The sequence below is a fragment of the Engystomops pustulosus genome, chromosome 1 (assembly GCF_040894005.1).
Source record: "Engystomops pustulosus chromosome 1, aEngPut4.maternal, whole genome shotgun sequence".
NCBI lineage: Eukaryota > Metazoa > Chordata > Amphibia > Anura > Leptodactylidae > Engystomops > Engystomops pustulosus.
In genome coordinates this window covers 81,728,390-82,016,747 of record NC_092411.1, presented here as the reverse complement: position 1 = coordinate 82,016,747, position 288,358 = coordinate 81,728,390, and the positions used below count along the sequence as shown (strand labels likewise).

Here is a 288,358-nt window from a genome sequence, read left to right as displayed (position 1 = left end):
GGGGAGGCACATCAGATCTGACAGTATGTGTTATAGGTGAGTTAAGCAGAGCTGTGTATATTATGGCTGTGATAGCAGTCATGTGTAATATGCATCTCATTGATCTCATCATGTCTCATCTCTTTTTCTATGTGTCAGATACTAATAGAATGTTCACAAGGTAAATGAAAGTGTATATAAACCTGTACCCTGATATTCAAACCACATTGTCAGCACACAGCACTAGAGGGATAATGAAGTGTCTGGTTAGAGAGTCCCCATATTCCACTGACCATCACTGAGTGATAGGAGCTAAACAGCAATAAAACTGAGTAAAATTGTAAAGTAAGGGGTTAAACATTATCTTTATTGTGTAAAGATCAGTAGCAGATTACAATTTGAGAATTTTCTTTAATGGGCAAACCCCTTTAAAAGAAAATTCTCCATCAAAATCCATCATGATAAACTAGGGGCAGTTACTAATAGATCCAGGCACTGTGCCTGTGGTAATCTTTTAATATTTGTCATCCATGGCTTTCTTCATTCTAAAATTAACTTGTAAAATAATGCTCAAGAGCCAGAAAGGCTCTGGGGGTGTTACCAGGGAGACTCTGTGCTACAGTTTCACAGACTGTTAGACTGTCTCCCCCTCCCCCTTTGCTCACGCAACACTTTTCTCTCACTCTGCCCGCTGTAACATCACTGTAGCAGAGGAAGTTTTAGCACACAGCGGGAGGGGAAAGTGCTCCTTGTACAATGTAGCCTGTAAAACTGCAGCATGGAGGTAACACCCACATGAGCACTTTAGGCTCATTGGCATAATTTTAAAAGTTGATTTTAAAAGGATGGAGGCCATAGATAATAAATATAAGAAGATTACCACAGTCATGGTGCTTGCATCTACCAGTAAGTGTCCCTGGTTTATCATGCTTGATTTTGATGGTAGATTCCCTTTAAGTAATACATCTAAAGTTAATAATATTCTGAGCAAACAGTCAGGGTGTTGCTATGGTTATAAAAGATCTAGGGCAAGGGCCCCAGTGCACATGTACCAAATACTAAGTAGTGGCCGGACCCCTAAATACACAAGTGCACATGAAAAAAATCACTTCTTATCATAAACAGCTTTAGAAAACACAGGAGAGATCCATATCTACTACATCCAGTGACATCAGGTTATGTGTCCGCCATTACCTTGTCTCTTCCTCCAGTCACACAGCCTCCCTGCAGAGTTTACCACACAGACATCTTATGTTCTGCACTTTCCCATTGTCCCCTAATATATGTTACTCTTCTGCTACCCCTAACACAGTGCCCCCCAAATACTGTAAGAGAGCTATACAGGCCCCCCTTGAAATACGAGTACCACACAAATGCACCATAATGTAACATACTGAAAAGTTACCTTCACCCTGCCAGTCACACTGTTAAATACCCCTATTGTGTTACCTACACTGTATAATACCACCTGTTCTACCCATATCCAGTGTATTCTCCCGATTGTGGCCCCAATACTTAAAAATACACCCAGTGGCGGATTAAGTGTCCCATGGGCCCCAGGCTGTTCACACGACTAGGGCCCCCCCAGCGTCCAAACCAACATGTGCCTTGAAGGGAACCTAGTACCACGATTCTACCTATAAAGGTAGAACGGGTGGTAGGTGCATGTATGGGACGTGAGGATAGCCCTTTTTAGAGCTAATCCTCACGTCCCGCTATCTTTTTGAAAACTTTATTACCCTAATATGTAAATTTTGTAAAGCGGCTGCTGTGGCGTGGAGTAGCCTGACATGAGGCTACAAGTTGCAGCTACTCCACGCCCCTTTACTCCTTCTACCCTGAGATCGTCAGCGAACAGCTTCTCGTAGCCGAAGATTTCAGGGTAGGAGGAGCAAAAAGGCTAATGGGGCGGGGAGTATCCCCCAGTACTCCACGCCCCAGTAGCCGTTTTACAAAAGTGTAGGAGATGTGTATGCTAACTGGCCAGGCCTCTGTGCACTCTGCAGCTGAACTTCCCCTCATACTGTAAAAAAATGGGACTTATTGACTTGAGTATACGACCAAGGAATGGAAATGCAGCCACTACTCTAACAAAATGCCCAGTATTAGCCGCACCTCATTAATGAAATGTCCTTCAGCAGAGGACCCCCTTTACAGAAATGTCCACTGCAGATATCCCACTTTAATGAAATGTCCACAGTAGATGCCCCCCTTTAATGAAGTGTCAACAGAAGATGCCCCCCCCTTTTAATGCAATGTCCACAGCTGATGCCCCATTAATGAAATGTCCACACGATGCCCCCTTTAATGAAATGTTCACCCCAGATGCCCCTTTATTGAAATGTCCACCCCAGATGTCCTCTTTTAATGAAATGTTGACCCCTGATGTCCCCTTTTTATGAAATGTTCACATCAGATGCCCTTTTAATAAAATGTCCTCCCCAGATGGCACCCTTTAATGAAATGTCCACCCCAGATGTCCCCTTTAAATGAAATGTCCACCCCAGATAGCACCCTTTAATGAAATGTCCACCCAAGATGCCCCCTTTTAATAAAATGTCCACCCCTGGTGGCCCCCTTTAATAAAATGTCAACCCCAGATGGCACCCTTTAATGAAATGTCAACCCCAGATGGCACCCTTTAATGAAATGTCCACCCCAGATGTCCCCTTTAAATGAAATGTCCACCCCAGATAGCACCCTTTAATGAAATGTCCACCCAAGATGCCCCCTTTTAATAAAATGTCCACCCCAGGTGGCCCCCTTTAATGAAATGTCCACCCCAGATGGCACCCTTTAATGAAATGTTCACCCCAGATGCCCCTTTATTGAAATGTCCACCCCAGATGTCCTCTTTTAATGAAATGTTGACCCCTGATGTCCCCTTTTTATGAAATGTTCACATCAGATGCCCTTTTAATAAAATGTCCTCCCCAGATGGCACCCTTAAATGAAATGTCCACCCCAGATGTCCCCTTTAAATGAAATGTCCACCCCAGATAGCACCCTTTAATGAAATGTCCACCCAAGATGCCCCCTTTTAATAAAATGTCCACCCCAGGTGGCCCCCTTTAATGAAATGTCCACCCCAGATGGCACCCTTTAATGAAATGTCCACCCCAGATGGCACCCTTTAATGAAATGTCCACCCCAGATGGCACCCTTTAATGAAATGTCCACCCCAAATGCCCCTTTTTAATAAAATGTCCACCCCAGATAGCACCTTTTAATGAAATTTCCACCCCATATGGCCTTTTTTAAGACAAATGTCCACACCAAATGGCCAATGTAATGAAATGTCCACCCCAGATGGCACCCTTTAATGAAATGTCCACCCCAGTTTCCTCCACTGCATAAATTCCCCGCTTCATCATTAATGTAATGTCCACAGCAGGGCCCGCTTGAAAAAAAATTATACTCACCCTTCGGCTTCTTCTTTCCAGCCATGCGGTTCTGTCTTTTTCTCCCGGCCTGGGCGCATCATTATGATGCAGCGGTGTTGTGGCTGTATGACGTCATAGTGTAAGGGCATCACTGGGCATGGAGCCCTCCAAAACCAAAGACACCGGGGGCCCGCCCATACCGCCTATATGAAGATCCGCCACTGAATACAGCATGTATTGGTGCACTGACATCTAATAATGCCCCTCATATTAGTCACTACACTATATAATAGCATCACATCCTACATCCATTTATTGTGACCCCAGTTCTTAATAATACCCCCTATCTTTTGGTCCCTTACATTTGGGTTGCGTTCATTTGCACTGTTTGAAATGTATGCAGTTTTTAAGTAACAGCATATGTTTAAACTGTTAGATGCAAAACACATGTTGCTAATTTTAAAAAAAGCATATATTTCAAAATGTGATGTAAACGCATCGGGGCACATTTACTAAGGGTCTGCGAATTGCATTTTCGTCGGGTTTCCGTACTTTTTCCATTTTGCGCCGCATCTAACTGGGGCTTTTGGCGCACGCAATCGAATTTTGGCGTTATCTCGCCAGCTTTTACGCGACACAAATCAGGGGGCAGGCCGTTGGACGATCCAACGGATTCGGACAACGCACGGGATTTAACATTTCAAATTGTGTCGCAAGACATGCACTCACATACACCGAGAAGAAGAAGGTGAACTCCAGCGGACCTCAGCGGGGAAGCGACACATGCAGGAAATTGGACGCACAAACTTAGTGAATCGCGGCAGCTACGAATCCTCGTCGGACAGCGCACCTTGGAGATCACGACGGGACAGTTAAGTAAATGTGCCCCATTATGTGAACACAACCTTAAAGAAGTTCTTTGGGATTGGAATTTTTTGTGTCTGGCCCCAGGTGGTTTAAAATTAAGAAATAACCTTTACAGGGGCGTCGCTAGGTCAAAAGATCCGGGGCTCGTGCCCCAGATCTTTTGGCAGGTGCCCCGGATCTCCCTGGGTCAGCAGGACATCAGTCACACTGCCCGGGCATCTTCCCCTCTCTCACCACGATCCTTGTCCTCTGGACATAGATCGTGATGAGACAGGCACAGTACACAGTCTACATTGCTTTCCCTGCAGGACCTGTGATGATGTCACGATCACGTGGCCTGCAGGGGAAGCAGTGCACGGAGCTGCAGGAGAGAGGTGAGAGGGAGAACATAGGGCAGTGGTGGCGAACCTTTTAGAGACCAAGTGCCCAAACTGCAAACCAAAGTTCTTGTAATAATCCTAGAGTGCCAACATGGCTATTTAGCCTAAAATTACCGACAATAGCGCTCTATAAGGGACATACAATACTGCCACATGATGAACATTACCAGTACAACAAGATAAATATCACCATACTGATAATAAACAGACCACTAAAGAAAGACCAACATCACCAATTATATCACAAAGCAGGAAAAAATACAGTGAGGAATACTACCCCCATGCACTGAGGAACACTACCCCCATACAGTGAGGGACACTACAGCCATACAGTGAGGAACACTACCCCCATACAGTGAGGGACACTACCCGCCATACAGTGAGGGACACTACAGCCATACAGTGACGGACACTACCGCCATACAGTGACGGACACTACCCCCATACAGTGATGGACACTACCCCCATACAGTGACGGACACTACCGCCATACAGTGACGGACACTACCGCCATACAGTGACGGACACTACCCCCATCCAGTGAGAGACACTACAGCCATACAGTGAGGAACACTACCCCCATACAGTGACGGACACTACCGCCATACAGTGACGGACACTACAGCCATACATTGACGGACACTACCCCCATACAGTGACGGACACTACCGCCATACAGTGACGGACACTACCGCCATACAGTGATGGACACTACCGCCATACAGTGACGGACACTACAGCCATACAGTGACGGACACTACCCCCATAAAGGGGCAATATGAAAGATTGTTGAATCCAATTTGGGTTCGTAGGGCACAGTGTGTGTTGTGGGGTGGAGTGGGGGTTGAGGGAATAGCAAAGTTACAGGGAATCAGGCAGGTGAATTTGCCATCAAATCACCACATATGACAGGTCTGTGGCCACATATATATAAAGCTCTGGGCACCTGTGCCATGCTGTCAGTGAGGGTAGTGTGGTGCACCCCAGGGTCACTGGCAGCATGGCACAGCAACAAGAGATCTGGGCCAAGGGCAGTATATATATGGCCATGAATAGCTGTCATACAGGGCAGTTTGGGACACTAAACAATAAGGACCTATAGTTGTTTAGTGTCCCAAATCTGCCTGCCTGCTGCCTGTGACATACACACAGAGCAGCCCCAGCCCTCCTCTCTCCTCCTGCTGCACTTATCTTTACTCGGAGCTGGCTGATGCAGTGTACTCCGGCAGTCCTGTCTCTCTCCTTGTGTTCCCGGGCTGAAGGGGGAGTGGAGGAGGGGGAGGGGCGGGCACTGACGCAGCCTTCAGTGAGAGAGAGAGCGATCAGCAGCTTTTCCTGCCTGCCGGGAGTTGTAAGGATTTATGTATAAACGGCAGGGGAGATGGTGCGCGTGCCCACAGAAAGGGCTCTGCGTGCCCTCTGTGGCACGCGTGCCATAGGTTCGCCACCACTGGTATATGGTGACATTACAGGAGGACTGTATATGGGGATATTACAGGAGGACTGTATATGGGGACATTACAGGAGGACTGTATATGGGGACACTACAGGAGGACTGTATATGGGCACATTACAGGAGGACTGTATATGGGGACATTACAGGAGGTCTGTATATGGGGACATTACAGGAGGACTGTATATGGGGACATTACAGGAGGACTGTATATGGGGATATTACAGGAGGACTGTATATGGGGACATTACAGGAGGACTGTATATGGGGACATTACAGGAGGACATTAGAAGGGGGCTGTGTTTGGGGACATTACTCGGTGAAATTACAGGAGGGCTGTAGGTGCAGACATTACAGGGGTGCTGTGTTTGGGGACATTAATGGGGACCGTGTGTGGGGGACATTACAGGAGGACATTACAGGGGGACTGTGTTTGGGGACATTAATGGGGACATTTCAGGGGGCTGTGTGTGGGGACATTACCTTAGACATTCCAGGGTTGCTGTGTGTGGGGACATTACCTTTAGACATTACAGGGGTGCTGTGTGTGGGGACATTACCTAGAGACATTACAGGGGTGCTGTGTGTGGGGACATTACTGGGAGACATTACAGGGGGGCTGTGTGTGGGGACATTACTGGGAGACATTACAAGGGGGCTGTGTGTGGGGACATTACTGGGGGACATTACAGGGGGGGCTGTGTGTGGGGACATTACAGGGGGCTGTGTGTGGGGACATTACTGGGGGACATTACAGGGGTGCTGTGTGTGGGGACATTACTGGGAGACATTACAGGGGGGCTGTGTGTGGGGACATTACTGGGGACATTACAGGGGGGCTGCGTGTGGGGACATTACTGGGGGACATTACAGGGGTGCTGTGTGTGGGGACATTACAGGGGGGCTGTGTGTGGGGACATTACTGGGGGACATTACAGGGGTGCTGTGTGTGGGGACATTACTGGGAGACATTACAGGGGGGCTGTGTGTGGGGACATTACTGGGGACATTACAGGGGGGCTGCGTGTGGGGACATTACTGGGGGACATTACAGGGGTGCTGTGTGTGGGGACATTACTGGGAGACATTACAGGGGTGCTGTGTGTGGGGACATTACTGGGGGACATTACAGGGGTGCTGTGTGTTGGGACATTACAGGGGTGCTGTGTGTGGGGACATTACTGGGGGACATTACAGGGGTGCTGTGTGTGGGGACATTACTGGGAGACATTACAGGGGGGCTGTGTGTGGGGACATTACTGGGGACATTACAGGGGGGCTGCGTGTGGGGACATTACTGGGGACATTACAGGGGTGCTGTGTGTGGGGACATTACAGGGGGGCTGTGTGTGGGGACATTACTGGGAGACATTACAGGGGTGCTGTGTGTGGGGACATTACTGGGGGACATTACAGGGGTGCTGTGTGTTGGGACATTACAGGGGTGCTGTGTGTGGGGACATTACTGGGGACATTACAGGGGTGCTGTGTGTGCGGACATTACTGGGGACATTACAGTGGTGCTGTGTGTGGGGACATTACTGGGAGACATTTCAGGGGTGCTGTGTGTGGGGACATTACTGGGGACATTACAGGGGTGCTGTGTGTGAGGACATTACTGGGGACATTACAGGGGTGCTGTGTGTGGGAACACTACACGAGGACACTAGAAGGGGCCTGTGTGTGGGGACATTACAGGGGGCTGTGTGTGGGGACATTACTGGGGACATTACAGGGGGGCTGTGTGTGGGGACATTACAGGGGGCTGTGTGTGGGGACATTACTGGGGGACATTACAGGGGTGCTGTCTGTGGGGACATTACTTGGGACATTACAAGGGGGCTGTGTGTGGGGACATTACTGGGGGACATTACAGGGGGGCTGTGTGTGGGGACATTACTGGGGACATTACAGGGGTGCTGTGTGTGCGGACATTGCTGGGGACATTACAGGGGTGCTGTGTGTGGGGACATTACTGGGAGACATTTCAGGGGTGCTGTATGTGGGGACATTACTGGGGACATTACAGGGGTGCTGTGTGTGGGAACACTATAGGAGGACACTAGAAGGGGCCTGTGTGTGGCACATTACAGGGGGCTGTGTGTGGGGACATTACTAGGGAAGTTACAGGAGGGCTGTGTGTGGGGACATTACAGGGGGGCTGTGTGTGGGGACATTACTTGGGGACATTACAGGAGGGCTGTGTGTGGGGACATTAAAGGGGGGCTGTCTATGGGGACATAAATGGGGACATTACAGGGGGGCTGTGTGTGGGGATATTACTGGGGCACATAACAGGGGAGTTGTCTTTGGGGACATCACAGGGGGCTGTGTGTGGGGACATTACAGGGGGACTGTCTATGGGGACATATGTGGGGGACATTACTGAGGGACTGTGTGGACATTTCTTGGGGTGTGTTCACACCTTGCAGTAGGAAGGGTCTAGGTTTGCTCACACATGAGTTTCCAGTGATGGTTATGTGATGGAGCGCCTGGTGTTTTGTATTTGTTTAGATGCAAACGTGTGAGTGCAGCCTTGCAGTATTTTGGGAGAGTGTTAGGGGCAGAAGCAGGATAACACTGTCAGGGTGTGTTCACACATTGCAGTTACAAACAGTTTTGAGCAGGTTTTAGGGGCAGTTAATTTAACAGGTGAAAGGACTGATCTGAACGGGTGAATTTGAGTTTGAAGAGGAAGCCTGCTCCACAAATGTTGTTCACATAAAATAACAAAACTGCACCTAAAACCACCTCAAAACTGATTGTGATGCATTTTTAACTGCAACGGAACCAAGATATTGTGACAATGAAGGACATAACATGTCTGTGTGGTGAACTCCACAGAAGGAGACGTGGTGATGTCTAATAGTGAAGTGGACATGTCACCAGCAGTCACTGTATGTAACAAGTAGGGATTTCTCCTGTGTACAGGAGGGGGTATTGCTGAAAGTGTGATACACATGCATTGGGGCCCGTGCCCCGGATCTTTTACCACCCTAGCAACGCCCCTGAACCTTTACTTACCTCTATCTTTACCTCTGGTCCAGCATGGTTAAGGTAAGGACAGAGGTAAGCATAATTTCTTTATCCTTTCTTGCCGTCAACTCCCTTAATCCCCATCCCCCTTCTCTGCCCCAGTATTAATAAAGCTTGCACTATGACCTAGTCTTAATAACATAGCTCCCAACCGTCCCGATTTTGACGGGACTTTCCCGTTTTTCGTACCTCTGCCCCGCGTCACGGGCAGCTATGATATTGTCACGGATTTCCCCCCCAGGTCCCGCTGTGTCCCGGCGCTGTGTCCGCATAGTAAATACTTTGAAAGTCTGAACTCACAGTACAGAATGGCTTCTACAGACATCGGGAGGGAATCCTTTTCAGAGAAGTGTCGGGCTTAGCGCAGAGCAGGGACCACGTCATCAGCCTCAGATCTGTCCATATATGGTCGCTGCATCTCCTAGGGTTCCCCAGAGCAGACATCGGGAGGGAATCCTTTTCAGAGAAGTGTCGGCTTAGCTGAGAGAGCAGGGACCACGTCATCAGCTCAGATCTCTATCTGTCCATATATGGTCTCCAGGTCTTCCCCAGACACAAGCTCTTTATATAATTAAATTAAATAAAGTTTTGGCCAGGCTGAGATTCGAACCTGGGACCTTGTGCACCATAGACAGGAGCCTAACTAACTGAGCTATAAGCCCAGTGATACAGAGCTGAGGATTTCTGGTAAGTAAGACATGTTATCTGCCATTTACACTGTGACACAGACTAATGCACTGATATATAGGGAGGGGTCTTCTCAGAGATTATTATTGTAATTATTGAGACTATTATTATTATTATTATTATAAATTTTATTATTATGGAGATGATTATTAATAATGGTAAAAATAATAATAATCATCTCAATAATAATAATAATAATAGTCTCAATAATTACAATAATCTGAGAAGATCCCTCCCTATATACCAAGGCAGTATATAGTTCTTAGTTACGCGTGCCGCCATTTTGTCCCTCTTTCCTTTTCCCAAATGTTGGGAGGTATGTTAATAATAGTGTGTCTACTCTGTCACAATCTAGATAATAATGCCCCCTGCCTGCCCCAGTCTTGATAATAATGCCCCCAGCCTGCCCAGTCATAAAATGAATGCCCCCGTCCCCAGTCATAAAATTAATGCTTGCAGTCTGCCACATTCATAAAATGAATGGCCCCACTGAGAATAGTGGCATCACTGCTCTGCACCTTTTACACCAAGTAAGCCCTGGAGCTGCTCACTATAGTGGCAGAGGCTGCATGGTGGAAGATGAAGCACATACCGTATATACTCGAGTATAAGCCGAGTTTTTCAGCACAAAAAATGTGCTGAAAAGCCCAAACTTGGCTTATACTGGAGTGAAAAAAAACCAAGAAAAAACCCTCACCTCTCCGGCGCCCCGGCAGGTCCCTGTGACGTTGCAGGCTCTGTTGTCAGTGGCGGCCGCTGGAATAGTATTGTGTGTGCCGGCTACCAGCACACACATTGATATCAGCGGTAGCCGCTGGAATAGTATTGTGTGTGCCGGTAGCCGCAGTCTTTTAGGTATAACAGATCGGGGGGGGGGGCGCCTGCATTACGGGGTAGGTGATGGTTATATACTGGTGCACGGGGGCTGGCAGGCTATACAAAGGTAGGGCATGGGCTAGATTGGTATATACTGGGGCACGGACTGGATGGCTATATACTGGGGCAAGATGGCTATATACTGGGGCAGGGGCTGGGTGGCTATATTCTGGGGCAGGGGCTGGCAGGTTATATACTGGGGCAGGGGCTGGCAGGTTATATACTACAGGGGCTGGATGGCTATGTACTGGGGTAGGGACTGGCAGGTTATATACTACAGGGGCTGGATGGCTATATACTGCCGTAGGGGCTGGCAGGCTATATACTACAGGGGCTGACTGTATACTACAGGGGCTTGTAGGCTATATACTACAGGGGCTGGTAGGCTATATACTACAGGGGGTTGGCTGGCTATATACTGGGGGGGGCTGTGACCAATGCATTTCCCACCCTCGGCTTATATTCGAGTCAATAGATTTTCCCAATTTTTGGTGGTAGAATTAGGGGCCTCGGCTTATACTCGGGTCGGCTTATACTCGAGTATATACGGTAGCTCTCTGTTCCATTGCAATCAACATTGCACTAATATATGTCATTTTGAAAAATCTTCTTTGTCATTTGTGTTTCTTTGGCGTGTAAGAATCTTGTCCTTATCTCACTATCAAGTCCATTAATAAGATTGCATGACTTCCAGTTGCTAAGCAACAGCAACAACAAGATAAGTATCTACATCTGTCATGTGACTCTTCCACATACCTCTATAGAAAAACCTGTGTAATTCTAGGAAATAGTATCTATTCTAGGCCTATTAACCTTTAGACTAGAAAAAGTCAGAACATTAGGAATTGTTTTAGGAAAGCCCATATGCTACTGGACAAAGTTTTACACAATGATAACATGCCAGTTGCAGAAAGAACAAAGTAATCTTGTTTGTAATTTTTTTTTAATAATAGTACCGATTAAAGCACTAATGTGAAATGACCCTATAATGATATATATAAATGAATACAATAACACAATATCATTGTTTATATTGTTCATAAAACTTTATAGGTTTCCATAGTAGGCAAAGCTATTTCCAAGATGGGTGTAACAGCATACTACAACTCCCATGATCTATCAGTTCTCATTTACAGTTCCTCCCTTTCATGCAGCTTCTAGTGATCTAATAAATTACGTCAGTATGACTTGGCATGTGCTGATTGTACATCATCATCCAGACTCCACTGTTCCATTAAGAATGTTTGCAGAGAGCTTATCGGCGTAACAGAAAATAGCACCCAAATGACTGAATCACCACTTTTTTGCCATATTACAACAAAATTTGAATAAAATGTGATCAAACAGTGGTAGAGTTCCAAACCATTGGCTTGTTTGTCAAAAAAAAATTATAACTTACATAAGTCCATACACTGAAGTATGTAAAAGCTATTATCAAAATATGATGAAAACAAAGATTTTTTTTTTGTACAAAAGGTTAATTTTTAAAAACAATGTATTGAAGTACATCTACCACCAGGATGAAGGATTGTAAACCAATCACACTGATATACTGGTATGTGTGTGTGCCCCCTCTTTCTAGTTCTGTTCTTTCTTTAGCTACTTAGGACCTTCTTTTTTCCCAAAAAAAAGTTTATAAAATTATGCAAATGAACCTGAGTGGCTACAGGCTCCATAGACATCAATGGAGCCTCTAGGCTCATTTGCATACATAATTGTTTAAACCTTTATCTCTTCAAAACAGGGCATAAGGAGCTACAAGAAGAGTGGATCCTGCCAGAGGGAGCACACACCAGTATGTCATTGTGCTTGGTTTACAATCCTTCATCCTGGTGGTAGATGCCATTTAATCTCTTAACGCCGTAATAGTACGGCGCATGTCGGGTGTGGGTACATGCAGAGGGTTCACGGGCTGTGCCCTCTCCATAGCCGGTAAGTCTTTGCTGCATATTGCAGAAAGACTTACCGGTGCTTCCGAAGACCTGAGGCTGTCTTGTTTTAACCATTTCATTACAATGTCCGATTTGCACATTGTAATGAAATAGGAGGAAAATCCCCATATACTGCCATACTGTAATATGGCAGTATATAGTAGAATCAATCAGACAACCTAAGGGGTCTGAAATATAGTAAAAGTAAAAATAAAAAAAAAGTTAAAATAAAAATATATAATAAAAAAACCTAAATATTCAAATCATCCCCCTTTCCCTAGAACTGACATAAAAATAAACAGTAAAAATCATAAACACATTAGGTATTGCCGCGTCTGAAAATCACATTCTATGAAAATATTATAACGGTTTTCTCTGTGTTGAACCCTGTAACGGAAAATAGTGCCCAAAGTCGAAAATGGCACTTATTTGCCACTTTTAAAAAAATTCAACAAGCATACGTATTGGTGAGCCATGTATAATCTATCAATGTCCTTAAGAGGACAAAGTCAGACCCCTCTCAAGGGTAGGTGAACCCTGTGCAGTGATCCACGGGTTCCAAATACTTTCAAATACAGCGGCAATATAGTGCGTCTGTTCTGGTCACCTCTATCCTCTCGTAAAACATCATGAGGTTTACTCAGTTTTTTACCGCAGTAAATGACAGATCCGGTGTTTGATCAGTTGATGAGCTTTACTTTTGACCCATGCTAGTTTATCCCCTAGAAGGAGTACAGGAGGAGTTACTGGGGTTGCATTAACTCATACAAAGTGGTCGGCCCCCACCCACGGACTCATTGCGAGCCAACATCACAGTCTTGCCAAAACCTGGGAAGGATCCCGCGCAGTGTGCCAGCTACAGGCCCATTTCACTTCTTAATGTGGACACTAAGCTATTTGCCAAAGATACTTGCCACTCGTCTCATGCCTTTAATAGTCAAAATTGTACATCCTAACCAAGCTGGTTTCCTCCTTGGTCGCGAGGCCAGGGACAACACCACGAGAACCATTAATATAATACACCACGCTCGCACGCACCATAAAGCCTTAGCATTGCTGTCCACAGATGCTGAAAAGGCGTTTGATAGGGTTAATTGGGTCTTTATGGCTGAGACACTGCGCAGCATTGGGTTAAAGTCCTACATGATGCATTGGATTCTGTCCCTCTATTCAATCCCTACGGCCATGGTTCGGGTCAACGGTATTCTCTCTAACAGTTTTCCAGTTCGCAACGGTACCCGACAAGGTTGCCCCCTATCACCTCTCATCTTTGTCCTGACCCTCGAGCAACTCCTACGCCACATCAGAGCTAACCCAGACATCTCCGGTCTAACAATTGGCGGTCAGGAATCGAAGATTGCTGCGTACGCGGATGATCTTTTATTCTTTGTGACCAATCCCAAAGTATCCTTCCCCAACTTGATGAAATGCCTCCATGAATACTCTAGATGGTCGAATTTGAAAATAAACTTCTCGAAGTCAGAAGCCTTAGCGCTGTGACCTTGTCCTACGTCGAGAGGTACCATCTAGCAGGGGCATTTTCCTTCAAGTGGTCTTCGGAGGCCCTATCTTACCTGGGGACTCCAAACCCCCCCCCCCCCGTACTTTTTCTCTCTCCTCTTGGAAAACACCTTGTCCCCCCTTCTTTCTGCATTTGGCCTTCCTGGGCATACTAGCGAACATTTGGCCATCCAGCTCAGCTGACGGTAAAAACCTAAGCCAGACCGTGTCTCTGCGGTCATGTCACATATATTCTTTTTTTTGTTTTCCTTGTTGTTCTGTCTTGCCTATATGCTTACTCTACTCCACTTATTGTTAAAAATTGTTATATAAATAAAGAATAAATAAAAAAAAAAAACTCATACAAAGCGGATAAAGGTCTTAACGATGTTCCAGAGAAAGGCCACCAGGGGGCAGTGCCACCAGATGTGGGCCATATCACCCAGAGCATTACAGCTCTACCTACAGTAGGTATAGGTTAGGTGGGGGGTACATATTGACCAGACGGACATGAACGTAATAAACTCACAGCCTAAATCAGATTCCCACTGATCCATAAATTGTGATGTAATGTCTGGGGGAGGGTTGTTAAAAATTGAGTATAGGAGGGAAATCGTCCCTCGACCAAATGGGTTATTCAGGCAAATGCTTTCGAATGCCGTTCGGGAGTCTGTGGCAGTGCTTCGGGGTATGAATCGTGTAAAGTGTAGTAATTGATTAAACCGAAAGTGTTTGGAAGGGGGGACTTCAAATTTTGTAATAATTTCATTGCTAGTTAGAATTTTGCCCCCAGATATCATGTGGGATATGCCTTTTGCCCCCTACCACCTGAAAACCCAGCATTCCATCCCTGGGGGAAAGGTGTGGTATTAAACAATGGTAGTAATCAAGGAGAGTTTGATTGTAGCTTTCGTTGGAATCTAATGGAACGCCAAAGTTTTAAAGAGTGTAGTGAGAAAGGGGTAGTGGCTTGTAGTGAGGTGGGCAAGGATGCTGTCATCCAGAACAGGCTTGGCAAGGATGCTGCGTATATGAATTGGGATTCAAGTGAAATCCATTCAAACTTGTCCATGTTGACCTTAAGTCCTGAAACTGAGTAAAATTTATTGAGGAGTTGTAGTAAATTTGGGAGAGATGTGTGGGGGTTAGTAATGGATAGAAGTAGGTCATCTTCAAAGAGACTGACGTTATAGGTATCATGTGTTGTTTGGAGGCCTTGGATGTTGGGATTTGCTCTTATTGCCGCCCCAGGCGTTCCATTGCTAGGGCAAAGAGTGCTGGAGACAATGGGCATCCCTGACGTGTGCAAGGGCTTATGTAACATTTTAATGCATTAAAATAAAGCTCTGCATAATGCAGATTAATCTCTACCTTAAATTGAACCTCTCATGCACGTCTCCAGGACTTCTCCCGAGCGGCACCAATTCTCTGGAATGACCTTCCCCAGACTATCAGACCCAACCTCCAAAGTTTCAAACTTAAAACCCATCTCTGCAGGCATACCTATCACATTCGCTAAATGGATGCTAAATGCATGAAATGTGAACTCTCTCTTTACTAATACATCCTATTTCTTTCTCCCTTTGGTTATCCGGCAAATACCACATAAATACCAAGCTCCAGGCTACTCTGCAATCACTTTCACCTTGGACTTTGTATGTAGGATGGCGGCTGATGGCTGGTTCAAGCAGCAGAATTTCCTTATAAAGAATGGCTGGACCATTATACAAGCTCTTATACCTCTTGTGTCACCCCCTTCATCCTCACAGAATGTAAGCTCTTGTGAGCAGGGCCCTCACTCCTATTGTTTCATATGACTGTTATTACTCTGTAATGTAATATTATATTTGTATATGTCTGCTGTGATTTGTAAATCACTACAGAATATGATGGCGCTATGTAAATAAAGATTATTGTTATAAGTATTGCGGTTTCTCATTTTTATCATGGTTCAAGAGAAATAATTCATGGTTTACCTATATTGCCACAATTGTGCATTTTCACAATGGGACGTTGTCACAATGGGGCATTATTATTTCACATTTCAGCAGTGTCACGGTAGGGCACCGTGATGTAATAGTGGGCCATAGTCACAATGGGGCAATGTGATACCACAATGAGGGAATTCTCAGATCAGGATTTGTATTATTACCATGGAAAATTGTTACAATAGGATAATGCAATGGGGCATTGTGATGTCACAACCAGAATGATGATGTAATAATTTGCTTAGTGATGTCACATCACATGGCATTTTTATGCTACAATGGTGCATCGTAATTTCACAAGATTTTGATGTCACATGTAAGTATTGTCACTAGCGGGCAATATCCCAACAGGGCAGTCTAAAGTCACAATGGAGCATTGTGATGTCACGATGGGGCATTGTCAAAATGATGCACTGTCCCCAAGGGACATTCTCATAATGGATCATTTTATTGTCAAAATGAGGTATTGTGACTATAGGTCATTGTGATGTTCCATTGGATCATTGTGATGTCACAATGAAGCATTGTCACAGTGTTGGTGATGTTACAAGCACCACAATGACGATGTCATAATTGCCACTGCCACTGTAATACATCTACTACACTGTCACTGTAATATGTCCTCTACATGGCCACTGTAATACATCCAGTACACTACTACTATCATACGTCCACTACACTGCCACTGTTATACATCTATTATACCACAATAGTATCATAGTAAAACAGGTTAGAAAAAGACATCAGTCCATCAATACATTCACTTCACTGTTAGGCCGCATTCACACGACCATAGGGGGATGTACGACCCCCATAGACCAGCAAAGGCCGCATGGAGCAATACGGTGCTGCACACGTGTGCTATCTTTCCCCATGTTATGAGCGGCACTATGGATCGCTATGAAGAGGGAAGATGTCACTCCTCCTCCTCTCCATCACAGCTGACGTATGCCCAGCTGTAGCCGTGCGGGCATACGTCAGTGTGCATGTAGCCTTACTGGAATATATCCTCTACCCTTCCTCTGAAATGAATCCACTACACTACCACTGTAATACATCCACTACACTGCCACTGTAATACATTCACTATACTGCCACTGTAATATATCCACTACACTGCCACTATAATACATACACTATACTACCACTGTAATACATCCACTACACTACCACTGTAATACATCCACTATACTGCCACTCTAATACATCCACTACACTGCCACTGTGATACATCCACTACACTACACTGTAATATATCCACTACACTGCCACTGTATTACATCCACTATACTGCCACTCTAATACATCCACTACACTGCCACTCTAATACATCCACTACACTGCCACTGTAATAAATCCACTATACTTTCACTGTAATATATCCACTACGCCTCCACTGTAATACATCCACTACACTGCCACTGTAATACATTCACTATACTGCCACTGTAATATATCCACTACACTGCCACTATAATACATACACTATACTACCACTGTAATACATCCATTACACTACCACTGTAATACATCCACTATACTGCCACTCTAATACATCCACTACACTGCCACTGTGATACATCCACTACACTGTAATATATCCACTACACTGCCACTGTATTACATCCACTATACTGCCACTCTAATACATCCACTACACTACCACTGTAATATACCCACTACACTGCCACTGTAATAAATCCACTATACTTTCACTGTAATATATCCACTACGCCTCCACTGTAATATATCCACTACACTGCCACTGTAATACATCCACTACACTGCCACTGTAATAAATCCACTATACTTTCACTGTAATATATCCACTACGCCTCCACTGTAATATATCCACTACACTGCCACTGTAATACATCCACTACACTGCCACTGTAATGCATCCACTACACTGCCACTGTAATACAAGTAGAAAAAACAAAGGTTGTGGAACGGCACCGTGTGAGGAGCGGGTGCAGGTCTTCACAGAGGGTCCGACATGACCCACCAGATATAGCCAAGAAGAGAGGATGAAGCAGCACTCCAGGAGTAGTGAAAAAAGTGAATATTTATCCACTATACTTTCACTGTAATATATCCACTACGCCTCCACTGTAATATATCCACTACGCTGCCACTGTAATACATCCACTATACTTTTACTGTAATAGATCCACTACAATGCCAATGTAATACACCCACTATACTTTCACTATAATACATACACTATACCAGTCATGGGGAACCTATGGCACTAGTGCCAGAGGTGGCACTCAGAGCCCTTTCTGTATGCACTCAGGCCATCACCCCAGGACCGAGTTCACCAAACAGGACCAAATCCATTAAATCTTCCTGCAGTCCTAGGCAGCTTAAGAGATGCTGCTCTCAGCGCTATTTTACAGTGACACTTCATTGGCTGTTTGGAACTGCTTAAAAAGAGAGAAAGTGTTGAAAGAAGTGCAATATTTTTGGAGGTCCTCCTGCTGGACCCACCATTCTTCCTTAACAGAGAGACCCTGGAAAGAAGCTACAATAATAGTCTTAATTTGCCTTCCTTCTTTCAACTGTATTGGTGGCCTCAAGCGGCTGATACAATTGAAAGAAGTGGAAGAACAGGTAGCATAGAGTTACTGCTTAAAATGCCACGTTAGCACATCAGGGTAGATAAGTTGGTTTTAGTTGTAGTTTGGGCACTCGATCTCTAAAAGGTTCGCCAACACTGCCCTATACTTTCACTGTAATATATCCACTACACCTCCACTGTAATACATCCACTACGCTGCCACTGTAATACATCCACTATACTTTCACTGTAATATATCAACTACACCTCCACTGTAATACATCCACTACACTGCCACGCTAATACATCCACTACACTACCACTGTAATATACCCACTACACTGCCACTGTAATATATCCACTACACCTCCACTGTAATATATCCACTACACCTCCACTGTAATATATCCACTACACTGCCACTTTAATACATCCACTACACTACCACTCTAATACATCCACTACACTACCACTGTAATATACCCACTACACTGCCACTTTAATACATCCACTACACTGCCACTCTAATACATCCACTACACTACCACTGTAATATACCCACTATACTGCCACTGTAATATATCCACTACACCTCCACTGGAATACATAGAGTACACTCCCACTGTAATACATCCACTACATTGTCACTGTAATACTTCCACTACACTGTCACTGTAATACTTCCACTACACTGCCACTGTAATACTTCCACTACACTGCCACTGTAATACACCCACTACACCTACACTGTAAGACATCCACTACACTGCCACTGTAACACACTGACTACACCTACACTGTTATACATTCAGTACACTGCCACTGTAATACATCCACTATACTTTCACTGTAATATATCCACTACACCTCCACTGTAACATATCCACTACACTGCCACTCTAATACATCCACTACACTACCACTGTAATATACCCACTACACTGCCACTGTAATACATCCACTGCAATTACACTGTAATACATCCACTACACTTCCACTGTAATACATCCACTACACTGCCACTATAATACATCCACTACACTGCCACTGTAATACATCCACTACACTGCCACTATAATACACCCACTATACTTTCACAGTAATATATCCACTACACCTCCACTGTAATATATCCACTACACTTCCACTGTAATACATCCACTACACTGCCACTATAATACATACACTATACTACCACTGTAATACATTCACTATACTGCCACTGTAAAATATCCACTACACTGCCACTATAATACATACACTATACTACCACTGTAATATATCCACTACACTACCACTGTAATACATCCACTACACTGCGACTGTAATACATCCACTACACTGCCACTATAATACATACACTATACTACCACTGTAATACATTCACTATACTGCCACTGTAAAATATCCACTACACTGCCACTATAATACATACACTATACTACCACTGTAATACATTCACTATACTGCCACTGTAATACATCCACTACACCTCTACTGTAATACATACAGTACACTCCCACTGTAATATATCCACTACACTACCACTGTAATACATCCACTACACTGCCACTATAATACATACACTATACTACCACTGTAATACATTCACTATACTGCCACTGTAATACATCCACTACACCTCTACTGTAATACATACAGTACACTCCCACTGCAATATATCCACTACACTACCACTGTAATACATCCACTACACTGCCACTGTAATACATCCACTACACCTACACTGTAAGACAACCACTACACTGCCACTGTAACACACCGACTATACCTACACATTCAGTACACTGCCACTGTAATACATCCACTATACTTTCACTGTAATATATCCACTACACTGCCACTGTAATACATCCACTACTCTGCCACTGTAATACATCCACTACACCTCCACTGTAATACATCCACTATACTTTCACTGTAAAATACCCACTACACCTCCACTGTAATACATCCAGTACACTCCCCACTGTAATACATCCACTACACTGTCACTGTAATTCACCTGCTACACCTCCACTGTAATACAGCCACTACACAATAACTGTAATATATTCACTACATTGCTACTTTAATACATCCCCTACACCAGTGATGGCAAACCTTTTGGAGACAGAGTGCCCAAACTACAACCAAACTACAACCAATACTTAAATGTCATAAGTAGTAGTTTATTGATCCCTGCTGTATCAGAGGTTTCAATCATATTGGTGTCCTGAGTTCACCAATACAATAGAAAGAAGATGGAGAAGGGATAGGAGCAGGAACGTGGAGAGGTGAGTTTGGAGTGGGGGCAGCGTTACTGTAATATATCCACTACACTGCCACTGTAATATATACACAACACTATCACTGTAATACATACACTAAAATGCCACTGTAATACATACACTAAAATGCCACTGTAATAAACCCACTATACTATCAATGTAAAGTTTGCCTATATGGGGACTGGAAATTCCTGATAGCAGCCCTGAAAAAATAACACCTCACATCAGAGGTCATCTTGGGGTTACATTGGTTGGAGAGGCACAACCCAATGGTAGACTGGACCTCTGGTCAAGTGGAACCAGTACTATATAGGTACTTTTTAAATAAAAGGATAAGTTTAAGCTTTCCATCCATGTAGAGGCCGTCCCCTGTTTTCAAACAAGATAGGTTCTATACATTTGTTTATAAGTTGAATCTGTATGTAAGTCAGAAAAGGTATAATTTATAAAGGCTACTCTAGACCAATTTGGCAAATGGCCACCATAGAAGTGCATTGTGCAAGGTACGGTGAGGATATAATACAAAAAACAGCGGACCTTATGTGTCGGCAGGGATATAAGACTCAATAGTATTTACAAATTTGCCACTGGCAAACTAGATAACCCATATCCAAACACATATTTGTGTGTTTAAAACGTAACTTTTATTTTTGTGACTATTAATAATGCCAAAATTGATGGCAGATTTAAATGCTCAAACTAATACAGTGATTAAAAACACAGTGTCACACATTCTCATAGTTCCGCAAATTCCAAGACAAAAAAATCGGTGTGTCATATGGCAAGATACAAAAAATACTTTATTAGATTAACAGAAACAATGTACAGAAAAACACACAAGGTTAAAATCACTTAAAAGGTACAAAAAGTACATACAAGACATGCAAAGTTGGCTGCACAGATAAGTATAGCCAACAACACCCCCTCACACTCTGAGTGAAGTATCTCAGGAATAATCAATGGTAACCTGACTCTGTGAGCTAGCTAGTCCCATAACTGGACAAAAGACAAATGAAAAAATCACGATATGCGGATAGCCAAATCCTACAGTAGGTCAGAATACATTACGCTATGCTCCACTCGGAACTATGTAGTTCCAGTCAGTCAAAAACAGGTCAAAAACGTAGCATCCCAAGATAGCGGTGGAGGGGGTGGAGGGCTCTCCACGCGTTCCGTCTCCTATCCGGAGACTTCCTCAGGGGTAGAAGTGCCCCCCTAGACTGCCGTGCTCCCTTATGAACCCCTGTCCTACCTGCCTCCAGGTGCTCTCGAGTGTGGCCGTAATCGCGTTTGGCCAATCCTGCGCATGCGCCGGAAGTGACGTGTATCTCGCGATGCTTGGTTGCTAGGTGATCGCTACGGGCGTCTATATACAATAAGTATATTGTAAGAAGGCGCCGTACTCGCTAATGTCGCTATTATCAACAGGTAAGTTGTTACATATAAGAACATCATTGTTAGATTTTAAATCGACAGCGAAAAAAAGAGAGGAGAACGGCGATAGAAGAAATCACTCATAGGTATGTACAAAAAAGAAAATATGGGGCGCCCAAATTCTAATGTTCTATAATACATCAAACTCTGTCGTTAGAGTCCGCAGGATATACGATAGTCAGTAGCAAGAGTATAGAAGTGAACATAAATCTGGTTTATTAATATAAGCCAAATAAAGTATAAAAGAAAAAAAAAAAAAACAATAAAAAAATAAAAGATATAAATGGATCCCATTCATGGAAAGAAAGCGCCGTACTCACTAATGTCGCTATTATCAACAGGTAAGTTGTTACATATAAGAACATCATTGTTAGATTTTAAATCGACAGCGAAAAAAAGAAAAAGAAAGGAGAACGGCGAAAGAAGAAATCACTCATAGATATGTACAAAAAAGAAGAAAATATGGGGCGCCCAAATTCTAATCTTCTATAATATATCAAACTCTGTCGTTAGAGTCCGCAGGATATACGATAGTCTGTAACAAGAGTATAGAAGTGAACATAAATCTGGTTTATTAATATAAGCCAAATAAAGTATAAAAGAAAAAATAAAAGATATAAATGGATCCCATTCATGGGAATATATCACGATATCCATAATGAGTATAGTAATTCAGAAATGTCCGATATCAAGTGCTAGTGCATAGATGGCGAGTTCTGTACATTTAGCAGATATATATATTAAATCTTAGTAATGGTTTTAAGATAGTAATCCACAGAGAAGTAATCGGGGTAACATATAAGTATTTTTGAATACTCCAAGTCTATTAGTCCCAGTAATTCAAAGAGAATCAATCCCAAATATAACGAGAGAGGTAAAAGGAATATTATCTTCTTTCTTTCGCGACATTCATACAATGAAGGATGAAGGACATACGTGAGGATACGAGGTAGGCATCGGAACATCTCCCACTCAAGGCAGGGGTGATCATGCGTGGATAAATATCGGCACGACTCCTAAATGTTGTAAAGCAGTTGTGTCCAATGTTAGAATGAGGTACATGTGAGGATCTAAAAAGAAAAGTTTATTTTTTTGATGAAGATGAGCATTAAGAATTAGTATAACGGGAGTGAAAAACAAAAAATGTGAGTGAGGTTAGGGGGACAGAACCGTCCCAGAGAGGAAAAAATGTGCCAAACTATAAGAGTCCAATGGCTATACGGGGCCTAGGCCCATAATAGGTGAAGTTAGGTCGCATTTGTTATATATGGTGGAATATATGGTAATGTCCATATGGGTTGTGATAAGAATGATAGTATTGTTTACGGTGTAGGGATAAGACAATAGACATTAGATCCAGTAAAAAGAGTGTCCAAAAGTGAATTAATTAGATTAGTGCACCTGCGAAGGTGTACGAGACAAAAAGGGGGGGGTAACCCAAATAGGTGAATATAATTAAAATAAAAAACTCACCCACTAGGCAACGTGTTGAAACATATAGTTGTTGAGAATCATCATGATAGAGAAGCCAGTCGGTGACAAGTGTTCGAATGCATCAGAAACATATTTATCTGTTCTTATAGAAACCTGTGAACAAAAGATCCTCATTAATGCCCTCAGGAGCCCGCGTATTAAGTTGGTATATCCAGCGTGCCTCCCGTCTGAGTAATTCAGGGGTTACGTCACCCCCCCGAATGTTTGTGGGTACCAAATCCAAGCCCACAACTTGGAGACCCCTTGTTTTGCCTGCATGAAAATTGCGGAAATGTGCCGCTACTGTTGAAAGTACCTTACCTTGGGAAAAATGTGATCCTGCGTTGGAAATACTGGAGAGATGCTGTTGTATCCGTCTTCTAAGTTCCTGTGTAGTCTGCCCTACGTAGATCTTCCGACATGGGCACATAAGAGCATAGATGACGTTTCGAGTTCTGCAATTGATATAATTCCGCAAGGTAAGGTTCTGTAAAGAAATGGGATGTGTAAATTTGTTGGTGGCCAGCATCAAAGGGCAAACCGAACAGTTCCCACATGGGTAAGAACCGGTCAGTTTAATACCTCGTCCAAGGGGGCGGGTTGGTCGAATGAAATGACTGTTGGTCAAATTGTCCTTCAGATTTTTTGCCCGTCTTGCTATCAGTGTTGGTTTTTCTGAGATCAGAGGTCGTATACGAGGTTCCGCTCGAAGGATATTCCAATTTTTGAACAGAATCGTTCGGATGTTGGACCACTGGTTGTTGTAAGTAGTGACCACTCCTCGGCGAGATTCAGCGGTTTTCCTCCTTGGGGTCAAAAGATCTTCTCTTTCAGCATCCCGGGCTCGGAGAAATGCCGTAGAGATGGTTTTCTTAGGATACCCTCTATTGAGGAATCTTCCTGTAAGTTCTTGCGCATTTCTTCGGAAATCACTTTGTAAGGAGCAGTTTCTCCTGACGCGTATAAATTGCCCCACAGGTATACCGATCTTCAGATGTTGTGGGTGGAAACTGGTATGGTGGAGTAAGCTATTCGTTGATGTCTCCTTCCGGAATAAATCTGTAATCAATCCACCGTTGCTCTTAGTTATTTTCAGATCCAGAAAATCAACCGACACCTGCGAGAAATTGGCCGTCAGTAAAATGTTCCAGGGATTGGTATTCAATTCAGTGATGAATTCCTGGCAAAGTTCTAAAGGTCCATCCCACAGCAACAGAATATCATCAATGAACCTTTGCCAGCTCCTTACATGTTTTTGGAATGTATTCGATGGGTACACGTGTTCGCCCTCCCACCACCCCAAAAAGAGGTTGGCATAGGAGGGCGCACATCGTGCACCCATCGCTGTCCCAGACACCTGTTTGTAGAATTTCTGATCAAAGACGAAAAAATTGTGTCTCAAGATAAACTCCAGTAGGTCTAAAATAAAGGAGTCATGTCTCCGATCTCCTGTGCTGGTCTTGTCCAAGAAATAGGCTACCGCTGCAATCCCGTCATTGTGGGCTATATTAGTATACAGAGACTCAACATCAAGTGTTACCAACCAGGTACTCACCGTTGTCTGTATATGTTGGGTTTTTCGGATGAGGTCCGTGGAGTCTCGTATATACGATGGTAATGCCAACACCAGGGTCTGTAAAAAGAAGTCGACATAACTACATGCTCCCTCACAAAGGCCCCCTATACCAGATACAATAGGTCGTCCCGGTGGACGGGTTAACGATTTGTGGACCTTAGGGAGCATGTAGAAAGTAGGCGTTTTAGGATGTAAGGGCATTAAAAAGTCGTATTCTTTTTTAGAGATAATGCCATATTGAAAGGCAGAGTCCAACAAGCGTTTGAGTTTGTTCTGAAATATTATGATGGGATTGGAGGGTAGTATCTGATAATAGCGGATATTCGTTAGTTGTCGGTCCGCCTCCATCAGGTATTGATCAATCGGCCAAAGTACAATATTCCCCCCCTTGTCCGCTTCCTTGATTAGAAACTCCGAATTGGATTTCAAGGATCTTAAGGCAAGTCTCTCCTCCTTAGTCAAATTTTCTCCACTATGATGGTTAATTGGGAGTGAGTTGATGTCTTGAAACATGCTATTATAAAATAGTTGTATAGCAGGTACCAGTGTGAGGTTGGGAGTGGCCTGGGAAGGAAGGCGTAGAGGGCAGGTTCGCCTACCTGTGTTCATCGGTGACTCGTTCTCTTGTAGAAGGTCCAGTAGGTCTCGAAAAGTCTGGCGGTCACTTTCTGGTACTTCGTCCAATAGGGAAGGTTGTTTATAGAGCACTTGAAAGGCCAACTGTCGGCAGAATAAAAAGACATCCTTAATTAAATCGAATTTGTCCAACTGATGCATGGGTGAAAAAGTCAGTCCCTTACTTAAAACATTCTGCTCAGCGAGGGAAAGAGGATAGTTTGCAAGGTTGATAATTTGTAAATCATTCTTGTTGGGGGGACTATTTTCTGTCAAATTAGTTATTAGTTCTTGTTCCTCCGTTTGTCCCGTTTGTATGAGGGGGATGGTCCCCCATAACGACGGGTTCTTTTCTTTTGATTGATTGTATCTCTGTTTGCCCCTTCTGATCTTATGTCTCCTTCGCTTGAGTCTGTGACTAAAAAATCTTCACTAGAGGACTGTTCAGTCGGTTTGTCAGTTGTAGTCACTCTGCTACTAGTAAATCTCCGATTTCCCTTGTGTGTCCATTTATAAGCTCGATCTCGCTCAAAATCCTGCTTGTCCCTGCGCATCCTCTCTCTCTTGCCCTGAAGGGTATCCCTTTCCATCCTCTCAATCATCTCCTGTAGTTGTGTCTGAAAAGGTAAGACTAACGTGGTGTGATCAAACGTGGTGAGTTTGTTTTCTAATTCCTTAATCTTATCCCTCGTGCGTGCCAATATTGCTTTGTCATGTGAAATAAGCAGATGTATTAGTATGCTGGAACACTGTAGTAAGCCTTTCTCCCACATGACCTTAAACTCTTCATCCGGTTCCCAAGATTGGAAAATTTGTACTCTGAGGCCACGAGGGGCCATATTGAGTCGTAAATATTCCTCCAAACTCCTGATGTTCCAATAGACTCTAGTTAGAGTCTTATGTTCATCCATCAGTGCTTTAGATATCGATTTGAAGTCACCATCCACGGGTGCTCCAGTGTTGGAATCAAGATCAAAGACCGATCCTCCCTGACTAGACCATAAAGACTCACGAGATTTCAAATCCATGGTATACAGTATTAAGGTGCCAGTGGCACCAACAGGCGTGCAAGAAGTAGGTCCAAAGAAATAGGCTCACATAGATAGAGAGAGCCCACGTTGCCTAGTGGGTGAGTTTTTTATTTTAATTATATTCACCTATTTGGGTTACCCCCCCCCCCCCTTTTTGTCTTGTACACTTCCGCAGGTGCACTAATCTAATTAATTCACTTTTGGACACTCTTTTTACTGGATCTAATGTCTATTGTCTTATCCCTACACCGTAAACAATACTATCATTCTTATCACAACCCATATGCACATCACCATATATTCCACCATATATAACAAATGGGACCTAACTTCACCTATTATGGGCCTAGGCCCCGTATAGTCATTGGACTCTTATAGTTTGGCACATTTTTTCCTCTCTGGGACGGTTCTGTCCCCCTAACCTCACTCACATTTTTTGTTTTTCACTCCCGTTATACTAATTCTTAATGCTCATCTTCATCAAAAAAATAAACTTTTCTTTTTAGATTCTCACATGTACCTCATTCTAACATTGGACACAACTGCTTTACAACATTTAGGAGTCGTGCCGATATTTATCCACGCATGATCACCCCTGCCTTGAGTGGGAGATGTTCCGATGCCTACCTCGTATCCTCACGTATGTCCTTCTTCCTTCCCTTTGGACTCCCTGAATGTCGCGAAAGAAAGAAGATAATATTCCTTTTACCTCTCTCGTTATATTTGGGATTGATTCTCTTTGAATTACTGGGACTAATAGACTTGGAGTATTCAAAAATACTTATATGTTACCCCGATTACTTCTCTGTGGATTACTATCTTAAAACCATTACTAAGATTTAATATATATATCTGCTAAATGTACAGAATACCTTCAATGTATATGTCTAGATTTTTTGTCATTTGGACTCGTTTGTCCAATACTTTTTACATGGAGACTGACCTCCCTGTTCTGAGCCTGCCGCCTGCCTCCCTTTGGGTGCTCTCCTATGCCTACCTTTCGACGCTATGGATTCCGCTAAGCGGACAGTATTGATTAGATATTGTTGTAACTCGCCATCTATGCACTAGCACTTGATATCGGACATTTCTGAATTACTATACTCATTATGGATATCGTGATATATTCCCATGAATGGGATCCATTTATATCTTTTATTTTTTCTTTTATACTTTATTTGGCTTATATTAATAAACCAGATTTATGTTCACTTCTATACTCTTGTTACAGACTATCGTATATCCTGCGGACTCTAACGACAGAGTTTGATATATTATAGAAGATTAGAATTTGGGCGCCCCATATTTTCTTCTTTTTTGTACATATCTATGAGTGATTTCTTCTTTCGCCGTTCTCCTTTCTTTTTCTTTTTTTCGCTGTCGATTTAAAATCTAACAATGATGTTCTTATATGTAACAACTTACCTGTTGATAACAGCGACATTAGTGAGTACGGCGCTTTCTTTCCATGAATGGGATCCATTTATATCTTTTATTTTTTTTTTTTATTTTTCTTTTTTTTTCTTTTATACTTTATTTGGCTTATATTAATAAACCAGATTTATGTTCACTTCTATACTCTTGCTACTGACTATCGTATATCCTGCGGACTCTAACGACAGAGTTTGATGTATTATAGAACATTAGAATTTGGGCGCCCCATATTTTCTTTTTTGTACATACCTATGAGTGATTTCTTCTATCGCCGTTCTCCTCTCTTTTTTTCGCTGTCGATTTAAAATCTAACAATGATGTTCTTATATGTAACAACTTACCTGTTGATAATAGCGACATTAGCGAGTACGGCACCTTCTTACAATATACTTATTGTATATAGACGCCCGTAGCGATCACCTAGCAACCAAGCATCGCGAGATACACGTCACTTCCGGCGCATGCGCAGGATTGGCCAAACGCGATTACGGCCACACTCGAGAGCACCTGGAGGCAGGTAGGACAGGGGTTCATAAGGGAGCACGGCAGTCTAGGGGGGCACTTCTACCCCTGAGGAAGTCTCCGGATAGGAGACGGAACGCGTGGGGAGCCCTCCACCCCCTCCACCGCTATCTTGGGATGCTACGTTTTTGACCTGTTTTTGACTGACTGGAACTACATAGTTCCGAGTGGAGCATAGCGTAATGTATTCTGACCTACTGTAGGATTTGGCTATCCGCATATCGTGATTTTTTCATTTGTCTTTTGTCCAGTTATGGGACTAGCTAGCTCACAGAGTCAGGTTACCATTGATTATTCCTGAGATACTTCACTCAGAGTGTGAGGGGGTGTTGTTGGCTATACTTATCTGTGCAGCCAACTTTGCATGTCTTGTATGTACTTTTTGTACCTTTTAAGTGATTTTAACCTTGTGTGTTTTTCTGTACATTGTTACTGTTAATCTAATAAAGTATTTTTTGTATCTTGCCATATGACACACCGATTTTTTTGTCTTGGAATTTGCGATATTGTTCATGGTGTGTCGGCTCCTATTATATTTGACTAGGCTGTGCTAGGTCATTTTTCTTGGCACATTCTCATAGTTGTAGCCAGGCTGAATGAACTGGTGATGTGTCTGTTAAAGTACTGTCGGTGGTTATTGTACTTGTGGCTGTACTATCTGAGTCACTGCAGGGTATCCCTCTATGATTATTAACACTCACTCCTGTGTCAGTATCAGTAGCAGTGAAATGTGACAGTCACTTATTTTACACCTCTGACGAGGCTAGAGGTTCACTATTTAGTAAGTGACGACCTCTATGACACATGTGTAGGAGATGTTGCAACTGAAAGTACTTGTTGCATAGGATGGCCTCTGTGCCAGCTCAAAATTACTGTCTCGGACTGGGAGCTATTCCTGATACTGTGCTGCTATCGTGTAGGGAATCACAGCTGCAGACTGTGTATGTAAATATCCATTCATCCACACGATAGTACTGGAATACACCCAGGTCTCTGTTTAGGCACCCTCAGCAGACTCAGTCACAGCTCACTTTATAATTAGTTCTGTAGCACACACACACACTTAGATCCCTAGTAAGCTCAACTGTTTGAATAAAGCTCTGGCTACCTAGAGAGTGATACACTGCTAGTTAAAAGTTAGCTATATTAGCCCCCCTTTTTTTTTACATGTTTCGCCAGGTATACTGGCTTCATCAGGGGTCTGGGCTAATAATAAACGCGGCGAGATACCGCCGGGTATATAAGGACTAAGCTCCTCCCATTGAGTCCGTCACTAGCCAATAGGATAGAGAGTAGAGATTGACCTCCTATTTTGTGGATCGTGATAGGCTTATCCTTTTTGTGGATCGTGATAGGCTTATCCCTATGAGTGACAGGTGGGCGTGTTAGTAAAGAGGCTATGCTCAAAGAGGATAGAGCCTCCCCCCTCATGTCTGCTGTGTAGCGAAGAGGGATCGTCGGCACGCCCACAGAGTAGGCGGATCCCATTGTGTCACACGTCTGTTCGCGCGGTCAGCTGACCAACAGCTGTTTATGTCACGTGATCGCGTCATGTGAGTGGTCTCCGCGCATGTCATCTATCTTACACTCATTCCGCAACGGATATCGATGTTTCATAAATAATGTTAACTGGTAATCTCCTATCCACTTCATTTATAGGTAGGGGATGATATATAGGAATGAGTGAGTATGAACATATAGCGCTATAATGGCAAAATGCTTTAAAGTGTATAAGATGGATGCAGCAGATCTGGTTTGATATAAAGATCTGTGGGACATCAGGAATATTAAAGTTGTACTCCACACACCCACATCAGGAATACTAAAGTTATACTCCACACACCCACAGATTATATACAAGATAGGCGTGTCAGATCCGATTGTATATGAAGATCTATAGAACATGGAGTATGATGTTTTTACTGGAAACCCACAGAATGTACACAGCTTGCCTATGTGTTTATACGATGTATCAAGAATACATATGATCACGCATGAGGAATATCTAACCAATTCTTAGCGGAGTACATCATAGGGAAAAGAAGTTCCTTAGGCCTATGCAACCTAGGTCAATTATAGGAGGATCGCTACAACTATCAGTGAAATACTGGATACACCATGCTATTATAGGCATATGAGCCCGTATATGCAGGGTAGGTCATCACGACTATCAGTGAAGTTCTGTATGTACCGTATTTTCAAACATGATAACACTCCAGAGAGGGAAGATTAGTAAGACGTGTAGTAGTCAGATGACAGTAATGGGAAAGAGCTGAGTCCACAAGTTTGAGCTAAACTGGTATGAGATGTGTGAAGTATTATAACTGTAAGATATCTATAATGATTGCATATTGTGTTCACAGATAAGCTGCAAAAGTAAAGCCTTCGTTTAGGCCTATCGGGCTAAGGGATTTGAGGCGATGTATCCATCTAGCCTCTAGTTGTAAAAGTTTCCGATCAATATTGCCCTGACGTGGTCCTGTGTGAACCCGATCAATAGCCCAGAATTTGAGAGTGTTAGCTTGTCCTCCATGGTGGAGTCTTACATGTCTCGAAATTGGAGTGTCTTTATTTGTCGTGATTGAGCTTATGTGACTGGAGATTCTTCGTCTCAGTTGTTGTATAGTTTTGCCAACATATAAGCGTGGGCATGTACATGGAGCCACATACACAACCGCTGTGCTCTTACAGTTAAAGAAATGTCTGATCTGTAGGACTTCATTGTTGGCTGGATTCAAGAAGGTCTTAGTTTTCGGCATGAGGTGGCAGAAAGAGCAAGAGCCGCACGGGAACCAGTGATTGATTTCCTCGATTCCTGGATTGAAGGTGGAACTTCCATAAAGTGACTGTGTACAAGGACATTCCGTAAATTGGGGCCCCTGCGGTATGTGATCGTTGGTCTATTGATAGTGTCCGCATATGCATCATAGGTGCCAATGCATCTAATAGTTTGCTGGGTAGATTGTGGCTTCTTATTTTGGAACAATGTACTCCTCTCCGTGCTTTTAGCTCGGGAAAAGGCTTTGTCAAGGCATTTTTTGGGGTAACTCCTGCTTCGAAATCTCTTATACAGATTATCACATTCCTTCTTAAAGGAGATGTCATCGGAACAATTCCTACGGGCTCTAAGGTATTGCCCTATAGGTATCCCTGATTTTAAAGGTAGGGGGTGCCAACTCTGCCAATCAAGGAGGTTATTGGTGGAGGTGGGTTTCCGGAAGATGTCAGTCCTAAGAAAACCTTGTGGGTCTATGTAAAGGGTCAGGTCCAAAAAGTTAATTTGACTCTCGTGGATTTCTGAAGTAAACTTCATCCCTATATGGTTGTGATTCAGTTGGTCGACAAAGTCACAAAAAAGTGACTTGTCACCTTCCCATAGGATCATTAAGTCGTCGATATATCTCCCCCAGTATAAAATATACTGGGTGTAGTGAGATAGTTCGTCAGAAAACACAGTGGTATCCTCCCACCAACCAAGAAAGAGGTTCGCATATGAGGGCGCACAAGTCGCCCCCATTGCGGTCCCCCTAACCTGGTGGTAGAAGGACCCCTTGAATAGAAAATAATTCCTGGTAAGTATGAAATGTAGAAGCTTCAGTAAAAATTTATTGTGTTCCCTAAACTGCACTCCCTTCGTGTTCAGGAAATATTCCACAGCTTTAAGCCCCAGATCATGGTCAATGTTGCTATACAGCGATTCGACGTCGAGACTGGCTATCATAGTCTGTGGGGTAAGTGTCAACTCCTGAACTTTCATGATGGTGTCCTTAGCCCTTTAGGGGGCTAATATAGCTAACTTTTAACTAGCAGTGTATCACTCTCTAGGTAGCCAGAGCTTTATTCAAACAGTTGAGCTTACTAGGGATCTAAGTGTGTGTGTGTGCTACAGAACTAATTATAAAGTGAGCTGTGACTGAGTCTGCTGAGGGTGCCTAAACAGAGACCTGGGTGTATTCCAGTACTATCGTGTGGATGAATGGATATTTACATACACAGTCTGCAGCTGTGATTCCCTACACGATAGCAGCACAGTATCAGGAATAGCTCCCAGTCCGAGACAGTAATTTTGAGCTGGCACAGAGGCCATCCTATGCAACAAGTACTTTCAGTTGCAACATCTCCTACACATGTGTCATAGAGGTCGTCACTTACTAAATAGTGAACCTCTAGCCTCGTCAGAGGTGTAAAATAAGTGACTGTCACATTTCACTGCTACTGATACTGACACAGGAGTGAGTGTTAATAATCATAGAGGGATACCCTGCGGTGACTCAGATAGTACAGCCACAAGTACAATAACCACCGACAGTACTTTAACAGACACATCACCAGTTCATTCAGCCTGGCTACAACTATGAGAATGTGTGACACTGTGTTTTTAATCACTGTATTAGTTTGAGCATTTAAATCTGCCATCAATTTTGGCATTATTAATAGTCACAAAAATAAAAGTTACGTTTTAAACACACAAATATGTGTTTGGATATGGGTTATCTAGTTTGCCAGTGGCAAATTTGTAAATACTGGTACGGTGAGGACACACAAGTCACCATACCATGTTGTGGCCTAAAAAAATAGAGCATGGTCTATCTTTCACCATACATACGGGTGGCTGCATGGCTACCACTGAAGAAGGGAGGGGCGAGGAGTGCCTGGGGTTAAGGTCGGTTAAGGTCCTGATTGTGCTAATGCCAGTAGTTTCTCCGCTCTTCAGACTCAATGGGGGAGAAGTACTAATGTGTGGGTCTTTAGACCTGTGCAGAGTAGAACTAGATTGTTGGATGATTAATCTGGTGCAGTATAAGACTAGTGTGTTGTGTATCATATTAGCTGGTCTCATTTGCTGCAGCATAATATTGAATTTTCTGGTGCATGGGCTATTTTCTAGCACACCCCCTAGTTACCAAGGACACATCCCCTTCTTGGGATGAGTCAGAAACCGCCTAAAAATGGTCTAAAACCTTCAGTAAACGTGGTGCAGGGAATTCCAGGCCATCTTGCTTTTGTGGCATCAACCATTGGCATCAACCAAATTATGGAGATTGACTAGGTAGCATGAGGAGGCTAGAGTGCAGGGGTTCTTTCAATTGTGGGGGAATCTAAATATCCTTGTTATCACAAAAAATATGGGACAAACTCTGTATAGTACCAGGTGCAAATGGGGACATACTGGACAACTAAACCTGGCCTGGTTTTCTTGCTGACCTATGAAGTGTAATTTGATTTACACATAACTATATGTTTTAATTAATGGTCCAGCTACTTTTACAACTGGGATCCTCATTAAAATGGCTTCCACATTCGCCAGACCAGGGTCGGCAGTCCGACTACAGTCTGTGTTACTCCATCTTGTGACTGTTTTGTTACCACAACATTTCTGGAAGGGTTGGTATATACAGGCTACCTATAACAATGGCTTGACTGTTGATATGAACTAGGGAATAAGGAGTCTTTACTTGTTACTGGACATTAGCTATACTGATTTTTTTTGTACTGTGCAACCTAAGCTTGATGTTTTAGTGTTTATATTGAAAAATGTTTAATAAAAATGATTAAAAAACAAGGTAATTCCTCCAATGGTCACTCCTGAATAAATAGTACATCATCTATATATCTGTGCCAGAGCACCAGGCCTGGGTCCAGCTTGAGTGGGAAGACTAAATCTTCCAAATAGACATAAATAAACTGCCATCTTTTATTGAAAGATTCTGAATTGAACTTGAAATAATTGAATGTTAAAATTAACGTATTCCTATTCCGAGCCAGAATTTATTAATTCATTGAGTAAATAGAAAACTCTCTACTTTTTCATCCATAGTAATCGGGTGAGAGTTTCCCTCCATTTATATTTATGCATAAACTTAAGCTTCCTCAACAATACCCAGCACTACAAGAATAGGGTGTTATTGGAGTACCAAACATGCAGCTACGGTAAATTCAGTAACATCAAATTTAGGTGAGTGTATAGGTCCCTCTAGAGGTCAGATATTAACCAAGTAATAGCAAGGGTTTAAAACCATTGTATAACCAATACCTTGACTAACCACTGATATTCACTTATAGGGTCACAGTCGATCCAACTAAGCATCAACAGTTTAAAGTTACAGCACAAAAAAAAGGTACTAAAACCTAATCACACAGTGAAAAGGTGGAAATTGTGGTAAACAAAATTAATTGGTCTCAAGAGGAAAGAGGAATTGCTAGAGGAATTAGGGAGAAAAACCATAGAGAAGGTTTACTAAGACTCTTAACCAGATGATTTTAACAAGGCATCATTATCCAAATTTAGAAATTACTGTAATGGTCTCCTTAGGTAAACCCATTTTTACTTTAAATATGCCAAAATGGCCTTTTTGGATAAGGCAATTTGAGATTCACCCATTTGATAAAGTCATAAGTGCAGTGCTTAAAGGGGTTGGACACTTTATTTCAGATTTTCTGATATGGGAGTAGGCAGGATATTAGGTAACTTACTATTATACGTCTATTAAAAAGTTCAACACTGTTTTCTTGAAATTTAAAGTAAAGCCCATGGCTCAGAATTGTCTGTTATCTAAGCAGCCGCCATTACTGTCCATAAAATGGCCTGAGATGGAGGGTCATGTGAACTCTAACTGTCCATGACCAATCTACCTTTCAGGGCCTTATGATAGTCTTCATGTTTACAATGTTCAGGTCCTTGAAGATAGATTTGTCATGGACAAATCACATGATCACATGACCCTTATCTGCTGCCATTCTCTGCACATGGATGCCTGATGAAGTAAAGGACATTTCTGAACCAGGGAGATTTACTTTACAATTAAAGAGAGTGCCTTTTTTTTAAAGAACTGTGCCTTCCTTTTCTTGATAGGAAATAGTAGTCTTTATTTCTATACTCAATCTCAATGTGAGGTGTTCTGAGGTGTACTTTGCCTTTTTGCTGTTTACTTTTCACTACTTTTCAATGAAACCCGTTGAAACTAAAGAAAGTGGTGTAGAACATTTAATAGATGTATTTTGGCAAGTTACTTCATATCCTGCCCTCCACACATTACAAAAATATGAAGTAAATTGGTTAACCACTTTAATGATTTTGGGCGTACATATCTTACACTTCAGTGCTATGCAACTGTTCATTTTATTGCTCACAGACAGCAGGACCACAACCTCAAAGGAGAACTGTTAACAATTTTATTAAAAGGGTATTCCAACAAAGACAACATTCTTAAGTACACTCCGGATGGCAAAATAACACATTAATTTTATTAGCAAGAAATACTGCATTTCACAGCATTTCAATAGTCTTGCTGTTGTATTTTCTTGTTGTCCTTGGATACTACCAATAACTCAGTCCTAACTATGGCCAGGCAGATCAGGGGAGGAGGCAAAGATCAATAGAGCACTTCCTTTCCAGCAATCCAGCAAAGTGAAGAGGAAAGAAAGCAGCTGTACAGACAAGATAAGTCCTTGATGTGAGGGGGAGTGGGCATAGCAGTGCTGAGTGTGTGTTTTATTGGTAGGTGAGATAGCAGAGTTAAGTTTGTCTCATCCATTTCTATGTTTCAGATGTTTAAAGAATGTTCAGAAGCTAAATAAATAAACTGAGCTGTATCTTACTCTAAGCAGCTAATGTAGTGATTGGAGAAAAGCAGCAACAAAACTGGTTAGAGGGATAAAAGTTATCTTTATCATGTTAACATCACTAGGGGATTAAGATTTGAGATCTTTCCTTCATGAACAAAACCCGCATAAGGCTAAATGTATATGTAACCTCTTTATTCAGTTTTACAACAATGGATTATATTTATTCAGATGTTCACACTAGTTGTGGTACAAAGAAGTTAAAGGGAACCTGTCACCAGGGACTTTATTTTCACTAAAGACAGGTTGTAGAAGCCCATCACACCTGCAGTGCAAAATGCCTCTTTGCCTTTTATAACCATTTGCATTACAATATAATGGTGTGTTATAACTTACCTTGCTCCCTGACAAAATCATTTGTGTAGTCACAGGGGTTTAGCTTTAGTTTGGATGCATGTTAAAAAACAGCATGTGACTTGTCTGTGCTGCAGGCTGCCTCCATGTTTGTGCTCCTCCCTCACTGATGTCAGCTCACCAGGCTTTGACCTCTGTCTAGGAGGGAGGAGCTGTACATGAGCACAAAGGTGTGGTCCAAAAACTAAGGAGTGAGTAACACAAACAAGTCACATGTTGTTTTTTGAAATGCATCCAAACCAAAGCCCAGCCCCTGGGACTACACAAAGGAAGCTGTCAAGGTGCAAGGTAACATATTACACACAATTATATTGTAATGCAAATGCTTTACAGAGGCAGAGAGGCATATTTGCACTGCAGGTGTGATGGGCTTTTGCAACCTGTCTTTAGTAAAAAAAGAGTTTGGTGACAGGTTCCCTTTAAGAATATTGGTGCATGCATGTCTTGTGCAAATGTTTTTTTACTTCTTTACTTTGTGCTGTTCTACTAATTTCTTTAGATAAATACACATTAACTATAAATTGAAATATATGCCAGTTATTTAGGTTTGTGGTGCACATACAGTCCAAATGTATAATAGCCTGACTTCAGGGAGTTCAATAGATGGTTGGGTTTCTGGAATCAGTCTTTACAATGGATACAAAACGTAAAATAAATCTGCTGTACTTTCTTGTTACCAGAGTCAATCTGACTTCTCAGGTGGCAATGCAACAGATATAGCTAAATGTGGTCAGTCACAGGTCAGGCAGAAGATTGAAGCCAGGCTGTTTAGTAAGGCCAACTAGAATAGTTGTTTAACAACACCGATGATTTTGAGGCCTTTTTTGCTTTTTATGTAAATAAAACCCATGCAGTTAGGTAAAATGATCATCTTGCATCATGTCTACGTGTCTATAGGTATACCAATAAAAATTCAGGCCTGATCATATACACAAATAACATTTTATTTTAGCGAATTATGAGATAAAAAGGACACAAAAGTGAAGAATGTTCTGTTTACTCAAGGCAGTGATTCTTACATAGAGTGGGTTACTTACTACATATACTATTACACATACACAGAGACATGTAACTTTGACAGAAAAAACACACACTGAATTATGTAAATCTCTGATTCTGTGCCTTGCATAATCTGTGAATAATAGCTAAAAGATCCTCTACAAAAATCAATATCCTCCAATTTAAGGAAGTTAAGGATCTCGGGTATATATGGTAAAGATGGTTGCACTAATTATACCTTGGATAGTCTATAAGACTTTTACATTCCACACCTTGGTTTTTGGACTAACATTACTGCTAGTCAAAATATTCCATCTCCGATACTGAAAGGTTAAACCTCTGTCCTCATGCTTACCAACAAAGCAAGCAGAAATGTAATTATTATGGTGCATGGCTTTTTTTCCTTTCATAAACTAACCAGCTGTGAGGAACAGAACCAGATACTAAAGCAAAGTTGTCCTTACAAACTGTTATTCATATTCCTTTAAAAACAATCCCAAAATCTTACCAATTTTACACTGGCCACAAACCTAATTGAAGAACTGCACTATCTGTCCTGAAGAGATTACTCTACAGCAGTTATGTCATTGTTATCATGTGTGGGTTCGCAAAACGATATTGCTCATAGATAACACAGAGTCACATCATTTTATATAGAAAGTGGTCACAGCTGATCTTCTCCCATCAAAAAACTTGCCTTGAACCCAATCCCATAAAAATCACTGAATATTGCCAGTCTAGCTGCTCCCAATTTTAGAAGCTCATTCAAGATGGCTTTCCCTATGATCATTTATCAGAAACTAGGAAACAAATTAGAAAAACAGAATATATTTCACAACCTGCAATTATAATTAACAGCAGCATTCTCAAGAGCACCTAGTCACCGGCTTGGCCCCCATCTCATCCAGCAGGACAAACTCCAGCAGGACTACTACAACATAACAAATGGAGTCATCAGGCTTGACATGTCGGTACGGGGCCGAAACGTGTCGCTGTCTTCACAATAAATACCATTGGTATTTTTAATTACCATTGGATTTTAATCCTGCTATCTGAGTCTAAACGGCCCTGTCCTGTGACCTGTTTCAGGTTTTGTGTATACTTCCCTCATGACACAGGGCTCCTGGTCTCCGGATGAACGTAGCTATTCTGGATTGGCTGCCAGACTCATAAAATCACAAAAAAGTTTTAACATTATTTTCATCAGGTGAAAGTCTTGGGTCATTCACTCTATTCTACACCCTGTTTTTACAGTATTATAAGAGGTGTGCGCTTTTGTCTTCCTCTCTCTTGCATCTTCGCTATCTCGGGGGGCCTGAGTTGACATTCGAACCCTCATCCCAGGCTTTGTCGTCTATCATATATAATGAAACATTTATAGTCGCATTGTGTCGCACGCGATCAGATTTTGGTGCAATCACGCCGGATTTCATACGACACAAATCGGGGTGCATGTGTCGCAAGCCAAGCAATTACATGCACCAAGAAGAAGATGCTGAACCTGAGCGGGGAGCAGGACATGCAGGATATCGGGTGCACGATGTAAGTGAATCGCGGCACATTGCATTCTCTTCGGACACTCCGGATCGAGGAACGTGCAGGACCAGGTAAGTAAATGCGCTCCGCATGTTTGGTTCAGTTTTAAATGACTATAGCCCTGCTGTTAGGTAGCCTAAAACTTTACCAATCCAGCTATAATGTAATTTGTGTAATTGACAAAAGAGGGTTAATTTTTGTGCCCTGATTTGACCAAACAATTTTGACAGCTAAAAAATGGTTAATATTCTGTGTATTATAGTGGAGATGAACTGCAGTATATGGCTGGTATTACCAGGGGTGTAACTTGAGGGGCTGCAAAGATCACAACTGGGCCACAGAGGCTTAGGGGTTGACATTTTTCCATATGAGAAGGCTATTACCTCATCCTCATTGACTGTAAGCTCTTGCGAGCAGGACCCTCATTCCGATTGTTTTCATATAACTGTTATTACTCTGTAATGTCTTATTTTATTTGTATATGTTCCCCAAAATCTGTAAAGCGCTACGGAATATGATGGCTTTATTAAACATACATCAAAGTTGGGGCCTGACACACACTTTGCACTCTGGCCCATCAGCTTCAAGATACGCCATTAGGCATTAGGTTACTATTCGTTAGTTAAGTACGAACCCTCTTATTTTGCTCAAGGTAAGCTGATACATGGAACAATACACATTACAACGAATAACATACAACGGTTATACTGCATATTAAAGTCTAATTGAGTAGTAAAAAGAATATACTGTAACAATATCTATGCATATGTGTACTATCAGCGTCCTATACAACGCATAGCTCTTATATTACTCAGTGCTGTACATGACATGTTCTACTTTATTATTATTATTCTTCTAAGTCTCTAGAATAATATTGGTACCTTATATATTGTGAAATGGAAACCATTTAATGTGTGACACAATGGCCCAAATATATTAAAACCGGTGCAGTGTTCATTGGTATTGTGTCTGCGCCAGTATTTTCTCTAAGTCTGCACCAGAAAATATGTCTTTATGAATTGTTTGCGCCACTTTTGTGTCATGTTTGCACTTTCTCTGAAACTGTAGAAAACTGCACCTCAAGGAGCGTGTTGGAGCTTAGTCGCAGTTTACGGCACATTTATTACTAAGCTGTGCTACACTACACTATTAGTATAGATATTAGTGTAAATATGTGTAAATATATGCGCAAACACCTATTTTTTCTTGGTGCACTTGGCTTCATGCTGTTGTGACAGAAGTGTGTCACATATCAGTTATAAATGTCACAAACTAGAACACACACTACCACGCCCATTTAAGTGCTCAGTATTAAAAATTCTGTCGCACAGACATAGTAAATACATATGCAACCACCAAAATCACTTTTTTATATGCAAACCAGGACAAAAAACTGTTGCAGAAGCAATAATATATCTGCTTCATTGGGGGAACTGGGTTCCCACTAGAAGTTATTTGCTCAGTGTTATAATCGATGGCATTATAATCATTACCCATCCAATTCCCTGGAAGTACTTGTATAAGCCTATTACATATGTGTATTATTGCACTTCCAGAGTACAGTCCATACCTTTTTCTCATGTATCCAGAAACGAATAGTAGTTTTGTATCTTTAGTTACTGTAGCAAGTAACATTATTATTAGTAGTATATAAGATAGAGCCCTATTGCTTGTGCCCACAAAAGGGAAATAACTGTAAGGGCTTAGCCTCTTATAAAATGCCTTAACGTTGCCGCCATGGTATATAACAATTAATGCAAAGTGGTTTTCCCCAAAGTAATTTTTAAAAACTTTGGTGCCAATTATGGTGTCAAAATCCAGATCAACAAAGGACATTGTGGTACCAACAGCTGTGGTATACCGTATTTTTCTGCCTATAAGGCGCACCGGACTATAAGTCGCATTAGTCCGATGCGCCTTATATATGTAATAATTCCATATATAAGGCGCATCGGACTATAAGGCGCGGGGTCCGGGGGCGTGGCGGAGGTCCGGGGGCGGAGCGGAGACCCGACGGGAGAAGAGACGCGACGCGACCCGAAGACGCGACCCGACGAGACGCGGCGACGCGGGGAAGGTGAGGGGGAGGTGGAGGAGGGCAGCGGACCATACTTACATAGGTCCCCGCTACCGGAGACAGCAGATCTCCAGCGGGAACTGCAGACCGACGCGGCAGAAGTTGTTCGTGCCGCGTGGTCTGCAGTTCCCGCTGGAGATCTGCTGTCTCCGGTAGCGGGGACCTATGTAAGTATGGTCCGCTGCCCAGCGCCATACATAGGGCGCACCGGACTATAAGGCGCACCTTGGATTTCCACGGAAATCCAAGGCTTTTAAGTGCGCCTTATAGTCCGGAAAATACGGTACATGACAAAACATCAATTTTACGTTTGCAAGTGCTGTCAACTCCCTTTAGAGGGGTCATATAGGAATCATTTGCTAACTTAAAGTTTGGTAAAATCGCATTGTGACATTTTACAATTATGCAGAAGAAATGTGTCAATAGATATGGAGTACTGATGAATTTTGTAAATCTATATTGTGATTTATGAACAGTCTCTTGGATGGAAATAAGAATTGAATATTTTTATGAGCTGATTGTAGCAATGATGGTAAGACTATATTCTAATTTCCCTAGCATGACTATTGTATTCACACATGTCAGTTCAGTGATCAGAAAGATTTGTACGGATAATACATTCTGCTATTTGGACAAAGAACAGCATTTTAGCTGTCCCTGACATTTACACATAAACACTGCCTTTGTAGGCTTCACAAAATACAACTTCTGCTGGCAGAGCAAACTCAAAAGGGTAAAAGGATAGAAGTCTACAGTATTCAAAAATATTATATAGAGGAGCATGTCCTTTTTCAAAGATATTCATGGCTTCCTCTTTCAGAATCATGCCACTCATGGTAGCGGGTGCACCTCCTCTTGGTCTTGGCACCCACCCCCCTTTTCCAGTTTTCCTGACTCTGCAGTTCTGTCCTTGCCTGGCTGTGATCACTGGCTCTTTTTGTTTAGGGATTAATCCACAGAACGCACAGTGATGAAGCCGTGCTGAGCTGTGATGGACTGCCTTGTCTCCAGGCTCTTCACCTGATGGGTGAAGAAGTGTACATCTATGGGTGCCTTTTTCTGGCACCCCTCCTCCTTGTCTAAGAAGAAACTACCTGTGGCACTGTGATAGTAACATCTGCTCTCTGCTTATGTTAGATGAGATCAACACTGCTTTGCGGAGAAGTGGACAGTCCCTGTCTCCATGGCTGCTGCACAAATAGGTCTCACCTGTCCCAAGGCAGAGGGAAAGACATGGGAATTCCTCCCTCAGACAAGTCACTGTCCTGTGCTTCCGGTATGGTGGGAAGCAGATTCTGCTGACACAGACGACGTCTCAGCCCCAAGAGCAAAGGTTGGGGCATGGAACAGATGTCTACATTGTTGCCAAGATCTATCCAGGCTAATGATGGGAAGTTGGCACTGTCCTTCATGGCTTCGCTGAGCTCCTTTAGAGTGGAACAAGTAAGACGGTTTCCGTTAAGTGCAAGGTGCGTTATATTGGGAAGAACTGCTAGAGCAGGTAGAATCAAACTGAGGGTGCTGTCTGTGAGATCAGTAAAGCTTAAGTCAATACTTATTAGATTATCTCCATGGCTTTGTAAGTAGAGGATCACACGCTGCACATCTCTGGGAGTCAAGGAGATACCAGACAGATCCAGGGACTCAGTATTAGCCTTCTGTTGTAGGCTGTTCTTTAGGCTGGCAAAAGAGAACAAATCAACTTGGTGCAATATTTATATTTGTATACAATTTGGAAAATGCAGTATAAATATAAAAATGTTGATTATCAAGCTCAATGAAATTATTAATCTACCATCAAAATCAAGCATGATAAACCAGGGACACGTACTCATAGATCCAGGCACCGTGACTGTGGACAGAGCCCCTCCATGCTGTAGATTCACAAAATGTTACACAGGCAGTGGTGGAGGTGGTGGTGGTGGGGCGGTCACTGAGGGAGAAGAGCAGAGGGGAGGGGAAAACAGTGTATCCGCTTGTGTACTGGCAACAGTACAAGGGGGGCTATGGTAACCTCCCCAGAGCCCTTCTGGCGTTTCATTAGCATAATGCTAAAAGTTGATTTAATAAATAAAGAGGCCATGGATAACAAATATAAAAAAAACATTACCACAACCACAGAGCCTGGATCTATAAGTAAGTGTCCCTGGTTTATCATGATGGATTCTAAACTTGTCATACCTTGAGATTGATCATGTAAGTGTGCTACAAACATTAACACATATATCAACATACCTAACGGTTATCAGAATTGGATGCAAATTATATAAACTATATAGACCATGTTAGAAGGGACAGTTTTTAAATTCATGTTACAATTCCTTAATAATATAGCGAGTCCCTCTACAGGCCAATGCATCCACATTAATAATTAACATTCAACAGTTAATTGAAATTCAACATTAAACAGTAGCGTTAAGTTAGATTCAATATTTTGGGTTCCTTTATGGAGATGATCCTTCTACTACCTAAAAATACCCCATCATAATGAACTATAATCAACATCCAGAAATAGGTTGTCTTTAGTTCAACAGAACTTGAGCTGCTCTCATTGCTTGTCTCTCTATAGTAGCTCATATAGGGGTCCACAGGGAGGAACTGCTTTCTGCTATCCTTACACCCAAATAGGACTTTTTTGAGTTGTATGTTCTATATTTACATGATCCCAATGCTTAATGGGCACAAACTAGTAAATCAGATAAATGCATAAATCAATCATTTAGCATAGAATATTAGCTCTCTAAATGTTAAGTATGGCCAATTTTCTTCAGTTTCTGTAATTAGTAAAGTTGATTTTTATTATGTATAGAATCTATACATTTTTCTCTGCTGCCATCAGTCCCCTATTTTATAACTTACTCACCAAGCCATACTTTTCCTCCGAGGTAGACTGTGTCGATGCCACTTTGAGTGGGGGGTCAAATGGTAAAGAAGCTGCCGACAGATGCGATCTGTAGATTTCATTTGGTCCTGTTCCTAAAAATGTACATTTTTATTTTAAAAAAAATTTCTAATCATTTATTTAGACAAGAACATGCACTACTATGTTTAATTCCTATTTGGCTAACCTGCAGCGATTATGCCCCATACCGGCCAGTATATGAGGAAAGTAGAATAAGACAAGCCATTATTTTTGAAAGCAAAGTGAGGAACTAAAATGGGGTATTGTTGTAGCTGTCAGAGCTGTTGCGGCTTCTGAGATTTTACAGACCTCCTGTAATTGTCATGACTGAAGAGACCCTTTTACAAGCATATAAACCCTTTTAAAAGGCATTTTTCATTGGCACAAGCAGCTACACATTTATAGATTGTGTTCACATACTGCGGAACCTTCGCAATCACATTTAAAGGGGAGTTATAATTTTTTATCACAATTGTTGCAGATAGTTTTACGTAGCAGTGCCCTGTTAAATGAGTTGTCTCCATTGCTTAATTTCTCAGTGGCAACCATTTCATAGTCCACTAGTCTTGGACATCAAAACCAATTACATCAACTTTGTTCTAATAAGGTAGATGACAGTAAACAAAATCTTCTTTAAGTCCTCCATGATTGGTTCTTTATAAAGCATAACTTAACCTTTGAAGCAAATATTTTTTATTTCAGAAATACATAGCGTAGATCAGTGATGGCGAAGCTTTTAGAGACCGGGTGCCCAAGTTACAACCAAAACCCACTTATTTACCATCAAGTGCCAATTTAAACAGTGACTTATTGCTACCTGTTCTTCCACAACATTCAATCATATCAGCCCCCTAAGTACACCAATAAAGTTGAAAGCAGGAAAGCGACTATCATTGTAGCTTCTCTTCAGTGTCTCTCTGTACAGGAAGAATCATTTGGCCAGCAAGGGGACCTAACAAGATAATCTGACCCTGTTTATACCTTCTCACTCTTACTGCAGTTCCAATCAGTCAAGGATGTGTCACCTTACAAAAGTGTTGATAGCAGCATCTCAAGTTGTCTGGGACTGCAGGAAGATTTGAGTCCTGTCTAGTGAACTCTGTCGTGGGGTGGCAGCCTGGGTGCCCACAGGAAAGGCTATGAGTGCCACCTCTGGCACCTGTGCCATAGGTTCGCCATCACTGGCGTAGATGATTATAGGAAACTTTGTCAAGTAAAGAAACTTTTCTGTGCCTTGTTCCTGCTCTTTCTCCTGTAGTGAGCAGTGTATCTGAAAGCTTTCTGAGGTCCATCCACTTCATACAGATATAAAGACTAATGATTAACTCTTTTCATACCTAGAGTATTTTCAGCTGTCCGAGGAGTTTAGCCTATGCAGGGAGTGTCAGTAAACAGTTTACTCATAAGTAACATTATCAGGTTCCTTTATCTCTCAGCTGTTGGAGGGAGGAGACCAGGACAGAAAGATGATTTACACAAACTGCTTCATGGCAACAATTTATTTTGTAAAATATATTACAAAGTTTACTATTATTATCTGCCCTATTTATTTCTACATTTGTGTTGAAAGTTTAGTTCCACGTTAACGGGGTTGTCCACTTTTAGAAAATAATCAATATGGTTTTTGCAAAAAAAAGTTATACAATTTTCCAATATAGTAGTACGTCACGCGTAGTCTGCGGGTGAATGGAGAGGGCTCACGGGTTGAGCCCTCTCCATAACTGGTAAGTCTTTGCTCCATATTGCAGCAAACACTTACCGGTAACACCCGTGATCAGTGCCCACGATCGGTGTTAATCCAAGTCGAAAATGGCACTTTTTGCCATTCTGGAAAATATAAAAAATTCAATAAAAAGTGATCAAAAGGCTGTGCAGTCCTAAAATGGAAACATTGAAAACATTCAAAAAGTCGCAAAAAAATGACAGCACCCACAGCTCTGTACACCAAAGTATGAAAAAGTTATTAGTGCCAGAAGATGGCACCAACCCAAAGAATAAAGTAGACATGTCATTTGGCTATGGAGCTGACGGAAATTGTCGAGCCCCGCGGATAGGGCCTAAGTTTTGTTTGTGGAAAAACCTCTTTAATCATTACATTTTGGGAAGTGCAGGGTGAAAATCTTGACTCAAAACCTAGTCTATGACGTTCCCTAAATCAAAGGGAGTGGCTGGCAAAATCTGGTGATCAACACAAATATTACAAGCCAAACTGAAATATTCAGAGACAAGGAGGCTGTGTGGAGGGGGGTGAAAGCAGTTGTGCTCAATTGTTACATTGGGGGTCATTTACTAAGGGCCCGATTTGCGTTTTCCCGACGTGTTACCCGAATATTTTCGATTTGCGCCGATTTTCCCTGTATTGCCCTGGGATTTTGGCGCACGCGATCGGATTGTGGCGCATCGGCGCCAGCATGCACGTGACGGAAATCTTGCGGCGTGGTTGAACGAAAACCCGACGGATTCGGAAAAAACTGCCGCATTTAAAAAAAAATGTGTCGTGGGATTCACGCTTACCTTACCAGGTATAGGCTTGTGCATTCCGGCGGACCTCGGGGAACTTCAGCGCAGCAGCGACATCTGGTGGACGGCGGAGGAACTACCTTAGTGAATCGCCGGAAGACCCGAATCCACGGCACAGAACGCGCCGCTGGATCGCGAATGGGCCGGGTAAGTAAATCTGCCCCATTGTGTCTGATTGGATTGGTAACACATCAGTTTTTTCACCTTTACAAGAGATCTATGTCCAAGTATTTTTTAACAGAGACCATCCTTATTATATTTATACCAGGCTTTTATATTTGATTCTTCTGAAAATATATTTGCAGCATTTTATCAGACAGGTATCATGTACACAATAACAGCTCTTACATTTTCTGAGCCTGTGATATTCAGTGTTATTTTCATTACATAGGAGTAGATTTATTTGAGCTATCTGTTTTATGATGGAAATTAGAAAGATCCGTTCTGGCTCCAGAATTGTCTCCGTGAAGCAGGAATGGCTAAGTGATGGGGTGGGACTTAGGAAAAACTAACAGGTTGTAAGCCTATAGGATACATTGCTATATTCCTATTGTTATATTATTTTCTTTCAGACAGCATACCCAGATTCAGAATATGCCATCGTGTTTACTGTAGTCTGTTGTCTATGGGATTACACTTAATTAGTATAAGAAGGAGTGACAAATTGCTTCTACATGTAAAAACAACAACATACACTGCCTCAAGCACTCCTTACAATGTGTATATGTGCATACATTCAATCAAGATGTAATTTATTCAATATATGATAAAACCCCCTATATGATAAGACCAACATTGCAAAGGTGAAAAGTGTTGTTTCAGCGGAGCTGTCATCACAAACAAGATGGCCAGAAGAAAACCAAATAATATTTGGTAATAATATAATTTTTTCTGTCTTAGAAAATACGAACTGGATAAAGCAATGAATTGTTTCTTTTTTAGAAAAGTATCAGTGTATCTCTTTACATGGCCCCTACCTCCCTTTCTCCATGTATTATCCACTCCCTAATCTCTCTCAGCCTCCACCTTCTCTACCAGTTACATGATCTTATCATTGATATTCAGAACAAGTCTTCGTGTTTCTGGAAGGTTTTCCCTCCAAGGCAGAAAACAAAACCATGCTACTTACCAGGAGGCCTGTCTATGTAGATAATAACAACAACAGCATACATAATAATAACACTATACATAAATAATGATACTATAAATAATAACAATAACACTCAACATAAATAATAATACTATAAATAATAATAGCAAGACACATAAATAATAACAAAATGAATAATAATAACATTATAAATAACAACACTTTACATAAATAATAATAATAACACAATACATAAATAAATATAACCACTGTGAATAATGTTATAAATTACAACAGACATCAATAATAATAACATTGTACATAAATAATAACACTATGAGTAATAATAACACTATACATAATGTTGTATACCAATTGTATGGAGCAGTGTTAGCTGAAGGAGGGATGTTATTGTATGTCCATGTCTTACCTTCCTTGGACACTGCAATTCCCTGGCCAGGCTGAGGAGCAGCTCATGGGAGATTGGATCCACCAGGTTGAGGAAAGTGACATGCCTATATAAGATATCATTGAGGAATGTCCCCTCCAGGCCCAGGTCCTGCAGAGACAGTAAAAGGGGAGGTCACCAGAGTGTGGAGCAAGGTTAGGGGACATTATAGAGTGCCTCAGGGGCTCCTCACCTTGCGGAGCACTCTGAGGATGTGCAGCGCCCGCTCCTGCTTGTGGTCCCGGAGCAGAGCCTGTATGTCCCGTATCCAGGCGGCTCTCCTCACATACGGAGCGGGTTTATTCCTACGCAGGATCCGCTCCGAGTTCAGGATGAGGGAAGTGAGGGCGAAATCAGTGCGGGACCCCGCCGCCGTCTCCCCCCGGAGCGGCCCCATGTCCATACTGTCCTCAGGCTCGTCTTCCAGGCTGCTCTGCCTGCTCAGCCGGCCCCCCATTATCCTGCACTACTGCACCCAGCAGTCACTACAATGGGAAGGCACATTCCACCTGGAACGTGACAATTCCCGCCATAGCCCTAGGAGCTGTCCACGGCCGCGGTGCTGAACCCCGTGCTGCTGCTGCTGCTGTGTCTGGAGCCGCCTGCCCTGTGTTTGTTTATATTCCAATGGAGAGCGGAGACGTGTGTGGCGCGGGGGGATGGGGCAGCTCTGTGTCTGGGATGGAGGAGGAGGGCTGCCAGTGTGTCTGAGGAGAGAGGGAACAGGGAGGGCACCATGTCAGGGTGTGACATCCCCTCACACACTGCACTGTCACTCAAATATGTCGCAATACAAAGAAATCATTTCCCTCTCCTCTTATATCAAGTTTTTAAGCTTATGTGCAGCTGTGACTGAGAAAGTTGGGTTACCCATTAGCCATAACAGGAACTGGTTGTCACACAGCTTTTCCAGAATAAGACATATCTCTGACATGCTTATATAAAGAACAAAAATTACAATATAGTCAACTTTAAAAGAATGGTTGACAGAAGTCAACACAATGGCCCACATATATTAATGGAAACCTTCTATTTGTTTTTATGCATTGTGAACCAAACAGAGCTTGAGAATGCTGTACTGTACTACACTGATGCAGCAACATACTGAACAGAGTAGTTTTGCTCAAAAAACAATTATAAAATTGAGGACCTTGGGAAAGCTGCTTGCAGGCTGACTGCCAAGAGCGGCCTGGATGTCCAGACTGGACTAATCAAACTCTGCAGAATGACTCAATACACAACAGGTGGAGGATGATGCATTCAGTGATTACTTCTGCCTGTTAGGGACAACATAGTGAATACAGTGTTCTAGGCTTATGCTGGGAGGGTCAAGGCTCAAGGTATGCTTGGTTCATAATGCATAAAAATAAATGGTAGATTTCCTTTAACCCCTTAACGACTTGGCCTTTTTTAGTTTTCTCACTTCCATTTTTCACTCACCAACTTCAAAAATCTATAACTTTTTTATATTTCCACATAAAGAGCTGTGTTATGGCTTATTTTCTGCGTAACAAATTGCACTTCATAGTGACAGTATTTAATATTCCATGGCGTGTACTGGGAAGCGGGAAAAAAATTCCAAATTCAGTGAAAATGGTGAAAAACTACATTTGCGACGTATTCTTGTGGGCTTGGATTTTACAGCTTTCACTCTGCGTCCCAAATGAAATGTCTACTTTATTCTTTGGGTCGGTACGATCACGTGGATACCAAATTTGTATAGGTTTTATAATGTTTTTATACATTTAAAAAAATTAAAACCTGTACAAAATATTTTTTTTATTTTGCCATCTTCTGGCGCCAATAACTTTTTCATACTTTGGTGTACGGAGCTGTGGGTAGTGTCATTTTTTGCAAATTTTGATGGCGTTTTCATTGCTATAATTTTTGGGACTGTGCAACCTTTTGATCACTTTTTATAATTTTTTTTATATTTTTTAAAATGGCAAAAAAATGCCATTTTTTACTTTGGATTCTATTTTCCGTTACGGGGTTAAACGCAGTGAAAAACCGTTATTATATTTTGATAGATTGGACATTTTCGGACGCGGTGATACCTAATGTGTTTATGATTTTTACTGTTTTTTTATATTTATATCCGTTCTAGGGAAAGGGGGGTGATTTTAATTTTTAGGGTTTTTTATTATAATTTTTTTTTAAACTTTTTTTTATTTTTACTTTTACTATTTTTACTCTAACCCTAGGTAGTCTGATTCATCCTATGATATACTGCCATACTACTGTATGGCAGTATATGTGGATTTACTCCCCATTCATTACAATGTGCAATTAGCACATTGTAATGCATGGGTTAACACGAAGTAGCCTCGCCGTACTAGGGGATAAAACCTTTGCGCCACTTTATGTCAGACTTTGCACTAGAAAGAACATGCACATTTCTTGCACATATATTTAAGAAGGCACTGAAAGAGGTGTTCTGGTGTACAGTCAGACCATGCGCCACATTTATCATACAATGTCCAGCAGAATTGTGTTGCAAGGTCTATGTTAAAGGGGCACCAAAAATGTTGGTACACTCTGTTAGAGCAGTGCAGGGAGCACTAGATTCATGAAAACCGTGCTCCACAATTCATGAATCTGGCATACCATGCACACTACACAGGCAAACGGCACATTTTTTGTGATAAATGTGAGCCAATAAGCTCCTTCCAGAGGTAGAGTTTAAAATTGTCATTAACTTTTACACCACTAAACTATCATTCCCCTCAGTTAGGGTATAAAATGTTCTTTCTAGCATTCACTCTTTTATATGAAATCTCTCCCATTTGCCCACACAAAATCTTATGCTTAGAGGCTGGATGGAAGCATGACTTTAGATGCATATATCTTCAGTTCTATACCATGGTTCTGGTATCAGATCAAAGAAGAGAATTTTATCTTTCAACTCACACGATACCTGTGTTTCTGTGGTCTACAAGCAGGTAAATTTATAGTTAAGAATGTGAGCTGCGGACAAAGATTTAATTCCCTCCTCCTTTTCTTTAAAGAAAACCTACCATTTGATTTGATGCATTATGAACCACACATACCTTGAGAATGCTGTAGCTAAACTGGTGCAGAAACATATCTTGTTTAACCCCTAAGCTGAGTGGTTTTGCTGAAAAAACAATTATAAATTCCGGACCTTGAGAAAGCTGGGTTGCATACTGCTTGTCATTCATAAGCACATTATATGGAGATTCCTGAACTGTCCAGACAGGACTAATCAATCTAAGCTGGATGAGTTATAGTGGAGCCAGTGGAGGATTGTGCAGCGCTTGATTACTTTTGCCTGTCAGGCACAACTCAGCGATTACATCATTCACTAAAGCAGTTCAAGAGGAGAAGCACCAAGCCAGGCAAAGGAGTGACAGAGCCTCATTATCCTGACACTTTAGCCCGACTCACACATGACTTGAGGCGATTTCATTTTAAAGGTAAACAAATGAGATTTCACATAAAAGAGAATTTTAGAAAGCATGTATCATACCCTACCTGCAGGGGCTGCTAGTTTAGTGACAGGTGACAGATTCTTTTAAAATGAGAATCTTATAAAGCAATATAAGCAAAGGGAAGAGACCACATGAATATTTTATGCAGACTGAAAGGTACTTCTTTATAATAAACAGATGTTTGACACTGCTTGTATCTGACATTGTTCACTGGATGACTTGCACAATTTCTATCTATTCTGATTAATACTTTCAATATGGTTCGCAATAATATTTTTATTGTCAGTTATATTCCAATGTTTTTACTTTCCTATTTTCTAAAATGTATTCAGATTACAGTGTAAAGAATTTAATTTATATTTATTAATGCATGATAATAAATTGGCCTAACCCGGACCTGAACATCGGCAATCAGTACTTGCAGCAATTGTAGGTGTTAAACCTTAGAATGGATAGGCTCACCCACCAGTATCACCCTGATTGCTGATGGCAATTTGCATGCGGGCAGCTTTGCATGTAATTGCTGACCATTTACATTTTGATAGTGATCTTGTGGCATCTAAAGGATAATACCCGTGATCAGTGTCAGCAACAATTGCGGGTATTACCAGTTGGGCGGGAAGGGGGAATTCGGAGTACACCAAACCCAGAGTTCTAAAAGAAGTGTGAATTTGTGTTCTGCAGACCCGAAACCGCAATGAACATTGTTTTTCAGGCTCGCTTATCTCTTGTCATCGTGGACAAAAACATTCAAAATGTAATAAAAGCCAGGATGAGTTGTATGGTAGTCCAGATATGAAAAAAGATCTTCCCAAGTTTGGATTGAAAAATACAAAAAGCCACACAAATGAATAATAAACATCACCAATAAAGTAATACAGAATAATATAGTAACAGTAATAATAATAATAATAGTATGACAGTCTCAAAAATGAACATTTTACTGCAAGCCCCAGTGTGATTTTGTTAATGCTCTGAAAAACCTTTGCCTCTCTTTGTCTTTGCCCGATGTGGGTTTCAACTTTAGCATTCATTTTTGTTCTTTGGTGTTTGTACCTTTTCAGTATTTGTTTTTATTTTTAAGTATAAGAAACAAAAACTAAGTACAGTGATATTTACAATTTGTTTGTAACAGTCCAACCTTTAGTGAGCCTGTGTATATGTGCAGATTTCACATTACAGTCTGCTTCTTTCACTGGTAGTTTAGTAGGAAATTGACTCTATTAACCTTTTGGTGACCTTGTTATGGGCTTATGCGTATGTACAGCATAGCAAGTGCAACAGGCAATGATTTGTCTGCCCTTTTATTAAATAGGCCACCGTCAATGTTTCGTAGAGTTCTTGTTTCCTTACCCAGTATTATGGGAGTTGGGTATGTATGACCTTTGCAGATTTCGAATGTAGATGGATGGGACTTTATTTCCTAAAATTGTAACTGTCACGAACCCCGCACACCAGAGTCCAAGCACGGGATGCACTTACACCAGGGAACCTAGCAAATTAGCCCTCAAGCTCCGCCCACTCACACAAAATGGCGTCCTTACGCTATATCCTACTACCCTAGGACACAGCACACTCAGTCAACTCAATTCTCATGTCAGGGAAACCAAACACATCAGAATCCCAGACACTACACACCACGCACGCACAGCCAAGGGGCGCGCAACCTCACTATGTACCCCCCTACCATTTATGTGCCTATGGAAAGCCACTGAACAGAGCCACTCTGTGCCCTAATACAGACACACTTCTCACAGTTGGCACCACTTGTGATAGTGGCTTACAAGACGCGCACACCTAGACCGCACACATACGTCCAGAGACACATTCCTCTAGGTGCCGTAAAGTTTACATGGACACACACTACCTATAGCTACTGCTAGCACACAGACACACAAGTTAACACAAGGCTTAGCGGTAATTCACCTCTGCAGAGTTATTAGAATATGTAGAGCACAAGGAAAAACTTATTAAATGACAATTTAATATGCAATATAGGCACAATGCTTAAAGGAAACCTACCACCACGGATCTACCTATTAAGGTAGATCCGGTGGTAGGTGCATTTAGCGAATGTAAGGATAGCCCTTTTTAGGGCTAATCCTTTAGCTTCCACAATCTTTCAGAGAGTTTAATGGCCTTGATATGCAAATTTTTTCTAAAGAGGCTACTGGGACGTGGAGTAGCTGGAGCTGAGGCTACACAGCGTGGCTACTCCACGCCCCAGTAGGCTCTTTGATCCACCTACCAGATATCTTCAGCTCGTCTGTGAAGCCGTAGTTCTGCACACGCGCAGTAGCTCCGGCTTTGTTGTGCGCATGCTTCGCAGACCAGTGCGTACAGCTCCTTGTAGCTGCCCGCTGAAGATATCTCGTAGAAGGATCAAAGAGGCTACTGGAACGTGGAGTAGTCGCGTGGCATAGCCTCAGCTCAGCCTCATGCCCTAGTAGCCCAGTAGAAAATTTTCACATAAAGGCCATTAAACTTTCTAAAAGATTGTGGGGACTAAACGATTAGCCCTAAAAAGGGCTATCCTTAAATTCGTTAGATGCACCTACTACCGGATCTACCCTAATAGGTAGATCCTTGGTGGTAGGTTTCCTTAAATTTCCAAAAATGGTGAAATAACACACACACATAAAAGCAAACAGTAAAATAAAAAGGGATAAAATAAAGAAAAGACAGACCTCTTACTTATTGGTATGGCATAGAGATCCTTGGTGGAGAAACCGATGAAAAACTTTGGACCGCCCTGAAAACTCAATGAATCTCCATGGACAGAACCCAGTTGAATGCTGGCATGTTATTGTTAACAAACCACCTGATCTGCCCTCTTGGTCATGTGAGAGAGGCGTAGCTACCCCTGAATCAAGGTGAATAGTTGGGGGACATATTTCCAAATTATGTCATATTTTCTCCCAAAGGTCTCCTGAGAAGAAGATATGCCCACCACATTTCCCAGCATTTACAAATATAACAATACCAAACACCATTCTGATATGTTGGCCCAATCGCCTGACTCCAAAATCCTAGGTGCTCGACACCTCAGGAGAAGCAGAGGATGCTGATCACAGATTTGTTGACCAGAAATTGAAATATTTGATTTATGACTATGTTTTATATGAAGTATAATTTTGTGGTGTCACATGCAAGCTGGAGTCATGACGTCTGCGTCAATTAATATTTTATTGAAGGGACAGAGGAAAACAATTACTAATTCTATTGATTAGGGCAGGAAACTAACAATGGGGGAGTGGGGCAGTTGGTCTTTGGACCAGGTGCTAATTATGTTATCTGATAAGGGCAAGTTGATTTCCCTCAACACATAACAGGCAAAGAGGGGGCATTTTAATCCGTAATATATTACAGTAATCAAACCCGGGTTTGTCCTACCACAGAATATGGTGCCAGAAAGGATAATAAGAATGAATCACCTCACCTAGTACTAAAAGAAAAGCATGGATTAATGCTACTATTCTTGTTGACTCAGATGAGACCCCACAGATCACAGGGGGTCCGATGGGGTCCAAAGTCCGTCGGATCCCTTGTCGTTCACTGAGATGAGCTGAGCAGATGGCGGTGCTTGTCCGTTCTGCTACATTCATCACTATGGAGCTGATGGAGATTGCTGGGCAATGTGACAGTGTGGACTCCACCCTTTACTTCTTTACTTGTTTTTATCTTTGAAGAAATATTCTCAGTATCTGTGATCGAGATATACGTGAGCAGTTATGTAAACCAAAAATTGTTGATAGACATGCACACTTTATCAGTATTACTTTATGACAGGTAATAAAATGTCTTTACATTGCAGCTGGTTTTCAAAATTTGTAGGATAAAATACATGTATAAAGGTTAAAGAAATGTGTCCTGTGAACTCAAGTCGTGGGAAAAAACAAACTACTGGTGATTTCTCCGCAGAAAGTTGTGATGTTAACCTTTGAGTCTGCAGCAGTAATTGACATTCTATGGATTCACATACCATCCACAAAGCTGTGAATTTATTTCTCTATAGTTTTGCCATTGCTGATTTAGCAGCAGCTAAAACACAGTTATTTATATACCTAAAACAAGGTATTTTACCATTTTGAGGGGCATATGGATATAGAGGCAAAAAACCTTTCTTTTAACTGTGACTTCTTATAGTGGAAACATGTTTTGTAGACTGCTGAAGGCTGTTCAGTACTGAGTCATTTATCTACATAAAAATTGAGTCACTTTGTAAACACTTTGTTTTTCCTATTGTGTACCCATTTTTAATTACATGATGTTTTATTAGCTGCTTGGACAGAAACATAAATTTTGTGGTATTTCAGCAATCAGAGAGTGGTGCATTGTGGGAGCTCAGATGAGCTCAGTAACACACTTAGAGCTGTGCTGCTAGGATACACTTTAGTAAGCAGAGTGGAGCTAAACCAGTCTCTAAATGAAACAAAACCAACTGTTTTAATAATACAATAAAATAATTCTATTTCTATTGCGCCATCAAATTCTGCAGATCTTTACAAATCATAGGGATCACAATAGTAAAGCACAACATTAAGTAACAAAAAAGTACATCAAAACAATTTTGCAAGGTATATACAAAATAGTTGCTGCAGGGAGATTTTATGAAAGGTCTTTGTCTTTTTTACACAAGCATTTACTTCTTTGACTGTGACCTGAACCCAAAGTGTGTTCTAGCCTTAGAGAGCTGTCTTCACCTGGAAATACAGCCACCACATGGAGACCGAGTGCCCAACCTTTTAGAGACCGAGTGCCCAAACTACAACCATGTCCCACTTATTTATTACAAAGTGCCAACGCAGAAATTTCATTTGTCATTTATACTCACAGCCTTCATTCATATCAGCACCCTGAGGACACCAATTAAGCAGAAGCTAGAAGAAATTTGGATAATCATTTTAGCTTTCCTCCAGGGTCCCATAAACCATAGCTCCCAACCGTCCCGATTTTGACGGGACTTTCCCGTTTTTCTTACCTCTGCCCCGCGTCACGGGCAACTATGAGATTGTCACGGATTTTCCCCCCAGGTCCCGCTGTGTCCCCATAGTAAATACTGAACTCACAGTACAGAATGGCTTCTACAGACATCGGGAGGGAATCCTTTTCAGAGAAGTGTCGGGCTTAGTGGAGAGAGCAAGGACCAGGTCATCAGCTTCAGATCAGCATCTGTCCATATATGGTCTCCAGGGCTTCCCCAGACACAAGCTCTTTATTTAATTAAATTACATAAAGTTTTGCCCAGGCTGGGATTCGAACCTGGGACCTTGTGCACCATAGACAGGAGCTTAACTAACTGAGCTATAAGTCCAGTGATACAGAGCTGGGGATTTCTGGTAACTAAGAAGTGTTATCAGCCATTTACACTGTGACACAGACTAATGCACTGATATATAGAGAGGGATCTTCTCAGAGATTATTATTGTAATTATTGAGACTATTATTATTATTATTATTATTATAAATTTTATTATTTTTATTATTATGGAGATGATTATTAATAATAGTAAAAATAATAATAATCATCTCAATAATAATAATAATAATAATCATCATCTCCATAATAATAATAATAGTCTCAATAATTACAATAATCTCTGAGAAGATCCCTCTCTATATACCAAAGCATTAAATCTGTGTCACAGTGTAACAATAGTCATAGTTCTTAGTTACCAAAATTCTCCACCTTGTTAATCACAGAGGTTATAGCTCAGTGGGTTGAGGCACTGTGTCATTATTGTACATGGACACTGCAGGTTCTGGGTTCAAATCCCAATGAGGATCATTTTTTTTTTTCTATTGAGATGATTTTTATTATTATAATATGGCTAAAATTTGGGGCGTGGCCAGGGAGTGATTGGGGGTGTGGCTTAGGGGGATCGCCGTGGCACGCTATGCGTGCCGCCATTTTGTCCCTCTTTCCCTTTCACGAATGTTGGGAGGTATGCATAAACAGGAAGAATTGTCAGGGCCGGAGCAGGAGCCACAATGCTAATACAGATCTGTCCACACACCTTCCCACTCCTCCAGTAGTCCTAGGTAGTCCTGTCACTTTAAAATAGCTCTGTACACAGCAAGTCCTGGGCTGTTGGGTACTGTAGGAAGATACCTGGAGTCCTCTCTGGTGATGGCCTGGGTGCCCACAGAAAGGGCTCTGAGTGCCACCTCTGGCACCCGTACCATAGGTTCGCCACCACTGACATAGACCATAGCTCCCAAACATCAGGACAGTCTTGTTTTTTCACCGATGTCCCGCCATCCAAGGTGGTTTGGTGATTGTCCCAGGAAGCCCCTCACCGCTGAGCATTGTCTCGCCTTCTCCTGGTCCCCGTACATTATAGCTGCAGAGCAGCCAAAGTGTTGGGTTAGGATGAGTTGGGATCAGCTTCCTGCTACCTCCTCACGTGAAGAGGTAGCTCCTCCCCTCTGCTGGCCCTGCCCCCTCAGAGGCACATTTAGAGCCCAGGAGAAGATTAAATGAGACTGCTGAGGGGGAACGAGGGAAGGTAAGTAAGTTTGTTTTTTGTTTAATATCCAGGATAGGGAGAGGGACTAAAATAAGAGGAGGATGGAGGACATAAGTTCACAGTAAGAGGGTAATGGAAGTATGAGAAGTGTAGGACAGGGGGCCACAGTTGAGGAGGATAAAGGACAGGGGGGTACATTAAGAGAAGGACGGTAGACAGGAGGCCACAGTAAAATGAGGATGGAGCACAGGAGACCACAGTAAAACAAGGATGGAGGACAGGGGGCCACAGTATGAGGAGGATGGAGGACAGGGGGCCATAGTATGAGGAGGATGGAGGACAGGGGGCCATAGTATGAGGAGGATGGAGCACAGGGGGCCATAGTAAGAGGAGGATGGAGGACAGAAGGCCAAAATATTAGGGTAATGGAGGACATGGGGCTACAGTATGAGAAGGATGGAGGACAGGGGGCCTTAGTATGAGGAGGATGAAGGACAGGGGGCACAGTATGTGGGGTATGGTGGACAGGGGGCAAAATTAAGAGGAGAATGGAGGACAAGTGGCCATAGTAAGAGGAGGATGGAAAACAGGAGGCCACAGTAAAATGAGGAAGGGGGACAGGGAGCTACAGTAAAAAGAGGATGGATGACAGAATGCCACAGTGAGAGGAGGGTGGAGGACAGGATGCCACAGTAAGAGGAAAATGGAAAATGGTAAAATGAGGATGGAGCGCAATAGGCCACAGTAAAACAGGGATTGAGGAAAGAAAGCTAAAATATGAGGGGATGGAGTACAGGAGGCCACAATATTAGGGGGATGGAGGCCACAATATCTGGAGGATGAATGACAGGAGGCCACAGTAAAACAAGGATGGAGGACCTGGGGTCACAGTAAGAGGAGGATGGAGGGCAGAGGCCACAATATGAGGGAGGATAGAGGACAGGAGGCCACAATATGAGGGACAATGGAGGACAGGAGGCCACAGTAAAACGAGAAAGGAGGACAGGGGTGCTACAGTAAAAGGAGAATGGAGGACAGGAGGCACAGTAAGAGGATAATGGAGGGCCACAATATGAGGGAGGATGGAGGAAAAGGAGGCCACAATATGCAGAGGATGGAGTACAGGAGGCCACAGTAAAACAAGGATGGAGGACAGGAGGCCACAGTACAAGAAAGATGGAGGACAGGGGACCACAGTAAAATGAGGTTGGAGGACAGGGGTGCCATAGTAAGAGGAGGATGGAGGGCAGAGGCCACAATATGAGGGAGGATGGAGGAAAGGAGGCCACAAAATGAGGGGGGGGGATGGAGTACAGGAAGCCATAGTAAAACAAGAATGGAGGACAGGGGGACACAGTACAAGGAAGATGGAGGACAGGGAATCACAGTATGAGTATGGAGGACCACTGTATGTAGAGGATGGAGGACGGAAGGCCACAGTAAAAGGAGGACATGAGGCCACAGTAAGAAGAGGATGAAAGGATATGGGGGCAAAGAATAAGGAGGATGGAGGACAGGGGGCCACAGTATAAGGAGGATGGAGGACAGTAGGCCACAGTAAAAGGAGGACAGGAGGCAACAGTAAGAGGAGAATGAAATTACATGGGGGAACAGTATGAGGAGGGCTGAAGACAAGGCGCCACAGGATGAGGAGGATGGAGGTCATGGGTCCTAGTAAGAGGGAGTGCAGGGCAGAGGCCACAATATGAGGGGGGTGAATGACAGAAGGCCACAGTAAGAGGAGGATGGAGGACAGGAAGCCATAGAAAGAGGAGTATGGAGGGCAGAGACCACAATATGAGGGAGGATGGAGGACAGGAGGCCACAATATGAGGGGAATGGAGGATAGGAGGCCACAATATGAGGTGGGATGGAGTACAGGAAGCCATAGTAAAACAAGGATGGAGGACATGGGACCACAGTAAAACGAGGATGGAAGACAGGGAACCACAGTATGAAGAGGATGGAGTACAGGAGGCCACAGTAAGAGTAGGACAGGAGGCCACCATATGAGGAGGATGGAGGATAGAGGGCCACATTATGAGGAAGATGGTGGACAGGGACCACAGTAAAATGAGGACGGAGGACCACTGCATGTAGAGGATGGAAAACAGGAGGCCTCAGTAAAAGGAGGGCATGAGGCTACTGTAAGAAGAGGATGAAAGCACATGGGGCACAGTATAAGGAGGATGGAGGACAGGAGGCCACAGTAAGAGGAGGATGAAATTACATGGGGGAAGAGTATGAGGAGCATGGAGGACAAGGGACCACAGTATGAGGAGGATGGAGGTCATGGGCCATAGTAAGAGGGAGTGGAGGGCAGAGGCCACATTATGAGGGGGTTGGAGGACAGAAGGCCACAGTAAGAGGAGGGTGGAGTACAGGAGGCCATAGAAAGAGGAGAATGGAGGACAGAGACCACAATATGAGGGAGGATGGAAGACAGGAGGCCACAATATGAGAGGGATGGAGGCTAGGAGGCCAGGAGGCCACAATATGAGGGGGCTGGAGGATGAAAAGCCATAATATCAAGGGGTGAGGGACAAGAGGCCACAGTAAAATTAGGATGTAGGACAGAAGGCCACAGTAAGAGGAGAATGGAGGACAGGAGGCCACAGAAAGAGGAGGATGGAGGACAGAGGCCACAATATGAGGGAGCATGGAGGACAGAGGGCCACAATATGAGGAGGGTTGAGAACAGAAGGCCACAATATGAGGGGGATGGAGGACAGGAGGCCACAATATGAGAGGGATGGAGGACAGCAAGCTACAATATGAGGGTATAAAGGACAGGAGGCCATAATATGAGGGATTTGGAGGACAGGAGGGCACAATATGAGAGAGCATGTAGGACTGGAGGCCAAAAAATGAGGGGGATGGAGGAGAGGGGCAATAACATTACATAATGCTTGTGAGTGGGGCATTGGGCTGGGTTTGGTTTAGGGTAAAGGGGGAGGGGATTTTAGTCCCTCTTTCTCTCCAAAAGTAGGGAGGTATGCATAGACTGACATACAGACAAATACACCTGCCACACACAGAGCATGTTTCAGTTTTAAAGAACGTTATTTCACAACCAAAAATATCTGGTTTCTGCTGAAATTTCTCTGTGATTCCCCTCATTTAAAATTGTGCATTGTTTGAATCTGCAGCACTATTTGAAATGTGATGAAATCAAATCCTATATTGCAAAACATTTTCTGCTGCAATTTTTTTGTGGACCATGTGGATAGGACCTTCTATGAGAGACCATAAAACGCTACACTGTAGCTACACTCACCGGCCACTTTATTAGGTACACCTGTCCAACTGCTCGTTAACACTTAATTTCTAATCAGCCAATCACATGGCGGCAACTCAGTGCATTTAGGCATGTAGACATGGTCAAGACAATCTCCTGCAGTTCACACCGAGCATCAGTATGGGGAAGAAAGGTGATTTGAGTGCCTTTGACCGTGGCATGGTTGTTGGTGCCAGAAGGGCTGGTCTGAGTATTTCAGAAACTGCTGATCTACTGGGATTTTCACGCACAACCATCTCTAGGGTTTACAGAGAATGGTCCGAAAAAGAAAAAACATCCAGTGAGTGGCAGTTCTGTGGGAGGAAATGCCTTGTTGATGCCAGAGGTCAGAGGAGAATGGGCAGACTGGTTCGAGCTGATAGAAAGGCAACAGTGACTCAAATCGCCACCCATTACAACCAAGGTAGGCAGAAGAGCATCTCTGAACGCACAGTACATCGAACTTTGAGGCAGATGGGCTACAGCAGCAGAAGACCACACCGGGTGCCACTCCTTTCAGCTAAGAACAGGAAACTGAGGCTACAATTTGCACAAGCTCATCGAAATTGGACATTAGAAGATTGGAAAAACGTTGCCTGGTCTGATGAGTCTCGATTTCTGCTGTGACATTCGGATGGTAGGGTCAGAATTTGGCGTCAACAACATGAAAGCATGGATCCATCTTGCCTTGTATCAACGGTTCAGGCTGGTGGTGGTGGTGTCATGGTGTGGGGAATATTTTCTTGGCACTCTTTGGGCCCGTTGGTACCAATTGAGCATCGTTGCAACGCCACAGCCTACCTGAGTATTGTTGCTGACCATGTCCATCCCTTTATGACCACAATGTACCCAACATCTGATGGCTACCTTCAGCAGGATAATGCGCCATGTCATAAAGCTGGAATCATCTCAGACTGGTTTCTTGAAAATGACAATGGGGGTCATTTACTAAGGGCCCGATTCGCGTTTTCCCGACGTGTTACCCGAATATTTCCAATTTGCGCCGATTGTACCTGAATTGCCCCGGGATTTTGGCGCCCGCGATCGGATTGTGGCGCATCGGCGCCGGCATGCACGCGACGGAAATGGGGGGGGGCGTGGCCGAACGAAAACCCGACGGATTCGGAAAAACCGCCGCATTTAAAAAAAGAAATGTGTCGCTTGGGACGCGCTTACCTTCACTTGGTCCGGCCCGGTGTACTCCAGCGCGTTCAGATGCTTTTCAGCGCAGCAGCGCCACCTGGTGGACGTCGGAGGAACTACCTTGATGAATCCCGGCCGGACCCGAATCCACAGCAGAGAATGCGCCGCTGGATCGCGAACGAATCGGGTAAGTAAATCTGCCCCTATGTTTCCATGGCTTAGGAAAAAAAGAAAACTGAAAATTACAGGAAAGAAAACACACCACCAATAAGCACCTGCAAAATATTGACAAAATGCAGTGTTTTGTGTATGATTTGAGCCTAAATGAAGTTTCTTAAATAAAGCATGTGAAATGCAGGATCAGAATGTTCAAAGAACATAAATAGAGAGCTAGAGATAACATGTCATTAACCTCTGAAAATAAAAATAGGACTTTAACCCAAAGCAAACCTCAGATAGTACAGCCATATGCAGAGTTTTAATTGGTTTTTCATGGATCCATGTAAAGGTTGAGAAAACTCAGTGCAGGTCCTATTCCTGCTTGTGTTTGCATTTTGGCCAAGTCTGTGAGGACTTGGTAAATATGCTAGGTAACATAAATATGTTACCTTTAAGTAGGATGAGACAGGATAGTGAAATCATTTGTCAGCCTTTTGTTTTTGGGGGGCCCCAGGGCCGGCGCTATGGGTAGGGAAAGGTGGCAATTGCCCAGGGAGAATCTCTTCTTTCAAATGAATCTTGAATTTTGTTTCTAGGTGCCATGGATCCAGAGATATTCAGGTTTAAAATGAGAATATCAGGTGCCATTTCTATATATAAAAATCACTCCCAACGGCAGTTTAACAGTTATTATCTCAGTTTTCCTAAAACTTAGAAACACATATTTAGTTTCATATAAAAGAGGAGACTCTCTTCTTTCATAGGAAAAGAGAAGTGAGGTTCTATGTGTCACAGAGCCAGAGATACAGCCCCCTGAAATTACCCCCCCCCCCAATCCAGATTCTTAGCCATCAGGCTGCAGGGAGCATTTGCTGCACACAGGAGCTGCTGCACCTCACAGATAATGGAAATATTCACTTTATCTGTTACTACATTTTGAGAAGGGAAAATATCAACTAAAATTCTTTTTTTTTAACCCTTCTCTATGCAGAACTATCTAAGAACACACTTTGGGCCACATGTATCAATCGTTTTTTTCTGTTGTTTTTGTGCCTTTTCATTCAGGCGCACCGTTTTTGCGCCATTTTTGCGACTAAACTGCAAACTAGCTGCGCAGCAAAAATAACCAGCTTTCCCTCATTTATCCTAGCAATCCAGCGCCTAATGATATTCAACACTTGCGACTTTTCATTTAGGCGCAAAAACGGGCGCAAAAACACTCCAGCCCGAAGGTGGCATTAACTGAGAAGAAAGCACTGATCCCCTTTGCAGAACAGCTCATTTCTAGCAGCAAAGCTCAGCCAGACACTGCAGGCACTAGAACAGATCATACAGACATGAGATACTCTGCAGACAGGAGCTGCAGACTCTATTTACAGTTCATCACCTTCTATTTACAAAACATTCTGCAAAACGCTGAGCTCAAAGCAAAAGAGAAGAGAAGTTTGCAGAATGTTGCAGATGCTACAGACAAGTGTCCCCCATGTAATTCTGCACAGTATCACCAGTGTGTCTGAGGGGGATACTGTGCAGAATTACAGGGGTGCAGTAGAAGACCAGCACTAGGCGATCTCCTCCAGGAGAAGCCACTGCTGAGGAGGTCACTGGGTGCTGGGTGTCACACCCCTGGGTGCTGCTGTGAGTGTTATCTTCATTCTGGGGAGAAGCAGAGAGGAGCTTGTAGCAGGATCACATGTAAGTGCCCGAATCTAACATTGCGCCTAAACTGTGTTAAAGTAAAGTGATTAATAAGAGGCAGAAAATTAACTTATCACAGATGGTTGTAGCTTGTGATAATTCTGGAAAACAGTGCGCCAGAATTTAGGCCCAACGACTACGCTTAGGCGCACAAAAGTGATAAATGTGGCCCTTTCTCTCTTATTCCCTTTTATTTTGAGATAGTCTTTTAGTGTTGGGAAAATTGACTGATGCGATGAACATTCGATCCTCTTTGCCTAATGTGACTACACCGCGACCAGAACATGTCCATAAAGTTATATGTAACACCAAAAACACACACATGTTCTGGAATAAAGTTTTTATTTCACACCATCCTCCATTATTTACACCTATGTTATGACGTTCTCACTCTCATTCTTATGAAGTGTGGAGGGTTCTGTTATTGTGCGGCTAATACAATGGCGCACATCTAAAAGTGACTTTTATTATCTCATTAGAAAAGTTTATGGATATATAGTTATTTATTTGGGTTACCATTGTGTAAGGAACAGACAATGATAGATCTGTGTGAATTTTCTGCAGTTCCATTTGCTGCATATTTCGGTGAATACAGTATATTGGTGTGGGGTATGTATGATCTCCTCACATCTTACTCTTTTAGGAAAGTATATTTTCTTTATATAAGTATCTGGATTTGTACGTATTTTAGAGGAAATTTTAAATGCTAATTGCCAAATGCAGGTTTTATGGCGCCTTTACTTTTTATTCTGTTTTATTTCTATATTTTGCAGGTTGTGACTGTCTAAAAATTTCTAGCTGAAAAGCAGATATCTAGTTATTACAGTTATAGTATGATATTATGTGAACATATCAATATGGCACATTTGTGAACTCTACACATATCCATCTATTACATTTAGGAGATGTGAAGGTAAACATTTTCTGTTTGGAGCACATTTTTTGCCATCAGTCAAATTTTAAGTATTTTTTATAAAATGTTTCAGTTTGAATCAAAATTACATGAAGGCGCCTATGTCTATAAACTCTTTGATGCAATTTTGAAAATCGGGCAAGTGTCTGCTTTCAGAAAATATCGGTCCCTCTCCCCAATAGGCCTCTCAGTCTAATCAACCTACCAGTAATTTTTTGGAGTGTGGGAGGAAACCAGAGGACCGGGAGGAGACCCACGCAGACAGAGAGAAAACATACAAAATCTTTGCAGATGTTGACCAGCGCAGAAAGGCTGTAGTGCTAATCACGGAGCCACCATGCTACCCATAAATCTCCCTATCATCTATCTATCTCCTATAAAATTCTCCCATATTACAGTTTGTTTTACCATACTAAAGGGAGCCTCTTCCTGACTGTGACTGGTCATAAAATAGTTTTATTTTGGGGCCCCACTTTTAGTTTTGCCCAGGGCCCCACTTTGTCTAGAACCGGCCCTGGGGGGCCCAAAAACAGATGAAGTACAGATACAGATATTGTTTTTGTGAACATGCGGCTCAGCAATGGAATACCCACTGATGACATATGGACCAGCAAAAATAGACCGCTGATAACTAGAATACTGTATTTTAAAGCACAGGGAGTGTATATGTGCATTTAAATCACTACGAGACGAAAAGTGAGTTCTTTTTTGGTAGTGAAACAGTCACAGTGTCCCCAGTAGCCAATAGTCACAGAGACTCCAATAACCAACAGTCATGGTGCCCCGGAAGCCAATAGTTTATGTGCATATCTACTGGGGGGTGTACATAATATCTACTGGGTGGGGGATGTGTATACTAGCTACTGGGAGCGGGACTGTATATAATATCTACTGGGAGGGGCGCTGTATACAATGTCTACTGAGAGGGGGGCTGTACAGTCATGGCCATAAGTTTTGAGAATGACACAAATATTATATTTTTACATGATCTGTTGCCTCTTTTTTATGTGTGTTTGTCAGATGTTATGTGCAATCATATTATGAGTAACAAAAGCTTTTATTGACAGTTAGAATGCGTTAATGCAGCAAGTCAATATTTGCAGTGCTGACCCTTCTTCTTCAGACACCTACTTCCTACATATGAATCTATGTGGACTTTACACAGATTTCTTCCGATTCACTTCAGCAACAAAAAAGAACTGCTATTTGGGGTATACAGATCCCCCAAAACGGACACCCTGGGATACGAGTAGAAATCACTGCAGAAAGTATGTGGATTTTACACAGAATGACTCCTATTCACTTCAGCAACAAAAAAGAACTGCTATTTGAGGTATACAGATCCCCCAAAACGGACACCCTTGGAGCAAAAATCACTACAGAACAGTACAGTACAAGCAGCTGGAGGCTGGAGACAGCACATGCAGTGTAAAATGTTGAGATTGAAAATGGCTGCCTGTTTTTATAGGATTGTGTGACATCACATAAGCCTGCAGGTTGCTGATTGGCTTACAGGTCTCCTTCCCAGAGTTCTCTGCCCCATGTAACACGTTGTGCTTGCACCCATTTTGGTAATAAAGGAGAAAAAAAAACTTTGTTCCCACGAATCACCGCACACTTCGAATTTGTGATGAATCAAATTTTTCCTGAAATATGGACCGAATTCCACTTCGTTAGAATCGACTCTCCCATCTCTACTGGGAACCCCACCGAGAACCAGCAATTGACCCTCCACAACCTGTTTTCACTAAAGGGTGGAGCACTAAAACAAGCATGCCTTTTGACACTCAGTCAATTGTACAGAAGTGCTTAAGATAGCCAAGTGCTGTGTTTGACTTTTTTTGTCACCCTAATACAATTGAACACAGGCAATCAAACTGCCCCTTATTTAAGCTGGATCCTCATTCTCTGGAATTATCAGGGCTTCCTTTTTTGCGATTGATATGGGTCTCAGAAGACGGACCCTAATTTATTGGGTACTTATCCTCCATCCTCTGAATAGGGGATAACCTTTAAACCATAATATAATGGGGCAGATTTACTTACCCGGTCCATTCGCGATCCAGCGGCGCGTTCTCTGCGCTGGATTCGGGTCCGGCTGGGATTTATTAAGGTAGTTCCTCCACCGTCCACCAGGTGGCGTTGCTGCGCTGAAAAGCATCGGAACGCGCTGGAGTTCACTGGCTCGGCCTGAGTGAAGGTAAGTGCAAGCCTCGTAACAGATTTTTTTGTTTTAAATGCGGCGGTTTTTCCGAATCCGCCGGGCCACGCCCCCCGATTTCCGTCGCCTGCATGTCGGCGCCGATGCGCCACAATCCGATCGCGTGCGCCAAAATCCCGGGGCAATTCAGGGGAAATCGGCGCAAATCGGAAATATTCGGGTTAGTCGGGAAAACGCGAAGCGGGCCCTTAGTAAATGACCCCCAATGTATTTGACAGACATTTGGTCCTGTTCTTGTTTGGCCTTCTTAAGCTCAAGGCCATAGACACAAAAGGGAAAAGGGGGAGAATAATTACAGGTGGTAACTGTAACTGTAAGGGTACAAAATGTAGAATGCGGAGACAGCATCTGGAGTGACAGTAGTGTTCTGGTTACAATGGTGATGGTGAAATAAGACTTACACATTAGCATCAAGAACAGGTGTGCGGGAATCATGCTGTATCCACACATGATTCACCTTGATGAATGTTAGTCACTGCATACTTTGCCACTTTGGGGGAGAAAAATCAACCGCCCGCACTCCTGTGCTTATGCCAGGCTTATGCCCTGTGGCCGACCTCTCCACCGTTTAATAGCCCACCACGCCAACATGGCGTGGAGGTGACATAGTCGCTGTAGGAATCACTGCAAGAAGCACTGAGCAAGAATAAACTGGAATAGAAACAGTGATAGATCTGTGTTTAAGGGCTTACGTTACTTTGGGTAACTATAACCACTGCTGCACTAAAAGCTGGTCTGATGCACTACAGGCCAAGTAGGACCGATTGCTCACTGAAAACCTGGCCAATTACATCCTCAATAACAGTTTGGCTGTATTTTGGGTGGGATTATGCAGTTGAGGCGGCCGTGTTGCGCGACCTGGTCACGGTCGCTGGGTACCAGAGGGACAGGCCTCATCCACACCAGTCAGGTATCTGGCAGGTAGATTACAAGAAAAGAGAGGGAGATGCTGTGAATGAATAGTAGTTCTCCCTGGGCCACTACTGATGGATGTGTGAGGATCCATGGCTAGGCAGTAGATAAGAGATCCTTGATGGAAGTAGCTTTGGGCAGGGATCACACGGAGACATGGAATGTCAACCATAAACTCACAGTTCCTTTATTTCCAGAACACAAACTTAAACATAGGCAACATGCCAGGGTAACAATTCTACTGATCTGGGTCGCTGGTTGGATCTATATGGTAAAGGAATGCTGACAGCCTGGTTTAGGTAGCTTCAGGCTGTAGAGGTAGATGCCTGGTTCAGCAGCCAGGTTTAGACTCTTTAGGTTCTTGAAGGCAGAGTCCTGTAGGCCTGGTATGTCTACCTGTGCTTCATACTCCATCTTAGATCTGAACGGGAACTTTCCAGCAACCAGGGAGTTTTATGAACTTCCCTTAGGGTGGAGAGTTCAGAGGTAAACCAACCTGGATCTTTATAACAATTAACAATCAATAAACATTTTCATTGGTCAGAGTACAAACATATTCCTTCCAGACAGATATAGAACAACTGCAATACCAGGTAGTAGATGTAGACAGTAGATGGCACACAGTCTTGATGAGGATCTATTGGACACATAGGGGCACATTTACTTACCTGACCCTGCGCAATCCTGGACGAGAGTGCATAGCTGCTGCGATTCACTTACAGCGTGCGACCAATATCCTGCATGTGTTGCTTTCCCGATCAGGTCCACCGGAGTTCACCATTTTCTTCCCGGTGCATGTAAGTGTATTATATGCAACACAATTTTCAAGTTAAATCCCGCAGTTTGTCCTAATCCGGCGGATCGTCTGGCACCCTTGTCGGCGCGATTTCGACACAATCCAATCGTGTGCAACAAAATCCCCTGTTAAATGCAGCACAAAAAGGAAATCATCGGGAAACCCAACGGAAATGCGGTCCACGGACCCTTAGTAAATGTGCTCCATAGAGGAACATTTACTAAGGGTTGTGCTGTGCACTTTTGTCTGACCGTGCACCTTTTTAGTGGCTAAAACGGCTTGCACAGGTATTTAAGAAGTGTGTGCAAGTGATTAGCACCCTTTTTGTGCTGCTTGCTTCCATGATAAAAAAATTAGGGGGCATGCTGTCGTGCGTTATTTCACTTTTAAATTGTGTTGCAAGCCCTAGCCCTAAGATGCACCACTAAAAGATGGTGAACTCTGTCGGAGCTGAGCGGGGAAGCATCCCATTCATGATTTCGGGCGCACAATCTCAGTGGATCGCCGCACACTGCAGTGACCGGGTAAGTAAATGTGCCCCATAAAATCTAATAGGCGCATTATTTCATAATGGACGCTGCATTGGGCAGGCCATTATACTCCAGGTCATGCTGCTGTTTGCTAGTTTCCTCTGTTGGTGAATAAGAAACATGCTCATCAGTGACTAGAGGTACAAATTGCTGTTGCTGGCGGAGCTACCGCTGCTTCTGCCAATTCCAACCCCCTCTTTAGCAGTTGTGCTAGGGGAAGGTGAGTTCAATGGGTCCCCCCTGCAGCAGCCACCAACGGTCTAGAATGTCTTGATTGTAATTGAGTTTGTCTCTTTTATAGGGGTGTAAAAGAGGCCCTCCATTCTGCTGCAGTTGCAAGGGGTGAACATGGTGGTGATCCAGTAGTTATCTTGAATGGTTATTTTTCAGCTGTCTCCATGCAATCAACCCTTCATGCACCCACCAGTTTCCATCAGAGAGTTGAAGGTACTCTCTGCCCTCATTTCCACAGCATACTACCAGGGCGTGTTGAGGTCATGGACCTGGTTTTTGCCAGCGTCCTCCATCTCCTACTGCTCTTGTTGCTTTGGTTGATATAACCATTTCTTTGTTAAATTTATGTTGAAGTCCTCCTCATTGTCCTCATCCTCCTCCCGTGCCAGTTTAGCCTCTAAAGGTGCCATGTCCTGTGCCTCCGAACAGCCAGTCAGGTTTATCAGCATCCCCTACAGTATGTATGGGAGTGTAATTACATGGTTCATATCGTAGTACTGGCAATTCACAAATAAAGAGCCCCTCCTCAAAGGGATGCAGCAAACAACAGGTGTCATTCAGTGTTACATAGGAGAGTAGCCCCTGCCTGTCTACATTATCAATAAATCGATCAATACCTTCCGCTGTTCATATAAACTGTCAGACATGTGTATGATGAAGTTCTAACATGTGGACTTGTCAGATATTAGCCAATGTTCTGCCTATGCAGTTTAATGAGGGGGTGTTTAGCATGATATGAGTAGCTAAAGTGCATACACAGTTCTCTGGGCAATTTCAAGATGTCCTGTGATTGAGTTTGATATACATAGAAGGGGCCCTCTACTGTGTGAATGCTTTTGCTAATGCTAGCCAGGTTAAGCGCTGCATGTTGGTGGCATGCTGGAGGACCACTTGCGATGCCTGCAGTTGAAAACGATGAAGTATAGGAGTACATTGGCACCATTCTGCATCTTTGGATGACTGAAGTCTACAGGAAAGAGACTTCAGTAAATGCACTTCTTCATGCAAGCTCTGCGCACCCAAAGCAAACCATTTCAGCCATCCCGATTGGTCAGTTTCTGCGCATTAGAAGAAATTGTTCAACAAACGAAGATTTTGAGAAGCACGCGAAGGATCTGTGGTTACGTTTTCAGCAACGAGGGTATAGCAACCGGGCAATTAAAATAGCGTATTGGAGAGCAAAAGGAACAGCATGCCACGACCTACTAGTACCGAAAAACAAAGAAGTAACATCTGAACAGGTAAGATATATAACCACTTACCACTCACAGTGGCCACAAATGCAAAAAATACTGCAAAAATATTGGCCAATTTTGACATGTGACCCGACCATAACAAAATACATCACATCATACCCTGCCGTGACAGCCCGGAGGGCTAAAAACTTACGAGACCACCTAGTAAGGAGCCATTATGACCCAGGAAAAACGCAGACTATCTTTGGAGCAAAACCGGCAGCATGGGGGTGTAAGCCCTGTGGCAAATGCGTAGCATGCCCTAATGTTGAACATGCCACCACCTTTACCAATTCAGCAGGTGACAAGGAATTTAAAATCACCCATACAATCACGTGTAACACAAAAGGAGTGGTATATTACGCGACGTGTCCATGTAATCTTATTTACATAGGACTTACAACTAGGGCATTAAAAACCAGAATAAGAGAGCACATGAGGGACATCAAAACCACGTCTGACCCACACTTTGACCCTGAAGGAAAACCAGTAGTGGCCCATTTTAAGTTGAGACATGACTCCAACCCAGGACTATTAAAAGTCCGAGGGATCGATAAAATTATATCCGGGATCAGAGGGGGCTCAATCAAAAACAAATTGGCCCAATGTGAAACAAGGTGGATATGGACCCTTGGGACCATCCATCCCAAGGGTCTCAATGAAACCATCAGCTTTGCCCCTTTTCTCCAGTGATGCACCATTCTAACCACCATCTCCAATCTCCCTATAACCTCCACCTCCTTTCTCTGCATGGCGCTCTCATAGCATGTAAGGCGTCCACGAATGTAGGACACATTTTAACATATTTCTTTGACAATTTTTTTATATTTTATGTAACAAAGTCTTTTTCTTCCTTCTTTTCACAAGTTTTTAGATTTTTGTCAAAAGACACACATACGCCATATCTTTTCCGGTTCACCTGTTTTTGAGGACCAATGAACTCTGATATCAAGTTCAGCGTGACCTAAGATCACATCCTGATGGAAAAACTGTCATGATAACCAGCATATTTAATATATCTAACTTTTTTATCTACAGAACCACAGCTCCATCCCTTTGAAGGTTTTGGCATATTTCAAATAGAATAATTCATTAACTGTTGTCACCAATCCAGCACACTATCCCTTGCACTTTATTCACAATCACTCCCAGCACCTCACTTCCCTCACTCCCCCCCCCCCCATGCACTGGGCACTTTACCACTGTTTTTCTTTTTAATAGAATATATTTCTTTCTCCCTTATGTGCTTGTCACTAATATTAATTCTATATCAATTTTATGTGTCTTATATATGAAATGTAATCAATTCACATCAAGGATTGTTTTTTATAACAATGATGTTCCACTTAAATGGTAACAAAACATAATACTGTAAATATTGACACTGTATTTAATTTGTCACTTTATAATATGTATTAACAGATTATAAATATAGAGTACTTGTTACGTTGAAACATTATAATGTATATATAGGCTGTAACCTTTCAATATACCTACCTGAGACCGTGCTCGGCACTTGCTGCGTTCTATATACACGATGTAGGATGTACGCGTGACCGGCCGATGAGGCCATTGCGCATGCGCGATCATGGTGATATGCTATCTTGGCAGTCTATTCTACGGTAACTCCTTCGAATTGCGCGTGCGCGAAGTCCGTGCGGTCACGTGATATTGACTCTCGCGATACTAACAACAACATGATTCTATTGGTCCAACTCCTCTTTAAATACCATCTGTGACCGGGAAGACGCCACCCCCAGACGAAGGCTCAGCAGGAGCCGAAACGCGCGTCGGGGCAGCAGTCATCCCCGGACACTTTGCACAACCATCTACCCACACGGTAAGGCCTGTTAATTTTGCTCCACTGGTGAGCCTCACACAAAGCATGAGCCTGCTATGTCATTACTAATGCATATGCACCTTTGTCATTAACTTACCTCAAAACCTCCATACATCAGCCCAACTAATTTGGTTTACTTTTTGGTTAAGTGCTGTGTCCGGGTATGACTGCCTTTTTCTCTGCTGTATTGTCACTCTTTAATCCTGTAATCTTGTAACTTTTTTACATAATGTCGTATCTTTGCTATATGTTTTTACCATATATTCAATAAAATTTTGTCTTTTTAATGTCAGTAATTTCTTTTGCCTCATATCTTTTCCCCTTTTCCTGAGGGGTACCATAGGTTTTTGCAGATTTTCTCAATATATGTGGCACCTACCTTTTGGTGTAAATATCTGTACAGCCTCTATAACCAAGTATATAGACACTTCTGTACAATTTCTGTTTTCATCTCTTTTGTTGTAAATTATATCTTTGGATGGGTGCACGCATACTGCTTTCTTGCAATCACCTCTGTGATTTATTGCTGGCATGGTAAAGAGGAGATGCCGGGGACTATCAGAACTTCTAGATGAAGGAGACATTCAGCTTCCACTTGCTGAGGTGCATGAGCCCTGTCTGCAGGAGAAGGGGTGCTGACCATTGGGAGTTGAATTTCGCCTCGTTGGAATGCTGCATTTGAATTGCGCTTTAAAGTGCAATTCAAACACAACAGGGAACACAGCCTCAGACTGTACCACTTCTGTAGCCTCAGACTGTACCACTTCTGTAGCCTCAGGCTGTACCACTTCTGTAGCCTCATGCTGTACCACTTCTGTAGCCTCAGGGTGTACCACTTCTGTAGCCTCATGCTGTACCACTTCTGTAGCCTCATGCTGTACCACTTCGGTAGCCTCATGCTGTACCACTTCTGTAGCCTCAGGGTGTACCACTTCTGTAGCCTCATGCTGTACCACTTCGGTAGCCTCATGCTGTACCACTTCTGTAGCCTCAGGCTGTACCACTTTGCTGGCTAAATTGGATGTGCCACTCTCACTTTCTGACAAGAATGAGGATGCAACCTCTTGCCCCAGCTTGTGCAATCAGCAACCATACCATCATCCTCCACTAATGTCTGGTTGTCAATTATGTCACTGTTACTGCCCCTAACTTCAGTCCTAAAGGGGACAAAATTCACCTCCAAATCTGGAGTGGTCTGCTGACCAATTTACTCATCCTCGCTGTAAAGCAGAAGAGAGCTGGTGGCAGCCATTACTTGCCTGGCATAAGGAGCAGCAGAGGAAAGAGGTAGGTTAAAGCAAGGTGATGGGCCAGAGCTTTTCCTGGGCCATGCCAAATAAGGCTGGTGTCCGAAGAACCCACCGACTCCTGGCTGCTTCTCTGAAGTCTTCTAAGATGATGTGGAAGACCTCCATTCCACAACTGCAGGATTGGTTGACATAAAACAACTCCTTTAACCCCTTAAGGACGCAGGGTTTTTTCGCTCATTTCTCGCTCTCTACCTTCAAAAATCCATAACTTTTTTATGTGTACAGACCTGTGTGAGGGCTTATTTTGTGCGTAACAAATTTTACTTTCCCGTAATGTTATTTATTTTAACATGCCGTGTACTGCGAAGCTGAAAAACAATTCCAAATGTGGAAAGGTGTGTCACATTCTTGTGGGCTCAGTTTTTACGACTTTCACTCTTTGCTCCAAATAACACACCTACTTTATTCTTTGGTTCGCTGCGATCGCGGTGATACCAAATTTATGTAGGTTTTATTGTGTTTTAATACATTTTCAAAAATTAAACGAATGTGTACAAAAAAGAAAAAAAAATTTTGTCATCTTCTGACACTAATAACTTTTTCATACTTTGGCACACGGAGCTGTGTGAGGTGTCATTTTTTGAGAAATGAGCCGATGTTTGCATTGCTACCATTCTGAGGTCTGTGCGACATTTTGATCATTTTTTATTCCATTTTTTATGTGATTAAAAAGGTGTAAAAGTCGCATTTCGGACATTTGGGCGCCATTTCCTGTCTCGAAGGTCACCGCCGGCCGTAACCATTTTTATATTTTGATAGATCGGGCATTTTGGGACACGGCAATACCTAATGTGTCTGTGATTTTTACTGTTTATTATGTTTTATATCAGTTCTAGCGAAAGGGGGGTGATTTGAATTTTTAATATTTTATAAATTTTTTTTATTTTTTAAACTTTTTTTAATTTTTTTTTCACTAATTCTTAGACCATCTAGGGTACATGAAATGAATGGCGGCAATGAAAGGGTTATTAGCGGTGGGGGTTTGCTGCAATATGCAACAACCCCCACCTTTGTATGAAGACGGCTCAGCCAGCTACGGCGCAAAGCGTTAAGGGGGTAAAGACCTGGCCCTTTTTTTGTTTTTTCATTTCCATTTCACTCCCCAGTGATGGTATTTATTATTCCATTCTGTGTAGTAGGAAGCGGGAAAAAAATTCCAAATGTAGGGGAATTAGTGAAAAAACGCATTTGCGCAGTATTCTTGTGGGCTTCGATTTTACGGCTTTCACTGTGCCCTCCAGATGACATGTCTACTTTATTCTTTGGGTCGGTGCGATCACGGGGATACCAAATTTGTATAAGTTTTATAATGTTTTCATACATTTACAAAAATTAAAACCTCCTGTGCAAAATTATTTTTTTTAGATTTTGTCATCTTTTGGCGCTAATAACTTTTTCATACTTTGGTGTCATTGTTTGTGGTGTTATTGTTTGCGAATTTTGATGAAGTTTTTAATGCTACCATTTTTAAGACTGTACGACCTTCTGATCACTTTTTATCGAATTTTTAAAATTTTTCGAAATGGCAAAAAAGTGCCTTTTGCAAATTCGGGTGTTATTTTCCGTTATGGGGTTAAACGCAGTGAAAAACCATTATTTTATTTTGATAGATCTGGCATTTTTTGACGAGGCGATATCTAATGTGTTTGTGATTTTTACTGTACATTTATATCAGTTCTAGGGAAAGGGGGGTGCCGCCCTCTATTTGAAGCTGCCAGCAGCTTTGCCACCGGCGATGTGTGGACCTGTGAGCCCTCTCCATGCACCTTCGTTTACCGGCTGCAAAAACTACCCATACTATGCATTGGCAGGGTTGTTGCAGATTGCAGGCCATCAGCTTCAACAGCAGCAATTACCACTGCAAATTCATTATCGAACACCCCTCCTCCCAATGATAGAACTTAAAGGAAACCTACCACTTAAAAGTGGTAGTTCTAACCCACAAATACATGGCCTCAGCACAGGGTGAGCTGGTGTCGGAGCATATTTTCATTAATGTAAGAAACCCTCGATTGCTGTTTTCTACCATATATTACAACTGGTTTCGGCGCACCAGATTACGGCACATCGCACCATGTGCGCGACCGTGCATGCGGCTGATTTGTGTCGCAGCAAACACAGTGCAGCAAAAAAAGATAAATGTGCCCAATGGGTTTACAGTGGAAATCTGGGGAGAACTTGAGGCGCTGTAATTGAAGAGTAGAAGATGACTGATACAGCAGTGTAAAATAAACATGAGAAGTCTTGTAATCTTGTAACCATTGTGACGTCTCTATTAATGCAAGGGGTAGGAAAAAAAAAGGAAAACAACAGAGGGCGGCACCTCGGGTGATATCGTCAGATAACCGGCAGACGTAATGAATTGATATGGGGTGCTCACCTTGGCTGTTCTTGGTATCAAAGCATATAGTAGGTCCACATCCAAGGTGCGATGGTCCCCAAGTCCAGACTGGTAGTGTCTTTCAGAGGTAGGTATAGTGGTAGGGTAAGCAACTGTGCTGAGCAGCTCTCACAAAAAAGTATACAGTAATACGAAAAAAAAAACCGGAGTGCATGTGGAGCGCTTACAGTGCCGATACCCAAAGATAAATCCAAAATACCAATGAAGCTATGAAAAATATTTAACTGTCCAATATAACGCGTTTCGGGTCCTAGACCCTTTTTCAAATAACGGAGAAGACAATAATGTAAAAGCACAATTCAGATGTTATATAAATAGTATTAAAACTTACATGTATTTTCGCGCCTTGAGCGCATCAGAAAACTCGTGAATGTTGTCTGCGGATGCTGGTGGGGTCACGCGCCTGCGCAAAGACTCCGCAAATGCCAGCAGCATCACGCGCATGCGCAGTGACTATGCAAACGCCGGCAGCGTCACGCACATGCGCAGTGACTATGCGAGTGCCGGCAGTGTCATGAGCATGCACAGTACGCGGGACGAACATTCAAGTAGGAGTTGTACCGGCGTAACCCAGGGAACACAGAGATGTTTACGCTGGTGATGAAATATAACTGTACCGGATTATATAAAGGATTATAGCTTCATTGGTATTTTGGATTTATCTTTGGGTATCGGCACTGTAAGCGTTCCACGTGCACTCCGGGTTTTTTTTCGTATTACTGTCTCTATTAATGAGGACTAAAGTCCATTATTAAAGTCATAATTGCTGGGTTTGATAACAAATCCAAACTAATTCATTTATTGCAGGCATGTTTATTGCTTTATTAATGGTGTATTTTAACAGTTACCAAAATGCGAGTACCATATATACTCAAATATAAGCCAAGTTCTCAAAAAAAATTTTGTGCTGAAAAAGCTCCCCTTGGCTTATACTCGAGTATATAAAAATAGAAATATAGTACTCACCATCCGGCGCTCACCTCCGGCATCCTCTTCTTCCCGTAGGAATTCTATGTCTATGCAATCTGCCAGCACACACACAATGACTAGCAACGTCATAGTTTGTGCATCTGCCTGAGCTGCCAGAAACCCCAAGACTTCCAGCAGGGAATTTTATTAATGTGGTGCTGAGCTCTGGACATTTTATTAATGGGGGTGCTCTACTATGGACATTTTATTAATGGGGGTGCTCTACTATGGACATTTTATTAATGGAGGGCTCTGCCCTGGACATTTTATTAATGGGAGTGCTAAAGATCTGACGGTCGTAACAAAAACATATTGTTGGACCTTTATCTTAATACCACACAGGACCATTTTTGTTTACTCTTTCTTGCAATATATCGCAGAGACATTACCATCTAGTCAGAACACGGACAGTGTAAAAATACAAAGCATCAACTTAAATTACTTTGGCAATCAACAACTAAAGAGCAAAAATAAAGAATAAAACATTACAAGGACTCAAAACAATCATAGTATCCACGGACCACGTTTTTGTAGTCTATATTCTATTTTTAAAAGGCAGAAATGTGCACTTGGGCCCTATTAGTGCCATTTTTGCCTCTTTTTTTTAGCCCAAGTAGAAGATGACTGATACATCAATGTAAAATAAACATAAAAAGTCTTGTAATTTTGTAACCATTGTGACGTCTCTATTAATGAGGACTAAAGTCCATTATTAAAGTCATAATTGCTGGGATAACAAATCTAAACTAATTTCTTAATTGCACACATGTTTATTGCTTTATTTATGGTGTGTTTTAGCAGTTACTAAAATGCGAGTACCGTATGTACTCAAGTATAAGCCAAGTTTTCAACACAATTTTTGTGCTGAAAAAGCCCCACTCGGCTTATACTTGAGTATATAAAAAATATAAATATAGTACTCTGGAAGAGCAGAAGATGACTGCTACAGCAACATAAAATAAATATAAAAAATCTTGTAATCTTGTAACCATTGTGACATCTCTGTTAATGAGGGCTGAAGTCCATTAATTAGAGTCATAATTAAAGTCATAATTGCTAGATTTGATAACAAATCTAAACTACCAGTAATTTCTAAATTGCAGGCATGTTTATTGCTTTATTAATCGTGTGTTTTTAACAGTTACCACATACGAGCATATTAAAAAGAGAGATAAGAGAGATATTGTTTTATATTACAAGAACCATTTATTTCCTATATTCATTGCCAGTGTAAATGGGCTAAACAGGACATAATCTGATATTGGGGGCTCCAACAGTTGAAAAGTTGACAGTGAAGAAAAAAGTTATTCAGAGTAAGACCTCCTGTACACAATTATGTGCAATCTGTGGAAAAAGGATCATGTACAGGCCTGGGACCTACAGACTGCACACTGTGCAGAGGACGGAAGTCAGATGCAAGGACTTATCCTCTGCCGGCTAGACTGCAGCACTGGCACTGTAACAGTTAATACAGTGCCAGAGCTGCATTTTGGCCAGCCAGCATTTTGGTCAGCCTAAGGCTACTTCACGGCCCGCTAGGTCATGGTGCAGTTGAGACACGTTGGGGGACATTTATCCTAAGTCTGGAAAGTTTGTCTAGTTTTTGGGATTTTTTGTAAGGTTTTGGACATGCCTGATTTTTCTTAGTGGTTAATCTATGAGGCATGAGGAGTCTGTTGGTTCTTTGAGACTTTTGACGGAAAACCATTTTACTAGCCGTAGCATAGAACTGCTGAAAAGAACTGACATTCAGAGTTCAGTTCCACAGGTCAGACTGTTAAATCCTGTACCCATGCTTAGGGTGGCTTCACGCAGAGTGCAATCAGTCCATGCAGAGTCCTGTGTTATGGGCTGACCATAATGACAGGGTCAAGATTTCTTCTGTCATATATGATTGTTATACCTGAAATCCGGGTATATCCTGCCATATCGCAAGTATTGGAAATTTATGCTATTCCCTATATAGAGGCACAAGCAGTGTAGGATTGGCCCACCAGTCTGCTGGTGAAATCGCCACTGGATCCCTATGCAGTTTGGCTCCACCCCCTCTTGGCCGATGACTCGGCACCTTGACGGTGCTAGCTCAGGCCCCTACTTTTTAACTCTTCAACTCATTGGAAACACCCATATAGAGTTGAATATTATGATGATGTAGGGAGCAATCAGCTCTCTCCATCATCAATATTCCTCTGTAGCTGTAAGAGTGATGATGTCATCATGTCTGCCAGCATCAAAGAGGAAGATAAGAAGAGATGCTGGGGAACGGGGACAGGTAAGTATGTGGTAGTTTTTATTTGTTTGAATTAAATTAAAGCAGACAAGTTGAGGAGAGGGGACCACAAGGAAGTATGAGGGCCAAAATCTAAAGGGGGCATGAGGGCTTACAATCTAAGGGGGGTATGAGGGCCAACAATATAAGGGGGTATAAGGGTCCACAAGATGAGGGGGGTTGGGAGGCCACAGTATAAGGTGATAGATGAGAGGCCAATTTGAAGGGTAGATGGGAGGTCACAATATGAGAAGGAGATGAGAAGGGCCACAATATGAGAAGGAGATGAGGGACCACAGTATGAGGGAGATATCAGAGGGGCCACAATAGAGGAGATACAGAGGGGCCACAGTATCCATCATGATGCAGATTTGATGCAGATTTTTATCTTAAATGATGTCAGTTCAGGTGAAACAAAACTGGTTAAAAACGCACGCGGAAAATCAGTATGAAAAACGCTCAAAGTATGCAATATCCTCACGTCAGTTTAATTCCGCTCTCACTCGCAGGCAATTGGCCTACGGCCAAATTCACACGTTGTGTTTTGGTTGATTTACATTGAGTTTTGAAACACATGTGTTAATGCATTAAAGCATGTGATTGTTAACACTTGTGTAAACATCAGCATATGTTAACATCACGGTAATGGTAGTGTTTTATAAATGCAAATGTTAACAGTGATGTAATTAGACAAATCTTGTCTTGTAATGCGTTTCAAAACGTAATGTGTGAACGTGGCCTAAGGCTGCATTTCTACAATGCGCTTGGATTGCCTTTTGAAATGTATTACAAGCGCATTGGCAGAAATAAATCAGCAAACTTATTGCATTTTGACCATATCATTGGTATTTATCAAGTAGCAATATGTGTTTTGCCTTTTAACATTGCTACTTTCCAGATGCATGTTTTGTTGTCAGAAAGCATATACGTTCATCATGATGCACTAAGGGTGAAGACACACATTTTTAGGCCGTTTTTGGGCCGTTTTTAGTTAGTGCGTTTTCAGATCGTTAAAAACGCATGCGTTTTTGACAGGTTTGAGCAATTATCTTAATTCAAACTGGTGAAAAATGAATGCGTTTTCAAAAAACTAAAAACGGCCCAAAAACGGCCTAAAAACGCCATGTGTGTCTTCACCCTTAGGGCGCGTTCACACGTTGCGTTTTGACCTGCGTTTTCATTGCGTTTGAAACGCATACACAACAGCTGAGGAGGGGTGATTTGCCTAATTACATCACTGTTAACATTTCCGTTTACAAAACGCATCATAAACGCGATGTTAACGCATGCGTTAACAAAACGTTAACGCATGCATTTTTGTTAACGCATGCGTTAACATTGCGTTTACAAACGCAAACGGTAATGTAATTAGGCAAATCATCTCTCATCAGCTGTTGTATATGCGTTTCAAACGCAATGAAAACGCGACCAAAACGCAACGTGTGAACGCGCCCTTACAATGCGCTCCAAAATACAATCCAAGCATGTTGTGGCAATGCAGCCTGAGAATTATGGTTGATGCCGATCAGCTGCCCGACAAACTTCAATTGTGGTTTCTTCATAGTAGAAGGCCAAATTCAGTAGTTTGTGTTAGTAGCAGCATCTAATCCCCTTACAATGGATTATGAAATATTTAACTGTGAGTCACATAATCGCAACAGGTAGGAGACCATAGAAAGTATAGCATTTTCTGCAGTGTGTTGTCCATGTTAAAAAGATTTTCACTGTCATGTTTTTGCTGCCCATAGGCCGGTGACACAGGTGACATTTTGGGTCAGTTTCAGAGCACGTTGAAAGTGCATGTGTTTTATTGTTTGTTTGCGCTTTTAAAACGCAGGGCTTTATGCACTTTGATTGAATCATCTGTGTCTCTTGGAATTTGTAAAAACACATTGGGGGACATTTACTTAAAGTGTCGGTGTCTGCACTGGCTTTGTTACCGACCTGCTCTGGGAAAGAAGACACACATTTAATATTGTAGAGCTGTGCAGAGACATTTCTGGCGCCGAGACTATTTTCTGTCCCTGGGACCATAATATGTCCCGAGCACCAGAAATGTGTCCAACAGTCCCTGCTAGACCAGTTTTCTTTTGGTCTACCGTACTTTCCGCCAGTTTTCAGCGCCCAAAACGGTCTGCGACACATATTAATTGTGTCTGAGTTTCCACTCCGCCAAAGCCACGCCCCTTTTCGGAGAAGAGTCGAGCAGGCGGAAAAAGGCATTTTTTCTGGTGCCGCCAGCTAATAAATAGGTCTGAGAGCAGAACATGTGGTGAGAGCGCCACAAATTAACACGAAACACCGGCGGCTCGTTCCCGATCGCAGGCGTTTCCATAGAAACGCCGATGCGATCGGGCCGAGGCCCGCCCCGGTGGGCGCGACTTTGTCTGCGTTTACGTTTGCAAACGCAGACAAAAGCGCCACGTGTGGCGCCGGCCTTATAAGGAGTGTATGAAGAGGGCTCACGGGCTGAGTCCTCTTCATACAAAGGTGGGGGTTTTTGCATTTTGCAGAAAACCCCCACCGCTAATAACCGCGGTCGGTGCTTGCACCGATCGCGGCTATTAACCCTCTCAACGCCTCCGGCAAAGTCGCCGGCGGCGTTTAAAAGACGGTGGCGCGAGGGCGACGCCATCTTTATTACGATTGCCGCGCCCCCGAACGTCATCGGGGGGCGGCGATCGGTTGCCATGGTAGCCTCGGGTCTTCTTTTGACACGAGGCTACATGGCTTCTGCAGATTCGTTACAATGAGCCAGTGGCTCATTGTAATGAATGTGCTGCAAAAATGCCATATATTGCAATACAGAAGTATTGCAGTATATGGTAGGAGCGATCTGACCATCTAGGGTTAATGTACCCTAGATGGTCTAAGAAATAGTGGAAAAAAAAAGAAAAAAAAAAAGTTAAAATAAAATTTATAAAATATTAAAAATTCAAATCACCCCCCTTTCCCTAGAACTGATATAAAACATAATAAACAGTAAAAATCACAAACATATTAGGTATCGCCGCGTCCCAAAATGCCCGATCTATCAAAATATAAAAACGGTTACGGCCAGCGGTGACCTCCGAGACGGGAAATGGCGCCCAAATGTCCGAAATGCGACTTTTACACCTTTTTACATCACATAAAAAATGAAATAAAAAATGATCAAAATGTCGCACAGACCTCAAAATGGTAGCAATGAAAACGTCGGCTCATTTCAAAAAAATCTCCAAAGTATGAAAAAGTTATTAGCTTCAGAAGATGACAAAAAATGTTTTTTCTTTTTTGTACACATTCGTTTAATTTTTGAAAATGTATTAAAACACAATAAAACCTATATAAATTTGGTATCACCGCGATCGCACCGAACCAAAGAATAAAGTAGGCATGTTATTTGGAGCGAAGAGTGAAAGTCATAAAAACTGAGCCCACAAGTTTTTTATTCAATTTTTCCACATTTGGAATTTTTTTTCAGCTTTGCAGTACACGGCATGTTAAAATAAATAACATTACGGGAAAGTAAAATTTGTTACGCACAAAATAAGCCCTCACACAGGTCTGTACAAGTAAAAATGAAAAAGTTATGGATTTTTGAAGTTGGAGAGCGAGAAATGAGCGGAAAAACCCTGCGTCCTTAAGGGGTTAAAAAGCCAATATGCAAGGATTTTACAAGGATGCATAAACGCTATGAAAAATACGCCCTTAGAGTAATGTCACACATGGCGTTTTTAGGCTGTTTTTGGGTCGTTTTTAGTTTAGTGCGTTTTTAGTTAGTGCGTTTTCAGATTGTAAAAAACGAATTCGTTTTTTACGCTCTGAAAACGCACTAACGGCCCATAAACGGCCTAAAAACGCCATGTGTGACATCACCCTTACTCTCTTTGTTTCCCTATTGCCTCCTTGATGTCTGTCCTCACTGTAAATGACTTACTGCACTGGTTGTTGATCTTTATGTGAAGTCTTGGTTACTCTGTCACTATCTTATATAATGAATCATCTATAAACATTCTTAATGTTACAATTTACTGCTGCACCTAAAATAACCCACACTGGAATGTCAAAGAAAATCTACCACCCGGATTGTAAACCAAGCACACTTACATGCTGGTATTTCTCCCCTTTGGCAAGATCTGCTCTTCTTTTAGCTTCCTAAGTCCTTGTTTTTTTTGTTTTTTTTTTTAAAGACAAAAGTTTTGCAAATGAGCCCGAGGGTTTCGGGCTCCATTGACATTTTTAAAACCCGGAGCCCCTCGGGCTCATTTGCATAATCTTTAAAGTGTAATTTTCATAAAAACCATGACATAGGAAGCTAAAAGAAGAGAGGATCCTGCCAGGGGCACACACCAGCATGTCATTGTGCTTGGTTTACAATCATTAATCCTGGTGTAGATGTCCTTTAGGTTGCGTTCACATGTTCAGTTTTTCAGATGCAGTTTTCGATATCCAAAAAGTAGCACCTCTCAATGATGCATGTATGTTCTCACCCATTGCAATCCACACCTGCTTTTGGCTTTGAAAACTGCATCTGAAAAACTGAACATGTGAACGCAATTTTAAGAAGGGGGTTATCTCCAGAAAGTAATCAACTCCTAGATAAGTGTTGGTTAGGGCAAAAGAATATAGTTTTTTTACTAAATTTAATATTAAAACCCAATGCGTGAATGCAGCCTTACACGGCGTTCACACGTGGCATTTTGGGTGTGTTTTCTTTGTGTTTTGAAACGCATTACAACAGCTGAGGAGAGGTGATTTGCCTAATTACATTACTGTTAATATTGGGCTTCTACAAAACGCATCGTAAACGAGATCTTAACACATATGTTAACAATGTGCTAACACATGCATTTTGTTACCACTTGTGTTAACAAATTTAAACAGTAATGTAATTTGGCAAATCAGGGAATTTATCACTGCTTCCATGCCAGCTTTCTAGTGTAGAAGTAGTGACATAATCACAAATTCTTGTGCACTGGAAGAATTTGCAATTATGTGACTATGCCACTACATGCCATGTGGGCGTGGAGAAGGTGTAGAGAGGTGTGGCCACCGGTGGAGTGGGCACGCAAAGGCGTTCCTATCCCATACCTGTGTACTTTTTAATAACCTGTGGACGTGGAGTGGTTTTGCTGGGCCTTACACCAGATACATCAAGAGACCTAAGTCTCTTGGTGCATCCTTCGGGACATGGGAGCGGGGACATGGCCTTTATCATACGCCTCCAGAAGAAAATAAAAATTTTAAAGCTTGTTTGTTTTTTCACTGATGACAATAGAAGCTTTATAGAGTGGGTAGGGATCCAGGCAGGAATAGCAGTGCTCCAGCTAAGGACATTAGAAAGCCAATCTGAAGCCAAGCTCTTCTACCGCCACCCTTTGCCCAGCACTCAAAGCAGATGCTTCGATAACCCTGCTCTTCCTCACAGGATGGATAGCTAATTCCAGATCTCTTGTACATGAATATAAAGAAGCTGTCCTGGGATGAGCTTACCCAAACACTTACCAAAGTGTCCAAAAAGATACACAGCCTTAGGCAGAGGTTAGTCAACCTCCTACAAAAGGATACTGCCTATTTCGCTAGCAAGATCTCCAGAAGAGTGGACATATGCCTTCTTGGCTTCGACCCAGCCTAGATCTACCTGGGTTTGGTGTTTTTCACATTTAATATATAAAGGTGTTGACATGTTTGATTTTCCTTCCTTCTAGTGACTCTAGTCACTCTTTTCACACATTTCACATGTTTTCATTTCACCTCTAACTCTTATACTAAATGTCCAAATGTGTGTGTGTGTGTGTGTGTGTGGGGGGGGGGTCACTGTAGAGTGTGACATGGCCATTCATTACCTTATTCTTCTAGGTACTATGTAAGTTAATCAGGCTGTGTGGTCAATTCATATGCACCTACAGATTCCCCCATTGGCATTGTCGGCTGTGTGATTCCTTCAACAACCTTTGATTATTTGATTAGGTGTGGCGACTTTAATTTTGTTTATAATGGGAAGTTAAATAGCTCCTATTCTGTCCCTATATATAGTGCAGACACTCAGCAGCGTTCTTTCCATGCCAGCCAGACTGCTCCTGACCGATATACTGAGGGAGCACAATGGTACCGATAAGGGTCAATTGTATTATTCCACAATTCTCTTTTATTATTAACACATTGACTGGATCTTATCCAACATGTCAGTGGTCCCCTATCTTCTATATGCACAACATGTACAATTGAGGGTGTGGTCACATGTTGCAGGAACAGCTTTGAAGTGGTTTTAGGTGCAGTTTTGTTATTTTGACAGGTGAAAGAGATAAACTGAACGTGTGAATTTTATTTTGATGGTGCGGTCACACATTGCAGTTAAAATTGCATCACAATCAGTTTTGCGGTGGTATTAGGTGCAGTTTTGCGGAATAAGTTTTTGTGGAATAAGTTTCCCCTTCAAAATCAAATTAAATCATTCAGTTCATGTATTTCACCTGTTAAATAAACAAAACTGCACCTAAAACCACCACATAACTGATTGTGATGCAGTTTTAACTGCAATGTGTGACCACACCTTCAAGATGAAACCCGTTCCACAAATGCAACATAACTGCACCCTAAGAAAACCCTATGCTGGCCACCTGCCACCTGTTATAAATGAAGAAATAAGCCTCATAGGCTACCTGCCCAAATGCTACATAATAGACTGAAAACTAACCACGTTCACTCGGGAAGGGGGGGGGGCATTGCTCGGTTTCCATGAAAGCCTCACGTCTTTGTCGTACCCAAGGCTGCATTGTTCTGAAAACTGTGTAAAAATTCCATATACTGCAGTAATATTGATGGTCTAAAAAATAGTAAAAGAAAAAGTTTCAAAAACAATAAAAAAAATTTAAAAACCTAAAGTTCAAATCACCCCCTTTCCCTAGTACTGATATAATACGTAATAAAAAGTAAAAATCAGACAAACATTCGGTATTGACACGTCTCAAAATGCTTGATCTATCAAAATATAAAAACGGCTATTGCGGGCAGTGAAAATAGGAAAAAACACCCAAATGTCCAAAATGTAACTTTTACATCACATAAGAAATGTAATAAAAAGTGATGAAAAGATTGCACAGTCCTCAAAATGTTTCCAATAAAAATATCAGCTCATTTTTAAAAAAAATGACAACCCACACAACTCTGTACACCATAGTATGAAAAAGTTATTAGCGTCAGAAGATGGCAATTCTTTTTTTTTTTCTTCGTACACATTCGTTTAATTTTTGAAAATGTATTGAACACAATAAAATCTATATACATTTGGTATCACCGCGATCATATCGAACCAAAAAATAAAGCAGAGGAGTTATTTGGAGCGAAGAGTGAAAGTTGTAAAAACTGAACCCACCAGAATGTGACGAAAATGTGGGGTTTTTTTGCCAGCTTCCCTGTAACTTCACTGAGAAGTAAAATTTGTTATGCAGAAAATAAGCCCTTGCACATCTCTGTACATTGAAAAATAATAATTCCTTTATTTATATAGCGCACACAGATTATGCAACACTGCACAGAGCTTGCCAAAACGGTTCCTGTCACCATGGGGCTCACAATCTAATCAACCCACCAGTGTGTTTTGGAGGGTGGGAAATGAAAAGTTATTGATTTTGGAAGGTTTAGTTATATTTACTAGTCATTGAATGTGGATGTAACAGATGCCTTGAAGAGGAACCATCATCCAGTTTACGTGAATAAGGCCACTTGTTCCCTATGGCAGCATTATCTGTAAATCATTGAAAATGTTATGTACTGTATGGTGCTTCCATGGACATGATACCACTAATGAGAAATATTTCTATATGGTTCCAGTATTCTTACAACATATCATGAGTATACATATTGAGGCACAATCCTCCAGTTATAGGAGCCTTTTCTTTAAAAACAAAATCCTTGCATTAACTTTAGTATTAGTGATAAATTGGTGTTTTCTCATCTTAAATGGCATATAAAGAACATACAGGAAGCAATTTACAGGTCTATAAAGTGGCTATAATAGCCAAATGACAATGGGTAATTTAATCATGGCAGAAACTAAAACTAAACAAACAGGTGAACAAAACCATTCAGGATCATTGTGTTTTTGGCAAAGTACATTTACTAGAATGACCACACAAGACTGAAAGCTGATATAAATGATTGGATTCCAGCTATTGCTTTACTAGCTGAATAGGTGCTAAAACACCCTGGGGGCTATTTCCTCCACTTCATTATTCTGGCATAAACATAGAACTTCTGCTACCGCAACACTGTGCAGAGCCAGATTCATGACTTGAGACTTTTGCAAAAAGTCCCATAAAAAGTCTCATAGTTACTCCAGTCCCCTGCTGGTGTCTGGTGTAAGTTTGTGTTTTTGAAATTTGTATGTACCTATATTTGTTATTGTCATTTTGGTTGCCTTTTAAGACTTATTACAGTCGGAGTATCACTGAATCTGCTACAAATGGGGAATATTACACAACTTAAACATAACTTTTATTTCTTGATGAATAAGAACGATGCACAATAATTGTTAAAACCAATATATAGACTCATAACAGGGGTCATATAGTTCCAGAAAGTGTACCGCATACACTGTACATGCTCTTGGGTTTAGACCAGTGATGGCCAACCTATGACACGCGTGTCAGTGCTGACACGCATAGCCATTTTCAGTGACACGTGGCCGCCGGAGAGTTAAGTTTCATCTTCGGCTCCTACACGGCCAGGTGCAGTAGCCGGGAGTCTGAGAGATTGTCCAGCACATTGTAGTAAATAGATGATGTGGAAAATCCCCATATACTGCCAGACTGTAGTACATGGTAGGATCAATCACACAACCTAGGATTAAAGTACCCTAGAAGTTAAATAATTATACATATTTGTTATTTAAACTATAAATATCACAAAATTATGTTTTTTTTTTTGTCAAGGTGACACACCACCCAATTTATGCTCGGTTTTTTGGCGAATTTTGACACACCAAAAGGTTGCCCATCACTGGTTTAGACCAACACACCGCGCTTGTGACACACAGTATATCTCAAAGACATGGGAAATGACAGGGATGATATGTCATGATCCTGATACTCATCTTGGGTTTAACCCTGGAGGAAAAGGTATCTTCATTTTATCTTAACGTTTTTAACTTTTTATTTTTTTATAAAGCATTTGTGAATTATTTATAGCCTTTTTTTGCAATCATTTAATTTTTTTTATAATACAATGCACTGTAGTTACAAACGGACCTCTGCATATTGGTAATTTAATGTATTTTAGTCCCAAGCTGCAATGTACAGCTGTAACAGTTATCAAAGGTGTCTGCATCTTGTGGTTCTTATGACATCGCAACAGTTTTAACCCCTTAGCGCTCTGCGCTGTAGCTGTACTGCGCTAACACCCGCGGATGGAGTTTAACCGATTAAATTCCACGGTCAACGCGACCACGGCATTTAACCTGCCTTACGGGGGTCTTTCCCCCACGATCGGCACAGACACAGGTCAGAATCCAAAAAATGGGACTGAGCCTTAAGCTACAAAATGGCTGCGTCCTTAAGGGGTTAAAATCCAATTGTCACAGAAAGCCAACATTTTTGGCAGGGGTTTCAATTATAAAATATAGTTCTGACTTTCATACAAATTCGACTTAAGAATTTTTTTTTGTGTACTGCACATCACTGAGATTTAGGTTTTACAATAATGTTAGCATTATAACAGATGTTACTTAGAACAGATAAATCTTGACATAATTCAGACATATTGGATACAAGAACACACCGTTTCCACAGTACAGTGCTGTTGTGGAACCTGTTCCCAGTAACTGTCTACATTAAGAGGTTATTCAGGTTAAAAGTCATAAGATGTACAGATAAAAATGTCATGCTTGAGTATAAGCAGCATACCCCACGCAGGTGCAGTAGCTCCCGGTGCATATTCTATGCAGAGCATCAGTGAAGCCGACAGGGAACCAGGGGCTTCAGCACATGCACATAGCTCCCCTCTATTCTGAGATTTTGGGAGCCATTTAGCCTGTACTATCCGTGCAACCAGTGATATTATAGTAGTAAAACTGTGAAATACTATGTTATAAAAGGCTAAAAAACTTTTCTAATGACAAATGGTATAAACAGTTAATCCAAAATTTATTGCCAATCAGGAAAGATCTGTTGGGGTTCTTAACTACAAATTATAGGAATTGGATTTGTGGGAATTTTTCTGATTGACACATTTGAAGTCAGGTAGGAATTTTCCCTCTAATATATGATGATAGGTATCTTTCATTTAGGGATTTTTGCCTTCCTCTTTTTTTGCTAATTCTGCCAGCGTATGATACTGGCAGGGCCAGCTCCAGGTATCACTAAGCCCCTGGGCGACAGAGCCTCACTAGGCCCCTTTTGCAGTAATGTGGCAGCATTAAGAATTCAGAAACTAAAACAGTCTCCTGTTCTCTAAAATATTTTCTAGTTTATCATACCAAACAGCCACATCATGGATATTTTATACAAATCACCTCACCCCCATGTATTTGTTATGTACAGCCTTATGTGGGCCCAGAACTTGCCAGGGTATGCCCAGTGCTGGCCCCAGCCCTGGATACTGCCCCGTCTTCCCCCGGAGCTCGCCTTATCTATCCTTATAGGCAGGGTGCAGGCGCGGAGCCTGTTTTTTGGTGAGAAAACTGTGATAAATATGTCCTATAGACTTCCATACAAATAATGTCAGCAGATGCACAATGCATATGTTCATATTTCACCCTAAAAGGATTGATTTCACAACTTTGTACCATCTAAATTCCACAGATGTAGTAAAGTGCAAAGTCTGAACTTCTAAAAATATTGTTTTGTAAAGACAAATAAATGAGCTGTTTAATGTTGGCGTGCCAACCAAAATACACGTAAACCAATACTATACCGTCTATGGCACAATAAAATAGAATCTACTCTGTGGAAATACAACACTTTTCATCCCCCCATCTCTAAATTTAATTTTACTATCTACAGCAGGTAGCAATATAAATAAAATACATGTATTCTGGACTTTTGGAATAATGTAGGTGCCCTGCATGTGGTACTAGGTAGTTTGCATTGTGTGGGGAGAGGTCTGTGATCTTTCCCTGCCCTGTCTCCTCCTCTGAGAAGTTTACAACCAGACCCTGGCAGCTTCAAGAATCTGCTGTAAGGAACACTTGTCACACTCATCTCACCTCCTTCCACACCAGGAGCACAAGTAGAAGGTAAGACAAGGTATAGATGGGGGATGGGGACCTCAGTATATTGGTGCAGTATACTGCCAATGCTGGGCTCTGTTATCTCTGTTAGAGTTGGAGCCGGACTGTCACTGTGTGGAGTAACCTGTTGACTTTGGTCACAGAAATGTTAAGTGAAACTATTACACTTGGAAACTTTCTGTAATTCATCTGTACCTGGCAGCTGCACTTGTATGATCTGTTCTAGATTACCTGCCTGGCTATGAGCTTTGTTATACATAGCCACCTCACATCAATAGTTTGTAGCATGTTAGATGCCTAGGTTTATTTTAATGACTTCATATTTGACATTTATTTGATATTTTATTGCGTCTGTATACTGTAGTACCTGAAAAGAGGGTAGTCGGCTGCCCAGGTCCTCCTGTCATGGGTTTAGGGATGTGTTAGCAAAGTCATATATTTATACACCATTATTTCATGGGGCATAGGAAAATGAGAAATGTTTCTGCTGGGAAAAATAACCTGGATGAAGGACTTGAACCCTTTAATTATGCCAAACTAAAGGGAACAATGTAAAGAGCAATATATTACGGCCCTCAGGGCTTCCTTACCTGGGATATAAAGAGACAAAGCAAATTTGGAATTTCTACAACTTCCTACTCCCCCTTGAAAATGACTTGCAGAATTTAATTTATAAGCTGCAGAAGTAACTTTTTCACATGTCCTGAATGTGATTTGGACTTGCAGATATATCTTATAAGGATTTGCCCGAAATATAAATGCATTTCAGACTTGCTTTACATCTGCAGCTATGTTCATTCCATGCAAAAGCATTATAGTCAATGGACTCCATGAGGTTATATAATAGATCCCCTTTTACATTGTTTGTTCTTATAATATAAAAGAAAATGAATACAACAGTGGACATGAGCACCCAGTGCACAAAGTTTCATCTATTTTGTATCCTGGACCATGAACATGAATGGAACATATTTCATGGATTTTTATTTCTACCAAATTTCATTTTTATTACATTTTTATTTCCTTGTGTGACAAGCTGATTGCTGTAAAAATGTACTGTATTTGTTAGGAATTCAAACCACACCTATTACATAAAACAAACATCCAATTTTGAGAAATGCATATACCGTATTCGTATAGAGTGAGGAGTTTATGCAATTGATCTGTCCATTCTGGCAAACTAGGTGTGTGCCTTTTGCTGGAAGCAATTGGTTAAAATTTATGACATATTCATAGCCTTAAAAATATTATATCCATCATATATGATTATTTCACATTGATTGTAAAATAATATATTTAAGGCCACCACAAGGAAGTTTGGGTGCCCCTTACTATAATATTGTGTGCTCCCCTTCCTCAGCACATTAGTTTCACATCTGCTTGTGATGTGGAATAGCAGTTTAAATTTAAGACTGTCATGGGCCTGTAACTGTAAAGAGATTGTGACCTCCCAACGAACTAGAGTGTTTAAATAATCAGAATTTTAATGCATAAAAATTTAATAAAACTGAACTTGCTGAATAGAAACTAAACATAATTAAACATTTACATGGGGACAGTACCAAAATCAATCTTACTACATAGATGACCAGAATTAACAGATACATACCAGAACCAAGATTATTACGTAGGTATTTTGCCAGAACCTATACTACAACATAGATACAGTACCGAAACCAGGATTACTACACAGTGCCAAGGTTACTAAATAGATTTGTTACCAGAACCAAACCTACTACGTCAAAACAGTACCAGGACCGAGCTTACAACGTAGATACAGGACCAGTATCAAGTTAACTACATAGATGCATGGCAAGAAACAAGAAAATTGAGACAGACAGCCTTATACTGCACTAGATGAATTACAATTTCCTGATGCTGGATGATAAATCTGCCATTCGCCATCATAGGAGAATATAACATAGTCACATCACAGATGAGATGCTGCAGAATTGTGAGCTCATGGGTAATACCAGCACTTACTGGTGGTTGTCAGATGATGATTTTGATTGGAGGATCCTCTTTCATTTTATTCTTCTGCCTGGCCCCCATGTCCGCTTCATTCAGCTACGATTCTTCTCTGCAGATATAGCAACAAATAAATATTGGCACTTTCTTAACACAAACTTAGTACTGTTCTGCTGCTCCCATGGAGAACACTATTAAAACCATATCATAACCACAATGCAGCCAATAGTCACAACACCACATAGTAGCCAGTATCGTTAAAGTGTGGCCAACAATTATAGCAAACATAGTAACAATGCATCCACAATAACCAATATACTCACATGGAACCAACAAAAGTCAATGTACTAGCGGTGCCCCCAAGTAACCTTGCCCAGCAGTAGTCAACTGCCTATCCTCCCCATTAATAACAGTTACCCATTGTTTAGAAAAAAAATACTTGTCTCACTCCTCTTCTGGAGCTACAGAAAATGTAGTGTAGGCAACGCATGCTGACGCCTCTGCCTGCACCAGATTAACTCCGGCAGTAGGACTACTATCCCTCTTCATCTGCGCAGCATCTCACAAGCCGCATGCTGAAGGACTGTGAGAAGGAGCGCAGTGGAGCAAGGAGCTGAAAACACCCATGCTCTGCTACAAAAAAAATGCTATCTGGTTCAGGGACCAAATTCTTTCCAGTAAAAACAGGGGAAATTGTGACTCCCGGGATCCCCTTCACCTCACCTGGAAACCCACTAACCCCCCCCCCCCCACACACACACACACGCCGCCCTCTGTGTACCAATGACTTTTCTATTAAGTTTCTTGATGCAAAGTAGGACACTGGTGATCACTGCTTTTGTTTTCCTTGCATGTGACATGACACATGGACTGTTTGCATTTTTATACATATTATAAGTATTCAGCTAAACCGATACGAGCCACTATATAATTTATGCCACTCGGCTCTGTGAGCCGTAAAGAGGCCTGCTTGACTGAACTCTTCAAACTGCGGATTATTGGTTGTGCAAGTGAGTATCAATGTCTGTGTTATAGAAAACCCCTTCACTGGTCAACAGCTTTTCAACAAACTTTACTTAAATCAAAAGTACACAGTTAAAGAGAACCCGTCATGCAAAATAACCCCCCTAAACTAAATATATTTTCATAAACTGCCATTAGAGAGCATTGCCTCTATCCCTTCATTGTCCCTCTACATGCCTGTAAACCTAAGCAATGAGGTCCTAAAACTGTATGCAAATGACCTGTGAAATGTCCAATGAAGCATTAGCATATTCAAGCTGTCCACTCTATTCATGAGTGGGAGGCACAGCCACACCCCCAGTGCATGACTGACAGCCTGTATAATGGAGTGAGGCTGTATAATGATGTGCTTCCTGGTGCTGGTGGCCACGCCCCCTGCAGCCTGTGTGTGCATGTGTGTGTGTGTGTTTAGGAGAGATACAGCAGCTCCAGGCAGCCATGTTACAGCAGAACATGTCAGATTCATGTGTAGCTGATGTCTGTGTCTCTCACCTGTATATTAGGAGGATGCAGCATGTCAGCAGATGCAGCACACACACTAGCAATGCTTTACTATACATTACACACAGACATGAGCAGGGGGAGGAGAGGGGAGGGGTAACAGGGGTGACATCACTGCCTCTGACCATGTGACCAGCCTCATTTACATGATAAAAAATAGATGATATTACAATGAATAATGTATAAAATAACTAGATAAAGGCTGGGATGGGATCCTTGTGAGCTGCTCCAACAGGTAGAGGTGACAGGACAAGTGACACAGACCTGATGACAGGTGTCCTTTAATAGAAGAACTTGGGTAATACAATATATCTTATCGGAGATATTTATGTTGAATTACATCTCAAAGGTATAGAGAAGGAATCAGACTATGGACAGGGGAAGTAACACAGCACCAAGTGAAAATTAGAGATAAAGTTTGTCGAGGGGAAAAGTGCTAGAAACGCAGGTTACAAGTGACGTATATTATGTTATTCCTTCTGTCCTCCTACCAATGTATGACTGATTTGGTGTTTGTTGAAATTTTATACAGTATATTTGTTGAAAAACATTAAAATTATAACGGTAAAATAAGCAAAAAAATGAAAATTTCCACTCAATCTCTTGCTATCTGTTAGAAAATGAAAAATGTTCAGTATTATACCCTATGAGATCTGATTAACAAATAGCAAAAGGTCACAGGCTGGACAGGACCCTTTGGAAGGCCATAAATGGACAATGGGAGACATAATAACATGTGGGAATAGCACCATGATCATCAAACTCGTGCAATGTAAGAAGGGGCATAAATTCAGATCCTGTACATGCAGTCCCCGGGTTACGAACAAGATAGGGTCTGTAGGTTTGTTCTTAAGTTGAATTTGTATGTAAGTCGGAACTGTATATTTTATAATTGTAACCCCAGCCAGAATTTTTTGGGTCTCTGTGACAATTGGATTTTAAAAATGTTGGGTTGTCATAAGAACAAGGATTAACAGTAAAGATTCATTACAGACACCTTTAATAACTGTTACAGCTGTTTATTGTAGCTTAAGGCTAAAGCACAGTACTTTACTTAGTATTAATATCCAGAGGTCCGTTTGTAACTAGTGGTCATCTGTAAGTCGGGTGTTCTTAACCGGTTAAGGACTGGGCCCTTTCCTGTTTTTTCATGTCCATTTTTCACTCTCCACCTTCAAAAATCTATAACTTTTTTATTTTTATACGTAAAGAGCTGTGTGACGGCTTGTTTTCTGCGTAACAAATTGCACTTCATAGTGATGGTATTAAATATTCCATGCCATGTACTTGGAAGCGGGGAAAAAAATTCCAAATGCAGTGAAAATGGTGAAAAAAAACGCAGTTGCGCCATTTTCTTGTGGGCTTGGATATTACGTCTTTCACTGAGCGCCCCAAATGACATGTCTACTTTATTCTTTGGGTCGGTACGATTAAGGGGATACCAAATTTGTATAGGTTTTATAATGTTTTCATACATTTACAAAAATTAAAACCTCCTGTACAAAAATTATTTTTTTGATCTTCTGGCGCTAATAACTTTTTTAAACTTTGGTGTACGGAGCTGTGAGTGGTGTAATTTCTTGTGAAATTTGATAATATTTTCAATGATATCATTTTTAGGACTGTATGACCTTTTGATCACTTTTTATAGATTTTTTTTATATTTTTCAAAATGGCAAAAAAGTGCCATTCTCGACTTTGGGCGCTATTTTCCGTTACGGGGTTAAATGCATTGAAAAACCGTTATCATATTTTGATAGATCGAACATTTTTGGACACGTCGATACCTAATGTGTTTATGATTTTTACTGTTTATTTATATTTATGTCAGTTCTAAGGAAAGGGGGGTGATTTTTTTTTATTATAATTTTTTTTTTTAAACTTTTTTTTATTTTTCTATTTTTCAGACTCCCTAGGGTACTTTAACCCTAGGTTGTCTGATCGATCCTATCATATACTGCCATACTACAGTATGGCAGCATATGGGGATTTTCCTCCTCATGCTATCAGCACATTGTAATGAAGGGGTTAAAACGAAATAGCCTCGGGTCTTCGGAAGACCCGAGGCTACCATGGAGAGGGATCGCCGCTCCCCGAAGATGTCACGGGGAGCGGCGGCTATCGCTTTGCCGGCAGCCATCGCTGTGATAAAACCCGCGATCGGTGCGGGTCTTACCGGTAAGCCTTTGCTGCAATATGCAGCAAAGTCTTACCAGCTATGGAGAGGGCTCAGCCCGTGAGCCCTCTCCATGCAGCGCGACCCGGCCGCTGCCGTGAATACTTAGTGGGCGGTCGCGAACTGGTTAAGTAGGGGACCGCCTGTATGTAGTTCAAAAGCTTCTTGTGGAATGCTGTGCCTCCTCATCTATGTTATATATTGAGTGTAACTGGAAAGGCCAACTGTGGTGATTCCCTGGGTTAACTGATAATTTCTCAAGCCCAGGGGAGTATATACGGTAGGTCATGGGAAGTGCAAGGACACTACCAGCAGGAAAATAGCAACCAGTGCTACAAATTTGACTTTTGAGACTGTTTTCTCGTCACACATTGTACTTCAAATATGTTGTAATATTTGGATGATATCTTTTGTGTTTAGTTATGAAATAAACAGAAATTTGGGGAAAAACTTCTAAAAAATATTCTTTTTTAAAGTTCTACATTTTCTGCTTTTCAGGTAGATTGTCATAGGACTGAAAAAAATTCATAACTAACATTTCCCAAATGTCTGTGTTATATTGTCATGGCCTTTTATGCATCCTCTCTTTTATCCAAGTTGTTAAGAGGAATTTTGGGTGCAATTTTTCAGATTTTTATGAAAATCACCAAAACCTATATTTAAAGGGAACCTACCACCACAAATCTACCTATAAAGGTAGATCGGGTGGTAGGTGGATCAATAGGACGTGAGGATAGCCCTTTTAAGGACTAATCCTCACGTCCTCGCACTTTTTTGGAAACTTTTATTCTGCACATATGTACATTTTTTTTATGCGGCTACTGGGGCGTGGAGTAGCCGCATCTGAGGTTACACGAGGCGGCTACTCCACGCCCCGGTAGCCTCTTTTCTCCTCCTACTTACAATCTTCGGCGCGCAGCTACGAGCAGCTGCGCACCCTCGTCCGACGATCCTGCCGTCTGCGCATGCGCAGAACAGCAGGCCCGCACCTGTGCAGCTCCGGCTTCGGAGGAGTGACCGCGCAGGCGCGGGCCTGCTGTTCTGCGCATGCGCAGACGGCAGGATCATCGGATGAGGGCGCGCAGCTACGAGCAGCTGCGCGCCGAAGATTGTAAGTAGGAGGAGAAAAGAGGCTACCGGGGCGTGGAGTAGCCGCCTCGTGTAACCTCAGATGCGGCTACTCCACGCCCCAGTAGCCGCATAAAAATATTTACATATGTGCAGAATAAAAGTTTCCAAAAAAAAGTTTCCAAAAAAGTACGAGGACGTGAGGATTAGTCCTTAAAAGGGCTATCCTCACGTCCTATTGATCCACCTACCACCCGATCTACCTTTATAGGTAGATTTGTGGTGGTAGGTTCCCTTTAAAGGCAGCTGCTCAGCTGTAAGTGACTTTGAGGGGCCTAAATAACAGTAAAACCCAGTAAATTATGGCATTTTACAATGTATGTAAAATCAAGAAGTTTGTTAAGCTTTTAGGTGTTTCACGGGGGTTAAAACAAAATGGAGGTGTAATTTACAAGCTGTACTTTTTTTTTTTTTTTTAATACAATACATAAATTTTAATGTATTTTTTTAATAAAATTGTCACATTGTGCTAAATTACAAAAAACTCCACAAAGTTTGATACTAAATTTCTCCCGAGTATTTTGATACCCTATATCTGTTGGTAAACTGCTGTATTGGCACACAGCTAGGCATAGAATGGAAGGAGCGCCATTCAGACAAAATTGGACATGTCGCTCTTGAAGGATACACTGGACGCAGAGGAAATTAGAGAATCCCTTTGGATGCATTTTCCCTGGACCTCCTCAGAAGGTATTGAACCATGTATTGCTTGGGAGGGTCACAAACACAACATTCATAGTATATTGAATACTCAAGGCTCCGGCCTTAAAAGGGAAAAGGCCAGAGAGATAACATCCTTATTAGACAAAATTAAGGACCTAGAGACATCACATAAACGCATGCCCACGGATTATCTTCGCATTTCCTTGTTGGAGACATGTGAATCTCTCAGAACATTGTTGACTGGTAAAGCGAAGGGGATCATGGCTAAGTTTCACTGACATTTTTAAGAATATAATGACAAATGTGGCAAGTCCCTAGCCAGAGTGTTATGTTTCCAGCTCTTGCATACTTATATCCCAAGATTACAATGCCTTGGACGCTTGAATTCTGACATAGCGGCCATATTTCGTGACTACTACCAATCCCTATACATCCTTGAAGTAGAAACTCTAGAAACCCCCATCATTGGGGGAAATGGGCGTCTCACTCCCCAAGTATGTGCTAAGAATGACCATAGATGTACTGCCCAAACCAGGAAAAGACGCGACCCTATGCTCCAATTACCACCCAATTTCACTGGACCATAACCTGTTCGCAAAAGTCATAACAATGCAGCTTGCTCCTCTTCTCCTTAGTGCCATTCACTCGGACCAGGCCGTGCTGGGAAGGGAGGCTAGAGACAACACCAAAAAGACAATTAATTTGATATATAAGGCCCAGTTGGAACAACAGCCACTTATGCTATTGTCAACCAATGCTGAGAGGGCATTTGATAGAGTAAGATGGTCCTATATGTCCGATGTCCTCCACAAATTTGGCATTCATACCAGATGTTTCATCAGCCTCTCTGTTAGGTGAAAAAATCTATCATGGATCCACACCTCGGAGGCTGACAGGGCATACAGTAACTGCGGGAGTAATATCATCTTAAGAAGTCCCACCCTGTCTGCTCTGGACATGGGTAGCTTAGTCTAAACCGATACTTTCTGTCTTAGTTTATTAATAACCGGGACCACATTCAGTTTAACAAAGTCTTCTACTTTAGCCATGATTTTTAATTCCAAGTATTCCATTTCTTGTTGGGGTGATAGGATGTTAATCTTACCCCATCTGTCATACGGAATATCTACTTGGGGCAGGAGCAGAGTCCAATTTATTTCCAACCCATATTCCTAAACTGCCTGCATTACCTTAGGCAATGATATTTCGATATTCTTCAGACAGAGCAGGATATCTTCAGCATACAATATAATTTTGTCATCAGTACCACCGCATCCAAAGCAGATGATACTGCTTTTCTCCTTAATAACCGTTGCCAGAGGTTCCAAAAATAAGTCAAACAACCCCTCCCGAACTCTATCTGCTTAGACCATTTCCCATTGACATCTATCCTTGCCATAGATGCACTATATAATAGTTTCACCCAGGACAAAAATTCCCTCCCAAAACCAAACCTGTACATTACAGCCCATAGGAACGACCACTCCACCCTGTCAAAGGCCTTTGATGTGTCCATTGACAAGATGGAGCTGTCGCCTCCCGAACTGCCCATCTGAATATTCAAAAACAGCCTGTTGAAATTATTAACTGTCGACCTCCCAGGTATAAACCCACTCTGGTCATGGTGTATCAAGTTGCCTATCACCTTCTGCATCCTAAGAGTTATGGTCTTTGCTAGGATCTTTATATCCATGTTAAGCAGTGAAATGGGTCGATAGAACTCACATTCCAATAAGTTCTTTTTTTTTTTTTTTTTTGGTATCAAAATGATAACGATAATTGAATCCCAGAGAGATTCTAACTATTTCTCCCCATCTTCAGGACCTCCAACAGCATAGGAAGGAGGACATCACTGTACCTTCTATAGATTTCGAAGGGAAGGCCATCAGAAGCTGGGCTAGTGTTTCCCTTTATTGATCTTGCTGCTTGCCTCAGTTCTTCTATAGTCAACAGTTCCTTCTTCTGGTCCTATGACAGTCTGGGCAGATTTACCCCTGCAAGGTATCTGTAGATTTCCTCCCCCCCCCCCCTACCGCTAGCTGGAAATCTTATAGTTTGGAAAAGTATCCCTCAAACACCTGTCTAATCTGTTCCTCATCCATCACTACTGTACCCTGTGTGTCCTAAATCTGCTCTAACTTGTGTTTTTTACCTTGATCCTGGATAACTTCCGAAAGTAATTTGCCCGGTTTGCCTGAGTCACAGAAATAAGTTTGCTCCCTAAAGAAAATCCCTTGCTGTGCTTTTTGTTCCAAATATTCTGCATATTCTTTTTTCGCCCCATGTAAATGCTGACTACTAACTAACGTTGGAGTTTAATGTGCAACCGTTTTATCTGTTGAATTCTTCTCTTCAGTTCTACCTCCTTTTTCTTAAATGTTTTCTTCATTGTATTCATTTCCCTATGCCACCACCCCCGTATGCAACCCTTTAAAACATCCCATACTATTCCAATCTCTGCAGAATTGAGATTGTGGTTCCAAAATTCCAACACCCTTCTTATAAAACTTTCATCTCTTGATGTAATAATTGTCAACCAGTGTGGGTTTAGTCTAAAGGGTCGTCTCCCGCTGTCCTCTATGTCCCAACATTTCAACCCAATGATCATCATAGAGTGATCCGACTGACTCGTGTTCGTGTATTTCATTTGCTCAACCTGCTGTGCAGCATTTTTAGTTGCTACCACTAAGTCAATTCTAGACATCACGGTATGTGATCTTGAGAAACAAGAATATCCCCTATTTTTTTCTCCATATAAACGCCTCCATACATCTACCCAACCCACTTCCTAGCAAAATTTGGCTAATGGGGTGATATTACTTTGATGTGGGTCCTGAATCCTATTCACATTCGCCCACAAACACTGGGCAGTCCTTTCTAAGGGTCAGGAAGGTTATCGCCTTCTCAAAATCTGTTAAAAAGAATGGGGGGGGGGGATATACACAAACATCAGAATACATTTATTTCCCTGAAATTTACCATGTAATTTACATGTATATCTCACATATACATGTATTCAACCGCTGACCATTTTTTCCTAACCTAACCTAACGTTTCTTTACTCAAATGGGTTTCGATCAAGCATACTATGGCCAATAGCCAAGGTTGTATAATGTCAAATACTACACATTTTAACCTTGTCTCCTAGACCGCTAATATTCCAAGTGATTACAGACACCATGGGGGAGATTTATAATTAGTCCTATGTAGCTTCTTGGCATATAATTGTTGTAAATTTTTGCGCAAACATAATTTTTGCTGGGTTTTTTTAGTGAGGAAAAAACACAACTCTAAAGTCATGCAATGGCGGAAAAAATACACCACAGAGTGTGCAACACCCCATTCTATCAACTGAGAATTTTTAAAAGAATGCAAATTTAATTGCAAAACTACACCACATAGGAGGTGGTGTATGTGGTCCATTGCTACTACTGGGGGAAGCTTAATTTTATGTTCGAAGTATCTGAGAATTTCCTGAGCAAAAACATCGCAAAAAGGCAGAAATTGAGCGGATGTTAAACATATGTGCGACTGGTGCAGTCTATTCGCATAGAGCACACACAGCACACACAGCTCACATCAGAAGCATTTAACACTGCACATACACCAGACTATAAATCCGACTGTTGGAAACCTGACAATCACATAGACATCTGCACAAAATCCTGCCTAATGAGAAATCTCCCCTCATGTTTCAAAAAAAAAAAAGAAAAAAAAGAAGGAACACATTTTCCCTTCCAACTTTTCACCCCTTCCCTTCATTAATGTACCCAGATCCTCTTATGGTACTCCTACTTTGGTTAGTCCCTTTGTCCCCACTACACCCTCCCAGTCCAACCCTAAATCCTTGTCTTTATAAACCTTTTGTTTCTACCAATCTTATTCCTACTTTTGCATTGTCAGAAAAGAAGAATTTATCCTCATATATTACCCTTAATCGAGCAGAGAATAATTGAGGCCTGTCTGAGCCAACCGTTTTTTTTAATTCGGAGAAGCCCCTTCTCTTCATCATTGTTTGTTTTGAGTAGCCCGGCTAAGCTGATATTTTGTTCCCATTGAAAGAGACTCCCGGATTATTGCGTAGTTCTCGAATTACAGTGTCCCGGTCCCTTGATAATAAAATTTTGCATATTATAGCACAGGGATAATCTCCTGGTATAGATCTTCTACCTGGGACTCGATGTGCCCGTTCAAGACAAAACAGGGAGGACAGGCACTCTGCCCCCACTGTGTCCTGTAGCCATTTTTATATGAATTGTACTCTGTCCTTACCCTCCACTCCCTCTGGAAATCCTTTTAGTCTTATATTTGATCTTCTGGACTGGTCTTCTATATCTACAACCCTATTCTGTAGTTTCTTATTTTTGGCTTTGAGCTTATCCAATGTTTTGTTATTGTTCTAAATCACTTTATCTAGTTTACCCATTTTGTCTTCTTGTACACACATCTTTTCCCTCATCATGGCTAGCTCGTCCCTAATCAACAATACATAATTTCTTGTTTCTCCCAGTTGTGGTGAGATATTTTCTATAGCCGAATTGATTTTATTTACCACTGACAGTATTTCTTCCTAAATAGGGGGGTTGCCTGGGGGAGTAATGGAATCTCCATCTTCACTTTCTACCTCTAGAGGGGTGAATCTAGATCCTACCTCTTTAGCTGTCTTTTATGCTTTGTCTGAAGTTATTTATAAAAACGTTCAATCTTGGAAGGATTTTTGTCCTTGGGGAAGTGGTTCCTTTAATTCTCTGTTTAGCCCAATTATTAGTGTCTATGCTATAATTTGTTTTAGGTGCTACTTGGCCACCAGCACTGTTTAAAACTTTAACAATTGTCAATGGTTACAGGTGGTCTATGAGGGGATTATATAACAATACCCTTACAATGATATCTGAGTATACAATACAAATTACATCAAATATGTTAGTAGTAAACCAACCTGGACCACCTTCCACCCTTGGAATCCCTATTCCATGCGCAAGGTCAGAAAAAAACAAATATGTTGTCTCTTTATAACAGCACAGCGTTCATCCACTAATTAATCTGTTACACCTTATGCAACTAATTGCTGTCTACTTTACTCTCCCGCACATACTTTCAGACAGTTGTCAGTTTGATAGTCCTAGGGGTAAATCGTCCTGCCTAATGCCTGACAGCATTATGCCCACTGACTTCAATCTGAAAATGACTTTTAGAAGGCTGTTTGGGGCAACAAAAACGGAGAATCTGGCAAGGAATTTACTATTATCCCCCTACAGACAGTCTTTACAGTTAGCCTCTGTACCGTTCCCGATACACAGGGTCCCAGATAGTTAGTAAAGTCTACACACCTCTGTACACAACACAAATGATGCTTGTTACCGACAAGCGCCTCACCATGCGGATCAATGACGCCGATTCATATCTCAGTGTTGGTATCGCCACATATCTCCACATGAGTTGCTCAGAGGTGGCGTGTAGCTCGGGTGCTTTCTCCCATGGATTGGGGCCACCAGGTCTTTACCTTGGCCAGGATGTTCCTCCAGGTTTGCAGGCAGCCTCTCATAAGATATGCAAACTGCCGCTCATTAGGTTTTGCGATCTGCCGCTCATCTACACTCGACACCTCTTACTGATTGGTGTCCTTCCAAACTTCCACATCCCATGGCACCGTGCCTCACATCTTCAAGCCAGGATAAACGGGCGCCAAGAGGTTAGGACTGCGTGGAGCTCGTGGGGTAGGGAGGAGCCTCGGACGCGACGTCTAAATTCCTTTAAAAGCCTTTGTTCCAGTACAGAGACCCTCTGCCACACGCTCTCCCCTGCATACTTGTGTCTCCTATCCATCCCTGATAACCTGTCCCTCTGTATTTGGCACATTGGGAAACTGACCTGAACATCTGATGCCTGAACATAAAACACAAATCTTTGAGTTTTGCCACAGTACCTTGGTGAGTCCACGCTATCAGGAGGCAGGATATAAACTCTTGACCAGATGGTACCAGGTCCCGACCAGGTTGCATACTATTTCCCCACATGTACCCACCCTATGCTGGAGTTGTGGAGAAAACAAGGGGTCCTTCCGAATGAGCGTATTCTGGTTATCCCGGGTTCTTACCTGATTTTGGCAGGACTTACAACTCCTTATTTTCTCAATCTGTGAAGATTCTAAGGTTGGATCCTCTTCTACTCATCCTTCACCACTGTGACATCTCAATGTGGGCGTACAAACGGTCTTTGCTGTGGTCTTTAATTATGACGGCTCTTCCGATTCTGTGGGAAAAGACTACCCCTCCAATAACTGTCATGTGGGTCAGTAAGGTAAATGACATTATGCATATGGAAGACCTTACCTCTTCACTGCATGGCACATATGCCAAGTTTCAAAGAACCTGGAAACCATGAATATAGATGAACTCTCTAAGATACTGAGAGTGCTTTCCCCCTCCTTTATCCTGATACCTTCCAACCCCCCCTCCACTAATTTACCTCCCCCTTCCATCTCCTTCCCTCTTTTTGTTGCTCCTTTCTTCTCTCCCTTTTCTCTTAGGTTGTTTCCTCAGTTTTTCCTTTTTTGTTGTTATTTTCAATATTCATTTTAAGGGCCCTTTTTGGAGACCCCAAAGGGTCACTGGGCTCTCCCATTGTCCTATTCCCTTGAAATATAAAATTGGCTACAGGGTGGTGGAGGTGGACGGTAGACCCTTGTGTATGGTACTTATATTGACTATACATGATGTGTGTTGTTATTCATGTTTCATATTTCATCTAGTCTGCACTTTTTTCCCTCATGGATATTATTATATGTGAAAAGATCTGTTTTCCTGGCTTTTATCTGTGTTCATGCTACAAATATAGCAAATTATTAAAAAAATTACTCTTTCTTGTTGATGGTTAAAAAAAAAAAAAAATAATTCTGGTCTAGGGTTTTTAACTTTCTTTTCCCAGCCGTTCACCGTACCATAAAAATATCTTTATTCTATGGGTTACCACGATTAAGACGATACCCACTTATATAGCTTTTTTTTTATATAGTTGTTTTGCAGAATAATAATTCATTTTGTGAGAAATTTGCTTGTTTTTGCATCATGTATTTATGGGCATAAGATTTTTATTTTTTTTTGTTTCCAGAGCTTTTTAGGGATTGTTTTTTGTGGGACAAGTTGTTCTTTTTATTGGTATCGTGTTGGATAGACAATGCAGTCACCAAGCGTCTACAGGGTTAAACACCGGGATCTTCATAGTCATGAACCTGGCTTTTACTGTGGTAACCCGGCTTTCCCATACTGCCGGGATCCCACGTTGATCGCCAAAAGCTGAGCCCCGAGCAATCACTATGACGTAACTGCACCTTATGGTCAAACTCTGACGTGAACTGCAACTCAAGTGTGGAAGGGGCCTTACACCAATATTTCCTTTAAGGGGGTTGCATTGCCGTGGACATTGTGCTCTACATTTTATATTAAAGAAAGTCCATGCATTTAGAAATTTAATGCTCTAAGTGATCCCTGCTCTTTTTTTAGTTACAGAAATTAGTAGTTTGTAGACATACGGATATCCCCAGTAAGGACAAGGTGACCTTCAGTCGCGCATGCGCGGACCGATCTGTCTCTGCTGCACAACCGTTCATACTCTCCTGAAGTGCGTGTTCTGACTGCCTGGAATGCAGCTGTAAGAGATTTTTATCTAGGACTCAAAACAGTCCTTCATGTTGTAAGGTGACTTTTCAAATTAACCCTTTCATGGCTCCCCGGTACCGGGATGAGAGCAGGAATGCAGAACTCAACTTTATTAATGCGCAGCCACATATATAAAACACATAAAATCATCTGCATAAGGGCGTGAAAAGGGGTGATAGAATACTGTGATGCTATTGGCCATAATGAATATACCAAGACATCCTCTTTAAGACATTCTACCAAAAGGTGGTTGAACTATGCACTCCGAGACCTTGTTCTAAGATAGACTGTATGTTTATATTATCCCAGCTACAAAATGTACAGAGAATGGCTCCAAAAGCTTCTTGCTAACCAAAACAAGATAAGGGGAAAAAACAGGCTGAAGCACAACCATCTCTAACAAGTGTCAAGGAGAAGCAGGCAAACAAGCAAGCAGGTTACATAAAATGGCTGAATCATGACATGGCAGTACAGCGGTCAGCACAAGACTAAAATGGCATCCACTTCATCCAAAATGGCGTCTGTAAAGGAATATATCTTTTACACAGCCAATCGTGGAGTGATGCCTAAAGTAGTCTAAGAATTGAAGTTTTTCTGTGGAGCACGAAAGCCATCTTTAGTCTTCTCTTCGTGCCACAAAGAATAAAAAGGTAAAAAGCCCTTTAAAAACAAATTTTCATAACCAACAAAATTAGATGACCTCAATAAATTAAAGAAGGAACATCTAATAGAGATGAACCTAGAAGGGCAGTACAACCCCTTTAAGCCTTGAAGTCTTACTATTAGAAATAGTACAGGATAAGTTAGGCATCAGAAAACAGATCCTACACTATGGGTGGCAATATTTTTATTTATTGCCCTTCCTGCAAGTTTTGCATTTTAAAGTTTGAAAAAAGTTCCCATCGTAAGTACACAATTGCCAATTGTCACAGACATTGCTTCTTGCCAGCAAACAATGGGTAGTGAGTGTTCTTGGCTGGCACAGAGCTGTTATGTAATTGTATGAAGCTATTAGAGAGAAGGTGGCCAGGTATCAGTTTATGAAAGTAGAAATGACCTTTTGATTCCCACAGTATAATCTTTAGGTGTTGTCACTTCTCTTGGAAAAAATGTAGTAATACATCACAGTAAGCAAGATAAGAAAATACTGAACTAACATTGTGCTGCAATGCCTATTATAGATTGGTAATTTAACGCTGCATTATCTGCAGGAAACCTGCCAGGTGTAACAACCAGACAACACACAGAGTATGTCCTCTTTTATATGGAGATTATGTAAAACCTTTTATTCCTTTTAAAAATACAGTTAAATAAAAAAAATTTGCCTCCCCACAGTTGATAAAAAAACTTAAATTATGCTACTTATTTCAATTGCAATATTATTTTTCAGTATTTTTGAATTTTAGTAATGCCAAAGTTTTAAGGCTAAATTTTTGCTGTAGTCACTATTTACCTCTATGGAAATTATGGGTAAAGCTCTGACTAGTGTGTCTATGGACCTCTTCTAAATCTGACCCGAAGATCCCGGAACTTGATCCTAGAATAACCTAACAAACAACCATATCAAAGTGCCACATTTAAAAATCCTTATGATATGTTAACATGCAACAGATTTGGCTCTGAAAATCACTTAGTCAATTTTAACAGCTTAACGCTCAACGTCCGATATATTGGACGTTGAGCCGATGCCGGTTCAGCTCAAGATCTGAGCCGAACTGGCATCTGAAAACATATTGGAAAATATGTCTCCGATCGCGGGTGCTTAACCCGTTAAATGCCGCGGTCGTTGTTATAGCAACTCTGGGGTCCGATCTAGACCCCAGAGTTACCTGTAAGAACTGCCAGTAAAATGGCGTCTGTGACGTCAAGTGCATAGGTTAACACTGCTAATACCCTGCAATACTTCTGTATTGCAGAATATTATCATGAACAAGCAATCAGATGATTGCTTGTTCATGTCCCATGGTAAAAAAAAGTGAAAAAGTAAAAAAAAAAAGTTATTCAATAAAAAAATTAAGTAATAAATCACTAAAAATGCCCAAAAAGCCCCAAAACATATAAAGAGACATATAAATAAAGTCTAAATCATAACACAAACCCCACATATATAGTATCACCGCGTCCGTAACAAGCGGTAGAATAACAGTAAATAATTATTGAATCCGTACGATAAACACCATAAAAAAAAATGTTATAAACCCTCCAAAAATTATGATTTTTACCTATTCAATCCCACAAAAAATGCTATAAAAAGCGATAAGTACTCCGGCATGATACTGGTGCAAAGTACAACAAGAAACAAGCCATCAACCAGTTCCGTAGCCAAAAAAGTAAAAATGTTATGTCACTTGGAAGACAGCAATACAAAAATGATAGATTTTTCCCCACATTAGGGTTTTATTTGACAAATTTAGTAAAACGTAAGAAAAAATATTCATGTATGGTATCCCCGTAATCGTATCGACCCAGAGAATAAAGATAACATGATTATTAGGCTATACCAGTGGTGGCGAACCTATGGCACGGGTGCCAGAGGTGGCACACTGAGCCCTTTCTGTCGGCACTCAGACCATCACCCCAGGACAGAGTTCACCAAACAGGACCAAATATATAAAATCTTTCTGCAGTCCCAGGCAACTTAAGAGATGCTGCTCTCAGCGTTATTTTACATTGACACTCCATTGACTGGAACTGCTTTAAAAGTGAGAAGGTGTTGATAGAACTGCATTATCTTTGTAGGTCATCCTGCTAGACCCACCATTCTTCCTGTACAGAGAGACCCTGGAGGGAAGCTACAATAATAGTCTGAATTTGCCCTCCTACTTTCAACTGTATTGATGGCCTCAGGTGGCCCATACAATTGAAAGAAGTGGAAGAACAGGTAGCAATAAGTTACTGCTTAAAATACCACGTTGGCACTTCAGGGTAAATAAGTGGATTTTGGTTGCAGTTTGGGCACTCTGTCTCTAAAAGGTTCGCCATCACTATGCTATACGGTGAACACCAAAAAAAAAAGTAAAAAATCCAGTACAGAATTGATGCTTTTCTACTCCTGCCCTCAAAAAAAAGTTCCTAAATTTTCAACAATAGGGGATACTTACCCCCAAAATGGTAACACTGGAAAAAGCATGTCATCCCACAAAAAATGACCCCAATAACAGAAAAGCGAAAATTTTATAGCCTACAAAAGGGGCCAATGAGGAAACTAAAATCCTGGCAGCTGCAAGGCGCTCCTTCCTTTCTGCGTTTGGAAATGTGTAAATTTTAGGGCTAAATGAACGTATAACCGGCACAATTTGACCATTCTAAATTTCACCTCCATTTTGATTCAATTACTATGAAGATCTCAAGGGGTTAACAATCTTTGTAAAAGCTGTTTCTGATAGCTTGATGGGTGCAGATTTGAAAATGGGTTGGTTATATAGGGGGGTTTGATGCTAAGTATGTAAAATTTCATTCAAAACTGTATTTATCCCCAAAATAGTCAATACTGAAAATCCGGAAAAGTGATATTCAATTTGTAAGCCGCATGACATCAAAATAAATTATCCAGACATTTAAAAAATTATGAAAATGTAAAGTAGACAAATGGGAAATGTTATTCAGCAACTTATTTAGATGGTAAATCTATCTGCCTGAAAATGCAATGATTTAGAAAATGGCAAATTTTTCAAAAAATTCATCATATTTTCTTTTTTTTTTGGTAAATAAACGCAAAACTTATCAGCCAAAATTTACCACTAAAATGAAGTGCAACATGTGGGGAAAAAAACAATCTCAGAATTGTTTAGATAAGTAACGGTGTTCAAAAGTTGTAACCATATAAAGCGATGCATGTCAGAATCCAAAAAATCGGGCTGAGCATTAAGCTACAAAATGGCTGCGTCCTTAAGGGGTTAATTGAATATAAATATATATGTGTAAATGCATGGTTTTATCACAGCACTTAGCCCAGTCTTGTATAGAAAAATCTAAATACAACATCCACTGTAGTTTCAAGTAAATCACTAATCTGTGAATTTTATCTGATATCCCCATTGGGGACAGGGACCGATTTAACATGCTTTGTGCAGCGCTGCGTAATCTGTGTGCGCTATATAAATAAAGAATTATTATTATTATTTATTATTATATCCAGGAGTGCTCTCTATTCTTAAGGAGATTAATTAAACTGCGCCTTACTGAGCCTTTATGGGTTTAATACCTAAAGAAAATTCTGCTACTCCAGAGTACTAAACGGCAACTAGTAGACGTAACCCTTGAGAAGCTTTGTTAACATACTGGTAGAAAGTGCCAAGTGCGCTTACCTTTAAAGCGATATTCCTCTCATTTTCACACAATCTACACAGGGTAAATGTACATAACAATTATTTGAACAATGGCACACGGCAAACCGTAAAAATAAATCCAATCCCATTTTATGCAACCACATTTGGAATTGTTTTTCCAGCTTCCCAACACATACCACTGAAATGATGGCACTAGAAAGTACAATTTGTCTTGCAGATAACAAGCTCTCATTTAGCTTGGCAAATGGAAAATCAAAAAGAAATGGCTTGTGAAAGGGCCAGAAAGAAAAACGTAAATGCACAAACCTGAAACATCCTGGTCCAGAAGGGGTTAAAGTTGGGAACTTGGTACAGATTTTGCATTATGGTCTAGCATCTTCAAGTTACACTCATGCCCTCACTACCTGCAAAGGTTTGAAATCCACTCACTTACATGTTTTGGGTTTAAATCTGTAAATATGGATTTAATTTTTAATAAATGTAATTTTTTATGGAAAGTAAAATGTTAGGGAAAAAATATATACCGGTATTTTTCACAATTACTGGCACATTTTTTTTTTAGAACATTTAAAAAATGGCCCTGAGAAGGGAGCATTTTAAGTGTTATTACTTATTTCTTCAATAGCTAGGACTGACATATTAGCCTAAGTTAAAGGGAATGGTGCCCCCTATCTATACTACAGAGCTGATCATGAAAGCAGAGATCTTTTGATTTTTTCCCATAGCATACTGTAGAATCTGCAGCTTGATAAAGTAGCAGGGTAGCGTATGGGATTTATGTAAATCCCATACTCACTGCAGAAAAATAACTTTCTACTGCAGATTTATGATGCTGCAGATCACAGTGCAGAATACAAACTTTGCATTGCAAAGGTTGAGATCTGCCCCTGAGCTGCAGCAGAATCATGGCATAAAAAGCTTCAGAAACAAGCTAGTTTCACCATGCTTCCAAAATGGCTATTACCCCCCCAGGCTAAATTTTGCAGTTATTCTACTACATTTTTATATTTTATATTCTACTACGACACATCCTAAATGTTTCTGAAAAATACACTCCTTAATATTCCTATCCCTACATGCAACATACCCAGAAGGGTACCCTTTGCCACCTCCCCGACTTCTTTGGCTCCTCCATAACTCCACTACAAGTCATGAAGATGATGGCAACCATTTAGAGATTTCTGCCCCAGTGTCTCTTTCAATCAATATTCAAGACTACTCAATTATACAGCTTTCAAAAACCTGATTATAGCCTCCATCCAAAGGAATATTTGGGTTTGTAGATAAAGACAGTCACTGTTACTGTACAAGGGGATACAATAAACATTTGTTTATAATGTGGATGGACTGGACTAATGTCTTACTACCTAAGGCTGCATTCACACTACAGTATGGGGGACGTATATACGGCCGACGTATATATGCGGCCGATATACGTCCCCCATACACTTCTATGGGCTCGCGGCGCCCTACGGGAGCGGTACGGTGCAGCACACGTGCGGCACCGTACCGCTCCGTAGCCCGGGAAAAGATAGGACATGTCCTACCTTTCCCGTATTACGGCGCCATGGCCATACATCGCTATGGAGAAGGGCGGGGGTGAGCTGCGCTCACCTCCTCCTCTCCCCGCGATGCTGTGTGCCCGCCGTGCTACGGTGCGGCGGGCTCACGGCAGTGTGCATGCAGCCTAATACATTCGAGTGGCCAGGTGCTCACCAGGACTGAATCCTGGACAAACACAGGGCCGGGAGGAGGAGGTGTGAGGGGTGACCACTCTTCACCCATCCTTCTTCCACAGGCATATGAGCGGCTGCGCTGCAAATCTACCAGCATATAGGACGTGTCCTATATTTTGCCACTCGCCTCAGTGATGGTGCAGTGACACACAGTGTGCTCACTGAACCCTCACCGAGAGCCATAGAAGTCTATGGGGGCCATGATCTGGTCGCAAATCATAGAACCAAATCATGACCCCCATAACAGCCATCTGAGGAGCGACATGTGGAGGCTTTTTTTAATACATGATGGGAGAGTTTTGAAACCAAGGGAGTAACTACAGTGGTAGCAACCAGAGCAGCCCCCAGTGTGTGTATTTGCTTTATGTGTTCTAATATCTGATGTGTGTATGCTGCATGGGTGTGTATGGTACTGTTTATATGCTATATGTATATGTGGTGTGTGTGTGTGTGTATACTGTTTATGCTGTATATCTATATACAGTATTTATCTATATATTGTATTTATCTTGAAGTATATTAATGTGTTTATATGAGTGTATAATATGTATATTTTTTAAGGGGGAAGGGGGGCCCAATTCAGAAACCTGATATGGGCCCCAGCCTCTCCTAGTTACGCCCTTGTTAAAACCCTTATGTCTCAAGATGATGCAAAGGAACATTAGTGAGTGTTACAGCCAGGTAAAAAAGGTTGGAATTGGATTTTTTATCTGAAGCTCACATTTTCAAATTATGGGGGACATTTATCATAGCCTACTTCAGGACTATAAAATAACAGCAGCAATTCCTCCTGATAGATATTATTATATATATATATATCTGGCAGGATCACGGTTTCAGTTTAAAAGAACTTGTATGTTATATTTTTTTTTCTTTCATGGGGTTGAAGAATAAATCTAGCTAGAGAGAGGGGAGATTAGGGGAGCTGTCAATGCTTGCACTAGTAGAACAGATGGCACTTCTACCCACTCATTCTTTCTGTCATAGCTTTGTATGCATGTTTAACAGCTACGCCAAGGTGCATCATACAGGCACATTTAACGCGTGCACTCCTGGAGTTTTGAGGATAAATTCATTTTTACCTCCAAAATAGTATTTGTGTGATTATTGTTTACAGAATGTATTCATATCGCAAAAATGAAGCAACAAATGTTTAGTGATTTTAATGGCAATAGTAGATAATCACTTGAAAAAGATAGATACCTAAGGTTCTTTGGTTGGAAGGATTCTGTCTATTTGAACTTTATTAACCGTTTTGGTGACCACAAAACATACATGTAGGTTGCCATTTGGATTATTGTGTATGAAGGCATCGGTCTGCTGTATTAAACAGCACACACCTGCTGTTAACTGATCGAATGGTTCATGGTAGTTAACCTGCTACATGCTGCACTTAAATCCGACTTGAGCACCTTAAAGGAAATCAACCATTTGGATTTGGTGGTTTTAAACCAAGCATACTTGCATGCTGTTGTGTGTGCCCCCATGAAATGTTCTTCATTTAATAAGCCATTAACAGCTAAATGAAGAAAGGATCCTGTTTCAGGGAACACACACCAGTGTGTAAGTGTGCTTGGGTTAAACCACTAAATCCATGTGGTTTATTTCCACACCATCTCTGTGCCTTCAAGACTTCATCAGAATTAAGTCCTGTTGGACAATATGTGTCAATTGACACTTTGCTTCCAAGTGCCTGTATTATATCTTGTATGATAAAGAGCAAGTTTAAATTAGCTTCCGATGGACATGCTGGAACTTAAAATTCTTTGGCTTATGTGTGATGTGGAGGCTTCCGATTTTCTCAGTGAACCAAGGTGGTCAACAGCTGGAGTGGTGAGCTGGACGTTCATTTTGTTAAATTCAAATATTCAGATTACCCCTATATTACCTAGAACACAAATATGAAGGTATTAAGTATGTTAATTATTCCAAATTCCAAAATACCCTATCTTTTAACATATAATGTAAATTATCCGGTACAGTGAATGTTGTAGCGGAAGAAAACTCCAACTGTCCAAATTTCTGCTTTTGTATAATTTGCCACTCATATAACTAAAATAAAAGTGATCCAAAGGTCCCACCATGGACAGATTTCTATCCTGTGGAAGTAAACATGGAAGGAGGACAGCAAGCAGAGATGTAGAAACAGTGAGGAATTAATACAGAAAATATATATGTAAATTGTATAACTTTTCCTTTCACAAACAATATCAATTATTGGCTTAAAGTGGCTTTCAGGCTGATCTTTGTATATTATGATCTGTTCATCTCTTTATTCTGGCGTCAGTGATTTTACAATGAAGCCATTTTGGCTTATGGACTCAAACACATTTATTTTCTCTTTCTGGATTCAGTGATTTTTCAGTGATGTCTTACTGCCCATTCAACATATTGAAAAGAATGGGTCGGTGAGACATCAGTGAAAAATCACTGAAGCCAGGAAGAGAAAATCAATCTGTAAGCCACAATGGTTTTGGTGACAAATCACTGATGTGAAAAAACACATGTGAGGCGGAGTCCGCCATTTATCTGACAAATGTTTGCATATTTGTATTTTCATTTAAAATCTTATTAATGAGACAAGCCATCCTCATGCTTACTATGCATATGGGGAGCTGTTTGATGAAGCGCTGTATGAACAGGTACAGTCATCTCTGGAACAATTTGTGGTGTTGTTTTACTTCATTTATGTTTTGATGCTTTGCATCAATATTTTTGTCCAAGCCTGAGTTTATTAATGTGTTCTTCTAATGTTTAAACATTGATAATATGTGAAACTCAGTTATCTGGTGTACTGGATACCAAAGACTTACAATACTTACATTACTATACATTTTAGTTATAGTACAGTTACACTCTTTGGTGGTATGGGGCTGTTCAATTAGTGCAACTAATAACCTATAAACTTCCTATAGTATTTATGGTATAACATTATAAAGTTACTATTGGAGTTCCCAAACTATTTCTTATGCATAACACTGAATTACTGTATATGTGTGGCACATGCCCCCCCAAACTTTTACAGTGGTGAAAAAGAGACAAAAGCGTATCTCCCTGTGGATAATTTTTCACTTCTAAGCCCCACCCTTATACAATATAATTCCCTCCTTTTCCCCCCTCGCATTATGTGCCTCATATTTTGGCACCCATATATTCTGATATTGTGCCCCCTAGCTGAACCTGGTGGTGGCCCCCTAATACTGTGTCTCCCAGTTTCTCATGATATTGTGCCTCTTATAACCCCCTAACATTGTAGCCATCTCATAATCTGGCTCCCTCATATTGTTCTGCTGGATCTGGGGCAGTTGTGGTATGGTGGGGTATGTTACATGTATTAGACATAAAATCACTTGGAATAGTAATATAAAACCATGGGTGTAACCTCTGGTTCTTCTATACCATTCCAGTAGGGATCTACCAGAGTAGTAAATTCCCACTGCCCCCTGCTAGATGATAACCATATACAGCATATTCCCCATATTCTATATGGGGGTGGGGCTATGTGTGTAACAGTCTATGATGAACTTTTGTCTAGGGAGAATTTTGCAGCGCTCTTCCATAAGACATGTCTGATGCGAAGTCCTTGCTCAGTGCTTTTCTTTGCTGGTAACAAGCACCTTTCTTGATTGACTTGGGGGCAGCACTGGTATGGAAATGGTGATAAGTATGCAGAGACCAGAGCTGGAAGAGGTGACCGTGGCTACCTTGAGAAAGTTGGGCAGGAATTGTGGGATTGTGGGAAAGAAGAAAGCTGAGGTCATTGCCTTCCTGATACCACACCTTGGTCAGGAACAAGATGCTGCCTCCACGGCCATCGTTCTCTGTGGAAAGGACTCCTACAAACTGCAATGAACTGAGTAATGGAGAGAACCTGGAGCAGATGGGTCACCCATAATGATCGTGCCTATTATCTTCTCAAGCTTTGAGACTCATTTCCTATCTTTCAGTATGAATTTAGTAACAAAACATTAATTATTTAGACCAGTGGACCCAGGGAAAGTGGTCAGAGACTTTTGCATACTTCCTTCAGCTAATTTTGAAAGAGCAGTTTCAGGAAAGATGTCCAGTAGAAGTTAAGGAGTGGCTGCTAGACTGGGAACCGCAGACATTGGAGGAATCCACCCCCCTAGCAGATAAGTATGTTAAAAGTAGTACCATGTTGTGTGCCCGTTATAAATGTGGCTCTCCAGGAAATGTGCAAGCAGTATGTCCAAGCCCTAAGAGACCACCCTTGGTAATCCCTATCCATAAACCCTCAGTAGTACATTCTGTTACTGCAGGAATTTGGGGGGATCTGAGTAGATATCCTATGAGGAAAGCAGAGCAAGATGAGGATTTCAGGATTTGGAGACCTACTTCAAGAAGAAAAATAATGAAAAAGAACAGAAGGGACAGAGAACGGAGGAGAGCGCTAGAAGACCACAACATGCTGGAGATGCAGAATATGTATTCATGGAAACCCTAAACTGGGAAAAGGAAATTACATATTATATTCATATACTGTAGTAAATAGCAAGCATAGCCAGCAGTCCCTAGGTTAGTCCAACTGGCTGGACACAAAGCAGTCACCAACTAGGTGTTGTACCCTGATTGATTTGGATCACCTTAGCAGGGCACATTAGGACTCACCCTTTAAAGAGGTTGTCTGGAGGACTGCCTGTCTTGGGTTGGGAGAAGACGGCTATGCGTATCACTGAATGATGTGTGAGGTATGTTGCATATATTAGATGTAAAATCGCTTATAATCATTCTTATATTATCATGGGTTTAATCTGTAACCTCTGTTAATCTGTCACCTCGGTGGCATATTCTAGTCATGGAAACTGCTACAATATTCCATAGTAGTATATTCCCACCACCTCCTGCTTGTTGATAACCAAATAACATAGAGGGAAGGGACTTTATCTGGCTGTGATGAACTTTTGTCCAGAAAGCAGGATGCTTCTATAGGACGTCATATGTGAACTGCAATTGTTTTGGAGGCTGTTGATATGCAGATGCCATACTACTCACAATCCATAGTTTCTTAGCTCCCTGACTATTGTACCAAAAAGAAGAAAAGAGGTTTTCCACACAAATAAATCAATGTATAAAAGTATAAATTCATCACATATTTAAAAATGGCAAACATAAAAACAGTGCACAAACAGATTCATGTACAAGTATGTATGTATGTATGTATGTATGTATGTATGTACAAGGAACCATAACTGATTTAATGAGCCATTCACAGTTTCACCTAAGAATAACCAGTACTTAGACACACATGGCATAATCTTTAAAACAAGCATATACTACTGGCAGGATCAACCACATCAATAATTCATAAAAAGGGTGACAACAATATTCAATGTTGCATATATGTTATGTTTGTTTTGCTCACAGACTATTTTCTATACTCTATATAATCACAATTCTATTCCGGCAGCAGAGCACACCTCCAGATAGACTAAGAGGCCGGAGTCTCTCAGTATATCCAGCTCTACAAGAGCAGGGGGAATTAAGGCTGACATCCTTAAAGGGGTTTTCCCATGAACAAATGTTAGGTCTTATCCACGGGATAGGGCCTAACTGGCTGATCAGTTTGGGTCTCAGTGCTGAGCCGTCTGCTCCATTAGTCTGACGGAGCAATGAGTGGTCCGACGGACCACTCATTTTCACGATCTGTGGGGGTCTCCATACTGAGACCCGCACTGATCAGCAAGTTAGGCCCTATCCTGTGGATAAGACCTAACTTTTGTTCGCTCAGAAAACCCCTTTAACGATGCGTGATGTCGGCTGTGGGAGATTGGAGAGGGATCACGTGCTGAGCCCTCTCCATAGCTGGTGAGCGTTTGCTGCATATTGTACTTCGCCCTACTCCTTGTTGGACCTTTCTCTTTAAATTTATACTCACTCCTACGGGAACATCAGATGGTAATGCCGCTTTTAGGTTTCATTTTAGTATATATAAAAGATTGTCTGCTTTGGCGTGCATTCCACAGGAGGGATTTAGGGGCTTTGCTCAGCGAATTTTGCCCAGCGATTTTAGGTGTGTTTTATGGTTTTTGTGTATGCCCTGTTGTTCATAGGTGATTACAAATAAAGTTATAGATTTTTTTACACATATTTGGGTCTGTTCATACGCATCCATCTGTTTCTTATTGTTTTAATATGCCGTTTTTGGATACATTGACAATTTGTACTTTGGTTGTGCCCGCCTCTTTTGCTTAACTTTAATAAGATGTGCCCTAAAAATTCACCAATAGCCTAAGAATAATGTACCCTAGGGGGTCTGAATGAATAGTAAAACATAAAATACAATTAAAAAATAAATAAATAAAAATTTACCCTCCTCACTCAAAATCATAAACATGTTAGGTATTGCCGCGTCCCAAAATGTCCAATCTATCAAAATAAAATAACAATTAATCCAGGTGTAACGTAACGTAAATGGCATTTTGAAACATATAAATATTCTATAAAAAGTGATCATAAGGCCATACAGTCCATAAGACCATACAAAATGGTGACACAACCCACAGCTCCGTACCAAAAGTATTAAAAAGTTACTAGTGCCAGAACATGGCAAAATAGAGAATTTTTTCTTTTTTTTTTGCACAGGCTTTAATTTTTGTAAATGTATGCAAATATTATAAAACCTATATAAATTAGGTATCCCCGTAATCATACCGAAGAATAAAGAAGACATGTCATTTGAGGCGCACAGTAAAAGGCGTAAAATCCAAGCCCACAAGAAGATGGCTCAAATGCATTTTTTCACCTATTTAATTTGGAATTTCCCGCTTCCCAGTACATGACATGGAATATTAAATACCATCACTATGAAGTGCAATTTGTTACGCAGAAAACAAGCCCCCACAGAGCTCTTTGCATGGAAGAATAAAAAAAGTTATAGATTTTTGTAGGTGGGGAGTGAAAAATGAAAACACAAAAATGAAAAATGGGCTGGTCTTTAAGAGGTTAATGAACGAAAGTAGAGATCTTGGAAACCATGAGTAATTGATAAAGAAGGATATTGGGAAATTGTATCATAGAAACAATAACATTTATTTGCTGCAACTCTAGAACCCTTTTACGTATATTGACATTGGTTTTGTTGTAGGTTAGAGTGATCACATTATTGTATAGTTCTAGTCCTCTGTATGAGAATAAGATGCCATTGAAGTGTACCTCCTCAAGAGCAATAAACATATGAACATTGTAGGATGGAAATGTGCTGCATCTACCCTGGGGCCAAGCGCCACTATCCTTGTACTGTGACAGATATACAGAGTTGGCTTTGCCCTGCCTGCTATTAGTGTAGATTTGTACCGTGTTAGCCATGGAGAGCAGAAGAAGAGTGAAGAAATCAGGCGATACCTTTTTGAGGTTAACTGAATATATTTAATGGTGAGCTTCTGAGTATACTAGTTCTCTTCGTCTGACATGATGTTATGAACATGTTATGAACATCATGTCTGACGAAGAGAACTAGTATTCTCAAAAGCTCAGTTAGCCTCAAAAAGGTATTGCCTGTTTCCTTGCCTGCTATGTAATTTTAGTTGATTTATGTTTGTGCCCGAGAGGGAAATTCTATGTGCCTGTTTTAATGTCTACATTATCTGTGTGATGGACATCTCTAACATTCTTTTTTTGATCTTTGGTTTTTATGGCTGCTCTTTATTTCCAGCAGAAACCCAGCAAGATTTATGGGTTCAGGGTTTTTTTCAGTAGAGAGGTTTTCTGTTAGTGTTTTAACTTATTTAACAGAAAACCTTTGACTACAGTTTTATACTACCCGGATATCAGGCCTGTTGTGAGATTACTTGCTGTGCCCTGTCTGTGGGCCTCTTCTGATGCAACATTACAATGGCAGCTCTGGCACCATGAGAGTCAATTGGAAAAGCCAGGAGAATGCTGGCAGCATGATGTATTGCCAAGTACAAGCAGCTTCTTCTTTCAGCAGGACACAAGGCAGGCCCAGGGTAACTGTACATCTCCTTCTTATTCATAGTAAAATAAACAAATATGGTCTACCTTTATTTATAACATTATTTATGGAATAATACCTGAACCTAAAGTGGGTAATGTATGAAATTGAAAGAGGTTGGTGTGCTGTTATACTTCAGTCAAACACACTGCAGACACTATTGGTTTTATAACATCAGATCAAGTAGTAATATTGCATGTTAAGAGAATCTGTATAGAATACTGACCCTATATTATTTCTCATATCTTCCTTTAACCATAGTGCCATGCAGAAACGGATAGTGATAATAGGAATTCTGACTACCATAGTGGTAGCACTTGCTCTGTTTTTGGGATTATTCTTTGGACTACGCACTGCAACTAATTCACATATCTATGCAAGAGCAGCTGTAGCTACAGATGCTGGGAAATGCTCTGAGATTGGAAGGTAAGTCCCCTTGGCAAAATTCATTCAGTGTTGCAGGCATAAAGTTATACATGATAGTTGTGAAGGAACTGGACTACGGTCTCTGTACTGTATAATTAACCCAACGTTTGATCTGTATGTGATGCAACTTCATGGCGTAAAAGAGCACTTATAAGAGAATTTATTGAGGTCACTGTAAGCCATATCATGGCTAGACTGAACCTAAGAAATGTAATAAAGTGATAAAAATATATGATTTGGACCATGGATAGGCATATTGAGAAACAATGTTCCACAACAAATATTAATAAAATAATGGTATGTTCTTGCATATACAATATTTTTCCTGGCTATTTGCAGTGATCCCAAACATCCTCATATACTTACTACAAATATGTAATCTGTTAGATCTACATGTACAGTAACCATAAAAGTCACATATCATAAGTCCAACATTTCTTGGACTTCTTCGAAGTTAAAAGACTAAAACATCAGCTGGTTTAATTTATTCCATGTGAAACTATGGTACAAATTCACATACATTGGGGCAGATTTACTTACCCGGTCCGTTCGCGATCCAGCGGCGCGTTCTCTGCGCTGGATTCGGGTCCGGCCGGGATTCATCAAGGTAGTTCCTCCGCCGTCCACCAGGTGGCGCTGCTGCGCTGAAAAGCATCTGAACGCACTCGAGTTCACCGGGCCGGACCAAGTGAAGGTAAGCGCGTCCCAAGCGACACATTTCTTTTTTTAAATGCGGCGGTTTTTCCGAATCCGTCGGTTTTCCGCTTGTCCACGCCCCCCGATTTCCGTTGCGTGCATGCCGGCGCCGATGCGGCACAATCCGAACGCGTGCGCCAAAATCCCGGGGCAATACAGGGGAAATCGGCGCAAATCGGAAATATTCGGATAACACGTCGGGAAACCGCGAATCGGGCCCTTAGTAAATGACCCCCATTATCTCCACCTTTTTAAAATCTACAGTATGCAAGTATTGTTACAAGGACATAGTTCAGCTTTGACCTCTTACACAACTTCTCGCTCTCTATATCTATTGAAAGCAACCAATGACCCATTCATGCAGCATGTTTTTCTGCAAAGGTTTTATGGCGCAAATCACCAAAGAGCCAGAAAAAATGTATTAATTGGAGAGTAGACGTAATATATGTACCTTTAAAACTTTATTTTATATAGTTCTACTCTATATAACACAAATAATTTAATATCTGTAATTATGACAGGGATATTCTGAAAGAAGGTGGCTCGGCGATGGATGCTGCTATTGCTGCTCTCATTTGTGATGGTCTTCTGAATGCTCACAGTATGGGAATTGGAGGAGGTGTGATCTTTACTGTATATGATTCAAAAACAGGTGAGTATTGGGAAAGACAGCTTCCAATACACCCTACAATATTTGCTTTAAACAGCCATTATGGGGATTTAGAGGTGCGCTCTGGTGACATTTTTCATTATTCTGCAATTTTCAACATCTAGTTTGTGCAAAGTTTTGCATAATTAATTTGGGCAGTGCAGTTAAGAACAAGCAGCAAGTTAGCATTTGCTTCACTCACTGTCCAGCTACCTATCTTAGACTTCAGCTTGCATTCAGCTTACTGTGAATAATTAAAGTGTATGTTTACAAATGCCAGAAGTATCGCAGGCAAAATGGGTGAGCTTGAGACTCATATATTTTCCAAAACTGTCCTAAATGTTTCAAAACGGATGCAACAGTCACCTGTCTAGATGTCATGTTCACAGCTACAGATCATGTCACTTCAATCCCCAAAGAACACAGAGGAAGTGGCTGTGAGTGTCCATATTCATAAGAGGTTAAACACCCAGAATTAGAGTTATCTCTGTCAGCCTATCATTACTTTTAGGGTGGCCAATGCAGTCCAATCTGTAGAAAGTATGTTATAGAGCAGTGATGGCGAACCTTTTCGAGATCAAGTGCCCAAAATGTGACCCAAAACCTACTAACTTTTCCAAAAGTGTCAACATGGCAGTAACATAACTGCCTGAGTGGCCTAATACTGTTCAAAGACGGTAGGGCCCCCTGAACAAGAATCATCGTGGGGGCCTGGAGCAAGTTCTCTAGTAGCTCTAAACCAATCCTAATCACACCTTCTCACTATCCCTACAGTCCCAGGCAGCCCAAGATGGACCTCTTTACAATAACGCAGACTGTCTGAGACTGCAGTTTGCCATGTCTGGCAAACTCTGTGCCTGGGAAACAGCCTGAGTGCCCACAGGGAGGTCTCTGAGTGCCACCCCTGGCACCCGTGCCATAGGTTCGCCACCACTGTTATAGAGGAAGAAGAGCATGACAGATTAATCAGATTAATAGATTAATAGTTTGTACTTTTAAATGTAACTTTATGGTTCTCTAAACTATTTGTCCTTAGTCTGCTATTACATGAATAGCAGAAGTACTGTCTGGACGTTTTTATTGACCTGGCATGAATCCTCTCTGCTTTGGGCCATCTGTTTCACTGTGTAAACAACAACCTACAGTTTGGATTCCTACAAATTCAAGTACAGACAAGAAAGCCATGATTTACATTTCTCTCACCAGCCAGTTGGCAATGTGACATCACTGAGGTAATTCTCCAGATCAACCACCTCTGCTGTATGTTACTTGTTGTAACACTGAGTACTTATTTTGTTTTTGGAAAGCAACTTCCCAATGTAACATCATTATTACTAGGTCTAGCAAAACACACTTTAGATGCCCTGGTTTTCAATTCCAAATAATAAGCCAAAGGCTTCAGGCAGGCATAATGCATCCATATTCTAAGATTTATGTTACAGCTGTCAGTTGCATCTGTAGGTCTTACAGCAGCACGATTGCCGTCTTGCTGCTGGTTTGGATTTTGGAATTTACAGTAATAAGAAAATAACATGATATTTACTGCATTATCTCCCGGTGATAATCACTTGTGAAAATGATGACTAAATATTCAGGAAGAAATATGTAATAAGGAAGTTCCCCCTACATTCATCTCTGATTTTGAAGAAGCCTAGTGAGATGATGCAGGATAATGTAGACCAAACCAAAAACCCTCTCCCAAAAGGAATAGACTTCCAAATGTAGACCCTGCTGTTTCTATGTCATTGCATCTTGTTAGTAGGCAACTGTTTTTGCCATTCACGTGAGTCAGGAAAGAAGACAATGTTAGCCAGACAATGGGGCATATTTACTTACCCGTCCCTTGCGTGATGCCGTGCGTTGTCCAATGATCATGGACTCCAGCGCGAGTCACTAAGATCTTGAGCCCAATTTCCTGCTTGTGTCAGGTCCGCTAGAGTTCACTATCTTCTTCCCGGTACATGTAAGTGCATGCCTTGCGACACAAATTCAAATGTTAAATCCCGCGCTCAGTCCGAATCCGTCGGATGGTCCAACGGCCCGAATTGTGTTGCATGAACGCAGGTGCGTTTGCACCAAAATCCGATCGCGTGCACCACAGTCCCCTTTTAAATGCAGTGCCAAACGGTAATCGTTAGAATATCCGACGTTTATGTAGACCGCAGATCCTAAGTAAATGAGCCCCAATATCTAACATCCAAAAAGTGTAGTGACATTTCTGGAAAATATGAAATGTGCCTGTTTCTTGGTTAATTCAAAGAATGTAATATGTTTATATTCAACTTCATATCTGCTACATTTTCCCCTCATGTTTCCCTTTATGTTTCCCCCTCTCCTTGCACAGCCTCCCATCCCCCCTCCTCTCCTTACACAGTCCCCCATATTTCCCCCAAGCCTTACACAAACTCCTATACTCATGCTCCCAGACCCTCTCATGTTCTCGTCTTCATTTAGTGAGCCCCCCACCCCCACATGTCCTCCCATCCATTCATGGAACCCCTCTATTGTCCCCCCTTCATCCAGTGAGCCTCCCCTATGTTCACCTCTTCATTCATTGATCCCCCCCTAATGTCCCTACTTCATTCAGTGAGCCCCCCCAATGCCTCCCCTTCATTCAGTAGGCCCCTCTGTTTATTCAGTGAACCCCCTTATGTTCTCCTCCCCCCTTATGTCCTCCTATTTATTCAGTGAATACACCCTTTCAGGAGCCGCGACCAAGTATCGAGTGCATTTACTCTACATACTTTTCAATTGGGCAATATTTTTGTGTCTAAAATTTTTTTTACAGTTGGTCTTATCTAATATTCGAATTTTTTGAGTTGACTTTTGGGTTTTCTATAGTTGTAAGCCATAATCCTCAACATTAATATAAATAAAGAACTTGAAAAAGCTCACTCTGCTTGTAATGACTTTACATAATATACGAGTTTCACTTGTTAAATTAAATTACTGACAAAAAATAACTACTTGCTGATATTCTAATTTATTGAGATGCACCTGTATATTGACAGCAAGCTCCTTTGGAAAGTAAATACAAGCCATTTATAGAAGAAAGGTTTAGCCAGGCTTTTTTGCGGGATACCTTGAAGTTGATCTGTACAAGCAAGCTATGAAAAAATCCTCTTACTATGATACTATGAATGTCTATGATTAGTATCATAGTATATAAGGCTGGAAAAAGACGCAAGTCCATCAAGTCCAACCTTTAAGAATTACATAAATGTTTTATCCCCATAACCCGTGATATTTTTGCTCTCCAGAAAGGCATCCAGGCCTCTCTTGAACATGTACATAGAGTCCGCCATAACAACCTCCTGCGGCAGAGAGTTCCACAGTCTCACTGCTCTTACAGTAAAGAACCTTTGTCTATGGTGATGGTAGAATCGCCTCTCTTCTAGGCGTAGAGGATGCCCCCTTGTCCTGATCACAGGCCTAGGTATAAAAAGATCTTTGGAGAGATCCTTGTACTGTCCGTTCAGGTATTTGTACATTGTAATGAGGTCTCCCCTCAGTCATCTTTTTTCTAAACTTAATAATTCCAAATTTTGTAATGTGTCATTGTATTGTAATCCCCCCATTCCCTTAATAATCTTGGTTGCTCTCCTCTGCACCCGTTCCAGCTCTACTATATCCTTTTTATACGCTGGTGCCCAAAACTGTACACAATATTCCATGTGTGGTCTGACCAGGGATTTGTATAAGGGCAGAACTATGTCTTTATCATGAGAATCTATTCCTTTCTTGATACATCCCAATATTTTATTTGCTTTAGCAGCAGCCGCCTGGCTCTGGTCACTAAAATTAAGTTTACCATCTACCAATACCCCCCAAGTCCTTTTCAGCTCCAGTTTTACCAAGTAAAACCATTTCTCTGCCCACTCCTCAAGCTTCCACAAATCCCTCTGTGATGCTAAACTATCGACCTCAGTATTTATTACTTTACACAGCTTAGTATCATCGGCAAATATTGAAACTTGACTGTGTAAACTCACTACAAGGTCATTAATAAAAATATTAAAAAGAAGTGGCCCCAATACTGACCCCTGTGGCACTCCACTGGTAACGTCAACCCAATCTGAGAATGTGCCATTAATGACGACCCTCTGTTCTATTGCCAATTGCTTACCCAAATACACAGATTTTCCCCTATTCCCAGCAGTCTCAATTTATATACCAACCTGTTATGTGGCACGGTGTCAAATGCCTTAGAAAAGTCCAGATATACAACATCCACAGGGTCCCCCAGATCCAGTCTGGAACTTACCTCTTCATAGAAGCCAATCAGATTAGTCTGACAGGACCAATCTCTCATAAACCCATGCTGACGCTGGGTTATAAGGTTATGTACAGTGAGATACTCCAGGATAGCATCTATAACAAACCCCTCAAATATTTTCCCCACCACAGAAGTTAGACTCACAGGTCTGTAGTTTCCAGGATCGCTTTTTGATCCTTTTTGGTATATTTGTACCACATTTGCTATGCGCCAGTCCTGTGGAACACAACCAGTCCTCAGTGAATCTTCAAATATTAAAAATAACCCGGGGGTGTATACCATTTGGCTCCGGTAATTTATCTATCTTAATGGTTGTGAGGCGGCGCCATACCTCTGTGGGTTAAAGTATTAACATTCCACAGAGAATTTACATTATTCCTCATCGTGTCTTCCACCAGGTGATTTTTCCTGGGTAAAGACAGTCGAGAAGGGGACATTCAGTAGATTAGCCCTTTCCTCATCTCTTTCCACCATGACCCCCATGTTATTCCTAAGAGGGCCCACACTCTCTGTTTTTAGTTTCTTATCATTTATATACTTGAAAAATAATTTGGGATTATTTTTGCTCTTCCTGGCAATACTTCTCTGTCTCTATTTTTGTGGCCTTCATCTGCTTTTTACAGGATTTATTTTTCTCTCTATAGTCCTGTAATACCTCATAGCTACCTTCACGTTTTATCACCTTAAACGCCTTATCTTTCTCGCTTATTGCTTTCCTTCAGGGCATTAACAACTACAGACATACAATCACATAAACACTACAACTGCACACACCCTCCTTGGTGTTCCAGTGCCCCCCCACCCACAGCAACCCATCACCCCAAAGCCCCCCAAGACCCAACCACAAGATCTTTGGTGTGGGCTAGTCAGTTTTGAATTAGCTTGAAATTATTGTACCACTGGACAACAAAATGGCTTTTGTGGAAGGTATCCTCTTCCTAGAATAAGAAACGAGATATGTAGACAATCATTATTACCATCAGCTATAACTTTGTTCAATCAGGCACATGATTTTATATGATTAATGAAATCTTAAGCAGGAATGTGCGTTGATTTATATTGTAATTGTATATGTCTTTGTATATATATTCTTTGTTGGTAAATTTCTGTACATATATGCTTTTGGTGTGACAAGATTAATTTCCCTCTAGGATTATTAATGTTTTTATCTAAATATCAGTGTATGTATCTAATGACATGTTTTTACTGTATACTTTGAAGAAACAGTTCTCATTTAAACAAGTTTTGATGTGGTCTATAAAAGCCATAGGGCAGAACATAAAGTACAAGTTTAAACACATGGACCTTGCATATAACAGTATCTGACATAACTCTATGATAGTCAATGCAATTCTACAAAGAGTCAAGGAGAATTAGAAGTAACATGAAAGCAAGGCCCTGGCCACTGGCATTGGCGCTGTTCCCCTGCTGTATATTTCTCTATCGCACCACTGTGTGAGGTCTCCTAACAACTGAAGTTGTGTGAGATGCTTATTTCTGTACTTTTTGTAAGTCCTCTGTCTTTCTAAATTGAAATCTGTATTTGATTGACAAGTGGGAATAACCATTCATTATCAGTTGGACCTGTATGTCTCTAAAAAGTCTAATATTGAAAGCGCTGGAACTCAGTCGCGCTATTGTCCATATGTATTATATTTTAAAAAAGAAGGTCTCAGTTATAACAATGATTTTATTCCTTGCAGGAAAGGCTGAAGTGATTAATGCTCGTGAAACTGCCCCAATAAATGCTACAGAGGGAATGTTTGGAAACAGCACTGAGTTATCACAAAGAGGTAATCCGCTCTCTGTCGTCAAAAAGTTGGATATTTTTGAGTAAACCTGTTGGAAATGTTTCAGTTTGTTCTGTATGCTCCTATGTTTGGGATTTTTATTTTTTATGTAAGTAGGCAGATCGTACAAAGTGGCTAGACGGGTACTGGGATGGCCAAAGCATAGTATTATTAGGCTAGGAAAGCCCAAAAAAACATGTTTTTTCCCACCCTGAAAGGAGCGGGAAGAGCCATAAAAGAGAAAAGAATGAAAAGTAGTAATAATAATCTTAGATCACTGGAAGTTTAAAAACACTGGTTGGGTCATAGACTGAGATGAGGGAGGAAAAGTAGGGAGGTAAAGCACTGTGCAGAGCTTTGTGGATGAGGGAGATTAGTTTGACTTCTGAAGGTGATGGGCAGCCACAGCACTGACTCAGAGTGGAGGCATCCCAGTAATATCTGGAATGATAGAGGAGTCTGGATGCTGTTATAAAAATAAATTTGGGATTTTGGGTCAGAAGCTCATTGTGGGGGCAGATAAACTCAAGAAAATCAGCAGGGGTTCATGATGTAAACAGAGAAAGCACAGAAACAAGGGATGGAAAATAATTTGGAGCAATGTGAACAATGCTTGAAAAAGTGCTCATCTTTTTTGAATGATAACGATTGTATAGTAAAAGTAGTGCTGCCATTGTGCAAAGGTCCCATGAGTCAGACGTCCACGTCAGCATGGATTCCCAATGCAGAATGTAGAGAGCAATAGGATCTGGGTGAAGTTTAGGATAGGAAATGAGGGTGCAGGATGAAGTTTATTTCTGTACATAGCAAGTTGCTCACCACTTGTTTCAGCGTAGGAATTTCAGCTTAAAAAAGTACATTGGGGCACATTCACTAAGGGTCATGCGCCTGTTTTCTGTCTGACTTTGCCCGTTCTTTTGCAAGTTCAGGTGTAAACTGCTTGTTCAAGAATTTAAGAAGTGTCGCATTCGACTGTTTCATGGCACAGCTACACTATGCTTCACGTGACACAAATTTCTGCACTGTAGGGGGCATTATGGTGCTCAGTCGAGCCTTGCGCCAGATTTATCATGCAAAGTCCAACAGAAAGGTAGTATGCCCCATGTTAAAGGTGCACTAAAAAAAAGTGGTGCACTCTTTTGGGCTAGTAAAGAGGATGCTAGATTCATGCAGAATGGCCACCAGTAAGCCTGAAAATCAGGCGCACTCTGCACCATCCACAGGCAAACTGCACATCGTGTAGTTTTCACTGTTCTTAGTAAATGTGCACCAATGACTTTTAATTACCTGAAGAAGGCTTAGGTGTTAAGCCGAAACATGTCATCAGCAACTTTTATGTACACTAAAAAACAAGAAACTGCATCCTGTAACAGCACCTTCATCCTCTCTATCCAAATCCTCCTGCTCTGCAATTTTCATTGTGAGCCAAAACCAGGAGTTGATGTACACATATAAGGGGGAAATGCATCATACTATTCCTATTGCTCTGCGCAAGAATTTGCGATTGTTTCACTGCTTCTATGGTAGAAAATCTCCCCCATAGAACTGGTGGGAATCTTCCTATTAGCTTACCTCTGTGTAGTCATCACTCCTCGATTTGATGCACAATAACTGATGCAAAAAAAAGAGAATAAAATACATGAGACGTTAACTGGCCCCAAATCATTTCATTTCCCTTTTTTCTGCTACCAAAATCTTGGTTTTGCTTCTAAATACTGAAGCAAAATCAGCAGTAAAAATGATTTATGACTTAAAGGTCATCTATTACCAGATTACTGGTGTTAGAGTGTCCTAATTAGGCTTCTTGTTCTGTCTACGGAATGGGGAGACTTTTTACAAGTTTTCTGGCATCTATAATAACAAAATCTTAAATGCATTATTAATTTATGGACGCCCCCAGTTGCAAACCTCCTCCTCCTCCTGGCCGTGGAACTAGGAGAGAACACCACTACCAGGGGCGTAACTACAGCAGTAGCAGCCATAGCAGCCGCTATGGGGCCCGCAGTGTCAGCGGGCCCCATCACCCAACCTGACACTAAATAATTAAAGTGTGCACCATTCTATACATACTATGCTGCACACTGTAAAGCATAATATGTGTATAACATATATGTGATGTACAGTATATATGGTGTATATGTGTGTGTATATGTGATATGTGTGTAATATATATATTTTTAAGCGGGAATGTCTGCTATGAGGCCCTGCCTCACTTAGTTACACCGCTAACCACTACCCATGCTCTGGCTCTGACCTCACAGGCCGGATCCTAATACCCCGGCCGGGAGGAGGAGGCATGCTGCGGGAGGTGTACATATTAAATTAAAAGCTGGGGAAGCCGAGAGGCACTTGGGCACCAGCTGTTTTACAAGGTCAATATTTTGACACCCCCCCATCCCCTAGATCAGTGTCTCTCAACCTTTCTAATGTCATGACCGCAAAATACAGTTCCTCATGTTGCGGTGCCCCAAACAAAAAAAAATATTTTGGCTACTTCAAAACTGTAATTTTGCTACAGTTATGATTCGGAATGTAAATATCTGTTATGCATTATGTATTCTAATTGCTTCAAAGGAAACATAATAAATATTATAGATATTAACCCCTTTGCCACTAAAGCCACCTTTCACCTTCCTGAGATGGCCCTTTTTTTTTTTTTTTTTTTTAAATCTGAAATGTGTTACTATAAATGGTTATAACTTCAGAACGCTTTAATCATCCAGGTGATTTTTGGAATTGTGTTCTTGTGACACTCTGTACTTCATGTTATTATGTTTTGCGTTTATTTATAGAAAAAAAATATTTGGTGAAAATTTGAAAAAATTCTCAATTTTCAAAATTCAAAATGTTCTACTTTTTTGACACATAGTCACAACAGCAAAAAACTAGATAGCTAACGTTTTCCAAATGTCTGCTTTATGTTGACATGGTTTTTAGTGGATTCTCTAATTTTTGTAGGATGTTATGGGGCTTTGAACGTTTTCATAAAAAATAATAGTAAAATCCCATAAATTATGGGGTTAACCCTTTAATTTTTTACAGGGGTTAAAAAAAATCATGTGCAATTTTGAATTTTTTTTTTTTTGGGCTAAACTTGCATGATAACACATAATTTATAATTCTTTTTCTTGTATGGATTTCACCTCCTACTATTTACTTTCCATGGATTCTAACATCTATTACAGGTGGCTTGTCCATAGCAGTACCAGGGGAGATTCGTGGATACCACATAGCACACCAACGGCATGGCAGTTTACCATGGAAACGTCTATTTGAACCAAGCATTAAGTTAGCCCGTGACGGATTTCCTGTTGGCCTGGGTTTGTCTCAGGGTCTTACTTCAGCCAAGACATTTATTGAACAAGACAAGTCCCTTTGGTAAGAAAACCCATGATATTTTCCATTGGTCCATTTATTGCTAAATAAATGTTTTGAATTGTAGAAAGGGTATCCTTGAGTTTTCTCTTTCATTAGACCAGAGCAAACAGCAGCGACAAGTATAGAGTTTCATTCTCCCTCCAAATGACCTATTGCATCCCTGCCTTATGCAGACAACTCATTGCCTGCCTCAACCCTCTTCCTGCAGCATGACATTACTCGTATGCTGCCTGCCCTAATATCGGACTGCCCTGGCCTTTCTCTATCCTGTTCCCTCTTTATACAAGCACCACTGTTTCTGTGCCACTGGGCCAGCTGCTATCCACACTGCTTGCAATCTCTTTGCAGCAAAGACCAGATCCCTGCATAGAGGTGATACCTGGGTGATAACTGGGGAGGTGCAGGGATAATTCTCTTAGTGGTGGCACGATAAGGCATTCCTAAATAAAGATTTTAATGTTCCCATCTTCTCCCGCTGTTCTTACAAGTGTTCCATTTAAAAGTTACAAACTTCATAAAGAACTCAGAGACTACAGAGGAGAGTGATGTAATTTTTGAGGATTCTAACTACAGTGCACTGAATGGTGTCTCTGTGTGGCCATGGCTGTGGTTCCACCATATGGACAGTTTATTGTCTTTTTAAATTTTCTAAGTAGATGAATATGCCAATTGGACCGATTTGTAATTATGTGTTTACTTTTATGGTTTGTTCACATAGGGTACAAGCTCTCCAATGTGGAGGAACTGATTCCAAAGCTTTCTATGAGATTGGTTTTGTACAAAACTACATCAGTTGTGTAGAACAGAACTGTATAGCACTGGATGTATGTAGAACGTGGATCAAAAAATGCTGCATGCAGCATTTTGGATCTGTTAATACTCTCCCTATAGAAACGGTGTATGGGAGAACCAGAAGACCCTCCGTTTTGTTTGGCTCTGGCATGAATCTTTTTTTGGTATGTTTACAGTGAGGTGTTCTGTAATGCAGAGGGCAAGGCCTTGCAACAAGGAGATATTGTGAAATTGCCTAAATTAGCACAGACACTGCAAACCTTGGCTGATGATCCTGAATCTTTCTACACTGGTGCACTCGCCACCCAGATTGTGAAGGACATCCAACAAGCAGGTAAGGAAACACTTGAACTTGAATAGTCATACTTATAAAGGTATGCCCTTTACTTTGTTTCAATTGGCCTGCAGGTGGAATTATTACAGAGGAAGATCTAAGAAATTATAAAGTTGATATCAATGAGGAACCTCTTAGATTTCAAATTGGAGACTACACTATGATAAGCCCTACTGCACCCCTGAGTGGTCCTGTTCTTGGACTTATCCTTAATATTCTGAAAGGTAAAAGACTCTTCGGTGACTGGTTTTATTATGTGTATTTGTTGTTCAATGGTTCTCATGTTATCCACTCATGTCTTGTGCCAGGTTATGGTTTTTCTGCGCAGAGTATAAAGCCTGAGTCCATTGGACTGACGTACCACCGCATAGTAGAAGCTTTCCGATTTGCCTATGCTAAAAGAACTTTACTAGGAGATCCAAAGTTTTCAAACATAACAGAGGTAGCTCTTCTACTAACTCTGCTCCTTTAGCTTCTTCTCAGGTCCACCACCCTGGTGGTGCTAAAAGGTTTGCTTGAGGCTGCATTCACACACATAGGAGGGGCATATATATGGTGTCTACTTGTCTATGGGGCCTGGGCTCGGTACGGTGAGCACAACGAGTGCTCACCGTTTCCAGCCGTGGACACAAAAAAGATGCTCTATCTTTGGCTGTAAGAACGGCCGTGCGGCATTATTTTCTATGGAGAGAGCAGGATTGAGCAGTGCTCACCTCTCCTTCTCTCCACCGCACCCAATGTCTGAAAGCAGCCTTACATAAAGAATGAATAAGGAGTGTTGCTAGGAGAGGCTGGGCCCCATAGCAGCCGTCTAAATGGGGCCCCATTCCCTCTTTAAAAAAATATACATAGATTTGTATACCCACACATGTGAGAATACAAAAACATGCATTACTGTATGCACCATTTATATTGTATACATAGACATCCAGTTCTTCACTTATACACATTTATACAATGTTACTCACATACACATGTACATTTATGCACTCACACACACACATTTATGCAGATATATACACTTATACCTACAGTGTTTACACATCAAATACACACAAATACTATATACACATTACATATGCACACACATATATACAGAAAATACACACACATGCAACATCCTATACAGACACACACAGCACATATACACACACACATATTGCCTAAACATCACATATACAAACACAAATAGAGAATATACTCATCACATATACACACACATATACTATTTTTTAAGTAGTCACCATTATTTATTCAGGAGGAACATTACTCTCAAAGCAGACCAGACCAGTGTGTGCAGACATCAGCATCTTACTTAATAGGAAAATGTCCTATTTATATCTTACATCTTGACTACAAAAGTACTATTGCATATAAAAGCTCCACTGAGTTCACTTTGTCATATACATGAGACCTTCATTACTTGAGCAGAACAGCAATACAGGTTACGTACAGGATAGGTTCTGTAGGTTTGTTTATAAGTTGAATTTGTATGTAAGTCGGAACTGTATATTTTATAATTGTAACCTGAGCCAAATATTTTTTGGTCTCTGTGACAATTGGATTTTTAAAAATGTTGGGTTGTCATAAGAACTGTTATAGCTGTTTATTGTAGCCTAGGGCTTAAGTACAGTAAATTAACAAAATACAGAGGTCCGTTTGTAACTAGGGGTTGTATGTAAGTCGGGTGTTCTTAAGTAGGGGTCCGTCTGTACTTGTAGTTGATGGTAAAAATTCATTATAAATGCCATTAAGTTGTCATTTGTCATTTCGCTTTGCAGGTAATGAGAAACATCACTTCAGAAAACTTTGCTGAGGAAATGAGGAACAAAATCTCAAGTAATACTACTCACCCAGCGGAATACTATGAACCTATATTCTACGTTCCAGATACTCATGGAACAGCACACATATCGGTTGTATCGGAGGACGGAAGTGCTGTGGCTGCCACCAGCACTATCAATCAATAGTAAGAGATGAGGGGTGTAGGGGAAATGGAAAGATCAGTATTATTTCTACTCCTACCTACACAATGGCAGACACTAGTTATCTAATGTTCATAGAAACTATAATGTAGTCAACAATGTATTTGCCCATGATGCTGTAAATATACATACTTTTGTTTCAAAACTCTCCCTTTTTCAGCTTCGGATCTAAGGTTCGCTCCAATGTAACTGGAATTCTTTTCAATGATGAGATGGATGATTTTAGCTCACCGTTGATAACCAATGGCTTTGGTATTCCACCATCACCGGTGAACTTTATCAGACCAGGTATCTCTATGCTCACAACACATTAAAATATGTATATCTAGAACACAAGCTGCCATTTTTCCTGAATTTAATCAATCACAGCACAGCTTTTATGCTTTATTCTGCTTTTATATATGAAAGCTGCTATGTGATTGGTTTCTCATGGCAACAAAAGATGGATTTCGTTTAGACACTTTCATAAATCTGCCATTGAATTTTAAAACTCTTACAGGCAAACGACCTCAATCTTCAATGTGTCCATCAATCCTGCTGGATAAGGACAAAAAGGTGCACATGGTGGTTGGAGCTTCTGGAGGGTCTAAAATCACCACATCAACAGCACTGGTAAGAAATGGAGGACAGAGGAACAACTACAGATACTTAGGCAAAATGTTATCTCCTCTTTTGGATGTAGGTCATCCCAACAAATTTATATCTTTCTATGGCAATAATGTATTATTTAAAGTACTTCTGCCAGTCCACCAAAGGACCTAATCTAGTCAGAAAATGTCCATATTAGGATTCTCGCACAGGTTCTAGCTCTACTGTGACCTTCCAAGACAGACAGTTGTAAAAGAAAAATGGAAACCTAAGAATTACCTGCAATTATTAACAATAAAATATATCCTGTTTGCTAGTCAACTCACAATTATATACAATTATAATTTAACCAAACATACGTAATCTATGAGCGCTATACAAATTAAATAAATTATTATTATTTATGGGATGCCTTGTGTATCTTATCAACCTCCACAAGTTATGGTCTTATGGAATATAAATCACACTCTTTTTTACAAAAGCCTAAAGGGATGGCATGTTAGCTCTCCATACAAGGCAGGTATCTGCTGCATAATACAGAAAACATCCACTGTTAACTGCCACAATAGGTGTTGGCATATGAGAATAAACATATAAATGAAAATCATTTACAAATTAGATATCCACATATCCCAAAATATATCCAAATATACTAATTAGCCCATGTGGCAAACACCATAACATACTAATGTCAAATTTGTACCATAGTTAACAAGCCGTGGCTCTGTAAAATAGTGGCTTTTGGAATGTGGGAAGTGAAAAATGAAAACGACTTGGTCCTGAAGGAATTAACTACTAATGATTTATCCATAGGATCCATAGATATGAATGAGAGCTAAACCTACAGTTTTACCATCCATCAATACCCATCAAACAACTACTAACGACCTATGGCTTGGTCATTAGCAGTGTGAAAACCATGACATTTAAATTTTATGATACATATGAAACAGTTCTGTTGTTAAAATACTTATCTATGAATATGTGACAGGGTGATAAGTACTGTATTAAGCATAACTTCATATTGTCTTTTCAGGTTATTATAAATACACTATGGCTAGGCTATGATGTTGAAAATTCGGTGGAGTTGGCACGGGTGCACAATCAGCTTTTTCCAAACGACACTACTGTAGAAGAAACGATAGAACAGGTTACTAATATCTATTTATATTTGGTCAAAGTCTGAACATCAGTGTCTGGTACTTGTACTAGTGCAGATACATCCTGTAGACTGAAGGGTTCATATAGTCAGGAACAGAGGTCGCACTAACATTTTTCCAGAAGGGTAAAAATACTCCTCTTACTATTTTTGAGGAGTATTTTTAGCCATGGAGGAGTATGAAAATTTCGGTAATACATATATACAACTCATAGCCGTATTTATGTTAATAGACGCTATATTACAAAAAAATCATCTGTCAGTATCTTCTTTGCTGCACACCGCACACAATAACTGCACACAGCACACACTGCACCGCACACACACTGCACCCCCCCACACACACTGCACCGCACACACTCACCACACACACTACACACTCACCGCACACACTCACTGCACACACTCACACTGCACCGCACACACTCACTGCACACCACACACTCACTACACACTACACAGTCACCACACACTTCACACACAGCACACACTTACCATACACACGGCACCACACACACTACACACTCACCTCACACTACACACTCACCACACACTCACTGCACACTACACACTCACCTCACACTCACCACACACAGACCACACACTCACCACACACTACACACTCACCACACACTACACACTCACCTCAAACTGTACACATTCACTTCACATTGTACACACTCACCTCACACTGTACACACACACACAGCACACAAGGCCGAGGAAGCATGACATGGAGCATGACGAGGAGCAGCAGCTTTACGGCCCACATGTCTCACCTGGGGCTGACACTCACATAGCTTCCACAGATTGCTGCATCCTGCTGAGTGGTCCGACGCGCTGCGATCTTGCTACTGACATTTCCCGCTTTTGCAGCGTGTGCCGCACCGCTCAACCTGCATGCTACAGGGAAGAAGTGCCAAGCGTAACTTTACGCATGCCAATTATTTTGGGCGGTAATGGCGCCTCATCATGCGCCTATGACGCGTGCTGAAGCGTTAATGCGATCTCTGGTCAGGAAAAAAAGACCTCTACTGTAATTTTACTTATGTCGATCCAAACATAAGGAACCACACCACAGCCTTTCTTGCCTACAATTAATGTGTCATAACAAAGTAGCAACACAAGTCATTCTTCAGGTTGGTCAACAGGCAAAGTAGGACATAATGGAAGACGTTTCAGAATGTTCTATAGTGGCAGCTGATGTTTCTTCTGTCTGGATTGAAAAGTTTTTTGAATTTAAAAGGAACCCTTTAAAGCCAACATGGGAATGGCAATTCAAATACTGAGGCCAGAGGTAGATGTTATAAAAACAAAGCTTGCTGTGTACACGCTGGCTCTGTAACTTCTGGTTACTTAAGAAACATACAAACTATGGGGGTCATTATATCATATGTGTATCATATGTGTGTATCATATATGTGTTTCATGCGCATGATATAAGCCCTGTCCCTCCAATGCAGCCAGACACATCAGGAGGCTCCCCCTGAACTATGACATCCTATAGCAAGTGCGCAATTGGCGTGGAGGTGGTATAAAAGAGAAAATAATCGCAATGCGTGGTGATTTGCTAGGCAGTGCTATTATATCATGGCTTGTACACCATAAAACTGGCATACCATACAAGCCCTGTTAATTCTCCTCCACAGTGTATCACAGCCAAATTTCTTGTGTTCATAATTCTGTATACCCAAGACTGCATCATATAGGATCATCTCAGTTATGTTAGGTCTCCATCCAATTCACATGATCTAGACACAAATTGTTTATGCGAAAAGGACTGAGCATAGTCTATAGCCGTAGCTTTCACTAGAATAATTAGTACAATTAAGTTGTTGGTAGTCACTCCGGCAACTTTACAAACTATTAATCTCACATACTGTCCAGACATAGATTTAGCAAAGTGTTGAAGTGGCCTAAAGAATGATAGGGGCTGATAACTATGAACGAGAAAAATGTAATATATAGAATTACATTTCTTCATGTTGTCTCTTGGATTTTATTGCCACTGACCTCAATATTAAATGTTTATTTAATGGACATCTACCACCACATTGAGGGGTGGTAGAGTGTCACCAGAGGAAGTGGGAGCCCGTCTGGCACATCTTCTACATGACTTCTAAACGAGTTTATAACCATATGCAAATGAGCCGGAGGCGCTAAATGTGGTGGTAGATGTCCTTTAACTAAAAAAAAAAATGCAGACTAAATAAATATGTGTAAACTTTTGCTTTATTGAAAGGGTTTTGCCTTCTACTACAGGGTCTGTGGGTCAAAGGTTGGGGGTTAAAGATAGTTATAGTTATAGACCTCACTGTGTTCTTTGCTTAATAAAATTAGTGTTTTTGTTTCCAGAATATAATCGATGAGCTCCAAAAGCGACATCATTATGTAGTGAAATCAAAAAGATCAGGATCTGTGGTCCAGGCCATTGTACGGACCAAGGATAAATGGGCCGCAGCTTCAGACTCTAGAAAAGGAGGTTATCCAGCTGGTTATTGACGTCACCCACACTGTCAACTGATCCAAAGTGCTCCATGAAGTCTATTTTCCTTTCCTTGTTTATTTCAGCTTTATTTTCTAAGACATTTTAACTAAGGGATCAAATTCCATTCCAGGTGTGTAATTTCTGCCAAATGATACACAAATGTTAAATCCTGTTTTTATCAAATTTAGAATTCAGCATTAAATGAAAGAATCCCTGCAGTGCTGCTATATACTGGGACTATATGCTATCATGTGTTAATAGAATATACACTTGGGGTTACATGATAATGCGTAAAACACTGGACAAGACTATTTTATCAATTGCTTACTCTGTGGCAATCCATAGGGAAACTCAATGATCCTTCAATGGCCTTAGTTGTTTCGTCATTTGGATAGTGAGAGTGCTCTATGAGAGGACACATTACAGAGGATTTGAATATATATTTCTGGAGATCATCCATACACCCTATAAATAAGCATTGTCCGTTCTGGTTCATATAAAGCCTGTATCAAGGTGTAGGTTTTTAGGCATTACTTGGAGCAGAGGAAATTGTTGTGTATAATTACCATAACATTTTCTGATATAGAGAGCCAAAATTTTCCAAGTTGCCACTGAAACTATATACCATAGCTATTCACAGTTTCAGCAACCTCGATAAAAAATATATTAGTTATTATATAACTTATTTTTTTATCCCATTATACATCTGTTCTTACTATGCTGAGAAGGCGATCCTATTATTGATTGATAGCTACATCTGTAAATAAATCTAAAACTATACATAAAGCGGATCAGCTTCTTCTGCTCCATAAATTGCTGCCTGGCATTTTAACACGACAAGGTTCTCTCTTACACAAGCATGAATAAAATAGAAATCTAAACTATTAGAAATTTCCTGAAATCCAGCTGAAATGCCCTCTTTGTACTATGATGTTAATGGTTATGTCTGCTTCTTCTCCATTAAGTGTCGACCGTGATCAATAGTCAAACATTTCCAGCTGGATTTATAGCTATTACACCTTGATTTACAATTTACCAGTGCTTCCTTATTTATGGCAAATAAATAAGTTTTTATATTACTTTATAATAATATATAATATTATAATAATATTCATTTATATTAATATTATAATATATTATATAATAATATATAATAATTGTATAATATTTGTGGCAAATTTGGGTTTTGGAAAGAGGGATATTTTTCTTTCAAATGGTCTTACTTGCTGAATCCATGTAAGAGTTTTATTTTACTATCACCGTCCATTAAAACCAAGAATTTTATAACTTGTTGTATTGTTTTGTTTTATTTCCATATTGCTATATAAAACTATTAACAACATAGTAAGCAAGATCTCTTTGTACCTACAATCTGGTAGTAGATTTTATTGTGATACCACCCCTCCTCTCGTGCCTTCCAGAAGAAGTGAACTGCCCTCTCTTTGGTTTTTGTATTTCAAGTCACAAGGTTTGAGGTTTAGATCTTTGGTTTGTGTCTCTGTATGTTAAGTCAAAGTAGTTATCCACTGAATCTGAGGTATGACTAGTGTTATGCGGTACTATAGAACTCACATCCTAATATACTCTAATAAAGTAGAAGGAAGAAACCGTCACATATTAAAGAGGACCTGTCACCCTGTATAAGTCCCCTTATTAAAGTAAGCAGCTCCTAGCCCTACCCCATATGTAGCAGTGTTAAGCTGCTAGCTTTATCAGAACCTACTGCCTAGCAGTCACTGCCGGCATATGGTGTGGGAGGGGTGGTACGGGGTTTGAAGCAGAGGAGAGGGGAGCGCCCCGGGACACCACCTCGTGTATATGCCGGACCACTGTAAGTTCGGTCCGGCGTTCACATTACCATGTACTGCGGTGTTTGATAGCTTTATTGGAAGGTTGCGATAAAGCTAGCAGTTTAACACTACTACATCTTGGGTAGTTCTAGGAGCTTATACAGGGTAACAGGTCCTCTATAAAGTATAAAAATTATACTTTCATCAATACTATAGGGGTGTTTAAAAATATGATATCTTACCTTTTACATAACATGCCCAAACTAACCTTATGGAATAATAAATTCACCAACAAACCGTGATATAACTGTATGCTATGGAATGACTACATTTAAGGCAGGGTGTGCACACAAGCATAAAAGCCGTACCCATGATTCTACCCTGAGAATTAAGTTGTGAAGCCAGGCCGCTGCTGCAATGACCACAGTTTGTGATAATACAGATTTCAGTTTACTCCTGAAATGCCATGCATCAAATTTACTGAAGTTTTTAGACCCTTTTCAGGCGGTTTTTTAACTTGTCTGAAAATGGGGTATGTCCTTGGTAACAGGGGCGTAACTACAGTGGTAGCAGCCATAGCAACTGCTATGGGGCCCACAGTGTCAGGGGGCCCCAGCATCCGACCTGACACACTAAAAAGTGGAGGATTTGCATCACTATATCCATATTATGCTGCACTTTGTATAACATAATATGTGTATAATATGTATGTGATGTATATATGCTGCATCTGTGATGTATATTTGTTGTATGTGTATACGGTGTATGGAGTCTGCATATACTGTATGTGTGTATATATGCTGTGTGTTTGTAAATGTCACTGTATGTGTATGCATATGGTTCTATATGAGTGTGCATAAGTGTAAAAATGTGTGATTGTAACTTGCATGTGTGAGTATACAAATATGTATAATTTTCAATTGGGAAGGGAGGCCCCATGCCGAAGCCTGCTATGGGGCCCTGCCACTCCTGGTTACGGCACTTCTTGGTAACTAGGGGGCGTGACCGGATAGAAACTAGCACGTGAACCAGAAAATTCAGTCCATGCGACAGAAAAATATTTTGGTGCAGAAAACTAGACCATCTAATAGGAGTCGCCAGTCTTCTACTGCACCAGATTCATCATCCAGTATCAGACACAATGGGGCACATGTACTGTTCCGTGTATATTGCTTGGTGCAACAGATTTTTTTTTTCTCTTCTTTATGAATTGCTACTTTTTTAAAAAAAAATTGTCTTTGCTCACAATTACCAATCACAGCTCAACTTTTATTAAAGTGGTCTTTAAAAGTAAAAATATTTATTTTAATATACGCGACACATGCAGGATATCAGGGACGCGATCTTAGTGAATCGCGGCACAGTGGATTATCGTCGAACTATGCACTTTCGGGGAACTTTGTCAGTCAGGTAAGTAACTGTGCCCCACAGTTCTAACCCCTTGCACTGCAATCAAACATCCAAATGACAAATATAGCAGGAATTGTGCGTCAGAAACAATGACCCTGCGCCAAAATTGATGAATGCCCTACACTGTGTACAGGCACCATGAGCCCATAATATGTGTTTCTCAGGCTATATTCAGGCACAAGTGTGTCCGCAATACCGTAGCACAGCAGGAACACGTCGGCGCCAGAGAGAGGAGCGCTGCTCACCCCCGCCCCTCTCCATAGTGATATGTGGCACATGGCGACGTATGCCGAGAAAAGATAAGACATGTCCTATCTTTTCACGGCTACGGAGTGGTACCGTACTACTCCAACTCGGCGCCACGCGCCCATTGCAATACGGCTGTGTGGAAGAGGCCTTATACTTACGACTCATGCACATAATGTAGTTTTACGGACATGTGTAGATGTAATTTTTACAGCTAGAACACATCCCCATTTACTTTGTCAATCTGGGTTGCAGTGTGACATGGATGTAATGGGGGTGTTGGGGTGCAGTGTGACATGGATCTAATGTGGAGGTGCAGTGTGACATGGATCTAATGTGGAGGTGCAGTGTGACATGAATGTTGGTAATTTACTGTACTTTAGCCCTAGACTGCAATAAACAGTCATAACAGTTATTAAAGGTGTCCACAATTAGATGTTTTACTGTTAATCCTGGTTCTGACAATCCAACACTTTTAAAATCCAATTGTCTAATTATCCAATTTGGATAACCCCTATCCAAAAAATATTTGGATAGGGGTTACAATTATAAAATAGAAGGATCTGTGAATGTGGGCACTATCAAGGATCGGTCTCGGACTCATTCACCATACATAAAGTGTCTTTATTTTTTTTACCTGTGCATACCATATATACTCGTGTATAAGCCGAGTTTTTCAGCACAAAAAATTTGCTAAAAACCTCACCTCAGCTTATACACGAGTCAAAAAAAAACAACTTATATACTCACCCTCCGGTGGCCCAGATGCTCAGCGTGGCTCCCCAATGTCAGTGCGGCTCCTCTTCTGTCTTCCCTGCAGTTCCTCTTCTTTCTTCAGTCTTCTGTAACAGCAGGCAGAGACGCGGCCATGTTATCTTCCAGCTAGCGCATAGCATGACGCCATCAGCAGCTGCATCATAGTATGCGCCGGTCAGCAGGGCGCATGGCCGCGTCTATGCCGGCTGTTACAGACGATCAAAGAAAGCAGAGGAGCCGCCAATACATCAGGGAGCCGCGCTGAGCATTGGGCCTGCCGGAGGGTAAGTATGTAAGTTTATTTTTTTAAGTGCTGGGTGGGCTGGCTGTATACTACTGGGGGCTGGCTGTATACTACATGGGGCTGGCTGTATACTACATGGGGTTTGCTGTGTGTATACTACATGGGGCAGGCTGGCTGTATACTACAGGGGGCAGGCTGGCTGTATACTACAGGGGGCAGGCTAGCTATATACTGCTGGGAGATGGCTGGCTAAATACTACTGGGGGCTTGCTGGCTATATACTGGGGGGGACTATGACCAATGCATTTCCCACCCTCGAGGTTTTCCCAGTTTTTGGTGGTAAAATTAGGGGCCTTGGCTTATACTCGGGTCAGCTTATACTCGAGTATATATGGTATATTGCTTTTATTCCAACTACATATAAAAAGAATAAAAATCATTTCAGACACAATGGGGCAGATTTACTTACCCGGTCCATTCGTGATCCAGCGGCGCATTCTCTGCGGTGGATTCGGGTCTTCCGGCGATTCACTAAGGAGTTCACGATCCGTTGCTGAGTGCAGGTAAGCGCGTGTCCAGCGAGACTTTTTTTTTTTTATAGCAGATACTTTCTTTAATGGAGACCACATAATTATACAGCCATTAAGGCAAATTAACACATTTGACACTGTAATTTATGACTACCATTTTGATCTCAGCGTATTCAGACTGTATAAGGCCAAAGAGCAGATTATTTAATGGCAGGACAAGGACACGCAGCTCCAGAACCTCTAGCACTTGGCTCTGGTCTGATATCACACAATAGCAGGAGCACTATTGACCTCAGCGCTTTTTAACTCTGTTTCTTGTCTACAAATTTTTCTCTCATTTGATAAGCATTATCATTAAAAGGATAAGTATTGTCATTAAAAGTATAAAGCAAATTTAAGGGATAACCACAGAAAGTAATTATAACAAGGATGGTGAATACTTAAACATACACCACAATTTTATTTTATTTATTTTTTTATTTATTTTTTTTTAGAGGATGAATACACCACAATAGGGGTCTGGGCAGCAGAAAATTAATATGTACATAAAATAAAAGTGCATACATATAACGCTAGATGGCCTAAAGGACGAGGTATAGCAGCAAGGTCATAAGAGTGCATAGAATTGATTATATGTCAGAATATATACCTACAGCACAACAACATCAACCACAAAGACACGCTGCTCAGCACCCACTCTAACACGTGTTATGGTTATTTTTTACAATTCATACATCATACAAATATATATCAAAACAGCCTATGACATAGAAAAATCTTGATTACAATCCACATAGTTATTATAAACCGTTGTTAATACCCACGGATATACAAACATCCCCTATAGAACGAAAAGAAACATCCCCACCCCCTCCCTAGCCCAAAACCCCCTCCCTTACCCAAAGCCCTCAGCCGGGAGAACCCAAAAATAGGAGAAAGAACACAAAAAAAAAAAGAAAAAAAAAAGAGAAAAAAAAGAAATAAAAATAGGATGAGAAGGAAAAAAAAAATAAATTAATAAACAAGATACTAGTGCCTCTCAAAGATCCTGACACCTTTGCCCCCCTACCAACCAAGTCTTTTCCCAAATATGTAGGCAGCCACTTCTATGATAGTTAATCCTCTCCCAGGCCTTTACTTTTCTGATCATCTCAAGCCATTCCTTACAGGATGGCCTTTGGGCACTGCCCCATTTTTTTGCTATTCACAGTCTTGCCAAGAATAAGATTTTGTTGATAATTAGTTTTTTACAAAAATCATGCTTATCCAGTTCCAGCACCCCAAGGATAGCAACCTGTACAGACCCGGGTAGGGCAATAGAAAGCTCATCGTCTATAAATTGAAAGACTTCCCTCCAGAAAGGGCCTATCTCTGGACATGACCAGGCTACATGAATAAAGTCCGCTCCAGGTTCCGAGCATCTAAGACATTCGGAATTTGCCCTTAGCTTCATATTATATAGCATCTTAGGGGTATAATATAGCTGATGCAAAAAATTAAACTGGGTCATCCTGTGATTCCAGGACATAGATGAGCAAACAAATCCTCTATAACAGTTTTTCCAAAATTCCTTAGTTACTTTCCCAATGTCCTTTTCCCATTTACTACAAGATAGAATAGTAACTTTTTCAGCCCAAGCCTGCAAAATTAATTTATATATGTGATATCACTTTCTTCCTAGTGGAGTTTATTAAAAATTCAATGCAAACATTTCTACTATAAATCTACCCTTATCACTTGTTCTAATATATGCATAATACAATTGAAGAAATTTAAAGTAAAAACTCCTATCTCCTTCCCCAAACTGTGCTCTCATTTCTTCTAAATTTAACATCCGTGTTTCTGAAAAAATTTGTGAAAGGGAAAACAATCCCCTCCCTCTCCAATATTCCTTCTCTGTGATAACCCTAAACTTCTCAAAATGAAAATTATCCCAAATAGGGGAGAATGCTAATACCCCCTCGAAATTGAATATCTTTTTTAGTGCCCGCCACACTTTATCCACTTAAGTGTCTATTCTCCACTCTCTAATAATGTGAAAATCGAATCTCTGTGTCCTACGCTCAAATTAATTAACTTATGGAATGCACTACAATTCCGTCTGATTTAAAAATTTCAATTGGGCTGCAATATAATTGCCAAACATCCACGGGATCCCCAGTCCCCCTTGGTCTACCATTCTACACATAATGGAAAGTTTCAACCTTTTCCTATTCCAGATCAACTCAGTAAACAGGGAATCTATTAGTTTAAAAATCCTTTTCAGAATCCAGACTGGACAGATCGCCAGCGGGTATAATAATTGCGGCAGTAAAATCATTTTTAGCAATCCAACTCTGTCGGCTCTTGAAAATGGCAATTTTAACCAATTGGAGATAGTATGTCGCATTTTATTTATGATTGGGATGATGTTCAAATCCAAATATCTGAAAGGGTTAGTTGTAACCATCACCCCCAGATACTTAAATGCCCCATCCGTGTTTAGAACATCTACGTGAATCCCGGTGTCAGAAAATTCCCCATCTAATGGTAATAGAACCGTCTTCTCCCAGTTAATTTTAAGGCCTGAAAAATGCCCAAATTTTGATATCAGACTAAAGATTCCAGCCAGCGTGTCATTCGGTTTCTGTATGGTCATCAAAATATCGTCAGCGTAAAGGGAAATCTTGTCCCCCTCGCCCCCGCTTCCCCACCCGCTAATCCATTCTGCTTGTCTTATCATTATAGCCAAGGGTTCTATAAAAAGGACAAAGAGAAGCGGGGAGAGGGGACACCCCTGCCGTGTACCACGAGAAAGAGGAATAGGGTTTGAAAGAGACTTTTTATTTTTTAATGCGGCGGTTTCTCCGAATCCGTCGGGTTTTCGTTCGGCCACGCCCCCGATTTCTGTTGCGTACACGCCGGCGCCAATGTGGCACAATCCGATCGCGTGCGCCAAAATCCCGGGGCAATTCAGGTAAAATCGTCACAAACCGAAAATATTATGGTAACCCGCCGTAAAAACGCGATTCGGGCCCTTAGTAAATGACCCCCAATTTTCTTATATAGGTCACACTCTAATATCACATTCTATTAAATAACAAACTCAATAAAATATGATAGGAGATCGTAGAAAGTCTTTATCATTTGGAATTCTAATGAAATCTTTTTCTTATAGGAACTTCATACGTATATATTAAAACAAGGAAACATTTAAGAAAAGGGAAAAAATGATTTAAAAATGGTATAAAGTTCATATAATATGCGTTAAAAATATATTTTAAAAAACCAATGGGTGAATTGAAATCCAGGAGGCTCTTACTAGCAGAATATAGGGCCCTATATCTGCAGTATATGTATTTGTAAACAGTTTGTTGAACAGGTTAGATTTTGTGTTGTATCGAACCCGATATTGTATATTATATAAAATAATGTTGTAGGATTAGGCACTCACAGTAAGTTGAGTTGATGTTGGGACCACTGCCTTATCTTGTGGCTTCCTCCTTGTATATTTTGTTATGCCAAAATATTGTAGGAACAGTGTGTGGAGAGCTCGTGGTCTGAGCTGTGTGAATATTACATATAGTCCCTACAAGTCTGGAATTCACTTCTTGGAGAAGATCCTTTCTGGCTGCTTTAAAGGAAACCTACCATATGATTTGATGCATTATGAACCAAATATACCTTGAGAATGCTGTGGCTACACTGATGCTGGATCATATCTTGGTTAATCCCTGGCTGAGTGGGTTTGCAGAAAAAAACAATTATAAAATTAGGTTAATGAAGCTCTGTCACTTCTGTGCCTGGGCTCCATGCTTCTCCTTAGTTTATGCACTGCACCAGAGGATGATGTAATCACTCTTCTTCTGGCCAAGCAGAATAATCAATTACTGCACCATCCCCCAGCTCAGGTAATTAGTCCTGTCTTTGCTGTTCAGAAAACTCATGTGTATCATGTGTAATGTGGATCCAGCTTTCCCAAGGTCCTGAATTTTATAATTGTTTTTTCAGCAATACCACTCAGCTCAGGGATTAAACAAGATATGATCCTGCATCAGTGTAGCTACAGCATTCTCAAGGTATGATTGGTTCATAATGCATCAAATCAAATGGTAGATTTTCTTTAAAGTTCTGTGGTTTCAGAACCTTTGGATGACCTTCCAAGGTCCTGAAATGGCCCTTGTGTACATGTGCAGGAACAGATGTACGAGGATTTCATGGGTGAAGGTCTTCCTCAGTATAACATTTAGTGTGATGCCCATGTGCCCCCTAGAAGGCCCAGACCGCCTATATTATAATCCACTACTGGCAGCATTAACTCTAAATATGGCCATGGGGACAATGAGGTAGCTGTCCAACATACAATGCCCTGCAAAAACTTATATAAATCTGGTATCTTCATTATGGTACTGATTCAAAGAATAAAGAGGTGTTGTTGTTTGGAGCGCAAAGTGAAAGGCATTTAAAGGAAATCTACCACTGGGAAAGTACTTTGTGAAGTAGTTCTCAATGCAGATTGCCTATGGCTGCAGCAGCTGCATCACGTTTTTACCTTAAACTTAGATGCAGATGCTGGCAAAATGAACTTTAATAGTAAACTATTTAAATAAGTTTCAAAGGCTATTGGGGGCTTGTAGTAGCCTAAGAGCGCTCCGAGGACAAATGCTACTCCACGCCCCCCCGTAACTGCTTCATACCCACCTCCCTGCTCATCTTTAGTTTAAATGTGCCCGTCTACCGCTGTAAGAGAGCTCTGCGCAAGCGCAGTTGCCCCTTTTCCTGTGCCAGAGATCTGCCCCTCATTCCTGAGCTCTGCACTTGCAGAGTAGCAAGTTGGATACAGGTAGTGGGGTTCTGGGGAAATAGTCCCCAAAATGTGTATACCGGGGCCAATTGTAAGGCACTCTGTACGGTCGCCCCTCACTAATAACACAGTGGTCCTAAATAAACAATATAGGAAAAAACTTTTACCCCTCAAAAGAAGGGGAGAAAGAGGACCAACTACGAGAATGCATATAAAACACAAAGTCTTTATTTATAGTATTTTGCATAAAAGTTACAATAAAAACATAAAGTGGTGGTGTACAGAAAAATGCGGAGCGATCCAATCTGGACAGGATGGAGTGATATGTTAGGAAAAGGAACAGCCTGGGTGTGAAATAAGCCCAATAGATATGGGATGACTATTGGTCAATAGTATTTGTGGAAAAAACCAAGTGGTAATTAACATAAAAGTAGTGTTTCATCTTACCAGGCGATGTGAATGTTAGAGGTTCACCTGTCCAGGGAGGATCGCGTCCCCGACGTACGTTTCGGCTCACGCCTTCGTCTGGGGGACTTGCAGAGTAGCTCAGAGTCTTCTGGCGGTGGTGCACCAGCAGCAGGGGAAGCTGTGCGCATTAAATCCTCTTCTTCCTTTGGCAACACGTTGGCAATATGTAGCTCTGTGCTACTGCGCAAGCGCTGAGCTCAGGGTTGAGGGGGTGCGTCTCTGGCACTGGAAAAGGAGGTAATGCGATTGCGCAGAGCACAAAAAACTAAATACAAATGGCGAGGCGGATAGGAAACGGCTACTGGGGTGTGTGGAGTAGAATTTGCACCCGGATCGCTTTTAGGCTACTAAACATCACCGGTAGCCTTTGAAACTTATTTGTTTGTTATGCTATTCAAGTTTACTTTGCAATCTGAATTGGGAACTGCTTCACAAAGTAGTTTCCCGATGGTAAATTTCCTTTAAACAGATGCTTAAAGGGAACCTGTCATCAGAAATTGACCTCATTAACCATTAGTTGTGAAGCAGATTAACACATTCCAGATCATGTTTCTTTCATGGTTCAGTGTGGTGCCATCATTCAGAAAATCTACTATGAAGTGACATGTACATTGGGTGTATAAAGCCATGGAGGTGAGGGGCTTGGCATTGAAGTCAAGTTCTCCTCACCTCAGAATGAAGGATATCTGGTTAGTGATGTGTCTGGATGCAGGACCATCAATTACAGTGTAGAGGGCATTCTGAAGTGAGGAGAGCTTGACTTCAGTGTTAAATTCTCTGCCTCCTGTACTTTATACAACCAAATTACATATCACTTCAAAGTTGATTTCCTGGACGATGCCACCACGCTGAGCCATGAACATGATCTAGAAGATGTTCAGCTGCTTAATGACATACTGAGAGCGGTTTATTAGGTTTTTGATGACAAGTTCCCTTTAACTAATGTCTGCAGTTTATATGAATGCATTAATTTGTATCCAATATACCCACAAGAATTACATTCTCCTCTGTAAGACATTTAATCATATATATATATATATATATATATATATATATATATATATACAGAAATTACCATACATCATATGTTGTTCTAAAAAAAATATTTATTACCGTGACATCTTTTCATGACAATTCATACAACACAGTGCAAAATATCATTCTATATGAAATCCATTAACAAAACCTATTTTAAACATCATAGACAATTCTTTTTTAATATATTCTTCTCATAGGATCATAGGATAAAATACTGGAAATATTATATCAGAAATATCAAATGTACTTTTTGCAATTAGCATACATTCATATTATGAGTGAGCATCACATAATGGTGTCGAATTTTTTCAAGCAGACAATTTGAGACTCTACCAGTGTTCTGTAGGGTGCTTTATAAGCTTTCTAGACATATCTTTCCTCCTACCCGGATTGTCAATTGTTATGCACAGGGGCAATACATAAAGGGAACCTGTCATCACCATTAAACCTAATGACAGTCTCCAACAGAACCACAGAACATAGCTCATGTCTTTATTAAATTAATTTTAAAAAAAACCACTCATTAGGGCACTGTTTTCTCTTCAATGCCCCCTTCATTCCCCCCTCCCAAAGTGCGTTTTGAACACACATATAAAAAATATCGATAAATGTGGTCTATGTTTTCTATGGAAATGGATCATTGTAAAATGCATTGCACTTGCATGTGTCTCAGAGTGTAGTGCATTTTTGATGCATCTCTGTGATAAATATATAGAAACATACGGCAAGGGTAGGGGCATATGTCAGGTCTTTTCTTGTACAGCAGTGCATTACACATATCAAAACTATGCCTGACCTCCTCCAGCCTTATCCTGAGGACAGCCAGATACCAGGTACACACGTCTGGGAACAGGAAAACACGTTTCTTGGTTCTAAATCTATTCTGGAGGCCTCAAATGAGGAGTTACAAAGACCTCTCATTAGGAGTATAGTAAGTGGGTCATGTTTGGTCTCAAAAGATTCAGAAGGTTCGGAGGGCACCATTACCATAATCCTATAACATGCATGTGAAAAACGCTCAGTCTCCAATGACTAAGGAAGTCTTCAATGTTGTCTTAGTTTATATTCTGCACCACATTCTTCAAGAATGTGACTTTTGATACATTTTCCACAGATTCTATGCTAGGTATCACATAAAAAACTGCCAATGCATGTTTAGTGATAAATCAGCCACTAGGTGTCTCCAGTGTTTGTATAAAGGCTGCGTTCACACATGGAGTTTGAAATGCAATACAAAGGTGAGCTGAGGAGAATTGCCTAAATAAGTTGCTGAGTTAACGTGATGTTAATGCAAACTTTAATGTCATGTCAACATTTGTGTTTTGTAAACACATTGGGGCACATTTACTAACAACAGTGCAAACTGAACTAAATGCAGTTTTCCTGTGTAGTGTGCAGGGTGCGACAGAGTCAGGATTTCTGGTGAATGTTATTCATGAATCTGGCTCCCCCTGCATTGCTCCGACAGAGTGCTCCACTTTTTTTGGTGCACCTTTAACATGGGCAGTGCAACAAATTTCTGTCGGACTTTGCAAGTCAAATCTGGCGCAGGGTCCAACTCCGCATCAGAATACCCCCTAATTTTTGTTGCATGATGACACAGAAAATTGGTGCAAGGGCCTTAGTAAATGTGCCCCAATGTTAAAGGAATGGTAACAAGGTATAAATGCATGTGTTAAGATCACATTAACTTCAAATTTTGTAAACACAAATGTTGACAGCATTTTAATTAGGCAAATCTCCTCTATTCTGTTGTATTGCATTTAAAAACTCAATGTAAACGCCATTTGTGAACGCAGTCTAATACAGCAGGATTTCTATACCTTCCAAATATATGAACATTTACAAGTAAATCCCACTGTCACTTCCAAATGTAATGGTAAAGCTGGGAGCTGTCAGCTCACTACTCCACCATTCTGCTGTATGCGGCTCTGAGTCTGGCAGGTACAATGTGATGACGTGATCATCCCTGATGGCTTCAAAGCCGCACTACAGTATCAGAGAAGAGGGAAGCTGCAGGATAACCAGGAAAAGTAAGTATTAGTTTTTTAGAGCAATATAGGTATGGGGGTTATGTGCTTGGTCTCCACAATCAAGGAAAGGGGCACTATATAAGTTTTAGAAGCCACAATGGGGCACAATAGGATTATAGATTTGTGACATACAGGAAGGGGGTATTAAACTTTGTTGGGACACTGGGTGGTGAAGTTAGGGGTGGGACAAGAGACATTGAATGTTTAAAACTAAAATTGCCATTTGAACTACATGTGCCACTGGTTTTTCCCTTCTTTCCAAGGAATTTAATTTGGGAGGTTGTATTTCTAATCACACGTCAGAGACTGTAGTTCAGATGCATAGAGTGGGAGCACCCTACTCAAATCATTCTAGAACTTACCAATATACTTCATATTTCACTTTATGTTAGAAAAAAACAGCTGTTTGCTGTCAGTGAAAGAAAGCAGTATTGTATTCAAAAGCTGCAAACCCAATATGCCTAGTCCTGTTGTCACAATTGTTTCCAGCATAGGCCATGATCTGTAAGCTAAACGTATCAGCGGCTGTAAGAAAATGTAGTACAGTAGTTAGCTACAATGTATCAGTCGGCTGCCTAGAGCACTACGAAAAAACTGAAAACCTGTTACTGCAATACAAAAAAATGATCTTATACCATCTCCCATAAAACTTCTATAAAGCTGATCAGGAGGACTATATCCATATCCTTGTTTTGTATGGTGACAGAGCCATTTGCCTTATTTCTGATGATTGAGTGCCCCCCAACCCCTTGAATCAAATATTTGCAAGAAAATCCATTCATAAAGCATTAAAATCTGTTATCAGGCATTTCATGGGTATCCAAGAGCATATTTGCCTATGTAACTACTGCTTTTGAAGTGTCTACGATGTTGACCTATAATTCAAGGGTGAAAATTATGTACTTGAATATAAGAGCAATTTTAAAAACTGGAACTTTTACATAAGATGGGGGTGGGGACTTATTTAAATTTAAGCATCAAATAGATAAGTAGGTTGTAAGTCAATGGCCTCTATTCCAGTACATACATTTTTATTATCAGAGGAAAAAGTATAACTTAACAGCTGACTCTTGAGAAGGTTACGGGATTAGCACCACTAAGTAGAGTAATAGGTGGTTGATGCTCTCCATCTTCAGTAAAATATTTGAGAGGTGGCTTGCGCTCCAACCAACAGCTTATTGGGTCTCATTCAATTCTGCAGGACGCATTGTAGTTATGACAATTTTACATCTGATTTGTATCAGTAAATAGTTCTTTAATTTCATGTTGTATTCTCAGTTTAGATATTGCAGAACATACTGATTAGGTACAGCAAAAAATACTGCAATAAGAATGTTATATGGGCAGAATACAAACCTGTGTGTTCATTCTAATGGGGCATGCTGCATAGTAAATATTAAGACATGTGTTTAATAATACAACCATGAAGAAACCTGAGTGTAAGAATAGCTCCATAGAGTACATTTATATGCTGCAATAATACAAAGATGATAATCTATTGTCCATATCACATGGCTTTCATATAATGAATAAGCACAGGCTTTATCATAGGAACCATATGGATGTTATAGATTACAATAGGAGCTATATAATAGATATTTCTATACTGAGTATACAGAGTATAGTATAGTAGGTACATGTTTTAATTATTTTGTATCTGTATTCATTGGTCTTGCCAATGCTTCTGAGCTATGATATTGCCTTTAAAATTATGTTCAAGTCTAGTCTTCCCTGCAGTGTTCATTATTCAATACAACAAAAGCAAGTTAACAAAAATATTACATAATATTGGGTGAAAATTGCGTAATATTGGATATGTCTGAACAAGAAATATTACAGAATATTGGATAAATCTGCATAAAAAAAGATAGCAGAATATTGGATATTCAAACGATATTGTAAACAATGTTCTGGAGAATGTTCCATACATCAATATAGGCACTAGATTTTAGCTAAATTAATACTTTATATAAAGGGCATTCTGATCATTTGTAATTATCCCTTTATGGACTGCAAATGCATCAGAGGGTAACTGTCTTTTTGCATGTCTAACTACTACCTGCTGCTTGATTTGCTTTTGTGGGACTTCTGGAGATAGAGAAGTACAGAGTTTAGCTCTATATTGTCAGTTCGATACAAAATAAATGAAATTCACAGGCTTATGTTCGATCCTGCTTCTTCATCAATATGGGGAATTGGACCAAGACAGTTAACCTCTATTGGGCGTAACTACAGTGGTAGCAGCCATAGCAACTGCTATGGGGCCCAAAGTGTGAGGGGGCCCTGTCATCTGACCTGACACTCTAAAGAGTGGAGAATGTGCATCATTATATCCATATAATGCTGCACATTGTTCATCATAATATGTATATAATATAAATATGTATACATCATAATATGTGTATATATATATGTGATGTATATATGCTGCATCTGTGTGTATTTATCACTGTATGTAAGTGTATATGCTCTATATGAGTGTGCATAAGTGTATAAATGTGTGATTGTACCTTGCATGTGTGAGCATACAAATATGTATAATTTTTAAGTGGGAAGGGGGGCCCCAAGCCGAAGCCTGCTATGGGGCCCTGCCACTCCTAGTTACGCCACTGTTGTTGACTTACCTTTTATAACATGCCACTGGTTTTTCTAATGATTGGGTATTTCTTAAAATTTTTGAGATACCATGGCACTAACAATACTGTATTATTGGAAAATAACAATAATATTAAGACATATTATGTTGGAAAAGTCCACCATTCGTGCTGCATGTAATGTGCATGTGTTCTCATATATTCTGCTGCTAAGATTTGGTAATTTATTGCATTAATAACCGGCAGCTTTTCCTAACTTCCTAGTGTCAGAGTAGGGAAATAAACAGTTGTTTTCTTTGTAAATTCCTTGGACCACATTCAATGAAAATAAGGCTTTAGAAACTGTATGTCTTTTATCCTGAAGACCGTTCTGTATATTCTGTAACAGAAAAAAAACAAGCAATGTGACTAAAATGGCACATCATCTTTTCCCATTTTGGAGTTCAGTTATTTTAATCACATCCTATGCAAACATATAATATTAATAAAATATAAATCGTTATTTACATGGCACCGTCATATTCTGCAACGCTTTACAGATCAATATTTGTAATTCATCTTTTTATGTTTTTTTTTTATTATGGCCCCATTAGAGTTCAGTTATTAGGACACCATAAGGAGCTTTCAGAAATATTACTTTAAAGTTGTCACATTGTCTTAAATTCTTTATGTACTGACTTCAGCTATAAAAAAAAAAAAAGACATAGATTTCATACAGTATGATGCTTTTTCCTTACCGGGCTAAATGAATTCTCGAAGTCTAGTGAATTATCCAGTTTCACATGGAACACAGGAGCTGATATTGCTTCTTCAATGCCATGGCCAAACCACAACTTGTTCATAATGGCCTAAAAGTATGGTAGAAATAAGTAGCAAAATAACTTTTAATTCATTAGGTTGTATAGTGTTAGTCAATCCGTTTTCCCAGGAAAAGATGCACACCATATTGAATTATGTACAGAAACTATACAGGGACTTTTCGTATATTTACTGATCATTCTGTTTGAGTGAAAATCTAATTTAATGTTATAAAGTGGACCCTTTCCCCCTGGCTGATTTTAGGAACTACCATTCCTACGGGTGCTTCAAATTGCATTATAGTAATGTATTTATTTGGGTATGTGTTATATAAAAGTTCAGGCAGCTTTAAGCTATTTATTTTGTCTATGGTGTCTCTTAATGACCTCTGTCTTGACATCCTGATGCGGTGGTATGTCTGTGATTTCCATTTTCAATAATTGCTTCCTTACTTACCTGTGCTGTCGCACTTATAATCCTTAAACCACCTGAACCACCAATTACTAGTTGAGACCTCTCATCTTTGGACAGAAGAATGGTTGGGGTCATGGAAGAAGGTGGCCACATCCCTAAAATGCAATGCAAGATGAAAAATTCTAGTTAAACTCTTATACACAACAAAATCACAGTGTGGTACATTTTCTAAAAACTATTTGCAGTTTGCCTGTGCCCATTCTCAATGAATCTGGAGTTCCCTGCACTGCACCAAGTGCACAAACTACATTTGGTGCACCTTTAGCATTCGGCATGCAACACACTTCTGTCAGACATTGTGGGGGTCATTTACTAAAGGCCCGATTCGCGTTTTCCCGACGTGTTACCCGAATATTTCCGATTTGCGCCGATTGTACCTGAATTGCCCCGGGATTGTGGCGCACGCGATCAGATTGTGGCGCATCGGCGCCGGCATGCGCGCGACGGAAATCGGGGGCGTGGCCGAACGAAAACCCGACGTATTCGGAAAAACCGCCGCATTTAAAAACCGAAAAAGTGTCGCTTGGGGAGCGCTTACCTTCACCTGGTCCGAGGTGGTGCATTCCGGTGCGATGAGATGACTTTCAGTGCAGCAGCGCCACCTGGTGGACGGCGGAAGAACTACATTCATAAATCCCGGCCGGAACCCGAATGCAGAGCAGAGAACGCGCCGCTGGATCGCGACTGGACCGGGTAAGTAAATGTGCCCCTGTATGTTAAATGTGTCGCACGGTCCAACTGTGCACTGAACACCCCTTTTAGAGCAAAAATCTGTGTTGCTTGAAGAATAGTGTAGCCGTGACACAAACGAGTATTTTCAGAATCATCAGACTGATAGAACATGGCATGTTATGGCTGCCATAACACATTACTCCTTCTCTGTAAGAGCTTTGAAGGAAAATCTGGTGCCTCCAGTAGCTGTTTCATTATCTCACTTGCTTTATGAAGATGATCTTGTCTGGAATCTTTGTAATGATTTTGTAAAATATCATTTGTGTAAATACGAAATTGGGTATATGTTAAAGGGAACCTTTAGCTCAGCACATTTTCCAAATACAGCTAAATACAGCTAATTATTGGTTTCCATAGAACCGTATTAACTAACTGACATCCTTCTTTTAGCTAAAAATGGTGTCCCTTATATCCCTATGAATCAGCTTTATATTATCCAATTGGTCATCAGAGGGGGTGTGTCCTACTAGGCCAGCCCCTTCCATCTACTGATCACATGAAATCACTGCATGCTTCCACTGACTTCAATTACTGCATGCGCAGTAGCCGGCTTGTTGGACGAGGGCGCGCAGCTACGAGGAGCTGCGCGCCGCATGCAACAGGGTAGGAGGAGTAATGTGGCTACTGTGGCGTGGAGTAGCCGCGCTGTGTAGCCTTGTGCTCGGCTACTCCACGCCCCAGTAGCCGCATAACTAAATTTGCATATTAGTTCCATAAAGTGTACCAAAAGTTAGCAGGGACGTGAGGATTAGCTCTAAAAAGAGCTATCCTCACGTCCCTTACATCCACCTACCACTCGATCTACCTTTATAGGTAGAATTGTGGTGGTAGCTGCCCTTTAAGTACCATTTTTGGATTGAAGGAGGTGGAGCTGTATTACACAATAGTCTTGGTGACAATGCCATAAACCCAAATCCTGAGGACATGATAAAGGTCTATAGATAAACTTCTACTGAAAGCCTTAAAGAAATCTACCATCAAAAAAGCATGATAAACTGTTGATTGTGTCCCTAAAGTAATATTAAAGCTATAATGCAAATTGAATTCTTACCTGTCTTCAAGGGAATATGGGGAATATTACAGAAATCTGCAAGTTGATTGTTAAGGATTATCCCTGTGCTTGGTGAATAAATCATGGAGCCAAATCTAGTATTAAGAAAAAGAAGAAATGTGAGTCATAATTTAATGCATAAACATCATAAGAGGAAAGAATTATTTACTGATGAAATGTTGGAAGTAATGGAAAAAGTAATTTAGCATAACTGCTAAAAAACTGAGATTTGGCAATTTCCTTCTTTCATCCTAGTTAATACATTAGGGATAAAATGTAATTTTATATTTTAATAGTCCGGCCATTTTTAGAAAAAAATCTATAGTTCAACTTCTGGTATTGATATTTTAAATAGCATAATTATATCAATCCTCTGCTTATCTGGTTGCCGGCTAAGAATGAGAAACCTCGTCTTAATTAGCCTGCTGCTCCTGATCTACAGAAGGAGAACAGCTGTTACACACAGCCTGGTCCTTGCTGCATCTGCCCAGCATGGAGATCTCTGGCCTGGCCAATTAACCCCTTAACTACTGCGATCAAGGACGATCACAGCAGATAAAGAGATAGATCAATGATAGCGAACCTTTTAGAGACTGTGTGTCCAGACTACAAACAAAATCCACTAATTTATCACAAAGTGCCAATATAAGCTGTAATTTATTTTTTGGTTGAACTGTTTTCCCACAAGTTTCAATCATACCAGCCTCCTAAGGACACCGATACAACCGAAAGCAGGAGGGCAAATTCAGACTATCACTGTTGCTTCTCTCCAGGGTCCCACTGTACAGGCATAGTCATGGGGCCAACAGCAAGACCTTCAAATATAATCCGGGCCTCTCCACACCTTCACACTTTTCCTTCAGCCCCAAGCAGCCAGGAAATTCTAAGTACCAGGGATCCAAAGTTATGGCTCCTATAATCCAGGATGTATCTCATACAGGCTTGGCCACTGAGGTGCCACCCTGTGGGGACATATGAGATATGGCCTTGGCAATTAAACGGTTAAAAAAGCACTGAGATTAGTAAATCTTGACTTGCCTGGGACTGCAATTAGATTCTTTGAGTCCTGTCTGGTAAACTCTGTGCTAGGGTGGTAGCTTGAGTGCCCACAGAGAGCCCAGAGACCCGTGCCATAGGTTTGCCACCACTGAGTATGATGCTAAGGATTCCCTTTTTTACTCCCCCAGCAATGCAATCATGGTGCCATGCCCTCCAGAGGTCTAAACAAGATCTCTATGTTTGCTATGTATGGTGGCCTTTTAGACCAGGTCTAAGACTGTGTCTATTAGCTAAACTGTCAGAATAATACTGATAGGTATCCCAAATATATGTCCCTTAGTGGGACAGGAAAAAAAGTTTAAAAATAATAATGATTACCGTAATAATAATTGCAAGTTCCCATAATTAACTATATAGTGTATTAAAATCAGAATACATTTTTACAAATAAACCCATATGGATATTAATAGATAATTATTATTATGTTATTATATTCATCCTGAAAGGGCATAAAAAATAAAAATAAAGAACAATTTAAAAAATGCAATTTTAATGCGTCCTACCTTCCAAAAGAGTATAATAAAAAGCTATCAAAAAGTTGGATGTACCCCAAAATAGTACCATTATGGACTAAAGGAGCAGCCAAATCAACTTAATTATCCACCTCTTGTCCCCTTCCCCCAATGAACTCTGCCCCCCTCCCCCAAAGGCGTATTGTACTTCTTATTTCTTGCACTTTGTGTTCCTGTCTATAGTGTAAAAGATCCCAGCACACCAAAGATTTGTTTGCAAAGTGAAAAAAATTATTTTTGTGGCAAAAAAGTGCAGTGCTAAAGTTTTTTTATGCTGTATGGTGAATTCTGGAAACAATTTAATAAAAAAAAGTGGTGAAATAGCAGTTTTTGGCCCCCCAAAGGAAAGAGTTTATATATTTTTATTATTATGTTATTTTGATGTAAATAAACCTATCGGGAAAGACAACTCTTAAAGTAAAAAATAAAGTCCAAAAATGCCCATGTCAAATAAAAAATTTTAAAAATTGCCTTTGGGGATTTGATCACTTGCAATCTATTGCAGTATATTGTAACTTATTGAACTTTTGCAATTGTATTATCAAAAGTATCACCAAAGCCCCAGCCCCACAACAAGCTTTCCCATCTCTTACACATGATTGATGGAGCTAGTGACAGACACAGAGCTTCCATCTTTGCTGATGACAGAAAGGTGAGTTGTACCAAAAGTCTCTGAGTTTCTAACTTCAGACAAATTATAAAATCGAAAGTCGTGATCACCAAATTCATCAGTCTTGTTCCTTATTTTCTCTGCATAACTCTTAGAGAAAAAGAAGTCTGTGAACTGAAGATAACAGAAGAACAATGAATAATAGAGAGTCAGTAAATACATAGAAAAAAGTTAGTGAGCTAAATAACTACAAATACTTAACAATGTTACTTTGTTAGTAGGAAACATGATCACACATACACAGAGTACAATCTGGCCTTTATATGTTCCCTTCTTTTATGATCCACATCTTTTTTTTGTTACACAAACTTATATAAAAGTTCAAACAGTCTCCATAGCTTCAAAAGATTAAAGTTATTTTACTTCAACATCAGAAAACCAGAAAAAAATCGAACTCTGTGATTTAAAGTACCTAGAAAAATATTTATTCAAACCACAGATTTCCTGAGGGGTGATTGGTGGGGTCGCATTAACCAAAACCTCAAACCCCTTTAATTACAAATGTTGAATAGGCTTAGACTAGCATGTAGCACCATAACTTTATATATCTTGTTATTAGGTATGGCAGCAATAGAAGAAATAACCCATGGATAAAACTCGCCAAACCATTTAATACATAAACTGGTTTTATAGACAATTATTGTTTCTAATAAAAGTCATTATACAAATTCTATAGTAGCATTTTTGTACGAAAAAATACAAATGAATAAACAAATAGAAAGGGTCATTGTAAGAGCTGAAACGTCGAGCATGGAATAAAGCTTGTGTCACAATCTGATGTACTTTTATTATAGACCACTAGTGGCTGCTGTTTATCTGTTTTCTTGTGATGCACTTCTGCTCCTCACCACTGGAGGCTGCTGTAATTGCCCTTGAATTTGCCCTTACTTAAGATAGGAGACCGAATGCATTATGGGGGGCATCTTGTTTTCTGTTTGGGCCTATAAGAAAACCATGAGGCAATCCTAACATTGCTTGACTATCCTGTTACAATTCTGGTAAAACCGTCTGGAATCCAGTAGACGGATGGAGAGAGCCAGACACAAGGATGGACTGAGGCGTTGTAACAGTAGTGCAGGTAGTAGAGTAGATCACAGCAAGGATGATACATGTAGGTAGGAACAGTCTGGGTAACTGCAGGAGACTGGAACAAGTCAATGCTCAAGTAATGTTACAATTGCCTCGGGGTTTTCTTATAGGCCCAAACAGGATGACCGCCATAATGCATTCGATCCACCAGCTTAGGATGGGCAAATTCATGGGCAATTACAGCAGCCTCCAGTGGTGAGGAGTAGAAGTGCTGCACAAAAAGACAGAGAAACAGCAGCCACTAGTGTTCCATTATAAAAATACATCAGAATCTGACAGCTTGTTTGGTAATTGGGGCATATGGATATACATACCTTCTCAATATTGGCAGCTGCCATAGGGTCTGTTAGTTTATCTCTGTGCCCATTTGCAAATTTAAAGGCTTCTGCAATGCGATGGTAGGTCTTTATCTGGTCAGACACATTCTGCATAGAACTCTTATCAAAATGATATCCTAAAAGCAGAAGTTAAATGTTTAGTTTTCAGTTTTCAGAATGACATTTTGCCTACTCAAGAAAGAAATCCAATGCTCCCTGATTATTGTGCAGCCATTCTTCAGAGTGCTACACAAGAATGATTTTTCTGCTTCTTTCTTCTGCTCTCCATTTTCTTCTTCAATTTCAAACAGAAAAAGATAGAAAGCAGATGTATCAATTAAGATTCCATTGAACTCAACTGTTCCTGTTGTTGTCCATGTGCCCATGGTGTGCACAATCTATTAGGAGAATTGAGCCTCTTTACTCATGTAGCCAGGGGCGGACTGGGAATTTAAAATGGCCCTGGAAAAAACTGTAAAAGCGGCCCCATTTTATGGGCGGAGTCAAGACAAATGGGTGTGGCCGGACAATGTGGGTGGAGTTATAATCGACAAATTGTTGGTACATATAGAATAACTCATTTAATCCTGCCTTCTATATACAAAATAAAACTACTAAAATACTTTCTCCCATATACAAGCTAACTTCTATAACCTGCCCCCTACAGGAATATAGATACTATAATACTACCTCCTATGTACCAGAATATAACTACTATAATACTGCCCCCTATGTACAAGAATATAACTACTATAATACTGCCCCCTGTGTACAGGAATATAACTACTATAATACTGCCCCCTATGTACAGGAATATAACTACTATAATATTGCCCCCTATGTACAAGAATATAACTGCTATAATACTGCCCCCTATGTACAAGAATATAACTATTATAATACTGCCCCCTATGTACAAGACTATAACTGCTATAATACTGCCCCCTATGTACAAGAATATAACTACTATAATACTGCCCCCTATGTACAAGACTATAACTACTATAATACTGCCCCCTATGTACAGGAATATAACTACTATCATACTGCCCCCTATGTACAGGAATATAACTACTATAATACTGCCCCCTATGTACAAGAATATAACTACTATAATACTGCCCCCTATGTACAAGACTATAACTACTATAATGCTGCCCCCTATGTACAGGAATATAACTACTATCATACTGCCCCCTATGTACAAGAATATAACTACTATCATACTGCCCCCTATGTACAAGAATATAACTACTATAATACTGCCCCCTATGTACAAGAATATAACTACTATAATACTGCCCCCTATGTACAAGAATATAACTACTATAATACTGCCCCCTATGTACAAGAATATAACTACTATAATACTACCCCCTATGTACAAGAATATAACTACTATAATACTGCCACCTATGCTCAGGAATATAACTACTATCATACTACCCCCCTATGTACAGGAATATAACTACTATAATACTGCCCCCTATGTACAAGAATATAACTACTATAATACTTGCCCCCTATGTACAAGAATATAACTACTGTAATACTGCCCCCTATGTACAAGACTATAACTACTATAATACTGCCCCCTATGTACAAGACTATAACTGCTATAATACTGCCCCCTATGTACAAGAATATAACTACTATAATACTGCCCCCTATGTACAAGACTATAACTGCTATAATATTGCCCCCTATGTACAGGAATATAACTACTATAATACTGCCCCCTATGTACAAGACTATAACTACTATAATACTGCCCCCTATGTACAAGAATATAACTACTATAATACTGCCTCCTATGTACAAGACTATAACTACTATAATACTGCCCCCTATGTACAAGAATATAACTACTATAATACTGCCCCCTATGTACAAGAATATAACTACTATAATACTGCCCCCTATGTACAAGAATATAACTACTATAATACTGCCCCCTATGTACAAGAATATAACTACTATAATACTGCCCCCTATGTACAAGAATATAACTACTATAATACTGCCCCCTATGTACAAGAATATAACTACTATAATACTGCCCCCTATGTACAAGAATATAACTACTATAATACTGCCCCCTATGTACAAGAATATAACTACTATAATACTGCCCCCTATGTACAAGAATATAACTACTATAATACTGCCCCCTATGTACAAGAATATAACTACTATAATACTGCCCCCTATGTACAAGACTATAACTACTATAATACTGCCCCCTATGTACAGGAATATAACTACTATCATACTGCCCCCTATGTACAGGAATATAACTACTATAATACTGCCCCCTATGTACAAGAATATAACTACTATAATACTGCCCCCTATGTACAAGAATATAACTACTATAATGCTGCCCCCTATGTACAGGAATATAACTACTATCATACTGCCCCCTATGTACAAGAATATAACTACTATAATACTGCCCCCTATGTACAAGAATATAACTACTATAATACTGCCCCCTATGTACAAGAATATAACTACTATAATACTGCCCCCTATGTACAAGAATATAACTACTATAATACTGCCCCCTATGTACAAGAATATAACTACTATAATACTACCCCCTATGTACAAGAATATAACTACTATAATACTGCCACCTATGCTCAGGAATATAACTACTATCATACGACCCCCCTATGTACAGGAATATAACTACTATAATACTGCCCCCTATGTACAAGAATATAACTACTATAATACTTGCCCCCTATGTACAAGAATATAACTACTGTAATACTGCCCCCTATGTACAAGACTATAACTACTATAATACTGCCCCCTATGTACAAGACAATAACTGCTATAATACTGCCCCCTATGTACAAGAATATAACTACTATAATACTGCCCCCTATGTACAAGACTATAACTGCTATAATACTGCCCCCTATGTACAGGAATATAACTACTATAATACTGCCCCCTATGTACAAGACTATAACTACTATAATACTGCCCCCTATGTACAAGAATATAACTACTATAATACTGCCTCCTATGTACAAGACTATAACTACTATAATACTGCCCCCTATGTACAAGAATATAACTACTATAATACTGCCCCCTATGTACAAGAATATAACTACTATAATACTGCCCCCTATGTACAAGAATATAACTACTATAATACTGCCCCCTATGTACAAGAATATAACTACTATAATACTGCCCCCTATGTACAAGAATATAACTACTATAATACTGCCCCCTATGTACAAGAATATAACTACTATAATACTGCCCCCTATGTACAAGAATATAACTACTATAATACTGCCCCCTATGTACAAGAATATAACTACTATAATACTGCCCCCTATGTACAAGAATATAACTACTATAATACTGCCCCCTACGTACAAGAATATAACTACTATAATACTGCCCCCTATGTACAAGAATATAACTACTATAATACTGCCCCCTATGTACAGGAATATAACTACTATAATACTACATATATACACAGAAGCGAAAATGAAAAAAATCAGTATGTATCATATACAGCTACAGAAAACACATGAGATCCTCACCTATTGCATCCAGTGACATCAGGTGACGTCTCCTCGGATTGTTCCCGTTCCTCATCTTCTCCATTAGTTCCACCATCACCTTATCTCTTCCTCCAGGTACACAGCATTCCTGCAGAGTTTACCATACAGACGTCTTATGTTCTGCACGATCCTATTGTCCCTTAACTGTCCCTTCTTCTGCTACCACCAATACTGTGCCCCAAATACCGTAATAGAGCCCCCTGAAATATTAGTACCACACAAATAGTGGCCCATAATGTAAGATACTGTAATGGTAATGGCCCCTGCCCACCTCGGACATGCAATTAATAGCCCCAGCCCACCTCAGACATGCAATTAATAGCCCCATTCCGCCCCGGACATGCAATTAATAGCCCAAGCCCGCCCTGGACATGCAATTAATAGCCCCAGCCCGCCCGGACATACAATTAATAGCCCCAGCCCGCCCTAGATATACAATTAATAGCCCCAGCCTGCCCCAGATATACAATTAATAGCCCCAGCCCGCCCCAGATATACAATTAATAGCCCCAGCCCGCCCTAGATATACAATTAATAGCCCCAGCCCGCCCTAGCAATAAAATGAATGCCCACAGCCATGAAGTGAATGCCCCTAGCCTGCCCAGATATAGAAATAATGTCCCCAGCTTGTCTTGTTTATATAATCACTTCCCCATTTATACAATGAATGCCTCCAGCCTATAATTAAAAAAAAAAAAAAATCATAATACTCACCTCTTGTTCTTCGGAGGAGGTTTCTTCCTGTCCCCGGTCTTCGGTGGCTTGGTGTAGAGGCGCAGGATAGTGACGTCACTATCCTGCGCCTCTTATAACCAGCAAGCCGCGGAGCTGCAGGTGGCCGGGAGAGCTGACGGCTGACACGGTACGTGTCAGCGCTCCTCCACGCTACACAGGTCGCGCAATGACGTCAGTTGCGCGACCTGTGTAGCTACATACAGTAACACACAGACGCAGAAGCAGCGGTGCTGCGCTGCGTCTGTGTAATAATCAATAGTACCTGCATCGTACGATCGTACGATGCAGGTACAATAGATTATGTTCAAATCTGTAGGGAGGGAGTGAGGACCGGCCCCGGAACAGCTCCGGACCGGCCCAGGACCAACCGGCCCACCGGGAAAATTCCCGGTGGGTACAATGGCCAGTCCGCCCCTGCATGTAGCACCAACTGCAGTAAAATTGGGGGCAGCAGCAGGGGTGCAGGTCCTGAAACCTAAAAATAGTGTCTCTTCAGACCCGATGTCAGCATGGTTGTGAGATATTGTATGGAGAATCAACTTACTAAAAAAAAAAATGATATGTTATTTCTGGATGGGGCAGAGGGGGAATTTTCTAATGAAAATTATAACACAGGAGTGAATCAGAACCCTCATAAGAAAATGGATCCACTTTTTACTTAAAAAAAACAAACATCATAAGGGCTCATGCAAAAGAATGTGTGCAAAAACAGGCAGCAAACCAAGCCAGGTTTGAGGTCTGTTTTCAGCAAGGTGGGGGGTGAGCACTACCTCTCCATAGGGAGTAGCCATGTCCCAAATTTAGGCAGAAATAGGTCTGGGGAAAAAGGTTTAGAAAAAAAAACGTATGTCATTGATTCTGAACAAAAAATTAAAAGCCTATGAGCAAAAAGGGTAGAATTTGAATAGAAATAGGCATGGGGAAACAATGCACCTCTATTGTGACAAGCTGGCGCTACCTTATACAGTCATGTGCATGAAGCCCAAGAGTGTGGTTCAGAATGTTGAACGTGAACAGAGAAAATAGCAAACCTAATTCTCCCGTTTTTTTTTTTTAATTATTATTTTATATTTTATTTGGTTTTCAATTTTTACATCAAAAACACAACTTCTCTTGAAGGGCGTCTTTTACCTCATAAATAGCATTACATATAAAACGTGTATAAATATTAATTATTTCCTTACATTTGTCATTTAAATAACTAAACCCCAATTTCGTCCCTCCCTTTCCCTTTAGCACCCTGTAATCTGCTGCCTACCTCTTTACCAATCCATAACGTATGACTTGACTTCAGAAGCGAAAAGTCTGTTAACAACTGGTCACCAAATATAATCCCATTTACTACCATTATAAATTAAGGGTAAAAAGGTATTTTTATTCTCTTTTACTGGTAAATATTAATGCTTATTTGTAAATATTTATTATTCATTTCTGTTTGTGTGTTTTTATTTTATACAACCTTGAGGAGATCATTAAAAAAATGTTTTTGTTCACTTTCAAGTTTTCACCTGTAACATCTATAAGAACCCCAGTTATAGGGGTGAATGACCCTTTGTGGGGGTTGATGTCTGGGGCAGAGCTGCACTGGGTCTGATAAGATCCAGCAGCTCTCATTGACCCCTGCAGACCCGAAGATCAGGTGACCACCAGGCTCTGTTATTTAATGGTAATATTCCGCTCCTGCTTTCACCTTAGGGTGTTCGTCTATTTCTGACAGCCGGAGAACTGACCCTGCTTCTGTGATTAGCGCGGGAGCAGGAAAAACTCGAGACTTGCTCCCATTTACGTCTTCTTTATGTTTAATAATAGTAGGTTTGTAAAAATGGAAAATACATCTCCATAGATCCAGTTGAACTGTTGCACATATTAAAAAGTTGTTCCCCCATTTTCCAAACCTGCTAATGGAAAGGCATAAACAATGTAGCGGATTTGCCTTTGGTCTAACACATTTCGGGCATTCCTTATAATATTTGAAAATATTATATTTGAATATATAATTCAGTATGACCTGGTTAATATTCTCCATTGAATTTCTCACAATCTTTCAGATTTTTTTGTGAAGTATTCCAACTATCTAAATGGGGTTGCCTACTTTCAACAAATAATTGATGATGTCAGTATAAGGAAACGTTATACAATTTCAGTATCAATTCCTCACAGTTTTCTAGATCTCTGCTTGTGGTCATTCTGTAAAATCTTTTATGGTTACTTCCAGTGGACAGAAATCTGTCCATGTCTTGTGATGGAAGTGCACAAGCCGTTATATCAGAGAGTAATCAGAGCCATGTGATAGTAACCTGCCAAGTAAACATAGAAGCTTTCTCCAGAAGGACAACAATCAGGGTTCTAGTTCTATTTTCTGAAAGTGGACAACCTCGTCAATGATCTATCCTCAACTTACTCCTTAGAAATTCCATTTGGTATATCTCTTATCCGTCTACTTGCTATTCTAGTACAGAATATATTTTCTCCTCAATCTTCCAAATTCTTTTGGATACTTGCTATTGATAGGCTCCCGTCTAAGGCTGTTATTATTTTAACACATTATTTTGGGTTATTTTCTCAAGATATTTGGTTCTCCTAATTTCATGTATTACTTGTAAGTAGTGTAGAAATTATGCTTCTCTCAAATCAAATTCTACCCTTTTTGCTCATAGGCTTTTAATTTTTTGTTCAGAATCAATGACCTACGTTTTTTTTTCTAAACCTTTTTCCTACCACAATTTCAACCATTCTTTCTGATCTTTCCATTTATTTCTTACAACAAGAGCTCCTGAAATCTTAGAAACTCAGACATATGTAATGCCAATCTATGTCCTTTTCAGGCAATCCTCCTCGCTCTTTTATCTCTTAGCAATATCTAAGGCTTTCCTAATGTTTCCAAGTTAGCAAAAATAATGAGGTTGAACTCAGCTTATTTACCCATTATATTGTCTCACATGTGGAGAGGAATTACCTCCGGCATACTAAGACTTTTGTATAACTTTAAGAGACACCCTAGTTTTCTTATTTTTCCACAAAAATGTAATTATGGTAATCTTGAAAAATTTATTGAATTAATCTTTCTAACAACATTGGGGGTCATTTAATAAGGGCCCGATTCGCGTTTTCCCGACGTGTTACCCGAATATTTCCGATTTGTGCTGATTTTCCCTGTATTGCCCCAGGATTTTGGGGCACGCAATCGGATTTTGGAGCATCGGCGCCAGCATGCACGTGACGGAAATCGGGGGGCATGGCCGAACGAAAACCCACCGCATTTTTTAAAAAAAATGTGTTGCGAATGTGCACTTACCAGGTATAGGCCGGTGAATTTCAGGGCATTCCAGCGGGCCTCGGGGAGCTTCAGCGCAGCAGCGACATCTGGTGGACAGCGGAGGAACTACCTTAGTGAATCGCCGGAAGACCCGAATCCACCTCAAAGAACGAGCCGCTGGATCGCGAATGGGCCGGTAAGTAAATCTGCCCCATTGTGTTTTAGCAGTAGGGGCTTACGTAAAATGGTGTGTTCCCAAGAATGTTAAATTTGCATAAAATGTAACATTCTTTGAAAGAGCACCATTTTAATTAAGTTTTTTCTCCAAAACATAGACAAAGGGAGATCATGCCATCTAGCTGCATCTTTACCCATTTTTTTTCAAGGATGAATAATTCATACCATACAATTTTCTAATATCCTTATTTGTCTTCACTCCTAAATATTTAAAACCTAAACATTGGGGCCGGAATTCCTCCTAATTCACAAAATCACATTGGGTTCCTGCCATTTGCATTCAGTGATCCTGTCCCCTGGAACGGGAAACACTGATTGGTTTTTGGAGGTTGCTGACTGCCGTTTAAAAGACCTATACAGGCCACATTCACAATATACAGTATATTGTACTACAGTATGGTGGGCATACATCAGACATGTCCTATCTTTCTACGGGCTATGGAACGGTACTGTGCTGCGAGGCCATTGAAGTGTATGGGGGATATACACCGTATAGACGTTGGCCGTATATACGTCGGCCGTATATACGCCCCCCCCCCATACGTTCGTGTGAATGTAGCCTCAGAATGTGACCACCTTTTGACTTTTTAACCATCCACTATTGTTCATACTACAGAAGGCCAGCGCTCTCTTGTCTCTCTGTTTCTCTGGATTTCATTGGATTCATACTTTACATACAGTATTTAAAAAGTTCATGTGGTAAATTAATTATCAATTATTATTTGGCCCATGCCCTGCCAGCACTATACTCGTAAAAAAAAGACATAAAATTAAAATAACTGTAATAATTATAAATATCATATAGAATTTAAAAATGTCTATATATATTTCTTTTAATAGCATGTTAGTATACGATCCCAATAAATTTACAATTCTTTGACCTTACCTTTCAGGATATTAAGAATGAAGCTAAGAACAGCCCCCCCAGCTGGTGGAGGAGGTGTATACAAATTGTAGTCTCCCAAAGACACTTTTAATGGTTTGACCATTTGCACCTTGTAGTTTTTGAGGTCATCTAGTGTGAGGCTGCCTCCTAATAGCAGAATAAAGAACCATTAGTTTTATTTATTAATAAAAGCAACAAAAGGGAAAAGAAATACATAGAAATAATTTCACCTTGATATTTGAGATCTTCAACCATTTTTGATGCTAAGGAACCACTGTAAAAGCTGTCAGCGCCTTCATCTGCCAGAGTCTGGAATGTGTGTGCCAGTTGGGTGAAGTTTACAAGGTCTCCGGTGTTTAATACTCCTTTGTCTTTACAAAGCAGCTGACTGACAGGTAGATAGACACTTACCATCAATAAACAATAATTGACATTAATTAAACACATGAACTTTTGTAATACTGTATTTAAAGTATAAATTCAATGACCAAAACTCAATCGATCAATATGTATTATGTTCCAATACAGAAAGCTTAACCTTAAAGGGGTATTCCCATGAAGGCAAGATATCAGCAGTACTGTGAAAAATGGATTTACATTCCAACATTGTAGCTGCATTTGGAGCACTGTGGCCACTCTGAAAGCACAGTCCTTACCCTCTACTCTGAGCAACTGCAGTATCAGACTTCTGGTTATATAGTGGTGTAATGCAGTAAGACCACAGCAGTTTGAGTATACTGCCCAGTGCTCCAAGTCCAGCTACAATCCTGGAATATAAACCAATTGTAAACAGTACTTCTGCTCCTAACAAAACACATAAAGGTGTGGTTACACTGATCTCCAGGGCTGATAGTAAACACTGTTTGCCTCTTTGGTCAAAACATATGGTATGAAAATTTGGCTATAGGCAGCATGTGACCAGGTTTGGTACCTCTATTTAGAAATTTCAAGAGAACTATTTTTTTTAATAATTCATAAATCAAATATAGCAGTTCCCCTTAGCATGAACTGAAGCTGTGGAGAGTACCTCTTGCATCATTGCATTGGCAGCTCTCAGAAAAAAGTTATGACCACAGCATGAAGGATTTCATTTTTTTACATCTGTGAAAAAAAATATGTGAAAGATAAGCTGAAGTGTCATACAGATATTAACCTCAGTGAGATGGGAAGCTATGTGATTTAAATGGCAGTAAAATATTTTAATATATATACATAATATATATAATATATGTACTTCTTATTTTACTTCTTATACATAATATATATAATATACGGTATATACTTCTTATTTTTAAGAAGTGATTGAAACTGACAGCATCATAGCATCCAACCCACAAAGAATTGTTCTTCTGCCACTTACCACAACGAACTCGTTTTTATATAATGTGCCGTTACATTGATGAATTTGAACAGAACATTCGAGACTTTAAGTCCATCCTTCAACAATTTGATTGTAGGCTGAAAAAGGGCTTTCCAGGGCAGTCGTCCATACTTCTTATGTGCTGCCTCATATCCTTTAAGCTCTCCAGGAACCCCAATCCATTGGACCCCTTAAAAGGTTACAAAAGATCAGAAGAAGCTGGTTTATTGATCTTTTAAAATAATTTTTAGTTAATTTCTTTTCACATTTTTGAGCATGAATTGTTATATATGACTAATAAAGCTTAATGCGTATACAGCTGTACTATGGGTCCGTACATGTTCTTATTTTATGGAGCCAGCACATGGAGGTCTATAACCTAGTTGTGGAGTGAGAAAAAGGATTAAATTAGCTTTTGCCAATTGCCAATTTATTGTAAAGGCAGTCCCCAGGTTATGTACAGGATAGATTCTTTAGGCTTGTACGCCTGTACTTAAAGGGGTATTCCAACGAAGACCAGATTCTTAATTAAGGATAACAAAATAACTCCAAAAAACACACTTTTTCGATCCAGCGACAGGACAGACTCACAGATATTTTCAAAGACAATGCTTCATGCTTTTATAATGGACCATAATTGTCTCTGAAAATATTGGTGAGTCTGTCCTGTCGCTGGATCGAAAAAGTGTGTTGTTTGGAGCTTGTGATCTCTAATCCAGGAGGGATCCATAGCACGGACTAAGATCCGGTAAGATAGGTTTATATTTGACTGTGTACATGATAACAAAATAACACATTTTTTAATTCAATGTTATAAACAATACAGCATTTCACAGATATAATTCCTATTCATCATTCCTATTTCTATCAGTCGTGGTGTATACAATTTTCCCCAGGATCCAACCATATATTTTCTGATTATGGTCCAGCATGGCATATTCTTCTCGTGAATAGCATCTCCTATATGCTCTGTCTGTGCCTCCCATTATAAGACATGCTCACACACAGACACTTCCTGTCTGCAAGCAGCAACATGCAGAGACTTACTCTACAAGCTATAGGCAAAATAAGGTCTTTATCCAGAGGGGGCATGGAAGGCACTCTGTGTGTGCTATAGCTCAGATGTAGCAGAGCTGACAGTGTGTCATTGTATGTTATATGCATCTAATGGATCTCATCATCTCTCATCTGTCTCATCTCTCTTTTGCTATGTGTCAGATACTAGTACTGTAGAATGTTCAGAAAATGAAAGTGTACATAACCCTGTACCCTGATAATTTAAGCACATTGTCAACACACAACATCTCATAGCACAGAGGAATCAAGAAATGTCTGCTTAGATAGTCCCTGCCCACATTCTGGAATTTACAATTACCATCACTGAGTTATAGGAGCCAAAACAGCAATAAAATTGCAAAATAAGGGGGTAAAAATGATCTTTATTGTTTAAACATCACCAGGGGATTCAGATTTGATTCTTTCATGGGCAAACCCCTTGCCCAGAGACCATATGTATATTCTATAACTCTGAACAAAACTGTCAACCCATTCTTTGAAACAATTTGAGACAGTTTGCAGCTAATGTCTGGAGCTCTCTGGAGCCTGCGTTCCCACATTGAGTTTTTCAGATGCATTTTTCAAAAGCATTAGCAGGTGTGGATCACAATGGTTAAGAACATATCATTGAGAGTTTCTACTCCTCCTCTTTTTTTCACTACACTCCTGGTTTGGACACTGAAAACTGCATCTGAATAATTGAACGTGTGAGGGTGAGTTCACATGTTGCAGCTAAGGGTGCAATCACACGTGGAGATTAAGCCATGCATTTCAAAACGCATTGCAACAGTTGAAGAGAGATTTGCCTAATTAAACAGCCGTTAACATTTGCATTTACAAAACCAAACCGTTAATGTGTTAACATTGTGTTTGTGTTTGTTAACTCATTTGTTAACAGTTGCGTTTTGTACATGCAAATGTTAACCGCTGCTTAATTACGCAAATCTGGGCTGCTTCCCACATGGCATTTTTGTTGCATTTTGAAATGCATCCAAAACACAAGTGGGAGGGATTTTGGCTAAAACGCCTATGTGTTTCCCATGAAATGAAACGAACATGCTTTTTGGCTAAACCCCCTACCACTTGTGTTTTGGGTGCATTTAAAAAACGCCATATGGGAATCCACCCTCAAACTGCATCTCAACTTTATTGTTATCAGTTTTGATGTGGTTTTAGGTGCAGTTCCTTAATTCATCAGGTGAAAGTCATGAAATGAACAGATAAATTTGATTTTGGGGGGAAAAATATTCAGAAATTGTGATCCACCTGTTGTCTTTTACCTGTTAAATTGGGAAACTACATATAAAACCAAAAAATTGATTTTGATGCAGTTTTAACTGCAACATGTAAACACACCCTCAGTAGAACACTATGGCCCACATTTATTAAAGCCGTGTGCCAGTTTTTTGTCTGACTTTGCACATTATTTTTAGTGCAAACTGCTTGCACATGTATTTATTATACCCCACGCAACACAAAGGGGGCATTCCGATGCAGACCGTGCAACACATTTATCATGCAATGTCGGCCAGAATTGTGGTTGACGGTGCACCAAAAAAAAAGTTGGTGCACTCTGTCTGAGACGTGCTGGGGACACCAGATTCATGAATAATGTGCTCCACAATTCATGAATCTGGTGCACCCTGCAGACTTTGAAAAATGTGGGCCTGCATGATATGTCTAATAACACAAGACCCTTCTTGCATTCAGGAAGAGCGAAAACTGGACAACCATTTCAATGACACATTGGGAAACAATAATCATAGGCTTGCACTAAGTGCACCAACCTATAATGGTTCTCCCACCGCCAGCACACACAGGATCTATGAGGAGGCTTCGGTTTCCTGATAAATCACCACGGGTGGCAGCGCAGCACAGCCGGGGAACTTCTCCAGTTCTCACTTAGTGTAGAATTGCACCATAGTCTGGGCCTGAACTACAGGCAGGCTATAGGCAGTGTGTAGTGTGCAGGAAAGCAACGCCCTGTGGCACCCCACTGCACAGGCCAGCACCACCCCCTCCCTGCCCAATGGGCATAGAGGACTGAGAAGTTGCAATTCCTGTCTCTGAGCCAGGAATTGCAACTCAATCACGGCTTGTGTGCCTGTTGTTAGGCATACAAGCTGTAATAAATGTGGCCCTTTATGGTTTTGCACGATTTTTTAATTTCATAAAGTTATCCAAACAAACTAAATAAGGAGACAGAGAAAATACTTAAAAGTAACTTTCAATCAATACAATAACAAATATAAAACTATATTTTACCTTGTTTTAATGTATATAATATGTAAGTGCAGAATTAGTTTATAATCACAAGTTACTTTGAGGGAGCTATAAATCAATGCTAACCACAAAAAACTTTTTTTTTTATAGGAGTAGTGCACCGGTAAGAGCCTGACCAATCTCTTGAAAACATAGATGCCTGCTGAAAAATGTCCTATACTTCACCCTACAGTCAGGGTTAACTGTTCTTATAGTGGGGGCCCCTAGCTGAATGTGCTACAACCCCCTTCCAATATGCCTCATCCTTCAGCATATAAAGCCATCAGAGAACCAGAAAGAAGTTTAAAACCGCTTTAGTAATAAATGGATGCTGAAGTATGATACTGCATTAAGTTAGGGCATGTAACTGCAAATGGCAGAAAATGCTGGCTTTGTGCAAGGAAAGCATTTCCAGGTATGTGCAGCTACATGTCCCATGACTGTAACGTAGTGCTTGGCCCAGTATTGGCACAAAATACTATGAGAAGCTGACCTGATTCCCTTTGATTTAATTGACAAAAAGTTCCCTTTTTTCATTATCATATCAGAGCTCACCCCCACCCCCAACTCCTGACAATTATAAAGTCTACCTACCGGTTTTAAATAGTTGTTTATCTGCACACTGATCCAATAAATTTGGAGGAAAGTCTCTGGGAACAGTCTCTCTAGCATTGATGACCTCAATTTCTCCTGAAAAGAACAGGTAAATGTTATCACTCATTTTGTAGTACACATCAATGTTTCATATCAAATAACTCATTATATATTGAAGTGGTAACATGGTAAAAATAGAATTCTTTATAACCAAGATTGTAGTTGTATATGTGTGTAAACATGACAAGCCCTTCTAAAAGTAAAGCTCGCTAAGTGACCAGACAGTCTACCCATACATTTCCCATTCATGTGTCAATGTAAGGAAAATGGCAGGGCTCTTTCAGTTGAACGTTTCTCACACTCGTGTGCTGTTGGTGATTTTCGTACATTTTCTATGGATGCAGGGAGCGTAACTAGGAGAGCTTGGGCTCCATAGCGAATTTCTACAATGGGCCCCCCTTCCCCTTAAAAAAAAATACAGATTTGAACAGACACGATTATACAATCACATACGTTCACTAACTCATATACATGCAAACATAATTATACACACATTTATATTATATACAGAAAAATAAAGTTCTTCATTCATACTCACGTATATATACGGTACTCACACACATATACATTAGATGCACACATGTGCTCATACATACATTTATGCACGAATACATACATTTATACTAACTCATACATTATACAGTATGTACACATCCATACATTTATACACATACTGTATAGAACATACGCATTATATACATACAAATAGTATATACTTATACATACAGTATACACTCACCATATATACATATACATACAGTATAAACACACCATATACACATACATACAGTATAAACACACTATATACACATACATAAAGCGTATACACATATAATAATGTATATACACCAAAAACACACATATAAAGCATGTACATACACACCACATACATTCATACAGCATATGTCCCTGTTGTACATATATGTACATATATACACATTTTTATTATTTAATCCTTCACATTTTTTTTATTATTTTATTATTTTTATTGTCTAGGCAGGGGGTGGCGCCGGCAGGCAGAAGGCTGTGCAGTCAATCAGGAGTTTGGGCGGCCGCAGCTGTGATGACGGCGGGCATACAGAAGTCCGTGGCGTCAGACACCTGTGACCCAGCGGGTTGGAGGGCGGATGGTTGCGGATGTAGTCCGGCCAGTCCCGATGGCGAGGAGGGGGGCAGCGGTGCCGGCAATCGTTTGGGTGCGTCACCAGGCGTGCGGGCGGGTAGGCAAGTTGCCGGCCAGTAAAGGTGGGCAGACTTGGGTTCAGCGCAGCAGGGGGCCGTTAAACTGCAGGTAGCGGGGCCTCTATTACTGCAGTGCTGTAGGCATCAGCAGAGAAAGATGGCCTGGGATGATGGCGCTTTGGTTCTGGTCCCTGGCTGTTGTTATGCCACTGTATGGACTGTGTAGTGTGCAGAGGGCACCAAATTCAGGATTTCTGCTTTTCTTTTTTTTTGGTGCAAATTTAACATGGGGCATGCCATACATTTCTGTCAGACGTTGCTTGTTATATCTGGCGCACGGTCCAACTGAGCACCCTTCAGTACAGAAATTTGCACTTGAAAAATAGTGCAGCCGCAGCACAAAACGGTCGCGTGCGTCTCTAAAGTGGCGTGGACACTATGTAAACACAAGTGCAAGCAGTTTGCACCTAAAAAAACATTCAAAGTCTGACAGAAAACTGGGGCACAGAGCTTAGTAAATGTGCCCCCCGATGTCAGGGAGAAAATGCAGATTGCACTACTTTTTCTTCATGTGGGTGGGCTTTTACAGAAGTCATTGGTACCGCAAAAAGCAAACTGTATATTTGTCATGTGCTTACTGTTTGTTTTTTCCCAGATGATGTTTGAGAACCAGTTTTTTGCAATGTAATTATTGCCAATCATTCTTGATTTTTTGAATATGTGAAAAAAATGGCTGCCATACAGACATTCAAAACCAACAGTTGTGGATACAATTTAAAGAGGATACAACACGAAGTGTAAACGCATGTGTTTTTTGCGGACATCAAATGGACACAACTGGAAGAACCTGTGAACTTCAGTCATTCAGATTGAATTAAAACTAGCTAGACCGTTCTTAAATATGATATTCTACATTAGCAAATTAAGGGTGCGGTCACATGTGGCATTTTGAACCAGTTTTTGGCCCGTTTTAGGCAGTCCATTAAAAAAAGCATGCATCTTTTGAAAACGCATCCGTTTTTGTCCGGTTTTTCCAATTATCTTAATTAAAACCGCATGCGTTTTTTAACGGACTGTTTAAAAACGGGCCAAAAATGGGTTCAGAACGCCACATGTGACCACACCCTAAAGCAGAATGAAGCTTAAAGTGGGATGTGATTAAAAGGCAGAATTCTAAGGGTATGTTCAAACTGGGATTTTTGGATCAGATTTTGAGGCAATATTCTGCCTCGAAACTAAGCCTAATCAGTGCAATATTGTTTTCAATGGGAGACAGAGATTGATAATTTTTTTATGTTCCTCCCCTATTTTGCTGCAGTTTCAGTAGAAGATTCACATATGAAACTGTGGTGAGTGTCTGTGCATGGATAATCCCTACTGTATGAGGCTGAGCCAAATACAAAACTACTATAAATGGAGAAGACCACTTCCCAAACCTGATCGAAAAACTACCAAGTAAACATACCCTTAATAAGTGAAATGGACGACATTTAATATAGCATGTGTACTATCCAAACTGCTTGCATATGTATTTATAAAGTATCTGCGCCAGTTTTGTGTTGCGGCTGCACTGCGTACGAAAATGTGCACCTAAAGAGGTGTGTTAGTGCTTAGTCGGATTTTGCGCCACAATTCTGCAGCATGAACAAAAAAAAAGGTGCACACTTCCCGAGCAGTGCAGAGGGCGCCAGATTAATGGAGACCGTCTGACAATTTTGATTAATCTGGCGCACTCAGCACATAGTCCAGTTTGCACTACTTTTAAAAATGTGGGCCAATATCATTTATTTTAGAACTTAGATCACAGGATAGGAATTGCTTATAAACCCAACCGAACAAGGATTTCAATAGAATCTAGATGGTTTATGGTGGGGCCCGAGCTTTTCTGTTTATGTCCTTTGATTATAAAGTAAAGGAATATCGTAAAAATAGCCAAAAACATGACACCTTTACTATGACACACTTTTACATGACACTTTTTTATTAAATATTATAGATGCTGTTTAGGTCTTCAAAAATATTTATTCATGACATACAGGCCAAAAATGTGACCCTTTCAGAAAGGAAAAAATGATGAGGAATGTTAACCCCTTAAGGTCACTGACCAGTGTCTCTTCCTGTGATAATAACTTTTCAACACTTTAACTTATCCCTGTGATTTTGAGACTGTTTTCTCATGAGACATTGTAGTTTACGATAGCATAATTTCGCTGATCAGTTAAGTTTTTGAGGGTAAAAATTCAACAATTTAGGAAAAATTACAATATTAAAAGTTTCAAATGTTCTACTTTTTAGACAAAAAATCATACCACAATTTTTTTTTGTAGAAACCTTTTGCCATTTCCATATTTTTTTTACATTTCCTTTTTTTTTAATGGAGGTTCATAGATTTAGTAGCGAGATTTGAAAAAGGCTATATTTTTAGTGATCAATTTAGTTTGAAAGTGCCATATAGAGGCTTATGTACTATAAACGCCTACAAGTAATATCTCTATAAACTATTCAAATCAATATTTGTGAAGCATGTTAACCCTTTATTTCTTTTTCAATAATCAAACAAAAATGGATTAGAAATTTTTACATTTCAATTTTTCAATATTCAAAAGAATATTCTAATTCTTCCCTAAAATGTACACATTCACAAAACATTAGAGGTAAAAATACATTTGAAAATTTTGGGGCTGCTCATACTATTGAGTTCATACTATTTGGTTTTTGGCAGGCCGATTCGGCTAAAATGTTTTGTGGTGCCACAGCGTACTTGAAGAGCCCCATGAAATAACAGACCAACAGAAAACCCCCAAACATGTCACCATTTTGGAAACTACACCCCTCAAAGAATTTATCTGGAGTTATGGTGAGAATTTAACCCCCGACATGATGGCCAAAATGTAATACAAAGTAAATGGTGCAGAGTAAAAATTGCAATTTTTCACAAATATGCCATTTTGGTGCCAAATATATTATGCCCAACTCATGCCACTTTATACAAACACCAAAATATCATTCTGCGGGTTGTCCTGAGTACGGCAATACCAGATATATGTCGCAATAATATACAGACTGGGCACACAGCAGGGCTGAGAAGGGAAGGAGCAAAATTTTGTTTTTGGAGTTCTGTTTTCACGAGTCTGGATTCGGAGTGCCATGTCATGTTGGCAGGGCTGTGAGGTACCAGTACAATAGAAACCCCCAAGAAGTGACACCATTTTGGAAACTTCACCCCTCAAAGAATTTATCTGGGGTTATGGTGAACATTTTAACCCCCAACATGCTGGCCAAAATTTAATACAAAGTACATGGAGTTCTTTTTCCTAAAAATGCCATATGGCAATACCCCATATGTGGCAATAATCTACAGGTTGGGCACACAGCAGGGCTCAGAAGGGAACAAGCAAAATTTAGCTTTTGGAGCTCTGTTTTCACAGGTTTGGATTTGGAGTGTCATTTCATGTTAGCAGAGCCTCTCTTGACAAATATATCAAAGAATTTATCTGGGGTTGTGGTGAGCATTTTAACACCCAACATGCTGGGCAAAATGTAACACAACATATATGCAGGTAATCCCGGTTACGGAAATAACCCACATGTGCCAATAATCTAAAGGATGTGCACACGGCAGGGCTCAGTAGGGAAGAAGTAAAATTTTAGCCTTTAGATCTTTATTTTCAATAGGCTGGTGTTGGCGTACCCCTGAGGTACCAGTACAATAGAAGCCCCTGAGAAGTGACCCCATTTTAGAAAAGAATTTATCTAGGGTTATAATGTTAGCATGGAGATAGCTGTAAGTGGGCGGAATGCGGCCATGACAGGATGGGCTGGGAGGGCAGGAAAAGGTGGGTTTTTCAGAATTGGGGGTGGAACTTTATGTGAGGTGATAGGTGGGCTAGCTTGGGGGGTGGAGACCTAGGGGGTTTATAAGGGGTGCCAGGAAGGGCACGCCATCTTTTGGCTGGAGAAAATTGTAGGGAGAGGTGGTGCCGGTCCGTTTTTGGCGAGTTTTTGCGGTTTTTTTTGCGTTTTTTCCAGCGGTTTTGGAGACAGGGCTGGGGATGGCGGAGTTGGAGGCCTTTTTGGCCCAGATGCGGGCGCAAGCGGAGGCCAGGGGAGCAGAATGGATGAAGGAGCAGGTGGCCATGTTTGCCGCAGGGGATGACGGCGGGACCCGGCGGTCGGTCAGATCATCTAGGGCGAGGCCCCCTGAGAGGTTAAGCCCCTCGGAGTCTCCTGTGCGGGCCGGGAGGAGTGAGGACTGTGGCGTACCTGGTGGTTCTGGAGGAGCTGCGGCAGTCGGCGGTTCCGGAAGGAAGAGGAGCAGGCGGCCGTCGGTGGCATCATCGGAGGAAGACGGAGGGGCAGGCGTGAGGAGTCCTAGGACACCAGGGAGTGCAGGATCTTCTGGAGGCGCTAGGCGCAAGATGGCGGCGGCACGTGGAGGTCCCAAGATGGCGGGCGGACGTGCCAGTGGGCGGAGCGGCAGTGGCCGGAAGTCCGGAACCGGAAGTCGGAGGTCGGCGGGAGCAGAGGGGAGGAGCCAGCGGCGACGCGACACACACCAGGAATACAGAGCGGTGAGTGTGAATCGCGGGCCGGGCAGAGCGGCAGCAGCGAGCGGCAGTGGGGGAGCGGGGGCTGGGGAGGAGGACGCCCCCAGCAGCCCAGGCAGCGAGGTGAGCGAAGCGGAGGAGGGCGCGGTCGGGGTGCTACATGCGGCCGCGGCTCCGAGCGCAGCAGCAGCGGGTGGGGGGGGGGTCGGGTCCCCCCTTCACCCAGGTCAAGCAGTGGGGCACGGCAGCAGCATGGGGCCGCGGATGGAGGCACGAACCCTCCATCCAGGCACAGGGGAGACGGCAGCTGGATTGGTGCGGCTAGAGATAGGCCTGCTGGAGGGATGCAGCACTTCATGGGGCCTCCTGACAGCAGCATGGGTGTGGGGTTGGCGCAAGGTGCGCAGTGGGTAGGCGATGCTGGTTGTGTTCGTGGTGTTTCGTCTGTCTTTTTTCCTTACCAGATGCAGAGTGGCGCTGAGGCGGCTATGCTGGACACAGTGCGTCGTGCGCTAGGACTGGCCGCGACAGGAGGGGGTCCCATGGTGTCGCCGGCAGCAGGATCAGCGGTTGCGGTGCCTTCTGTGGCTCCAGGAGTGATGGCAACGGCGGCAGCGGGTCCATCAGGCCAGGGCATCGTTGCGGGCCCTGGCGATGCCGGGCAGACGCCAGGAGGCAGCGGCGTCACAATTACAGGTGCGTCCACAGCTACACAGGCACATCTACATACGAACACACTTAACAATCCAGGGGGATTAGCCGTTACTACGTCTGATGCAGGGGCCGTTGCTAGTGGGGGGCCCCTTCAGGAGTTTATGCAGGGGATGCAGCGTTTGATGTCAGTCTTTGAGAGGGCTATGGGGTCACAGCATGGGGGGCCTATATCGGCTTGGGGTGCTGGGGCGGCTGGGTCATCTAGTACAGGGGTGACCACAACGTCTAATGCGCTAGTGGCAGTGACGCCCGTGGTGGCGGAGGTAGTCAGCACGGGGGCAAGGGAGAATTCGGTGGGGGCAGTTAGTGCAGGGTCAGTGACGGAAGGATCAGAGAAGGCAGTGGTAGCAGTGAGTGGTGATAAGGCTCCGGCAGCTAAGTCTGCTGAGGCGTCCAAATTATTGCCGGTGTCGGACGCGGCGTTGGGGAACTTGTACATTTGTTTTGACGGGCCTCTTGGGGGTCATCTAAAACAAGAAGTGAAGGATAGGATATGGAAGAGGGAGAATTTGGATATTTTTACGCTGTTACCGTTGGAGCGTTTTAGCGTTGAGCGTTGGGAAAAGGGGAAGGAACATCGTAAGGAAGAGGATGAGGAGAGGCGCCGGTATCGGCTGATTCCTCGTAATTTTGGGAATTGGCTGCACGCTTTTTCTATCCTGGGCAGTGTAATTGGGGAAAAACAGCCTGAATGGTGCTCGGGGTTGTTCTGTCATCAGGAAACTATATGGGAAGCGTACAAGACATATGGGGGGATAGCGTGGCTTAGATATGACGAGCAGTTTCGTCAGATAATGGCCGTGAGACCTTCTTTGGAATGGGGGCATAGGGATATTGGGCTATGGATGAGGTTGATGACGGCGCCAAAGCCGGCGCCGAAGAGTTCGTCTTTTGGTGGGGTGGCAGTGGCTGGTTCATCCTTTCAGTCGGGGCCCGACGGAGCCAAAGCTGGGCCCCCGTCGGGCAGTGGTAAGAAGGGAGTCTGTTGGAGGTATAATGAGGGTAACTGCACTTGGGGATCCTCTTGTACCTTCAGGCACGAATGCTCCGGTTGCGGGGGCGTCAACCACCCCTTATCTCGTTGCTTCAGAAGAAAAGGTCAGGGACAGCGGACGGGGGATAGTGCTCAAAAAGGGGGTGACTCCGGTGAGGCTCGGCGTAATGATGCCGTGGCTCGGGAGATATCCAAATGAGGAAAAGGCTTGTTTGTTGATTCAGGGCTTTCAAGAGGGGTTTCGGATCCCTTTTAAGGAGGGGGAGCCGGGTTGTTTTGCAAGGAATCTGAAGTCTGCAGAGGAATTCCCCGGAGTAGTTAGGGAAAAGCTGCAGAAGGAGGTGAAGTTGGGTCGTATGTTAGGCCCCTTTGTTAATCCACCGGTGGAAAATTTACGGGTTTCACCATTGGGTGTTGTTCCTAAAAAGGAGGAAGGAAAGTTTCGCCTGATTCATCATTTGTCTTACCCGCGGGGGGGTTCGGTGAATGATGCGATAGATCCAGCTATGAGCTCGGTTTGCTATACTTCATTTGATGAGGCTGTGAGTCTGGTGAGGGCAGCGGGAAGTGGAGCGTTGATGGCGAAGGCGGACATCGAGGCTGCATTTCGCTTGTTACCGGTGCATCCCGAATCGATGCATTTGTTGGGGTGTTATTTTGAAGGGGGTTACTACGTGGATGGCTGCCTGCCGATGGGGTGTTCTATTTCCTGTGCTTATTTTGAGGCGTTTAGTACGTTCCTGGAATGGGTAGTTAGGGAGTTGTCTGGTGGGGCTGGGGTTATTCATTATTTAGACGATTTTCTGTGTGTAGGCCCGGCAGAGAGTTATAGGTGTCAAGTTTTGTTGTCCACACTGTCCGAAACGTTTGAGAGTTTTGGGGTGCCATTGGCGATTGATAAGACCGAAGGCCCGGCCACGAGATTGTGTTTTTTGGGGATAGAATTGGATTCAGTTGCCATGGAATGTCGTTTGCCAGAGAAAAAGTTGGAGGAGTTGCGTTCTTGTGTTGGTGAGGCATTGGTGAAGTCAAAGTTGACATTGCGGCAGGTACAATCCTTGCTGGGGAGATTAAACTTCGCTTGTAGAATTATGCCCATGGGGCGGGTTTTCTGTCGGAGGCTGGCGCAGGCGACAGCTGGAGTAAAGCGGCCTGAACACTTTGTTCGGCTAAGGAAAGAGCATAGAGCGGATTTGCCGGTTTGGGATGAATTTTTGGTAGCTTACAATGGGAGGACTTTGTGGCTGGCGGAGCCTGTTTCTAATGCAGAGCTCCATTTGTTTACGGACGCAGCAGGGTCGATAGGTTACGGGGCGTTTTTTCAAGGGGAATGGAGTGTGGGGTCTTGGCCGGAGTGGTGGCACGAACAGAAGCTGACGGCTAACTTGTGCCTGCTGGAGTTGTTCCCGATTGTAGTGTCGTTGGAGTTATGGGGCGGCCAGTTAGCAAACAGGAGTGTGGTTTTCCATTGTGACAATATGTCAGTGGTTAATGTCATTAACAAGCAGACGTCGAGCTCTCCGCCGGTAATTGTGTTGTTGCGGCACCTGGTGTTGTTGTGCCTTCGTTTGAACGTATATTTTCGGTCAGTCCATGTTCCAGGTGTGGATAATGAGGTGGCGGATGGTCTGTCTCGATTACAGCTGGTCAGGTTCCGGGAGTTGGTGCCGGGGGCGGCGATGCAGTCGATGCGGTGTCCGGAGCATTTGTGGGAGATGCTGCGTTGAAATTATTTCCATGGGTGCAGTTGTCTTTAGCCCCTTCGACATGGGATTCTTACAAGAAGGTATGGCGTGATTGGTTTCTGCTGCTGGATGAGTGGGGTGCGGGCAGGGAGGTGCCTAGTAGAGAATCTGTTTTGTTTTGTTTGCTGATGCGCCATTTTGAGAGGGGGACCTCGGTGGCAGTGGTTCAGAGGACATTGGCAGCTTTGGCCTTTTTGTTCAAATTAACAGGGGGAGAGGATTCGACTCAGGGTTTCTTGGTGAAGCAGGCGGTGAAGGGCTACAAGAAAGGCCGTTATAGAGAGGACTGTAGGAGACCTGTATCTTTTGATTTGTTGAGGGACCTGTTGGGGAAAGTCCGGGAGGTATGCGTGTCGGATTACGAGAGTTGTTTGTTTTCCTTGGCATACTCATGGGCATTTTTTGGGGCGTTCAGGATTAGTGAGTTGGTAAGTGGAAGCTGCTCGCGTAACGGGGGCATTCAGATGCGGCACGTGCAGCGGGTGGAAGGTGAGGTTAGGATTGTGTTGACGAATGCTAAAATGGATAGCTCTGGTCGGGGGTTCTTGGTGCGTTTGCGGCGGGTACCGGGGTTTGTGGGTTGCCCGGTGGAGAGCCTGGATTCCTTTTTGTCAGTCCGTGTAGCGACGGGGGAGGCGTTATTGGTTCATCAGAATGGGAAGGCTTTGTCTAGATTTCAGTTTGTGGCAGTTTTTAGAAAGTGTTTGGGTCTGTTGGGGTTAAATGCGAAGGAATATTGTTCACATTCCTTTCGCATCGGGGCTGCAACTGAGGCAGCCAGGTGGGGTTTGTCGGAGGCCGATATCAAGAAAATTGGGCGTTGGGAGTCGAGGCGTTTTCGGTCATATGTTCGGCTTCATAGATTGGAGAAGTAAAAAAGGGGAAGTGGGCTTTGTTGGCTGTTACGATTGTTTATTTCTTGATAGGTATTAGAAGGTGTGTCATCTGGATTTTCGGACACTCTTTTATTCATTGGGCGGAAAAGAGGGCTCAGCTACGTTTGGGTGGTAGGTTTCTTGGGCTCGATGGAAATTTGGTAAGTGTGCGTTGGCTTGGCTATAGGGGGCTTCAGTGGGAAGCGGTGCGTGCAAAGTTGCGAATGGCAATTGAAAGATGGGGTGCTCCGGATGTTTTGTTGATCCATGCTGGGGGCAACGACATCGGGAGTTTTCCTATGCGTCAATTGATTAAGGCGATGAAGAGAGATGTGTTGTGGATTATGAGTGAGTATCCGGATGTTTTGTTGATTTGGTCTGAGATGGTGAGAAGGGAGCGATGGAGGAACGCAGTTTCAGTGGCGGCACTAAATCGGTCTCGGGTGAAGATCAATAAGTGTTTTGGTAAATTCATCCGTTTGAATGGTGGTTTGGTTGTGCGACATGGTTTGTTGGAGGCTGATCGCAGCTACACGGGTAAGGATGGTGTGCACTTGACGGACCTTGGGTTGGATGTTTTTAATTACGGATTGTCTGAGGTGGTTGGTTTTGCTTGGAGGGTGTGGCGGTGCACAGCGTCTTGAGGGGTCAAGACGCTGTGCTGTGGCGGGTGCTTGGCAACAGATAATTTATATTTTGGTAAATTGATTGCATCATTTGGGATAAAGTCCGGGAATTTGGTGAATTGGATTGCAGTCTCCTTGAGAGTTTGACCTCAGGAGCTGGATTCATTTGATATTTGCCACATTCTGCCCTCGTCACTCGCCAGGTTGGTGTGCGGCTTGTGGATTGGTAGGTGTGGTTGTTTACACGCTGAGCGTGAGTTATGAGCAATTATATTTTACTTAATGGTTACACCGGACTTAGTTGGTTGTCTAAAAAGGGACAAACAAGTTCTGCTCTGTTGTCAAGTACTCGGCCACTAAGAAAATTGATGTTTAACGTATTTTTATATTTTGCAATTGTTAATATATGTTTAATAAAGTTTATATTTTACAGATTTTCAAAGAATAAATAAAGCTGTGACCAGCACTTTTCCAACAACAAAATGTGTGTGTTTTATTTAGTTGGTTAAGGAGGGTTCCTTTTTCTGCTCTGTGAGCCGGTCCTACGACTCAGCCCTATCCTGGTCATGAGCATTTTAACCCCAAGATGCTGACCAAAATGTAAGTGTAAGTGAATGGTTCAGAGTAAAAATTGCTTTGCAAATATGCCAATTGTCGTGTTAAATGTATTTTGCTCAACTCATGCTACTGGGGACAAACGCCCCAAAAATAATGATGCAGGTTATCCCGGGTGCGGCAATACCCCATTTGTGGCAATAATCTATAGGATGGGCACACAGCAGGGCATCATGAAAAATTTGTGATACCCTTAGGGACCAGTACAGTAGAAACCCCTGAGAACTGACCCTATTTGGAAACGACACCCCTCCATGAATAAAACTAGGGGTGCAGTGGGCATTTTAACCACACAAGTGGACCCCAAGGATGATGGATAATGGATAGTGCATAGTACAAAATATCCATTATTTCATCTTGTGCCCAGGTCTTGTCACTGGAGACAAACACCCCGAAAATCATGATGCGGGTTCTCCCGGGCACGGCAGTACCACATATTTGGCAATAATCTACAGGCTGGGCACAGGGCAGAGATCAGAAGGGAAGGTGCGGCATGTGGCATGATGTATAAGCTGTGGATAGTGCATCAGGGAAATGAAAAAAATTTATATCCAGGGAGGTGTTATAAACCCTAAAACAATGCTTCATATATAATCCTGGTTTATAGGGCCAAGTGTCACACTGGTAAATAGTTTGCCTCCTTATACCCCATTTGGAGCACAGCCTGCACCTTTTTTGTGTCCTTCTTGGCAGTTTGCGGAACTTCTGGAAAGTGCTGCACTGGTACAATACGTGTTGTGGCCTCGCTTCCGGACATACTAACACTCCCCCCTTCCTGGTCTCCAAAAATCAAATGCTTGTTTACCACCTCTTGAAATTCCAGGAAACTTCCCCTCTGGCCTGCACATTGATGTAATAACATCATGACATGCACGGCCAGCTTCTTGTACCTCACCCTCGATTTCCGCATGGTGTTATATGGCTGAAGCACCTGGTCTGACAAGTCAACCCCTCCCATATACCTATTGTAATCCAAAATGCAGTCAGGCTTGTGGATTTCTGTACTGGTACCTCGTACAGGGGCAGGGGTGGTGCTGTGCCAATGTTTTGTTGTTAATACAAGAAACTCTCTTTTGTCCTTGTACCTGACATACAATACTCAGCCATTGCATAGTGCTCGGCTTTCTAAGTTTTTTCCCTAACAGCGACTTCGGGAGACCTCTCTGATTCCTTCTAACAGTGCTGCAAGCCGCAGTTTTTCTGGAAGCATCCTACTCACCCTGAGACAGATCACAAGCACTCCTCTCTCCAACACAACTAAAAGCAAAAAGGGCGACATTGGAAAATGTGGAGCTACTTTGATCTGTCCCCTAGGGTCATAGATCACTGTCATTGGCAAGTCTGTATTGACTGGCCAATAGCAGCGATTGACATCACAGTACCAATAAGGTTGGTCCTTCCATGTCATAGGGTGAAGTCACAAATGCAGAAAGCGCTAAGTGCAAAGTTACAGTGATCAGCGTCGGATATAGCAGACACAGAGAGCTAACAGGTTAAATGGTTTATGACAAAAAAAGGTAATCCTTTGAGTGACCAAGTCAAAGGCCAGGTCTTAATCCCGAGACAAAGTGACCAGCACATTCAGGAATTTCTGTCTTAATTAGGCTACATTCACACAACATATAAGTGGCATCACGACGCCGTATGGGAGCGGTACGGTGCGGCACCGTACCATTCTGTAGCCCGTAGAAAGATAGGACATGTCCTATCTTTCTACGGAATACGGCGCCAGGCACTGTGGAGAGGGGCGCCGTGCACTATGGAGATTGATTATTATTATTGATTACAATAAAGATGCTTATACGGTATCTAACTAACGTATAAACTAACGTACAGTATGATACTACTTACCTGTAGAAGCATTATAAATTGTAAAAATGACTCCTCCTCCGATGCCCATACTCTGTGGATACATCACTGATGTACAAAGAAGAGCAGCGATAGCACTATCCACTGGAGAACCTCCTTGCTTCAAGATGTCTCTGAGAAAAATAATATATTGTCCAAATAATTCAACAAATATGTCATATATCTTTTGTTACCATTTTTTTAAGACAAAATATATCTTATTTGATGGATCTAACAGGATAACATATAATGTATGAATCTTATAGTGAATATTTTACATACATTTGCAAAAAGAGCAGATGTAAAACTTAATCCTTATAATCTTTCTTCATAAATAGCAGAATGAAAAAATAAAAACACAATAAAAATGACCATATACAAAGGTCTGCTAGGCTTTGTCCATAACTGCATCTGAGACTTCATTACTGACAGATCTACAATGCCTCTGTTTTTATTGTACTTAATCGATAAAAAATACATTCAACTAAATTCATTTAAAAGAATTCTAACTTAAGGAAATCAGACTTAAGTATCCCCACATCCAAAAATTACCCGATCTATCAGAATATAAAAATGGTTATTCCCAGGGGTGAACCCATAACAGAAAATAGTGGCAAATTCTCAAAGCGCCACTTTTAAGCTATTTTAAAAAATATCAAAAATGTAATGAAAAGTGATCAAAAGGTCATACCACCCTGCATATGGTAGCAAATGGTCAGCTCATATTGCAAGAAATGATGTCTTACACAGCTCCAAACACCGAAATATATAAAAGTTATTAGCGTCAGAAGAGGGTGAAACCATTTTTTTTTTGTATCACTGTGATAGTACCAAGCCAAAGAATAAAGTAGATGTATCATTTGGAGCACACAGTGAAAGCTGTAAAAAGCAAGGCCACAAGAAAAAGGCACATGTGACATGTTTTTTCCAATTTCACCACATTTGGAATCTTTTTCCAGCTTCCCAGTATATGGTATAATAAATACTTTCACTAACAAGTACAATTTGTTACACAGAAAATAAGCCCTCATACAGCTCTGTACATGGAGAAATGAAAACGTTATAAATTTTTGAAGGCATGGAGCGAAAAATGAACGAAAGAAGGCTGTGACACGAAAGGGCTGGAAAAAAAAGGTTTTAAGTACGGCTAGAAAACAGCAAGGCTCATACAAAAAATAACATCTCTCCAGAAATCTCATGGCATTCATCCCAGGAGTAAAGATGCAAGTGATCCAGCTGCAAGTCTTCACTTATCTGTGGTCAGAGACCTCTCCGGACTTTATTGTCATCATTGGCGTACATATCAAAAGTCAAATTTGGGGAAACAGTTCGATATAACTTCAAACATGCAGAAAGACAAAATAGGAACATGATGTGGCTGACAGAAAAAAAACATTAGAGTATATTTATCGTGTTGTATCCACTTATATCCAAAGCCACTAGCAGCAGACAATAGATAGATTGCAATCCATCAGTACTGTTGTCAGGATTCAGGAAACGTGAATCCACTGGACCACCACGGAAGGTGGTACTAGCCGACACCTGGGACCGGAGTCTAAGTGGCACCTGGTCTTCGCCAAAGCCCGTCGCAAAGGCGGGTTGGACTTGCTGCGGCAGGGTTCCACCAGGTCGTTCCACAGATGCGACCAGTCCGCGGTGGCAGCCGAGGTTCAGGTACCTTAGCAGGAGACAGTCTCATTATCAGGTCCAAGCACAAGGTCAGGGCAGGCGGCAGAGATGCAAGGTCAAATCCAATCCGGAGTCAGAAACGGAAGGTCCAGGCAGATGGGAACAGCAACACAGGCACACACGAACACAGGACACGGGAACTCAGGAGCAGGAACACACGGGAGCAGGATACACAGGAACACACAGGAATGCAGGAGACACAGGATAATTGCTAGGGATTTGTGAAGCACCAAGATCCGGCAGGGGGTACAGGAAGGGGCTGGAAATTTAAGCAATATGGGGCCAATTATCGGTGTGATGGCACTTTAAATTTATTGAAGCTGCTACGTGCGCGCGGTACAAGGCGGGGCCGTGCGTGCTGCGCTGCCGGTGTGGGACCCGGAGCAGCGAAGAGGGGCACGGATACGCCTGCACCCGTGACAACTGTCAGTTATTAATATGTTAGCGCAGTATTAATAATAATAAAAGTATACATCTCCAGTGATTACATATAAGTTCCTATATGCAGGTCAATGACCAGCCCCAATCCATCCATAATATCCCCTGCATGAGTGGGTGATGATTAGGAATGACTTGAATACATTAGAAATTCTGAAAGGGCCCTTACTGAGAGTATGCTTCAGAGTATGCTTTAATGAGATTCAATCTAGTTATATATTACGGGCAAAGGGAACCTGTCAACAGGAGTCCCCATAGAAAATAGTGTACATATTACCAAAGAGATTTTATAGTAAAACTGACCTTTTCTGAAAAAAAAGATAAGTTTGATTAAAGTTTACCTTTCCGTATGCAGATCTGTGTACCGCGTCCCATGGGAGTGGCCAGTGAGGAGTAGGACATACATTTATGACATCCTGATGGGGAAGTGAAAGGGAGAGGAGATATGGGGAACATAGGAGGTTTTTTTTAAATACAAATAGATGCATGATGGAGTGTTGGGGGGAAACCACTTCTCACTGTCCACTCCCACGGGACTAGTGACTAGTTACTAGCTCTGCATACAGAAAGGTAAACTTTGATCCAACTTATCTTTTTTTCTGAAAAAGCCAGTTTTACTATTAAAACTCTTTGGCAATATGCACACTATTCTCTATGGGGATATGGGTGAGCCAAAAAAGGGGCTCCTGATGACTGGTTCCCTTTAAAGTGTTAATGATATGTGGCTAAAGTTAGGATAGTACATTTGAAGGTCCTTTTAATTAGATGGGGAGGCAATACGGGCGGTATCCTTACATTGAAGAGGCACACACGTGATATTATAAAAGTTTACTACTATTATTGTGTGTGAGAAGAAAAAGGAATCTGTGTAGGATTGGGAAGGCTAGGAATGTCATACAAAAAAAGAATAAAAAGCATTAAAAAAAAAAAAAAACATAGTTATTGTCCCTCTTTCTAACTATATAAACATTGGAATTTAGTGCCTGAGTAATTCATCACTCCTATTACTCTTCTGTCATCTCTATAAATTGTGAGAGAGGAAGTGAATAGTGTTCCTTCCTATACTTCCTGGAAAATTATTTTAATATCTTTTAAAGAAATCCAGAGGGATGCTTTTACATTGTAACCTCAGGAAGCAGATGGGTTAGAAGTGGTATTTGTATTAGACTATTCATTTTGACCTGATACATTTTTTCTTAGGGTGGTGACATGAGCTAATTATGAGAAACAACAGAAATAAACCAAATAACACCTTCATGTTCTCTACTGAGCCTACTGCCACTTTTTCCATTAATTGCATGATCATTTTACAGAAGCAGGAAGTGTCTTGGCCACAGACTGAACTTTATACACAGAGCTTGAGTTCTGTATAGAGTGTACAGGGAGACAGGCAAAGTAATAAACCTAATATGGTTTTTGTATATTGACTCTGGCTTTCTCTGACAGAGCTGACTTCTCCCTCCAGGCAGCTGCAAACTTACAAACGTTACAATAACATTTTCAAACAGTTTTGAAGTCGTCCGGCTGTTGATAATTGATGTCTTTATTAATGAAAACAGGATCACATACTAGAAAAGGAAAGCAAAAAAATAAGGAAAACACAAAATTCTTCTCTAATGATCTATTTTTGGCTAATATTGTAGATATATCTCAGGGCAGGGAAGGAATGGTTGTATACCAACCAAGGAGTTTAGGGAAAGAATAATTCTACAAAGAAGCAAAATGATTTTGCGTACATAGGGAGCATAACATGGTCGCAATATACATGTCAAGCTCTAAGTAATGACAAAAATGCAAACAGCTGGGACTAAAATAACAAAACGTAACCTTTCCTATCTTACTCTAAAATGGAAAAATTATTAGCTGGCCCAAAAATAGGAAAAACGATTAATACGATGTCCAAAGACAAACATGGATAGATCTTACCATGAGGTGCTGAATGTCCCTGGGCAGGTTTGTAGTGTGGGCAGGTGACCACCATAGCTCCTTACAAGGGCAGTCCCAATCTAGCCCTTAAATGACAGTATGAGCCCCTCACAATGACCCCATATAATGCCTCCCAAGGACATCACTGCCATGTACACTTTGGTGGAGGAGGTAGAACGGGCCACCTGTTTAGTCAAATCTCTGCAGATCCGGACTGTCGGTAAATCTCCATCGGGCACTCAAGTAGTTCACAACTCTATTAGGCCGCAGAGCAGCCAGGATCTGCTGCTTTGTGGACAGCACCGAAATTAGCAGAGTATATGTCCCAGGATGCTGCATTGGACTTCTGGACAGCTCTACCATCCTGCTAAGTATTCTGGAAACATCACCCTACTATCATAGTATATCATAGTATATAAGGCTGGAAGGAGACGCAAGTCCATCAAGTCCAACCTTCAAGAATTAAATAAATGTTTTATCCCCATAACCCGTGATATTTTTTCTCTCCAGAAAGTCATCCAGGCCTCTCTTGAACATGTACATAGAGTCGGCCATAACAACCTCCTGCGGCAGAGAGTTCCATAGTCTCACTGCTCTTACAGTAAAGAACCTTTGTCTATGGTGATGGTAGAATCGCCTCTCCTCTAGGCGTAGAGGATGCCCCCTTGTCCTGGTCACAGGCCTAGGTATAAAAAGATCTTTGGAGAGATCCTTGTACTGTCCGTTCAGGTATTTGTACATTGTAATGAGGTCTCCCCTCAGTCGTCTTTTTTCTAAACTGAATAATCCCAAATTTTGTAATCTGTCAGTGTATTCTAGTCCCCCCATTCCCCTAATAATCCTGGTTGCTCTCCTCTGCACCCGTTCCAGCTCTACTATATCCTTTTTATATACTGGTGCCCAAAACTGTACACAATATTCCATGTGTGGTCTGACCAGGGATTTGTATAAGGGCAGAACTATGTCTTTATCATGAGAATCTATTCCTCTCTTGATACATCCCATTATTTTATTTGCTTTAGCAGCAGCCGCCTGGCTCTGGTCACTAAAATTAAGTTTACCATCCACCAATACCCCCAAGTCCTTTTCAGCTTCAGTTTTACTAAGTAATTGACCGTTTAGAACATAATTATACTTTTTGTTTCCATGGCCCAAGTGCATAACTTTACATTTATCTACATTAAACCTCATCAACCATTTCTCTGCCCATCCCTCAAGCTTCCACAAATCCCTCTGTAATGCTAAACTATCAACCTCAGTATTTATTACTTTACACAGCTTAGTATCATCTGCAAATATTGAAACTTGACTGTGTAAACCCACTACAAGGTCATTAATAAAAATATTTTATTAATGTTATAGCAGGGTCTGTGTACCCCCATACAGAGCAGCTGCTTCACTACAACTGCACTTAATATCGAGTATCACTGGCTTATCAGCTAACACCACATGTAAGTACAGAGAGAAAAGTGACATTTTCTGGGGGGCCTTAAAGGCAATCTGTCATCAGGAGTCCTTTTTCTGGCTCTCCAATGTCCCCATAGAGATTAGCTTACACATTGCCAAAGAGTTTTTATAGTCAAACTGTCTTTTTCCAAAAAAAAAAATAAGTTGGATCAAAGTTTACCTATCTGTATACAGAGTTGTGTCCCTAGTCCCATGGGACTCGCCAGTGAGGAGTGGGCCAGACATGTATGACGTCCTGAGGGGGACGTCATAAGCGATAAGGAGATATAGGAGACATGGGAGTTTTTTAAAATTTGAAATCGATGCATGACAGAGCGGTTTCCCGAGAGTGGGCAGAAACCACTCCTCACTGGCCACTCCCATAGGAGTAGGGACACTGGCTGCATACAGAAAGGTAAACTTTCATCGAACTTATCTTTTTTTCTGAAAAAAGTCAGTTTTGCTATAAAAACTCTTTGGCAATGTGTACACTATTCTCTATGGGGATATGGGAAAGCCAGAGAAAGGACTCCTGGTGACAGGTCCTCTTTAAAGACAACTTTAAGAGCAGACATATAAATTATGTGTACCCTTTTACTCATTAAAGAAAACCTACCACTGCTTGCATGATGAAACCCATCCTGTGGGCTATTTAATCTTGATGCCGGCACATACTTTGGTTAGGCACGGTGATCTTTAGTTTAGGCAAAAAAAAAAACATTAACTCTACCTCTACATCATCTGTCGATGCCTTCTGATTGTTAAGCTCTCACCACTTATCGCGTGCGTTGACACCAAATTTCGCACGGCTGGCCAGCGATATGTGCCGAGAGCTTGGTGACATTACGGCTCTCGGCACCTGAAGAAGGGCAGGTAGAAAAACTGAGGCGTGAATAATTAACAATCAGAAGCATCAACAGACGGCTGATTACTTAGGTTTCATTTACATATGTGAGTTAATCTTTTTTTTTAGCTAATCTAAAGATCGCCGTGCCTAACCATATGTGCAAGCATCAAGATTAAATAGCCTACAGGGTAGTGTGCTCCCATGATGCGAACTTTGTTAGGTTTCCTTTAACCTTTTACGCTGATGCCCTTGTTAATTTCTAAGTTTCCATTTATTGCTCCCCTCTTCTAAAAATCCATAACAGCCAGGCCATAACAGATCTATGTTCAAGTCTAAAAACAAAGAGTCGCTCAACTCCTATTTTATAATAAAAGTCTTGACCAGACCCAGGTTTCGCCTATGACGGGATGCCCAGGAAGAAGCCGTCATAGGCAAAACCTGGGTCGGGCAACATGTTTGGCGTGGAGTGGCTCTTTTATTGCACACATATTTTATACTGGAATGTAAGTAGATATAATAAAGAACACTTTTAAACTTATTAAATGGTCTGCACTATGTTCTATTGCCTCTATTTGCAGTGTTCCTGCTGTGCTTTAAGCTTCTAATGGATCTGTGCTCGAGGAAATCCAGCGTGAGTGAGGTTACTCTGAAGCACATAGACAGGGATATAACTATGTGAAAAATGCCCAGAATGAAAAACTGAGGAGAAGTTTTCCTTTCTTATTGAGTGTGCTATCCCTGTGTTGAATTTGGTAGTGGTGAGATCCCATCGAGACTCTTTGTTTTTAGACTTGGACATATGTGTACAGGTTCCATTGGAAACTCGCCTGTTATAAGGAGTCAGCTCCTCCAGAACTTTTTCCACTATTTAGGACAACATATGTGTGGACAAAATGTAATTTATATGTCACGGATCTATGTCAATGATAGGTCCTTGAATCCAAGTACAAAATGACTGACCTAGCGACACTACGCTAGAACAGCAATCTATAAAGAATCCTTTACAAGATAATAGATCTCTTTGGCTTACAACAGGGAGCATATCTAGAAGATTTAGAATTCCCTTAATTATCTGATGAACAGGCCCTTAGCCTTGATTCCCCCATACTAATAGAGGAGGTAGCAGGAGCCCTAAATATTCTGAACAATAACCAGCCCCTGAGCCCTGACAGCCTCCCAAAAGGGGTCTACGATAAATATAAAGACTTACTCAAAACTAAACTATTGCATATACATAACGATTCTTTCTGGGAAGGGTCACTCCTTAAGGAGGACCTGTCACCCTCAAAAACGTCACTAAGAGCTGCTTACTAAAGTTATTTTATTTACTAAAGTTATGTTATTTTTCACAAACCAGAACAATCAGGATTTATGCCCAGTCAGTCTACTACAAACAATATGAGGCATCTACAGGTGGTGGCGAAGGTGGGCCAAACAACTAGGGAGAACTAGACGATAGCCTCCCATTCTATACACACTACAACATTCAGCTGTACCTATGCCTAAATGATTCTTCAAAGAAGAATAACAGAAAATTTGTATGGGGGAGTTTCAGACCTAAGCTCAGGCTGGCAACTCTCCAACACACCAAACCGCAACCTGGCATGGCTCTCGCAGACTTTTATATATATTATTTGGCAGGTCAACTACAGTACATCACAACTCTGACCATCATCTGCACAACCACCTGTAGGTACAAACTCTATGATCCATATTGGATGCATCTCCTCACCTACCAAAGCCCATATTACTCCTACACCACAGTATGGCAAGCAGCCAAATTAGTCAGCCAATTCACGGATACATGTCTCCACATAAGAATGCAGCGCTGTCCCAACTGGAGAATTTGAATGGAGCAGATGGGTGAAAGGTTGAAGGCATCTGTTCACTGTCAGATGTACATGACAACGGGATACTTGCTTCTTTTCCTGACCTAAAATCCAAACATACAATAGACTATCGCTGGTTCTATTATTATGTGCAACTGAAACATGCTTTAACTGCTTCATTTCCAGATGCATCCCCCTTATCTCTAAATACACCCTCAATTGATTTTAGCTATCCAGTGTGAAATGGAAGTGGATCTTATTTACTCATATCTCAGGGGCATCTCTTCAATTAAGAGGAGAATGTCACACTTATATATTATTCATCAGGCATACTCATCACTGGTAAGGTTGTACAGAATGTGATGCACACCCAACACTGCTTGTTAGCGCTGTGGCTACTTGGAAACCAAATTTCGCCACATGTACTGGGTATGTCCCCCATTGCTAGATTTAGGAAGAGAGTTACTGACTTTCTTTCACACTCTTTCGGAGAATGTAATGGAAACCCCTAATGCAGATTTGAACTGAGACTAAATGGTGTGGAGTAACATGGGCCATGAAGTCATGCTGAAGGTTCACATGATAAAGGATCATTGAGCTAAATTTTTAGAACACTAAAAATGAACTGAAATACTTGTCTCATAGAAGATTTATTGATGGGAATCAGTCTTCTTCCAAGTCACATGTGAACTAAGGGCATGGTAGGGCATGGTAGTAGTTGATGCGCCCTACATCATAAATACCTTATTAAAGAAATCTGAGGCTTGATTGCTGGGAATTCTTCAGCTTTATTTTTATGCACGTTTAGTACACTGTGGGTTAGGAAACCATGTCCCATGCAGCCTCTTTTGCAGAGAGAGTCATTATAGTCAATAGAGACATTCATAAATTTGTTTTCCTTAATGGCCCATGGACTGAGAGAAAAGACTGATAATTGCAAACGATACATTGGGGCTCATTTACTCAGGGTCACACACACACTTTTGTGCCCATTGTGCCCATTTTTGGGGCTAATGTGGCTTGGAGAAGATTTGGGATAATGGGAAGATTTTCACCTCCGTGGCAAATAGGATACAATACTAATGCAAAATCCTCAGCAGAATATTGCTGTGTGAAACAAGCATATGAAAAAGCAACAAAAAAATTTAGCACACAGAGATACAATAATACATGTGATGCGTCTTGTGCTTTCTTTTCATATGTTGGATAGTCTGTCTTAAAGGCTGACCACCAGAACACTGATAATCTGAATACCACTAAGAAACCCAAAACAATGGAGTGGATGGTACAACATTACCCTTTTGTGGAATGAAGTTACAGAAAGAAGTTTCCCATAGTTATAACAATAGCCAACAACAGTTTACATTTTTCATTCATTCATTCATTCATTCTATTCCAGAAAACATATTAAAGAGACCTTTCACATAGATAGTACCTACCTGCCAATATTTGAGCAGATCTCTGTGTCTGCAGCTATTGCTCCATTCATAAATCCTTCTTCACAGCCGGATCCTTTAAGTAAAAGCACTAAGGGAATGATGAGCACCGCAGCCACAAGAAGGAGAAGGATAAAAACATAACACAGCCTCCTGGATAATGCCATTGTATCTTTCTTTTTCTGTAAGTATACTACTTTTCACATTCTTTGCAATTCTGTTCTTTCTATGAATTATCTTATTTCCTCATTGCTTGCTGCGAGCTTTCTGCATATGTATATCCTCTCCTTTTGCTATATCCTTTCATTTGCTTTGTGAAGGGAAGAGTGACTTTCACTTTACAGAGGAAACGAGGCATAAACAGGATGAAAAGTTCTTAAAGCATTCCAAATCCCTCCCTTTCTCTAACAACGACCCCCCCCCCTCCTTCACATATACACACACACATATCCAAACTTGACCCCAAAGTTGTAATTACTGAGGAATATGTGTTTCACATTAGAGAATCAGAAGGCACTGCATCTATTTTGTGCGAGTGCCCATATGACAAGCACAGGCATAAATGGGACTTGGTAAAAGCGAGTTATTTTTTGAATGTTCATACAATGCAGGAAGCCCAACTTCTGAAGAGAAATTTACCAGACTCTGAGTCAAAGTTTTGGAAAGATAAGGGAGAGGCAGCAGAGGAGGTGTATTTACACATTTAACTTATTTAATGCAGTTACATATGCTGCTTGTAACTTGTAAAACTGCTATTATCTCTAGTTGTATGTTAAAACTCCATGGACTGATGTGAATGTTTTATCTGTTTAGATCAAAGAAATATATATATATATATATATATATAAAAAGACTTTTTTCAGGAAGTGTATACATCTACATAGGGTTTGTAAAAATACATGCACAGTCTAGACACTTTTACAGGGACACTATCAACAAAATGTATCCAAATAAAATAATAGCCTTCTCAGAAAGGGTATAAATGACCTTTCTAGAATCCATCCTTTGGGTGATGCCACATGTGTTTTTTTTTGGTCAGTTTTTAAACATGCGTTTTCAGTCCGTTTAAAACGCATCCATTTTTTACCCATGCGTTTGGCTGCTTTGAACCTGTATCTTAAAAGATAAACAGTTTCAAAGCAGCCAAACGCATGGTAAAGAGTAAAAAACGCATGCGTTTTTAAACGTTCTGAAAACGCATGTTTACAAGCGGACCAGAAACGCCACGTGTGGCATCACCCTTTTATGTGAAATCCACCCTATTTACCTATAATAATAATAATAATAATAATAATAATCTTTATTTATATAGCGCCATCAAATTCCGTAGCGCCTTACAAATCATAGGGGACATATACAACTATATTACATTACAAAGAACCAACAGTCATATGGAACAATGGGAGTGAGGGCCCTGCTCACAAGAGCTTACAGACTATGAGGATGAGAGGTGACACAAGAGGTTGTATAATGCTCCAGCCATTCTTTATAAGGGAACAATATAAAATAATTTAATAAATAATTTACTAAACAACGATGTTGCTGCTTGAACCAGCCATCAGCCGCCATCTTATTTACAGGGTCCTAGGTGAAAAAGATTGCAGAGAAGCCTGGAGCTTGGTATATATCTGCTGTTTGCCAGATAACAGATAGGATAGTACATAGGATGGATTAGTAAAGGGAGAGTTGACATTTCATGCAGTTAGCGAGTGTGATAGGCTTGCCTAAAGAGATGGGTTTTAAGAGCACGTTTGAAGCTTTGGAGGGTGGGTATTAGTCTCAGAGTCTGGGGAAGGGCATTCCAGAGAATAGGTGCAACTCGGGAGAAGTCCTGGATACGTGCATGGGAGGTTCGAATTAAGGTAGAGATTAATCTAATGTCACTGGCAGATCGAAGAGCACGGGAAGGGCGATAGACTGAGATGAGAGAAGAGAGATAGAGAGGTGCAGCATTATTCAGAGCTTTGTGGATGAGGGTTATTATTTTAAAGTGAATACGGAAGGAGACGGGCAGCCAGTGCAATGATTGGCACAAACTGGAGGCATCCGTGTAGCGTTTGGCCTGAAAGACGAGCCTGGCTGCTGCATTAAGAATAGACTGAAGAGGAGAGAGTTTAGAGAGTGGAAGACCAATTAGTAGGGAGTTACAGTAGTCTAGTCGAGAGTGAATAAGTGCAACAATTAGCATTTTAGAGGTTTCAAATGTCAGAAACGGCCGGATTCTGGAGATGTTTCTGAGATGCATAGCATACAGCAAGAGCGAGCAAGAGATTGAATATATGGTAAAAAGGAGAGGTCAGAGTCCAGCACAACCCCAAGACAGCGGGCCTGCTGCCTCGGTGCTATAGTGATCCCACAGACCGAGATGGAGAGGTCAGGGTTGGTTTGGTTAGTAGATGGTGGAAAGACAAGAAGCCTATAAAGAATTTCCCCCAAAAGTTGTGTGAAAATGAGAAGAAAAAGTCATATTTTGCCTGAGATGAGTCAAGTTTAGAGGCTGCAGGGGGGTGTCACTTCAGATGCCCATATATTTGGTTCTATAGTACCTAGAAACATGTATTTAAAGGACACCTGTCATCAGGTCTCTTTAACTATTTCTGTCGCCACTACCTTTTAGAGCAGCTCCCAAGGATCCATCCCAGCCTTTATCTTATCAATTTGTACATTAATCACTGTAAAATCATATTTTCTTTATTATGTAAATGAGGCTGGTCACATGGTCAGAGGCATGAATGTCACCCGTTACCCCTCTCCTCTCCTCCCCCTGCTCATGACATCAGCTGCACAAGTACCTGATATGCTTTTTTCTCCCATACACATGGCTGCATCCTGTAGCAGTTGTATCTCATACACACACAGGCTGCAAGGGCCACCAGTACTAGCAAGTAAATAGAGGAACCAGCACCAGGAGTGTTACATCATTATACAGGCTGTCAGTCAAGCACTGGGGTGTGGCTGTGCCTCCCACTCATCAAGCGTTAGTACCTTATTATTTAAGTTTACAGGCATGTAGAGGGACAATGTCGGGATTGGGGTAATAATTTGTACTGACAGGTTCTCTTTAAGAATCTCATCTTTCAGATCACATCAGGCTTCTGTGAGCTACGGAACAGGAGATACAGGTGGTTACAGACATGGTTGGAAATGCAAAATTCCACTTTCTTTACAGGACCACAAGCCTAAAATATAAGATTCTTATCTTTAATATAAAACATCATTCTAGGTATTATACATGACTCTTGTCTGTTCATTTTCACATAACTTTGGGGAGATATATTATAGGTAAACAGGTGAGATTTCACAAAAGAGTGATTTCTAAAATTAACATTGCATACCTTCTCTGAGTGGCCTAGAAGTATAATTGGACTGAGTGGTCTAAGGAACTGCTCAAGGAGCTCAGAGCCAGAATTGTGGAAAGGCACAGATCTGGACAAGGTCACAAACTAATTTGTGCAGCACTCAAGGTTCTTAAGAGCACTCCATAATCATTAAAGAAAACCTGTCACCAGCCCCCACACTTTTATACCACAAAAAGGACCTGAAACCCGTAAAAAAGAAACGCTTATTCTCGTTCAGCATCCAGGGGGGTTTCATCATGGCAGTCAAGCAGGCACTCCCCGTTACGGCCACCTCATTGCCTAAATATGTCTCCTTATCTCTTTGTATACGTATCGGGCCCCAGCTCCTCTTCCACTGCCCCATCTTGCCAGTATCTTCCTAGTATTACTGTGCATGTGAAGTTCACCTCGCAGCGAAACACAATGCCAACATTAGAAGAAAAGCAGCACATGCGCAATACCCTGTTCTCTTTCCGGGTACGGACAGGGTCCATAGTGGAGTTGACCGGGGCACTGTGCATGAGCGGGAAATCAAGAAGACAAGAGACCAGAAGAAGAGCCAGGAGGCAGAGCCTGATGCATGTACAGAAAGAAAAGGAGTAGGTAGGCCCCCTATGCTGAAAGAGAATATAAGTTCATATTTCAGGTTGCAGGCAGCATTGGAAACTTATAAAGACATGGCCAGCAGGAAGGAAAATGGCATATAAGGTACTTTTGGTGGTTTACAAGATTGGGTGTTGGTGACAGGTTCCCTTTAAATTGAAGAAGTTTGGGACAACCACAACACTTCCTCGAGCCAAACTAAAAAATTGTGGGGGAAGAGCCTTGGTGAGAGAGGTAAAGCGCTCCAAGGATGAAGTAAGCAGATGAGAGATAGTTCCACAAAGTGAACTTTCACTGCAGCCTCCACCAGTCGGAGCTTTATGGCAGAGTGCATGACCTATGAAAGCCGCATACATTTTACAAAAAAAAAAAAAACACATGAAGAACTCCCAGATTATGAGAAATAAGATTTTCTGAGCTGATGAGATGAAGATTGAACTTTTTGCTGTTAATTCTAAGCGGTATGTGTGGAGGAAACCAGGCCCTGCTCATCACCTGCCAAATACAATCCCAACAGTGACACATGGTGGTGGCAGTATCTTACTATGGGGGTGTTTTTCATCTGCAGGGGCCGGACGACTGGTTGTAATTGAAGGAAGATGAATGTGGCCAAGTACAGAGATATCCTGGATGAAAACCTCTTCAAGAGTGCTCTGGACCTAAGACTGAGCCGAAGGTTCACCATCCATCAAGACAATGACCCTAAGCACACAGCTAAAATAACAAAGCAGTTGCTTCAGAACATCTCTGTGACCATTCTAGGCTGACCCAGGCAGAGCCCTGACCTAAACCGAATTGAGCATCTCTGGAGAGACTTAAAATGGCCAACATTCACCATTCAACTGAGGGAACTGGAGAGGATCTGCAAGGCAGAATGACATGGGATGGAGTGTACAATAATGAGCAAAAAATAGAACTTTTTTGATCTTACCAATTGGCTGCAATGAAACAAAGAGTGAAACATTTAAAGGGATCTGAATACTTTCCATACCGAATGTATGTTCTTATGTGTTTTTTGTTAATCTTTTGCATATTTAGGATGGTATCCCCTTTTTGTTCATGTTAAAAAGTATATACCAAAAAAACATCTGCCATAGGTTAACACACAGCTTAAAGAGGACCTGTCACCTGTAAAAACAGCACTAGGAGCAGCTTACTAGAGTAAGCAGCTCTTAGTGCTACAACAGACACAGCAGTGTTTACACTGCTAGCGTTATCAGAAACCTCTGATAACGCTAGCAGACACTGCGGCGATGTACACTAGAAACGCTGGACTGCTCTCAAATCGGTCCGAGCCGCTGCTGCTTCCCCAGTGCATCATGCGGCAGTCACTGCACCTAATCCCATCCCCTCATGAATATGCCAGACCATTTTGAGAGCCGTCCTGCGTTTCTAGTGTACATCGCGGCTTTGTCTGCTAGCGTTATAGGAGGTTTCCGATAACACTGCTGCATCTACTGTAGCACTTGGAGCTAGTGCTGTTTTTACAGGTGACAGGTCCTCTTTAAATGTGTAAGCTTTAAAGGGAACCTGTCACCAGGAGACCCATTTTTAGCACTCCCCCAGTCCCCACAGAGCATAGTACATACACCGCCAAAGTGTTTTTGTATTAAAAATTGGTTTTACAGAAAAAAAGATATGTTATATTGTACCTTTCATTAGCATCTGCTGTGTGACTAGGCAGTTGCCAAATGGGAGGGTCTGGAGAGGAGCAGTCCCCCCCCCCCACCCTTGGGGAACAGCTACCATTCTACCATGTGACCTTTTCATATATATAAAAACACCACCAACATCACTTGGCTTAGCGACGCCCCCTGCTCCTCTACAGCCAATCCCGAGTGTGGGAGTTATTCATATATTTGAAAAGGTCACATGTTTCCCAAGGGTGGGGGGGAACTGCTCCTTTCTTGCCCCTCCCATTGGGCAACTGCCTAGTCGCACAGCACATGCTAATGGAAGGTACAATATAACATATCTTTTTTTTCTGTAAAACCTATATTTTATACAAAACACTTTGGCAGTGTATGTACTATGCTCTGTGGGGACTGGGGGACTGCTAAAAATGGGTCTCCTGGTGACAGGTTCCCTTTAAGGTTTCATACATTACACAAAATGAGTAAATGAAAAGGAACGCTTTTGTTAATGCAGTACTGAGTTCTCCTTATTCCTGTAATAGAGGGAATGCTATGCCAAAAATCTTTATAAAGTTTATAATCCCAATACACTAAATCCCTCTGTTCATTTCCAGAATGTATAATCCCACAAGTGCTGACATGCACAATTCATGTTCAGTGCATTGAAGATCTGCTAAGATCAATGTTGAGATGTCAAGATGCCCTAAAATACCCCAATACTGTAAGGGCCCTGCCTGTTACAGATAAACTGAATCCGCCTGGTAGCCATGAGTGATCCCTGTGGGTGGAATAAAGTAAGTTGTGCAAACCACAGACAGTGGGGCAGATTAACTTACCCGGTCCGTTCGCGATCCAGCGGCGCGTTCTCTGCGGTGGATTTGGGTTCGGCCGGGATTCACTAAGGTAGTTCCTCCGCCGTCCACCAGGTGGCGCTGCTGCGCTGAAGTTCCCCCGGAGGCGCGCTGGAATGCCCTGAAATTCACCGGCCTATACCTGGTGAAGGTAAGTGTAATTTTCGCTACACATTTTTTTTCTTAAATGCGGCGGTTTTTCCGAATCCGTCGGGTTTTCGTTCGGCCACGCCCCGATTTCCGTCGCGTGCATGCCAGCGGCGATGCGCCACAATCCGATCGTGTGCGCCAAAATCCCGGGGCAATTCAGGTACAATCGGCGCAAATCGGAAATATTCGGGTAACACGTCGGGAAAACGCGAATCGGGCCCTTAGTAAATGACCCCCAGTGTCTGTCAGTAGTAGAGTCAAATTAGCTAAGATCAGAAACAACAGCCAAAACTCAAACTTAAACCACCATCTATAGTACAGACAAACAGCACACTAAACAAAGAAGAAGAGAATCCTTTAACCCCTAGGCGCACCAGGACGTTATAGTACGTCCCGGTGGCTAGATACTTAGCGCACCAGGATGCACGAACGGAGCCGGTACCAGAAGCAGCGGCTGTCAGCTGGCATGTGCTAGGGAGCTGCCCACTCTCCCTGCCATTCAGACCCCTTCCGGGTCTGACTGCAAACTGTCTGAGCATGCGCCTGCCTGCTCAGACAGTTTACACTGCTCTACAATAAAATAGTATTGAAGAGCAGTGTATTGAACTTGAACCAGCAATCAGAGCATCGCTGGTTTAAGTTCAAGTATGTATAAGTAAAAACATGCAAAAACACTTAACACTACACATTATAATAAATAAAAAATAAATACATAAAAATATAAGCCCCTAAAATGTCACTTTCCCATAAAAACACTTAATAAAGTATAAAAAACATAAAAACACAAAAAACCCTGCATATTTGGTATTGCCGCGTCCGTAACAATCTGCATAATAAAACAGAATCATTACTGGAACCGCCGGTAAACGCCGGAGGAAAAAAAACGCAAAAAAGATAATTTTTAATTAATACCCTATAAAAAATGCTCTAAAAAGTGATTTAAAAAATTTTATGCACTCTAAAATAAGCCCACTAAAAAGAACAACTGTTCTCGCCCCTAACCAGATTTGTCAGCCAAAAAATAAAAAAGTTATGCATATGAAAAGATGGTGATGCTAAAATGAATAAGATTTTCTCCAAATTAGTTTTTATTCAGTACACAAAACCTGCACATATTTGGTATTCCTGCGTCCGTAACAATCTGCATAATAAAACAGAATCGTTATTAGATCCGCAAAGTGAACCCCATAAAAAAACAACCTCAAAAAACTCTCTGAAAAAAATATCATTTATTTATTAATGCCCTTTAAAAAATGCTCTAAAAAGTGATTTTAAAAAGTTACGCAATCTAAAATAAGACTACTAAAATGAACAATCATTCTCGCAAAAAATAAGCCCTTAAACAGATTTGTGAGGTGAAAAATAAAAAAGTTATGCATATGAAAGACGGTGATGCTAAAATTAACATCAATTTTGCCAAATTACTTTTTATTAAGTAAAAATGGGAAAAAAGAAAAAATATATATAAATGAAGTATTTTCGTAATCGTGGCGACCCATAGAATAAAAATAATATACTATTTTTATGGTATGATTAACGGCCAAAAAAAAAACCACACAAAAATGTTCCTAAAAATTGATGATTTTTATTTCCTCCACCAACAAAGAGTTAATTAAATCTCACCAATTAGCTATAGATGCCCCAAAATTACATACCAGAAAAGTGCATCTCATGTGGCAAAAGAAATAAGCCCCTATAGGTCCACGATAAAAAAAAGAAAAAAGTTATAGCCTCTATAGCCTGACATAGCAAATCTGATCTGGATGGCGCCTCCTTCCCCTCTATGCCCGTCCGTGCGCCCATACAGCAGGTTACCACCACATATAGGTTATTGGTGTACTCGGGGGAAATTGGGTATCAAACTTTGTGGAGCCTTTTTTCATTTAATCCATTGTAAATGTTTAATTTTCCACCCAAAATGAGTGTATTGTGAAAAAATATTACAATTTGCAGACTGCACCTCCATTTTGTTTTAACCCCTATAAAACACATAAAGGGTTAACAAACTTCTTAAAAGTGGTTTTTCATACGTTGAGGGGTGTAGTTTCCACAATGGGGTAATTTATGAGTCTCACTATTATTTAGGCCTCTCAGTGTCAATTAGAAGTTGAGCAGGTCCATCTAAATGCGGGTTTTGGTGATTTTACAAAAAATGTGAAAAATAGCCAACAAATTCTGAGCCTCATAACATTTAGTAAAATATGTGGAATCTTAAAAAACCATCCAACATAAAGCAGACATGTTGGAATTTTTCCAAATTTTTGCCAATTTTTTTTTTTCATCCAAATTTTTAAACTAATTTGAAGTACAATGTGTCACGAGAAAACAATCTCAAAATCCCCTGGATATCTCATAGCGTTCCAAAGCTATAACCACTTATAGTGACACAGGCCAGATTTGAAAAATGGGGCCGCGTCCTTTAGGCCAAAAAAGACTGAGTCCCGTAGGGGTTAAACATGTGGGATTGCAGAAACATGAAGGAAATGGGGCAAAGTGTACAGTAGTTGATTTCACACGCTGTACCAAAAACACAAGAGTACATTCTAATTGCACAGTTATGTAGCATGTTCAGGGACTTGGCTGAAGTTAAAGGGGTTGGCCACGTTACTTCGAGTTTTCTTTAACTGCTTAACGGGAACCTGTCTCCAGAGACCTCATTTTCACTAAAGACAGGTTGCAGAAGCCCGTCACACCTACAGTGCAAATCTGCTTTTTCTAAGCATTTTCATTACAATATAAATGTGTATTATAACTTACCTTGCACCCTGACACAATCCTCTGTGTAGCCCCAAAATGAAGATAAAAAAGATATAGATCAGGTTCACACTTCTACATGAAGTTTGTGGAAAACAAAAGAAAAAAAAAGAAGAAAAAACAACATTCCTATCCCAATCGATGAATAAGAGTATAAAAGGGTGATGTCAAAAGATGGTCATACATATTAATTTAGTTAAGAATATTCAGATTAAATTCGACATTCAACCCATTAGGTTGAAGAGTGTTAAGCCTATGTATTTACTCAATTTCTTGTTTTTTCAGCATTTTCACCCCCCCCCCCCCTTTACTCCCTCTGTCTTGGGCGACGGACATGGTCTATATTACACCATTTTAGTTGGCGAATATTATGACCTACCTCATGAAAATGTCAGGGAACATGAAAATCTAATTGAGGGTATTAATTGACAATCTGTGATTATGTAGTCTTAGTCTGTAGTTTCCTCCACATAGATCTTTGGACACAGGCAAGTTAATATATACAGTATGTGACAAAATCAGATCTGCAGGTCAAATGCTGTCTGATACAATGGGGCTTATTTACTAAGGGTCCCCACGGATCGCACTTTCTTCGGATTTAGATATTTTTGGGATTTGCTCTGCTGTGACAGGTATTTAACTGGGGATTGTGTCGCACATGAACGGATTGTGTCGCAATTGTAACAGAAATTAAGGGGCGGGCCGTCAGACGATCCGACTGATTCGGACTGAGCGAGGGATTTAATATTCAAATTGTGTCGCAACCAATGCACTTACATACATCGGTGAAAAGATGGTGAACTTCGGAGCAAGGAAGCGACAGATACAGGAAATCAGGCACACGGAGGAGTTCTCCGAAAGTTCATTGTCCGACGATAATGCAATTTGCCGCGATTCACTAAGATTGTGCGTCCGATATCCTGCATTTGTCGCTTCCCCCACTCAGGTCCGACGGAGTTCACCTTCTTCTTGTGACACATTTGAAAGTCAAATCCCGCGCTCAGTCTGAATCAGTTGGATCGTCCGATGCCGATGGCCTGCCCCCTGATTTCTGAAGCATGAGAGCCATCGCAGCTGCACCAAAATCCAATCGCATGCGACACAAGCTGTGCAAAACCCGAAAACGTTGGAAAATCCGCCGAAAGTGCGGCTGCGAACCCTTAGTAAGTAAGCCCCAATGAGTCTGGTTTAGAAGCTTGCACCCAGCTTTGGACAAGATCCGCATTGTCTCATTGTGCTTCTCCATATACTGCTTTGTTACTTATGACCATGTGATATTTCAGTTTTTCATGTTTAATAAATTAGCAAAAAATCTACATTTATGTTTTTTTTCTGTCAGGAAGGGGTACAGAATGTACATTAATGAGCAAAAAAAACTGCATAAATCTATATATGTTTTTTTTATATAGTGTATGTAAAATTCTTGTTTCAATAGAAATGTCTACATACGACTGTACAATATTACTGGCCTTTGCAAATACCAGAATGGGCACATAATTGTCTTGGGTCACAGATTTAGCTTGAAGCAATTATTTTACACAGTAATCTCATTGTTATCACCAGACACTCAAGTCATAGTCTGAAGATAAAAAAAGCCATGATCTTGATTTTTAGGGTTTTTTTTAGATAAAATTTCTTACTTCAATACTTCTTTATGCATAAATATGGCGTACAGCTTTTAGCATTATACACCAGTTTACAGCCTCTTATCTTTCTATGCTGTGTCAGGCCCACCGGAGGAAAATGGGTCAGGTCAGCACTACTGTGGTACTTCAGGTCAGCTGCTGAAGTGATGGCTGAGGACCAGGAGACTGGAGAGATGATCTAACAGGCAAGCTCATGACTCCACTTAAATGAAGATTTGCAGTTACAATCATCTATACAATGGAGGCTTCGTACACTTGCAGATACAGTCCTCTAACTTTAACCATTGAAAGATTCAGCTCATTTTTACCTTGAGGACCCAGACCGATTTTTCAAATCTGCCATGTGTGATTATATGCGATTAAAACTTTAGAACACTTTAACTTACCAAGATGATTTTCCATCATCACCTTAGTGATATATTTTGATTGAAATGTTTCGCATTTATTTATGAAAAAAATTAACATTTGTTGAAAATGATTTCTGATTTCTAAATGTTATGCACATCACAGTGTTAGTCAAGCCTCCCAAATAGGTTAGTAACAAACATTAACCATATGTCTGCTTTATGCTGACATAATGGGGTACATTTACTTACCTGGTCCCTGCATGATCCCCAAGGTGCATTGTCCGACAAGGATGAAGTCTTCTGCAATTCACCAAGATCATGCGCCTGAGATCCTGCATGTGTCCCTTCCCCGCTCAGGTCCACCGGAGTTCACCTTCTGCTTCCCGATGTATGTGAGTGCATGTCTTGCGACATAATTTGAATTGTTAAATCCCGCACGTAGTCCGCATCCGTTGGACCGTCCATAAGCCGGCCCCCCTGATTTGTGCTGCTTGAAAGGTGTCGCGATTGCGACGCAAATCCCAGCATGATTCCCGAAAACGTCGGAAAACCTGATGGAAATGCAGCCACGGGACCTTAGTAAATAAGCCCCAATATTTTTAATATTATTTTATTTTATTAGGATGTTAGGAGGCTTACAAATCCATCAATAATTTTGTAGATTTTCACGAAAATGTAAGATTCAATAATTTTAGGGGCATATTAATATTTATAGGGGTTTTAAAAGTTTTAATTATTAGAAACTCATGGTACCACATTTTTAAATTGCACCTCAAACTTTTCACAACAACCCTTGTTAAGCATTAAACATGAAATAAGAGAGGTTCTATACAGAATTTTAAAATTTTGACGATGAAATGTTTATTAAGCCCTAAAATTTACATTTTATGTGGCATAAAATAAGAAAGCACATCACAGATTCTGTTGTGCAATTTCTCCCGAGTCTGGCAATTCCCCACATGTGGATGTAAAGCATTTTATGGGCACAGAAAGGAAGGAGCGCCTTCATGCTTTTGGAGGACAAATTTCAGGTGGCATTTCCTGAGCCTATAACATACCAAAACAAGAAAAAAACCCCTAAAAAATGACCCCATTTGAAAACTAAACCCATCAAGGAGTATAATAAGACTATTTTAGGATGTCTATATTCCATTGGTTTCATTTTATTACTCTATATACTCAGTAAAAGCTGAATTTTTCAGCACAAAAATTGTATAAAAATATTGACACTGTACTCATCTTTTCGACCCCCTGCATGCGCATTTTTATTTGATTTTTGTAAGTATATTTTATGCTATTAAATTTCAACTTTCAAGACATACTACACAATCCTGTGTATGTTTCTTCCAGCGGTCCGCTGTGGTGATTGGTGGTAATGGAGGAACAATAACCTCATCGTGGTGGTCTGAATAGTGGGCTATTCTTGTCGGAGGATTTCTGCTTTTTATGCTATCAAGCACAAAAGTAATTCCTAAGAAGGAGAATTGTGAAACATCTTACTGAAGGAAAGTGGAGTAGCAGCAATATTTGGAGCTCCAGTCAGATAAGAAAAATGTTTCTATCTTTTGTATATATACTGGAGTGCAGAGGGCTCCTGGCTATAAACTGGGTGGTAGGGCTGGCTGTATACTGGGGGGTATAAGCTGGCTGGCTATATAGTGGGGGGTAAGGGGACTGGTCAGCTTTATACTGGCTGGAGGCTGTGACCAATGCATTTCCCACCCTAGATTTATACTTTTTTGTGTAAAAATTAGGTGCCTTGGCTTATACTCGGGTCGGCTTATACTTGAGTATATACAGTAACTTTCTTGGCGGTAATGCAAAAAAAACTGGTTTTGATACAATTTCTTTTACTTTTTGTTTTATACACCGTATGGCATGGATATCATGTTTTTTTATGTTCGATGGGTGAGTACGATTACGGTGATATCCCATTCATAAAGTATTGGGACTTTTTTTGCGGAATGGGTTTTACTTTTATTGGACTCATTGGGGCACATTTACTAAGGGTCCGAATCGCTTTTTTTTGTCGGGTTTCCCGAAAATTACCGGTTTGCGCCGAATTGCCTCGGGTTGCCCACGCGATCGAAAAAAACGCAGAATTTAAAAAACAAAAATGTGTTGCTTGACACGCGCTTACATGCACCGGGAATAGGTTGGTGAACTCCAGCGAACCTCAGCGGACCTCGGCGCAGCAGCGACACCTGGTGGACATCGGGCGCACTACCTTAGTGAATCGCTGGAAGACCCGAATCCTCGACGGAGAAAGCACCGCTGGATTGCGACAGGACCGGGTAAGTAAATGACCCCCCTTGTGGTGTAAATGTGACATTTTGATCACTTTTTATTGCTCATTTGATCGGGTGGATATGCAAAAAAATCTTAATTGTTGACTAAATATATATTTTTTTCTATGTTATTCACCGTACATGTTTTGTAATGATTTTACTTTATTGTAAGGGTTGTTACTGATGCGGCAATATAATTAATATATGTGCCAATTGTGTGGTGATTTTCACTTTTTTATATGTGAATCTTATATCTTACAAGGGGACTTTTTTTTTAGTGAAATTCACTTTAAAAAAAAAAAAAATGTTACTGTCCCACTCTAGGACTTGAACAAGCGATCATCTGATTGCTTGTTCAAACACATACTGCAATACTGATATTTGGCGGTGTATTAGAGAAGTCAGCCTATGCAGATGCCAGGTGCGGTCACCCCCGCCCCTCTCCATAGGAAGTAATGCGGCACGGCGCCGTATAACGGCAAAAGATAGTATCATAGTATTACAGTGTGCTATGGTGTGCTGCAACGTACCGCTCCCGTAGGGCGCCGTGCGCCCATTGACGTCTATGGAGGACGTATATCGGCCATTTATACGTCGGTCGTATATACGTCCTCCATACGTTAGTGTGAATGTAGCCTTATACTGTATTTGTACAACAAGTAACAAAGACCCCGGAGCAGACTGCAATACAGCGCACAAACAAGACAATAAAAATGATGATGGAAATTGTCTGAACCCATGCAGCAGGTCATAATTGGGAATAACTGGCTTCACACAGGGGCTTCAATAGACCCCAGTACTATGCCCTGCCTGCAGCCAGCCAGGTATTCATACTTCTTATCTGCTGCCTGAGGTGAAAAGAATATAACTACTAGAATACTGTCCCCTATATACAGGAATATCACTACTATAATACTGCCGCTATGTTCAAGAAAATAACTACTTTAATACAACCTCTACGTATTGGAATATATAACTACTATAATACTACCCCCCTATGTACAAGAATATAACTACTATAATACTGCCCCCTATGTACAAGAATATAACTACTATAATACTGCTCCCTATGTACAGGAATATAACTACTATAATACTGCCCCCTGTGTACAAGAATATAACTACTATAACACTGCCCCATATGTACAGGAATATAACTACTATAATACTGCCCCCTGTGTACAAGAATATAACTACTATAATACTGCCCCCTATGTACAGGAATATATCTACTATAATACTGCCCCCTATGTACAAGAATATAACTACTATAATACTGCCCTCTATGTGCAAGAATATAACTACTATAATACTGCCCCCTATGTACAAGAATATAACTACTATAGTACTGCCCCCTATGTACAAGAATATAACTACTATAGTACTGCTCCTATGTACAAGGATATAACTACTATAATACTGTCCCCTATGTACAGGAATATAACTACTATAATACTGCCCCCTGTGTTCAAGAATATAACTACTATAATACTGCTCGCTATGTACAAGAATATAACTACTATAGTACTGCCCCCTATGTACAAGAATATAACTATTATAATACTGCCCCTATGTACAAGAATATAACTACTATAGTACTGCCCCATATGTACAAGAATATAACTACTATTATACTGCCCTTATGTACAAGAATATAACTATAATACTGCCCCTATGTACAAGAATATGACTACTTTAGTACTGCCCCCTATGTACAAGAATATAACTACTATAATACTGCCCTGTGTGTACAAGAATATAACTACTATAATACTGCCCCCTATGTACAAGAATATAACTACTGTAGTACTGTCCCCTATGTACAAGAATATAACTACTATAATACTGCCCCCTATGTACAGGAATATAACTACTATAATACTGCCCCCTGTGTTCAAGAATATAACTACTATAATACTGCTCCCTATGTACAAGAATATAACTACTATAGTACTGCCCCCTATGTACAAGAATATAACTATTATAATACTGCCCCTATGTACAAGAATATAACTACTATAGTACTGCCCCCTATGTACAAGAATAGAACTACTATTATACTGCTCCCTATGTACAAGAATATAACTATAATACTGCCCCTATGTACAAGAATATGACTACTTTAGTACTGCCCCCTATGTACAAGAATATAACTACTATAGTACTGCCCCGTGTGTACAAGAATATAACTACTCACAGTCAAGAAACTGTTCCTATGTATTGTAAATGCATCATCTACATAATGTTCGACAAATGCCACCTAGAGGCAAGAGTGTTCATAACAACTGAAGAACGATATGGACTTTTTCTACTTTCTGGATGTCAAGTATTCTGTAACTACTTTTTAAATGGAAATAAACAGTTATTCCCTATTAGATAAATAAATATATAATCTATGAAAGTGCATTATCAGCATTTTTACATACTTGCAGGAATATTTTTTTAAGAATTGTTAATAAAACACTGGCTACTAAACAAACGATTAAACAACGTAAGGCCCCTTTCACACCTCATGTGGCGATGTATATTGGATGTACGTCCCCATAGAGGCCAATGGCGCATGGTGGTGGTATCATGACTACCCATGTGTGGCATTATACCATATTGTGCAGAGGAAAATGATAAAGCCTGCTCTATCTTTTCCTGTGTTTATGGTTGGGTGCCATGTATTGCTAATGAGAAAGGAGGGGTGAGCAGCGCTGCCGTGTGCTCGCCCGGCAGTGTGAAAGTAGCCTTAATACAATGATTATGGCCTTGAGACTACTTGGGTCTACTAAAGGTGGCTGGCTACTAAAGGAGGCTTGGTGGCTACTAAAGGGGGCTGGCTACTAAAGCAGGCTGGCTGGCTTCTAAAGGGGGCCATATACTAAAGGAGAGCTCACTGGCTGTATACTACAGGGGGCTGTCTGTATACTACTTGGGGCTGGCTGGCTGTATACTACATGGGGCTGACTGGCTGTATACTACTGGGGGCTGGCTGGCTGTATACTGGGAGGCTGTGACCAATACATTTCCCGCCCTTGGCTTATACTCGAGTCAATAGGTTTTCCCAGTTTTTGGTGGCAAAATAAGGGGCCTCGGCTTATACTCAGATCAGCTTATACTCGAGTATATATGGAAACCTTTAGAAAGGAGCTGATTTTCAGAGTTATTATAAAATTGAGAGTACAAAGAAACAAATGGCCTTCTGGGGATAGAAAAATCCCTAAAAAGGAAGAATACATAAACAAAGAAATCACACAATAACAAAAATAACATGAAAAGAAAGGAATTAGTGAGAAGGAGATGTAGAAGGTGGATGGGGAAATCAGAGTGGCCTCATGCACACAACCGTATGTTTCTTCCTGTTTTCTATATACACCTGTATTATGGCCATAAATACAGGAAATTTTTCAGCTGCATGAGCACGTATGGAACCGTATCCATATAAATTATGATGGGCTGGCAAATGATGGCTGGTTGACTATTGGCTGGCTGACAGAATGCACCTCCCACATACATACAGCAATATATACTGCAGTTTTCATACGTTCATGAACATGAGGCCTAAGCAGGGGGTCTGGCCAAATGGTCTTCTCATGGCTGTCATTCAGGATAGAGGAGAGCTTTTCATTGACTATATACCAATTTAGGTCGCATGCACACAAACGCATGCCCGCCGGGCATACGTTCAGCTCCATGGAGAGGAGAAGGGCTGATCCCTCCCCACTCCATAGTGATTCACAGTGTACCGGCCATAACATTGGGAAAGAAATCGCTCCATGCGGCCAAGCGTTCGTGTGCATAGGACCTTAATCTCTGCATAATTTTAAGATTTTTGTCAGTGGGCACAATATTTCATGGCATCAGAACTATAGCCCCTCTTCGCACCTGTTTCTACATTAATGACCAGGCTATTTTTCAGTTTTTATTTGTCAATGCCTTCTACAAGCTTTATATTTCATGTAACTATGGCTGCATGACGTCTTGTTTTTTTGGGGGGCGAAATGTCATTTTCAATAGTACAATTTTGGTTTCCATATGTCCTACTGTTGATCTCTTTGAGTGAATTCTTTGTAGATTTTATGGGGCTTATTTACTAAGGGTTGCATTGCTCACTTTCCTTGGACTGCTCGCTGTTTTCCGGATTGACAGGCATGTAACAGGTGTCTGCGCTGGGTTTTTGACGCACGTGATCGGCTTTTGGCAACTCTGTGCTGGCTTCCATGCGACACAAATTGGAGGGCGGGCCGTTGGTTGATCCGACTGATTCGGACTGAGTGCGGGATTTAACTTTCAAATTGTGGAGGGGCGTGTCCTAGCAGCTCATGGAGTAAGACGTGTCCTCTGCAGCTCCCGCACCCGGTCACCTTCTAAGCGGTACATCAGCACCCTCACGCTGGCAGGACAAACCAGAAAGGGTCCCAAACGGGGCCAGACCACCACGGGATCCTCCACAACTCCCGGGCAAACGATGGACCGCTTCCTTGCCAGTGCCGCAGGATCCAGTCTGTGGACTGCAGCGGCACCACGCGCCCTCCCACCACGTGCGCGGACTGGCGCGAACAGAGCGACAGCGGCAGCTCCCTCACCGTCGGAACTACCCCAGCCAGACGGAGCCAGCCGCACATCCCGGGACCCGCTGTCCTCACCGACCCTGACACCGCAACAGGAACAGGCGGTAAGGTGCTCCCCCCCGAGCAAACCTCCCCAGGTCAGAGAAAAACTGGAGGCCCGCTCCCGGCCGCCATCTTGGGCCACAGTGGCAGGGTTGCAGGATGCGATCTCCCCCTTACACATCCATCAGGAGGGTGGAGGTCGCCTAACAGCCGGGACAAGAGAGGAGGAAGGGGGACCCCCACAGCTAACACCGGGTATTATGGAGGACCCCAATATGGAGGAGTTTCCCCCTCTCCTCTGCAGGCAGGAGACTCCCCACTCCACAGGGCAAACCAAAATGGCCTCCCCCTTACACATCCACCAGGAGGGTGGAGAGCCACATGATGAGGAACCCCAAACTGGGACAAACTGGGTTGACCCACCAGAGCAAGACCTAAGCGCTACCCCATCACTGACGGGGCTAATCACTAGGCCCGATCCATGGCAATCCTCGCAAAGCTCAGAATCATCGGCGGGCTCTCCTGCCAGACTTTCTTATGCCTTACCACCAGAGCTACATACCCTGCTCCAAGATTTACCAACTAAGTCGGATTTCAAAGGGTTAATTACAGATGTCAAAGACACTTTTCGTAGAGAATTAAATTCAGTCAGACACGACCTGCGCTCCCTAGTGGACAGAGTGGAAAGCATAGAGTCGTCCCATGATGATACCAGAACATATGTGGCGCAGCTGCAAGAGAATGTGGCCACCCAAGCTGGGGTGATCCGCGACATGAACCGGCACATCGAAGACCTTGATAACCGGGGACGCCGCAATAATATACGAGTTAGGGGGGTACCTGAACCAAGAGGAGCAGAGAACGTCAAAGGCCTCCTGGAAGCTTTATTTAACCAAATTCTCGACCGACCTCCAGCCCATAAGATAAAGTTTGACAGGACCCACAGAGCCTTAGGCCCACGCGGCTCAGCGACAAGACCAAGAGATATAGTGTGCTGTGTAACGGACTATGAGCTTAAAGAACAGATTATGATACAAGCCAGGAAAATGGATCCTCTAATCTTTGATGGTGTACAGATTCAAGTCTTTGCGGATCTTTCCTGGATAACGCTTCACAAGCGTCGTCAACTAAAGCCATTGCTACACAAATTGAGAGAGAACGGAATCGCATACCGCTGGGGATTCCCCTTTGCCTTATCGGCTACTAGAAATGGCCACACTGCGCTACTACACACCTATGCGGACTTGCACCCCTTCTGCCAGGCGCTTGATTTGGAAGTCCCAGATATCCAAGATTGGGAAATATCTCCACCCCCAAAAGCCCCACCTCCCGAATGGTCCCAAGTGCAAAGGAAGAGAAATCGTCCACCATCCAAGAGCCCGCCAAAGGCCATGAACACCTGATCCCACGACTGCCAGGGAAATTCTGTCCCTCAGACCTTATTCCAAATAGTCCTGTCGGTCCTTCGATGCCATGGTGACCGGAGGGGACTTGTAGAGAGACTTCTACACGAACCAAAGTTCTACATTTTTGAACTATATCCTTAGAAATTTAGATTAAAATTTTTCTTTTTATTGAAGATATGCCTTCCTTCAATACAGGGTGTCTATGGGTGGTCTGGCGGAGCCTGTGGTTTCTTTGCCATACTCACAGACCATTACATAGCATACCCTCACCAACACTAGTTTGTATAACCGGTGCTTGGTTATGGTTAACATTTCATATGTTATTTTGTCTTTACCATATTTCCTCCCCACCTTCCCTCTTGTGTCTACCCCCAGGTATCACTTTCGATTGTCAAATGACAGATGGATACCAGTTTCCGGCACGGAGCAACTCCTGACTAGCAACAACACCCGTCCCACTGGGGACGAAAGGTACCACTGGCTCCCCCTCCACATACCGCCAGCACAATGGTTAAGTTATTGACGTTAAATGTGAAAGGGTTAAACTCAAATGTTAAAAGACGCATGGCCCTACTAGAGATGCGGACACAAGGGGCTGAAGTGGTGTTCCTACAGGAAACCCACTTTGATGCATCAGGGTCATGTGCATTTGCAAAAAGCACATACCCCATAGCGTATATGACCAAAGGGGAAAAACGTCGAGGAGGGGTGGCTATACTAGTCACAACCTCCTGCCCTCTCCAGATAACGGAAACAATACTAGACCCCAAAGGCAGATACATTATTCTTCACGGGTCTTTTGGGGGAATTCCCATTACCTTATGTAATGTCTACGCGCCCAACACGGGCCAAATTCAATTCCTTAAATACGTCTTCCGGCGACTATCCAAATTTCCCCCAGCAATGCTACTTATGGGGGGTGACTTTAATTTACCGTTCTCAGCATATACAGACCGCCTATCAACACAAAACACCCCTCCCCCCCCTGCACTCCTCAGACTCACAAGGGATTTCCGAACACTGATCAGACAGCAAGGCCTTTATGATCTATGGAGGATAGATAACCCAAGGGATCGCTCCTTTTCTTTCTATTCTCCACCACATGGTACACACACTAGAATAGATTATTTCTTTGGCTCCATACAGACATTACGCATTATGCATAAATCTAGCTTGGGCCCAATAACATGGTCAGACCATGCTCCCTTAACTTTAGAATTAAATGCTTCTAATTCACACGTAAGGAGGTGTCATTGGAGGCTTAATGAGTCTCTTCTGAAAAAAACGCTCCAACGGGATGCATTGGCCGCTGTCATCAAAGAGCACTTTCACTCTTCAGCAGACCATATGTCGCTGCCAATGTGCTGGGAGGCCCATAAAATGATGGTCAGAGGGAAATGCATATCATTGGCAGTGGCCATGAAAAGAGAACGCACTAAGACCCAGACAGAACTACAGTCCCAACTACGCTCCCTGGAAAGACAGCTCCTAGTGAATCCGACCAGACCCCTCCTTAAGAAAGTAGTGGAGGTCAGGGCCAAATTAAAAGAATTAGCACTTGAACGCACAGAGAAACTTCTGCTATATACCAAGCAGAAATATTACGAGAAAGGTAATAAGGCTCATACCCTCCTAGCTAAACAACTGTCGGAGAAATCCGGCAGATCCGTAGCACACTCTCTCAGGCGTTCAGACGGATCCATAACCTATGATCCATGGGAAATTTCAGACATATTCCATGCCTACTACTCTAAACTATACAATCTGCCTAATTCACTACCGCTAGATCCACTCTTACGGGATTCCCAAATTGATTCTTATTTGCAGTCGTGTGATCTTCCTCGCCTCCCTTCGGAAGCAGTAACCTCCCTCAATGCCCCTATAGACGAGGAAGAGCTGGCGGAGGTAGTGAAATCCCTGCCAACCGGCAAATCACCGGGGCCTGACGGACTTACTTATTTATATTACCAGACTTACCAACCACTCCTGGCGCATCACCTACTTAAGCTATATAACGCCTTTCTACAGGGAACACCGGTTCCGCAAGAAATGTCCCACTCACACATTACCCTAATACCTAAACCTGACAGAGACCCCGTAGACTGCTCCAATTATCGACCGATAGCTTTATTAAATGCGGACTATAAAATTTTCACAAAAATACTAGCCAACAGGCTCATACAATGGATCCCTCAACTAATCCACAAGGACCAGGTGGGCTTCGTCCCGTCCCGCCAAGGAGGGGATAATACTAGACGGAACATAGATTTGATTGAGGTAGTAAATAGAACCAAAAGTGAAGCTCTGCTTCTAAGCCTAGATGCAGAGAAGGCTTTTGACCGCCTAGGGTGGTCTTTTATGTTGCGGACTATGAGAGCCTATGGCATACGTGGTCCATTTCTGAATATCATAGGAAATCTGTATTCCTCTCCCTCTGCCTCAATCAAACTACCCCACATTACGTTCCCTAGATTCCCAATCCGTAATGGGACGCGTCAGGGCTGTCCCTTATCCCCCCTCCTATATATTTTGTGTATTGAACCGTTGGCGGCAACTATCAGACGATCGGTTGATGTTAAAGGAGTGCTAGTGAGGGATAAAGAATTCAAACTCTCATTATTTGCCGATGACATACTACTAACCATCAGTCAACCACATACCTCACTTCCTAATTTACACAGACTACTGGAAGCTTACGGCAGGTTATCTGGACATAAGGTGAACATCAGCAAAACGGAAGCCTTACCCCTCAACCTCCCCCAAAACACTTTGGCCTTACTGAAAACTAACTATAACTACAAATGGCAGACAACAGCCTTGAAATATCTGGGGATTAAACTCACTTCCACATATAAAACACTCTATTCTCAAAATTACCCTTCCCTTTTTGACTCATTAAAAAACCTACTACACAAGTGGAACGCATTACCGATCTCCTTCTTTGGAAGAATTACGGCAGTCAAAATGTCTATTCTCCCAAAGCTTATGTATTATTTTGAATCCCTACCGATCCCAATACCCATTAAAATCCTCATAGGAATGCAAGCCTCGCTTATGCAATTCATATGGGCACATAAGCGCCATAGATTAGCACGAGCACTCATGGTACAACCCAAAGATAGAGGAGGCCTTGGGGTGCTCGATTTAATTAAATATTATTGGGCTGCACATCTGCGAAGAGTCCCGGCCTGGTCCACTCTCCAAGCCTACTCCAAATGGATGGAGATAGAGAAACTGTGGAGCGCCCCGGTTCACCCCAATGCTTTCCTCTGGGCTACCGCATCGACTCCACCGACTATACAACTTTTAGGCCCCATGAAACATACCAGGTCCATATGGCTAAAATGCTGCAAGTTGTTCCCTCTGGAATCCACCCACTCCCCTATGACTTCATTTTTATATAACCCTGGTTTACCATCAAGTCTCACGGGGTCCATGTCCCGACCGTGGCACCTCAAGAGCTTGTTCCGTTTTGCTGACATTATTGACGCCGGCACTAAAACTCTACTTGACTTTCCAGACCTCATGGACAGATTTAATCTACCATCTTCAGCCATGTATAGCTACCTACAAATCAAATCCTTCTACGCTTCCCTACATAGCTCGCCGTCTACATCAAATCCTACCGACTTTGAACGACTTTGTAAATTAAATGTCTCTACTGCCGGACTTATCTCCACAATCTATAAAATATTAATTAACCCTGACCCCTCAAAGGTACCAAAACACGAATACATGAGGAAATGGGAAACTTTCCTGGGAAAGGAGCTTCCGCTGGAGACCTGGCAGATAGTATGGGAGAGGGCAGCTAAAGCATCTCAATGCGTCCAATACAAAGAAAACCAATATAAACTGTTAATGCTCTGGTATCATACACCGTTATTACTGCATCATATATACCCAGACTCACCTGATGTTTGCTGGCGGTGTGGAGCGGGGGGAGCAGATGTACAACACATTTTTTGGCTGTGCCCAACTATACAACCATATTGGTCCACAGTTACAAACATCTTATCCGCGGTTCTCAATTGTCAGATCCCTATAGACCCGAGTACCTGCTTATTGAACCTCTACCCAAAAGGGATGCGCAAACACGCCTCCAGACTACTCCTACATCTCCTCACAGCAGCAAAGTGCCTCATCTCTGTAAAATGGAAACAAGCCACAGCACCCTCCCGGGTAGAGCTTTGTACAAGAATACAAGAGATACGCACCCTAGAATACCTTACTGCACTCTTACATAACACAGTAGAGACATTTAACCGCATATGGGCCCCATGGGATGATTATTGGACGGGTCGGACGGTTTGCTAAAGAGATCGCTTCCACAAGGGGAAGCACCCATTATCCCGCTCATTTAGATACCACCCTACTCCCCTTTCCTCATGTCTCCAGTCTATTGTCTGTCTTCCCTCACTTTCTCTGTTGATTATATCTGTATATTGGACTTGTGGCCTTAGGATAACACTCTTAAGGGCTTTTACTATTTTATACAAGTTGGTCTTTGTCAGTTGCTAAGACCCTGTTGATTTACTATGTTAAAACCTAGATACTTTGCTAAAAATGCTACCTTTCATCTGTACGTAATGATGTGAATGACATATAAACTGTAAAACTGAAAAACTAAATAAAAATACAGTTAAACATAACTTTCAAATTGTGTCACAAGACCTAGCACTTACATGCACCACAAAGAAGATGGTGAACTCCAGCAGACCTGAGCAGGGAAGTGACACATGCAGGATATCGGGCGCACGATCTTAGTGAATCACGGCAGAGTGCATTATCATCGGACAATGCACTTTTGGTGAACCCCGCGGACTAGGGGTTCATAAAGTTTGAAAACTTTGAATAATTTGAAGACTGTCAATGCAGGAAAAAGTTTTTTGGTCATACGGGATAAATACTTTTATAGTTTTGTAGCCTGGGTTGGCATGGGTATAGAGGAACAAAACGTATGTGATATAACTTTTATTTTTTTTAAAGGGATAGACAATTTGTTATATGTTAGTGGGTTTTTTTGCAACTTTTTTTTTTAAATCACTTTGTCTCACAAGGGGACACTAACATGAGATTCTTTGATCTGTTCTATATATATATATATATATCATATATAATATAAAACATAAGCACTCAGTAGCCAGCCCGGTCACACAGCTTACACCGTTATGACACCACCTAGCTGGTTTGTCCATCTCTTTCCCACACAAATCTCACCCTATTGTCTGCCCTCAGACCGGCTGCACTCTTTCTATCCGTCCCCTCATTACTTCCTCCCAGACTCTTCCTTTATACTACCCCGGCACATTGTCAGCTCTAGACTGGCTCCTCCCACACAAGCAGGGTCACGTGGTCATGACATCATCCCAGGTCCTTTGCCCAGAAGGAAATAGCATCTGGCTGTGAGTTAGGAGTCTGGCGCGGGGGTTGAACGGGACTTTTGAAAAAGTGTTGAGAGCATGAGTGTCCCTGGAGGGAGCCCGCAGCCCAGCTACTTGTTGGTGAGTTACCGGGCGGGTGGTTGAGGCACACGAGTTGTATCGTCTCCTGCTGGACGGCGGTCACTGGCGCCATGAGAGTGCAGATAAATCGTAGATGTGTATGTGTCTCCTCTCCGGGGACCCCATCACGTCAACTCTTCTCCAGTGACGTAAGAAGGTGACGCAATACCCTCCCATCTAGGGGTCAGGGGCCCTGACGTAACACTTTATTCGGCTGAGACAATGAGTGCCCTACGTTATTGCAGCCGTTGCAGTATACAGTAACACAGCTCACTCAGCTTTCCCACAGCCCTGAATGGCAGATCTACTAAGCAGTTGTAAATCAGCAGCTCTGCAGAGGTCTGTCTCTAAGGCTGCGTTCACATGATGCGCCTGAATTGTGTTCATAAATGCATTTTATTGCATATTTTTTCCTTGCGTTGTCTGGTGTTTAGTAAGTAGCATCATGTGCTTTGCCAAATGAGCCCAGCAGTAGGTGAGCTCTGTACATGGCGTATCGCAGCAAGCCAATAGACCGTCAATGGTGTAGAAGTGCGATCATCAGCAATCTGCTTGGGATCTCCTATCTTGCATACGGGGCATAACAAATCTTTAACCTCTTCAGGACAGCTTCACCTAATTTTACGTCAGCTTTTACTGTGACATATTGCAGAAAGAATGTTAATTTATGTCATGACAGTAGCTAACTTCAAATGGTTATATCTCTTGAACCCTGGCATCTAGGAGTCAAATTAACCAGGATCTCCCCATTAATATGATTTATGGATTGTGATTGGATGCTTCACAGCCAGAGATATCACACTTTAATTTGTACTTAATTGATTTCTATGTACAGCTTTCTATCACCGATTTGTAAATTTTAGAGCGGATATCTCTGGTTCTCGTAAGCATCCATTCACAATCCATGTATCATATTAAAGGGGAAACTCTCCTGTTTAATATTACACCAGAATTTAGTTTCTAGGTGCAAGGGTTGTGGAGATCTAGGCATTTGAAGTGTGTGTCCCTTCAGCGGGCAGCATAGGACAGAATATAGAAGGAGCTGCAGGAAACACTTTCACTTTTCATTCTTGCAGAAGTACACACACCCCCTGCATCTGTAGCTGAACAGCTATATTCACACGACCGTATGGGGGACGTATATACGGCAATGGGCCCACCACGCCATAGGGGAGCAGTATGGTGCCGCACTCGTTTGGCATCATACCGTCCTGTAGCTAGGAGAAAGATGGGACTATCTTTCTCTGGAATACGGCGCCGTGCGCCATACATTGCTGTGGAGAGAGGCAGGGGTACGGTATGGTGGGCACACATCGTGTGAATGTAGTCTTAAATCAATTAAACACTTTATTTGGAAAAAGACAAGCTTTTTTTCACATTTGTAGTCAATAATTGGCAAATTTTAAATATGTAATTATTAAAACTATTGTATCAAGATAAAGTCTTGACAAAAAAAAACAAAGTTAAATTTGTAATGATATATAAAGCTTTTCCGGAGATATCAGAATAGCAGAACGTCAAAAATTGACCTGGACATTTCGGCACCAATGACCATGGGTCCTAAAGGGGTTACGAAATACTATTTACTAAAATTGGTTTCACATTTACATTTTATGTAGTGAATGGAGTTTCATTTAGTTTTATGTATTGAATGGTGAGAACCTTGAATATTGTTAGGGGCACTAGCTCGTGCCTGCTGTGTTTCTTCTTTGTATTTCTTGTATGCCACTTACCTTGTAGTGAAATAATTATAAGATTAGTTTATGCTAAACGGTTACTGTCCTCAAATATAACGGTAACGGGACCCCCTGCTCTGTACAGTGCTACCCTCAGATGTATACCATGTTCAACATTGCAAGAGTTTCCCACCAAAACAATTTTAATCGGACCTGTATTGGGGACTAAAAGATTCCTGTAGTGTAACAATTTGGGAGTCCTCTTTCCCTCCCCACAGTTGAGCTGTTCTCAGTAGAATGTAAAAAGAGAATAGAACAAGAAGACTGCTCCACAATCTGTGTAGGGGTATTGGAGGGAAGAATATTGCTATCTCGGTAAACACTTTGTTCTTACCATAAATAGGCCACACTGAAAGCCGACTGTGTCAATAAACCCTTCCACCAAAGATGCCAGGACCTTATCCGAGTCATTGAAGACTTTCCTGCAAAGGTAATAACAAGATATGACAATTCTTGATGGATTGGTCTCTATTCTTTTTAATGTGTCTAGTGGACTGTATATATTTTCTTTTCTTTCTTCTTACTTTAATAAAGGAGCTGCATGCCATCTTTCCATGGCTGGTAGAGCAGGTCTTTGGCAGCCTAGATGGCAGCATTGTGGGCTGGAACCTAAGATGCTTACAGGAGAAGACTGCTCCCCTGGAATTTCATAGCGCCCTGTTTTTTTTAGATCCAAGGTGAGTCTTTGATCTGTTTTGAGGTGTTTTTGTAATTCTGTGACACATTGTATTATATCATATTTATTTATTTATTTTCTTAGTGGAGCAATGATGAAACTTGTTTACAAACTACAAGTTGAGGAATACAGATATGATTTTCCGGTATCATTTCTACCAGTAAGTGAACCTTCTTTTAATCTGTGGATTTTCTCACTGTGATAATTGATCTATCATTGAGATTTGCCATTACTGGAGGGGATTGCAGCATTGGATAAGGATCGGTATTGTCATGCTCTGGGGGTCCCCAGTATTAATATTGTGCTCTGAATATTTGGTTTCTGGGGTGGTATTTATTGCTGTAGTGTGACATTTATAATTTGTGGGGTATCATTTTATCCTGTACTTTGGTTGTTGATTCATCTTGGGACGCCACAATAAATGTTGCTCACCCCTGGTCTAAATCCCTAGATCATGAATAGAACAAACATTTTAAGGAAATTTCATAATCTTTATAATTCATTATATGTTTGTGGAGTCGGAGTTTGTTCATTTTATTACGACACCAACTCCACAGTCTTAATCCATCTGCTGTGACTTAAGAAGGCTTTTAAGAACTCTGCTCACTTCAAGGCAAGAAAGGAGAAAGAAAAATGGAAACGAGAATTTTTTTTTTTTTTTACTCAATGAAGTCTATTGCAAAGTTTACTATTATGACCTTCACTATTCATTCCTGAAACACAAAATATTCTTCAAAGGTTTAGTTATGTTTTATGCTTGATTACTATTTTCTATTGATGGTTAGCAAAAGTTGCTTTTAGAGTTTTTATGTATGACCCCCAATATTCTCTTTTGTCCAGGGACCTGTACGTGCCTCTATACAGGAACGAGTCCTGCCAGAGTGTCCTTTCTATCATAACAAGATCCAGTTTCCATCCTCTGGAGGACTTGGTCTACATTTGTCTCTTAGTATCCTTTACATTGTTACAGAAAAGATATCGATTGTAATCTTGCAGTTATGTAAAAAATCTTCATAACTTACTGTAATGAAGCAGTTATTTGGGGATATTTACCATATGATTAAATACTCGCTCCTCTGCAGCTGCTCAGGCCTCCTGATGTATCCGGAGAGGAGGCTGCACAGCATATATTTCTATGCCAGGTCTTACCAGGTGTAGAAATATGCCTCAGCCTGCAAGCTTTCACCTTGCCGTCGGCTGAGCGATTCTTCATTCCCCCTTGGCGTAGATGTGGCATAAAGGGGACAAAGCCCTGATAATTGTCCCCCATGGTGCATATTCTCATACTTGTTAATCACTTGCTTCCACTGCACTGCATTTCCACAGCGTAATTTTTTTTGCCAGAAGGATATGAGAACATATAAAACATAGCGGAGAATTTATGTGCTGACATTAAAACTATTTGATTTTTGCATGATGCAAGCATTTTACAAATAAAAGCATTTTTTCAAAAATTATACAAATTTGGTGATTCCTAAATAGTACTTACCTGGAGAATAAGCTAGCATGTTATTTTGACAGTAAATTCTCAAAATGTTGGCATTAAAAATTCAACTCAACCTGCAAAAGTAATAACCTTTTGAAAGGTGAGGTGATATAACACGGGCCAAAATTGCACATGTTTTTGAGGCCTGAATCCAATTTTTGAAATTGGTCAGTGACTCTTCCCAAAAATGAAAGTTTTTTTTTTTTTTTCTTTAACCACCTTTTCAGATGCATTTGAGTATTTTATGTTCCACTTTGCCATCTTCTTAATCATACAGAGGGTAAGTGACACAATGATTACTGCAAATGACCCAGGCGCCGTGACCTTGGTTGCACAAAGGACACAGGGAGCGTTGATCGATGTTTATTAACCCCTTCACGCTCACTGATGGATATATCCATCAGCAAGCTATGAAGGATGTATGAAGAGGATTCACAAGGTGAGCCCTCTTCATACAGACATGAGGTTCGCTGCATATTGCAGCTAACACCCACGTTCAGTGCTAGGAAAACCTTACAAAAATCCCCAAAACTAGACACTCGTTTCCAGACTTATGCTAAATGTCCCCTATATGTCCTACTAGGCCTTACTATTATATGCTAGTATTTTTTCTAAATGCCATTTGTAAACTAGTTCAAACGTATTGACTGGTTATTCCTATATTTACCAACCAGTGCATGACTAATAATGGTAGAGTCTTCTAATAGGGCATTAATAATTGGCATAACTCGTTGTGATAAGATTAGCAATTGAACCTCTTCCTATTAAAATAGTGGTGTCTGTTTATATAGATCTCCTTTGTACTTTTAGAATAACCTAAGGCACTTGTGTGTAATTTCTGACTTTCTGCTTTTGTAGTTCACAGTTTTACTTACTGAAAGCCAGTAGAATTTAAATGAATATTTGTTTGCATTTTTCTGTACAGAACTTTCTCACCGGACAAGTTTGCAACTACTCTGATAATGCCTACTACATATTGGTGGAAAAATACCTGAATTGGTTCCTTCCCATAGAAGGAAATGTCCCACCTCCTAATTTCTCCAACCCAGGAGGAGCTGTACCTTCACCTGCACCCAGGTACTAATCCACACAGTGGTCACTTCAAGTACTTAGAACCAGGTCAACTAAAGAGCAAGTAAAACAATGTTTAAGAACTATAGTTAACAGTGAACAGTTGTCGCTGCGCTCTCGCCTTTAAATCGGTGTCACCAGCACATTCCCTTCTTGCACTGGAAGGTGTGCAGCTGACTGTTCTGTGTACTATATGCTGTATAGCAAACCAGATTAGCTTAAAAACAAGCTCTTGCTGATCCTAGTCTGTAAACCTTGGGCAATATTTGGGTACAAGCTTGTTTTCAAACACCTATTGCCTTGTCATGTTCTTGTTTAAAGTTTTATATTAATGAAACGTAATAAAGTAATTCACAGGTAAAATATCATAAAAATATGCAGATTCATATATGTTTAAACTCAATACCTTAATGGCAGACAGGATGAGTTTAGCATGTAAGGCATCAATAGTGATCAATTCCTTTTTATTTTATATTTGTGTTAATGCTAATTATGTGTATCCATCAGTAGATTTTTTTTTTTTTTTTTCCTTCTTCTACACAATACAGCGTTGGTCTTACATAAACTTTGTTTGATTAATTAATAGTCTTGATCTAGGTCTTATTCACATATCATCCGTTTTTTCCTTCCTCTTTTTTTAGCTACATGCTCCTTCAGATTAAATGTAAGACTTATAGACTTAAATTCTTTTTTTTATCCCCTCTGTGATTGGTCTCGCCAACACGATAGGAACTGCTGATTGATAGATTTTAATTGTAATAAATGTTCTTTTTATTTATATTTGTACATGAATGTGGGTGTATTTGGATGGATTTGTGGTTGTATTTTAATGTATGTTATGACATGGCGGTTTACAGTGACATTTCCCCTATGGGGATAATAAAGTTACTATTCTATTCTATTCAGATCCCCATCAATTTCATTAACTTCTTATGGGACTAGCCCCAGTCTTTTAAAGAGGCACATTTCCCACCAGCACTTGGTGAACGCTGACCCTGCAGCTCAGGAGATCTGGAGGTCGGAAACCTTACTGCAGGTGAGTTCCAAGGGTGTAATATGTGGTGATTTACTTTGTCTGTATCAATAAAGCATCAATCTCAAGCTTCCTACAGAATTCTTATCCTTATTGTTGACTTCCTGTGGATAAAAATCAGTCCATGGTCATGTGATGTCACACAGGTGGAGGACTCCTAACATACAGTTCTGATTACTCTATGTGATATAACAAGATCAGGGCCAAATTATTATGCACTGGAAATAAACAGTGACGTTTTCTAAAGAGGGAAAGCAAAAAGATCTTGAAAACTAGAATTGATACAGAAAGTATGTTGGAAAATTGTATAACTTTTCATTACACAAACAATATTCGTTATATATAAAAGTTGACTGCAAAGGAAGTCTACCATTTGTTTTTATGCATTCTGAACCAAACATACCTTGAGAAGCTATAACTGTAGCTATACTATTGAAACATACCTTGTTTAATCCCTGATCCAAGTAGATTTGCTCAAAAACAATGATACAATTTGTGACCTTTGGAAAGCTGGGTGCATACTGCTGTGTTTCACAGAGCTTTCTGGACTGTCCAGACTAGTCAACCTGAGGTGGATGACTCGATTTATTACTTCTGGCTTTCAGGGACAACACGGTGATTACATCATTCTCTGAAGAAGTGCATAATCAGGGTAGGAGGAAAAGTGTCAGGAGCAGCCACAGGAGTGACAGAGCCTCATTATCATAATTTAAAAAAAATTTTTTTCAGCAATACCACTTCAGGGAGTTCAGGGATAAAACAAGATATGTTTGTGCATCAGTGTAGCTACAGCATTCTCAAGGTATGTTTAGTTCACAATGCATAAATGGTAGATTAAGACCCCGTCCTGCCTAGTCACAATGAGAATTGGCCCCACTGTAGTAAATTGTATATGCACAACTGAACCTTAAAGAACAAATGGGTAATGTAAGGCTTTGGAATACACTAGTTGCAGTTTTTTGGATCATTGCAAATATTTACTATTTTAAAAGTAAATGGAGATTGGTTGATTGAAGAGTCAGTTTATAATTGATGGCACATTCAAGTGGCAAGTTTCAGGCCATGTTCACAAGACGGTGCCAGTACTTATACATGATTTTCACACGTTTTTATCTCATGTGGCATTTTATTTTGTAAGGACAGTTGTAAAAAAGAAAAAAGCTCCAATGGTATATTCACGTTAGTAATATTCTCTTCAGTATCAGGAATAGACCCTATAGAGAAGATAAAAGGGGATGGTTTGGATCTCTCCTGTTTTTGTCTTGCACAATATTCTGCAGTGATATCTTTATCTCATGGTTGTGATATGTGGCAGAATGTTTCAGCGTAGTTTTATTTTCCTGTTTGCAGATATTTGTAGAAATGTGGCTTCACCATTATTCCCTTGAAATGTACCATAAAATGCAGTCCCCACATGCTAAGGTAACTACCAATTTTAAATCCATTTAGCATAATATTTTATATATTAAAATACATTTTTGAAATATGCTTTGTTTTACTTTTTAGCTATATTTTTCCTGTTGTCTTTAGTTTTTTGGATGTTTGTTCATGTGTGTATTTTATATGTTCCCATTTTTCTCTGTAGCATATTTTCTATAGTTTTTCTGTTAATACTTATCTTGCAGAAGTAGTTGGCAATACACTGTATGTCTCTCTTGGCTTTGCTATGTTGAATTCTTTACAGCCTAGGGCAGTGATGGCAAACCTTTAAGATGCAGAGTGCCCAAACTACATCCAAAACCCACATATTTTTCAGAAAGGGCCGATGCGACAATTTAAACAGTAACTTATTACTCTCTGCTCTGTCACATGTTTAAATTGTATAGGCACCTGAGGACACCAATACAGTAGAAAGAAGGAGAAGAAGTTTGGATTATCATTGTAGCTTCCTTCTAGGGCCCTGGGCTGCCTGGGACTGCAAGAGGCCTTGAGTCCTGTCTGGTGGAGTCTGCGGTGGGGTGATGGCACGGGTGCCCATGGAGAGGGCTCTGAGTGCCACCTCTGGCACCCGTGCCATAGGTTCGCCACCACTGGCCTAGGGAAATCCAGTGTAACAATAAGGCAATAGTTAAAGCAGGATTCCCACCATAGATAGGTCATGGTATATCATATGTCATGATCTAAGGTACAAAGACCATGTTTAGGCCGCAGAATGATGGAGTAGGGTTTACATTTTTGCATTTTTGTTTTCTCACTTAGTATGTTTCTTCTCATTTCATGTTTTGTGTTTCTTGTTATCTCTATTCTTTTTTTTTTGTCCTTGCCTCTCCCCAATTTTCTCATCACCCGTTGGCTCCCATGTGTCTCAGCTGGAAGCGCTTCACCACAGGCTCAGTGTGTCCAGTACTTCCTACATTAGTCCTGCTCTGCACGGGTCCTTCCATTCATACCAAGTACTTCCGTTTTTTTGGGACACACTTATGTTGTAAATTGTAGTTGTGGGATTCTTTGGGGCTTCTGCAATTTTACATCACTCATTAGCCAATGCGATGTGGATGATGAACGCAGGCTGAAGTTAAGGGCTCTAATGACTGACTATATAGTGTATTGCTTTGCTCTGCTTCTGTAGATTTTGCATTCACAATTGCATAATTTAGTTTTATCTCCAACTGCTGGACTTCTGGGTGGCTGCTTGCCTGTTTTTTTGGCTGGAGTTATATGACATTCGATTGACTGCTTTGGCTAAACTGTGTCTGATTTTCTTTTTTTATTTTCTGCTTATAATTTGGGATAATTTTAGTCTAACCATATTGTATTTGTTTAACATAGTTGCACATGCTGTATAACAGTACAAGGAACAACCTCAAACAGGACCTCTCACTACCTCACACATGTGGTGATGAGCATATTTTTCTTCCTTTTGCATCTATGGTTGCTGAGATATCCCTGTATCTTACCATTGTCAGAGAGGAGGTGCTGGAGTTGGTTTTTAAATGCTCTCCTCTGACACTGGGCAGACGGTATCAGAGAAGCTGCTCTGTACGTGCACAATGTCATCTTGCTGCACTCATCTGCTGCTGATAGTGGAGAGGATTACAATGGTCAAATACCAGGACTGATATCTTGGCAACCCTTTGGTCTAGAGAGAAAATTCAAAGTCCTACAGAGGGTAAAAGTCCCTACAGAAAAGTATATTTTTCACCAGATGTGTGAGGTGGTGATAGGTCCTCTGTAAAGGAGGACTTTTTACCAACTCCAACTCTTTGCATCATTTAATTGATTACGGTTTTGCTGCATTTTTACACTAGCCCTGCAATTCTCAAGCAATCAATGTCCCAATATGCAAAACAGGCTATCTACTATCAAATGGGCAGTCCTATGCTGGAGCCCATGGCCTGATATTTTGGAGCCTATTCACCATATTGGCTGCTGAAATTAATAGCACTGATGGCTGGAGAAAGGTGAAGGCTATAGAAGGATGAACAGAGTTTTTGGCAGTGGTGAAAAGATCAAATATACAAGCATGGATGGGTTCATCATGCACTGGTGGGTTTGGGCTGTCGCTTCAACCGCTTTGTAAAAGGATGAATGCAGTCTTCACTGATCATTCTTAGAAGCCTGTCTCCTCGTCTTGATTTGCAATGCTTCTTTAATTGTATGGCTTTTTGCTGCTCTCTGTAGGATCATGCTCTAGATCATATGCCCAGTAGTAAAATAATCCGCTCCTTGCTTGATTTGTAGGAGTCCTTCCAGCCAACGGAGGAACATGTGTTATTGGTTCGAGTCCTTGTAAAACACTTGCATGCTTTCGCCAATAGCCTGAGACCCGAGCAGTCAGCCTCTTCTACTCACTCTCACACACCAAGTCCGATGGAAGAGTTAAAAAGGTGTGTTTATTTGTTACAGTGTTCTTTTTAAGAACATGGCAAGTGCCTGAGCAAAAATTCTGCATAAAACTGCAATATCCACTAGTTTTTGCCTCTGCAGAATTACTGCAATGAGCAGTTATCCCTAAAGGGGACCTTATTTATTACAGTAGTATGATCCAAATTTACCAGGCTTCTCTATGGAGTCTAATGCTAGCATGAAATTTAGACATCCTATTTTGTGAGCTCCTAAATAATTCTCTGTAATGCTTTCCTCTTTTTTTCCCCTTAGGATTGTCATCCAACGATTCATCCAGCCAAAACTATATATCTTTCTCCAACATTGCTTTGGTCACTGGCCTCTGGATGCCTCTTTCAGAGCGGTATGTGCGGGAAAAAAAATTATTTCAGGTTATTTATGAATGTCCAGGATAAGATAATATTTTGTATTATAGATTGTAGTGCTTCATTTGCAAAATGCCATTTCTTGTTTTCATAGGACATTCGTATGGTAAAGTTGTCTATTTTTTAGGTACTGGAGATGTGGCTAAGCTATGTGCAGCCCTGGAGATATGTTCCTGAAAGGTCAGCTTCCCCTGTCGGCAATGAAACGCAGAACCGTGCAGTCCCAGAAAAATGGTGAGTAGATGGCAAGAATGCCTTTGGATAACTGGGAAGGTTACTGCCTCCATTCCGGTTAAACTTCTCATTAGTGGGGGGAGGTATTTATCAAAGAGCCTTGCGCATTTCGCTCTATGCCACCCTCACGCCAAACTTATTGCACAGAGTTTTGTAGCTGGAGCCAGAATCGGACAGGACCTGTAATTGATTTTGTCCAGTGCCCCCTCGGACATATAGGCGATGACTGGGAGAATGTCGGGACTGGCGCAAAATGCCCCCATGGGTCTATATATTTGTGACATACAGGAATGCTATCTATTCAACTGGGAACCCTATTCAATTAAATTAACCATATACTTTCCTTCAGGTCCAGATGGTTATTAGGATTGCTCATTAATTAAAATGTAAAATTTCTACTGCATATTATTACCAATGCGCCAGGTTTAAAAATCAACTTGCATGGCTTGGTGAAACACCACAGATGTCTATACAGTACTCAAATTAATTGTCCGGTGACCAAAATGTTGACAAGTTTTTGAATGGGACCTAAATAACTCTTAGGCTATATTCACACTGCCGTTGCCCGCCCGTACCGTACCGTAGCGGGCAACGGCAGTGCACGGGGAGAGGAGGAGGAGGTGAGCGCAGCTCACCCCCGCCCCTCTGCATAGGAAGTAATGGCGCCGTATTATGGCAAAAGATAGGACAGGTGCGGCGCCGTGCGCCCATTGACGTCTATGGAGGACGTATATCGGCCGTATATACGCCGGCCTATATACGTCCTCCATACGTTAATGTGAATGTAGCCGTACAGATATTTTCTTAAGTACCAGCGACTTGTAACAATGTGTCATTTATTAAAAAAAGAGTGAGAAACTAATACATGCTCAAGAGAAAAGAGAACATATGATCATGGCTACGTTAGAGACCCCGAAAAGAAATGGGAGTGTGGCATTGGAAAATTATATAACCATTTTTGGAAAATAATTTATAGCCAGATTCCGTGGGTCTCCTCTAATAGCAATCTTAGGATCACTAAATCTAAGATCCATAAGCTCTACTTGACACTCCTCCTATTAATCCCTTCATGACTGTTATATACACCCTATTTGCACATGCCCCGTGCAGAAAGGACATTTAGAAACCTCATGACAGTGGGCAACTTCAAATTACTATATCTCCTGCACCCTGGCACATAGAAACACAATTCTGGTGTCATGTTCAACAGGAGAATCTCAGAATGAATGCTTCACAGAACCAGAGATATTCACCCTTAAAAATCTAAATATTTTGGTACAACTTTATGTTCAGATTTCTTTTTCCGACTGTAAATTTAAAGGGATTTACCCATTTTAAAAAGTTCTCAAATGTTAATCCCCTAGTAATGTTTACACAAGATAATTTTGAACCCCCTTACTTTACAATTTTACTCAGTTTTATTGCTGTTTTAGCTCCTATAACTCGGTGATGGTCAGTGTAAGATTCCAGAGTGTGGGTGAGACTCTCTAAGCAGACAATTCATGAATTCATGCTGTGTGCTGACATTGTGCTTAGATTATCAGGGTTCAGGTTTATCTACACTTTCTTTTAGCTTCTGAGCGCTCTACTAGTATCTGACACCAAGAAATAAAGAGATGAGAGCCGAGATGAGATGGATGTAAAACACAATGACACTCTCCACTCTGCTACCTCACCTAGTCAATAAAAAGCATAGTCAGCTCTACTATAAAGACCTCATCTGTCTGTAGCTTGTAGAGCAAGTCTCTGCACACAGCTTCTTGCTGGCAGGAACTGTTTGAGCTGGTCTTGTAATGCAGGGAGGAGGGGCAGGTGACAGAGAGCTCTGCAGGCTGCAGACAATAGAAGCTATTCATGAGAAGAATCTGACCATAGTCGGGAGATGGAAGGTCCTATCCAGGGACAACCAAAATTGTGTACGCCAGGACTGTAAAATGCTGTATTTTTGTTAAGAACAATGAGGTTGCGTGCACAAGTCCAGATTTTCACCGTTCAGTATTTGTGGTCCCGTATTTCCTGACCTATTTCCAAAATGCAAATACGGACAGTAAGACGATGGAATGCAACGTATATGATCTGCATCCGCAAAAAAATACAGCTCTGATGCTCTATAGATCCCTGCCAGACTATGTCCTTCCACCTGCAGGACTTCCTGGAAACCATCAGCAAATACGGGTCACATAAAATAAAGTAAAATTTGTTATGATGCGTAACGCTGTTGCAGAAATAAGCGTATAGCATAATGTAAAAAATTGACTTGGACGTTCGGAGTCTCCACCCTCAATCAGACTGTGGCAGAAAAGAGAGTACAATCATTTACTGCCGTTTTAAATTATCATGTTATAATGGTAGCCAGGTTTCTTTCAGTATAATTGGGATATTCAGTCATCATTAATGATTAAAGCGTAACTTTAAAGCTACAGTGATTTTACCAAATTATTATGCGATTCCCCCTTTAAAAACAACAGAACGATGCCTACTTTGTGGTATTTTCTGTTCTGAAAGTGTTTGACAAAAATCTTTCTCACCAGAGGTGAAGTGGGCGGAGACTAATGTCTGTCAGTCTATGACCCAAGATGCCTTGTGTTCTCTCTCAAAGTAATTTAGCATTAAATATAATTAGTTTGCCACAAGTAAATCCACTGCACATACAGGATGTATATGGTGACTAGTCAGGCAGCTTACATTACATGGAGCTGTAGGGAACATGTAATAAGTGGAAGAAATCCAAGTAAACCAATTACATGAAGTGTACAGCCTGTGCTTTGTGAGCACTAAGAGTTAATCTGTACAAGGTGGGGGAGGGGAGCAGAATGAGGTGTAGAGAGACCTAGTAAGTTCTGTATAATTAAAGACTGGGACAGAGGGACTGATGGGGAACCCTACCTGACTGTTAGGGATCTTGTACCTCTCTATTCTGTGCAGGAGACATCTGTATCCACGTTTCTGAACACATCCAGCCCTACTACATACACAGAGAGCTCTGTCACATGACCTCCTCCTATGTGAGCAGGGAGCAGCAGCCCATCTCCTCCCAGGAGTCTTAGAGTTTGTAGATTTGTTTTTTTTTTACTAAGGATTCCAGGGCTTGTCAGCACAGGCAAAGGAAGGAGCTATTTCAGCAATAAGGTAGCAAATCTGTGGGCTATGGCAAAGAGATTGATGGATATAAGTAACAAAGATAATAGCCAGTTGTTTTACATCCCAAGAGCTATAGATTTGTGGGGGGGGGACTTTACAGTTACTCTTTAAATATCATCCCCTTTCTTATTTTGTTTTTTTGTAATGCTTTAAAAACTAAATATTTGAAACAAATAATAATTGAAACAAAATATTACAGCACTATATGAATTCTCATACAAAATAACCAAAATAATTTTGTGTAAAACAGTTGTAGTTTGAATAGGATTTATTGCATGTAAATAGCTTGTATATTAATGAATGTGTTCTTCTTCCACAGGGCGTCATTTGTGCAGGAAAACTTGCTTATGTACACTAAGCTCTTCCTTCGCTATTTGAACCGTGCCATCCGTAGTGACCTTGTTAGTCCCAAGAACGCACTAATGCTTTTCAGAGTTGCAAAAGTTTTTTCTCAGCCTAATCTGCCCGAGATGATCCAGAAAGGTAAAAGTTTAATGGAAAGAGGATCTACAGGCTTAGGCCCCTTTCACACGCGGTGTGTGGGCTTAGCCAGATATGTCTCCATAGAAGGCTATGGAGACCCGGCGGCTTTAAGCCTTGCTGTTCACAGGGAAAAGATAGAGAGCATGCTCTACCTTTCCCTGTGCTTATGTCCATGTGGAGCAGTTTCCTATGGAGTGGGGAGGGGTGAGAAGCACCCACCCCTCCTCCTCTCCAGTGCATCGCCACATTGTGAGGCCAGCCTCCAAATATATTGTGACCTTTAATTATTATACAGCATCCCCTGACATTATGGCAGATGCGGCCACATCAATTGCGGGTGTTATGGGTGGGTCTTTGTTGCAGGGAGCACCCTATCTTAAGGTGCCTCCTTACCCTGCGTAAACGACGACCCCCAACTTTTAAAAACATTTTCAGAGGTTAAAAAGTAGTCTTATACACCAGAAAATACTTATTTCACTGCTGGTTTGAACTTCATATTCCATGCTCCTCATACTAATCATTTAGATTAAAGATACCAGGCTTTTAACTATATAGATCCAGAATGTACAGACTATGTGGAACTCGGAGGGTTTTTTTGTTTTGATTTGCTGCTAATATCATTCACAAGGCATTATGCAAAGTGTCCTAGAATTGAGTCTATTGAGACAGGAAGAGGTTGGTCTCCATCCACTTCTCTGCTGATGAGGAGCATTTCTGACAAGTAGTTCTAGAACTGAATAAAGGCCATAACTCTGGAAAGCAAAGGGTGGGCAACATAATAAGGGCATTGTTTTGTTTAAAAAGGGGCGAACTGTTCTAACAATCTCGCAAAAATCCTTATGAACCTGGAGCTACACTTCAAATATATATTCTTTATAGGCGAACAATTACTCCTAGAACCAGAACCTGTTATGCCCCATCGACAGCACCGACTTCTTATGTCCCCAAGCCTTGGTGGAAGCTTTCTATCCTCCTGGCAGCCACCAATTACAGACACTTCCTTCAAGATCAAGAGCCACGTGTACAGCCTTGAGGGGCAGGATTTCCAGTACACACAAATGTTTGGAAGTGAGACAAGAAATTTGGTAAGTGTATTGGCTCTAACTGAAATGATAGCTGAAATAAAATATGAAATCTGTAGGGGGTTATTTTTCCAGTATGAACTATTCACAATTGTATTAACATTTTCACAATCTAACATGGTTTGGGCACTTAATGGTCTGGAATGAGTCAGAAACCCAGTATTGACTTTCTCAAAGTGGCCTGAACAGTGCATGCACAATTGTAGAAGACCTCTTTGTAGAAATGGTATACAGAGTCTTGCCCATGCCCCTTTAAGAATCTATTGGAACTAGTTAGCCATTGAATTCATAAGTTCAAGTGTAGACCAGAGAGTAAGCCGTGGCTTATATGTCCTGATGCATGAGAAAATCACGTCTTAGTTCTAAAACGTGCCAGACCATAGAAAGTTCCTGCATTTGTTGTGGTTTCCATCAAAAAGTCACCTCTTGGACCCAGTTTACACCAGTCTTAATTTCTTCAGTCATCTGGACACCCCTTGGTACACTGCTCCTATTTTAGTATTTTTCATGCGGCCATTTCCCTTTCAGTGATATGTTGTATTTTCTATTTTCAACATAAACTTTGTTTTACATCAAATATTTAAACAAATATTTGTCTTGTTTGGGGCACAGAATAGAAGCAGCTTTTTTGGATTAGACATGCTTACATTTTTTTTTTTCTGTTTTTAATCCACTCCAATTTTATGTATAGGTTCTGCGACTGGCTCAGCTGATCATACAAGCCAAGCAAACTGCTAAATCCCTCTCTGACCAGTATCCAGATATGGGCAGCCAGTCTCTGTTCTCTTGGTTTGGGCTGAACAGTCCGGATCATAACAACACTTACACAGGGAATGACCTTGATGAGGCAGGATACGACAGTATTCGGAAAACTGACGAACATCTGGAAAAAGCGCTGGAGTATCTCTGTCAGGTTTTTCGGGTAAGTATGTGTATATCATACTGTAGTTATGTTCAAACTGATGACTGATATTTATTGGGAGTCTACAAATGGTTTTGACCATATGAGCTGAACTTGGAGCAACCCGGGAGATTGTCCTCACACTGCTGTGGTCTTTGATCTCTGCATTTACACTGCTCCTCAACTTCAATCCTCTGCTGTAATGTATAACCAGAAGCATGACACTTTTACTCAGCACAACCGCTTCCCTCTGCTCTATGTTCAATGCTGTGGTTTTCACTAAAGGCCAGCTACATTCCAGGAATACCAGTAATTGTGACCATACAAAGCCGCAGACTCCCTTTAATGCATCATGTAAAGGCTGTTTTGACTAATATTTGCAATATCTTTTTAGCTGAATTCTGCCCAGCTCAGTCATCTTACCGTAAACTTTGGGAATGCACAGGATGAAAGCCTGAGAAATCAATTGCCTGACTTTATACAAAATGAAAATGGTGTTTATCTGACCCCACTAGGCAGACAGCAGGTAAGATTATGAGCTTCCTGGGGGTAAGGAATTGTGAGCTTCTGGGTCATATTTGTAAAGAAAATTGCCCTACATTGGACGTGGAAACATGCAAACATTCGTCGCAGTACAATAACTTTTTCATACAAAGCTTATCTACTGTGGTGCCATACTGTAAAAGGATGTGAATCCTCTCCAACCTTCTCAGTATCCACTGCTAGCACTTTGCAATAGGTGAGGAGCTGGCAAGCAACTTACCGGTAGATGTTAACCCTCATAGGAGCTCAGTAGTCAATGGAAAACTAATCCTACATTGAAGCTGTACCATTTGTACTAGTCAGACAAGGGAAACACATTTATCATAAGTTCCAGAGAGCAGAACTGTTCTAGTTTTCCATTATAACCAACCAATTCATTTTACCTAAACAGTTTATAAAATTAAACTGAGCTCTTATTAGTTCTATGGGCAACTAGAACAGTTTTACCTCACACATCTGGAATAATTATCTCGCAACAAACTTATCTCATAAACAAGCATTGTATAGAATACAAAAACAGAATATACAAAAAGAATCGACCTTTATCAGACATGTGGCTGTACCGATGTCCATGTTACTTTTTCTTGTAGTATTGACCATTGATCCGATTGTTCCAATGGGATGAGAACTGGGGAAAGTGATCTTTTTGCAGTGCAATTGCTCTTTTGTAAGAACAATTGGTGTTAACTTGAGACAAAACCTCATTCACATAAGGAGTTACTGGTGTGTCTTCCAAGTTTAGTAGCCATTAGTATATTTGTTATTATTCTGAGTTTGGTCGGGCTTTCTGCTACATTGATTAGTAACATGGTTGTGGCTGCTTTAAGAATAAATTGTTCACCCTTGATGTGAGATATGATCTGCTCTGTCAATTTCCAAAGTGGTGTTATCCTGGGCAGACCATCCTGTCACCGCAATGCCGTCAGCACCATGGCTCTAAATTGGGGTATAAAAGGTGACGTCTCGATGGGGTAAAATATCACCTCATTCTAGTCTTGGCAATCGTTTCCTGTTGTCAGATACCTCGTAATGACCTATGTGTCAATGTGAGAGCGTTTCCACTGCTTTTCAGTATAGCTTTTCTCACTTGATCATATACGGGAGTTTTGGCATTAATGACTTGTTACAGATTATAGAAAAATTAAATACCCCTCATATGCTTTTTATCAACTAATATACATTTTAATACAGACTCGGTTCAAGTACCTTATCTCTTAAGTAGCTTCTAATTTGAAGGTATCTGAAAAGGTCATGTGACCTTAAATCTAGCTTCTATTGCTCTGTTTGAAGCTAGTTCCTCCCCTGTGTAGATGTCTCTTATGGTAGACATCCCTTCTATTTTCAATGGTCCTAGGTTCATATCAGGGATAGCAAGTTTCTAGAAAGTCTATGGGGATCTACTCTAAGCGGGGTTTGATAGCGTTCCTCTTCTATATAGTCAGATGAGACCATGCGTTTGGACATCACTGAATGTGACTACAATGTGAGGGAATCTCTCAATGCAGGTAACAAATGTGCCCTAAGTGATCTTTTTCCATCCATATATATAGTAGTCTTTAAGTTTAGGTTCTCACGCTTCTGATAAAACTCCTCCCAGTGTTCAGTAAACTCTGCTGGATTTAGTTAACCAATGTTGGAGAGGCAAAAAATTCTGAAAAATATATTTAAAATGCTGAAAACTTTGAACATTATTTAACCCACTTCACAATTGCTATACGGCTAAAAATGTCCTATTTGAACATACCCTGTGCCCTATATTTTGATTTATTCAATTTTACAGCTTAAGACATTTTTTTAATGGGTCCTGGAATGCCCCTTCCCCCTGCAGGCCACCTCTGCACATGCTGTGGTCATCCCCAAGCCAGGCAAGGGCCCTCAAGCATGCACCAGCTATAGACCCATCTCTCTATTTAATGTTGATCTAAACATTTTTGCAAAGCTTATAGCTATAGACTAAACCCTCTATTGCCTGGTCTTATCCATAAGGATCGGGTAGGGTTCGTGCCTGGCAGGGAAGCCCACAACACTACCTTGATGGATCTCTTTGGACGCAGAGAAGACCTTTTGATCGGATCTCATGGCCTTCTCTGAAAGAAACCCTGGTTAACTTAGGATTGGGCCCAATTTTCACCGCAAAACTTTCTTTGTACAACAACCTCTCACCCATGGTGAAAATTAATGAAACTCTCTCTGCCCCCTTTTCTATTCATAATGGCTTTTCTTAAATCCAACCTTCCCTTTGTGTGGCCCCCAGAGCATTTTCAATGCTACCATTTTAAGGACTCTATGACCTTTAGATCACTTTTTATTGAATTTTTTTTTTTTAAATTTCAAAATGGCAAAGTGGCATTTTTGACTTTGGGCGCTATTTTCCATTACAGGGTTAAACACTTTGAAAGTATCATACAGGTACCAAGATTTCGATGCATCGTGCAATCCTAGTTACATGTTGGCTTCGGGTGTATGGAGAGGGCTCACAGGCTGAACCTCCATCAATGTGGGCATGTTGCAGCAAACGCCAACTGGAAACGCCTACGGTCGGAGCTGCCACAGTACACAGGTGTTAACCATGCAAATGCCACAGGCAAAGCTGCCGGAGGCATTTATATTGCAGCAATGCATGGCCATCTTGGATTCAATCGCTGCCCCCTGTGAGGTAATCTTGGGGGTGGGGTATTGATTGCCATGACAGCCTTGGGTCAGCCTGGTTAGACCCGAGGTTGTCTGGTTTTAACCCATTTATTACATTTGTGCGATTTGCACACTGTAATGAATGATGTGTAGTGTGGCAGTATATGGTAGGATCAATCGGACAACCTAGGGTTAAAGTACCCCAGGGGTCTGAAAAATAGTAAAGAAAAATTGAAAATAAGATTTAAAAAACCTAAAATTTTAAATCACCACCTTTTCCTTAGAACCAAGGAAATGCCACTTTTTTGCCATTTAGAAAAATATTAAAAAATTCAATAAAAAGTGATCAAAAGGCCATATTGTTCTTAAAATGATAACATTGAAAATGTCCTCAAAAGTCAAACTTTTACACCACCCACAGCTCCATACACCGAAGTATGAGAGTTATTAGCTCAAGGACATGGGGAAAATAAAGATATTTTTTTGTATGAAACCATAAAACCGTACCGACCCAAAGAATGAAGTAGACATGTTATTTGGGGCGCACAGTAAAATCCAAGCCCACAAGAAAATCTAGCAAATGCGTTTTTTTTTTCTCCACACTTCCCAGTACACGGTATGGAATATTATAGAACACAATGCAATTTGTTACGCAGAAAACAAGCCCTCACACAGCTCTTTACATGGAAAAATAAAGTTGAAGATTTTTGAAGGGAGGGAGTAAAAAATGGAAGAAAAAGGGCCTCTGCGTTTAAGGGTTTAATAATTCATACGATCAATCCTTTTATAGAGAAACGTGTGTAAACTGTTTTCCTTATTGGATATTTCTGGTTTTCTTAATTCAGGTAATAAATGGATTACGCAAGTTTGACATCCAGTACCAGGGTGATCCTGAGCTCCAGCCGATCCGTAGCTATGAGAATGCTGCACTAGTGCGACTCCTCTACCAGCTTTCCTGTGTGCTGAATGAAAGGGTAAGGTCCTGCAAACCCAATAGTTTAGGTCTCGCTTAAACCCTGTGGTTGTTCTTGTTTTGTTCATCACTTCTTCTACTTCTCCTAGTTCGGCAATACTTTTGACTCGCTATGCGCAAGACAAGACTTTCTGGGAAGGTTTTGTAGTTATCATCTGATCAGCAAACCCACTACACAGAGAATGAGCCCCATGCCATCAAATATTACATATGACCCAACAGTTCCCCGAATACGTCTCCGATTCTTTGCCAATTATCGAGTCCTTGTGTATTTACTTCTTCTCTACTTTGTATGTGGCAAAGTGATGTCTATGGGACCCATATCCTGCACAGTCTTGCTTCTTTTTGTATATGTTTGCTATGCAGCCATCATGACTCTACTCACTGAATACCGGAGACCGCACCAAGACTGACCTGTATATTTTTTATATAAATCTTTTTATGCTGCAGTGTATTTTAATTGGAGGGGTAAACAGTGAGACAATGCTCAGAATTAAAATCCACACTTTGTATATTTCTTCTGTGTGTATCTAAATTTACTATACAAAATGTTGTGGACCTCTGTGTCGTTTTTGTTGCTAATGTTTGTATTTCATCTAAGTGGACGGGGTAAAATCCACCTCAAGCCAAGTACTGACCGAGTCGTTTATTAACCTAGTGTATTTGTGTTGTACTATACTTTGTTTCAGAAATTTGGTAACATACGATCTAAACTTCACCTGATACTTTACTTTTGAAATTTGATGGAAAATGTGATGAATATATAGGTTCCTATGAACACATAGGTTTTGAATTGACTTTGAGCAGTGTATGAAGATCAATTACTCTTCTGTAAAATTGACCTGTCCAGTTGGGAATCAACATAAATGTGAGCTGTGGCAAGAAGTTACATCTGGGACATCATGTCTCCTTCCAACCACCTATGATATGTTTGACTATTATCTATTCGGTAGTTGACTGATGCTTTAATCCAGATCTGAGAGGAGATCCCTCAGTACATCTGGAGCAGGGCCCAGATGCTGTGGACTAGTTAAGCCGAACGTCCAACTCCACCAAAATGGTCACTTACTTGGACTCCACAGCCCTGTTTCCTGGTCAGTTCTACCATGAGTGGGGATTGCTGCCCAATGCTTCCCCCTCTGATCAGTAGCAAAGAAGCTTAGTTTCAGATCATGTACATAAAGTGCAGCCACATTCATCTCCTATAAATACCTAGACCAGGGGTGCACAACCCATGGGTGATGGGCCACATGCAGCCTGTCAAGTTTCAGGTTTTAGCCTGCACCCTGCTGTTTACATTGAGCTCTTCCATAACTAATGGAAGCGTTCAATGGTGCAGGAGGTCGGGTAGCAGCGAATGCATCTGAAGTTCTCGCTGTTCCAAGATCCTTTCCCCTATGTGTCCTGACTATGTAGATGTACCAGGACCCAGCACAGAAGATGGCACAACAGACCACCCTCAAGGAACACAAATTGAGGGAGAGTAATTATCAACTGCAAAGGGAGCAGTTTATAACTCAGTTTTTTCATTAATTTAAAAAATACAAACACACAGCAATTAATGAATGGTACCCCAAAATATGAGGACCGTACAACTGTAAAAATGGTGTAGACAGTTTTAAAACCAAATAACCTGTCTCCAATCTCTGTGGTATCTGCCACCCCTGCAGAATATAGAAAGAATAGGTAAGTCTTCAGTGCTCATGGTACATGGAGAAAAGAAGCTGCAGCATTGTGCAGGAAGAAGAGTATTTTTTGTTTGCACGGAGAGTCTCCACTATGATCTACAAATGATTATTTTTTGTCCCAACTCAGACTCCACAGCCCTGATCATAGAAGCTACACACAACTAAGCCTCATTTCTTAAAGTGAACCCTTCACCCTAAAAAAAAAAAAAAAAAAAAAAAAGGAAGTAGCTCCTTGTGCTACCCCATTATTAGCAGTGTTAAACTGCTTGCTGAGAAGCCTCCGATAAAGCTAGCAGACACTGCACTGCCATACCAGGCTTACAGCGGTCCATCGTATTCATGAGGCGGTGAAGCCTGCGGGTCACAGCCAGCCTACGGTGTGAAAGAGGGAGAGAAGCAGAAGAGAGGGGAGCGCCACAGACCACTGTAAGCTCTATCTGGTGTTCTGAGGGTATGGCAGTGCAGTGTTCACTAGCTTTATCGGAAGTTTCTGGTAGAGCTAGCAGTTTAAGACAGCTAATAATTTGGTACCACTCAGAGCTGCTTACTTTAGCTCCTAGAGTTTTTTTTTAGGGTGACCTCTTCAAACATTTACACTAAAGTTGGATCAGCTTGAAATGTTATTTTTCACTTTGATTTCGAGTTATCACAAATCCAGACGTCCCTGGGATATTCATTGATCATTTTTATGTTTTATTGTTCAACACATTCCATTATGTGATCAATAAAGGAATGCAACTGGAATATTTCATTGAGATCCAGGATGTGGCATTTATTTTTTTTGAGCAGTGTAGAGATATTGGAAAAAGGGAAAGCCCCATTAAAAAAAAAAAAAAAAATTATGCCTGGCCCAGCCAAGGATGATTTAAAACTGTGTCTCCGCTTTCTACATATGCCAGGCAAAATACTCCTAGGTATGCAGAAAAACATTTTCATCAATATCTAGTACAACTGTTAGCACAGTAAGTGAATATTTGATTCTATATCTCTGTAGATGTAAAGGCGAGCATTGCATCCTTGGATATTTCAGCGACCTGACTGCAAGTATGGCTTACTGCGGCCAACTAATGCTTTTGCACACCGTCTTCTCCATGGTTTCCATTCATGATGTGTTTTGGGAGTAAAGGTTTCCTATTGCATATACATGCTTTATTCCATTATCCATGGAGCAAAGGATGATAAATTGTTATATTAATTCAATACACCTAGGTGCCATTAAGCAGCATGGGACAGCCAGTCTCATGATTGATCAGTGTGGGTCTCAAATGCTTGTATCACCACCAGATTGTCACCTACCAATGGGCTAGGAGAGAACATTTAAATTTGCTAAAACCCCTTTAAATAAAACTTAGTTTGATGCAAAATAGATTCAATTGATCATGATAGGTAGTTTTTTTTCACAATTTTGCTTTTTTTTGTGCTTGTTAAGTATGAAAGCGTCCTTCAAACACTAATTGTCCCTTCCGTAATTGGCAAAATGGTAACACCATGTCAGCTAGAGACTAAAGGAAAGATTGCGTTAGTGATTGCCTACCATGTTAATAATAGTACATTAGACACATAGGAGGGCAACTCTGATTTATTAAAATAAACAAAATGCAAAAACATATGTACAAATTATGCCTGATGACATCAAGCATTTGTTGTTCTATATGTTCCATCACATGCTCGGCCACTAATATTACACTAGATGCTCGCCACCGTAAGGTGCCTATTTTATACTATGAATGTAGCCACAGAGCTGTAATGAAGAAAGACAATGCGCTCCCTTTAATGGCAAAGGTAAAAGAAAAGTCCCGGGCTGTGACTATGCCACTGCGAGGCAGGCTTGCCGAATGCTCTGTGCCCAGGTTGTCAGCAGGGCTGTGAGAGAGTGCTTGTCCGGAAGGAGGAGAAGTTTTGAGGTCATACAGCGGTATACAGACTGCAGAAATGGGTTTGCCTCTATAAAAAAAATAAATAAATAATAGATTACTTGTCATCAATATCAGAACGGTTCTATTTTACACGTTTTGTTACACTTCAGTCTGTCATACCATATTGCCGTGGATTGTCCATCCACAGGGGACTCTGCTCGGGGTAATCTGCTGGAACACTTAGCTGCAGCGGAGGCACGCTTGGGAGGTTTTTATCATCTGGATTATTAAAATAAAATATACAGAAACACACATAAAAGACTGGATGGATTTTTGTCATGTAGATTGATAAACTTGATACAATGCTTCAGCAGAAGCTACTGGTGCATGTAGTAGTTTTATTATTTCACTACTGCTAATCCTACCAGAAAAAGGTGACCCCATTGTGAAGTATCCCTTTAGTATACATTTTACAACAGAAATGATCCTTCTTTGGATTGGCCTCCAAAACTAGATCAGGATATACTGTTCTATACTTTTTGTCTTTGGATTCTCTATTTTCTAACGGTAAGGAATGGCCATTGTCCCTTTAAAAAATTCATTTTGTCTAGCTGTGTGCCGTCTGATAAAATATGCCTGTGTGAATAAGCCCTAAACACCATCAACTGTGTGTAGGGACACAGCCCATTACAAACAGGGAGTGGCAAAACTAAAATGGATTTATTCATAAACAACAAGGGAAAAATAAAAACAGGAAAAGCACAGAGCTGTTAAGTCACTACTTACCTAATTTACAAATGAGATGGACTGTTCCATTATTACTGCAGTGAGAAGGGTCTAGGTTTACCAAGAACTTGGAGTGCAATTTAGCAACCTCCCCCTGGAGAACATTGGGAATAGTTTGTCTCTCATCATCTTCATATTTTCTCTTTCGAGGAAGGACTGTTTGAGCTCTAGAAATGACAATATCCCTGAATAAGTGACATTTTCCTGAATGAAAGACTGGATGAGCGACTATTTATTACAAGGTAAATCTCAATCTTATTTGGCTTTCTGTGCAGCTAATGTTTTGCGATTCAGACAAAACAACTGGTAAAACTACTGCACATTCATTGGGAAATGTTGCTCTTGGAATGTTTTAAGGAGATCAATAGTTTACAGAAGAAAAATTATATTTAAAATTGTGTCTACAGGTAGCCATGAGTGTAATACGACATTACTTACTCAATAGGAAACACAAGAGCTAATGATCTGCCTTAGCCAATACTTGAGTGCAGTAATAAAGTGTAGCAGATCCCATTTAAAGAAAATCTACAATCAAGCATGATATACCAGGGACACTTACTCATCCAGGCACTATGACTGTAGTAATCTTCTTATAGATTTGTTACCCATGGCCTCCTTCCTTCTAAAGACAACTTTCAAAATTATGCTAATTAGCCCAAAGGGCTTAAGAGGGCTTTACCAGAGCCCCCGAGTGCTGTAGCTTCACAGGCTGTTACAATGAGCACAATATCTCAACCTCCCCATGCTTTCTCCCTCCTACCCCTAAATGTGTAATCTAGCAGCATAAAGTAGTGCAGGGGAGTGGAGACCTGCTCTGCTCATTGTAACAGTCTGTGAAGCTACAGTACTGAAGGGCTCTGAAAACACTCAGAGCCCCTTAGTTTCATTAGCATAATTTGTAAAAGTGATTTTTGAAGTAAGGAGGCCAGTGATAACAAATATAAGATTACTACAGTCATGGTGCCTGGATATATTTGTAAGCGTCCCTGGTTTATCATGCTTTATTTTGTTGGTAGATTGTTTTTTCTCTCCAACAAAATTTAGTATTTATATGCATCTTAGCAATTTTTGTTAGGTACAGTGTCACCATATAATCTCTCTTTATTGAAGTCCCCACCACTGACACTAGGTAGCACAGAAGCAGCTAATATCACCCACATCCAATATATACTACATACCCTACCTACTTGGTAGAAAATCTGTAGGAACAATGATAGGAGGGGGGGGGGGATAGGGTTGTCATTTGAATTAAAACTTAATTAGAATTCAACTTCTAAACAGACTGTACACCCTGCCCTTAGCAGGTTTCATTTTAGGCTACATTCACACTGCCGCATGGGGGGCGTATATACGGTCGTCGTATATACGCCCGATATACGTCCCCCATAGACGGCAATGGGCGCACGGTGCAGCACACTTGCGGCACCGTACCACTCTGTACCCCAGGAAAAGATAGGACATGTCTTTTCCGTACTACGACGCCGTGCGCCATACATCCCTATGGAGAGGGCCGGGGGTGAGCAGCGCTCTCCTCCTCTCGCTGCCTTGTGCCCACCGTGCTTCGGTACGGTGGGCAACAGCAGTTTGAATCTAGCCCTATCCTGTATTCCAAGAAGGTGGTCGGTGCCCCAAGGTTGAGTACTCCACACCGTTGAGCGCAGCTATTCCTGCCTGGGTTATATCTAGCAGATTTTTCTTGTGGATTGTGTGGCACAACACGCAGAGGGAAGTGCTGGAGGCGGGAATAGCGGTGCTCCGAGTGCTGAAGGCATGACCTAGGTGCACGAACTAACTCATTAGCCGATAGGGTTCCATTTAAATCTAACAGAAAAGGAATAATAGTAGGCAGAAAAAAAATTCATAAAAAAAAAAAAAAAAAAAGCAAATAGTTAACATGTTTGACAGGTTAATGGAGGAGTCAGCTAGCCTCCCAGGAAGGAAAACATCATCTAGTTGCTGCTTAGACAAGTTATATGCATTGATATCAATACTGCAACATTGCAAGGATGTATTAACTTACGTGATAGGCTGCCCATGTATAGCAGTCATTGCTGGTACAAACGTTCGGTATAAAGAGTGATTAAAAACAGGTGATCTAATATTTGCCAAAACTGCATCCAGCAATGGTTGGCACAAATACTGCTGCTTCGTGGATGGAACAGCAGGTGGAGGAGGTGTTGTCTGGGGAAATAGAAAAAAAAAAAAACAAAAACGAGAAGGCTTGATTCCTCCAGGAGAACATTAGATGAGAACATAACCACAAATAGGTATTGTGAGATTGGATGAGATATTGTAAAAAATCAGCATGGAAGGTATGCATGATTTGTGTTTTTTCAACACTTTGCTGTTACTATGGACAATGTGGATTTTCCACCTGTTAAAAATCCACAGTATTTTCAACCAGTGTAGCCATAAACTGATTATTTTGATACTGTGGTCAGGGTAGTAGTGCATCTTTAAGCATTAAAAGGGGTATTTCCATTTTGGCAAATTAATGTTATTGTATGTAATAAAATGTTATTCAATCATTCAATATACTTTCTGTATCAATTCTTCACCGTTTTATAGATCTCTGGTTGCTGTCTCTCTATAGAAAACTTCTAGGTTTACTTCCAGTGGACCGAAATGTGACCATGGTCACACCGGTTCACAAATCATTAGTAGCATAGAGAGTAATCACAGCTGTGGGTTATAACGAGTGGCACACAGAACGTATATTGGAAAATTAGATAAATTTTATTGTTTGTATAATGAAAAGTTATTTGCTGAAATGGGAAGACCTTTTTACGACCCGTGACGTAATAGCACGTCACAAGTCGGCTGCGGGTGCATGGAGAGGGCTCACTGGATTTTTGATTGTGGGGAGTGAAAAATAGAAATAAAAAAAAACAAAAAAGGGGCTAGGTCCTTAAGGGGTTAAGTTTGTTATAGAAATCGAAAACAACCTCAACTGTTGTGAGAGACAGTGCTTACCACTATCATGTCATTCTTCAGTTTCTCCAGCGCAATTTCACATTTCTGCAAGGTCTGTAAGGGGCATCTTTAACAGGAAAACAAATAAGCGTTTAAGTTACAAATACGGTAAGTATGGCTGGGAAAAGAAAAGTTCTTGGAGGACATCATGCTCATACCTCTTAGACGGATCAGTCAGAATATCCAAGAGACTCTTCATTTTACTTAGATCCTTTTTGCGGTCTGAAAGAGAGTGGCATTTGTAACGTTTTTTACAGGTTTTTGTAAAAATTGTCAAATGCACACAGCACATTTAGCATAAATCCAAAATTAATCGTAAGATTAAAAGGATGCAACTAGAACAGTGATGGCGAGCCTTTTAGAGACCGAGTGCCCAAGCTACAACCAAAATCCACTTATCTACCGTGAAGTGCCAACATGACATTTTAAGCAGTAACTTACTGCTACCTGTTTTTCTACATCCTTCAACCGTATCAGCCCAAGGCCACCAATACAGTTGAAAGAAGGAGGGCAAATTCAGACTTTCATTGTAGCTTCTCTTCAGGGTCTCTCTGTATAGGAAGAATTGAAGGTCCAGTAGTAGGACCTCCAAAGATAATGCACTTATGTCCACACCTTCTCACTTTTCCCGCAGTTCCAAACAGCCAATGAAGTGTCGCTGTAAAATAGCTATGAGAGATTTGGTGGATTTGTTCCATTCTGGTGAACTTTGTCCTGGGGTGACAACCCACAGAAATGGCCACACCTGTCACCCGTGCCATAGGTTCACCACCATTGAACTAGAATGTGTAATTACTCACCTTCATTTTTATCAATCTTATTAATCATTCGTCGTAAAGGCTCTATATATTTGGAGAGTTGTTTCAGCTTTTCTAAATACTGCTGTTCGTCTGATTGGTTGGTGCTTGCAGGGCTCATCACAGAGTTTGGGTTTCCTGTATGACCATGAGATAACACATAAGTACAATAAAAAAAAAATTAAAAAATAGAAAATGTGGCAGATATTCACCACATATGTATATTAAAAAGAGGTTTTCTAATGGTACAAAATAACATTTCTAAAAAATTTTAAATTGGAAAAATGACAAAAAAAAACACATTTGCAGTCATTTATTGGCCAATTTTGTAAATAAAAAGAAAATAAAAGTAACCTATCAAGTTAAGTTTTACAAGCCATGAAAAACAAAGTAACATTTTTTTTTTCAGTGTGTTTAAAAACGCACCAAGGACGCACTGTGTGACAGCACCCTTAGGCTCTCTCATAGAAACAAGACTAGTCTGCGTTGCTAACATATTAACATTGCTATAGGGCAGACGCTGCAATACTTACCTGGAGTATTGAGAGGTCCAGGAGAGGGCACACTAAAATTCTGAGGTGTTCGGGCAGAAGCGGGGCTTTGAGAGGGTTGTGGAGAAGGACTGGGCATAAAACTTGGGGAGGGCGCTGTACCTGAACTGAAAAAAACAAAAGCAACAAACACATGAGTATCTTTTCAACTCTCTTTATGAAATGCCGCTTTGCATGGTATGTATGTGTAACTTGGTTTATTTCAGCATATAACTATTCCTGTGGCGTCACAAATGCTGTGCTTTCCATTTTGAGAGTTGTAGCTAAAGTTGTTCAAAATTTCAAAACTAGTCCCAAATTATTATAATAAGCCCCCCCCCCCCCCCAATGTCCCAGTGCCATAAATAATAACTTTAGAAAAATCTAGCTCTCTGCATTTCATAATCTGCGATGTGTGGGGATTTCTGCTGGGGAGTCACACAATGCTCTCATCCGGCGCTGTGCTATATTATACTTCTCAGTAGCGCAGGATGGTAAGCGCTTCTGCCCCTATAGTGAGTATATGGAGAGGAGGACGTGACGGCATCTGCAGCCGTATGTAGTGAATCTGCAGTAACACGTAGTCCGTGTAGATGCCAGCAGGTCCTTCTATCCACCACAGTCTGGATACAGAGAAATGCTCTAAATGGAAGGAGCATGTCCTCCTCTCCATATACGGCTGGGTTTCTGCAACACCAGAAGCGCTCTCTGTCCCTGCGCTGCAGAGAAGTAAAATATAGCACAGATTATGAAATGCCAGATTATTTCATTGCGATTCAGAACCTATGATGGTAAGCATAAAATTATTATTTAAGGCACTGAGACATAATGGGCCTTATTACATTAACTGAGGACTCCTTTCCAGATCTCTATTGGAACTGCAGGGCCAGGCTGTCTGGTCCAGCCCAAGACTATTTATTTGGCAGTAGAGACCATACTTTCATAATTTTAGGGTAATTTCCATCTAAATCTTATAGGTGACCTGGTAAGTATATTGGATACTGAAAATACCCTAAAACAATAGATGCAAAAATAAGGACATTAGTTAAATATTATTAAAGGAATCAAAGAGTTGGAGTTGATGGAGGTGGTAACAGGTCTACAGGTTTCCTTTTTCATGGCCAGCTTCAGTTTTGGTATTCACAATCATAAGCTACAGTAAGGCCCCTTTCACACGGCCTTTGTGGGGGCATATATCTGGGAGAATATATGTCCCCACAGACAGCTATGGACCCCGGTGGTGGTACACACGTGGCACTGTACCTTGGAGCATGCTCCATCTTTCCCCATACATCTGGCAGGGCGCTGTGCATCGTTATGGAGAGGGGCAGCGCTCACCCCTCCTCTCTAGTGGGCTGCATGTGTCAATGTCAAAGTAGCATAAATACTGGTACTGAAATCAGAAATCTGGTATTTACCCATTTCTACAGCGACTGGCATTACCTCTGTATGCATAGTGGCAGTCTGCTGCCAGTCACTGATAGGATCGTCACCAAGTATAGAAGTAGCAACAATAAAAATCAATACATTTTATACTGGATATTTCCCAACAAACCTATTTATCAACCTGCAACTGTGCTACAGTAAGTGAATTATCACATGCTGAGATGATACCAGCGCTTTTACAGGGAACTACCCCTGACCTGACTTACTATCCCAATATATCAATACAGAGATAAATTTAAAGTGTAAATTTAGAAGAAGGGCTGGAACACGCATGTTCACATTGTAACTAAAATTATATTAGAAAGTTAGAAATCAATAGTGGAGATGATAGGAAACTTTGTGATATAGAGGCAGTCCCCAGGTTACATGCAAGATAGGTCCATAGGTTTGTTCTCAAGTTGAATTTGTATGCAAGTCGAAACTGTATATAATTGTAGATCCAGACCAAAAATGTTTGCCCCAGTGACAATTGGAGTTTCACTTTTTTTTTTTTTGCTGTAATTGGACCAAGGATTATCAATAAAGCTTCAGCACAGACACCGCACTGCTGATCATTACAGCCTGGGACTAAAGCATTCCGAGAGCTTTGTTTCCTTTCACCCGGCTGGAGTGGGGAGGATGGGAGCGGAGGGGAGGATGGGAGCGGAGGGGAGGATGGGAGCGGAGGGGAGGATGGGAGCGGAGGGGAGGATGGGAGCGGAGGGGAGGATGGGAGCGGAGGGGAGGGAAGTTAAAGCCAGAAGGTTTTTATATTGGAATATATTATTATTAAAATAATGTTTATGGTGGATTATTGTAAAACAGTTCAGTTTTACACAAGTCTATGTGTGCCGGAGACAGATGGCATAGTTTGTTTCAATGGAGAGGGGAGGGGTGAGAAGCACCGACTCCACCTCCCTTCCCCATCCAGGATCCAGTCCGGATGAGCACACGGCCGTGTGAAGACGACCTTACAACTGCTAATTTTTGCTGCGGTCCAATTAGGTCCTTCCATGTTTAAATGCCGGTTGGCACCTCCATGATGGCATCGGAGGGCACCAATCAGTTGTCATGACATCTGGGAGTCTTTTAATGGCACCCATAGCAGTCATTAGGGATTCTGCATTTCAGTCTGCCAGAGATAATATAGTTGTATTGCAGAATATTGTACAAGTAATCAGAAGCCCTAGAGTTAAAGTACCCTAGGAGGCCTGAAATAATAGAATAAAAAAAATAATAATTTTAAAAAGTTTTAAAAATAAAAGATTCAAATCTCCTCACTTTCCCTGGAATACGTAAAATCATAAATATGTTCAGTATCCCAAAACATTAAAAAAAAAAAAAAATTATTCTTGGCATCGAACCCCCACTGCCCAAATGTCAGATTCGACATTATTTAGCAACACATACAATTTTAATAAAAATAGATCAAAAGTATGTACAGTTCCAAAAATGGCATCAATAAAAATGTCAACTTTGCAAAACTTGACAACTTACAACTCCATACACTGAAGTATGAAAAAGTTATCGGTATACAAATATGTAAAAACTGAGATTTTGTTTGGTAAAAAAAAAAAAAAAAACAAAAAAAAATTTTTAGTATTAAAACAGAATAAAACCTATAAAATTTGGCATCTCTATTTGTGGGGTCAGTAAAGTTACAAAGGTGAGGTATCAGTTGGATTGCACTGGAAAAGATGTATAAAAAAAAAGCCAGTAGAAAAAAGGCACAACTTTATTTTTTTCAAGCTTCCCTGTACACTGAACAAAATATAAAATGATTCCAGTAGAAAGTACAATTTGTCCCGCAGATAAAAAGCCCTCACAAGTCTCTAAACTGATAAAATAAAAATGATATGCTATGTGAAAAAAGGGGTAAAAAAAATTGTCAAGAAATATGTCCCTGCGTCCTTTTTTTTTTTGTGTGAATAAGTTTTATGTCCTTCATCCACTGACAGCTGAGAGATTAAGGAACCTGGTAAAGTGTCTTGTGACATAACTCTTTACAGACACTTTATGGAATGTCTTATCTTCTCACAGAGGTGAATTAAAAGAACCCCTCCAATAATAAATTTTTCCCAGATTAATGGCTCTTTTCATATAGCACAACTTTGCTTTCTTTCCATATATGCAGCATTTTCCTTGTTATCCTCCTTAGGTTTGCCCGTCCTAAGAGCAGCCTGACTGCTCTGATCTCCACACACTGAAAATATGTGTGTGTGGTGATAGACTGTGTAAATAAGAAATTTTACTCAAGTGCTTGAGGAGAAGGGCTGCTGGGGCTGTGCGGTGGACCACATGTGCAGCTAGCAGGAGAGCCTCCTGTCTGTGCAGCACTGTAGATGCAGAAGTCTCCTGCAAAAAAAATAGGGGTGGCAGAGTTTCTCCCCCCTTTCCCATCAGTTCCCCCATCACAGTCTGTGATCCTGTATAGATTTCTGTCTTTCTCTCTGCACCTCAAGCTGTATTATAGAGACTACACTCTGCAATCCTTCCTCCCAGCCCCTGCTCTCCTGACACCATCTTCAAAGCTGTAAAGCTACCAGCTCTGTGGAACAAGAGCTGCGGGTCAGCTTTTGCGGTCTGTACATCACTGTAATCCACTGTCCACAATATGCTTCCAAGATTTAAAGGGGTTATCCAAGTTTACTAATAATTTAGGGCCGGGCTGGAGTGGGCCATTTAAAAAATTATAAACGTGAACTTACCTCCTCCAGCGTTGCCAATGTCCCATGCTGCGATCCGTCTGATCTGTGCGACGCTCGGCCGGAAACTCCCATCCGACACCATCTCCCAGCGCTTACAATGCTGAGAGATAGTGACGGATGGGAGGAGCCGGCCAACTCGCCGGCCGAAAGCTCCCTGTGCGCAGCTTCTGTGCCCTTGTAAAAAAACAGGGGTCACGGATCACATGGACCGCGGCGCCGGAGGTGGTAAGTGCATGTTTATTATTTTTAAAAAGCCCTCCCCATAAACTCTGATAACCCCTTTAAATAAGCTTTATGGGTGCATTCATGCGTGGCGCAAAACGCACTGCAACAGCTGAAGAGAGATTTGCCCAAATAAATTTAAGTTATCTTGACACATAAGTCATATTTTATGAACGCAAACGTATGTGTTAACATTGCCTTAACAGATGTGTTTTGTAAACACTAATGTAAGTATTAATTTAATTAAGCCAATCTCTCTTCAATGCCACAAATGAATGCACCCTAAACGTAAAAAAAAAAAAAATGCATACAGTCTAAAATTCATTTAGATGCAAGGATCTGGTAATGGACCATGACAGAAGGTACATACCACAAGATAAAAATAAACCTAAATGATGCAAAAGGAAGTTGCTCACATATTCATTGTTTTATAGAAGATAAATCAGAGGCAGCCTCTGTACCAGGATCATAAAGAAGAGTTTCACACCTGACATTGGAGTTGGGTTGAGACATTGGCTGTGACGGCTGTGGAGATGGCTGGGGAGGTGGTGGCATGGATTGTGGCGTCTGTACTTGCTGTACAGGTGATGGCGACGACATTAAGGAAATACTGCTTTGATTTACCTGCAAGAAAAATTACAATTGGAAAAAACACAAAATCACAAGCAAAAGAAATGTGTTAAACAATGCATGTACTAGTTAGTTGCATCAGTTTGTGAAACTGTGGAGATATTCAATTTTTAAGATATCTTCATCCAGCCACCTGTATTAAAGAAATGTGAATGATGACAAGGGATAGATTTAATGTAGATTCCTGGAGTCCACATCATGCAAAATACATCTAAAGCAAACTGGAAGTGGTTTTCAAGGCACATGGAGCAGCCATGTACCAAGCCAGATACTTCCTGGAAGGTTTCAGCACTTCAGTGTCTCACAAGATGAACTCCAGCTACAACACCACAACCTCTATAAACCTAGAACAAACAAACAAAGTAGTGCAAGAAGCAGAAAGCAAAAAAAAAAAAAAATTGCCTTAGGGGGTGAAAATGCCAGGGTCAGCTAAAATACAGGGAGTAATGGAAATGTTTTATTAGTTTACACTGTAAGTAGCTATTCTATGGTGTAAGGAAAAGGCAAGGTCACAGGCACACTTACACTAGTTACATACGCTAACAGACTAATATTAGGCAGCACAGTTCAATAGGCAAAACATCAGAAAACTACAGAGACAGCTACTGAACAGCCCATAGAAAACAGGCAGGTCATAAAACCATCCTCCATGAACGGCTTCATATTAAGAGGGACTCAGCGACTGTCACAGCTCTGGCACCCACAAGTCAGCCAATACCTGTGGGATCTGTGATCCTCCCATTGGGGTGGAGCTTGGAGGCGTGTCAGATGAAGTGGTGGGCGGGAACCGCGACCTTATTGCCATCCCACCTCGAGCCATAGCTGCGGTGATCATCTTTGGGAGGACAGAGTGACAATAGACAAAAGTAAAACAAGAAATGCAGTGCAAGTGGCGAAAGGGGGGTGGGGGGAGAAGTGCATGCAAAAGCCAGAGGTGATGGAGCCCAAAAGCACCCAAAAAGCTAAAATAAGTTCTACCAGCATCCCAAGCATGGACCAGCTGCACTAAAAGCTTGAGGATTACAGCAGTCTCAAAGATCAGTCCCAGAACATCCTTATTTCTCTTAATAGTCTTCAACATCATTATAACTTATATTTCTCCTTAAACGTACAACTATACACTGCAAGACATTTATTCTTTTTTTCTTCATAAAATTTTGGCTCACCCTATTAGGAGCAACTTCTAGCCGTACAGCAACTCGTCTTTCAATAAAGAATAAACCCAAATATAGATGGAAGGAAACTTCCCTCAACCCATTTTCAGCCAGTAGGATTTCCTGCATGTTTCTACAACAAACAATTTGTTAGAAATCCTGCAGAAAACAGTTAATCTCCTAAGTATATTTTCCATTTTCAGTTAACACTTGACTAAAAGTGAAAATGCATTTGAGTTCCAGGATTGTAGCTGCACTTGAAGCACCAAGATGCACTCCTGTGTAGGTTCTCCTAACAGAACACATCACAGACACTCAGCCTCAAGGAGTAGTAGCGGGCTTCTGGTTGGTTACTGCAGCAGAGGGAGAGAGTAGTGTGAATGCAGAGATCTCATAGCTCTGCAGTTTGGGGACACTCCTCCAGTTCCCCACATCTACCTACAATATTGGAGGAGAAACTCAATCTGCAGCATCGGAGGAGAATGATCTAGTTTGCAAGTTGAACTGAATCTTTTTTTTTTTTAGCAATTTTCTACATTTGAATCTTTGCTCTTGCTAATCAGAGATTACATTGTGGAACGTCATGGCGTCTGTCACCCTAAAAAAAACGCAGGGTGACAGGATCAAAGGTCCCCCCCCCCAAAGCGATAGCTGTGATTTGTCCGTCTGTACTAACTGATCATCACAGAAGAAAACAGGCTTTCCCCGGTTAAACATCCAATATCAGTTCTCCTCATTCTCCTTCACAGAGAAAGGCGATCAGATGCCTACAGTGACCTTCCACACCATAAATCACTTGAACACCACATATAATTAACCCCTTTACTGCCCAGCTGCATACCTCCCCACTGTGCTCTCCTCTCCATTTTGCTTTAACTTTGAAGAAAACATAAAGGGTTAATAAAGCTCCTAAAACCCATTTTAACCCCTTAAGGATGCAGCCATTTTACAGTTTAAGGCCCAGTCCCATCTTTTGGATTCTGACTTGCGTCGCTTTATATGGTTATAACTTTTGAACACTGTTACTTATCAAAGTGATTCTGAGATCGTTTTTCCCCCCCACATGTTGTACTTCATTTTAGTGGTAAATTTTGGCTGATAAGTTTTGAGTTTATTTTCCAAAGAAAGAAAAAAAATGATGAATTTTTTAAAAAATTTCACTTTCTTGAAATTCAAAATCATTACATTTTCAGGCAGATAGATTTACCACCTAAATAAGTTGCTGAATAACATTTCCCATATGTCTACTTTACATTTACATAATTTTTGACATTTATTTTGATGTCACGCGGCTTACAAATCGAATAGAGATTTTCCGTATTTTCAGAATTTACTCTTTTGGGGATAAATACAGTTTTGAATGAAATTTTACATATTTAGCATCAAACCCCCCTATATAACCAATCCATTTACAAATCTGCACCCCTCAAACTATCAGAAACAGCGTTTATGAAGATCGTTAACCCCTTGAGATCTTCATAGTAATTGAATCAAAATGGAGGTGAAATTTAGAATGGTCAAATTTTGCCGGTTATACGTTCATTTAGCCCCAAAATTTACACATTTCCAAAAGATAAAAATAGAAAACCCACCATAAAATTTGTTCTACAATTTCTCCCGAGTACAAAAGACTCCCCACATGTGGCTGTGACTTGTGTTATGGGGGCACAGCGAGGTGCAGAAGGGAAGGAGCGCCCTGCAGCTGCCAGGATTTTAGTTTTCTCGTTGCCCCCTTTTGAAGGCTATAAAATTTTCGCTTTTCCGTTATTTGGGCCATGTGACGGCATTTTTTTTGCGGGATGAGATGCTTTTTCCAGTGTTACCATTTTGGGGTTGGTATCACCTATTGTTGAAAATTTAGGAACTTGTTTTTGAGGGCAGGAGTAGAAAAGCATCAATTCTGTACTGGATTTTTTTTTTTTTTTTCGTGTTGACCGTTTAGCCTCACAATCATCTTTATTCTATGGGACGATACGATTATGGGGATACCAGACTTAAATATATTTTCTTACATTTTACTAAATTTGTCAAATAAAACCGTAATGTGGCGGGAAAAAAAATCTATAATTTTTGCATTGCCGTCTTCCAAGTGGCATAACATTTTTACTTTTTTGGCTACGGAGCTGGTTGATGGCTTGTTTTTTTGCGGGACATGTTGTACTTTGCACCAGTATCATTCTGGAGTACATATGTTTTTTTTTTATCACTTTTTATTGCATTTTTTGTAAGATTGAATAGGTAAAAATTATAATTTTTGGTGGGCGTTTTTAAAGTTTTTAAATGGCGTTCATCGTACGGGTTCAATAATGATTTACTTTTATTCTACGTGTTGTTACGGACGCGGTGATACTATACATGTGGGGTTTTTGTTATGATTTAGCCTTTGTTTGGGTTCTATGTCTCTTCATATGTTATGGGGCTTACTAGCATTTTTATTGATTTATTACTTTATTTTTTATTGAATAGCATTTTTTTTTTTTTTTACTTTTTCCACCATGGGACATGAACAAGCAATCATCTGATTGCTTGTTCATGATAATACTCTGCTAATACCCTGCAACACACAAGTATTGCAGTGTCAGCCTATGGACTTGTATAGGCTGGCACTGTGCCAGTAAGACTTCACAGACGCCATCTTACTGGCAATGCCTGAAGCCAGTCCTGGGGACCAGAACGGAACCCAGCATTCCTTACCAGTGATCATATATCCGCCACGGAGCGCTAAGGGGTTAAATAAATTAAAGGCTGTAGTTTCTTGAATGCGGTGGTAATTTATATGTACCTTATATACTCGAGTATAAGCCTAGTTTTTCAGCACAAAAAATGTGCTGAAAAACCCAAACTCTGCTTATACTCGAGTCAAAAAAATAAATAAATCAAAACTCGCCTTTCTGGCGGCACCCGTAGATCTTCTGTGCGATCCATCCGGTACTGTTGTGCTGCACGACAGGGAAGGGGGGGGGCTATATACACTGGGGCAGGGTCTGGCAAGCTATATACACTGGGGCAGGGTCTGGCAAGCTATATACACTGGGGCAGGGTCTGGCAAGCTATATACACTGGGGCAGGGTCTGGCAAGCTATATACACTGGGGCAGGGTCTGGCAAGCTATATACACTGGGGCAGGGTCTGGCAAGCTATATACACTGGGGCAGGGTCTGGCAAGCTATATACACTGGGGCAGGGTCTGGCAAGCTATATACACTGGGGCAGGGTCTGGCAAGCTATATACACTGGGGCAGGGTCTGGCAAGCTATATACACTGGGGCAGGGTCTGGCAAGCTATATACACTGGGGCAGGGTCTGGCAAGCTATATACACTGGGGCAGGGTCTGGCAAGCTATATACACTGGGGCAGGGTCTGGCAAGCTATATACACTGGGGCAGGGTCTGGCAGGCTATATACACTGGGGCAGGGTCTGGCAGGCTATATACACTGGGGCAGGGTCTGGCAGGCTATATACACTGGGGCAGGGTCTGGCAAGCTATATACACTGGGGCAGGGTCTGGCAAGCTATATACACTGGGGCAGGGTCTGGCAGGCTATATACACTGGGGCAGGGTCTGGCAGGCTATATACACTGGGGCAGGGTCTGGCAGGCTATATACACTGGGGCAGGGTCTGGCAAGCTATATACACTGGGGCAGGGTCTGGCAGGCTATATACACTGGGGCAGGGTCTGGCAGGCTATATACACTGGGGCAGGGTCTGGCAGGCTATATACACTGGGGCAGGGTCTGGCAGGCTATATACACTGGGGCAGGGTCTGGCAGGCTATATACACTGGGGCAGGGTCTGGCAGGCTATATACACTGGGGCAGGGTCTGGCAGGCTATATACACTGGGGCAGGGTCTGGCAGGCTATATACACTGGGGCAGGGTCTGGCAAGCTATATACACTGGGGCAGGGGCTGGCAAGCTATATACACTGGGGCAGGGGCTGGCAAGCTATATACACTGGGGCAGGGGCTGGCAAGCTATATACACTGGGGCAGGGGCTGGCAAGCTATATACACTGGGGCAGGGGCTGGCAAGCTATATACACTGGGGCAGGGGCTGGCAAGCTATATACACTGGGGCAGGGGCTGGCAAGCTATATACACTGGGGCAGGGGCTGGCAAGCTATATACACTGGGGCAGGGGCTGGCAAGCTATATACACTGGGGCAGGGGCTGGCAAGCTATATACACTGGGGCAGGGGCTGGCAAGCTATATACACTGGGGCAGGGGCTGGCAAGCTATATACACTGGGGCAGGGGCTGGCAAGCTATATACACTGGGGCAGGGGCTGGCAAGCTATATACACTGGGGCAGGGGCTGGCAAGCTATATACACTGGGGCAGGGGCTGGCAAGCTATATACACTGGGGCAGGGGCTGGCAAGCTATATACACTGGGGCAGGGGCTGGCAAGCTATATACACTGGGGCAGGGGCTGGCAAGCTATATACACTGGGGCAGGGGCTGGCAAGCTATATACACTGGGGCAGGGGCTGGCAAGCTATATACACTGGGGCGGGGGCTGGCAAGCTTTATACACTGGGGCAGGGGCTGGCTGGCTACATACTGGAGAGGCTGTGACCAATGCATTTCCCACCCTCGGCTTATACTCGAGTCAATAGGTTTTCCCAATCTTTTGTGGTAAAATTAGGGGCCTCGGCTTATACTCGAGTATATACGGTATTTTCTGTTTAGGTTAAATTAAAATGACTGGAGTAATGAAATTGCCCTTTCTAAAATGAATTTGGAAATGTTCTTAAAAATAGCTACTAAACATAAAAGCCTTCTAGCATCCTATAGAATAAAAAAAAAAATCTAAAACTTGCCAACATAAAGCAGACATATGGTGAATGTTATTGATTAATTTCTGTGATATATTTTTTGAACAAATAGTCATAAGATTCAAAAGTTTAATAAAATAAATTTAAAATTAATAAATTAAAATAAATTCTAAATATATCACTCAAGTATTTTAACCAATATGAAGTACAATGAAAAATGAAAAAAAAACCTCTCAAAATCAACTGGGTATAAAGGCTTCCAAAGTTATTACAATTTAAAATCGACACGTCAGATTTGAAAAATGGGGCTTTGTCCATATGGTAAAAATAGGCTTAGTACTTAATATATCCTTAGTCACTAATACATGGAGAGCCATCAATCTTTGGTAGGACCCCTACAGTGACTTTATTGCATAGAAAGAAAAAAAAGGAAATATCAAGTTACATAAAAGTTATGTTGTAATGAGTAAAGAGTTTCTTACAAAACTATACATTAACATGTTTGTAACCTCCTGTAGATCATACAGAGTTTCCATCTCTTCCACACTGGCAAATAATTGTTATGGAATCAGCATAGCAGAGGGATCTACAATTTTTTCCATAACTGCCTATGCTGTGCTGTGTCTGTTATGGGAGGCACAGAAATACTGTATACAGCCCCATTCTGCAAATCCCCTCATCCTCAGGGTGGGGGTATCTGGACCATAACCATTTCAGCCACAAATTGCTGAACTGGAAAAAAAAAACCTGTAACAGAGCATTGTTAAAAAAAAATAAATAAAAAAATTATACCAGTTGGTTTTAGTTGTTTAACCCATCTGTCAAACAACTGTACACAGCCTGTAAAAAACACACAATGGTCTCTTAATTTGGCATGGCTTCTCCAGTCCCTTCATAAAGATTACATGAAATATTATGACCGAGTTTTGTTTCGCCCCAAATATATGATTCAAAAAAAAAAGGAAAAAAAAACAAAAAAAAACCAAACAAAAACACACAAACACGTATTCATACTGCTAAACTAAATTAATTATAAGCTCTATGTGGGGGAAAAAAAACTAATAAATGCCCAAAATGGATGAAAAACAATGTTGTCCACTAAAGTCGATAAAAAAAAAACAAAAAGTATGCCAAAAATAAGATGTTATGTAAGCTGATAAACATCATAGAGTGTCGCTATTTGCCTTGAAAAAATGGGAATTATTCTCACCGTTAATTCGGTTTCCATTAGTCCACCATGACGGCCCACCTGGAGGTTGACCCCTTGACCTCTGTAGGGACAGGAAGCAGAGAGGTTAAATTCCCCCCCCTTGCACTCACATACCAGTGTCTTCCAAATAATAACACCGGCAGTGGATGCAACCCCTTTATTGCATGTAAATTTCACATACACTATATACAGTAATATATCATTATAGCATAACAATATATATATATACATATATTTCTAGGGGTGGGAAAAAATACATGGGCCGTCATGGTGGACTAATGGAAACCGAATTAACGGTGAGAATAATTCCCATTTTCCATATCGTCCCCCATGACGGCCCACCTGGAGATTTATCAAATAATTCCTTAGGGAGGGACTACAGTTTGCAAGACTTTTCTACCAAAGGCTAATTCTTTGGTATTCTGGATATTCAGTCTGTAATGTTTGGCAAAGGTCAATTGGTTCGACCAGGTGGCAGCCCTGCATATTTCCTCGATGGAAGCGCCCCTCTTTTCTGCCCATGTGGTAGCCATAGCTCTGGTTGAATGGGCTCTAACTCGCTCAGGAATAGTCAGATTCTGGGACTCATATGCTCCTTTGATGATCAGCTGAATCCATCTGGCTATAGAGGCTTTAGATGCTTTCTTCCCTTTGTTCTTGTTGCCGAACTGAAGGAGAATATTGGAATCTTGGCGCCATGATTCCGTGTTTTTTATATAATGCAGCAAGATTCTTCTGACATCCAAGGAATGCCAAGTAGCTTCTTTTGGAGACTTTGGATCCTGAAAAAATGATGGAAGGAAAATTTCTTGATTTCGATGAAACTCTGAAGAGACTTTAGGAACAAAGGTTTTATCAAGCCTTAAAGTAACTCTATCCTCAGAGATTCTCAAGTATGGCTCTCTAATCGACAATGCCTGAATCTCCCCTAACCTTCTAGCGGATGTTATAGCTATTAGGAAGGTCAATTTTTGGGTCAAGTCCTTTATGTTAGCATCTTCCATAGGCTCGAATGGTGGCCCAGTAAGGTAATTCAGAACTAAAGAAAGATCCCATGATGGGATTTTCTGTATATAATTTGGTCTCAGTCTGGATGTGGCTTTTACAAACCTGCTGATCCATCTGTTATCGGCCAAGGGATGATCAAAGAAAGCGCTTAGAGCTGAAATCTGGACTTTGAGGGTACTGGTCTTCAACCCTTTGTCAAATCCGGACTGTAGGAAGTCTAGGATCTGAGAAATATTCGGAGATGTTTGGTTAGGTTGACTTGAACCACAAAATGACATAAACTTTTTCCATATTTTATTATAAATAGCAAAGGTGACTGGTTTACGACTTGCTTTCATGGTGGTTATTACCTTGTCTGAAAGACCTCTGGACTTTAGTAATGACCTTTCAGGATCCAGGCCGAGAGACTGAGAGACCGTGGGTTTGGGTGATAGATGGGACCTTGGGACAGGAGATCTTCTCTGACAGGCAGAATTATCGGTTCCGCTAGAGCCATTTCTTTTAGGGCTGGGAACCAGTTCTTTTTCGGCCAGTATGGCACTATTAGGATTACAGTGGCCTTGTCCGCCCGAATCTTTTGTATGACTCTGGAAATCAGTGGAATAGGAGGAAAAGCATACATAAGAGGAGCGTCCCAAACCTGATTGAATGCGTCCATCTGAAGGCCTGACCCGGTGCTGTCCAGCAAGTAGAAATTTCTTACTCTGGAATTGGTCTTGGTAGCAAATAAATCTATCGTCGGATGACCCCAAACCTTGGTTATCTCTTGGAATACATTGTCGTTCAGACACCACTCGTTTTGATCTAGGTGATTCCGGCTTAAGAAATCCGCCACCTTGTTGTTTTCTCCTCTTAGATGGATCGCTTTCAACGAGAGGATATATTTTTCTGCCCAGCAAAAAATCTTTTCCGATAACTCCAGGAGATCTTTGCTCCTTGTGCCCCCTTGGTGCTTCAAGTAAGCCACTGTTGTTATATTGTCTGAGTAGACTTTCACATGATGTCCTTTGAGTTCTGAGGCACTGTTTTTCAAGGTCTCCCATACCGCTCTTAGTTCTCGGTAATTTGAGGACCGATTTTGAATGGAGACAGTCCACCGACCCTGAAGAAGTTTGTCTCCTAGATTCGCACCCCAACCTGACCGACTGGCATCTGTTTGGATTACTTTGATTGGCCATGGATGCCAAGGTATTCCTTTCATTAAATGTGACATGTCTGTCCACCAATTCAGGAACATTTTGACTCTTGGAGGTAGTTGGATACTCTGGTCTAGATGGTGGGAGTTCTTGTCCCAAACCTCTAAAATCCAGCACTGGAATCTTCGAGTATGACTTTGACTCCATTGAACAGATTGTATGCAAGCCGTCATCTGCCCCAACATTCTCATGGCTTCTCTTATTGTGCAACAGTCTTGTTGTTGGAAGTGGCGTATCTTCTGAATGAGTCTGTCCCTTTTTTCGGGAGGAAGAAATGACATCTGTAAGGATGTGTTTAGAAGTGTGCCTAGGAATATTGTGTTTTTGCTGGGTGTCAGTTTTGATTTCTCCCAGTTTATGCACCAGCCTAGTTGTTGCAGGGTAGTAATCGTCAGATTCCTGTGCTGTATAAGTTCCCGTTCTGTCTGACCAATTATCAGTAGGTCGTCCAGGTATGGAATCACCACCACTTTCTTGGATCTCAAAAATGCCACTACTTCTATCATGATTTTTGAAAAGGTCCTTGGGGCGGACGAGATCCCGAACGGGAGAGCTTTGTACTGAAAACAAGCTGTGTTTCCCTCCGGAGTGACTACTGCAAATCTGAGGAATTTCTGAGATGGTGGATAGATCGGCACATGGTAGTATGCGTCTTTTAGGTCGATGGTACATAAGAACGCATTTGGCGGAATTAATGGGGTGGCTGAGCATATAGTTTCCATCTTGAATCTCCTGTAAAGAATATGCTTGTTCAGATTTTTGAGATTGAAGATTAGACGGAATGTTCCATTTGGCTTTGTTATGAGGAATAAAGGAGAATAATGACCTTTCCCTTGTGATTGTTTGGGTACTGGAGATATCACATCCATGGTCTTTAGCTTCAGGACCTCCTGCCATAAGCTGGAGGTTAGTGATTGCGACGGCTGTTTTGTTACTATGAAGTTGTTGGGAGGAAGAGAAGTCAGTTCTAACTTGTAACCGTCTAGTAGAATCCCTAAGACCCATGGGTTTGAGGTTATTTGGGTCCAATGGTGACGGAAATGGAGCAGTCTTCCTCCCACTCTGGCGTCATTGCTTTCTAAAGTTAGATGATGAGTTACTGGAGCTGAGTAGGAATCCTCTTCCTCTTCCACCTTTGGAATAACTCCATCTACCTTGTTTGCCTTTACCTCTGTATGGAAACTTCTTCTCCTTTGGGTCACGAAAGGATTGTTTCCTTTGACTTGTTCTTGTTTCAGGAAACCCTTTTTTACGATCCGCCGCTCTCTCCAGAATGGCGTCTAATTCTGCCCCAAATACATATTCACCCTGGAAGGGAAGACTACATAGTTTGGCTTTTGATCTGCAATCACCACTCCACTGTCTTAACCAAATGGCACGTCTTACTGAATTTGACAAGGCACTTTCTTTTGCGCTGAACCTTACTCCCTCTGCCGAGGCATCCGCAATAAAGGCTGTAGCAGACTTTAACATAGGAATAGTATCCAGCAGCATTTCTCTTGAGGTGCCAGTTTTTATGTGGTTCTCTAATTCAGATAGCCAGAAAAAGAGAGTACGGGAAACAGAAGTCGTAGCTATATTCACCTTTAAATTAAGCATGGCGGCTTCCCATGCTTTTTTCAATAAACTATCAGCTTTTCTATCCATCGGGTCTCTAAGCTGAATGGCGTCTTCAAATGGAAGATCAGTCTTCTTTGTGATTTTAGTCACCTGGACATCTACTTTGGGTGTAGCATTCCAGTTCTTTACTTCTTCTTCGTCAAATATCAGACGATTTTTGAAATCTTTAGAGACAGAAATTCTATTTTCAGGCTCTCTCCATTCCTCCAATATCAATTCCTTAAGTGTATTGTTTATTGGAAACACTCTTTTCTTTTTCGCTTTAAGTATGCCAAATAGTTCATCCTGTACAGATTTTGCCTCCTCAATGTCTTCAATTTTTAACGTATCTCTGACCGCTTTAAGTAATGCATCAAGATTTTCTGATGCGAATAGGTATTTCGACTCCATTTTGGTAGCCGCTATAGATTGAGAAACATCCATATCTAAGGAGAAAGATGTACTAGCTTCCTCTGATTCAGCTTCAGACTCAGAATAGGACTCCATCACCCTGGGCCTTTTAGGTGGTACTATCTGGGGAATAATGGAAGCCACAGAAGCCGCCACAGATGTCTGGACTTCTCCCTTAATGAATGATCTCATCTCTTCCATAAAGGAGTATTTCTCTTCTTTGAGTAGACTGTCTAAACATTCTTTGCATACAGGTTTCTTGTAGTTACTTAAGAGCTTATTAAAACACATATTGCATCTGCGTGATTGTGCCTTCTTTTTCTCTAGCTCTTTAGTTTTCTCCTTCTCTTTAGATTCCTACCAAAAGGAAGGAGAACAAAACCAGATTTTGTAGACAGGCTACATGTAATGTGGAATTAAGAAATCCCAAACATACTAGACACCCCGAAACCACTCACAGGAGTTATAGGCGGGGGGTCTGAAACAATGATGTCCATTGCTGAGGACTCGGAGCTGCCAATTGTAATCTATGCATAAACATAACAAACGTTAGAATGTGCAATTACATAGCCGCAATATCATATAGATATATATATGCTCACAATGGCTGACCTTAATAGCGTATATAAACGTGAAGGCTCAGCTCGTTAAATCCAGGCACCAGCTCTATATTTCTAAAAAGACAATGTTTCTCCATTAGTTTTACTGAAAGCAAGCATACTCAATTCTTAAGGTAATGTACCTGTTCCACGTAGCGTGCACGGCTGATGGCGACAGAAGTATAGACCTCAGATCAACGTGAGAGCCCGCTTGATATTTCAAACATACTCACGCCGGCTTCTCGTGTCCGCGATACGTCACTTCCGGTGCGACACACTTTGGCCGGAAGTCGCCATCTTGGAACACCCGGAAGTGTTCCATTTTCCCTGCACGCGCCCGGGTGATGTTGGCTTCGCGGAGCCGTCAACAGAGCCGGTCGAAGGTCCCCTTCCAGGCAGGGGAAGGATGCGCTATGCACCGCTCGCGGCCCGGGACCAGGTAGGATGTAGGGACATGTCCCGCACCTATACTCCCCCCTGACTGTCCCCCTGGAGGAGACGGGGAGAGTTCTCTCCACTACCTGCCCTGTGTAGGGACAGGAAGACACTGGTATGTGAGTGCAAGGGGGGGGAATTTAACCTCTCTGCTTCCTGTCCCTACAGAGGTCAAGGGGTCAACCTCCAGGTGGGCCGTCATGGGGGACGATATGGAAAACACCATTAAAAAGGGCAACTTTTTCCCCTTTTTTTAGAAAAAGTACGTGTGTGTGTGTATAATACACATTGCATAAATCCCTACATGACTGGTACAATAAAGTGGGGGAAAAGAAATTATGCACCCACTAAGTGTGTCTAGGCTGGAAGTGGGAAAAAAAAACGCTTGTCCAACACAGCAAAACATGGTTCACACATACAAGCAGCCTCTTATTAATGTAGTTACATGAGCTGTAGAATATACTCGCAGCTCGCATATTGAACTTTTGCACAGGAACACAGAAGTTGTCAGAGCTGTTCAAAGACATCTGGGTTGTTGCAGCAATAACCTCCATAGCTCCTCTACAACCAGCAGCCATTATTACTTCACCCACAGAGAAACACAGAGAAACCAGAATTAAAGAAGCAGTGCAAGTTACAATTGACAGAACATGTCTAAATATTTACAACCCTCTGGCAGCACACATGTATCTGTGGGTTCAGAGAAAGATATTCCAATAACCTGATGACACGATTTAGAAGGAGCTTAATGCATAAGAACCTGCAATGCTGCTTTAAATGGCTTTGACCCCAGTTAAGAGAAAAAACATGCAGAGAAAGCATTTTCTAGCTACTACAGAGACTTACCTGGGGCCCTGCAGCTGCCATGTGAGCCTGAGCCGCTTGTTGCTGAGCGGCCTGTTGCTGCACCTGCTGGGCAGCCTGTTGCGCTGCTTGCTGTACCTGTTGAGCCTGCTGTTGGGCTTGTTGCTGTGCCTGCGCTTGCTGTCGTGCTTGTTGCTGTGCCTGCACCTGCGCTTGAATCTGCTAATATAGAAAATAAATGTATTTCCAACATGACTCTTACAGAACTAGCGACTTAACAGCTGCTCCATTTGAAGACAGATACCTGGATTAACTTGAGCTGTTGCTGCTGCTGTTGTTGCTGCGGTGTAAGCGTTACAGACATAACCTGTGAGGGCATTTGTCCTGACAAGGTTTGACCGGGTTGTATCAGAGACTGGGTTTGAGGCTGTGTGGAAAGCAGCTGCTGCTGACTTTGTGCCACTTGCTGTTGCTGTAATTGAAGCTGCAAGACCTGCTGCGGTTGTTGCTGTTGCATTTGTTGTTGCTGCAAAGGCTGCTGCATGACCTGCTGCTGTTGCTGCTGCTGTTGTTGTTGCTGCTGCTGCTGTATTCTGTTGAAATGCGCTGCCATTTGTTGAGTCATTTGCTGCTGCTGTAATTGCTGAAGGAAATAAAATTTAAATAAGATAAAAGAGAATCTATACACCAGTCAATCACCAATGAACAAACTGGGGGCATTTGTATTCTCGCTGTTCTTGTGTAGAGATGAACAGAAATCATGTGTCATATAGCCATAAATATAACCTTAAAATATTTGTCACAAGATATCAGGTATGCCCTATACACAAGGCAGGTTGTAAAGTATCTAACAAATGGAGATATATCTGGTAGAACTCAGTTGCCATAGAAGGAGACAAATGTGGCAAGTTCTAAGTGGTCAAACATGTGCACTGCAGCTATGTTTACCACAATTTTTCCCCAAAACAACAATGTCAAAGGATTACAAGATTGCCCAATATGACCGAAAATTAGCTGCCAGTCTCTTCTTCTCTCCCAGGCTGATATTGAACCCCCTCTTCCCCAATTATTTTGTCCGACAGCTCTGTATCAAATCGCTGTCCTTCCTTCTTGTACTAGGGGACTATCTGCCAATATATATACAGACATAAAATGCTCTTTTTACTTATGGGAAATAGAGTCACTTTTTTGTTACAGTGTCTTTGGTTACATTCAGGTCATGTGACCAGGGCGATGGCAACGAAGGGCCTATACCGTTTACATTAGCAAAATGTACTCCATGTATGTATCCAATGACGTGAAATCACAGCAAATTTAATGGAGGATGGAGAAGAGTAGATGTCCATGGAGGCTGCTGTGATGTCACCTGATCAGATACATACATGGAGTATATTCTGCAAATGTAAAGGGTATAGGACCTTAAATGACATCACCCTGGTCACACGACATGTACTGCTGAATAGTAAGGAGGCATAAAACATTGGAGGAGTAGATAATAAGGACCAGCCAAACAGGACATCCCCCTTTAAAGCCAGATAATATAACAAAAAAAGTTGATTTATGGGGATGTAAGGGAAATAATTTTTAGCTGTGGTAACATGTTCACTTTAAGAGGAACACAGAACCTCCATTCCCACTGGCTGTATTTGGAACCCTACCATTCAGGCCTATAATGCAATAAAGCTGAAACTCCTTTCTTCAAGGTCCTCTCCTGCTTCTCCGGACCAAATGCTCTAGCATCAGGACCCAGAGCAGATGGGCCCCAGGAGTAGGACAGTACCCAGCAGGGGAAAAGTACTTGTTAGCTGTACTGAACTGCTTCTGGGTCTGCGTATACAACAAGTGGGGGACACAGAGCTAAGCGGCACATGGAGGAGTGAAAAGCTTGCAGTGTGGTGCAGGGAGCAGAAGAACCAGGAAAAAAAAGAAGACCTGCTCTGGGGGTCTCCAATATTATTATTGTCTACTCTGGGATCTCTCTATTATTAATGTCTGCTCTGGGGTTCCTAGCATTATTATCTACTCTAATAATAATCTCCACTATTATTGGGGTCATATTTACTGCTGTACTGTGGTGGCGTTTTGTGCTGCAATTGCTGGTACATGCAAGGTTCTGGTTATTGGCGCAGCCTCTTAAGGTTGAGCAGTATGACAATGCAGCAATTGGACCAATAAATGTTGTTCACCCCTGGCCTAAATCCTTAGATCAGGAACAGACAATTAAAAGTATATTTTATAATCCCATTTTATCGCAATCCCAGCTTCACGGCCCTGACCATTCTGAAGATGAGTGTAAATTAAGTAGACAAAGCGGATGGTGCATGAGATTTAAGAAATATCTGTAGGCAGCAAAACTGGTATTACATATAAGGACGTAAAATACAAGCACATCAATATGCACATAAGGTTTATTCACAGCCATGTTTCACACAATATATTGCAGAATGTTTCAGTGAAGCATTTATAAAACAGAGGCTGTATGTAGAAGAGAAGAAAAGGAATGGATGGTCTGAAAACCGGAGACCTGTTTGCACTTGTGGAATGGTACACCAGTACCCTGAGGAAAGCATGCAATAGACTTAGGTGACGGAACGTGTGGGGCATCACGACCCCCTGGCTGGCTCTGGAGTTCTGGTTCGGTAAACTGCTATGATTTTACTTGTATATGGGCTACATGCAGTGTTCTATACTTAATGGCTATTGTTATATAGGAGAGTTTACTGTGCCATTGTGATAGTATACACTTTAAATAGCTTATTCCTTTTGGGGCTTCTACTGTATCTACTTATTGACACCAGTCAGGGTGGTTCCTTTGGAATGATTTTACAACATTCATACCATTGAGTCTTTTGTGTCTGTGTACTTGTTACACGTTTTAAGTGTTTTTAAATTGGTCAGTGTTTGTCCAAATATTTGGCATGTGTAAATAAAGTTTGATATTTTGCTTATAGTTTGGTTGTTCTAACACGCTTTTCTTGTACATATTTGATGTTTTTTTGTGTCTACAATGCAACCCGTGCAGATTTGCTGTGCAGGATCCACAACTTTTGTCGTACATGCAATAGACTTGTCACACGCTTTGATTGGGGTACTGATGTACCATTGAAACCTTCAGAGCATATTGGTGTACTTGCATTTTACTGTCTTATGAAGTTGGGGTAGGATCCCCAATCCTGAGCACTTCAAATATCAATGTACAGCTGTACACATTTGATGGTATTACGTATAGTTAAAATACATCTGGTTTGTCGGACTCACCTGCTGCTGCTGGCTTTGCTGCTGTTGAATCTGTAGCTTTAACATATGTTGCTGCTGCTGCTGGGCTGCTACCTGCAGCTGTGCCTGCTGTTGCTGCTGCTGTTGTTGTGCTGCTGCCACTGCCATCTGAAACTGCTGCTGCTGTTGCGGCTGCATAACGTTCTGCTGCGTCACCTGAAATTGCTGCTGTTGTTGCTGTTGATGTTGCTGCTGCTGTTGAAGTGCAGCGACTTGCTGCTGCTGCTGAAACTGTTGTTGCTGCTGCTGCTGAGCCATTTGCTGTAGTTGGAGTTGAGCTAAAAAAGCAAGGACAGAAATGATCAGATGTGTAAGGAAAATCTTAGGTGGGCCTGATGTGGTCAATAATACGGTGGCCAGATGGTGCACTGCAGTTGTAGATAGGACTGCACTACAATGAAAATAATACAAAAGTACCTGTTTACAAGCTGTTTTCTTAGAGGGCATTTGCTGTGAACCTTGGGCTGCACATCGACTAGTCAAGTGACAGCTTCACATCTGTTACAAGACAAGCAGTCATGCACTGTGTGACTAACTTCCCCCTCCCTATGCCTTCTCTATTGTTTTCTACACAAAATATGTCACATGTACATGTCACGTTCATATAACTAAAATAGGCTTCTCAATGGCAACTTCAGCACTGCAAAAAGTTTGTACAGAGAGACACAAAAGCAGCAAAACACTGGGTTAAATTGCAAAATAAGTGGTTAAAAGATATCTTTATCATGTTAGGATCACTAGGGGATTAATATTTGAGAACTTTCTTTCGTGGGCAAACCCCTTACCAACACGTGATGAAGTAGTTGTAACGTAGTTGTCTGCGGGTGATTGGACAGGGATATATTGCATATACTTACCGGTAACACTCGATTTTTGTCATTTTTTCAATTAAAGTGTTTTTTTTAAAAGTAGTAACTTTTACCAAACTATGTTAGAAATATGTACAGCATTATTCCATCACCCTTCCCCAGGTTCAGCTACAGATGCAAGGGGTACATGTACTTCTGCAAAGTGAAAGTGGAAGACTGTAGCTAACAGGCTTGAGGGAGGCAAACTTACACATACATCTCCTGAACTCTTCCACTTAGAACACAATTCACAGTAAACAGGAGAAATGCCCCATTAATATCATATAGGGATTGTGCATGGATGCTTAATAGAACCAGAGATATCCACTCTTAAAATTACAATAGGGAAAAGAAAATTGTACAAAAAAAAAAAATCAATTTACTACAAAATAAAGGGTGGATATCTCTGGTTCTCTAATGCATCCATACACAATCCAACGCGTGACGTAGCTGTATGTCACGCGTTGGCTGCTGGTGATTGGAGAGGGCTTTCGGGCTGAGCCCTCTCCATAGTTGGTAAGTGTTTGCTGCATATTGCAGCAAACACTTACCAGTAACGCCAGCTTCCGGTGCTAGCACCGCGCGGGCGCCGCCACCTTGGTCCGGATTGTTGTTCCCTGTGACATCACAAGGGAGCGGTGATCCGTGACTATGACAGCCTCGGGGTACACAAAGACTCAAGGCGGTCGCTTTTTACTCAATGTATTACAATGTCCGATTTGCACATTATATTTCATGATTTGTAAAATCCCCATATACTACTGTAAAGTAGTATGGCAGTATATGGTAGGAAAAGACAGACAAGGTTAAAGTACCCTTAGGGGGTCTGAAAAAGATTGAATAAAAATAAAATAAAAATTCTAAATAAACGCCCTTAGAACTGAAATTTAAATAAACACAGGAAAAATCATAAACAGGTTATGTATCAAAATGTTCGATCTATCATCATCATAATGGTTATTCAAAGCCAAAAATGCAATTTTACAAAATATTAAAAAAAAAAAAAAATCAATAAAATTACAATTGGGAAAAGAAAGCTGTTAAAAAAAATAATAATAATTAAATTTACTAAGAAATAAAGGGTGGGTATCTCCGGTTCTCTTATGCATCCATACACAATCCATAAATCATTAACCCCCTTTGCTCATTTCTCGCTCTCCATAACTTTTTCATTTTTCCGTGTACAGACCTGTGTGAGGGCTTATTTTAAGCATAACAAAAATTTCCATGCCATATACTGGAAAGCAGGGAAAAAAATTCCAAACATGGAAAAATTTTAAAAAATTGCATGTGCATCACGTTCTTGTGGGCTCAGTTTTTACAACTTTCACTCTACGCTCCAAATAACACCTGTACTTTATTCTTTGGTTCGGTGCGATCGCGGTGATACCAAATTTATACAGGTTTTATTGCGTTTTAATACATTTTCAAAAATTAAACTGATGTGTACGAAAAGTTTTAAAAACTTTTTGCCATCTTCTGACGCTAATAACTTTTTCATACTTTGGTGAACGGAGCTGTGTAAAGGTCATTTTTTGCGAAATGAGCCGATGTTTTCATTGCTACCATTTTAAGGACTGTGCAACATTTTGATCACTATTCATTACATCTTTCATGTCACGTAAAAGTCGCGTTTCAGACATTTGGGCGCCATTTCCAGTTTTGGAGGTCACCGCAGTCAATAACTGTTTATTTTGATAGATTGGGCATTTTGGGACGCGGCGATACCTAATGTGTTTGGGATTTTTACTGTTAATTATGTTTTATATGAGTTCTAGGGAAAGGGGGGGGTGATTAGAATTTAAAATATTTTAGAAATTTTTTTAAACTTTTTTTTTTCACTATTTCTTAGACTTTCTATGGTACATTAACCCTAGATGGTCCAATTGTTCCTACCATGCAAGCACCGACCGCAGGTGATAGTGATGGTTCTATGCAGCAAAGACTATCTCTGTATGTAGAGGGCTCAGCCCGTGTCACTCTTCATAGTCAAGGATATATCTGCCGCAAAGCGTGAAGGGGTTTAAGGGGTGTTTCTAGGTGCCAAGGTTCAGTAGATATAGCCGTTTAAAGTTGGCCACTTTAATGACAATTATAAAACGTCCTTTCTGCACAGGGAATGTACAAATAGGACGTATATAGTCATGGAAGTTGTGAAGGGTTTAAAATCACAAAAGCCCTCTTTGAAGGGAATGAAGCTTTACTGATAATCCTTGGTCCCATTACAGCAAAAAATGTTTAAAATCCAATTGTCACTGGGGCCAACATTTTTTTTGTCTGGATCTTCAATTATAAAATATACAGTTTCAACTTACATACAAATTCAACTTAAGAACAAACCTAAGGGCCCTATCTTGTATGTAACCCGGGGACTACCTGTATATCTACTTCTGTATAGTAAATGTCTAGTTTCATTTATAGGTATATGTAATAATGCTACTTCACCAATTATAAAATGACTCAATATACCATTGTGTTTATGTATTTTTATTATTTTCTTCCATTCTTGTGTAGATATTTTTAATAATTATATTGTCTTTTAGTAGAAGTCTTCCACGGTCTATCATTGTGTCACACAAGTAAAAGCAGCAATTGTACAGAGTTGACTACCTGAAGTATAGGGAAAAAAACAAGTGGATGGGTGAAGGCCCAACAGCTGGGATCTCTGCCGATCATGAGAACAAGGGTCCTGTTCTCATTAATGAGCATATTGGAAGACCAAGGTACCCAGGGGACCAATTCAGACTTTTGTATTCAATATATAGAATCAGGAGTGGTTTATAAAATGGAAGAGCTGAAAATCTTTATTATTATTGTCTGGGTTCCACTCGACTTTTGCTTGCAAACACTAAAGGAAAATCCAGATTAGAATACTGCCGTCTGTAAGGGGCCAAACAAGGTGTGAAATATAGTGCTTGAAAACATTCTTTGAAAAAAATCCACAAGTGTGCAGTGAAATGTAAAATAACCATTTCCTGAGAACTTACTGGGTTGGTTTCCTGTTGATACACCAGATATGCCATGTGGTGCCATTCCAGATGCCCCAGGCTGTGGCTGTCCGGGAAGACTCATCTGTTGGGCGATTTGAGGCATTCCACCGATGCCACCCATTTGAGCACCAGGAGGCCGGGCCCCCATAGCCATTCCCTGTACGCCTACTGGAGCTGTCCCAGTTAATGTCTGTAGGGCATTCATGGGATCTACTGTAAGGTATAAATATAAGTAAACAACATGTTTCTACAAATATTCCCCAATGTAATTTTCATTTTTAAATCATGAAAAACATTTAAAAAAAAAAAGACATAGTAAGCAGAGACCTCAATGCTATGGTTGCAATTGACCATTTTATTGCTTGGCAAAGACTTAAATTTATTGCACAAGTAACCAAAGCACTGCAGGAATATGATGGTGTGAACTATTAAAGACCATAAGTATCTTACCATTGACGGACGCCTGAGATTTCTTGTTATCTGTAAGGAAACGACAAGGGAAAAGTATTAGCCATCTTTTGGCATTATTAATTTTATGTGGCATTTTTAATTATTATAGGCCAGAGAAATATCTGGTGTGTGTATATATACAGGCGATTCCGTACTTAAGAACACCCGACTTACAGACAACCCTAGTTACAAACGGGACCTCTGGATATTGGTAATTTACTGTACTTTAGTCACAGGCTACAATAAACAGCTATAACAGTCAAAGGTGTCTGCAATGAAACTTTATTGTTAATCCTGGGTCTTATGGCAACCCAACATTTTTTAAATCCAATTGACAAAGAGACCAAAAAAAAATGTTTGGCTGGGGTTACAGTTGTAAAATATACAGTTCTTAAGAACAAACCTACCCTGTACGTAACCCGGGGACTGCCTGTATACACATATGTTTATTATGAATGTGTTTATAATGTGTAGCATCCAGGTATTAACCGGTTAAGGGGCCCTTTCCTGTTTTTTCATGTCCATTTTTCACTCCCCACCTTCAAAAATCTATAACTTTTTTATTTTTACACGTAAAGAGCTGTGCGACAGCTAGTTTTCTGCGTAACAAATTGCACTTCATAGTGATGGTATTAAATATTCCATGTCATGTACTCGGAAGCGGGAAAAAAATTCCAAATGCAGATGGGGTTTTCCCTCCCCAACAACAAAAGGGAACTTATAGGAATATAGGCAATGATTAGACATTTAATAATCTCTATGATGAGATGCTATGTTCTCACAATAGCATTCCACAAAGATGATGCTCTGATTCTACGGATACCATATTCTTGACAAGGCTACATCAACTACATTAAATTGATATGTACTTATGCAATCTGTTAACTACAGGCGTACTTAAAATTGTATGACTTGATTAAATACATTGTTAGTCCTGAGCACCTGCGCCTGCGTGCGCGAAAGGCGCTTGTATCTTCCTGTTTTTGTACAATATCTGTGCCTTACAATGCCGATTCTTGTTGTACCATGCATCTTGTTCAATAAAAGAATGATACAAAAAAAAAAAAAAAATTCCAAATGCATTTGCGCCATTTTCTTGTGGGCTTGGATATTACGTATTTCACTGCGCGCCCCAAATGACAGGTCTACTTTATTCTTTGGGTCGGTACGATTAAGGGGATACCAAATTTGTATAGGTTTTATAATGTTTTCATACATTTACAAAAATTAAAAACTCCTGTACAAAAATTATTTTTTTGATTTTGCCAACTACTTGCACTAATAACTTTTTTATACTTTGGTGTACGGAGCTGTGGGTGGTGTCATTTCTTGCAAAATTTGATAATATTTTCAATGATATCATTTTTAGGACTGTACGACCTTTTGATCACTTTTTATAGATTTTTCTATATTTTTCAAAATGGCAAAAAAAAGTGCCATTTTCGACTTTGGGTGCTATTTTCCGTTATGGGGTTAAACGCATTGAAAAACCGTTATCATATTTTGATAGATCGGGCATTTTCGGATGCGTCGATACCTAATGATTTTTACTGTTTATTTATATTTATGTCAGTTCTAGGGAAAGGGGGGTGATTTGAAATGTTAGGTTTTTTTATTATTTTTTTTTTTTTACTTTTTTTTATTTTTCTTTACTATTTTTCAGACTCCCTAGGGTACTTTAAACCTAGGTTGTCTGATCGATCCTATCATATACTGCCATACTACAGTATGGCAGTATATGGGGATTTTCCTCCTCATTCATTACAATGTGCTATCAGCACATTGTAATGAAGGGGTTAAAACGAAATAGCCTTGGGTCTTCGGAAGACCCGAGGCTACCATGGAGACGGATCGCCGCTCCCCGATGACGTCACGGGGAGCGGCGATCCCAGGTAAGATGGCGGCGCCCACGCGCCGCTAACTTTTTGAGGCTGCCGGCAGCTTTGCCGGCAGCCATCGCTGTGATAACAACCGCGATCGGTGCTAGCACCAAACGCGGGTGTTACCAGTAAGCCTTTGCTGCAATATGCAGCAAAGACTTACCGGCTATGGAGAGGGCTCAGCCCGTGAGCCCTCTGCATGCAGCGCGACCCGACCGCCGCGAATACACAGCGGGCGGTCGCGAACTGGTTAATTCTGCTAGGGAAAATGAAGCTTTATTTTTTTTTTTTCACAGCTAGCCCCCAGGCCACCTCTAAAGTTTTTATCAAAGATGGACTTCCACTTTAAAGAAATTTTAAAAGAATTTATCAAAATGTGAACTTCAACTTACGGATATCACGGAAGTGGATAATCAGTCTGGCCACCAATGACAAATACTCCTCCTAGAATTCAGAAAATTTTAACATAAACAACAAGAAGCCACATCATATAAATAAGCATGCTACAAAAAAAAAAAAAAAAAATTATATATATAATCATCTCCCCTTCATATAAAATAAGCCACCAAAGTCACATGCACATCAAAAACGTTAAGAGGGAAGTGTCATGTCAGGCACCCCATTTGTTTAGGGCGCCTAAAACAAAGCAAGTGGAATTTTAAACATGACAGTCTCATATTTCTAGATAATATCATGAGTAATGAATGGGCCGTTACAAAATTTTTGTCCCCATTTTCTTTATATCCCTTGTTTCCCCAGTCAGTCACTCGGACGGTAACAGAGGGGACCACAAAACCTAACACTGCTGCAGATTATTAGGTTCTGTCATACAGTAATGTTGGAGCTGAAAGAACAGCCTTCTGATCTTGTAGCAGAATTTAGTGAGAAGGGTTATGACACTGTCCCCCAGTAGGCAGAAATGTTAAAGTGTGCGGCTGTCAATGTGATACACTCCGGATTCATCATCGGTAATAAAGAACACAGTATAGAGAACAAAGGCTGCACCCCAGGGAAGGGAATGTCTTACTCTTTGCACATCTTCTGTATATTGCCTTCAGGTGAAGGCAGCAGTGAAAAAAAAAGGTGGTCCAAATTTTATCTGAGCTTGCAGTCCCAACTATGTGTTAACTTCTAGTGTCTCCAGTTCTATAGCTCACAGAACCAAAATCATACATATCTTTAAAATGCTGTAGCATATGATAGGGTAGTCTGAAGTGATGACCCACACTCAATAAAAATCTTTTCAGCAAAATTGTATTAACCAAAACAATAATGGGAATGTGTCATTTGGACCGCAAAAAAAAAAAGGAAGGATAATTTGTCTCTTAGAAAAAAAAATAATCTTAGGACAGACTGCAAAACAAATATCTTGTATTTAAAAAAAAGACGTAGTGGACATTAAATAATTATACTGCTAATAATGCCCTTTTACACAAAACATATGAAAACGGTCGTATGCCATCCTTACAGTTTTTATATGTACCACACAACCCCATTCATCACAATGAGCAATTCAGCCATTTATTTAAATGGCCGTATTGTCCACCGTACCGCGAGTGACATGTAAAAAATATTATATAGAGCATGCCTGGATTTCGCCAGTATTTCCATTCTGTATGGCCCGTAGAAGTACATGGAAATGTTTAAAATAAGTGTTGCATATGGATTGCGTACAGTTGTGCACCGTATGCTGCCATATATACGTGAACCAGTGGGAGGTGCATTCTGTCAGCTCGCCATTACTTGCCAGCACACCCCATTTTATATGGAAACGGTGCAGATACAGTGACATACATGCACATAGATAGAAAAAATATATATATATATATATATATATATATATATATATATATATATATATATATATATACACAGATTCAAAAGACACACATATACAGGAATGGAGAAATTATACATAAGTGTGAACTAGACATAACCTGAAAGAAGCAGGCTTTGGGCACTTTAAAAATGTTGGCAAACACGTGTAAGAAAATGTATATCACCTAATACCTGCACACAAACATCTCTATTTTCCTGAAAGTTTTGTTCATATTGTTGTTTAGTTTTATTGACTACCTTGTTTTGTTTCTGTACTGCAGGCATAAATAACCCAAAGTATAATGCAACAACCAGTGTCCATTGCCAACCTATCAACTGAGAACATACAGTGTGATTATACTGCACCAATGTTATCTGGTATGTTTGTAGATGTTCACTATTCTACTCTGTATTATACTGGATGTTACATGCCATTAACCTGTGTAAATCAATAAAAAATATTGAAAACAGAAAATGACAACAAAATCCAGACTTTAAGGCTACATTCACATACATCGGCACCGGGAGCGATATATGGAAGCGGCGCCGTATTACGAAAGCTAGCCGCCGTGAGGACATAGCGGTGTATGGGGGCACGTATATACGTCCCCCATATGTTCGTGTGATGCCTAAAAATGATTAAACTCTGGAAGATTCCTGCTCATATAAAAGCCTAAGGTCATACATCATGCTATAAAATATATACATAATCAGTCCATGAATGTTAGAAGACACTTACCCGTGTTTTAGCCTTTAAAAAGACATGGCTCTCCATCTCCTTACTAGACTTATTGTGGGCAACTCCTGCCTTGCGCATCGCTTCTTCACTAGAAAACAAGAAGAGGATATTTATGAACAGGATCCCGCTCTCAACTATAGGGAAATGTTAGATTTATATATCTTAAAGAGGACCTGTCACCTCTAAAAGCTGCACTAGGAGCTGCTTATTTTAGTGCTAGAACAGACACAGCAGTGTTACACTGCTAGTGTTATTGGAAACCTCCGATAGTGCTAACAAACACCGCTGCGCTTTACAATAGAAAACACACGACCGCGCTGTAAGGGGGCGGGATCAGAGGCGGTGACTGCCGCGTGAAGCTCTACAGTCTACAGCCTATGGAGTAGGAGGGGCAGTCCGGAGATGAAGCAGCACCACCGGACCACCCCCTCATGAATACTCGCAGCCACTTACAGCGTGGTCTGGCGTTCATATTGTACATCATGGCAGTGTCTGCTAACGTTATCAGAGGTTTTACGATAACGTTAGCCGTGTAACACTGCAGCGTCTGTTCTAGCAATAGGAGCTGCTTATTTTTGTAAGCAGCCTCTAGTGCAGTTTTTAGAGGCGACAGGTCCTCTTTAAGCAAAACCACCACCCTCTTCCCACCACCCAGGATAAGAGACTGTGCCATCAGGTAAAGGCTCCCTAGAGATAGGCAGACCCTAGAGCAGGAGCAGATTTTTGTTCTTTATTATGGGAAGAATCAGGCAAGAATGAAGAAGAAACCATCAGACAGACGACACAGGCTCTTCCGGAGGTGAGCAGACTCCACAGGATGCAGCTTGTATCCCCAGCCTAGTATTACTCTGTAATGTGCTGCAACCTTCACGTGAGCGGATATCCTGTCATATTCATTGGGATCTGTCACCAATCCATTGTGTTCATAGGTGATTATCCTCTCCGGGATTATGGGGTAGTGGGGAAATGAAGGGTTGCAGTTAGATGTTCTATTTCACCCCACAAGTAGAGCCTTATGGCACTTGATAAACTTCCACCAGGATGAAGCATTGTAAAACAAGCACACTAACACACTGGTGTGTGCCCCCTCTAGTAGGATCTGCTCTTCTTTAAGCTGCTTATTCCCTGTTTTTTTAAGGGTTTTAAAATTATGCAAGTGAACCTGATTAGCATTTTTATAACCGTTGATTTCAGAAGGCATAAGGCCATGGATAACAAAATATAAGAAGATTACCACAGTCTTCTTGCCTGGCTTTGAGCAAGTGTCCCTGGTTTATTGATGTTTGATTTTGACAGATTTTCTTTAACTCGTAGGTTCCATTAATAAGTAAAACTTTCCTGTCTCCACAATACACCCCAAATAGTACCGAATGGGTGACTTTAATTGTGGTGTAATGGTGCCAATGGGACTTCTCTGCATTTCTGCTTTCACAAAAAAATAAATAAAAAACTTTTAATCCACATCAATGCACGAATGCATGTCTGATACCCTTTGTCCCAGCAAGGTCTGCATTGTAAACCTGCTCCCTTCTCACATCCCCCAGCTCCACATCACTACAACTTGGATTTTAAATTTCTATGCATGCACATTGCACTGACGCAGCTAGTCGGGGATGTAGTGACGTGGAGCTGGGGACACCACAATTACAGTCAGCTATAGGGTAAAGGCAGTCTCCTACTTAAGAACACCTGACTTACAGACAACCCCTAGTTACAAACGGACCTCTGGATGTTGGTGTCTGCAATTAAGATTTATTGTTAATACTGGTTCTTATGACAACATTTTTGACTGTGGTCTCAATTATTAGTTTGTTTGTGTTTTTTTTTTTTTACAACTATAACTCAGTAGATAGCTCCAGTTATAAATCACATCCAAGATTTGTATTAAAGGTGAGATTTTCCTATTCAAGTTAAGATGTCTATTTTGTGCCATCTGCACGGGGTATGTGCAAATACAAGAAGGGAGTTAACTTTGAATTATGAGAGAATTACATTTTTATCTTAAAAAAAGTTTCTTGGTGAGGCTGGATGTCAATTCTTGTGTACGGCTGAGGTCTCATTGTAAGAGGCAGCAAAGAAATAAGAAAACAAGCCACAAACAATACGCTCTTAAAGGCATTTTTGGATTTCAAAATGTACTTCAAGAAACACCATCATTTCAATTAACCCTACAAAAAAATTAAAAAACCTCAGGTCAATAGCACTAACTTAAAAGGGTTCTCCTGAGGATAAATACATAAACCATGTTCAGGTGTGGCACTATTTTTGGAAGAAAGCAGCCATGTTTTTCAACCTAGGGAGAACCCCTTAAAGACAACCTGTCAGGTCAATTTGGGACCCTTAACCAACTACAGGTCCTTATGTGGCTACGGATCTCAAAATTGACCTTTTTGAAGTTTTTATATGAAAAAAAAAGAATTACTTAGAAGGGAGTCCAACGAGACACATCGGACTCACATCAGAAGCTCCCGTGGTGCTGCCTCTTCTTGCAATACGGGAAGGGAAGCCAGGACAGTATCCCGTCATCACTGTGCACAGCGCTTGCGCAGTAAAGCTGGGACATGCAAGTGCCGACAGAACATGTTGGGTATTCGGTTATTTAAAGGGGTTCTCTGGAGGTGGAAAAACATGGCTGCAGTCTTCCAAAAACAGCGCCTCACCTGACCATGGGTAGTGTGTGGTATTGCAACTAAGCTCCATTCATTTCTATACAGCTGAGCTGCAGTACTGGCAGTAACCATGGTCAGGTGTGGTGCTGTTTTTGGAAGACTGCAGCTATGTTTTTCCACCTCCTGAGAACCCCTTTAACTGAATGCCCCAAAATCAAACTGGTCCATAAGGACCTGTGTGTGTGGTTTAGTGTCCAAAATCACATCTCATCTCATTAATATCACAGTGATCAGCCAGACTACACCATCAGTCACTGACCACAGAGATGATGCCTGTATACCCAGCATAAGATCCACGATCGTCAGCAACTTATCCTGTGTCCTATCCTGTACTTCTCACTATTGTAGAGAAGGAAGTAGTTAGCCTGCTTCTGCTGGTATCAAAAGGAGCTCTGCAGCAGAGGCGAGCCGCTGGAGACTAATGTACTGGCAGGACTGAGGGTGAAGACACACATGGCGTTTTTGGGCCGTTTTTACTAAGTGCGTTTTCAGATCGTTAAAAAACGCATCCGTTTTTTTAAAAACGCATGCGTTTTTTGAAAACGCATGCATTTTTGTCCGTTTTTCCGAAATTGCGCAATGAAAAATGGACAAAAACGCATGCGTTTTCAACGATCTGAAAACGCACTTAGTAAAAACGGCCCAAAAACGCCATGTGTGTCTTCACCCTGAGGCTCCAAACCATCACTGCCAAAACCAGCTGCCGTGTCAGTGTCCCAGGACCTATTGATGGATTCCCTTAAAGGACATTTACCACCCTGATGAACCGAGCACACTTACATGTTGGTGAGTGTCCCCGCTGGCAGGGTGTGCTCTTCTTTTAGCTACTTATGCCATGGATTTTTACAAAAAAGGCTTAAAGAACAACTACCACCACATTTAGGGGTGGCAGACTGTCACCAAATGCATGCTCGTTACCTTAGGGGTTCATTGGGAGTCCTCCTGGCACATCTGCTGCCCCAAAATATACACTTTATAACTTTATGGAAAGGAGCATGAAGAGCTCACAGTTTCTTTAGCCGAGCGCCTCCTGGCTGTGTCGGAAGATAAATTACTCACGCCCCCTCACTGATATTCCCCTCAAGAAGGCCAGCCGCAAGCGCTGCAGACAGCTGTCACTGTGAGGTACCTCGAGGTACCTCCAAGGTCTTCCTCCCCTCTCCCGGCCGGCTGTGCAAGACTGCTCACATGCATGCACGAGGTTAGCAGCCAGTTGATGTCACTGGATGCGTCTGGCCTTACTGAGGGGAATATCAATGAGGGGGAAGAATAAATTATCTTCTGACAGAGCCAGGAGGCGCTCGGCCAACGGAGCTGTGAACGCCTCCATCCCATCTCCATAAAGTTATAAAGTGTATATTTTGGGGTAGCAGACGTGCCATAAATACTCCCAATTAACCCTTGAGGTAACGAGCATGCATTTGGTGACAGTCTATCACCCCTAAATGTGGTGGTAGATATCCTTCAAAAAAATATGCAAATGAGCCTGAGGGGCTCTGGGCTCCATAGGTAGACATTGCCAGGGTGTCTATTTTCTTGCATAGTGGCTGGCTGGGTACCACCATGAAGATGAAGCAATAGTGCTGCACCCCTCCTATCCTCTGACTTCACAGACCCCCTATGATCATGAGGTGATGACATATATCAGTGGTGGCGAACCTATGGCACGGGTGCCGGAGGTGGCACTCAGAGCTAATTCTGTGGGCACTCAGGTTGTCACGCCAGGACAAAGTTCACCAGAATGGAACAAATCCACCAAATCTTCCCGCAGTCCCAGGCAACTTAAGCGATGCTGCTCTCAGAGCTATTTTAAAGCGACACAGGAGAAGGTGTGGACAGGGCTGCAGTATCTTTGGTGATCCTATTGCTGGACCTTCAATTCTTCCTCTACAGAGAAGCTTCCTCTGGAGAGAAGCTACAATGAGAGTCTGAATTTGCCCTCCTTCTTTCAACTATATTGGTGGCCTCAGGAGCTGATACGATTGATAGATGTGGAACAACAGGTAGCAATAAGTTACTGCTTAAAATGTCATGTTGGCACTTAACAGTAATTAAGTGGATTTTGGTTGTAGTTTGGACACTCGATCTCTAAAAGGTTCGCCAACACTGACATATATTAATGACATGAGGAGGAGAGCTGAGCACCGTGTACCTCTCACATTATCATTAGTGCAGTACTTGCTCCAAACTGAGTCAGTGTTCATTAATACTAAGTGACCGGTCCCAGTGCTAGGACCATTTACAAGGTCCAGTCCACACCACAGCCCTGCATGAAATTACTATGGCGTACACAATGCTGCCAGTGCTTCCATGTCATGGCAATAACGGCCATACACCTCCCCCTATTACAGCCGCTCTATGAGGAGATGCTCGGAGACAAGTTGCCGGCTATGACTAGGTAACAAGTCGGGCTGAGGCCTAACCCTGCTCCTCCTGGCCGCGCACTTACATCTGGCTGACGAGCTTCTGCCTGAAGCCGGCGCTCCGCCAGTCACTGTCAGGGGCCGACACGTCCATTCTCGGCTCAGTGTGCTCTGTCCAGGAGGGAATCACAGCTCCACGGGCCAACCGGAAGTGTCGCAAGGCAGCGTGGGACTTTGTTCAGTCACTAGCGGCCGAACTGTGAGACACTCCCACAAGGCGTGGAGCACAGAGAAGAGCGCTGATAGCGCGCCCCCTGGCGCCCATTGGCTGCAGATGCAGCGCGCCTCGTGTGCGGTCCGGCTCTTGTCCTGCTCCTCTTCTCTAGAATGGGGGGGATGGATTCACAGAGGCCACTAGGAATTTAGGGCCCCTCCACAATATTTTCTCATCTAATGTTCGCAATGTGACCTAGTGATAGTAGTTTTAAACCTTCACTGGCCATGGGTTGTGAGGCCAGTGAGA

General features: G+C 41.3%; 5 protein-coding genes across 12 annotated transcripts; 2 read left to right on the top strand and 3 right to left on the bottom strand.

The window, feature by feature from the left end:
• Nucleotides 1-41,763: 41,763 nt before the first annotated feature.
• On the bottom strand, nt 41,764-49,287 carry LRRC75B (leucine rich repeat containing 75B). Its single transcript, XM_072145412.1, has 4 exons — nt 48,759-49,287; nt 48,548-48,676; nt 44,469-44,581; nt 41,764-43,285 (listed from the first exon to the last, which is right to left on the bottom strand). The coding sequence occupies exons 1-4, from the start codon at nt 49,020-49,022 to the stop codon at nt 42,811-42,813; spliced, it is 981 nt and encodes a 326-aa protein (XP_072001513.1). The 5' UTR covers nt 49,023-49,287; the 3' UTR covers nt 41,764-42,810.
• A 32,647-nt stretch (nt 49,288-81,934) lies between these two features.
• On the top strand, nt 81,935-140,534 carry GGT1 (gamma-glutamyltransferase 1). 2 transcript variants are annotated; one of them, XM_072145392.1, is made up of 13 exons: nt 81,935-82,055; nt 120,979-121,143; nt 122,361-122,491; nt 128,468-128,557; nt 131,740-131,932; nt 132,901-133,058; nt 133,133-133,282; nt 133,367-133,500; nt 134,840-135,027; nt 135,204-135,331; nt 135,543-135,655; nt 136,668-136,781; nt 139,146-140,534. In XM_072145392.1, exons 1-13 carry the CDS (start codon nt 82,012-82,014, stop codon nt 139,290-139,292), a joined length of 1,755 nt encoding a protein of 584 aa, XP_072001493.1. In that variant the 5' UTR covers nt 81,935-82,011; the 3' UTR covers nt 139,293-140,534. The 2 variants fall into 2 exon arrangements, with proteins under 2 accessions (XP_072001493.1, XP_072001502.1); XM_072145401.1 differs by lacking the exon at nt 81,935-82,055 and adding an exon at nt 91,466-91,609.
• A 14,482-nt stretch (nt 140,535-155,016) lies between these two features.
• Nucleotides 155,017-199,011, bottom strand: GGT5 (gamma-glutamyltransferase 5). Its single transcript, XM_072123651.1, has 12 exons — nt 198,678-199,011; nt 189,067-189,197; nt 175,858-175,953; nt 171,946-172,135; nt 170,816-170,973; nt 170,586-170,732; nt 161,870-162,009; nt 160,390-160,580; nt 158,226-158,320; nt 156,425-156,537; nt 155,908-156,018; nt 155,017-155,549 (listed from the first exon to the last, which is right to left on the bottom strand). The coding sequence occupies exons 1-12, from the start codon at nt 198,839-198,841 to the stop codon at nt 155,403-155,405; spliced, it is 1,683 nt and encodes a 560-aa protein (XP_071979752.1). The 5' UTR covers nt 198,842-199,011; the 3' UTR covers nt 155,017-155,402.
• Nucleotides 199,012-223,607: 24,596 nt separating this feature from the next.
• Nucleotides 223,608-244,508, top strand: SMPD4 (sphingomyelin phosphodiesterase 4). 4 transcript variants are annotated; one of them, XM_072145363.1, is made up of 19 exons: nt 223,608-223,790; nt 225,870-225,956; nt 226,061-226,203; nt 226,287-226,362; nt 227,043-227,151; nt 227,916-227,968; nt 228,614-228,765; nt 229,666-229,795; nt 231,143-231,214; nt 232,102-232,185; nt 233,474-233,619; nt 233,891-233,981; nt 234,131-234,237; nt 237,698-237,861; nt 238,741-238,946; nt 239,635-239,865; nt 240,239-240,370; nt 243,864-243,992; nt 244,081-244,508. In XM_072145363.1, the coding sequence occupies exons 1-19, from the start codon at nt 223,749-223,751 to the stop codon at nt 244,402-244,404; spliced, it is 2,478 nt and encodes an 825-aa protein (XP_072001464.1). In that variant the 5' UTR covers nt 223,608-223,748; the 3' UTR covers nt 244,405-244,508. The 4 variants fall into 4 exon arrangements, with proteins under 4 accessions (XP_072001464.1, XP_072001481.1, XP_072001454.1 ...); XM_072145353.1 differs by lacking the exon at nt 223,608-223,790 and adding an exon at nt 223,835-223,939; XM_072145380.1 differs by lacking the exon at nt 232,102-232,185 and having other exon boundaries at nt 223,609-223,790.
• A 2,734-nt stretch (nt 244,509-247,242) lies between these two features.
• Nucleotides 247,243-288,130, bottom strand: MED15 (mediator complex subunit 15). 4 transcript variants are annotated; one of them, XM_072145324.1, is made up of 18 exons: nt 287,922-288,130; nt 282,804-282,891; nt 280,639-280,690; nt 278,367-278,396; nt 277,914-278,129; nt 274,061-274,356; nt 271,107-271,445; nt 270,845-271,021; nt 258,325-258,441; nt 257,464-257,600; nt 252,625-252,749; nt 252,095-252,229; nt 251,453-251,516; nt 251,295-251,361; nt 250,342-250,502; nt 248,322-248,488; nt 247,716-247,814; nt 247,243-247,623 (listed from the first exon to the last, which is right to left on the bottom strand). In XM_072145324.1, the coding sequence occupies exons 1-18, from the start codon at nt 287,987-287,989 to the stop codon at nt 247,487-247,489; spliced, it is 2,475 nt and encodes an 824-aa protein (XP_072001425.1). In that variant the 5' UTR covers nt 287,990-288,130; the 3' UTR covers nt 247,243-247,486. The 4 variants fall into 4 exon arrangements, with proteins under 4 accessions (XP_072001425.1, XP_072001415.1, XP_072001444.1 ...); XM_072145314.1 differs by having other exon boundaries at nt 270,845-271,024; nt 287,922-288,125; XM_072145343.1 differs by lacking the exon at nt 277,914-278,129 and having other exon boundaries at nt 270,845-271,024; nt 287,922-288,128.
• Between the last annotated feature and the right edge of the window lie 228 nt (nt 288,131-288,358).

What these genes read in the sequence shown, in the direction of transcription:
- MED15 (XM_072145314.1), bottom strand. Translation starts at nt 287,989, where the DNA reads ATGGACGTGTCGGCCCCTGACAGTGACTGGCGGAGCGCCGGCTTCAGG. An exon ending in TATCCACTTCCGTGATATCC is followed by an intron (nt 278,397 to 280,638) that starts GTAAGTTGAAGT and finishes GTTTCCTTACAG; the next exon opens with ATAACAAGAAATCTCAGGCG. An exon ending in AACAGCTCAAGTTAATCCAG is followed by an intron (nt 271,025 to 271,106) that starts GTATCTGTCTTC and finishes TTTCTATATTAG; the next exon opens with CAGATTCAAGCGCAGGTGCA.
- GGT5 (XM_072123651.1), bottom strand. Translation starts at nt 198,841, where the DNA reads ATGGCATTATCCAGGAGGCTGTGTTATGTTTTTATCCTTCTCCTTCTT. An exon ending in ATCTGCTCAAATATTGGCAG is followed by an intron (nt 189,198 to 198,677) that starts GTAGGTACTATC and finishes TATTTTTCTCAG; the next exon opens with AGACATCTTGAAGCAAGGAG. An exon ending in TGAAGATCTCAAATATCAAG is followed by an intron (nt 170,733 to 170,815) that starts GTGAAATTATTT and finishes TTCTGCTATTAG; the next exon opens with GAGGCAGCCTCACACTAGAT.
- SMPD4 (XM_072145353.1), top strand. Translation starts at nt 223,862, where the DNA reads ATGAGAGTGCAGATAAATCGTAGATGTGTATGTGTCTCCTCTCCGGGG. An exon ending in TGGATGCCTCTTTCAGAGCG is followed by an intron (nt 233,982 to 234,130) that starts GTATGTGCGGGA and finishes TCTATTTTTTAG; the next exon opens with GTACTGGAGATGTGGCTAAG. An exon ending in CGTGCAGTCCCAGAAAAATG is followed by an intron (nt 234,238 to 237,697) that starts GTGAGTAGATGG and finishes CTTCTTCCACAG; the next exon opens with GGCGTCATTTGTGCAGGAAA.
- GGT1 (XM_072145392.1), top strand. Translation starts at nt 82,012, where the DNA reads ATGGATTATGAAATATTTAACTGTGAGTCACATAATCGCAACAG. An exon ending in CACTGAGTTATCACAAAGAG is followed by an intron (nt 128,558 to 131,739) that starts GTAATCCGCTCT and finishes CATCTATTACAG; the next exon opens with GTGGCTTGTCCATAGCAGTA. An exon ending in GGTGAACTTTATCAGACCAG is followed by an intron (nt 135,332 to 135,542) that starts GTATCTCTATGC and finishes AAACTCTTACAG; the next exon opens with GCAAACGACCTCAATCTTCA.
- LRRC75B (XM_072145412.1), bottom strand. Translation starts at nt 49,022, where the DNA reads ATGGGGGGCCGGCTGAGCAGGCAGAGCAGCCTGGAAGACGAGCCTGAG. An exon ending in AATTGCAGTGTCCAAGGAAG is followed by an intron (nt 44,582 to 48,547) that starts GTAAGACATGGA and finishes GTACATTTTTAG; the next exon opens with GAACAGGACCAAATGAAATC. An exon ending in CGGAGGAAAAGTATGGCTTG is followed by an intron (nt 43,286 to 44,468) that starts GTGAGTAAGTTA and finishes CTCTTTTGCCAG; the next exon opens with CCTAAAGAACAGCCTACAAC.